The sequence below is a fragment of the Mauremys reevesii genome, linkage group 12, assembly GCF_016161935.1.
Source record: "Mauremys reevesii isolate NIE-2019 linkage group 12, ASM1616193v1, whole genome shotgun sequence".
Taxonomy (NCBI): domain Eukaryota; kingdom Metazoa; phylum Chordata; order Testudines; family Geoemydidae; genus Mauremys; species Mauremys reevesii.
Genome location: NC_052634.1, coordinates 3,841,794 through 4,058,250, shown reverse-complemented (window position 1 = coordinate 4,058,250; position 216,457 = coordinate 3,841,794). Strand labels below are relative to the sequence as shown.

At 44.2% G+C, this 216,457-nt stretch overlaps 1 protein-coding gene and 1 long non-coding RNA gene across 11 annotated transcripts; both read right to left on the bottom strand.

Moving 5' to 3' along the window:
* Positions 1-15,744: 15,744 nt before the first annotated feature.
* Positions 15,745-182,043, bottom strand: ZBTB16 (zinc finger and BTB domain containing 16). Of its 6 annotated transcripts, none has more exons than XM_039496733.1 (7): positions 181,885-182,043; positions 177,901-179,219; positions 101,505-101,602; positions 76,827-76,913; positions 29,001-29,171; positions 19,412-19,579; positions 15,745-16,487 (listed from the first exon to the last, which is right to left on the bottom strand). In XM_039496733.1, the coding sequence occupies exons 2-7, from the start codon at positions 179,145-179,147 to the stop codon at positions 16,258-16,260; spliced, it is 2,001 nt and encodes a 666-aa protein (XP_039352667.1). In that variant the 5' UTR covers positions 179,148-179,219; positions 181,885-182,043; the 3' UTR covers positions 15,745-16,257. The 6 variants fall into 6 exon arrangements, with proteins under 6 accessions (XP_039352667.1, XP_039352672.1, XP_039352671.1 ...); XM_039496738.1 differs by lacking the exon at positions 181,885-182,043 and adding an exon at positions 180,989-181,386; XM_039496737.1 differs by lacking the exon at positions 181,885-182,043 and adding an exon at positions 180,892-180,981.
* Positions 182,044-188,641: 6,598 nt separating this feature from the next.
* LOC120375805 lies at positions 188,642-213,928 on the bottom strand. 5 transcript variants are annotated; one of them, XR_005586787.1, is made up of 7 exons: positions 213,674-213,928; positions 211,822-211,920; positions 201,552-201,702; positions 198,268-198,409; positions 192,725-192,785; positions 191,924-191,988; positions 188,642-191,780 (listed from the first exon to the last, which is right to left on the bottom strand). It is a non-coding gene; the product is annotated as an uncharacterized LOC120375805 (long non-coding RNA). The 5 variants fall into 5 exon arrangements; XR_005586789.1 differs by lacking the exon at positions 213,674-213,928 and adding an exon at positions 212,835-213,008; XR_005586790.1 differs by lacking the exons at positions 211,822-211,920; positions 213,674-213,928 and adding an exon at positions 205,074-205,633.
* Positions 213,929-216,457: the final 2,529 nt, after the last annotated feature.

The following is a 216,457-nucleotide window of genomic DNA, read 5'->3' as shown; positions in this document are numbered from 1 at the left end:
CAAGGGAGCATGCTCCTCACCCCAGAATCCCCAGCAGCACTAGGGATGTCAAGTCAGACTGGCCCAAGTGTGACCCCAGCCCGTGGTCCCATGACCACTAGAGTCCCTTTCAGTGGGGATGGGAGTTGGTTCCTCCAGTGCAAGGAGCTACGTACACACTACAGCTATGATTCAAGGCCCTGGCCCTCTCCAAGCAAGATCTCAGGGACTTCCTCAAAGGAAAGGTCAAACAAGATCCGATGTGAGCTCCCTGTCCTCTTCCTCCCAATGCCAAGCTCAGTCTACTTGACTTCTAACCTGCCCCTTGGTGCTCATCCCTTCCAGCTACTCACCTTCCTCCCCCACAACCTCACCCCCTCCCGTTCCTCCACTTGGGGCTCTTTTTCTGTATGGGTCTGTCCCCTACATGCTATGAGCATGCCCTGATCTTCTCCATCCGCTTCTCCAACTACCATCCCTTCCCCCATAACTCATGCAACCCCCGCACAGCTACAACCATTGCCTCCAGTTCCTCTCCACTAGGAACTGCTCTCACTGGAACCATGCTTTTACTAAGGGCGTCAGCATGGGCCGGTGGATCATGTCTGCTATTGACTACCAGGTGACGTTAAAAAGTCACCTCTCCACTCTGTTTCTCCATCTGTATAGGGAGACCACTAATGACCTTTCTTCATTAGGTTACTCATTTGTACAACAACCACCACATTAGTGGCAGTGCGGAGATTAGCCCTAACTCTCCTGCATCCCACTTCAGTGCCCAAGCCACTAGACCATGGTGTCTCCCTCGATACAAGGGTTATTATTGAAAAACTGCCAAACAGTTCTGGTATTAACACATCTGCTCCAAGGGCAGCCCCGCATGGGAAGTCGTGCACCAAGGTTGCACAAGGGGGTCTGGTGTCTTTCTTCAAGGTTAAGCTTTTCCCTTCTAGACAATTTGGAAAAGTTCAGAGTGGAGGGAAAGTTGGAGACATCTCCTTGAGATCTCAAGCCTGGATTTTCCTCTTAAAAAAAAAATCAATAAATCTGAATCTAATCTACTAATAAAGGTTTAATGAGGACATAATGTTGATGGAACAGAACATTGTCACAGAATAATCGCTCCCAGCTGCTCCGTGAATGCGCAGACAAAGCCTTGATCCTACGACAATGTCCCTATTATAATAACTTCCTTTCTGTTAGGCCAAATGCTTGGAAGGATTTCATCTCCACTCTCCGAGTGGGGCTGGTGCAGCAGAGAGCCAGTCGCTCGTTGAGCCTAATTTAATTTAGCCACTGCCCCATTCCAGGGAACAATTTTCTCACTTTCTAACCAAAACGGCTATAGGAAAATGCTTCATGGTAAAGCAGCTCCCAGAGGCTGTTGATCAAGGGCTGATCTTAGACCATCCTCACATAACCTGCCATGGCAATATCTTAGCCCCAAGTTGGCTGACATTGTTTGTTCCAGTTGGCTTCAGCCAATCCGAGACAGCCATCAAAGAGCCTTCTGGAAAGTTAAACTGGTTTCTGAGTGGCTGGGATTTTAATGGTCCCCGGTTAAGGCTCATTCACCCAGAAGTCTGACTGGCTGTTCCAGATTCCACTGGGGCTAAAGCAATGCGCTATCTAGGTCACCTCTTCTGTCCAGGATTGCTCCACTCTCACCAGAATGCAAAGTCCGTGTCAGGTCTGGCCCTCGCGTGGGACATCATCAGCACCCAATGGCTCTAGTGTATTGATCCGGTGGGACAAGCCCCAGCCCAAACGTGGGCGTGGCAAGGCAGGCTTTCAATGTCTCTGCTGCAAAGCAGAGAAGCAGAAAATCCACTGGCCTTTTAAGAGCCAAACTTTCCCCCCAGCCAAACTCACCAGCAAAAGTCTAGGGTGGTTCACTGCATCCAAGCCCAGCGGAAAAGGGAGTGCGTCCTAATTCTCCTCTCCCGCACCACAGCAATCCCACCGCCCTGATGCTCACTGCCATACTCAACCCCCCACAGCACTCTTCCTTAGGGGCAGTGAGGGGCCATTAATTAATTGCCCACAGCTGGCCCAGCCCTGCTACCCAGCAAAGCTCTGCACTCAGGGCAAGCAGCTGTCCTCCTTCCTCTAGCTAGGAGAGCATTAACCCCTTGTCTACCAGCCTCTGCTTGGGTCTGTGCTCCTCAGCTGTGCTTGGGAATCTCATGGCTTCAATGTCAACAATGGGATTATCTGCAGCAACGCTAATGTTGTCCAATTATCATTTACCGTGGCGAGGCGCGGGGAAGATTCATCATGCCTTTCCCCCATCCTATTGGTGGATCCATTTTTATCCAGAGACCGACGGACCCAGAAATGTCCCAGGATGCTGAGCAGCTGGGCACCCATCCAGATACACAGGGGTTCCTGGATCCCTCTCCATCTGGTTTCTGGCCTGGCTGTGGCCCACAGTAAGGTGCAAAAGCTGGTTTCAACCATCAGCCTTTGCAGCTGTTGGACACTGGGAACCAGCTGACTTGTGTGTGGGACGGGGAGTGGTCTAATCAGCGAGCCCCTCAGACTTCCAGTACGTACGGATCCCTGTGTCACGCCAGCCTATCAGCTCCTCCTCTAGGCAATGAGGCCATGGCCCCCTGCGTGCCAAAGTTGCCATTGAAACAAGCACCTGAACCCGGAGCAGAGGCATCAGCCTCCCTAGCTCTCAGCCCCCCATAGCTTCCTTTCTGCTCCCACAGCCCAGCCAGCATAGACTTAGGCCTCTACCCCGACGGAGCCGGGAGCATTTCACAGCCCTGCAATCTGCACCCCGGGTCGCAGGGCTGCCCCCTTCCCCCCCCCCCACCCCCCACGACTCTGCAATCTGCAGGAGCCCAGGGGAGGTGGGAAAAATTCATTTCTCTGGATGCTGAAGTCAGAGCTGAACGGGGCAGCTGGCTCTAAACTGTACAGCAGAACAGCAGCCAACTGGGAATGTGAATGGAGCCCTGGGTCAGTTAATGCTAATAAACACCAACCCACGGGCCTGCTCGTCTCCCGCCGGGCCTTCGCCAGCAGGCCGGAGCGTTTCCACACCATTGCTCTCCTTCCCCACACGGTGGCAGTGGAGCCCAGCGTTTCTCTGGAGCAGGACGGGAGAGCAGCAAAGGAGCGGCCGGCCGTGCCAGTGGGACTGACCAGAGGAGAGAAAACACTCTGGGCTGTGGCGGTGCCTGTGGGCACTGGAGCCGGCCAGGGGCTCTGGCCAGAGCTGGGCGATATGGCCCGGTGGCACAACACGGAACTAGCCTCTGCAGCTCACCACAGGGCCACCCCACAATAAACAAACCAGCTCGCGTACCCCACAGGGCAACCCTACAATAACCAGCCCCAGAGAGGCCTCAGCAATACAATCTCCCCACAAACAGGCTCAGCATGGCAAGCGCCATGGAGCTGCTTGGAGGCTCGACCCCTCAGCCCCGCATGTGTTCACAAGGACCTGGGTGTTTAACCCAGCCCGAGCCCCCTCCCTCAGCGCCCCTGCCTGTGCGGAGAGCTGGGTGGTCTCCGGGAGGAATGTGGGTCACTCCAGCAGGAGTATAAATAGTCTGCATTCCTCCCAGCACAACGCAGCCGCGCTTCTGTCCCAAGGACCTTTGCTAATAGGCTAACTAGCCCAAAGGATTTTATAGCCATTGTGTGGGGGATCCTGGTGGATTACCGTGCTGCGGGTGTGTGTGTGGAATTAAGGGGACATGAGAGGGAAGGCTGCAGCCTGGATTTAACGCAGCATAAACTGGGGGCTAAAGCCCGGGGAGTGAGGCCTGCTGGAAACAAGCCTGCCCAGCCATTTGCTTGGGCTGGAATTGTGCCACCTCGCGTTGGCTTTTGCCTGACCCCGCAAGGAAGGTGGAAGCTTTCTCCGAGGAGCCATGGTGAAGCTTGAGGCCCGTGGAAAGAGTCCTTGGGGTGCTGGGCTGCAGGGGCCAGGCTGGGGCTCCCCCTCACCCTCCAGCAAGATTCAGGGGGCGGCGCACTAAGAATGGCACTAACGTGCTCAGGGCCGGCTCCAGACCCCAGCGTGCCAAGCGCGCGCTTGGGGCGGCATTTTGCTGGCAGGGCGGCAGGCGGCTCCGGCGGACCTTCCGCAGTCATGCCTGCGGAGGGTCCGCTGGTCCCGTGGCTCCGGTGGACCTCCTGCAGACGTGCCTGCGGAGGGTCCGCTGCTGCCGTGGCTCCAGTGGACCTCCCGCAGGCATGACTGCTCCACCAGAGCCGCGGGACCAGCGGACCCTCCGCAGGCACGTCTGCAAGAGGTCCCCCGGAGCCGCGGGACCAGCGTGCTTGGGGCAGCCAAATTCCTAGAGCCGCCCCTGAACGTGCTAGGTGATGGTTCTCCCTTGCAAGGCCCAAAGCCAGAGGGCTGGGAGAGAGCTCTTCTCACTGTCCATTCCCAGCAAGGTACAGGTCTCTTTTCCTGGCTATTGGCACCTACGGGGAAGCTATGGACTGGTAGGTAGAGCACACGCCTGAGAGTCAGGACTCATGGGTCCTTTGCCACTGACTCTTGTGTGACTTGATATTTAGCAACCTCCAAGTCCTTGGGCTGAGATTTTCCAAAAATGACTCATGATTCTGGGCACTCAACTTGGGGACCTGGCTTTCCAAGTGGGCTGAGCACCTGCCCTTTTCAGGTGTCCCATTGCTCAGCACCTGAAATCACTAGGCACTCGGGAAATTCTGGCCTTCCCTCCAAGGGCCTGATTGTGAAAGGTGCTGAGCACAGGCCTCCCACGCAGAGACAAAGCTGTCACACTTCACACAGCGCCTTGCATGGGCGGTATCCCCAAATGCTTCAGCATGAAGACTGGAACACGACAACCAGCAGAGGCAGGGAGATGTTAAGAGGGGATACCAAGTCCCCGGAGGGCGCTTTGGGTGGTCTGGGCGTAGAGTTTGGGGCAGGATGCTCCTCGCCTTGTTTACAACAACGCAGGACCCTGGAATGCACTGTGCTTTGCTGGAGCGCAGGATAAGGACTGTATTTCATCAATCATTTAAAATATAAATAGCACTTTACATTAAGTGACACTAATTGCCCTGGAGCTTCCCCATAATTAACATTTAACCGTATTTTAATTTCCCATAACTCCACGGATTGGCTCAGCAGCCCTGGCGAGGGTACCGCACATGGGCTCGTGCGGCGCACCAGGCCAGGCAAAGGCAGCAGCAGCCCGGCAGGTGCTCGGGCAGCTGCTCCCTCTGCTGGGAGAGCTTGGCGCTAATTACCCAAGAGGCAGCTTCCTCCCTAGCGACACTCTCCCAAGTGGTAAGCTGGGATTTCGCACTCCAGACCAGAGATGGGGCCGGGGGAGTTATTTGCACATGGGGACACCGAGTCCCATACGTGGCGCCTGTAGAGAGCAGTACAGAGGGGCTATAGGAGCATCACCTCCCCCCACAAACCTGCATGAGCAGGGGGCTTTTTAACCAAGTGCCCTAAGGGGCCTTCCCACACTGCTCTTGCTTCCCAGGGCCTTGTGCTGGAAGGGAGGGAGCGAGAGGGAGGAAAAAGCAGAGAGAAAATATATTAATTATAGCCCCTGCCTCACCCCATGATGGGATTGTATCGAGCAGCTAAATAAGAGCATGAGTGCAGCATGCCGTAGAGTTTGCAACTAGATAAAAGGAGCGCAGGCTTTGCTGTTAATGTAGTCAGTAAATAAATAAAGGAGGGTTTAAGCTTAGTGTACAGCAATCAGTTTAGAACTACAGGATAATTAACACAGCAGGGGGCCAGAGTACTTCTATAGTCAGGTTTAAATGAACGAGTTCACTTTCATTGAAGCAAACTTGCTCAGCTCCCTGGTGAGCCCAGAACGCATTTCGAAGAGCCAGCTAAGGCGGCTGAGATCCGAGGCGCGTGCTGGCCTGCAGGCACGCGCACACAGACTTCCATGCCCGAAGGACAGCCATACAGGGAACCAGCCCGCTGGCGTGCAGGCTGGGCGGGCACACTCAGAGGAGAGGCGTGTGTGTATGTTCCCCCCACCCTCAGGACGGACACTTAGAGGACAGGTGTGGGTGTACACCCCCCCGCCCCCAAAACCACAGACCCTTCCCTCCCTTCACCCGGGTGCCTTCCCCATGTTACCTTCCTCTAACAGTCTCCCCAAGAATTTATTCCCTTTACCTCCAACTCATTTCTCACCTCCATCTCCCTCAGGGCCTGCCTGGGGGAGAGCCTGTTCCTCCTTGCGCTGGCCATTTCCTCGCTGCTCTGTTCACTCATTTAGTGCCAGGAATCGGTTTATTCTGATACTGGATTAACCAGATCCCAATAATCCTGTTGGATGGGAACCAGGCGGGTGCTGTTTCCTCCCTCTTTGCACAGAGGGGGCCGAACTGGGGTATCGAGCCTGTCTAAGAAAAAAAAAATCGACCTGGCCCAATTGTGAGATTTCCCCACGGAATTCCCCTCTTTAGCCTCCTTTTGTGTTGGCTTAACTCGTGTCTGCCTGGTTGAGGCCAGACTGTTCCCTGCTCCCAGGGGGGTCATGCTGATGGGAAGAGCGTGGTAAAGTGGTCTGAGCCATTGAAGAGGCTAAGGGGTCTGTTCCCAGCTCTGCCAGGAAGCCTTGGGCAAGGCAACGAGATGTTCCCAAGTCTGATTGCAGGAGGTTTCCAGTTCTGAGGCTTTGCCTCAGCTCCCTGAAATCCAGAGCTTCTGAGCACCTGCCAGGCCAATCAAAGCTGATGGCAGCTCTGGGTGCTTGGCCAAGCTGAAAACTCAACCCTAAGGTGCACTGTGTTGGGCATCCCCAAAACGGAAACACCTGAAACATTGGCCGCTTCTTGCCTCAGTTTCCCCATTATGTGAAATGACAGATGGCAGCAAACAGTTTTATAAAGCACTTTAGCTCGCTGCTTGGACACTTCCCCCCCCTTTAAATTAGACACACTGGGGTTCTGCACCTCTAGGCAGCATCTCACCCAGATGCCCGTTCACACCAAAGCCCCTTTATGGCACACTGGCAGTGTAAAGGGGACCTCCTGGGGGCAGTACTGTCATTTCCCACAGTTTAAGGCCCCTTTACTCTGTTGGGGTGCTGAAAAGGGATTTCAGAGTAAAGCAGCATCAGGCCCCTCCTGGAGTCCTGTGATTATGTAAGAAACAGCTTTAATTGAAAAAACATACTTTTCTAGCCTTTATGGTGCAGAGAAAAGTGTGAAAACATGACCACAGGAGACTCCAAAGGGTCAACCCCCTGAAGGCAAATAGGGCACAACTTTTATTCCTTGGGATAAGGTGGTCATGATTTTTAACCATCTCATGATTTCTGGGGCCCCAACTCGTGATTTGTGAAGACATGGGGTTGTGAACACTGCGAGATAACTGGAGTACAGGAACCAATGGACATTGTACATGGGCCAAAATATCCATTCCACCCTCGGGTGTTTATTCTTGGGTCCACAGACTCATCCTTTCCAATATAAGAGAAAGTTTCTATTACAGCCCATGGGATGTGCAGCTTTCATTTGGCTCCTCGTCCACACCTCATGCTAGACAGCAGCACCTAACTCCTCCCCAGGGCTGTGGCTTGAGAAGCTGGGTTTGTTTTTATTTTAAATCTGCTGCCAACTGTCAGTAGAACAGGCCAGCTTTGCGCTGTACATGGGGGACTCTTTCACACTCCACAGCAAGCAAAAGTAAACTGAAAGCGAGCCTCGCGCACTCTTTTCCGCTGGGTCGTCCCGTCGAACGTGGCATGAGCAAAGCGGAGGTCACTCGACTTAGTGTCCCCTGGCAAAGCGGACAGGAATCTCTCCTTGCACACCCCGTGAAGCGTCACTCAGACATTTGGGGAACAGATTCCCGAGGCTGGTCAGGCGCTCTTTGCACGTTCCAACGCATTCCCTTCTCCAGCCCCCGAGCTGTGCTCAGCCGCTGAGGCTGTATAAATATGGTTTGAGGGATTTAATGAAGGGCACAAAGCTTTTTCATGCTCGCGCTGTCAGGGCCCCTTTTTATCCATTAGATCATATCTGGGTCAAAGAGCACCTAAGGATGGGAAGCCCTCACTGTCACACAAAGCCTATTCAGCAGGGTCGCTATTCACTCACCTCTTCTCACCCATATCCATGGGGCACATGACCCACCCAGAGCACCTAAGCCTCTGCTTTGATGTCATTTAGCAGAAAACTGCTATTAAATGTTGTTTTAAAGATGGAAATCTTGCTGCCCTCCCATCTGTCAAGAGAAAGCTTAGACGAGGCCTGCTCAGGCCGGGTGCGTGCATTGGAGATACGCACTCAGCATGTTGTGCAGGGCAGCAGAGAAAGCTGAGCAATGGCTGGGAGGGGGTGCGAAAGAAAAACACTCCCCGCTCCCTCCCCCCATATAAGCAGGCGCTTGCCCTTTCAGAGAGACGAACAAGTTTGCTTTGCCCAACTTCCAGCACTAGAGAGACCACCAAGGGGCCACAATATCAGAGGCGACGAGGTATCAGCAGTGACAGCTCCCAGGGGGACAGCCACTCAAACGAGCAGCAGCAATTCCAGTGCGTGGACCCAGGACGCAAGCTGTGTTAGGAGGGGAGGAGCCTTGTTTGTGATCAAACTCCCTGGCTTCCCCTGCACAACCCTGGCCTACAAAGCTGAGCTCCCAGGGGCCAGATGAAGAAGGTATATCTATTTTGTAATGGTTCTTCACCTTCATTTGCAAGGGAGGAGGGGCAGTATTTCTTGAGGTGTGAAAGTTTAGTAGGTTCTTTTTCTCCTCCTAACCAACATTTCCCGCAATGCAGCCAGGCTTCCGCCGAGGAGACAGGCTAGCACCCACCCCACTGCTCTTGAGCCCTGTGGAAGGCTGATATGGAGCAAAAGGGGAGGGAAGTCGAGTCAGACTGTGAGCTCATTGGGGCAAGCGCCATTAGTTATCTGTTCGGGCAGTGCCTGGCCCAATGGAAGCTGGAGCTGGTTGAGGCTTCTAGCTGCACATGATACATAAGTGATGATCAAGAACATTAGAGCAGAAGGCCTCTATTGTTTCAGTGCATTGCCAAGGGCCAGTGCACTGTGCAATAAGCACAGCAGTGCTCCAATTTTAATTGCCATTATAATGTAACCGTCTAGATAGAGGGAAGGCATTTGATCAGAGACTAACCCGCCAACTCTGTTTTACTTTAAGATAAAACCATAGTGATTTGAATCACAGTTTGATTCTCGTTATGTGACCTGGATGGATGGTCAAGGTATCCCAGTCCCCTATGGTTTGAACAGTAGCCCCCTCTGTGGTAAGCAATCTTATCTCCAACGGCGGGGCCTGCTTCCATAGCAATGGGGACAAGACTTTCAACAGTGACCAGCGCTTTATGGTACCCATCTTGAAACACAACGGCGAGTGCTCAGAACATTGGGAAAAATCAGGCCCTTTTTAAAAGGTGTCTCATATTGGGCAGAAAAAAAAATATGGAGGCTCTCAAAATCATTAGCAGCTCTGGAAAAATCTATGGCCTTATGCTGTGTGAGAGACTCAGTTTCTCCACCCATGAAATGGGAGGAAGAAATATGAAGTGGCCATGTGCATGGCAGTGCAGAGAGCATATTGGTGATGAGACCTAAGTATTATTTCTCTAATTGAGCTGTCTTGAAATGATTCATGGCGATTATTATGTCGGAAACACTTGTGTCAGGGAAGAGCGGTTGAGGTCAGTCACGTATTATCTCACAGCTATTTCAAGGCAGTCCCTCACCCCCAAACCACCAGAGACAAGAAGGGGAACTGCAAACCATCCTTGTTTATTTTAGAAGCCACAGAGCCTGTTAAAATGGGAGCCAGCAGTAGTCCAGCTGCCAACTTCAGCTCTGTTTGAGGCTGACATCTGCTGGTATAAAGAAAAAGCAAAAATCTCTCCAGTGCTCTCTGAAAGGTGAAGGCCATTTGTATGGAAATAGCATCAACCTTCCAATCCAGTCCCCTTATTTCAGTCCTGTTCAACGGGGATCAGGTAAGATTTTAGCTCATTCGACGGATTTCTCCTCTTCCTGGCCAGAGAAACATCTTAGCAAAGAATAGAAGGAGGAGGCGGCAGGCAGAGACGACTGAATTAACTTTATTATTTTTTTTCTAACTGCAGATTCAAGGTATACAACTGAACATTGCTATTTTTCTTATGAGACTTATAAATAAAAATACAAAAAATGTTCACTACAAAAAAATCTACTGTTAGTAGGATGTAAAAAATATTCTCTTTGCTATAGAAGGCACGAACTTCACTTAGTGACACATGGAGAGAAAAAAAAACCTGCAGCAGTAAATTCTTTTTTTTTCTTTTTTTCTTTTCCTCTGTCAGAAACACTGAAGTTTTACAAAGAAATGCATCTGAATCTACACAGAACGAAGGCAGATGCGGAGAGCTGCAACTAGGAGACATCACAATTTGGGAATTTTTTTTTCCTTTTTAAATTTTTAGCTAACTGCATCTGTGGCTAGAGAACGGACTCGCAAGCAGTGCTGCAAAAGAAATGAACAGAACGAGAAAACAAACAGAAGATTTGTACAAAAAATAGTAACCAATAATCTGAAAAAAAAAAACAAACGAAAATTGGGCACCTTCTAAAATTAGGCTAACAGGAGGTGCTGAGGTAGACAGAACTATAACATCAATTAATTAAAAACACTATTTTTAATACAGAGCGATCAGACTGGCACTTGTGCTGTCACGACATAAAAGACAAGCAATGAAAACAAGCCTTCGTTTGCTTGGTCCAGCAGGGCAGTTGGTCCTCAGTGCTATAATATACATATATATAATTATATATATGTGGATAGATGTCATGGAGCTTTACCATGGCTTCTTAGCCTTAAAAGATCATGCATACATAACACTATGTGAAACAAATACTATGATGCACACCAAAAGGTTGGTACTCAGTGCGGAAGGATGTCATGGGACCAGAGACTTCTCATCAGCCATATGCATTTGAATGATATTTCAAAGCTGTATGTTGGAGTTGAATTTGCCGCTTTTTTGTCAACCCTCTTTTCTGTCCTATGGGTTAAAGCAGTCTTGGAATGACACCCACAGAAGCAGCTGTCCCAATGAGGGGAATGGAGGGGGGTGGAGGGACAAGAGGAGACCAATGAGATGTAAGTGGAGTGAAAAGTAATCAAGTGTTCTCATCTTGTCTGATGAGTTTGCACTCAACAAAAGTTCTTGTCTTTAAATTTAAAACACCCCAGTGACCTGATTTTGAAATTTTTGGGTCTGGTAGGAAACAAACTTCAGTTTGCACAGTGCCAGATGGTGCAGCCAAAATGTGCCAACACCGGGGGAGGGGGGCAGGGGGAAGGATCTTCCAATGGAAAATAAATTGTGTTGGAAAATTAGTTGTTTGTTCCATTGTACCATGACATCCCTCCAGCCAGCAGTACCAATTTACTGCAAAAAGGTACCATATACTTGTGAGAAATCGCAGCAATTTTTTTTTCTTTTAAATGTGAAAAAACTGTTCTCAGGCACAAAGATTAAACAAGCCATTCTCCAGAGTTACATCCTGGATTGTACTAAATCAGCATCTGTTCTGCTTCCCATTCCCAACACAAAGCAGCAAAGATATTATCAATCCTGTGTGTGTGTGCGCGCACATACGTGTATGCTTTAATATATATGTATTGTATATATAATGCATAAAAAGGATCTTAATGGTGTGAATTGAGATACAACACTACTTTTATTCCCAAAACACCACCAGACACAGCCAGGTATAAGTTCAAAATGGATGATATGAACAGAGTAAGGTATGCACATATAGCTAGCTTTCTGCTTTGCATCTGGAGAAGTTTTGAAAGAACTGTTTAAGGCAGTTGCAATTCTAATTCACAAAGAGTACTATATACTGCGATAAGTCGTGCTCAAAATGGTAACTGACTATCTAAAACGGAAATTACTGACCTGGCCAACAGAGCAAAGAAGTGATGCTGCTCTGAAGATAAAACTGCACACAATATATTCCCCTGTTCCCCCTGCCCGCCTCGTAAGATTGTGCTCTCTAATGGAAGGGAGGAGAACGCAGCTAGATTTATCCTAAATTCCAGACCTGTTCGTGTTTGCCTGAGCTCCATGTGAAGTCTGTCACCCTGTCTACTTCTGTATAAGTTGGTGCTCTGCCCCTGACGCATCCGAACTGCCTCCACGTATCCTCTTAACATTCAACAACAAATAATATTTTTCAGATTGGCAGGTTGAGGAAGAATTTGCTTCTCTGCAGTTAACAGTAAATACAAATGATGGTTGTTGAGGAATAATGTAACTCCAAACAATAAAAAGAAATTATTGTTAAGTCACCAATACCTACAGTACTGCCTGTTCCCCTCTCTACCTCAAGCCTCTGTTAGCAGATGTAGGAAATCTGCATTTAACATGCACGTTTGCATACGTTTCCTGCATGTGATTTTGAAGTTGCAATATTTTGATTTAGTACCATCCAAGGCTGCAACGCTGGATTACAACAATACTGCATGATTTAATACACAACCACACGCACAAAAAGCATACACACACACACACGCATACGCACACACACACAATTCCTGTTCACATTACAAAAGGAAGGGCAAGGTCCTGTGGAAACTGACACAGGGACTAACAAATATTACAAAAATATTACACTTTGTAAATATCAGTTCAACCCTTTCAGCTTGGTGAATGGGGGATGGGGTGGATGTGAAGAATGGATTCATTTTGTGGAATACCTTAAACATTTTTGACATCAGGCTTAGTTTTGAGACGGAGATTATCTCATGGCCATCGCTGGCTAACGCAAAGTTGATGCGTTAGTGCATATTTATTTATCCAAGTTCTGCCCTAAGTGATTTTATACTCACATTTTTCACATTATAAACAAGACTCTACTGTTCTATTCACATATTCAAGTTTAACTCTTTCCTTTTCAAAGCACTAAATCTTCACTAAACGGTAAGTTACCCTGCTCCACTGTCACATGAAGTTATTCCCCCCATTTTTAAGGCCTTCAAATTTTTCCCGACAGTTGAGACAAGGTTGGGGGTAGGGTGGGCACAGCAGTATAACACCCCTCTTTTTTTCCCTTTACTTCCATCTACAAAACGCTTCCCTAACTTTTTTTTTGTTTAATATAAATGCAGCTAAGTTACAAAATAATATACAATTGCAAGTAAAGCATGAGATGAAAATTGAAATGACATCACAAAGCGAACACAAATATTGCAAAATGTGCTTTCATAACTGCAAAATAAAAACAAAAACCAAACATAAGAGGTAGCTTTCAGAATCAACGACCCCAGCTCTGTCAAGGCAGGCCGTTAAAAAAATACCAATTTTGGTAATGATAATGCACAAAAACCACCGTAAAATTACTTTTGCGGCTGTCGTGGCACTTTTGCACTCTCACCGAGCATGCGATTCTTACATCACATGTCACCGATCTGCGGCATGGCCTTTTAAACAACCTATCCATTTAACAAAACAAAAACCTCCAACTCAACAATAAAAGCTCATGAGGTCACAAAAAACCGAGGTAATTTCAAGTAAAATGTGCTAAACAGAAATATTCAAAATTAAAACAAAAACGAAAACCCCCAAAGCCAAACACAAAGAAAAGCCGTCTTTTACCATTCACTCCTTCATAGTTTCCTGGACAGAGGGCTGAGCAAAAAAAAATAATTGGTATGTTTCTGTTATGAAACATGGAAAACAAAACCAAAAACAAATGCATCTCCCCATTCAGAGCAAGGCTCTTGCAGCCAGACGGGATGGTTTCTGAAGGACTCTTACTTTAAAAAAGAAGAGCGCTGTTGAATTGCAAGGCATGGCATAAGCGGAGACACAAAAGTAAGCTACTGAGCAGCATGATACATACAAAATCCATCACCTGAACTTGTGAATTACTCCCCAATCCTCAAATCTCTGACAAATTTAGGTCAAACGGACAGGTTAGCATTTAGCCAGCCTGAGTCACTGTAACACATTGCAAGCCAGGGGGATATATTGCATGTGTTTGCAGGAGAAGGGAATACGAGCTCACCCATCATTCCTTCAGACCCCTGGCAATGCCCAGGCACCAGGGGGCAGTTTAAGAGCATCTTGAACTGTGACGCCCTCATCTGAAGACACACTTGTCCAACCGCTGGGATTTGACAAACAGGCTGGAAGTTTTTGCCCTTTCCATCTGGTTCTAATTCCCTCCCCTAAAAATAAAATAAAATAAAAAAATGCATAGAAAGGTCTTTGGTCAGGAGAGAGGGTTGCAGCCTAGAGGCAATTTTTGCAGCCAAGTTCTAAGCTCTTGAACAGACTGGCTTTGGCCCAAAATACCCAAGTAGCTTCTATTATAGTGGGACAACCACCAGCACCAACGGACTTGGCCATAAGAGGAGTAGTGACATTGATCAAAATATCCAGGGCAACTTTCTGTGCATGAATGAGAGGCTCAACAGCTGTCACTTTCTGATCGTTCCAAGTGGGAACGTAACAAGAACTTTGCAGCTGAGGAGTCTGACTGAGGGGGCACTCTGAAGGCATGCTCCATACTAGGTTGAGAAGTCACCCTACCTGTCCTATGCAGCAGGATAATTACCATCTTCCTTCAAATTGAATTTGTATTCAAATTCATTTTCTCCAAAACCGGGTTTTGTTTTCAGATTTTATTAATAAATTGAAAACGTTTTCAGGAAACTATCTGCCATCTGAAACACAGCAGCCCGGGGCGGGGGCGGGGGGAAACTGTAGCAAAGTTCAGGTTTATTTTGCTTATGCCCAAGCAGCACAACATGGGCCATGGGGACAGCTTTCCCTTGGCTGGATCTGAGCAGAGACCCGGCTATGGCCACCCATGCTCCAGATAGCAGTGCAGGGTGGCCCTGCAGCCAGGGACTTGCCACGCACCCCGGAGGTAATGGGTGGGGTGCCCAATGGGGGAACCCCGGCCAGAGTCCTGGTGCTGCTGGCTGGGAGGGGAGGCCCTGGCACTTCCCGAGTGGGGGTGTGTGTGCAGCCTTGATGCCAGGGCTTTTCACGGGGAATGGGGGCACTGGATGCCCACGGGGCTGCATGGTACCTTCCCACCCCGTGCTGCCTGGGATGCACCCTGCCCTGGCACATCCCACTACTTCCTCTCCTGGCTGCAGCCCCACAAACTTGCCAGTCACTGGCTCTGCTCTCTGAAAGCCACACACCAAGCTGTGCCTACGGGCACTATAGCCCACCATCTTCTCCACCTGGGACAGATGCCGGCTCCCAAGGGGTCGTCTCCCTGGGCCCCCTCCTGAGGAAAATTCCGGTTGTGCCTTTACTTACGCCAAGCTGTGCCAGACTGACTAGTGATTCCAGCTGCCCGGCTGGAGTCACCGATGAGGCTGATTATCATGTTCTGAAATTCAGGTGTCTCAAGTTGGGCAAGCAAAAAACCGAAGGCTCCCCAAATCACTAGTTACTTGGGGAAATCTTGACTGCAAAGTGACCTGCCACATTATTAGCACGACTAACTAACCTCCAGAGCATCCAGCCCGTCATGCTGTGCATCATCTGCCCTGGTATTTCTGGGTACCCCAAAAACAGGGATGTTCAATCTAATTTGGGGGGAATCTTCCGAGGGGGATTTTAACAATAGGCGCTACACTGCCACCTACTGGTGAGGTTGCACAAGAGGCAGCTGAATAAAGCTGGTGACCGAGGGCATGTCTGACATTACAGCTGCTACAGCCACAGAAGGGGTTTTTCTGTTGCCGTGGTTAATCCATCTCTCCGACAGGCAGGTCAATGGAGGAATTCGGTCAGCCTAGCCACATCCACACCAGGGGCTAGGTCACCCTAACGATAACATTCAGGGTGCAAAATTTTTCACAGCCCTAAGCAATGTAGCTAGGCTGCCCTCGTTTTTAAATGTACATGAGGCCTGAGTAAATTAAACAAATGTGGCAAAAACAGGACAAAAAATTCAAACCCCAAAATCTCAGACCCCAAAGCTTGTGCCGGGACTGCCCCTTCCTCTCCCTCACAGTGACATTTCACCTGCTCTTTCCAAAGCCCTTGACGTGCATCGTCACGAAACACGAGCAGATATTTGGCTATGGCTCGATTCTGATGCATTTTCTCATCGACTGCACAGAGAACCCCCAAATTAAAAAGGGAATTATTCCCCCTCCCCCACACAAACACCTCACGAGCCAGAAACAAAAACGGAGAACCCTTTTAGTAAACAACAACAGAATAAAAGGCCATGGATGATGCATTTTTTTGCCCAGTCCTTCATGACTTCAATCTTCCCCCTCCATGTCCCTTAAACATAGCAAAGGTAGAGATAGGTCTTCTCTATCCTCCAGTCAGTGGGGATCTCCTCTGGCTTGTGGCCCTTCATGTGTTTCTGCATGGCAGACAGGCTGGGGCAGTACTCCAGGCAGATAGTGCACTGGTAGGGGGAAGCGCCGTTGTGGGTCCTGAGATGTTTGATCATGGCAGAGTAATCTCGGGACCTCTGGTGACACAGCTTGCATTCAAAAGGCTTTTCACCTGCAGGGGCAAGAGGGGGAGAAAGACAAAAGAAGGGTGAGGTGGCGACCACGCTGACTTGTCTGTGGTACTTATGCAGCTGCCCAGCCCTGCAGTATCTGGGCGCCTCACGGTCTTCAAGGTGATTATCCTCACCATGCCCCTGTGAGGTGACGACCCTTTGTGCAGCCAGAGAACAGAAGCACAAAGAGGTTAAATAACTTGCCCCAGGTCACATAGGCAGTTTGCTGTAAAGCAGAGAATCAAACCTGGGTCTCCCACATTTCAGGCCAGTTCCCTAAATGCTGGGCCCTCCTTCCTCATTATGGCCTTGGGACATGGGGAGGGAAGGAAAGGTAAGGTGATTTTCAGGGCATTAGAGGCTGTTGCCTAGAGGACAGAACACTGGATTCGAGACTCAAGAGAGCAGGGTTTTAGTCCCAGCTCTTCCACTGGTTTGCTGCGTGTCTTTCCCTTCTCCATGCCTCAGCCCCCTTCTGTGTAGTGGGGATAATGATGCCCATCTCCTTTGCGAAGCACTTTGAGATCTATGGGTGGAAAATTCTATATAACCTCTAGTTGTTATTTATTTTGTAGCGGTCTCCACGGAAAATTTTTAAACCAACCTGAGTGTGGTGGGCATTATGACCCAGTGCACTATTAGCCTGGGGAATCCATTGCCACAAGATATCATATTTAGCAGGATCAAAAAAAGATTGGGCCTTTACATGAAAAAAAAATAATCGAGACTATGCAGAGTTACAACAGTGAAGACAGCAAAAGTTTTGGGAGAGCTAAACCCCCTGCCTGCTTCAGGGCATGAGTCCAACTCTGACTCATAGGAGTCAGGCGGAAACTTCCCCCAGGGGCAAGTTGTCCCATCACTGCAGTATTTCTTGCACCTTCCTCTCAAGTAGCTGGAGCCGGACACCGTTGGAGACAGGATGCTGGCTAGGTGGACCTGGGTCTGATTGAGTCTGGTAACTGCCATGTTCCCCAATGCTACCCAGAAGCTGGGTCCCTGATCTCTGCTCCAGCTCAGTTGCCCATATTTTTGGGTTATTGAATCTCAGCAGAAGCCTTTGAATCATTTTGATAACATATGAGGCTGGAGCTGAGATTTCAGAGACTCGTTTCAATGCAGTAATTAACTGCCTGGCCTTTCTGATATTGATACTTGCTCTGTGCACAGACACACCGAATAATGAAGTAATGAACAGCAGAAGTGATCTAAATATTGATCCACTATTTACAATAGTTACATGCTGACGCATGCAGTGATTCATTACCCCCAGCAACAAGCCTGGATTCCTAAGGAACTGCAGCAGCCTTACTACAGCAAGCGCCCATGATTCAGGCAGCTTTGGATGTGGGAAATAACGAAGTATTTAATGGACAAATAGGACCATAATGCTGGATGAAAACACATACAGGAGAAGAAAACTCTCTAGTGCCTCCCAGACTTGCAGCTGCCCCGAAACGACAGGGTAGCAATGAGTTACACAGGGAACCTGGACACTGGGGTCGGTGTGACATGCACCAAAGAATGGCTGGGTACTTCAGCTCCCACTTGGAGCTATCATTAGACCTAGTAATAGGGACCTCGTTTTAGCCACTCCTAGCACCTAGCCAGCATAGGGCAGAAGAGCCACATCCTCGTGTAGGAATGGAAGCAAGGATGGCTCTGCTGAAGATGGGGGTCTCTTCCACTTGCATCTCCCTGCATCTTCCAGTGGCTCGAGAGTCGGAGGCATTGTAAATCTATGGCTGGATTTCCAAGGTGGTGAACTCCTGCTTACGTGGGCAAGGACTGGGACCCTGGGACTTTTATCGCAATAAAGCGGCTTGTGCATGTGAGCAGCAGGAGTCGGGGGATAAATGATCCTTCAGGCAAGAGCTGGGGAAAGCAGAGCAAGAACTGGGAGTGGAGTAGTTGTCCAGCCAGTCACCACACGCTGCAATGACCGAGGAAAGCTCTGCGGTCCCTCTCCAACTCTTTCTGAGCCTGCCACGCAGAAGGCAGATGGTAGGTGGGCATGCACCGTTTGACGGCTTGGGTATTTCAGCCAGGTCAGCTCCCGCATATAGTAAAAGCAGGAAGAGGGAGCAGCACTGCTGAGCTCTCTATTATCTCTCCAAAGAGAGAGGAGGGCAATTGTTACTAATCGGCCCTAATCATTTCAGTCTGACGAGGAGTCTGGCCTATTCCTTCCCAGCCTGCCCATGACGCATGCAGGCGCCTTGCACAGCTTTCGTTTGGCTGGCAACGGGGAAGGGTTAATTTTGAAAAGGGGCTGGTGGCTCAGGGCGTGAGGGGATGGAGATGGGAGAGGCAGCCATGAAGTAAAAGTAAAGTGGAAAGTCTCAAGTGTATTTTCATTTGTCCCAGCTTTATACTGCTCTCACGCCCCTCCGCTGTCAAATGCCCAGGCAAGACGTCGTTCTTTCCGCAGCACCTTTTATCCCAAAGGATCCTGAATTGATACCTAAACTCGACCCAGGCATCCCATCATCCTGTCCTGGGCTGGGGCCCCGCAGCTGTTTAACAGAGCACATGGCAGGGCAGGAAGTGAAGATACTGTATTCGTCAAACTGCAGGAGGAGCTTAGGGAAATAGTGCAATTACCAGCCTAGAACTTGCTGAGGAATTAATGCCCCGAATCTTGGGCAGAAAACCGTGGTTAAATAACTGGTTTGAAAGCTGGGTGCTTTCAGCAGCGTGACATCCCATCCCACCACTTGTGGGCAGCAGTTCGGTACCGGCTCAAGGGAGGAATGCTCCCTCACAAACCCCGCACTGTGACCCTGGCTCTGTGACTCCCATCAAGGGCTGAATCAGCCCAGCCCTGTTTAGCTTGTGAAGTCCATGGTGGCGCGGCTGCAGCAGGAGCGGCTCACTCACGTGCTGCTAAGGCAGCTGCAGACGCATGGCAGCGGGATAGTACCTGTGTGCACCCTGTAGTGGGTCTCCAGCTGGTGCTTGAGGCTGAATTTCTTGCCGCAGCCGTTGCACTCGTACGGTTTCTCTCCAGTGTGGATACGCTTGTGGCCTTTCAACGTGCTCTCGTCCCGGAAGCAGCTGCCACAGAATTCACACTCGTAGGGGTGGTCACCTGGAACGACAGGAGCACACGGTTATGTACAATGGGGAACACAGCACAGCATTATGCAGACCCCGCAGCCTGCACCAGCACAACCCTCTCCTCACTGCCCCATCTCTCGAAAAGCCATCTGCAAGGTCTTAATTCCCGCCACCCACCACCACAGAAGGTCAAGGGGAAGGAATAGATAGTGGTCACTTCACACACCCATGACATGCAGCTGGCTCTGTGGTGGAACACTACAGATGCCTAGCAATGTACAGCAATGCTGCACAGCACCTTCGGACTAGAAGTGAAGAAGAATCCTCCACCCAGCTGGAAATTCAGGGGGAGTAAGCATCCAAGCTGCAATTTATCCAGAGCAGCGGGGTTACACACATTCTTTTCTAAGCTCAACACCCAGAAGCGATGGAGATACTCAGGATAAGAGGCCACCTAATGAAACTTCAACACCACCTCCTGCTGTATGTTGTTATTATTTGGCATTCATTTAGACTCTCTTTTTGTTCTGTTTGTCTAGTGCCTCGCTCCTGGGGTCCTGGTCCATGACGATGGCTCCTAAATCCTACAATAATACAAATAATAATACCACCACCATCCTAAGGTCCCAGGACCCCATGGTGCCGGGTGCTGCACAAACGCAGCAGGGAGAGACAGTTCTTGCCAAGGCGGGGGAGTAGGAGAGTAATGATAAGATCTGGCTGTTACTTAGGCTAACCATGGGAAGGATGATTTAATAGTTATTTACTGCCCCTGCTCTGGCTGACTGATTCTTTGCAGGTACTGTGGATTTAGGGGGCAGAGGAGGACCAGTTCAGGGAGCAGACCAACGGGCTGTCCAGTACAGCAGTCTTCCTCTAATCAAACCATGCCCTAACTCTTCCCCTCCCGTCCCCATGTCTGTTCCTCTCATTCCCCCGCCCACAGAAATGGCCTGTCCAACGGGAATGACAGAATGACAGCCATCCTTCCTGCAGTTCAGCAGGGTGGGAAGGACCCGCTGCCCCACTGCACACAGGAGACCCTCGACCTCACTGATTGGGTTGGAGAGGTGCTAACGAGGCAACCTGCTTCACCATCTCAGCGCAGCGGTGGGGGGGGGGGGAAGCTTCGCAGAGCGAGCTGCTTGTGACTGGCTGCGGGGAATAGTGCCATGGCAGAGAAGGTAAAGGCTCTCATTCACATACAAGCTTGCGAAGAGGTTCGGCTGCTTCATCAGGCATTGTGCCCATCAGCAGAGAAGGGAAGCAAATTGGGGAGACAGCCCGCCTCACCTCAACAAGACTCACTGAGGCATAAGAATTCCAGCAACGGAGAGGTGTAACTGAAGGCCCACCGCTCCCCTGCAATGGAGGGGTTTGTGAGCTCATTTGTCTGCCAAAGAGGATCTTACACACACTTATATTGGGGAGCAATCACAAGCCACTTCTGTCTCGCTCTCCAGACAAATGCGATGCCACCCCGGGCCAAAAACTTTGGGAGCCGGAGAGGTGTTTAAATATTCCAGATTGGGTGGCTGATAAATGTACTTCAGTTTAGCACCAAACTCAGAATTATTTGAATGAAAGGTGAGGGCTCCAGCTACTTATTTATTACAGAAGTGAAGGCAAGGACAATAAAGATAGATTGATTGCCCAAGACTTTGTTCATGAATATTTAAATATCACTGATTTGTCTTGTCACTGTAATTACAATTTCTCTGTGCTGCATATCCTACAACCACAGTTTATGGTAAAGAATGGCCAACTGTATTTCACTTGTCCTACTGCAGATGTGCAGAGCTGCCAAGCGTGTAATGTTCCTCGCATTTCATACATTTTCTTCAGCTGCTGAAGGCTTAAGTCATCCACAATGACCTACGTTTTTTCATTATCCCCATGTCAAACTGCACTCGTGCTTGGGCATAAATTGTCCTTCTAGTTATATACTCAGATGCCTGTGCTTTCACTTCCTCTTTAAAATGATATTTCACTCTCTTTTCTCTTTAGACCCTCCAACAAAATCCGCCCCTCCCAAATGAAGACCTTCCTCACATAAATTCTGATTTTACATTAGCGTTTCCAAATCTTTCAGGCAGCACTAAATGGTTTTTTAAAGCATTGTGTATAATAACTCTGATATTTCACATTATTTTCTGATTGCAGGAGACTAGCAGAGAGCTCACAAGGTTTAAATGCATTTGATTCTTAAAAACCACTACGTACACACAGCTCATGAGAGTGGTTTGAGGCGTGGATGGCAGTTTCCCCTGTGACAAGAAAGAAGGGAGAGGGTTTCCCTCTTTGGATGCTTTTTTAATATTCATTTGTACACAAAAGCTGAGCCCAATCTGGTATAAATCGGGGTAGCTCCACTGAAGTCAAGCTGCATTTATTCTTTGTTCTACGTTGGGTCAGAGCGCTCACTGATGTCAATGAACTTGGTTCTATCAAAGTCCGTCCATCAACTGAAAATCTGACAATTCCTGAATTTCTAACACAGAATCAATATGTTTAACTATGATCACCATCTCTAGATGCGCTGGCACTATGGCTATGGGTTCCGTATATGAATCTATCTAGTAATACAGATTCTTTTTGAAGGCGGGAAGAATGGTGAAACAATGGTGAATTTTGAGGTTAAAAAAATCCATTTATAAAGATGGGGCTCAGCTCTGAAAACATGCAGCCAGAACCTCCGTTAGTGGAAAACGGACATAATTTACAGATTTACACCAGCTGAGCATCTGACCCATGAGTTTTCTGTGACAGAAGTGGGAAGTATGGGGGGTATTTAAATTTCAGAATTACCGTTTCAGTATTCCATTCAGCGCCTTGTTCAAAAATAAAAGACCCTGGAGTGCTGGATGTGTGAATGGAAACCAGGTGAATAATTCACATTAAGACCCAGCCACTGGCCTGAGTAGAGTTGTTGCCCCGCCCCCCACTGTTTCTTTAGAGCGCCCTGGTACTTTAAATGAAGTGTTAAACTCAGGAGCTAGTTTGACAGGATCTTAGTGAATTTCATTATCAACCCGATCACATGTTAAAGGAGCTTAAATATGGAATCTTGAGAATCAGACCAAATAAAAGGAAAAGGGAAATGCGCAGCACCCGGCCTGTAATCCTGACACAGGGAGATGATCAGACCCACGGCCTTGCAGCATGCTCAGAACTGGCAGCAGAACTCAAAAAATCCAATTTGTGGCATGTTGATTAACTTTGTAGGGCCCCTTAATGAGCTTGACATTAAGTGCAGGACAAACGGGACTAATTAGAGCCCCCTCTGGCCAGCCTTCTGCACCTGTGACCCTGATTTTATATCGTTACCTGGTGTATTTGTTAGTCTACTGAACAACCAATCACAGGGCCATAAAATGCCTTTTCTACACAGCTGAGAGTTTATTATATGATCAGCCGTGTAAATCAGGGATCCATCAATGCCAAGGACTCTGCTGGCCTGCACTACCAAACACAGCTGCTGATACTAAACATGCAGCATTGGTGGCAAACGGGCTAGGAACAACGGAATATTAATGAGGCAAGCCTGTGTGTGTGTGTGTATACATACATACATGAGAGAGAGAGAGAGAGAGAGAGAGAGAGAGAACACACACACATACACATAAGAGTGCGCGCCAGGCTTATGGCAATTCAAGCATTAAATTATTTATTTTTTTGCTCATCTTTAGTAAATAAGAGGTCTGATTTAAAGATAAAAAACGTCTGGGCCAGACACTCAGCTGGTGAAATTGGCATAGCGCTGTTGAAGTTGATGGAATTATGCTGATCAGCACCAGCTAAGGATCTTGCCTTCACCTTTTCCATTTGTAGTGATGAAGGGAGATTATAGGGACTTTTTAAAAGGGAAAGAAGTTGGGTTTCCTAATGTTCACAAAAGAGGAGGAAAAGGAAGGAAAGTAGCAAAAAGACACCAATGGCAAAAGACACTGACATAATTCACACTGTATCTGGAAAATATTGTAAAAAGAGTTCCTAATAAGAGATGTAACAGAAGCTAGAGGCAAAAGACCTCCTGTATCATTATTACACAAGCATTAAACACCAAGATTGCAACCCACTGAGTAGGTGCTGTACATACGCATTGTAAGAGAGTCCCTGTGCCAAAGAATTGACATTCGAAGTACCTTAGACAAAGGGTAGGAGAGAGTGCGCGTTAATTATCTGCATTTTACAGGTAGGGAACTGAGGCACTGAGGGATTAGGTCACTTGCATATGATCACATGAGGAGCCTGCGGAGGAACTGGTAACAGAATGCAGGTCTCCTGAGTCCCAATCCAGAGCATTAACCAAAAAAACCCACCATTCCTCCTCCATCATCTAGCCCTATTTTCCCATCTCAATACAGGATATTCACTGAAAAAGTAGGTCTCCATGAATGGGACACCACAGAGACGCTGCTAGATATAGTAAGGGTTGTGTCTATTTGGTTTTGTTTAATTTAGAGTGGGAACCCCATGTTCCTATTATTCTCTGTGGCACAGCTGTCTATGTATCTCATGGAGGTTCCAAACCATTGCATGGATTTTCCCCAGCACTCAATGTTTTGGGTGCTAGGGATAAAGTAAGATTGGAATGCAGTTGCTTGATCTTTTTTAACCTTTAAAAAGATGGGTGAACACACTCGTATTTAGAAAAAAGTGGCCACATTTTACATTAGAAGTACAATTTAAGCATAGAAGAGGTTAATACATGATTAAGAGATGTTTTAATCAATGGATAATCAATTATAGATGGTGAGCGTATACCCACGTCTTATAACCATCTAAACACTTTCTACTAATATGCTTATAACCATCTATAGGCTATACTAACATCTAACATGCTTATATCATCTATTAACCATCCTTTATTAACCCTCTATAAATGTGACCAAAAACCTTATGCCAAGCTTTGCTACTGGTAAAAGAGATCATCTTCAGAGAGGTCTTTACCGCTAATGTCTCTTTCCCAAAGTGAATGTGCATCCCTGGGCACTATAAAATCAGGAAGAACCAAATGAAATTTCCTTGCATCCTTAATTTGTCCTAAACAAAAGCCAAAAGGTCACCAAGGAGACTCTGTGAGTGGCAGGGAGGGTCCCAGAGCCCAAGCTCCCGCCGGAGCCCAAATACCTATACTGCAATTTTATAGCCCCACAGCCCAAGTCAGCAGACACAGGCCAGCCATGGTGTTTTATTGCAGCGTAGGCATATCCAGAGTATTGATGGACTAGTCAGGGAGTTGCTGCTGCCTCTCTTCATTTCTCCTCCTCCTTGGGCCCATACCTGTGTTGACTTTGCTATGAGCAAGGCTTGGAATTTTGCAGGGGCCAACAGTTTTCAGGCTGACTGCGAGGCTGGGTTCTGCTAGACTTGCCACAGGGAGAGCTCTTTACTTCCACCTGGTGGAGAGTGGGTTGTGACAAGGATTTGGGGTACAGGTAGTTCTTTTTCTCATGTTCACATCATCAAGCCTGAGGGGCCACCCAGGGTTCGGCTGGGCTTATCTGTGGGTCTGGGAATCAGCTATGAGCAAAGCTAAGGTGGAGAATTTGTCCACGTGGATATTTGAGTCTCTCCAAGGCAATGGGTCTCATGAACTTTATACCCATCCAGGTAGGGTCTCTGTCTGCTGCTCTGGGAAGCTCTGGTGCCAGGAGGGTTACATATTAGCAGGATGCCCAAGTTAATGGACCCAGATTAAATGAACAGGCTCAAAGGAGTGTGATTTGAGTAAGCTTTTCCCGAATGAGAACCCAAAGGGAACAGACTAGGTCAACCTCTCTGGGCTGTGGGAAACGGTAGATTCTGAGGCGAGCCCACCTCACGCCATACACCAGCAGCACCAGTCTGCCAGGATTTGGTGTCACAGCCTAGGTCAGATGACGGACTCATTGCACTGACGGCAGGAGGCGGAAGTCCTGAGACGTGCCTGCAAGGTAGCTGCCTGCACTGGATTGGACAGAGCTGCCCAGAGACTCTTTCCTAGGCACTGACTGGCATTTACTCTGTTCGTTTCTTCCTGTCACGATCCTGTCAGGAGGGTGACAATTAAAATAGGTGGAAACGGAAACCTCCCTGTTTGTGGGCAGCCTTGTTGTGAGTGGCATATCACGCATCACTCCCACCAACCCGCTCTCTCTTGTGGCTCCAAACCCCACAGGCATCTCATTGCTGGGAGGGAAACATGAGACCTTCAGAGAAATATCCTGAGCAGGGGACCATCATGCAATTACCCTGGTTAAATTAATCCCAAGAGAGGCTGACCAGCCACATCTCCCACTTATCTCAAGGGAGTGGTCGGTGCTCAGCACTTCGCAGGATTTGTCCCTGCATTTGCACACCCAGATTTTTTATTTTCTGATTTCTGAACATACTTTGCTGACCTTCCCCAACTCTAAAACTTAGCTAAGCAGAAGGGTTTTGTCTGGAGCCTCTCCATCCTGAGATGCACAAAGTGCTCTCCACTCCCACTGGCATCAGGACTGGGACTCTGCTCTTTCCACTGTGAAAACACACCCGGCCCAGCCCATTAAGGAGACAATCCTCTCTCTCAGCAGTGCCTGAATGAAAACACTGAACCACAATTCGCACTGGCCTGAGGCTGGCCACCCTGGGGAGAGGTGTGTGAAATCCCACTAAAACTCACCCACTGCTGGCACCAGGAAATTTCATTTTCCAGCTGAGAGAGGAACATCCCCTGGATAAAGCAACAAATGCCTCTGACCCCAGATCAATAGCAAGGAGGGAAAGGGAAATCTAGAGGCCAAATTCACCTGCCACCACACCCAGAAATGAAACTGCAAACAGATCAAGTAAGGAAGAAAATTATTTTACCTGGAAAATGATGGGAAGAAAACATTTTCCCCACACATCTGCAAACAATTCCCCCATTCCCAGACAATGTCATTTCAATCCCCATGATTCAGAACAAGCCTGCAAACTACACATCAGCCACTATACCATATAGAGTAGTACAGTCCAGCTAATTAGTGAGCCCAAACATAAGTCACTGTTCCCCTGGGATTCGTGACATAGTATTTTTACACATTCATGGGGTGGGTGAGGGTTAGTGCTTTGATCCTCACTGGGGCACGAGTAACAGGAAAGATCATAGGTTAGAGAAAACCTTCTTCCCTTTTACACCATGTTGTTCATCTCTTGCAAGAGAACAAGCCAAGCCATGAGCAACAATCAACCACCACCTGTTCCATATTTGCACACGAATGGTTTATGGTACAGCGCACTGCTCCAATAAATTGAAGGCAGTGTTGTCCATGAGGGACTGGGAGTCAGGACGCTTTAGATTTATACCAAACTATGTTAATAGCTTGTTCTGTGGCCTGGGGTAAAGTTAATTCATTTCTCTGTGCCCCAGTTTCCCCAGATGTAAAAGGGGTGTAACAACACTTGACCCAGAGCTGGGAAGTGCTTCAAGGTGTTCCGATGAAAGGTCTTACACAAGCGCTAAGAACTTATTTGAAAAGGAGCTTTTGATTTACACCTCGGCGAATGCTGTGCTGTTTACAGAGATGTCTACGACATTGTGTTCAGTTTTTCCACCAGGGGACAACAGCCACAGTGGGCAGGTGTCATCTTTAATGTGTTCCTGTCAAAAGTCTGGTGCAAACTACCTGGTGTATATATGCTGCTTGCTGGGAAGGGGTGAGGAGCTTCTGCAGCAGACTGCGAACAGGCATCCGTTTCCCACGTTTGGGTCTCGAAGACTGTCTGAATCCACCACACAGCCCACCCATGTCAGTGGTTTGACTGCTCCACTGCTCTTCCAAGCAAAGAGAACTTGACTGGAACATTTCCCGATGCAGTTTAAATACCACGTACACATAGCAGAGGTCACTATAATCCCATTAAGGCAGGGTACCAGGCCGATTATGTGCATCTAGTGCTTTAAGCCGATGAGGTACATTCACCCCCCCACTAATAAGGTCACAAGCCACGTTACACAGGATAACAAACTTACTGCACACCACTTAAAAAGCCCAGATGAGTTCTACTGAGGAATGACATTGCCTTTAATTTATATTTAAAGGAAATCAAAAAGAAAACCCAATCCCTGAACCTCCCGCCCCACACTTCTCTTTATCACTAAATCTCCACTAGGAATTCTTCATTAGAATTAGATTAGAACCCATCAAGTCTTGGAAGGGTTGTATCCACTACTATGAAAGACTGTACTTAACGGGGTGAGAGCCATGCCCCACGCTTGGTGTATCCAGCTAGGATTGTTTGCTGGTGTCTTGCCCTATCCCTTCTTCCTCCTCCCCCAATTTGTTTCTTGCATCCTCTCTAGCAGTGCAGGTAGGCCCCCGGTACGCTCCGGTACGCCGTACCGGTAAGCTATAGCCGGCACAGCGTATTGCAATGACACCGCAGCCGCCCCGCTGGAGAAGAGGGCTGTGGGGCAGGGCTGGGAGCTTTGCTCCTTTCCCCACAGGGCGGGGCAGCAGGGGGGAAAAGGAGCAGAACGCTGGCGGCTCCTCGTCCCCCCAACCCTGCCTCCGGTGCAGCCCCCCTGCCCCAGGTAATATGGGATGGATGTGGGGAGGGGAAAGGGAGAGCATGGGGGCCCTGGGGCAGTGAGGTGTCACATGGAGGGTCATGTGCCCGTTTAGCTGGTGCCCGCCTGCCTCCGGTAAGACATGGATTTTACTTGCACCACTGGCTGTAACTTTCAGGATGTCCAGGCTACAGTGGTTCAGCGACAGTGCTGTGGCTGGGCCGCTGTAGCATAGACGCATCCTACATTGACAGGAGGGGGTTTCCCATCGGTGTAGCTAATCCATTGCTCAGAGGCGGTAGCTAGGTTGACAGAAGAATTCTTCCGTTGCTCTAGCTGTATCTCCATTGGGAGTTAGTTGAGCTAACTATGTCAAAGAGGATGCAACATTTTTCACAGCCCTGCGCAACCTAACTGGGTCAATCTAATTTTGAAGTCTAGACCCGGTCAACAGCTCTTTGGGACAGGGATTGTCATTTAATAAGAATTTGCACCGTGTCTAGCACGACAGGATCCTGATTCCTAACAGAGATCCTCAGGCACCATCCTATAGTAATGACTGCCCAGCCATTACACTCATTTACCTAAGGGAGGAAACTGGGAAAGTTGATGCTAATGAGCAGCAAAACCAACCCCCTAATGGAGAGTTATTAGGCCCACCAAGGGAAGTGGCAGAAGCCTCGCCGCTGGACACACGTAGGTCTGCACTAGACAACCAACTGGGGATGCACTGTAGCGAACAATCCCGTAAGTGAGCCACTAGATGGGTCCTACTCGGGCTGTTCCACAGATCCCCACGCAATGGCTCGTGAATGCAGGGCTCCCTGTCTTGAGGCCCAGGGCTCGCCTTAAGCCCCGCTCCCTATCCCCTCACAAGGACAGGCAGCCAGCTCATGGAGCATCCCAGTGGCAGCTAGTCATTGCCACAGTTTACCTGTATGTGAGCGCAGGTGCCGCTTGAGGGCGGTATGGCTGGGGAAGGTGCGGTTGCACTCGCTGCAGATGTAGCTACGCACTCCCGCATGCACTTCCATGTGTTGCTGCAGGGCAGTCTGCGTCTGGAACCGCTTCCCGCATAGCAGGCAGAAGACGGCCATGTCAGTACCTGGGGAGAAAGGGAGACACTCTCGTCAGCAACCTTTGCAGCAGATTCCTCTGACACGCTGCCGCTTCTGCAGACAGGATGCCGGGCTAGATGGCCCACTGCTCTGAAGAATTTTGGCCATTCTTTCTTACTTGTGATTGTCCTGTCAAGGCAACATGCACTCGAACGCAGCACCATTCAACCCAAGGAAACGGTCATAGGAAGGGACAGAGCTGAGCGAGCCACTGAAACAGACTAGTGAGAGAGCATCAACTCACAAGCACTTTGGCACAACCAAAGAGGAGTCACTGGCACTGATCGCGTCAGGTCAATGCTTCCTGAAGCGCCTGCCAGTCATATTGCACGTTAGCTCATAACCCCTCGACAGCCAAAGCCGTCTCTGTTTATTCCCTATAATGACTCTCCCATTGAGGAGGAGCAGATGAAACGGCTCGGGTGGATTGACAGAAAACTGGTGTGTTGGTTTAGTACTCTCAAATAGAAAGCCCATCACTACCCAATCCCCAATAAAAATGTAGAACAAGTTAAAGGTCGATTTGAAACTCACTCTATTTTTATTTCCCCGACACATACTCAGTGGAAACTAGACATCTACAGTTGTATCGGGCACTGGAAACTTGTAACACATGGTAAAGCAAATGGCAAGAATTTTCCGTTGCTGGGTTGCAGAACATTACATGGCAACATTTCCATTCTATTCCTAGAGCAGTATGGCCAAAAACAAAGGGAGACTCTAACCCCTTCATATCTAAGCAGATACCAAACTGCACAGTGTAGCAACTATAAGATAGTGCATTTAATAGCTATCAAGAATGTATTATCACAGTACCCCCTACCTGATTAAACTGGCTGAGAAGCAAATTAAAAAATAAAGGTTATGAATGTATATATGATGGCTTTCAAATTGAACCAGTTTAAATTGGAAGAAAATAACTTTGTAATGTGCATATAGAATATGGAGCACAAAAAGTAATTTTGGGGAAAAAAAATAAAAAGCACTTAACTATTCTGAAAGCGCCTCATTGGTGATCATGGACCAAGACGGAAAAGTGCTTTTGGTTCATCTTTATCTTTACACGAAGATAAAATCCTTCATCCTAAAGAATTCAACAAGAGCTTCATGTGCTACAGAGGAATAGTAGCAGATACCTATAAGGCAGCTGGGGCAGAACAGTTAAGTGGAGGGGAAATTTTGGCCAAATCAGGACACCACGGCAAGCTCGGATTCTTTCCTCCTAAGCTGATGTAACAAGTCTTGGAACGTTCACCAGAAACCTTTTATGGAAACATATCCTCAGGATGATAAATGCAAATCATGTTGTATATAGCACTTCTTACATTGCAAAGTGATTTTCACAGGATGGGCCAGTGTAATTGTCCTGATTTTATTGATGGAGGAGAGCAAGCGACATGCCCATGGTCACGTCAACAGCAGAGTCAGAAGTTGAACCCAGGACTCCTGTTCCATCCACTGGACCACACATCACGTAGAACAAATGCAGGCTTGGGGAACGGTGCAACTAGTTCAGGTGTTTTATGGTGCACCTGATACAGCTAGAAAGACTTCCATCTAAAGCCCAGCCTTGTAACTACAGGCTCAGCAATCTCTCATGTCAGACGCCTCCTTTCCCCCTAACTACAAAGCATTCCCTCTCAAACAACGATCATGCTTTAAACACTAGGCTTATACACCTCTGTGAGATCTAAGCAGGAAGCTCTCCCAAGACACTGGGTATCTCTGCCCCCTTAAACCCTGATGTAAGTGGGACCTAGAGATGGTGCTAATGGGGGTAGCTCAGAATTCTGCCCTAGACGCTAGAGGGTTGAATGTAATAGAATAACATCTCTGTTATTGCTTGGGATACTGAAGAGACATACAAACCGAAACTTAATCCTATGAACCACACACAATTATAAAGTTGGCTGCACCAACATAAGAAAAAAAACCCCAGATATTTACACACCGCCAGTAAAAATAAGACTTTTGTGTTAAACATTTTTTTTAGTTTATGCATAGCTGATTGTTCAGAACCTATGAGTCAGTGCAAATTGTATTATGCTGGGAGATTAAGCCAATAAATGCTACCTTTTTGGAGACACATTAAAATGTGGGGACTATGGAGATAAAATTATCTAGAAAATTGTATTAGCAATTCATTAGCAGCAGCAAGATGTGCAAGGTAACCACTGAATGTGCATTGCTCTTAAAAAAATAAAAAAGCCCATTTTGCTTATTGTATGTGCCAGAAATTAACTCTGCAGGAATATTGTTGCAAGGCAAGAAGCGCCAGGCAAGCCTTCTCGGGCAAAAAAGCCACCACGGCTGCCTGTTAAAAAGTTAACCTGCGGGGTGGGTCAATACACTAGAGCATGCCTAGGCCAAAGCAGCAAATCTGTTCCGATTGCTGGTACAGATGGTTGGGTAGAGGCAATCGAGATGGTAACAAAGCAGCAGGTTTCCGTGCCAGGCATCAGACAGGGCTGGCTCTGCATGCTTAGAGGGAAGCTGCTGGCAGGGGAGGCCCAAGAAAGCAGGATATCTGAAAAGACTAAGCAGGATGCACCATTGCAAGGACAGGAGCTGTTGTCCTTGACAGACTGTTCAGAAAGCAGCCCACCCGAGTGGTAAGGGTTGTCTGTGGGTGTCAGAGTCAGGTCCCCAATCTCTTAGGAAATCAGGGTAGGTAGTAACTATAACTGCTGGCCAAGGAATGAGGGCAGCAGTGATTAACGCATTATGAAACAGATACCAGACAGCTGTCCTGGTTTGTAACATTGGGATAATATTAATGATAAATCAGACTGCACCATGCATATTTCTAGCACCTTTCACCTGTGGATCGCAAAGTACTTTGCTAACATTAAATAGGCCACACCTCTGTGAGGGTGGCAGGAACACTTATTTTGCAAATGGGGAAACTTGAGGCCCAGATATTCCCGTATGACCACAGTCAAGATGTGAGTAATTGGCTATGCTGGAAACAAATAGTGAGTTCTGAATCCCCATCCTTTACTCCAATCACTAGGGAACACTCCCCCTCCCAGAGCCAGGAACAGAATCCAGGAGCCCCATCTCCTGTTCCTTGCTCTAACCAGACAATGGGTTCAGTTAGTTATTTAAAAAAAAATCTGAAGTAAATGAAAACTTACAAGTTATATCACTAACAACAATATACAATTTTATCAATGGCCCCTGGCAACAGGAGCAGCGCACTGTACAGGTCTCTAAGCTCCACTTGAATGGCAACAGAAATGCTAATTACTGGTGGAAAGTTGTGATTTCATTAAGAGAAGTCATCCTGTGCTCACTTAAGGAAACTGTGCTTAAATTGAATGGATTTTTAAAAATCAAACTACAGGATGACAGGCAGAAGGAACTGTAGGGGCATGAATTTAGCTGTTAACATTTTGGTGCTCGTTTATTCTCAGTTTCTCCCTTGAGCACCCAGCAAATACATGGAAATTACCTTGCACTGTACTATCAACTCCCTTGGTTGTATTCAGAAATTTCTGGGGTCTCCCACTAGTGGTTGATTTTCAGCACCTGGGAGAAATCCTGGCCCCACTGAAGTCAATGGCAAAGTTTCTACTGAAAACAACAGGGTTGGGATTTCACCCCTTATATTTAAATCCTAAGTATTTTTTGGTCTATAATTTTTGTTAGGTCATCTGGTGTCCCCCTTGGTTGCAAATGCGTTGTTCCCTAGAGTACGTGTGATTACTTTCTTAATTCTTTTCCTACTGTATCATACAAGGAAACCTTAACTCAGAAATCTTTTACTGCTGTGGATTAAATGTAGGCAATTACTCCCCAACATGAAACATAATTTTGCACAGGGGAAGGGGAATGTGTGCACACTGAATGGCCAGGCCTCAGGACACAGGGACCTCTCTTTCTGGAACATGCCTCCCGCCTCTGATCTCCGCAGGGAGGGGGGGGGGAATTATGAATGGTTTCCTACTTGTTATCCATTGAGCTTGTCACAATGCCACCCCCCCCATATCCCACTGCTCCAAGAGAGACCTGGGACTCTAACAGTGCCTGCCTGTGCTCTGTGTGATGCTAGCCTCAGATTCTCAACAGAGGAAGGCACTAAATTCGCCCTCAGAAAATACTTAAAATAAAAAAAGAAAGATGTTTAGTTTGAGGTGAAGCCAGGGGGCTGTCAAAAAGGCAAAGGAGATTTCAGTGCACCCAGGTGACTTTCTGGATCATGAATCACAACAAAATCGCTATGTTTATACCTGTGCTGGTTCCATACCAATTAGATCTTTAAGGGAAATAACAGAGAGTGCGAGAGAGCTGAACACAGCTGGAGAAGATTTCAGGTGCAGCACCTTTCCCAACACAAGGCTCTTATTATCTTGAGCTATAAGCGTTTCCCTAATCAAAGGAGCAGAGCCTCTAAATATACAGTGTCTTTTTTGGTAACAGTACAGAACTTAGCACAGGCATTAGAGAGCCACAGAAGGCGTCGGCAGACCACTGAATAATCGTAAGATCGTGGTTACATGACTCTGACCTTCCGATCATAGCTGGTGTCCTATCCAAACTCCCTACCGTAGGGCTGGTTCCCCTATTCATCAGTGAAATAGGTCCCCTCTGAGAGCCTGCATTCATGCTCATAGGATACAATCCTCATAAATAACGAGTCATCACCACATTCATCAATAACAGTCACCACTTTCATTCAAGGATGGGCTGGATATGATATACAGGTGCACGCTGACTCGCAGGGAGACAGGTTTCTGTCTGCATCTTAAGAGGATGTAAAAGCAGTCGAGGGAGGATAGTGGACATGCCGTTCCCCTTCCTACCATCTATATGTGGCAATATTGTCCTTAACTTCTGATTTAGAACCTTGATGAATTCTGTCCTCTCTCCCTTTCCAGCCATTCCGAATGAATTGCAGCAGGACACTGATGTATTTCAATAGTTTTCTGCCATGCATTAATACCAAATAGTCTCTCTTTAACACACACTATACACATTTGGTAAGCTCTCCACATTAACATAAAGTTCCTTTCTTAATGCAAGGTTGTTAGAGATGGCCTTTTCTTTCTAAGATTAAAAGTCTTCACAGAACCTTACAGTTGTATAATCTTTAATGTAAGCTTGGGCAAGGAGAAGGTATGATATGATCTCATATTCATTAGTCAGGAGACCAGTGAATCCTCAAGAAAAAGGCTCCCTGTATTATGGATTAAACGAAGTGCAAACAGAAGGATTACATTTTAAAACTCTAAATGCAAATGAATATGCCAAACTTCCGTGAGCACGTTCCAAGGAAGACAAGCTCACCACTGCTGCCTCCTGTATTTGTTCTGCAGTGAGCAGACACAAGTGCATTTCATTATATAGCACCTCCAGCTACAGTAAACAAATTTGTCAGCTCACTAGCTCATTAAGGTGTGTGCCCCAGTACATGTGGGATTTATTGGTACTCGTACAATAAAAGTAACATGAATAGATTTACTAATTTTGTCAATCACTTCAAGGGAGGAGGGGAGAAAAAAAAACATTCCAGAGAAAGGACTTTGGAAGCAGAGACTAAAACAAACAAAAGCATGAATGAAACGTTCTTGGAACATTTGGACATTGTAAGTATTTTCAGCACAAAGGACTGATATGACAGTGTGCCTTTTTGGATCTCTGCCACAAGCTCAAGTTACAAGGTGGCACGTGTGTTTGTGTGTATTAAAGTCTCAGTTATTCTGCCTTTGATGGAATGTATGCAAGGCAGGCAAAGGCTACGTTTTGAATCCGATGAGGGAAGAATTTACAAGCAAAGAATTAACATGCACAAAGTGACGCAACCATTCTACCACCCAACAGTAAGCAAAGCCCATTTCACCCTCTCCGTTGCTTTTTTCCCGGGGGGTCGGGGAATGCCAATTGAGCCGCTGACAAAACTCTCCGAAGTGTCCAAAAAAACCAAAATAAAATGGGTCGCACAAAGTAAATCCCGAGAGGTATGCAGCCTTCTGGTCTGTAACTTTCAAAATGACAGCAGGATTGGGTCAGAGGTCACTGGGTCTGAGGCCTTAAGTACCACAGCCAGCTGTGGAGTGGAGGCCCTGAGCCGGCAGGACGCCTGCCCATATAAATCTGCAATAAGCAGCACCCGCTGAGGGAGAGAACAATGGTCTCCAGCAGGGGTGGAAGGGAGGACAAAGCAGCCAGGCCAGTGCGCAGGCCCGTAACAAATCCTCGATGGCACCACAGGACCCTCATTTGTGAAACTAATTGGCCCCCCGATTGAAAAATTGGACTAACTTCAACAGCAAGAGAGTGTTAGAGATGAGCTGCCTTTTGGAAGCAGGGAGAAAAAAACCCACTCAGAACTGCGTACGCTCAAGGATGCACCCACAAAATCATGGAGGTTGTTTACACCTAAAGGGTACATCGGCTCACAACACATGGCTTGTTAAAGGGGAAACGCACCCACATTCCAAGTGTACCTGATGTCCGTAATTAAGCCCGCGAATTAAAATTAATTTATATCTGGGGGAAAGGAGACCGACGTGCATGCGCACACACACACACACACACACGCACAGCACTCCCAGTGAGTGGGACTGTGTCGACTTGATGATCAAAGGAGGTTCCTTACATGCTGGTGGAGGGGTGACTTTCTGGAAAGAGATAGCGCCGGCAAAATTTAGTTTTAAATTACACCCCCTTCCGCCTCTAAACTCCTCCACCTCTGTGTTGCGATGCTTAAAAGTTAACAGTAACATCCCAGCTGCCTTTTAAGAATACTGAAGTTGGGGGAGGCATTAATGACAACAGTGAAAGGAGACTATAAATTAGGAGCAGAGCAGCCTGAAAACAGAAGTAGGGAGAATTTAAGTTCAGCATTAGGAAAGAAGAAGTGTTTCTAACTAGGAGGTCACTTAGGCAATGGAATAGTTTGCAGAGAGGGGTCAAGGAGGCTCCTCATCACTAGAGGTCTTCAAAGAGGCAGCTAGATATGACAATCCAAAGGGTTTAAGTACAGAAGACAATCCAGCACTAAAGCAGAAAGACACAAGAGAAGACCCAGGAGGTCCTGTCCAGACCTACTGAATATAATTCTAACAGGCAGGATGCAGTCCATGTTTGGAGCAGGGCGAAAAACAACAACTTGTTTTCAGTCCTGAGGCAGAATTGAGACACATTTTCAAATGGTGAAGGACAGTGCAATACACAAGAGGGCTCGCGTGGCTCTGCGGGGCACTTTCCACTGTCACTTGGCAAAAGTTTATAAAATGAAGGGTTTTTAATAAGAAGGAAAGTTTGTTGAACGATCAGTATGTCAGGAGGATGCCTTCCCAGGATTAGTGAACGAGGAGCTGGCAAAAATACAGACTCCTGTAAATACATTGCTGCATCGTCTCAAACCCACCTGACTTTTGGATCAGAGTCTGAGCTTCAAGGCTTGGGCCATCTGATTTGATCATTTACTTATGATGCAAAAGCCTTCACTTTAGGGGTGATTAGCATTATACTTTTGTATTACAGCAGGGCTGGAAGCCTCAGCAGAGATCAGGGCCCCACTGCGCTTGGAGATGTACATACATATATTGAGAGAGAGTCCTTGCCCCCAGTAGTTTACAGCATACCAAACACATAAGACAAAGGGTGGGAGAAAGGAAGCATTATTATTCCCATTGTACAGGGGAGGCATGGAGACCACTGGACCACTGACTGGTCCACGGTGTATCTCAGTCTGTGGCAGAGCAGAAATTGCACCCAGATCTCCAGAGTTCCAGTCTTCCTCCCTGGCTCACCTTAACGAGCCTAGATACACCAAGCTCCATATTTCTTCCTCAGTATTATTTCCATAGCATCAGCAGTGCGCGAAGGGCTTTAGACAAGGCCGACGAGGCCTCTGATGCAAGGAATTTACAATCCACAGAGACAAAGGATGAGGGATGGGATAGAACAAAAACAAGTGACGATGCAGTAATGGTTTGCACATCTCCCAACCCAGGGTTCCTCCCCCACGTGGAATGATTTTTTAGACTCTTTCATTCCTCTGACCTCCCCACTCCCCTGCCCGCCATTCTCCCTGTGGCCTGTTGGGTTGAGAGTTATTTGAGGGGAGAGAACCACATTTTACAGGCCTCATGAAATCAGTGTGTTTTCAGGAGAAGTGGGTGGAGGCCTGGCAGATTGGAGAAAGGGCTTCAGGGGTAGGGGTTATGTGGTGGAAGGAGCAGAGATCATAGTGACACAAAAGATAGAAATAAATAGCTTCCTCTCCCTCCACCCCTGCCCAACAGTGGCAGATGCTCAGGAGAGAGAGAGAGAGAGAGGAGTAAAGGCTAGCTGGCATCCCTCCAAGGAATAACAAGCTTTCTGTAAGTAAAGCTGTGCAGAGGTGACACAGGGACGCGACCCAACTGATGGCAATTGCCAAGGGATCTGTCTAGACTCCCAAGCCACCAGAGACTGCCAGCTCCAGTCCCTTCACCAGGCACACAGCAAGTGTGTAATTTTATCCATGAGGCCGAGACCCATCTTAGCAATAAGCCGCCGTCCCCTTGTGAACAAAACGTGAAGATGGCACACAGAGCTGGAACCCAGCCAGCACTCTGACAGGTCACACCAAGACAGCTCAGACACCTAAATAAGGGCCAGATTTTCAGGAGTGCTGATCACTCAGTAGCTCCCACCTTGGCGCTTATGACCAGATTTTGGGAAGAGCTCAGGATGCAACGTGCTACGCTCTTTGGAAAAACCAGGCCGCTTGCTTTGCTGCTTAACTGGGAGCTGAGCTCATTTGAAAATTTGGCCCCGATGACTGGAACATCTGGCCACAGACAGACAGTGAACTTGCTGAGCAGCACAAGAAACGAAACACCAAAAGGCTGAGGAGGGAGGAAAACAAACCACGGACAAATAGAGCCAAGTTATTTAAAAAGCACCTATGCCCATAAACTACACTGAAGTCTCTGCGTGTCACTGTTAGACAGCTAGAGGACAACAGGAGTTAGGAACCAAAATGTAACTGATGCACGTAAGTTGCCAGTGCTAATACGCACAGGAGAAAGACTGGCTTAGCAGTACTCCCTCAACTGTAAAACAAGAACCATTGGGGACTGAGCCAGTGCACAAGGACAGAGAATGCTGTTTATACTTGCTTTTCAGACCCCAAACGTATTGCTGGCGGTGTTCTCCCCGACCTCCGTGTCCGGGACGACTTCAAACACACATAAAACCAAAATCTCAAACCAAATGCAGCGCTATTGTTTCCAAGCCACTTAGACATTTGAACGTTCCAGCGTTGAAAGAAAAATCACACCCAGATAAATAAACCACCACCACACAGACACATACAAAAAAAAAGAGGGAGACGAATTTATTCATTTCACTGACATTAATGGTGTTTCTCTCCTTTTTTCCAGGAAGATGATTACAAATTAAGCAGCATTTAAATGCTTTTTACTGTCAACAATTAAAAAGAGAGAATATGGAACAGAAAGTATAGCGGCCATTCATTTCCACGGTAACGGTGCTATCAGAGAACACCAAGGGGCCCTTCCTGTACTGTACGCTGCACAATGGCAAAAAGTATACCATTAATTTTGTAGAACATTCAAAAGCAAATTAAAATATAAAAAGCTCTAGGCACAAAGATAGATACCAAGAGAGAGGGCAGAATAGGTCAAGCTTGTGGAATTAAAGTCTTAGCAACAGTAGAGATTTAAGCATAGCCCTATTACACTACATTCAATAGCCATCTTCTCTTCTTTTTTTTTTTGAGAGAGAGAGAGAGAGAGAGACTATGTGCTGTTTTCTCAAAGCTTGCTGTAGTAAACAATTAATACAATGTGTGTAAGTGATGAAGACTTCAAAGACAAGCTATAGCCTGCCATTTAGATTAGATTTTGGATGCAACAAACTGTTTGGAAGAGAGAGGTATCCGATATGTGCAAGACGCATAAATAACAGATTATTTGAAAGCTGATTTTTACTGGCTAGATACATACTCAAGGGAGGAAAAAACTTTAAACTAGTGGCTGTAAGTGGAGAGATTTGTGGGGTGTAGGGTTAAAACTATTCTTTAAATCTCTGGTGATAGGTAAATGAAAAATACTGCTTTTGGGAGAGTAATGACAAACTAGGTATTTTTCAAATACACTTACGAATATTTCTCCCTTTTCAGACTCCTGGTGAAGAACGTTCAATTTTTTTACAAGGTTAGTAAAAACTAGTAATCCTCCCCCTCTCCCTCTGAGTCTGCAGAGAATGGAATAAAAATAAGATTTGTTTGGATACAAGCATATGGGAGGATGCAGGATTAAAAAAAACAAAAAAACAGGAGCCATGTACATTTCTGTACCGTAAAGTTTAATATGCAGGAGGTACGTCAAAGAAATAAAAGAGACACGTCCCCTTTAAAAGGAAATATAATTTACAGTGTGCAGCCAGGCGGTCCATAGTTTCAATCTCGTTTACTATAGAGAAAACTCTGCTAGCTGTTCTCTATCCCACAAATCCGATTTAATCAGACAAGCCAGCCAGCGTGGCATGAAGTAAAAACGGATAATTAGTAAACAGAGAGCTACTTCAGTGCTTCATTGGCATTCGAGCCGGGCTAGTGTGTCGCATTTAAAATGCAGTCTGATGAAGTTTACAAAATCAAACCATTTGTTACTCCTATTGAAGAGGCTTCAGGCCACTTGCAATTAAATTGGAATTAGTGCTCAGAATGAGATACAGCAAATTCATACTAAAAAGGGATCTGACTTTGAGACATTTGACTTCAAGTCCCCTCCACCCCATACGTGTGTTTTATAGAAGCACTTCTTCCTCACCCCTATCATAGCTCCCCTACCCCAATTCTCACCCTCCTTCTCCATTCGCCTGATGTGGGGCTTTAAATTGACACGGGGAACACAGCCGATACCAAAAGCACGGCCAGATGAAGCGTGCATCATTACCATGTCGGAATGGCTGGATTTACCACAGTACTTTGGACCCTCATTGGGTTTTCCGAACTGCATGGTTTAAAGTGATCAAAACGGCCAACGACAGCTATTCCAATGGCAGAAGGGTGGGAATAAGCAATGGTTCTGAGCGGTTTATGGTTTTGGGAAGCGATATCATCTCTTTAGGGTCTCTGCCAAGCTCCCATCGACACCACAGTTGTGTTGCCATTGTCTTCTGCAATCCGGCTGCCTCAGTACAACCCGTGACTTTGCCTAGTGCTTTACCCAGTAGACCATGCAAGAAATGGACACACAAGGGGAAGGGGTGTGAAATTTACACACCTGCCTAAGAGCAGAGAAGTGAAATGGTGGCATGAACCCTACAGGGAAAAATGAGCATTTTATGGGCAGGGAGGCATATTGGATTTTGAAGGCACATGGAGTCTCCTTGCTGATCAGGCACCATCTTTAGGGGAGAGATGTAGGAAGACAACATTACTATGAATACAGCAAAGCATGTTGTCTCCCAGGCTCAGCCGAAGTCAGGAATAAACAAGAAGATGCTCCCTACATTAGACCACTCTGAGATCAAGTATACCCTATAGCAAGAGAAAACCTGATGCATGCTGAGCCGGCCCTTGAAGAGCAGGGTAAACATCTCTAGCTATACAACGTGTGGGGCTTTAATCATTGGGAGGCTTTTATCTCCTTATGAAATATTCATTCTTACATTTTTAAGCGGGTTTCACTCCATAGCCCTGGCACTACTGTAGGGGCCAGAGGACGGCACATGTATTCTCCCCCTCTTCTCCTCCCCATCCTCCCTGATTGATCTAACCATCTGTTAGTCTATAAGGTGCCACAGGATTCTTTGCTGCCTCTTCTCCTCCGTTACCCAGAAAAACCAGGCTCAGCCTCTCTTTGAAGGGGCTTCCTTGCTTTCAGGTTCACAAATTGCCTTAACACCCTGGGTCTCCCAAGCAGCAGGAAGCTCCCAAGTGTGTGGCGTGAAGGGTGCAAACAGCATGGGGATATCGTGCTGTGCTTTGGATATCCTGACACAAGTTTCCTAGGGCAAATTACAGGCCATTTAACTCTGAATTGTCCTCTGCATGCAACTTCAAGTCTAAATTAATATTAACAGTTTTTGTCTGCACTAGTTGCCAATGTTTCCTTTCTAAAAACACTCTGTTCATCTTTTTAATAACCCTGCCTGTCCCAAACTCCAGCAAATCACTACATAGCATCAGAGATCCTTAATCAGCAATTTACTAAGATGAAAAACCAGAAACATTCTACGTATCAACATTTAAAAACCAAGGACACTAAGTCCAATAATACACAGTAAGCGTGAGTGGCACTAAAATCCATACAAAGTCATGGGTGGGGCTGCTACTCAGCTACTAGACCATATACCTTTAAACCCTTCTTTGGCTGTAAAACATGTTCGGAGGGTTCTACACAAAGAAAAGGAGATTCTGGCCTATGCTAGGGGCATGCTGTTTGAAGAGTGACATTTAAAAAAAGCTCACAGCAGTTTGAGACACTGTTACCAATATGCTATGTACGTGGCTCTCGCCAAAAAACCTCAAAGCATTTTACCCATCTTCTAACAGACGTATTGGAGCATAAGCTTTCGTGGATGAATACCCACTTCGTCAGATGCATGTGTCTGACGTATTCACCCATGAAAGCTTATGCTCCAGTACTTCTGTTACTCTATAAAGGTACCACAGGACTTTTTGTCTTTGTCGCTTTTTACAGCTCCAGACTAAAACAGCTACCCCTCTGATACCCATCTTCTGTAACTATCATTTGCCCCATTTTACAGATGGGGAAACTGAGGCACAAAGAGGCAAGGTGACTTGCCCAAGGTCACACAGCAACTTTGCTGGTAGAATTTGGAATAGAAACTACAGTTTCTGGGTCCTAGTCCTGTTTTCTACCACCACATTATGCCGCCTCTTATACATAGAGGTTAACTTTTTCCTGCCACACTAATAACCTAAACATAGTGAAACTGATTAAACCATAACACGCACTCTCTCTCGATTATATATATATATATATATATATGCACACACACACACACACACTCCCTCTGAGTCAGGAGCCTTGTACAACAAGTTTCAGTGTTCGTTCAGTTTGTATGTCTAAACAAACTTTATAAAACACGTGATTTCATAACAGAAATGCCAAACGTACTCACTAAAGTAGGCAAAGAAGATAAAGATTCCAATATAATCCTGCTAAAGAAAATAGACAAGATGCCTGGTTCTTGCAATGCTAGATTTCAGAGTGGTTTAATTAATTTATTTTCACGTGGACTACTACTTTATAGAAAGCCTCTCATGGACAACTCTGCTACTATTTGCAACTGCACGACATCCCAGTGGTTGCTTACACAGAAAAGAGAGATATTAGGAAAGTAAATGTATTTTTAGCAGTCTTAATGCAATGCAACAGCTGGAAACAAGTAGCAAGAGCCAGCACCATGTGTTCAGCCAGATGTCCATGGACTACCAGTGGTCCACGGACCACAGTCTGGGAACCACTCAGCTACAAAATAGCCCTTGTTTCACACTGAACCTGCAGCAGCTTATAGATGGTGAGAATGTTATTGAGGGACAGATGTTTTGCTTGACGAGTCTACATAACAGGTTCTCTTAGGTCTTAAATGACCTAAGTTTAGGTTTCTCCTGGTCTTATGCTACCTCCAAGCTTATCCTGCCCCCACCCCCATTTTTATGATCACTTTTCAATGTCGTAATAGTTGTGGTGCTTAGTAGGCTACTGGTAGTGGGCTTTTTATTTCTAGCTTGTCCATCTGATGCTGGCCTACAATGGCCTGATCCAAAGCCTGCTGAAGCCAGGAGAAGTTTTTCCTGCTAACTTCAACAGATACTGGACCAGGTCCAAGTCATTAGCATTTGACTGCAATCCAGTGTCCTAGATGAAATGATTTGCTGTGTCACAGCCCAGTGACTAAGGGGCAGAAGATTGTCGCCCATATTTAGCAAAGCACTTACACACGTCTTAAATCCCATCAAAATAAAGGGGAACCTCAGCACTTGCTGAAGTGCATTGCTGAATCAGGGCCTTGATCAGTAAAATCTATTTGCATTGGATGTCCCACTTGGTGCCAAGGACTATCTGAGCACTGGAGACAACTCCCACTCTCAGAGGTTACCCTCCAAGAGACGCCTGAAGCAGCAGGGAGAGAGGTGTACTTCCACCGCCTATGCGCCGATTGTTCCATGGAAAAAATGTGGGTACTCAGCCCCCCACTCTGCATCTTTCCCCAGCATGGAGATAAAGCAATACAAAAAGGGCCTTGGTGCATTTTCTACCATGTTGCCATTACAGGAGAAATAAGTGTCTATCCAACGAAGAGCAGCAATACAGCAAAAGGTGACCAAACCAGTCGTAGCCATGTAGTGTATGCTTTCTGAAACAGTACCTGGGCTGTCTAATGGGATGTTCATTCCCAGTCAGTGGCCCTTTAAAGCTGCCCCCCGGGCATCATAGGAAAGATTGTACTTTGCCCCAGAACTTCGGTAGATCTGCATTGCTAAGGCTAAGAAGATTAACCTGATTTCAGTGCCTGTTTCTGCGATTCTGTGAACTAGGATGATGAAGACAAGAACGACATCTATTAGTTGGCAACATCAAAGCGAGCCCGTATGGAATGTATGAAAGAGACCTACGCTAATTGCAGTTTTTCTGAAAACCCTTTTATTGAAAAAAAGAAGAGAAAAAAAGTGTGTCATCCCAGCACTCAGCAAACCCATCCTTTTACAATTCTCCCCTCTCATGTCACTCCTGTGCAACACTTCTGCATGAAACAATGACCCTATTGAGAGATGATTGCTGTTTTCCGTTAATACTGTAGCAGTGCTGGAATGCTAAAAACACATTCTTTAAAAAAGGATACTGTATTTGAAGAATCTTTCAAAGGCAACACAACAGCATGGTTTTGGAGCTGCTGAAAAAAAACACAGGATTGTGCTGCACACGGAGTAAGAGAACGACGCAGAGCACCCCGACTCAAGAGGACTGATAAATACTATTTCAGCTGAGCACAGGGTTGAGAGTCAGGAAGTCCTGAGTTCTAATCCTGCCTCAGCCACTGACTTGCTGGGGGATTATGGACACACCACTTAGCCGGTCTGTCTCAGCTTTCCCACCCGTAAAACGAGGATAAATAATACATATCTATGATGTTGTGAGGAGGATGTCGGTACAATGCTTTGAACATTACAAAGCATGACCTAAATGCTAAGTAGTAGTCTACGTTAACATTTGGACAAACCATCCAAGTGCATTTCTTGTCATGTCTTACTTTACTGCAGTCTAACAGACACAGAATTGAACTATGGACTTCTAAAAGTGATTGTAATGCACTGCTGCCGGTCTCAGTCACCTAGCCTCCAAGGATTGCAAACAGTGAGTCCAGCCTTCCAACGCAATTGACTCAGTTGGGCACTATCTCCATTCGCAGAATAGGAAACAGAAGCAGAGAGCTCAAAGCTACTGGATGAAGGCCAGAGTACGAGCCTCCAGCAGAGCCAGAGCTGGAATCCACATTTCAATGGAGTGTGCCTGGACTAGAAAAAACATCCTTCAGTTCTCTCTTTGCAGATATATTTTGGTCTTGGTCATCAGTGAAAATGGAGTTTTGCCCAGAGAAATGTATATAATATGTGACCATGCAGGGACACATCTAATTTCCCCAGAGGAAGAAACCCAACCAAACAAAAAAAACATGCTCTAAGAGATGGGAAAAGAACACACAATAAACCACCAAAGATACAATTCCTTATATGCTAGAATCACCATTCATCCAAAACCAGTTTCAAAGCCTGCCTCTGGATTCAAGGACTGAGCTTTCGTACTAATTAACATCTTTATAGAAGGGAAATTCTCTCAAGGGGGCATTTGCTCGATTATTATTATTATTTACTCAGATACCACAACTTTCTTCTTAAGTTTAACGGACTACAGAAAACTATTTCTTAAAAAGCAGCACAAGCCACCTCCTATTCGGCTGCTGATTTTCCTTCCTTTCGTGCCTGTTTAATGCTGTAGCTACTGGGGGAAAGAGCCCTGCTCTGTAATGGAAACTTCCAGAGTGGAAACCTCTCTCTCTTTAAACAGTAAGTGCTTCGTTGTCTTTTTCACCCAAATTATGTGCAACTTCCCTACACAAATATGAGCAGAGCTGGCTGGAAAACAGTCAAAATTTTGATAATGAAAAATTGAGAGGGGAGAATTGCTAGGATTTATTTTTTGTAGGGTGAAATTCTCCCCCCACCCCTCAATGTTTTGACTAGTTCTTGTTAGAAGTAACCTCCATTAGAAACCAGTGAAGATGCCATCTGGGAGACTTGTATTCAAGAACATTATCAGGGTTCTTGTGTCTTTGGCTGGCCAGCACTGTGAATGCCGCAGCCATGGTGCATGCACGTTAACAGAGTCTCCAATTTTATTTTTAATCTCAATTGTCTTTTTCTACAGCACTGACTGAAGGAGAGAGCAGGATAAGGAGACATCAAACTCTTCCTCCTTCCCCTGCCCATGGTTGCACATGTGTGAAGCTATAACCAGATGCCCTAGCTGCCGGCAGGGTACGGCCCCCACTTGAAGGCTGAAATGGGTGGGTCAGAGATACAGCCAAGATAAAACAGGACAGTTGGTAGACATGAGCACCTTAGAATCCACATGGGGGACAAAATCCATTCTCAAATCTCAAGACTCCCAGCACAGAAAGTAGAGGAGAGGGGGAAAATGATGTCTTTGTTAGAAGACTTTTCAGCATATATTTTGGAATCTGAATGGCTATTATTCAAGGGTGGGTACTTGGTTATGTCATTATGTTATACTAGGCAAGCAGTTGAACAAACATTCTTGTACTGGAAGTTTGCTTATGCCTGAGCTGATTAATTCCAAGGACCATCTGGACATTGGGAACAATGTGGTCCCATATCTGAATGACCGGGCACATTAGTCACACCCTCTTCACTCGACCTCTCAGTCCCTAATCTTCACACTTTCCCTCATTCTCTTTTAGTGAGGCAAAATGACCGGATCCGTTTCTCACCTCTCCTTTGGCTGGCGAAGTTCACAGGAGACAAAAGGCCCTGAGCCTCAGTGCATGTTGGTGCAGTAGTCAGAAACGACAGGCTGCATAAAAATGACATATGTGGCTTCCCTCCCACCTCCCATCCTCCACCTCAAAGTCTGGCTTCAAGATTCCCAGCAAAAATATTCCTTCTCATACAACCGGTGTATGGAGCCCAAGCAGCTGCTGTTCATCCTTCCGCCTTCTCATACTTCAGGGAAGAGAAACCCACCCCAGAGGAGACATTTTACCCCTACTCTCAGTCGCATCACACTGCTGAACTTGGGTGTTAAAAAATGCCTTGCTTCCTTTATTACTCTGTGTGTGTGTGTGTGTGTGTGTGTGTGTGTGTGTGTGTGTGTGTGTGTGTGTGTGTGTGTGTGTGTGTCTTGTGTCGGTAATCACTGCTCTACTTGCTTTTAAACAGGACAAATGGAGTCGCAAGTGCTTGCAAAAATAGCCAGATCCAAATAGGAGGCTGCATATAGTTTTATGGTTTCAGAAAACTTGATTGGCCCTTCCGGACAGAGCGTCTCCAATTTTAAATCCTTTGTTCGTCTGACACGCATTAGAAAGACACTATTCCAAGTAGCTCTGCGCCCCTCTGCTGCCCTTCATCATCATCATCATCATCAGTTTACTTCTACTTTATTACACTTTTTGGTAATTGCTCAGGGAAGAATTATTACAAGGGAGCGAGAGAAAAATCAAGTGACTATTAGCAGCGGTAGCTTTATTGCAACAGGCACAGAACTCATTCATTTCATGTTTTGCAGAATATAAAAGCACTGAAACATTTTAATTTTAAATTCTTATCATTGAATTTACTGCTTTTCTCTCACAATGATTTGTGTTGCTTTTTAATTTTTACAGTCTCTACAGAAGCCAGATGCTACCGCCTAGGGCCAAAATAATAAAAACCCACTGCAGTCATGAGTTACAGAACAAAAAAGAAACGCGCAGTTGACAGAAGTTAATATCTCAATTTAACAGTGCTGCTTTGCTAATGATCCTTTGATATGTGTTTATTTAGAAAGGTCTGATCTTGACCTTGAAGGCAAACTAAACCACAAAGTCTTTATGAGAAAGAAAAAGACTTTATTTATAGAATGGCTTTGTGTCAATCACTGAAGCAGCTGGATTCGAGGTGAAAAATCACTAAGGAGGGTGCGGGTTCATACTCAAAGTGTTAATTTACGGATATGATTTTGGGGGAAAAATTAAATTCCAAATAAGGATAGGGTGCGTGTGTTTAGCAGCCTTGTGAGCTAGGCTAGGACACAAGACCGTAGGTTAGAAATGAGCTGCAATTTCTATTTGCAAACGAAAATAGAGATTTGGTTCAAAAACATCATTCCAGACGAGCATTAAACCGCCTCTGTTGTTACTGCACATAGCGCTGCCTGCTTTTGAAGACAATGGCCTGTAAAAGCTGGCCCAAGGGATACACATGTTACAGAGACTGATTTTGATGCCCAAAGCTGAAGGCTGCAAAGGATGGTCACTCTTCAAGCCCAAAGGGGTTGTCTGTAAGAACGCCTTCCACTCAATACAATAGCCACTGCAGGCCAGACTTTGCCCTCAGAAATGCTCGTAGCGCTGAAGCCAACCACACACTTGGAGCTGTACACACATGTCCAACAGCACAAAAGCATGCAACTCTTCTGTGCACGCATGCACCTGCTGTATCGGCCATCTTGGCATTTTCTGAAAGCACGGTACATCTAAGCATAAGATAACCCACTGCTCTACCTTCTATGTAAGAACAAGAGTCTACCCTCCAGTCAACCTATTTGTTCTCCGTGGTAATTGTACAATCTCTCAGGTTTTTGAGCTGGTGCCCATCTCTGTATCTGAGCACCAGATTGCCAGAGGTCTTCATTAATGGGAAATCATGTATATAGTGCCCAAAACACCCACCCAAAATATGCTAGGCACTTGATGCCATGTTTATTGGTGATAATATCAAAGGATGCCTTTTGGAAGAAGATGCAGAGCTAAGTGAACTATGCGGGACTGAAAAACCATGGAGCTGCCTAGCACTGCAGTAAAGGCTGGGAAACTGTTTTACAGTGTGGGTTTCCCTTATCAGATACTCAGAGAAACACGTGTGCCCAGTATACGGGAGGGGCCTGGGGAAGGAATTCACCCACTTGTATCATACTGCACTCTTCCACCATCAAAGTGAGTACCCAACCCCCCCTTGTGAAATCCTCTCTTTACATTGTATTGGGCACACGTGGACAGGTCCAATCTTCAGTGTGAGTGGAACCCAAGCATCAGAGGACAGAACTGGACCCACTGGGATAAAATGGGGACAGGGAGATGTACTCTGTCCTCTCTGAGCCACCTAAGACCTTTGTGCCGGATGTGAGGTTCAGCCCTGCAGAAGGCTGGCAGCGTTTTCACTGCTGCCTTTGCTTCCATCACAGCTCCACCGGTAGGAGCTGCTCCAGGGTAGGTGCTGGATAAAAGCCCTCCTAGCACACCTCTATCTCTGCTAGTGACACCTGCTTTCCTTGCTAATCTACCCCTCACTGCTACACAGAACAAAATAAGAGGGACTGCTCTCCACTACCTCAACCCCAGCAGATCAGCTGATAGGGTTTAATCCTAGGTTAATCTAAGGCTGTAATTTGGAGGCAAGGAACGTATTTAATATGTATTTTCAATAGTATGCACATCTACACAAACCGTAAGAACAAGTTTCTCTTTCCAAGGAAACCAACAATCACACAAACCTTATGTTTTGAAATGAAAATAAGATTAATTTTTTTTATGGACCGGTTACATTTTACTACACCTTCAACATTCGGTCAGGAAATCAGAGTTACCCAAATTCCAAATGGCATGGAAAGTCTAAAAACCACACATTGCACCAAAGAGATTTACACATTTAAGGAGGTTTGAGTGTTCAAATTCCATTTATAGGTTAGGTTAATGCACTTATTTCAATAAATGACATTTAGAAAAATTAAACTGGAGCCAGTCCCTCTCCCCCTCCCTTTGATATTTTGGTTTAGGAAGCTAGCAAAGGCTCATACCTACTCACATTTTTACCAAGCAAAGGTCAAACAGTGAAAATGCTCAGAAGCCCAGCAATGCAGAAGCAGGGTTAAGGGGGAAAAACCTTCACATTTTAGCATTGGCCCTAATTAAAAAAATCTTGTCCCATTTAGTTTAGAACCACCAAAAGAATTGTAGCAACAAAAATACAATCTGCCTGCAGAGATTGGACTCTTCTTTTCTGGGCAATGATAAATGTCAGAAAGAGGTTTGCACCCTGGCACTGCTAACCAATGCAAACTCTGAACTGAGTCAGTTATAAAAGACCTCTTTAAAAGTTGACTAGAGAGTTTTCAACTGAAATAAATGTAGTTGAAGAATCCCATCTGGTCAAGCAACTGAATAGGAAAAGCTTAGTGATATTACCCAATACACTCAAACTCATCTAAATTTAGATACATGTAAGACAGCAATGATATTTCAACTTAAAACAGGTATGAAAGATTGATTGATCGATCTATCATAGGTTTAAGAAGAAAGTTTTTATCTCAGAGGAAGGACAATTCTATGTGCATAGTTCACTGAAACACAATGGTGGCGCAGAATTATTCCTGTTATTTGAGCACGACAATTCTTTGTCCAATATTAATGCAGAAGCAATAGTCACACTATGCCTATCTAGGTCTGTGTGTCCACAACTTAACAGGATAGTGATGAATCTCCCCTCTAAAATCCTGTTCCCAGTCTAGATAAAACAAAATGTGAGGTGGGAACTAATGTAAACCAAAGCCATTATCACTTCTTATCAGATTCCAGGTCTAGACTCTGGCTCAGTAAAGTGTGACTTGGTGCATACCCCACAGTTTAGTTACAGGCCCATTCATAAATTCAGCCTTCGCACTGTCAGGATGTGAAACTTTGCTAGTGATCCATACTGGTCTGGAATTACAAGTTGTTTATTCAATAACCAGCATTTTCCTCAACGGAATTTCTAGTTTTAAAACAAAATGTGCCCGTATTTAAAGCATTAATATAAACACAAACTCTGCATGAAACTACTTAGGAAATAATTTTTACTACTCACAAGTGGAAGAGAGAATAATTTGTTTGTCTTATTTCTCAAGATCACCTACCCATACTTTCAGTTAAGGCAAGGAAGCAGGTTGTGGGAAAGCAATGTTGGCCTCACTTGGAATTTGCAGGTTTCTAAACTCCTTTGGATCTGGTGTTTCTCCTAGGCAACAAGTGGACATTGCTCCAGTTTCGTTGTTTTTAATCTCCTGGCAGCAGAGATAGGACAGGCGTCCATGCTGATTCCATTCCATCTGTTAGCAGCCTTTGGTACTATTGCCCATGAGGTGCTGCTTTGCCTATGAACCCTAGCTGGGGACGGGGAGAATGGCGTAGCATTTTAACAGCTACGTAACTTCTGGTGAGGTTCCCAAAGATGCTGATGGGCAGTTGCTCATCAGTATATAGTGTCTCCCCTTCACATATGTTCTCACACAGTTCTATTCTCTCATTCCTCCTACTCAAAGCATTTGAGACATGAGTGTTGAGAGCAGTTGGCTTGGGCTGCAGTGCCATCAATATGATGGAGATCTAGGACTCCCCCCCCTTTCCCCTAAACAAGTCACTGGAGAATTTGGGTTCACAAGTTTTTGGATTCTCAGCTAAGGACATCTCGATGGGGTCTGGCTTACAGGAGGTGTGTGTGGGGGGATAGGGGATGCACAAAATCACTTTTGATAATCATGGCTCTAGTCTCTAATGGAAAAATATGAAGATGGACATGTGCTTTTATGGAAGTGGCTTGAGAGTGGGTAAAATGGAAGGAAAAGTCCATCCTGGGTCATCTAGGGCACCAGAACTGCTCTTTTTTAATTTAAAGCAAGAGTCCTTTGATTTAAAACAAAATATCACAGCTGAAGGCTTGGAATTTATTTGGGTCTTGTGCATGACAATGCTGGCGATCAGGTGAAGTCAAAGTATTATTCTTAAAACTACCACTTGTTTTTATAGCACTCAAACAGCATAACAGGTTATGCTTTCAAGAATGTCTGTGCTGAAATATAAAGAATCAGCATTCACATTGCATTTCTCCGTCTTGAGCCAGGTACTGACGGGGAAAGCCAATGATCCAACCAGTGGATCAAATTCCGTGATGAATCCTGGTCACATATCACTTGAGCCATGTTGCACGTATGTTAAGAAGTAGTAGTGATGCTAATTGGACTGCACTTCCAAATTCTCCAAAAAATCCCATAGATTTTATAACTTTAAGGCCTACAGAGCAACAAGAAATGGTTCACTAAATGTAATGCATGCCAACTGCATTATTAAAAAAACAACAAACCCCTCCCCCCTTCCTTTTCAACTAATTATTTTAGGCAAGAACAGGATTTGATTCCCTGAACTACTTTGAGTTGAATAAGAGGAGAACCAGAAAAAAGTACACACAGGAAAAGGACTATAAAGACATCTAATCCATCCCTCTGCCAATGCACAATTGTTCCAGATGGTATAGTTTTCAAAAAGATTACCTTAGTCTGCTTCTGAATGATTCAAACAATGGAGTTCCATACCTTCCCTCGGGAGATTATTCTTTGGTAGAATGGGCATTTCTGCTAGGAAGTTTTCCTGGTAGTGAGCTAAGGAAGCTTGGTTATGTATAGTCAAACTTGAAGGAGAGAGCAGTATATACACAAGTATATAGAGAAAATAACCATCAATGTCTCTACTAGCCTCTACCGCCTGGCAAAAGTTATTTGGTCAAGCTACATATATTTACATCTTTCAATATCTCACCATAAATTGGTCCTTCCAGCTTCAATTTCTGTTGCGCTTCTCAGACCTCTGCCCGGTAGGTCATCTTTCTGGTACAGAGATGCCCTGAACTGAACATCACTAGTATTTTAGGTTATATCAAAGTTTCATAAAGAGGGAACATCACTTCCCCTTCCACCAAACATGTATTCTTCCCTGCTCAACCAAAAGCAAACTGCTGTGTCATTTTGGGCCACCATGTCACACTGGATGCACCCATGTAGTTAATTGCACACATTATGGCTTCCCAGATATCTTCTTCCAGTTCAGTATTTCAAGTAGAACAGGTTGGGAAAAAAACATTTTCTGTGAAAAATTTCAAACAATTTTTAAAAAAATGTTTTATTGGACTGACATTTTCAGATTTTTGATGACAAAGATTTTTCAGTTTTCAAGTTATAATTTTTTTCAAAAAAAATTGGTTTTCAATGTTTCAATGAAAAAAAAAAAACTGTCCCAACAATTTCTGTTCAGTCAAAAGGATATTTTTTAGTCAAAAATATCAACCAGCTCTAATGTCTAGCTATACTTTCCTCAGAGAACTTTGAAAAAAATCAGTCTGTTCTTCCTTGCTCATTTCTAACTTGTCTAGATTTCTTTGTATTCACTCCCTTTTAATGGGGTTTGGAACACCTCCTTGATTTAATACTTTCAGCCAATTGCATGTGGTGTTAACCCTCCTATTTGAAGTTACATAAAACAAGGCTCAATTTCCAGGCCTTCGGCCCCTCACCGCACACTCAGCACAGTTTAATTCATTGCCATTTGTTTGCAGTTCAGCAGCAGTCGGCGTTCAGCACACATGACAACAGTCATATCAGCACTAGCTTGAATTTTTCCTTTCAAGAATGATTTTGTGAGACACGGTATTAAAGGCTTTACTCTAGTCAAGCTGCATTACATCGGCTGCATTCCTGACACATCAGGGGAAGAGAGGAAGAGCCCTCACAGGGATGGTTTTGATGCTGCGCCAAAACAATCCATTTCACTTATTAGCACCTACCTTTAGCTTGTACGTTTGAGTTTCCCATTGAAAGTCAATGCTAATGCAAAGCACTGAAGTTTAACTAAGGTTTGTAATGCACTTTAAGGTCTTCAAATGAAAGGCGTTTATAACTGCAAAGCCTCACCCAGTGCCTCTCTCACTGGGCCTCCACGTTAGTCCCATTCCAGTTGGAGATGCCCAGCAATAGCCTCGTTTTACCCCTTGTTTGCATGTCCCTATTGCAGCCACTTGAGCTGACCATGTGGGTAGACAGGTCATGTAGCCAGGTGAATTCAATGCAACAACTTCCCTGTTCACACCAGATAGAAGAGCTGCCAGCGCAACACTTCTACCATTACTGATTTGCAGAATCAGAATACTTTCCTCTTTTTCCAATTGGGCTGGGGGGTGGGTCTTAGTTCTCCTTCTAAGTAGTCCAGTATACTAGGTTTAAGACACCATGAGAGCAAATTACACATGGCCAGCCACATTAAATGAGATATTTTGACACATTTTCTTCCACATCTTGCACATAATGAAACTGACAGCAAGAAATGAAAATTTAAAAACCTAATATTGCCACTTTTTTGTGATTTCAAAAACCAAACAACCCCTGCCCCTCAACATCCATTCAACAGAAATTGATTAACGTAGACAACAGGTATAGTTGATTTTCCTTTTGTGCTCTTGGAAAATAACTCAAGACACCAGGACAGACAAGAGGAATATTGACAATGTGGCAAAGCTGATTTTTTAAGAACAGCTTATTCAAAACCTTTCACCCTCAATTGCTAAATCTTCTCCACTGTACCAAGCCACAAAGCTACTATCAAGCGAAATGAAGTTACTAGAGAGTTACCTGCAGTCCCGTCACCTTATGCAATGACCTTTTCAGCACTCAAGTTAAGAAGAAACTGGTACAGTATGTTCAGGGTTTGGCTGAGAGACCTGCAAAGGTGATTTGTTAGGTGGTACTCTTTTCTCTGTGTCTGTAGGGAGCGAATGCCACAACATGGGTTTAGGGAAGCTGCGTGGTTGACATTTGGCTAAGCTCCTGACCTCCACTGGGCATTAGTATTCCAAGCTCTGTCTCTTTGTATGCATGTACAGTGCCTAGCACACTGTGGGCACTAATGTAATACAAATGAAACAAACAAAAAACATGGATTTTATTTTTTTTGGAAGAGTAGTGTGTAAACCTGGTAATCTGAACAAACTCCAATCTGTGTAATCTCATTCAGCCCATTTCAAATTTCCTCTTGGTTTTCATTGGGTATAGAAGTTATTTCCTGCCCTAAACTGTGTCACTATGGGCTGTTAAACAACTGTGCAGAGATGACAGCATATCAACATTGCGTGAAGCAATCCTTGTATATAGTTCATCAACTTAATAAAGCACTTTGGGAGCCTTTGGGGAGAGAGTCATAATAACTTTTGTTTAAATCTATCATCATCTAGCTGCAATGAAGAAACACTGGGGGTGTCTGCTTTACACAACAGTAAATAAGATTATGCTTTGAAAATTTAAAGCACATTAAATTTGTTAGTGCGAAAATACTGAGCAGATTAATAGTATCAGAATTATCAATAACTTTTAGACAGATTATAAATTCTTTCTTCCACTCCAACCCCTGTATTTTTGAAGGGATTAAAAAAGACCTTTCAGAAAAATCATAAAGACATTAATTAGTAATGGAGGGGAAAATCTCTCTCTCTTTTTTTTAAATTTAAAGTAGAGAGGCAAGAATCCGAGGACACAAAAGTAACTGTTAAGGTAAGTTAAACCTTGTCAAGATGAACTTTCCTGCTACTTTTAATTAAAAGTTCTTTGGAATTAAAAAGGACACTATTCAGAAAAAGCTGAAAAAAAATTTCATTGACACCAACTCGTCCCCCTCCCCTTTTTCCCAAGGAAAAGAAAAAAGCTGGTTTTGTGTGTCTGCTCACCCAGCCCTCACTGTACAAAAGGAAGCGGATTTGCAGCAAGACACATGAGATGACCCTTTGACCCTAAACTGCTGAAAAGTCCTCAATGGCATAAATACCAGATAATCAATCACATACCAGGAGGGCTGGTCTCACTGCCCTTACCCCAGTGGCCGAGTTTATGAGAGATGCACTGTAAATGGACACCAGCTTCTTAAGGGAGGCCCCTTTCGGCATTCCAAGATCAAGCTGGAATATTTTACTGTGGACTGAGAGACCCTTGACCATCTAGTTTTACACATTTCATCGCTAATTTATAAAGGGCTTGCTTGGAACAGCTGTGTTTCAGGCACACTAGACAGTGTCTACCACCTAGTGACCACTGTGGCTTGCAGGGGAAATGTAAAGATGTAGTTAACAGCCAACGGAGATTGTTAAAAATGAGTTGTTAAAGTCACTGAGGGCTTGGTTATCTGAAGGTGGATGGCGTAACAATCATGCACTCAAAATAAAACGCATACTTAGATGCTCACTAACATTTCAGGCTGCTAGTGCTCTGACTCCATGCCTAGGAAAGCTGAAATCAATGAGCACTTTTTATCATCAGAGAAAAATGCAGTATAATTACCGCTGGCAAACAAAACCAAGACATGGGCAGTTGTTCTCTTTGCTAGAGCAAATGCTATGGAATGATGACAAACTATTTAAATCCTCCAAGCAGACTGGTGCATCATCCACACGAAGAAAAATATAATAAAAAGGAGGGTAAAAAACCAACTAGTTTCATCTTTCCAGACCACCAAAAGTTTTGTTTGTTTGGAGTGTTTTTGTTTGTTTTTTGAACCCTAGGCAAGTTCTAACACCAACTGTACAGAAGTTGGTTCTCTTATCTGTGCTCTGACAGCCATCTCAAATCTAAATAGAAGAGAGTACTGCTAAATCTCTGAATGTTTCTAAGGTAACAGATTTTAAAGCTTTGCTCTGCAAAAAAAAAAAAGTTTGCTGAGATACTAAACTAGTTCAGCTAAATGGGGAACCACTTGGCAACTAAATTTGATAATGCTTTTGTTTGAAGGTCAGAGGTTAAATATGTTCACACTAATCCCCTTCATCTAGAATTAAAGGACAAGAAAGATTTTTCTGTAGCTTAGCAAGAGGGGTTTTCTCATCAGAGTTTAAATAGTATTTGCACAGGAAAATTAAATGTAGACTGTTGGCCATTTAAGTACTGGTTCATGGATCTTGTATATTTTTATTTATTTGCTTATTTTTAGGCAAGCATGTCTGATCAGGTGAGCCTCATTCTTGTTACAGTTCCTGACAACTTGATCTTTACAAACAAACTTGCTTTGAAGTTTATTAGCTTTTTTTAATTAAAATGTTTTTTTAAAAATGGTTTAAAAGCCAGAGAGATTCCCAGTTTTAGGAATGTGTGTTCAGACTCAAATTTCAAGCAGTCACAGAACATTACTGTCAGACAAAGAGGCTCTGTGTTAGATACTGAAGAACCAAAAAACTCGCAAAACCCAAGAAATTCTGAGTTAAAGGAAGAATAAAACTGTAACCTTACCTCACTCTGATGTGAGTGCAGCACGTGATACTCAATAAAAGTGTGCTGTGCACTCAGACACCTGCAATACCTAAGATTAATGACAAATGGCTGAAATTCCCAGTTCTCCCCTGCTGATCAACAGGAGACCACAAAGATTTCCACCCCATAGCACCCTGCTAACATTGCTACATTCACCCCTGGGTGGAGAAGATTAAGCCAAACAGCTAGGTGAAGTGGAGGAGTAAATATTTCAAGTGTGGGGATATTATAGCCATGTGACTCCTGATGATCTTAATAGGATATGGCAGAGTGCAATTCTTTGAAACTTTAACCCTTCATTCCTGGTTTGGGCAGTCTCTATGTACTGTAAGTTTTAGTATAGTTACATATTTCAGGCAACTTCAGCAATTTATGCAACCATCTGAGTGGATGTAATCAGCCTGCTTAGTGTGGAAACACTGAAGGCCATTACAGAAGGCCATATTTAATATGTTAAGTTACATACGTTCCCCAAATTGGGTCCATTGCATTCAGCACAAGAATCAGGTTTCAGAAGTTAGGGGAATGACAAAGTGTGACTCTAATACAGGCAAGTTGTTAACATTATATCATCAGGTGTTGGTGTGTAGCTTAAACCCCACTAGAAACCCAAGTTCAGGTTAGATAAACATTGCCTGTAAAATCACATGTTGGGAAATAAAGATATATTTGGATTAGAGAAAATATGTTCCAAACCAATTAGGGGTGGGTTTTGGTGTTTTGGGTTTTTTTTGTTTTTTTTTAAAAAAAACAACAAAACACTTTTTTTGGTGTCTTTCCCACAGTTAAAAATGCCCAAAGCATCTTTCAGAAATGTGTATTTAATAGCAAAAATGCATCTGAATCAAATCAAGAACATGCACTCATTCTCAGCCTGTTGAAAGCTTTAAGGACTGAATTTCACAGAGAGGGAAAGGGAGAAAGAGAGGCTAACAACAGAAATGCTGATATCATTTGCTATGACACTGTTGGCCAGTGTCGGACATCACTAGAACATTTCTCTTTTACGTATTCATTTTGATCACTTAAAGGCATAGGGGTGTGATAGGGCAGAAATGCTGGCCCCTCACAATTACAAGCTTCAAATTCTCTCCTTGGGAGTGTCATATCAATGTCTAGATTTGGACTTTGTTTTGCTTTTTTGGGGATGTGTGGAGCTGATTAAAGGCTGACCGAGCTTTAATTTAGGATTCTTTGTGGCAGCTCAGTTTGTATGAATGATTAACGGGTGAATCTACCCAAAACATATACGGTAACTGAGCCTGGGAAATGGGCTTTTCCTGTCAGAATGCATCACATGACAGGCCTATATTTGGTAGGAACACATGTACCATACAGCAGTCACAGAAAGCATGGCTGAGCTGAGACAACATGATGTTACTCCAAAGTAAACCTGTTTAAATTGTAAGCTTTGCAGGGCAGGGACTCAGTATATGTCTGGACAGTGCCTACCACAACTGGGCCCCACTCTCAGATGGAGCTTTTAAGTACTACTGTAATTAATATAATTCAGGACAGAATTAAATTGAATGCATCCCTATGGAAACAAGTAACTAACATTAATAATTAGCGCTTCTCCTCCTGCAAGTCCTTCACAAGAATCCTTCGCTATAAACAGATATGAATCCTTCAGCTCTACAGCATTAAGACAACACATACTATATTTAAAACTAAGATTTTGCTTGGTGGGACAGCCTCAGGAGGTGTAGGTCTTGTTTTAGGCATTTCATTTTTAAAACAAAGCCAAAATACATACCAAAACATTTGGGTTGTACATCATAGGGCTCTGATTATGTACTGATCCTTTCAAGAGAGGCTAGCTTCAGTACTTTCTGTTCTTCTGTAAACACATGACTGGCATAGTTCCAAGTACGTTATGAAGATTCTGTTACACTAGGCAACACTTAGACCTGACTTGTTTAAACGTAACACTGAATACAGCAAGTCCATGATTTAAAGGTAGTTCCTGTGTCCGTACTTAGGCACTTAAGTAAGTGGCATGATTTTCATAAGTGGTGAGCACTCACTGTCCTCAATATGAGATGCTGGATGCTCAGCCTTCAACAACAACAAAGAGGCCACATATTTAGGTGCCTAAATATGGATTTAGGCTCCTGCTTTTTAAAACGTCAGGCCAGTTGCTTACGAAACAGGCTGTGTCTCTGAAACAAAATGTTCTAACAAAAAAGGGTCCCTTTAGTTCTGTTGCAGCCCCTCTCTCTGTAGATGTTCACATAAAGCGCACCAGGCTCACAAAGGTACATTTCAGTCAGGGAGTTCGAAAATGTCATGAAAAGAACTGCCACCCCGTGCTCATTTTTATCTTTAAAGGCTGCCCGTTTGTTAAACTGTCATTGTGAATTATGCTCCCAAATTAAGGCGGCTTCCGATGGGAAGTTTAGCTGTCGCAGGCATTGTTTTAATAGAAATAAACGTTTATCCCCAAAAAAGCGTCCCTTTGAAGAAGTCAGCTTACATATAAAGAGTGCTCGGGCGAAGGGAGGGGAAAAGGAGAAGACATTCTCTAGTAAAATAAGTATACTGTTATTTCTCTCATTTGTGCTGCTTTCGGTCCCTTCGACTGATCAACTTTGTTCAAAAATCTTTTGCTACCTCCTGCTGCAACTTTATGTTGCAAGCAACCAGATCAGTGCATAACTGTTGGAATCTGAGATTGCAGTGCGCAGCTCAGACCCGTGCAAAGCATTTTCACATGGAAAGTAATACTGGTGAACTTAGAGGGGGCTGTGTGTGCAAACAGACCATACATTTGCACAAGAACAACTCTGCAAAACTCAGAAGTGGAATGGAAAGAGCTGGGGGAGGAGGGAGGGACATTACCCTGTAGGGGACAAGTCTGCACAGCCAAGGGGTTTCCAAAGTCCGATCTGTGTGTCACCAATGGTTTGCAGAACACTGCTTGATCACATTGTTTGGTCTCCTCTTTGCTCTCAGCTGTAGAATCCACTTACTGAATGAAAGGTTTGTGGTTAATAAAATATCACCCAGCCATGATCAAGTTGAGGGCTCTTGCTTTCTGCATGTACATAGAGCTGGCTTTTGTCTGGAAGGTTTTTTTGGAAGAAAAATTTCCTGTTAAAAAATTAATGGAAATTATTTTTTCAAAATCTTTAATTTTAAAATGAAAAATATCAGTTTTAAACCTCTGTTTTCTCTTTCCTTCTCCTTTCCTCCTCTCTTTTCCACTGGATTCCCAATAAACATTGGGCTTTAGGATATTTTTTCCTCCCTTCAGAAAATGTCAGAAAAAAACCCCAACCTTTTGTAGTTTTTGTTTAACATGCTTACTATTATGAACCAACTCTGTCCGCAAGAGACTGGCTGTTGGGCGTAGTAGGACCAGTACAATTGGCTCCAGCGGACTGCTTGAGGCAGAGGGTAAACTTTGGGTCATATTGTTTGCCATTTGAACTGAAGTGCTGGTGGAGGTCTCCTGCACAAACTCAGTTTGAAAGTCTCTCTCTATTTGGTGAGCAAGAAGAAACTTGGATAGAGATCATGTCTGCTGTGCTATGAAATCCCTACATGAGCTGATAAAGCTCCTCTGCTGTGGTGATAGAGGCACTGAAGCAGAGAGACATGAAAGTTACTGAGCACTATATCCCCAGTGGTTCTTCTGAGATGGCTCAGGATTTGATGGCCACCATGAGATCCACTGTGGATCTGGTGTTTACATTTGATATTACAGTCATGTCACAGCTATCCCAGTTGGGCTGCCTTCGGATGGTCTGACTTCCGATGTTGGTGGAACCGGATTGCGGATCTGTCCAGTATTGTTCATAGGACAGACCATTCTATCATGACTAGGTTTGCAAACTAACTGCTCTATCCTGTGAGATAGTATTTGACTTTTGATGCTACGTAATATATTTTAATGCACTTCAGGGGGAACTTAGGATAGCATATTTTATTTTTAAAATTTTAAGTCAATAAAGTCACACTAAAGAAAGCAAAAATGAATTAATATTGCTTCCTTAAAAGGACTTTTCTGTGCGAGAAACTGTGGGTGTTGCCAGAGGGATATTATCTGATTGCTAAGAGTAGATGATCCAATACACATAAGCAAGCTGGGAAGTAGTTGAGAACTCCTAGACTAGCTGATTTAGAAAGGTCCTTCCCACATCTAATTTCTAGGATTCTGTATGTTTTTGTCATGAGCAAATGGCAGCTTTCACCAGTGAAAAATGCTACAAGCAATATTTCACCAAAGTAACTAAGTTTTTCACAATAGAGACTGGCCAGTTTAAGATACCTTAAGTGAAAGACTGATGACGTTGTGCACTGAAATACTTTACGAACATTCGGAAATCCAACCGTCAGTTTGGCAGCAAAAATTTCAGACACTGGATGTTCTGTTGATTCTGCTCAGCTCATGAGAAGTTATTTTCTACCGTTTTCTAGTGTATGTTTTGTAGGAAGGAGTGTGGAAGTAGAACTCAATATTACACACACACTTGTGTGCGCGTACAGAGGCACAAACACATACACAGACACAACCACCTATTTACTCCCTCCCCCCTCAAGAAACCGCAAAAGCAACATCACAATTGCCTGTTCTTATTTTTAGAGATCCCCGTTTTACTGAAATAGAACAAACCCCAGGAGGAATCCTCTGTGCCAAATTCAAAATGTTTCTCTTTTCTTTTCTCTAACCTGGTAAACAACTCCTGGGCAATATGTATGATTCAAGACACCAGGAAAGATGTCCTTTGAACCTTCACAAGAGGTGCTTAAAATTTCCTTATTGATGGTGGCATCCCACCTGATACCAGATGTGTGGTTCATCTGCTAGAGATTACCAATTCTTTCTAACCCCAGGCTCCCACAATGGGAAGTCAGTTTTTTCCTCACTCTGATTCATTGTGATCTACACATAACTTCTACTTAGAAACCAACACCAGGATCAAATCATTTAGGCCCTGGATGCGGCAAACTAGGCTGGGATGATTTAGTTGGGATTGGTCCGGATTTGAGCACGGGATTGGACTAGATGACCTCCTGAGGTCTCTTCCAACCCTAATTTTCTATGACTCTATGAAACTCTTTACTCTTGTGTGGAAGTGCTGGAAGGATCAGGATCTTGGTGTATTAAACTAGCACAGCAGCAATATTTTCAATATTGTCTACCCCCAAGTGTTTAAAGATGATGCATCAGGTCCCAAATCATCATCAGATCGGCTTACAAATCATTAGACTTCAAAACTAACAACGTTGAGGTTTTTATTTGACCGATGGCTTTTGCATGTTTAGTCTTCATGCTTTCCAGATTTTTTTTTGCAGCCCCATGGGCTGGAAATATACTTTGTTGCTTCCCCCCCTTCTTTTTAATAACTGGGATTCTGGTGTATCCACATGACTCCAGCTTTTCGGGCTTTTAGAAAAATTCCGAGATTTTCAAGATTTGCAGTAAAATTGCAAGAGTTGGCAACACTATTTTAAACTTTCTTCATTGGCACACAAAAAACGAGGAGAACATGGTTGCTACCTTTGTACAAAACCTGAGACTTTTTTTTTTATTATTATCCAATTGATCTACTCAGGCCACAATGTTATCTTTCCCATTATTATTATTACATTTGTTAAGTCCAACAATGATACTTACAAAATTAGTAATAATAATAATAAATTACAGCTAGTTAAAACAGTAAAGGATTTTCATGAAAAATTTCATGGGAAAAATTGTTATTTTGTCGACATTTCTACCAGCTCCAGTAGTTCTTATAGAACAGGTGCACATAAGACTGAGTATCAACTCTGCCATTCCTGCTTTGCAGGCTTCCCTACTGCCTACAGCTGTCTCAGAACGCAGCAGCACTTTCATAGAATCATGGAAGTGTAGGACTGGAAGGGACCTCGAGAGGTCTTCTAGTCCAGTCCCCTGCACCCATGGCAGGACTAAGTATTATCTAGACCATCCCTGACAGGTGTTTGTTTAACCTGCTCTTAAAAATCTCCAATAATGGATATTCCTCAACCTCCCTAGGCAATTTATTCCAATGCTTAACCACCCTAACAGTTAGGAAGTTTTCTTAATGTCCAACCTAAACTGCCTTTGCTGCAATTTAAGCCCATTGCTTCTTATCCTGTCCTCAGAGGTTAAGAACAACAATCTGGTGAAAACCAAAACACAAAAGTTACTTAACTCTTCTGCCATTTCCACTTTGCTCACCAGCACAAGCAACTTGGAAAACAAGCAAAAAATGCCCTGCCTGGAAAGGCCAAAAAGAAATGGAGTAAGGCTTTTCTCAACCAAAGCCAAAAGCAAAAAATCTAGAGTGTGGCTCATTGCAGCCTCGTAGAAGAGGGAGGCATGTCTCGATTCTCCTCTTAGCTCTTTGGAAATCCTGCTTTCATTGCAGAATCCAGGTTCTACCTTCCCCAAGCATCACCATCCCTCTTATGATGAGTGAGGTGAATTAAATAATTCTCCACAGCTGGCTCAATTCTGCTACCAGCATTCACTCATGATAGGCATCAGTGCTCCAGCCAAAAAAAGATGGCTAATCTCTTTTCCTGTTGACCTCTGGGCTGGTCCTATACATCATCACATCCCCATGCCTGATGGAAGAACGATTCAGGAACATTGCTGTTGAACTCAGGGGTTCATATGGAATAGAACAGACGTCTGATTGAGGGAAGAATTCTGTCCAGTGGTTTGAATTGCTCCTAAATTCATGAAAAGTTTTCTGTTCTTACTGAAAAGCAAAAAAGTGTTTATTGTTCCCTTGACCATATTTCCATCTGAAATTGGAGCGATTACAGGGCAGACATGCCAATTCCTCACGTAGCCAGGCAATGTGCACCAAAGCCTTCAAGTACAATCTCAAATTTAACTGTTTCTGTGGTAACTAGCACAGTTCTCATGATGATTGAAACAGTGAAATAGGAAAGTCCGATCCTAATTCGATCAGCCTGTGGTTAACAGGGGAGAAACTGATGTGCAACATATTTAAATATCAGAAAAGTTGCTACCAGAACAACCTGGTGACAAAAGAGTTTGGTGTATAGACTCGAAGGGCCAGATATTTGCCTCCCATACCAACATAAATCAAAAGGAACTCCACTGAAGTCTATGAAGTTTACACCACAGTCGAGGAGCCAGAATGAGACCCCAAAAGCCTACCTCTGTTACTGCTCATAGTCAACTAACACATGCCTGGTTACCATATCCACCCACATTCTATTCTGCACCTGCTAAGCCTTCCCTCCTTCCCTTTTTCGTTCATGTAACTAAAATAACTACAGGAAAGATAATTACCCTGAAACATACTTAATACTACAGTACATTATCTCTATCTGTGGAGAAGAATGTATCTGATAGTATTTTTCCTCATACGCTTAATCAAGCTGTTATCTTAAAACTCTCTAGAGTACTGTGAAACAGTAATAGAAGTCATAGGCAGTCTGGGAAGATTTTATATTTGTTTTGTTGAGGAAAACATGCTGCCTGTTTGCAGGCACTTTGAGAGGTATTGCTTTACATGTGTAATGGTGCCATTTTAGAGAGTTTTACTACCAGTGGCCCAACTGATGCTGAGAACATATGGATCAGCCCAGACCATAAAGTGATCTTTGAAGTTCCTGATATATTTTATACTATGAAGTCTCTCTCTTCATTTTTGCACACACTTGCATTTTCAGGGGACTGATCCAAAACCTATTGAAGTCAATGGGTAGATGGAATGACTCCCATTGGCTTCACTAGGCTTTGGATCAAGCCTTGAAAGAGGAAAAACCAAGATGAGTCAAGAAAGGTAATTCATGCTTCCAACTGGTGTGGACTAAAGCTGGGAAATGGAAGGTGGCTTTTGGTAATATCACAAGACCCACCCCAGAAACCTAGGAAAAGTAGACAAGAAAATTTATCATCCTGAGCTTTCCAGCCTCACTTTGCAGATCTCACAGAGCTTCAGAGAAGCATTCAAAGTGTTGGATGCTTAACTGAATATCTCAAGGTTTCTTACCTCCCTTCCACTCCATCCCCATGCCTCCTTCCATAGGTGCCAGAGACAGGGGGGGGGGGTTAAGGGCCTTTCATTGCCCCTCTATTTTTTAGATGAGGGACCGTGCATCCAACTTTTAAGAACCTGAACTCATAAGGGACACACAGATGATGGGCAGGGGACCCCCTATGGCCCCTGACCAGAGCTGGGTGGTGTAAGGGAGAGCCCTTTCCCTGCTGCCATGATTGGGCTAAATCTGAGTGAGTATTGTGATCTGGCACAGAGGGTCACAATGCCGGTTGCCTCCCCACACAATTTAGCTGTTCTTCCAGCATCCCGACTCCTTCCTTTAAAATAACCAGACCAATCTGCCACTGAACAGCCCTTGAGATGGGTCAGCTGTCAAACAGGTTTTAAACAGAAGCTACCATAGACTTGCTCCTGTGTAAGAATGGAATGAATAACTTCAGAGAAAAACTGCCCAACGGAACCGGTTCATCTCATTGACAGAAGAGCCAATAGATAACTGATAATGTGCCATGCAACAGCGAGCATAAATATCTCTGCACACAATACACTGATAGTACAGTTGATTTGGACAGGTGTTAAGATGAAGACCCGCAGGAAGGACCGTAACATCCCATTCACCCCCAATAGCTTGTCTGTTTGGGTTTGTTTTTTTTTTTAATTTTTTAAAAACTGAGATGCTCTGCTTTATGATTTGTAATCCTAACTCATTTAGACAGCTTCCATCTATCAAGATGTCGACTGAATAGACCGAGAATGGGTATACTTGAAGGAAGGCAAAAGGGGTTTCTCTTATATCACAGGAGAACACAGCTTTATATTACCTTGCAGTAATTACCCTCCTAACCCCTCAATAGCTAGATGCAGAGGTGGTTGGGAATTTTCTTGCAAAATGGGTTTTTTTTTTAGTCAGAAAGTGGAGATTTGATTAAACTGAACTTGTTTGCGGAAAAGCATCAGTTTTGATGAATCTCCTAATTTGACCTTTTCTTTTTAAAGTTGTTAAACTGTCAGAAGGTCCTGTTTTGATATTTCTAAAATAAAAAGGATTTGGTTTGAAACAACTCAATTTTTTTTACATAAAATTTAAAAATAACCTAAATCAAAATGCACCCCCTCCGATTTTTGGTTCTTGTAAATTTGAGATCTTAATTTTTTGTCCTGATTCAGGATAGGAAAAATTGTGTAATCTCAAAAGCTCTTATTGGACCAAACAAGCAAACCATTTCCGGCCCAGCTCTTGTTTGATGTCAGTTTATGGCATCAGCAAAAAGTTTTCATGCAAACACATACACGCTTCCTCCCTAGAATTCTGCCAGCGCTTTTCAGGGCTCATCTGCAGCTCCCTCTCATATTCCAGAGATTAGGCTTTGTCCTGGCACTAATAGGTATAAGAAATTTAAAGCAACAACGGAATTTTTTAAAAGGCTAATCTTCTCTTAAGATTTTTAGTGCAACGTAACATTAGGTCTAAAAAACATGTATGTTAGGTTTCAATTGTTCTCACCCAACAGATTTATTTTGATTGCTGCAAAATAGCTCAACAAATGTTAAAAAAAACAAACAAAAAAAACCCCCACAACAACCCACCAACAAGCCTGATTTTGAGATTAACCTTTTATGGAGGGTGACGGAGGGAAAAAAGAAAAACACCACAAATATCAAGATTAAGTTCAAATTTCCTGGGCTCATGGAGCAAAATTGTACGTGACACCGAGAAAACAAGGGCAAAGTTATAAATAAATGGGAGCCCATTTACCATTTGACTCCCAAATCCATATTTAGGAGTCTAAACAGCACCCTGATTTGTCAGGAACACCGAGCACCCAGCAGCTTCTATTGACTTCAGGGGGAACTGCCTGGTGCTCGGCACTTTTGAAAACAAACAAACAAAAAAACAAAAAAACCAGGCCACTTACATAGGCACCTAAAAACAGACTTAGAAGCCTAACTTTAGAACCCCAGCTCCAAAAAGGGTTGGACAAAATCCGCATGCATACCAAAAAGATGGGCGGCCATTCCCACAACTTGTGCTATTCCATCCTGTATAAAACAGACACTGTGAAACACCAGAGCAGGGGTCCCCAACGCGGTGCCCGCGGGCACCATGGCGCCTGTGGGGGCATCTAAATGCGCCCACGTCCTGGCCGGCAGTCGAGCATCCGCCGAAATTCAGTGGATGCTTGACCGCCACCACAGTCCTTCGTCTGGCACCCGCCAGACGAAAAGGTTGGGGACCACTGCACTAGAGCCTTCTGCAGCTTATCAGCAACTGGCTGCAACACATATACCTTTCCCGAATACATTGTAAGGATCTTCAGAGTGAAAGCCATATGCATTGTCAACTTCTCCTTTCCCCATTTGTGCACATGTAGGATCTACCCCCCCCTTCTACCTCTACTTACCACACTACTGTTTTGAATTTCTAAAATAATGTGACAAGTTAATGATGGCACAATTATCTAAATGTTTAACAGACATGTTATCTAAGTGAATCAGATTGAGATTCCATCCCGCTGACAATAAACATCAATGGCAGAGCAGAAAGTGATAGGCAAATTATCGCAAACCCTGCAATTTCAATGCTATTAAATTTGGAGGAATAACAGCCCTGAGGCCTGTAAACTCTGAATAAAATAGACCCTTGTGTTTGTCCAACTATTAAATCAAAATGCTACCAACATCCCGTGAACAACACCAAAGTGATTTATAGCTTCTCTAGTTTCACTTATACATTGCTTTTATTAAATCCATTCTATTGTGTGTGCACTGACGTTTGGATGTCATAAAGGAGTTTTTTTCTGGCTAAAGGATGCAATGGGACAGCAATCAACGATCAGTAGTCAGGTTTATATAAAGAGAGGGCAGGTTTAAAGCAAACAACAACTTCCTCTTAGAAGGGATGGAGTAAGTGCATTCACTGTTAGGACCAGTGACATTTAATGTATTTATCAGTGATCTGGGCTTGGGCCAGGTGAACAGCAAGGTTGCAAAATGTATAGGTCAAATCATTTTGGTAAAATTATAAAGGTACAATATCAAAAGAACCTAAGTGACTTTGACGCTTCAGAGTCATTTTTAAGTGTGATTTTAGCACCTACGAGGCTAACTCCCATTGATTTTCTATGAGACTTAGGCTCTTGAGTGTCTCATTTACTTTTCACAATGAGACTTGGGCTTTAAGGCTGGGTGCTTTTGAAAATTTTACCCTTCACCTAAAGACTATGGGTCCATCTACATCTGAACTGTGAGGTATGATTCCCAGCTTGCATGCACATACCTTTGCTAGCTCTGCTCAAGGTAGCACCTAAAAATAGTTCTGTTGAGTTAGCTGCCTGAGCACATACCCAGGGATCAGGTGGGATTGTACGTGGGGTGGCCGCCCATGCCACCATGGACACAGAGCTATCTTTAGCCACTAGCTCCAAGCACCCAGCTCAGAGGTAGATATATTCTGTGAGGAAGTTCACAGAGTCCTAACCAGTCTAGGGCCACGAGAAGCATAACAGCCAATGAAACTCAGTGTTGACAAATGCAAGGTAATGCATTCTGGAAAGAATCATTTGAATTACTCATACATATTACCAGGTTTTAAATTAAATGTAACTACTCTGGGAAAGAGATCTGGTTGTCACTGTGGACAGCTCCATGAAAATCACGCCTCCTTTCGAGCAGCAGTCGAGAAAGCATGCAAAATCTTAAGATGCATGAGGAATACATGGAAAGTATTATAACACCATTGTAGAAATCAAGTAGCTGTCCTCACCTGGAATGCTGTGTTCAGGTCTCTGCACCCTTTCTGAAAAAGGATATAGCGAAAATAGAAGGGGGACAGAGGATGAAAGTGATTAGAGTCATGGAAAGATTTCTGTAGGAGTAATTGAAAAGATTGGGATTTAGTTTAGAGGAAATGAATGACATGGGACATGGCAGATCAGATCAGGTGCAGTCATTCAACTGTTCTGTTCATCTCCGACCTGCAAGCAACCATTCCACTGAATGGAACTGAGCTGAAGCATGAAGTTGTGCCTGGGAACGGTGGGTGGACCCTTGCCACACAGGAACAGGACAGCTAGAACTCCCACACATTGTGCCTGTTTTCTTGGCAGTTCTTCACTGAACCAGACGTATGCTGCAGTGTTGTTGTAGCCATGTAGAAAGACCAGGTGGTTGAGGTAATACCTGAAGAGCTCTGTGTAGCTCAAAAGCTTGTATTTCACTCGCAAAGTTGGTCCAATAAAAGATATTACTTCATCCACCTTGTGTCTCAAACTGTTCATTTCATTTTTCTAAGTGAATTTTTCCCATCCCATCCTCCCCCTTTCACTGGGACAATATGATTGTTCATCATTGTGAAAGGGTTCTCATTAGAAGTCCAAATGCAGGTTTCCTCTTAGTTCAGTTCTTGCCACTATGGGCAGAATACACTCTGGGCGGCCAGTAACGAGGAGCAGCCCTGGCCCATATCAAATACGCCACAAGAATGAAGTGCCTTGCTGAGGTTTCTTACACCTGACAGGGAACAGTAGCGCTGACCCCACAAATCAAAAAGCGGGCTGCTTGCCATGATGGAGGTGAGGGCATATGCTACGAAAATAAATTCTATATTAGGCATAAAACATGCCTCTGTAATATCAGTGTGAAATTAGGTCAAAAGTAAATCTATGCCAGCATACTGACAGTCCAAACATATGCACATGACACTGGTTACGCAGCATTTCTCTATCTGTAGCTTTCTCATGTTAAACATCTTGGCACATTCATGGAAATACTATACAATTCACCTCTGATCTTTATAAAAGTCAACAGCTATTATATTTTAAAGTCAGCAGCTCACACGAGCCCACAGAATGTGTTCCCATACCCCTACGCATGGGAATATGTGTGCAGTTTTTAACGTTTTTATTTTTGTTTTAAATTTTAGAAAAATAATGCCTAATTTTCCACACTTTCCCAGAGGTATGGCACTACGGTTCCACTGCTCTGAAGATAAGCCAAAACAGTTGCTGCTTTTTCTGTTACTGTAGGATTCAGGCCAAGTAAAGTGAACACCCAGAAAGAACATTTCAGTCCTGAATCAACTGAGCTACGCGGAACATACAGAAGTCTCTATACTTATGGGGGAAAAAACATTAAAGAAAGAAAAAATTCACACTGTATCCAAAACAGAAGCTTCATTTTTCTATCATAAAATTGAGAGGGTCAGTTTCATAGTAGTCAACATAGTCTTAAATTTAAGACAAGTTAGGATGCAGCATGATAACCTTTCTTTAGGAAGCAGGGAGCAATGTGAATGTACGTTAGATAAGGTGGCTTTCCCACATTTTTAAATTGTTCCAACCCAGAGCTGTCTACACACTTAAGTGGGAATTTATGAGATTCCTTTATCTTATCCATACCCTTTGTAAATCATCTTCTTCTGATCTAGGAAAAAAGCTATGCATCATCATCAATATTTTGTACACTTCGTTAAAAGATGGAAAAAGTAACTGATGTATAGTTGACGCAGTCTGTGGCCCTTCTCAAAAAATTGCATTCGTGAACAAGTCTGGTCAGCCAAGCCTGGACACTTCCTCTTTTTCTCATTTCTCTCTAGAAAGAATCATAGCAGCATGCTTGCAATGATCTGCCAGAGCAACTTCAAGAAGTAATACAAACTTGCTGCAACTCTGCAAAAGGAAGGTCTTTCACCACGCTTGTCAAACAACCAGCTGACAAGGACAAAGGAGGGATATAAGGAATCTTTTCTGCAAGGGAGAGTTATTTGCAAATCAAGTTTCTTTAATGCGGCCTCTATAATTAATGTTTTTGTACCAGAGGCAGCACTATTTAAGAGCTGCTCAACAACAGGAAGCTATCAATTTCTTGGTGAGTGTGGGTTCCTTTTGCCATAAAACCCATTTCTGATGTGTAACTGAGAAGCACATGTTTACATCTTGAGGAGGTGATGATAAACCTGTTTAATTTGAGTCCCTGTGACCCAGGAGTCCTATTTTTGTTCCACCAAGCTAAGTTTTCATGTCACCATTTGAGCTTTGGCATGAGCGTAGCTCTCTTTGGCAGTCTTGAACATTCCAGTCCCAAGGCTTTAAATCAAATACACTTAATCGGCTCACATTTTTCAAGGTTATTAGTGAAACCTAGCAGCTGCCCTGTTTTAACTTTATTTTCATGGGACATGTTGAGCTTCAGTCATCATTAAATGCCTTCTTAAAAACACACATTCCTAATGCTGCACCTTCTTGTCAGATGTCATAAATGACCTGATTTTCAAAAGGTGCTGACCAGCCAGAGAGTCCCATTTATTTCACTAGGAGTGCAGAGTGCTCAACAGTTCTAAAAACAAAACAAAAAAATATTATGCCATGAACTGGTTGCTACAAGACATTTAATCAAGTACTAGTGTAAATTTATTTCTTCAACTCCATAATCTCCCTTCTATCTGAGAAAGTCTTTGGATCCATCCAAGCTATCCTAGGCAGAGCGAGAGGAGAGGCTCTCATATTTTAGCCCAAAAGAACTGTCATTGCAAGCCACAACTCTGTCCCCATCAGTTAGCTGAGCAGGTTAAGGATACAGACAAAAATGTGACATTTTTGGATTCCAGATTATACACGGCACAATTCTAGCACAGAAACACAGGAATCATCAGATCAGATCAAAGGCATGGTCTGTCTAGTCCAGCATCCTGTCCGACAGTCAGTGGTCAGTATCAGCTGCTTCAAAGGAAGGTGCAAGAAATCCCACAAACCACACTAAATTTCCTTCCATTCCCTGTCTGTTAGAGCCTAGCTTATGCCTGGATTCCCATTGAAATGGCAAACTACGTTTGTATGTGAAAACTGGTTAAATCAAATGCTACCTACAATTACAATATGATGTCTGGGGTTTGGGGAGGCAGAGAGAATATTTGAATAGATTATTGACATACGCCTTCTGTCCTACGCAGGAGGAATTTTCATTGTCTCCAAACTAGCAGCCACCACCAAACTCCTGGAGCAGGTACGAATTTTCAGGTGTTGCTAACTGAAAAGTCAACTCTGTAGAGCATGCAATGGGTCACATACGCCATACATTACTATTAAATATTTATGCTGTAGTCATTTCCAATAACCAAGCAGGTCAAGATATCATTGTGTCAGGTGCTGTACAAACATAATAATAGCATTGAATATAAAGTACTGTCAGTATTTAATCCCTCCTGTTTTTTAGCCTGTACATTCCAAATCCTCCTGCCCCCCCTTCTCTCTCTTCCTAATCCAGTATATACAGTTGTTTAAACAACATTATTTGTTAAAAACAATCCTAATTAGTTTGACTTTGAATAAGGAGGGTAATTATTTGAAAATTTATTAACTGCTTCTTGGCCAGTGAAGTTTCCAGATCAAATGACATGGTGAACTGACTCCTGTTCAGTGATGCAGCAATTTATATTACTGATTGGTCTTTAAAACCTCTGGCACAAAACCGGTTGTGTTTTCCAAGCCAACATAGTGTCCGGGTGTCAAATTTCAACCTCTGAGTATAAATTAAGACATTAATGGTATTAATCAGTTTATCAGTAATAAAAGACTGGCTTGTACTATATTAGGAACAGCTTAATTTAGTACAAAGAAGTGGGCTCCTTCCCCATACACTGCTTTTCGTTATACTTTAGAGAGCTGGGTAAAGACTCTGAAGCATAAATGAAATACATGCTCCCATTGAAGCTGCCTAGCTGTTAACTCTTCAATGCTCTTTAACAGAAGCATGCCAGAAACTATAGTGTTTGCACTATGTATTTGTCTCAATATACAATGCACAAGGAGTTCCCTGCATTTACTTATTATTGTACTCAAACAAAAACAACCAACCTGCAAAAGCACAACAACAAAAGGAAACATGATAAAAACCGTTTGCTCTTTGGTAGAGCTACCATCATTTTACCCACCACTAAATTATTTATATAGGAAATAAATGGTCAAGTTAGCTTATGTATGAATCGGAAATACCATTCTCTACATCCCCATCCTTTGTGCTGAGCAAAGGATGCAACAAAGCCTTAACCACACATGGCATGCATCATTGCATGCCACCACTATTTATTTTGATAGATCCTTTTGGTGTATTGTGCATTTACAAACCAAACTGAACTGGAAGGGAATTAAGACAACACTGCCATATAAACATTACTGTTTGTTCATCTAGTGTACCCTTCAATGGTTCAAAAAATGACTCAATATGCATAAGTTGTTCTTTCCTTGCCTTTGCTTGAACGTCGTGTGCTAGTTAGAATCACTACGTACTCAGCTTGTGCTTTGAGACAGCAGATGGGTTCTGGTTTTGAATATACAGATTTGCCAGCGCCATCAAAGCTTCATATTAAAACAGGCAATTTATTAACAATAAAACTAAAGCACTCTGACAAAAGAGTTCAGAGTTATTAATACAGTTTCACTGAGAGGCAGGCTCAGTATACCTTGCAATAAAAGTACCAAGTATCTATTGCTAGCAACAAGCGTTCAGGGCATATAGCCAAACAAGTCAATGGCTGAACTTCCAAATCACTAAGCAACCACCACCTACAACCACGCACAGCTCCCAGAAACCCCTGCATCTCGCCATCCTCCCCATCTCCACTAGGAGTCATCAATCAATGGCAGGCTGTAATTTTGTCTTGGGGCCACTCTGTTTCCAAGTGTTTCAGAGCAAAGAGCAAAAGAAACAACTCCAAGGGATTCATCCCCCACATCGGCCACCTATCAAGCCTGTGGTCAATCTGGTAGGAAAAGGAAGTATAGACTCAAGAGGGAGATACAGTGGCTGGCCACTGTGGGGAAAGGAAAGGGAAGATAAAAGCCAATAGCTTTTTGACTCACTCTGGGTTTATAAGCCTATATGTGGGGAAGAGCACCTCAGCAAAGAGTCCCACATGACTCACTCACACAGGGGAAAGAATTAGGAGCTCCCATCTAGGAGCCACTCACAGGAGCTTCCAATCTGAGGGACCACTGCACTCAAAGGCACAAAGAGCCCCAGCTTTGCTCTTCAGATCTTCAACCACAGACCAAGCCCTCTAAGAACCTGGTTCTCTTTCTTTTGGATATATTCTTAAGTCAGACATCAGAGTCTCTCTTCTGCAATGCGAGACTAGGCACTCAGTCTATGGTGATGATCCAGTCAACATCTTGACATCAACTACACGTGTCCTATGCCAATGAAACATGACCTCTATAGCATCAAGATAAAGGACAATTAATTATTCACACACATAGGATGAAAAAGGGCACTGATATGTCAATTAAGAGTGAAAATCTTCTGAACTGCCTAAATGATTTAGGAGTACAAGTCCCATTGACTTTGAGTCAGACTCCTAAAACACTTTTGAAAATAGCACATAAGTATTTTTGAAAAAAAATTTACTCATCTTAAAAGCTGATGATTTATTATGGAGATGGTCGGATTTCCTCCAAATCTTCTTGCTGAATATTTCATCTGAATTTTGGATTTATAATCATGATAAAAAACAGTGAACAACAACCACCACCACCAAAACAAACAAACAAACTGGTGAATGTCCAATTTCAACAAAAACAGAAATATTATTTGTTAAACAGAGAGAGCGACCAGTGACTAAGAAATGTAACTGAACAACAGCATTTATTTCAACCCCTGTATTTGAAGCCCTGAAACGATAAGGGCATTACTAGCCATCACCCAACAGGAAAAAATAATGGTGTCCTTTCTCATGAGTTACTGCAACACCCGCAACACCTCTTGGTTTGTTTTTTTGCCAGCAGGTGAGAAAGTTCCGCAAGACAAATGTTGACGCAGTTAATAAGTGCTTCCTGTCAGTTTCCACTTCTCTGGTGGTGGTAACACCTCTCAGCAGCACACGCTCAGACAAGCCCTAAATGAGAATGTCTCCATCCTTTGTTAGAGACAAGGTGGGTGAAATAATAACTTTTATTGGACCAACTTTGGTTGTTGAAAGAGACAAGCTTCACAGAGCTCTTCTTCAGCTACTGTGACACTTTGAGTACCTTTCCCAGACCTGGAGAAGAGCTCTGTGTAAGCACATAGCTGGTATACATGACTCTATAATGGATTTATCAACATGTTCTTCATGGAATAGGACAACAGCTCTGAGGCAGGATATGCTATCATGTAAAAGACTGAAAGCTCCCCAACTCAGCTTCTGTAATGCAAGAGGTTTTAACTCCCTGGCAACAGCATCCCGAGACTTCTTCTCTTAGATTCCAATCAAACCATCTTAGATTTTTGAAAACCGAGCACCGAGTAACATTTTGACAGATCATTTCACGTCCAGCGTGTGTAGCCGCCAACCCTTTTCTACAGTAAGGTTTCAGGTCACAGCTGATAATACGATCTGATCTTTCAGAACACATTTAGCTTAGCGGAGAGACAGGAAATATTAGTCCTTCACCAGATTTTTCTGTTTCATCCAGAAAGACCTCTGAGCTTTCTGCTTTCAACTGCTGTACGTGGAATTCAGTACAAGCAGGAAGACCTTTCAAAGTAAGGAATGGAGAGGGAAAAAACATTTAGCCTTGGAGAATTCATTTTTGTAGATTTTGTAATGAAATAGGAGGTCTCACTGCAAGTCTCAGCCAAATCCCACAAGTCAGACAGCTGGTTCTTCTCCTAAGTGTTTCCCGGAATGGCCATGATGGTGAAAATGCAGGTGCAATGTCTTACTACACAAATATTCAGAAATACCCAGCAGAACCATACTGTCCCCCCACCATCAGAGGGCACTGAGAAAAGAAACGTTGGGTAAGAACTCCTAAAGAACTGTCAGTGGCTTATATAAACTAGAGATGCTAGAAAGCCACATATAGTCAATCCATTTCCCTGCCTTAGCCAATGTTTGATTGTTCCCTGCAGCATGATATTAGCGTTTCATTCGGCTTAGTTTTAAATCTTCTCAGGTAACGAGACTTCAGCTAAATGCCTTGTTGTCAAACTGACTTTAGTTAAAGGAAGCCAAAATAGTTAAGAGCAATTGTTTCGTTAAAACCTTGTCCTTTCAACGCCTCACCTCCTTAGAGCCAAACTATGCCTAGAAAGCAAAGCTCTGCATGCAAGGGGAAAACAACACGCAGACAACAGGAGTTATCAGAAGGGAGTGAAACCTCTTGCTGGTAATAGATAGAGGCAATCCCACACACCCCCACTGCCCTGCTCTGACCTGGGTAACTAAACAAAAAGAAGCAGCCTGTATTGTCCTGGAAAAACATTTCTCAGTGTTCCAGAACAGTATTTGAATGATACACAAGACACATGGACAATATTTCCCAATTCGGACCAAGAGTAAACTTGTAATTCCCCTGCTGAGCCATTTCACAGAATGTAGTCAGGACACTTCAACTCCACCTCCTGACTAGTGGAACCAGGGCAGGCCTAGCTCCTGTTTATTCTTTGGCTTGGCAAAATTCAATTGTTTTTCATAATATTGATGGATAATATCAATGTTTATTTTAAATATTTTGTCTATTTCAATTTCAACAATTGTGGGAAATTATGGGGGATCAGACAATAATTATTTAATGACAGTAGACATTGAGATTCAGACAATTAAAGCTTTATAAGCCGGCTGTTTTAGCCAAAGTGTAAATACCTGCTTTAGGCAGCATTCGTTACAACATGTTTTGTACACATTCAAGTGGGACTCGAGTAAGTTCTCAGCAAGATTTCTTACTTTGCCTATTTCTAAATTTTGATTACTACCAAGGGATTTTTTTTTTGCTGGTTTGTGCATGTGCAGGTGCAGTGAAATCAACATTTACCGAAAAAAAGCCAATCCTTCCAATCCTATGTATTCTGTACAGTCTTCTACAGAAGAAGTTTGAGCATCCTTAAGAAACGGGGCTCCTGTCCCTCCCCTTTGCAAGGATCACCTATTAGAAACTGAATGGGAAAAGATAAAGGGCGGGGGGGGGGGATGTTCACCCTCTCCCTCCAAGAAAACACTCTTTTCCTCTTGGTAGAAATAACTGTGATTTTGGCTTTTGATAGAAGAGGGGTTTTGGGAACAATTCTGAGATTTAAGAAAAATTGTTTGACAAGGAAAAATTCACCTCTGGGTGAAACTGGGGAGGGTATGATCTGCTATCTCCAGTTGGCGCTAACGGACAGGTGAATATCACACAAATTGTATCATTTATTCCTCTGTCTGGGCCTCTCCAGGATTCCTGGAAAGTTTTGCTTGCTCAACCAGGTGGCGTTGTGCAGATCAACTACGTTTTTTGAGGATGTGTTTAAAAAAAAAAAAAACAAGTCAACATACCGGTGTGTGTCTGTCTATGCGCCTCCAGGGCATCTTCTTTAGAGAACTGTGCACCACACTGATCACAGACAAACGCTTTGGCACCCGCTAGAGAGAGGAAAAAAAATAAAGAAAGAGCATATTATGAAGATACCCAGGCACAATATATGGCTTCAGATGATCCAATGGAAATACAATCTGTAAACACCTTTGTCAGAGAAAATATTGCAACAGGGACCATTTAATGTACAGTAGGAAGGAAAGACAGACACAGACGACTTTAAGGTAAGAGTCTCTGTGCCAAGTAAAACAGTGTCAGACTCTTCAGAACACTGCAATTAATGTGGATTTTGTTTGTAATAAGCCAAACCAGAACAAGTTGAACAAGTCTATATCCAACATTGTTAACTAAAGCAGTATTCAAATCAGTATTTGATAATGCAATACCAATTATCCATGCTTGAGGACAGGATAGAGCAACTCTCTCTGTCACCATTTTGTGCTATCATTGTGAAAGTGATACAAACTAGGATAATTCCCAAAAAGGGAGGAAGTGTTCGCTTTGTAGAACAGGAAATCCATTCAGCAGAAGGATCAAATATTTTACACCTAGTAAGATAACCCACAGATCCCAATTTAACCGGGGGCAGTGGGTCTTCTGCAGCACCAAAAGAATAAACACAACAAAAGAAAACATATGGTTGTAGTAGCTCAGAAAAACAGCTTCATAATAAAATACACTATTAATATTACATTGTTCTTTAAAACCAAAAAGAGCTGCTTTCCAACAAATTAGATATTTGTTTAAAAAATCATTAGACATCAGTGACTTTCACCAGAGTTGTAACTGATCTAGTTTTAATTGGTTTTTCTGCACTCTCTGCCAATTGTAGCAGTTATTACCAGTATCTAAAGAAGAGAGGAAAGAAAGAACGCAGCACCATCTGATAAGAAAAATGGCAGAAACAACACAATTTAGTGAAAGGCACAGATATTTCTCTGACTATTAGAGAGATGTGGTATTTGTGGGAATTCTTAGAAAATTGCTATCAACATGCACTGCATATAGTGGGTCAGAGGCTCTAGTTATAATGAGAAAAAAAACAGGATGTCTAACAGCAGATAAGTAACTTACAGATAAAAATAGATTAACAATATACACAATCTTCTAAGCATATGCTGCCAGGACAAAGCTGTGAACGCATTTGTTAGATTTTGAAGTTTGATTCATCTGCTGTAAGAAAACTAAATAATGATTAGAGTATGACAAGGTAACCTTCAAGCTCGTATGATGCGGGGAAAAAAAGCCAGCTACCTCACTTGTTGTTTATACCTTAGCTACATAGCTTCCCCGGCTACATTTGAAAGCGTTCCCATCATGAGACACCAAAATGCTATGTGGCTTATTTCCAGGAATTCAGATGGCATTTCTCATGCTCATCCTGTCCCTCCAAATTGAATACAAAGAAAAGTACTTCACTGCCCCCCTCAAAAATACAGGGCTTTAGAGAAAGCTGCAGACAGAACAGGTACAGAAAGACAGAGGTGCCATGAGATCCATTAAAGAGAGAATTCCTTTGCCTTTAAATTGTCTTAGTAACGGCTGGCTCACGGGCAGAAATATTTGGCAGCAGTGAAATTAAAAGTGATAAATTTTCTCGCCAAGCTTTGATCGATAATAGAGGTCTCATCTGTTAATCAATAAGACAGTCTGCCTGTTTACTGTGCATATGTTGTTCTCTGCTGCCTTCGGTATGATGTCAAGTTTGCATTCAAAACAACTCAACTGTGCATAAACCACATGGCTGATCCCTTAAAAAAAAAAAAGAAAAGAAAAGGAAAAAAAAAAGGCACTCCAGTGACATCATATAGCCGGTCACACATTTAGAAAGCCATTAATGGGCACTTGCTTCTTTCAGGTACATGCAATTTTTTTTAAGAGTATATATTTTTATTCAGGCAGATTATTTCTTAAGATCTTCTTTATGGGATAGGACCTGAATACAATATGGATGTGGCCAACTTGACTTCCAGCCAAGCTTACGCTACCCTAGTTCAAAGAGGAAGGAGATAAAGAGAACAAGCAAGGATAGGATGCCAGCTGCCCCTTTCCTCCACTAACAAAGTACTGCTTTAATAACAAACACAGCTCTATTACCAACATAATTAGAAAGGTCAGTTCTATTACAGTCTGTCATGCCAGAGATTACTCAGAGAATGTTTTGTTCCTGGATCATTGACCCAAAAGGCCAGTACAGTTCCTGTTGGTACTGCACATGCACTGAATAGCCAAAGGCTGACATCTCTGAGACTTAGGGTAAACCAGTCAGATTGCAGACAAATGCCAGCTCGTTCTCAAAACATTTACTTTTTCCTAAAACAGGGGAAAAAAAGAAGAAAAAAAGCGTGTAGTCCACATTTAACCCCAAGCCTATGCTAATTTGTGGCAGGTTTTGTTTTGTTTTTTTAAAGAAGATGCACTTTTGGGTTTCTGCACATCAAATACAGCATGTCTGAAATGACTCACTTCTGTACTTGCTCTGCTCTTCTGGCTGGCCGCACTGCATTAGAAGCAGCAATATATGACAGGAGGAAGAATGCTAACAAGTTTGGGGCAGTCTGGGACAACTTCCTGCCATACCTAGAAAATGGATAAAATGATACATGCAGTAGGCAGAAAGCCAGTTTGAGCGGATGGCGTGCCAAAAATGAAAACATGCATGCAGATGTATAGTAGGGCTTTAACAGCCTGATTCTCGGAGGGGCTCAAAACCCCAGACAGCCACTCAACTCAACAACTCTGAAAAATCAGGCCATTAATTTGATCAGATATAATAGTTTGCCCTAGCTTACAGATATAGACATGCACTGTTAGCAATGCAGCCCTGCCTTCCAGCTTCAATCAAGTGCTGTATCAGTTTAGTACTGGCTACTTCCATTGGAGGCTTATATCCTGAACTCAAAGGAAGGACATACTCTTTGGTCTAATAGACCCTTTCAGTCTCTCACTTCCCTGGAGCCTATGATACACAGAATACCTTGTTAGGTTTCTGTGCTGTTCTTTATTAAAATAAAAGAAGCTTTGATAAGCAATTGCACTGCACTGTCCAGGTTTAAATTAACACAGCCCAGTTCTATAAACTCCTGGGAACGCAATGGGTGAACAATGGATAGGCCAAGGTATCCTGAGGTATGAAGCCGCTGAACAACGTGCAATGAAAGGAAAGTTTGGCCAAAGCCTGCAGTAAGGAGCATGTATTAACTTGCACCTAGAATATAGATTCGTTCGGTTAATAATGGCCAAAAAATTTCAAAACCACTTTACATGACTCATGTCAATGGGCGTGAAGCTCCCGAGTTACACAGGCACTTTGGGAAATTTTGTACATGATGTACAGTAAACAGTCACTGGGGCAACAAAACTACTCAGATGTGTCAAACTCCTTCAAGCCCCCAATGGGAGGCACTACCCCGGAAGTTACATCAACCCGATACAGCGGCAAGTTTCACCAACGTACCACATCAGCTAAGGCAGCACAGTAAATAGGTCATCACTTAAACACCTTCAGGTCATTTTCCGCTTGTCCTGGACACCATTAAAACCTTGCTGTTCACAGCTCATGGCTGTGAGCCTGCTGTATTTGCAGTATTCCCTGACACAAGCGTAGCAGTGTTGTGTCTTTTGCCCATGTGGAAGATGAAGTTTCCTGATTGGGTAGGTCCTTCTTTACTCTCAAGATGTTTATCAAGGGTCAGGAGCAGGTGGGTCAGGACACTGTATGTACCAAAGAAATCTGCCAAAGAAATCTGACCGGGGACTGATCGCTACAATGCTGTGGGACCAGGACACAAACAAACCCACAAGGCTGCGATGCTACCCAAGCCTGACTGCAGAGTCTTGTTGGGCTGGAGAAGCAAACAAGCCCACCACCCCGCCCCCATCTTCAAAGGAGATGATAACCATCAAGACAAGATGGGAGACAGACAACACTAGAAAAATCTTATTCATTTTTCCAGGCTCAATAGGCAGTTTTTGCAAAGCAACAGAAAAATGCTCCCCCTCTGGGAGAAGTTGGCTCATGTACTTGGACATGCCTGGGGTATGGCTACTGCTAACCCCCATGTGCCACCCAAAAACCCATGAACAAAAATTGTGAGATGCAACTGGAATGAGAAAGGGGCGGGGGGAAATCTCAAAGACTAATATTATAAATGCGAAACAAAAAAATACAGAGCTTGCCAGCATCTAATGGAGGGTTTGAAAAATTCCTTGAGATTTTAAAATAAACATCTTGAATGTTCTGATGAGATATGCATGCTTGGTTACATAAGGAAGTACAGAGTGTACCAAAACAGCATACCCAAAAAAAGCATAAGCTGTCAGAACAATAAGTACAGACATAGGGCATTTTACAACAGGCTATGCCGTACAGTTTTATTTACAGTACCTCTTATCAGTCAGGGAACAGTACACTGCCTGCCAATTTCAAAAGGCCAGTACTGTGTGTTCTTTCACTCAAGTAGATGTGTACTCCAGGCAGGGAATTTTTTTTTTAATCAACAAAACAAAAATTGATAGAGAGCCAGAATTCCTGTAACGTACACATGCTCGGGTGGGGGAAGGGGGCAGAGAGGAGAAGAGAATGCAGTGATTGAGCATGTAAATAGTTCAAGGTTAATTTTAATATGTGAGTCACCAGGAAAAATGTCATCCAACATCTGCGCTTATTATAACAGGGTTTAGAAAAAAATGGAGATGTTTATTAAAGAGCGCTCTGGAGATGCCATGCTTAAGAGCAATACATCAAAAAGGTTCTGGTGTTACTTAAGAAAACACCTATGGAAATTATTAGTCCATTAAAATGTAAATATTGTTTGGGGTATTTTTAGTAAGGGGTTTGCATTGCCTACAGTATTATCTCTCTCTCTTCAGATGATCTACCCAACGGGACGGGACTTAGCGTGCTGCGAAGGGTCAGCTGTGATGGAGAACATGCTTTGTAACTGACACAGAAGTCTCAGAGGCTTACATTTATATCTGTACAAGTAAATTTATAGCCCCTGCCTAATAAAGGTCCATGCTGCAAAGGACTGACATAAACATACAACGGAGTGGCTGCTTTTTCCATTCAGCAGGATTCTGCATAGTCACTGCTGTCCTCTAGACTGGCTGCAAACCTCCATACTCCTCATCCCTCTCATTCAGCATTATTCTGTCACCCTGAATGTAGGAAACAGCTATCGCCCCTTCTTCACAGCCCCAGAGACACTAATTGTACCTCTCCCAAAACAACCCACTGTGGTCACCAGCGCCCACAAAGAACAAGCAAGAGATATGAGACAGCTTCTGCTGGCTTTTGGAGAGGGAGTGGTGGCAGTGGAAATAAATAATCCGAGCATAAACGTGGATGAAAATTAAGAACTGCTTATTTTGAGTGATGTTTCCAAACTCAACAGTAAAGCGAAACCTGCGTCAGCACTTGAACTCCATTATCTCATAAAACCTGAACACAAAAAACCCTTGTGCCTTAGGACCGCTGGCGTGAGGGGTAGGGAGTCTGGTGGCCAAGAAAGAGGCTGAGCACCAAGTACCACCTAGCAAGGTATCAGCACACAAGCCTCCTTGTAACTGGCCAGCATCATGTTTTGGCCATGGAAGAATGAGACTTAGTAGCCAACAGAGGAAACATCTGTGTCCATATACCGCACCTACCTGTTATTCTCTTGGTCAAAATTAAGGAAGATTGTCATTTGGGACAGGGGGTTACTTTAAACGTTGAGAAAGTGAAGACTAAGCGTGAATCAATGACTGAACCAACTAGTGTCTGTATTGCATTAGCATCTAGACATCCACGTGAAGCATCTCGGCCCCACTGTGCAAGGTATGTACAGAGGGAAAAGATGGTAGAAGGGAAGATGCCTCACAGAACGTTGAATATTTTTGTTTATTAGTAGCACTTTATGACAGTCAATAGTTTCTTTCAAATGTGCCTTGGTCTCTCTCTCTCTCTCTCTCTCTCTCTCTCTCTCTCTCTCTCTCTCACACACACACACACACACACACACACACACACACACTTTTTTTCAGGCAAAACATCCGAACACTTTTCAGGACCTGTCGGTCTTACTTTGGGTTTGTACAACCAATGGACCCCTGCATCTCATTAGGTGCTACCAGAACAGACAGAGTTTTACAGGAGTAGGGTGACCAGATGTCCCGATTTTATAGGGACATCCCCGATTTTTGGGTCTTTTTCTTATATAGGCTTCTATAACCCCCCTGTCCCGATTTTTCACACTTGCTGTCTGGTCACCCTATACGGGAGCAGCTCCCCGAAACTAGGTCTCTGATAAAGCTGTGACTCTTCTGACAAGGCTGCAAAAGGCAGTTATAAAAAGGAACCACTACAATTATTGTGGATGAGAGAGAAATGAGTTCATTCTCACGTGGCTGAGAAGATCAAACTGGAATTGCTGAACATGTTTGAAATGGAGCATATTAAAAATACTTGGCCAAGGAGTGCCAAGTTTTAAACTGCACTCTAGCACATCTGGGCAAACTCCACCAGGATCCTGGCAGCCAGGGATTTTCTAGCACCAGTTGAATCTGCTCAAACCCAGACAGTTCCAGCAGCGTAGCAAGACTACATTAAAGCCATTCTAGTAGAAGTAGGCAAGGCAGCGAGGAATCGTAAGCCTGAGCCACAACAACCAAATGGAAGCTAGACTGGCAGCTTTTGATATTCTTAGGGTGACAGAGAAGGGGCACATAGGAAAAGCACAGGCTTAAGACAGAGCTGACATGGACTCACAGGTGACTTGCTTATTACAAACTGGCTTCTTCCAAGACATAGAATTCGAAGAGAAATTATGAGGGTGGATTATCAAAAAAACAACCAAAACGTGTCCCAAACACAGTCATTTCTTAATATTCATGTAGAAAATCTCACTTTTCTTTGGGAACCAGGTCTAAGGATTTGTCGTCTAGCTACCAAATTACTGGGGAAGTGTGGCAGACTCTCTCCATACAAGTGAGAGAGCATTAGTCTACACTTAATTTTACTGGTATAGCTATACAAAAAGAAAAAAACCCAAACACGGTCCCCAGGTCTTTTGCTCTCTGGATGTTCCCAAGGTGACACAAGAATAACGTATCCAAGCTCCTTAGCTCATCTGGGGTACTGATCTGTAGAACAGTGGTCAGTTTGTGGCAGCTCCTCTTTCCACCTCCTGGAACGGAGACCAAAAACTTCCAAAGGCCCCAAACCACTGTAACATGGCTTCAAGCCTTGAGGAAGTTTCCTTCTACTTGCAAGAAGGTTTTATGCTCTTCCAGGCTTTTCTGATTCTAGTTGGACAGGTTTACCTCCCAAGGGAGCTGGGCTCATGGGGACAGGCCCACTCCTATAATGACACTGCATGAGTGACTTTTTCAGTCTTATGGGGCCCCATAGGAAACCAGATTCCCCAAACTAGTACCTAAGGTTTTCTGTTTGCTAAACTCACTGCTGGTGCATGATGCTCCTGCAGATAGGAGAAAAGCTACAGAGGCACACAACTTGCCCCTCTCCAATTACTGATTACCAGGCAGTCTGACCCTTTGCATTCCTCCTACAATATAAGCATATTGATCTCCTCCTCCGTCTATTGCTCTCCCTGCCCACACAACCACCAGGATGCAGGCAAAAAGGCATATCAGTTTGGACTGGGATATTCACCGAATTCACAAAACTTTTGGGCAGAGCCAGGGGTAACACACCAATCTCATTGACTGTTCGGTGTATCTGTGCTAGAATTCTTCAAATAGGCTTTATCCAGTTTGATTTTGGACTCTCCATCTTGAACTGAGATCTGGAAATTGCATGCATCAATGTGAAGGAATGATTATGAAAGATAAAATGCAAAAACAACCAACAAAACTGGTCTCCCGTAGATCTTCTAGCAATACAACCGGATGCTACCCAGGCGTTCAACTCCTCCTTGCCTCTACAGCCAGTATCAATGGGATAGGTGCCTATGTAACCCACTTGCCTTCACAATGTTAATGGGCATTTGACAGTTTCCAGCCTGTCTGCCCAACCCCAGTCCTTGTTCCTTTCCTTCCACAGGAGAGGTGGTTACCTTAGGGTATGTCTATACTACCCGCAGGATCGGCGGGCACCAATCGATCCAGTGGGGGTCGATTTACCGTGTCTACTCTAGATGTGATGAATCGACCCCCAAGCGCTCTCCCGTTGACTCTGGTACTCCACCAGAGCGAGAGGCACAGGCGGAGTTGACGGGGGAGCATCAGAAGTCGACTCACCGCAGTGAGTAGATCTAAGTATGTCGACTTCAGCTCCTTTATTCACATAGCTGAAGACGAGTAACTTAGATTGATCCCCAGTGGAGACCAGGCCTTAGAGAGACTCACTACAAGAGTTGGTTACATATACAGGGCAGGCCCTTAGCTTGTGTGGCTCCACTGAATTCAACGGAGCTTTGCCAACAGAGCTGAGATCTGGCCATTGTACCTGCCAGGAGCCGCAGATAAAGATGAAAATGCCCTTGGTGATTTTTGCTTAATAAACCAAAGGCACCCAAGAATTTCACTCACTAAGCCCTCACTATTTTTAATTCATTTAAAAGAAAGAACAGAATCCTTCAGACTCCCCTGGGCATTTACACTGCAAAATGCAGAGACAATTGATCAACTGCCAGCTGTCTGGTTCAACTCTGACTTTAGAATAAAGCAAGCAGCAAGCCTTATCATTTGACTACATCTTCTGTAAAATATCCTGAGTCTCAAAGAGGCAGCTGAAAGGTCCTGGTTAAGTGATACCACTAGGATAGCGCTACGTCTTCAGAAAACCTCAGCTGATCTGAAAACAGAGCTTTTCTATTTTTAGTCACTATCAACCTAATAATACTTCCCAACACTCATTCAGTTTAATTACTTTATTGAGGACAAGAAATAGGCTCTCCAGTTTTAACACTTCTGATGTTAGGAAGTAGTAAAATGTTCTAACTGGTTAAAAATGACACTCGTTGGCTTGCCTTTGGTGTTTCTGAAACCTTAATTGTGGCTCGGGCAGTGGATCTAAAGATCCTTGGCTGTTTCATAGCTTTGATTTCTACCCCCCTTTCACCATAATTGAGGTGTTGCATTACAAATATGGCAGTGCATTTTCAGAGTAAAAATATATATTCTAAGAACCTTGACTTACAAGACAGAATTTTTCTCCCATCGTGCTTAATGGCTGTGCTTAGCTTTTTTAAAATTGTTTTGTTTTGTTTAGCCAGGAGAATGGTCCGGGTGTGTAACTGTTTACTATATTATGTCCTGAACATTAAAATGTACCTGACATCTAGAATGACATTCAAATTGGGGCTTGAAAACAGAAGTGTTTGAGATGTAATAGAGGACCTGAAAATTGTGGGTATGGAAATGCACTGTTGGTAACTGACTCTCACACCTCTTTGCTACTTGGCAGCACAATGCATCCAGAGGTGTGTTTCCCACATACAACGTGAAGATGAAACCGACTGTTCCTACCTCAAACACCGTGTTTTAAGCGATCTTCCACCCCCCTCCCTGCTTCTACTATATTTCATTTAGAGCCATAAATGTTATCAAGATGACAGACTGAGCACATCTGTTCAAATAGGGTTTTATAAAAGGACCCTTTTGCCTTTAAATGCCGCAAGCCCACTCCTCTGCTTAGGTGTTCAGCTACCTTCATAAACCTGCCTTTCCTACAAAGGCAGACAAGTAATGCCTCATTAACCTTCCCAACTAATTTTACAGTTTACTAAAACACTGTTTTCCTGCACCCATTTAACCATCCCTGACTGTGATAAACTTTTATGGGGATGGCAGAGAGGAGAAAGACAGAAGACAGGCTATGACTGGGGAAGAGATTAACAGACGACGACACGCTTCCGCATTAAAGGGTTGCAATTTTTATCCACAGGAACTGGATGACAGGCACAGCCTTCGAGAACAGTAGTGGCAGGAGCAGTGTCTTTGTGTCAAAGGGCTACCAGAGGTCTTCCTGTCTACAGGAATCTCTGTGCAAGAGGATTCCTTGATGCTCTGACAATTACAAGGCATATTCCACCCTGACTTGCAGGTGCACGAAGGGCGTAAGCCACAGATGAATCTGACCAGGACTTTCCCTGCTAGCCTTGTGTTGAAGGAATGGAATTCTCTCCAGATTTCTCACCTTCCTGGTGTTACTTTAATTCAGCCCAGCCCCACAGCTCATCTCAGAGCCCAGGAAAAGCCCCTCTAATTCGCCTGGTGGAGAGAGATTTTCCAACAGGATTGCATGAAGTCTTGCTTATGGTACTCATTTAAGACCTTTGACCTGAAAACTGCAACTGCATATAGATACCATCCTCGCCCTATTCCACCAGGATCAGGTGGGACAACACCCAACTCAGGGCTCGCATGCAACCACTAAGTGCTTTATTACTGCAATATAAAAACAGGAAAGAAATAAAGCTACCATACATGTTAAGGTCGCTCTAACACGATCACCAAAGCAGTCCAGATTTCTTGGACTTCTGTTTCCTCTCAACGCATTGCATCCAGTATGCTTGTGATCGATTCCAAAGTAGGCTTTACACCAGAGCTTTTCTTATTTGAACACAACCGAAACCACATTTGTGGGTTACAAGCCTGCCTCGAAAACTTGGCGAAAACATCAGGCCATCGTTCTTCACTGGTTCTCTTCACAGACCTGGGGTAAATTTTCAGTGAATTGCATAGGGTGTTTTCTAAGTCTTCTGACTCCCATTAAAAATCAATAGAAAAAAAACCTACACAGCTATAGAAATAGGCTCCTGTGGTTTCTTAAGTAACAGCCACCAGTGACCATCTGTAAGCAGAATGGAGAACCTCTTCTCTCTGACAGGGGAAAGCTGCAGTCTTGGCTGGGCGGCTTGGGAAATGACAGCTGTTAGACCCACTTCCTTTCATCATGCCCTGAAGGCCCAGAAAACCCTCGACCCACTGTTTTGAACACTAAAAACTTGACTGCCACGTAGGTGTTCCATTTTAATCCTAAAGCATGGCATATTATGTACCTGAGTTTGAGCAAGCATTTGAAGAGCGCATTCCTTCAAAACATTTAGCCCATTTACTTTAAAATAAAAGGAGGTGATAACACTTACTTCTCTGGCATTGTGTCTAGTGCAAGGAGGCTGAAAGGAATCTGAATGACTAAGTGAATACCGGATTCCCTTCCAGCTGTATTTCCACAACTCACCAGTGAGCGTTTCATGTATAATAAATACATTCCCACCCCCTTCTAAAACACAAGAGATTAATATATAACCTCCATTTTTTAAAAATGCTGTACATGACAAGAATGTGGAGGGGAAATATAGATTTTTTTTAAAAATCGCAAAGTAAATTTATGCATTGTCGTCGCTTTACTACCTAATTAATTCAGTAATTTCAAAAACAATTGTATTTATGTTCCATTTACCACATCAAAAGTACAAAGAAAAAAAACACTGATGCTAAAATAATACCTCAAGGCATCTATTTTTAATCAGTTAAAAAAACTGGTTTCTATACAATCTCTCTTGGGCAGAACACCAACTCTAGGAGAGAGAAAACAGCCAAGCCCTCTATGAGGGCCTTCCTGGCTGCCGAAAACAGAGCTTGTCAAAAAAAAAAAAAAAAAAAAAACCACACACACACACACAACACAAATCCATAATGGCCTGAGGCTCCTCTCCAATCTATTTTCTGCTCAGCTGGTTTTAAATGAAGTTATTATGAGTCATTAAAACACCCGCAAGCCTGTGGAAGTCAGCCAATTACAATTTTAAATTTAGCCTGTTCTCTACCCCAATCTCTTGTTTTCTTCTTTTGCCCACATAAAGCCGCTGTGGTTTTTTTTATTATTATTTTTTCCCTTTTCCCCTATTTCACCCAAAGTGGAAGAGACAGTTATAAAAATGTCTTGTATTTTATGTCAAAAATACATCCCAGGGCCAAAAGAAGGAAACCAAGAATAGTTTCTGTGATCGGGAAATGCAAAAGGTTTTTTTGGGGGGTGGGGTGAGGGGTGGGGGTTAGTATTAAAAAAAGGAATCAGTGAATATAAAAAAAATACAAAGCATAGGTTTTAAAAGGTAAAGACAGACTTCTAAATTGAGCATGAATGTCAGGGTAAGTCACCAAATATGATGAGCTCATTTCGTTTTTAAATCTGGAAGGTAATGGTCTGTGCTGTGCTATTAGAGTAAAGGAACAATTTTCAGCTTTCATGTAAACCTCATTGTACAATTGCCTGGGATATAAAAGCAGCCCCCACCCACCCCAAGTCGAGCTTGTTGAATACCGTTTCCTGCATAATCATAGTGGTTTATGCTGCTTAAAGCAGGTTTATAAACATCTACTGTTATCTTTGGGACAATCTGGCTGACTAGCGCATGCATTTCAAATCAGCCTGAATGTTCTTATTTGCTCTCAGAAGGAGGAAAAAGATCATTGGGGAAGAAAAATAGCATTCAGGTTCAATGGGAGAGCACCACATCCATAAGGACATCTTGGCCATGTAGATTAAAAAACCCTGTGGCTTCTGACTCACACCCAGCCCACCCTCTATTCAGAACCTACACAGCCCTCTTTCTGCAACAGATAGATTCCAAGCCTCCCCACAAATAGCCTTGTACAGTGGTGGTGCTTTTGGTTCCGCACAATTAGATCTGTAGCAAGTTGTTATAGATGTTTAGACAATTGTTAAAGCCTCCTGAATGGTTCGCATAAAGGGCATCTGGATAACCACCTTCACGTGCTGTGAGGTTGACAGGGTGACCAGAACACGTTTCCCGGACACTGCCAGCGCTCCCACATTACCCCAGCAATGGCACAGTGCACAACCTAAATTTCTGACAGCATCTCAAATTTAGGGGTGCACTTGACATTTTTATTCCACAGTCCATTTCATAGTGTCCTAGCATGGACCAACTCCCTTGGCCAAAGGCCCGGCAACCTCCCCTACATGAAGCAAAGGCCCCTTTGCAAGTGAAAACTCTTTGCACTTATCTATCTCTCCAATTCCCATCCGATTGATTTTTTAATCCACAGACAACCAGGAACGCCTGTGAAAACCCAGTGTGGTCTAGGACTATGGGTAGAGAGCCACCACCCAGGTTTTGTAGTTGTCTAAAGGACAAATGCTCAGAATCAGAAACTTTGGCATTCTCCAAGAGGGACCCTCTCAAGATGGCCTTTATGGTTTCTCCATTCTCAGCTTCCAGTATAGGGTTAAATATATAAACTCAGTGAAAATTTTGTCATTGGCTGCCATCCCCTTCCATGCTACTGAGATGCAACACATTGACTTGATTCTAATCTCTGCACTGATGAAGTAATAACTCCTGATTTACACCAGCATGAGAGAAGAATCACTTATGTTCACTCAATAAGGCTTTGGGTGTTGTGGACTAGAGTTGGGGCTCCCTGAAGAAACACTCCTTAGGGAATTCCTGATTTTTGAGGGGCTGCCAACTCCCCTTTCCTATTTCCCCTCACAAAGCTGAAAATTGATGGCTGGGTGGAGGAGAGATGGCTCTTTCGGGGGACACATGGCTAAAAATCTTTTTCCAAATGGTTCCTGACACCTAGTCAGTAAATGGCAGCAAAACATACACAGCTATAATCTCACATACTGAGAAGCTGAGAATGGAGAAACCATAAAGGCCATCTTGAGAGGGTCCCTCTTGGAGAATGCCAAAGTGCATCTGAATAGACCCTGAACAATTTCAGCAGCTTTTTACACTTGCTGATTTTAGAAGAATTCTGACAAGATGTTCATCCACAAACTTCATCTGATTGAAGCGAGTTCTTCCCAAAACAGGAAAATGGGTTTTGTTTTTAATGCAACACGTAAGTGGAGCTTTTAAGAGGTGACCCCTTTTGCCACAAACCATGCCAAACGAGAAGCATCACAAGCGCTAGGTCAAAGGAAGAACTATCAGCATTCCAAGTCACATTCTAATAGGTCAAATTGGGATGGAGGAAGAGGGAAGAAGAGCATCTAAATGTTTGGGCTTGTTCCTTAAAACGTTCAGGTCCATGAAGGATTCAGCATTCAGAGGTGGGCTGTGCAGGTGAGATGCAAGAATCTTGCCATCATCCAAGGTGCAATTGAAACTGAGAAAGGCACGGAGGTCAGGCTGCAAATTCTGTCCATCCAACTTTTCCCTTGTGCCTAGTTACTGAAGCATTTCTGTGCCACATTGCACCAGACTCTGAGTCACCTACCTGCAAGCAGGGCAAAGGTCAGCATAGAGTGATGGATTGGCTGCTCCCAAGTTCCTGAGATTTGGTTGGCTTGTGTTCTGCCCCGAATGCCATTTTAGAGATGTAGTCCTGGAGTTTAGCATGTCTGGGTGTCACCCACAACATGGCTTCTGCCTCCCAATGTCCCTACCCGTCATGGTCGGACAGCAAGAAAAAAAAAAGTTAAGAGCTTTTGTAAAGTCTGGAGCATTCCACCATTTTGGCCCTTCGGTGTCCCGCCAGCCATTTAAAAGAAGTAAACCCCACATGAAGGGGAAAGCTTAGAATTCAGAGAAAAGGAATACATGAGACGGAAAGGCATCTGACTAAGCACTAACCACGTCATATCATCAACTTCATTAGCCTGTTCCTCCCCCCATAGCAGCTTATGAATTTGTGGGACTATTTTGGGACTAAAAATAAATAAATTTCGGTTTAGCGAAAAATAGAGGTTATTACGCAATTTCCACTTTTCTCTCCACCCTTCAAGTAATGTTCTATCTGACAGCCTCCTCTCAGAGGGGAAAAATGACAAATCCAATCCAAAATTCAACAGCCTGTGTTCTGTTCAGAAAGCACACAGTGTACTGTACAGCCCATAAAACTCCAAACAGCCTCCAGACACTTCTGCAATCGTCCTCCATCAAAACACTTTGTCTTGCATACAAAAATAAGATACAGTGCTGAACAGAATACAAAATCAGCCCATTACAGTACAGGGAGGCTGCTACTTAGCAACAAGGGGGCTTTAAAGCTGCGATACTCTACAGGAAACAAAATCTGTCAAGCCTGTTGGGCAAATGATAAACATTAGCAGTATTAAAAAACACAAAAGCCATGTAAATGGATTGCACGCAACATGGGGAGGAATTTAAAGAACGCATCTTGGGGTGAGGGGGAGGATGGTTTGATCATCAGCGTCACCCCAAATCTGGATGTCGAGTCCTGAGCACGTTTATGTCCTTTTCAGGAGGGAGGGGAGGTTACGGAATGTTTTCTAATACCGCAGCCTACAGCGAACTTTCAGAACTTTCCCATCTCGCATGCATGATGAGAAACCGGAGAGAAAATGGGTTACAGTGTGATGATCACATATATTTAGCAGTATTAATGTAGACAGATGTGCATAAGATTTATTTGCTACAGAGCACACTATGGTGTAATGGGTCCCGCCATTACACTCTATGCATAATGCTTAGCAGAACACCTTGAATAACAAAAAGCATCCAAAAGAGGGGGAGGAGTAGTGACGGCTGCAAAATAAATGTATTTCATCAGGTAAAGGGGAAAAATACCCTGGCTCTGGATCAGCAGCAGGGGCTAGGACTCCAGCCAAAACAGGAGCTAAAAAGCAAACCATATTCTTCCAGTCTCAGCTTAGACTCTTGAGGCAGAAAAGGAAGGCAGGGAGGGGCTGGGGGAAATGAAATGTATTTTTCATCAGCCAGTGTATAATTTATAAACAGCATTAAACAGTTTGTTTTCTTTTTTTCCTCTCTCCTGTGTATGAGGGTTGGACAGCAGTCAAGCCTGCATTAATTTCTGCTTTGGGTACAGTGTGTTCTTGGATGCACATCTGCGAATGATCATAAACTCTCTGGAATGCTGGCAGAACATCCAGACCTGCCGGCAAGCCGATGACATCACTCTGGGAATAAATTTGGGATGCCAGCCAAAATTCAAAAAAGGAGGGGGGAAAAGGGTAGAGGGAGGGTGAACAATCTCCAAAGAATCTCAGTGCTTCCCTTTCTTCTTAACTTTGCATTGATGCGCACCCCGACTTCAGCAAACAACAACCTTTTTAAAAGGCAGCGGAGAGGGAGGCAGCTTAATTTCAAGATGAACTATCTGCTCCATCTCAGATACTTCATGAGAAAACATCTTCTGTAGCTCAACGCTTAATAAGGAGATAAGCGTGGAACATGAAGAGGAAGAAAAGTTTACATTTATTAGAGACAGGTAGCAAGTGAATTAACCACAGCTTTAGATCTTGGCTAGATAAAACCAGCCCACTAGGACACACAACGATCGTGGGACATGCCAGCAGAGAGGGGGAGGGCACGGAGGTTGGTGACTGCACAACACAGCAGATGAAAGGAGGTGGCTAGTGAACCTTGGGCATCTTTGCTCCACGCATTTTGCCATTGCTTGTGTTGCAGCCTTTCTGTTCCTTCATGCCAGGCCCCAGATTTCAGCTGTCAGGGTGCTCCTTTACTCTTGTCACATCAGCAGCTGAAGTCAGAAAACCTGCATCACCTCGCCTTCCTGTCATGCAGATTATACATCAGGCGGAAGGAAGGAAGAGGCAGCTTCTCTGCTTTGCAGAATCCTACGAGTGCTCAAGCAGTAGCAACCTGGGAGAAGAGGACCCCAAAATCTCATCCCAACTCCACACCACTCAGTTGCGCATGCCAGGGACTGACTTCCCCTCATCTACAAGAGCTCTCTAACCCCTTGTATGTCCCTAATGCCAATTCAACCCTTCCCCACACCATAGCCAGGTCAACTTTTCTTAGTGGCTAAAACGTTGGACTCAGATTTTGGCTGCCCTTAAAAACAGGGTGCAAGATAAAAATGACCCCCTCTCCTCTAGGGGGGCAGAATCCCTGTGCTCTTTAAAGATGAGAGGCCATGGAATTTTAGTTCTGGCTGTGACACTACGTGCCACAAATGGGATTTAGTTCAGTAGGGCCAGGCTGTGGGCAGACTTGTCTTCCCCTCAAGGAAATCAACAGATAGTCTGAGGCCTGCTCAGAGGTGAATGTCGGCTGCAGCTTAGCAGTCACTTCTAGCCACATACTGGCCATCTTTGTCTCCTTGCCACAACTGTGTCATTAGCAGCAATCTGGCCGGAAATGTGACTCTCCACTGCCCTGGGCCACGGCATAGATACCGACCTGCTAAGCAGCACAATGGAATTAAGTCAACAAACAACACGGCCATGCTTAGGGCATTATGTTAAGGTTGAGAATCTGCCAGTGAGGGGTTACAAAAACTTGAACAAACACCTGAGCGTTCAAAACAATAATTAAAAACAAGGAATCACACCTTTGCGAGCGTTCCTTGGCGTTGCCTGTTTGGGACTGCATAGTGAATTAGAAAGTGTGTAGTTTTTTTCTCTCTCACACAACACACACTTTATAATGAGTGCCTCCTGAAGCAATCACTCATTTTAATACACTGATAACTTTTTGAAACATTCCCCTTCTGAGCAGGGCCGCCCAGAGGATTCCGGGGGCCCGGGGTCTTCGGCGGCAGGGGGGCCCTTCCGTTCTGGGACCCGCCGCCGAAGTGCCCCGAAGACCCGCGGGGGGGCCCCCCGCCGCCGAATTACCGCCAAAGCGGGACCCGCCGCCGAAGTGCAGCCCGGTCTTCCACGGTAATTCGGCGGAGGGGGGGCCCCGCCGCGGGTCTTCGGGGCACTTCGGCAACGGGTCCCGGAACGAAAGGGCCCCCCGCTGCCGAATTACCGCCGAAGACCGAGCTGAACTTCGGGGGCGGTCCCGCTCCGTCTTCGGCGGGTAATTCACCAGTGGAGGGGTCCTTCTGCTCCGGAGAGGAAGGACCCCCCCGCTGGCGAAGACCGGGAGCGAAGAAGCTCCTGCGCCCGGCCCCGCAAGAGTTTTCTGGGGCCCCCCGGAGCGAGTGAAGGACCCCGCTCCAGGGGCCCCGAAAAACTCTGGTGGGGGCCCCTGTGGGGCTCGGGGCCTGGGGCAAATTGCCCCTCTTGCCCCCCCCTCTGGGCGGCTCTGCTTCTGAGCTCACTAAGTCCATAACTGGTCTTTACATGGAGAAGTGTTTTGTTTGCGGGGGGAGGGGAGGGGGAAGGAAATAGGGGTTCTGTTTGTACTCTCCTCATCTCCAATTTTGGACTGGGGGAGGGGAACCATTCTCATATATACAAAGTTACAAGCACCAATAGCTGAAGCTGGAAGCATGGAATTTGCCCTGGCCATCCTTCTCTATAACAACTAGGCCTTGGTGTGGTTTGAAGAAAAAACTAAAGTCTACATTGAAGCCCAATGCTGGCGACTTGCTAACTGCAACCTGAGCATGCAGAGGTGTTTTGGATCAAGGCTATACACATCCACTTAAAAAGAGATGCATATATGTGCAGCTAGCATTTGTTGGTTCAGAGAACTCAAACTCTGCTCATTAAGTCAATGGAGCATGTAAACTGTATGTTCCAAATAGCTTGAGATTTTTCCTTTCCCGCCTCCTGCCCTCCTTTTCTTTTCCTGAGAGATTTAAACTTTAACATTTCTTAAGACCCACCTCTAATTAAGAGAGCAACCTTAACTCAACGCCATGGAACACATAGTAAGGCTTTTCACTACTTTGTCCTTCATTAAATGTAAACCTAAATCAACTACATTTCTACCAGAACACCCTTAACACAGTATTAACAATAGGGTTTGCCTTGCAGTTTTGTAACAATCATAATTATGCCATACATACGTGCAATACTCATGCACGCACTATTCCATGAGACACACACCCCTAAAAGGAGGGTGGCACTTTCCCAGACCATGTCCCCACTCGCTCTCTCTCTCTCTGCTTTTCACAATGTCACAACAGCCGCCATACATGTAAGCATTGTAGTGCTATTTGCTTGTATTGCCACGTTCTGCAATACACCAGCAGCATGCTGTGGCCTATCCACTCATATAGGAATATATGAGCCGAAGTCCCAAAGAGCTCTCAGGTCAGAAGAAAACCATATGCAAAGGGAGGAGGGACAGGGACAAAACTAGCATTAAAAAACAGAACAGTATCAAGCCATCCCCTGCCATCCCCATTCTTGGCCATTAGTAGCAGGTGTCACAGCAGAGGTGGGTTTTGATATGGCGAGGACAATGGCTTTATAGACCAGTTCTGGGATCCTCTAGACTTAACTGCATAGCACAGGGGCAAGAATTCCCCCCGGTGTTTCATGGACAGAGCCTATACACCTCATAACTAAGCCCAAGCACTTTTTAAAAATTTATTTTTAGAAGGCATTCCATGAGCCTATTAATAAGAGTAGGAAAATGGAACATATGACCAGACCTCAGAGACAAGACTGTGGCAAAAGACTAAAGAAAATGGATAGCTGGATTGAAAAGAAAGAAGAGGTGATGACGTTAGACACAGCAGCCTTCATTTCTAATTCAAGTGTTTTCTTCTCCTTATATAAAAGTGACGACATGGGTCAAACACGTTCAAAACTGCCAACTCCAAGTGTTCAAAAATCATGTGATTTGCTTAAAAATCATGAGAAAAAAACCACCACCAACAACAACAGTTGGGTTCTGTTTGCCTTCTGGCGTTAGAATATTTAGGGATCACAGTTTCCAGCTTTTCTCCACAACTATGAGGGCTAGAAAACTTAAAAATAAACAAAGCCGAGCTTGTCAAGCAATCTAATTTCGGCAGCTGGAGCTTTAAGAAAGACCATCAAATATTGCGGGACTTGCGAAAACATCGGGAGAGGTGGCAACAATGCAGATTCACCCCCTTGCTCTTTTCCTCGCTAAATAAAACGGGTAGAAACTGAACTGAGCACCAGAGAGTGAAGGGCAGATACTGGAGCTATGTCTATTTATACCAGCTGAGGATCTGCCCCCCGCCCCCGTCTCTCAGCTTCCCAGAGAAATCTAGAAGTGGGAGAAAGAGAGGAAAAATTTTCTAACATCTCCCAAAGCTGCCTCAGAGCATTTCTCCTTTCCCATTGACTGGAAACCCCCCACAAAAAGATTTCCCCCAGCACATCAGCGAAACAAACAGCGGGTTATGTGAAAGACAACATGCATTGAACTGTATGTTATAAAATAAGCACTGATTTAGTGTTCATCCCTCCCCAAGCCCCACCCGCCATTACAGTGCAATATGACCTCGATAGGAGTCACAAAACCGGGACGGGCCAGAACAATCTCGTTAGTTAATTCATTAAGTTTACTGTTCATTAATTAAACTTCTCTTTATCATCAGGTATCCCTCAAACATTTGATTAGTTTAACACATTCAAACTGAAATGAAAAAACCTCAATTAAACTGAACATTTACTACCGCCATCATCTAAGGCCTTTTGAGGAGCGGGGGCACCCCAAGTCGTAAGGGTCTCCTACAGGGCAAACTTCTAATTAAACAAATTGTCAGTTTGGACATTGAAAACTGATTTAGGAGATTAATTTTAGAATGCTAGTCACTGAAAATATCAACTTATGATGTGGATCCAATGCAACCTCATTTCATGGGGGGCAGGGTGGGGGAAAAAGGAAAATAAGAGGCGCAAAGGTCTCATGTTTTAATAAATAACAGTGCTGGAATTTAATGCGGCTGTTTTCGAGCGTTCAAACTGCTCCTTCTGCCTCCCTCCCTACTCCAATTTCACCCAACCCCAGACAGATTAGAAAAAAAATTAATCTTGTATGATGACAAACTTGGCTCAACATTCACTGTACATACTGTACCCACAAGGCTGGCAGCCAGCCAGCGATTGGCACGAGGCCAAAACGACAACAACAAACACAGGCAGCGCAAGCCAAAAAAAGGGGGAGGAGGGAGGAGAAGGAGGGGGAAGGGAACACACAGCTGAGACGCTAAGTGCAGTACATGCGGCCTGCCACAATGCCAGGCATTAACCAGGCCTCAGAGGCGGCATGCGAGGCACCCTCCCCGGACAGTGTATATTCATCACCAGGCAGCTGGCAACATTGCCTGAAGCACTGCAAGTGCAACCGGGATTCGCTCCGTTGGCTTCAGGGAATCTACACCTGATCGTAACGCCAGTCAGAGTCCGGCCCAATTAAAATGGTATCAAGTCAGAGGATCCAATCCTGCAAATACTTACTGCTGGGAGTCGTGCTTGTTACTGTGAGGACAAAGTGGGGCAAGTTGCCTACTCCTGAGAATAAGGACCATGCTGAGGTAAGTGCGTGCAGGATCAGGCCTTAAAGGCAGAAATAAAACGGGGCCATTTTCTTTTCATTGATTTATATCTAGTATTTTTTAGAATAAAATCTATAACCGGACTCTCTTTATAAAGCCAGTCCCAGCTGACTCTCCGATATAAATGAAGGAACACTAGCCTGGGTACAGGAAACACAGAAGAAAGAAGCAGCACTAGAGTTATTGCTGTTGGAGTTTTTAAAGAGGTGGGGTGTCAAGGAAATACAGCTAAACAGCAGCTGGATTCATTTCCATTTGGAATGCCCAACCCATGCATGTGGGAGGATCCAGGCCTGGCAGATAGCCTAATACATTGACTACTATCACCATCACGCACCAGGAGTTCAGAGTCAGCCTTGGGTGACAAGAGAGGTTGGAGCGGAGGAACAGTGAACAGATCTTTGCACGGTCTCTACAGTGCCTAGCACATTACCGCAATACCATTCAGTATTTGTGCCAGGTTACTGTGCAGGGGGGTTCTGTGGTGCATTGGTATTCCAGAGACCATTCATGCACCTGACACTGAGTGTTGAGGAGAGGCCCATTAGTAAAAGGGGCAGAGGTGCTAGAGGAAGGGAGCAAGGTGAATTACCAGAGGTCTAGGAAAAAACCTGCATAGCAGCAGCAGGATTCCTGGCTCCAGTCTCTGTCATCCATCTCCCAACAGCACCATGCCCCCGATCCATGCCCTTCTCGGGGGAGGTACCCACCATCTCCCCACAGGACAGCTGGAAGTTCAGCTAACTTAGGGCCAGGCTCTCAAAGCTGGGACTCAGAGGCGTGAGCTCTTACTGGGTCAGGAGAATTTCTTTTAGAGACTAGAACAGTCCCAAACAACCCTCCAGACTTGGGTGGCTTGGATACAATGGAACCGGATCATCCCTTATTTTCACAACGGGAAAATCCAGCCCTCCTCAACCAACCATTCTCACCGTGTGCACGGTGAATCCTCTTGTGGAGTCTAGGTGCCCACCCTTCATCAACACAGAGCAATGGGGAAAGCCAGGCGCAACACGGCTCAGCTCTGCGCAAACCCCTACATGAACAGACCTGCTGGGGTACCTCACACAGGACCTGCTTCCCCTATTCCAGCCACACGCCTCCCCCTTAAGCAATGGATGCCAATTATGCCATGTTGCTGGGTAGTTCTGTGCTATGGAGAAGAGACGCTTGGAGACGATTCTGAGATCCTCTCAAACTCAGTTCACTGGTGACTTATGCCAGCTTTGAAATCATGCCCAAGCGCTTGCTGTCTTACTCCCCACGTGCCATGCAGCCCTCTTCCCCCTCCGAGTCTAATTTCTCATAAATCAAGATTAAAAGAAATATATCAGTCAATACCCAGGACCAAGCACACACTGAAGAAAAAACCCCGAAGGAATAAGAGAGAGACATTGCGTGCTCATGCTCCACAGAAAACAATTTGTGAAGCATTTGAAAAGACTGATCGTATTTACTGTGCACCATCTCTTTATTGGTGGCTTATCCCACATCTGTTTGCATGTCTATGGTCAGATGATTGTGTTTATTCTAGGCCTGTCAGGACCTCTAGAGTCCATGTGCTGCTGGTGTATATCAGAGGAGATTCAGTGATCCATGATCAACCATCCAGGGATCATCTGCTAGGAGATATTTGTGTGCCCACTCTGACCCAAGCAGAACGGCAGAAGCAGCTCTCAGTGCTTAACGAACAAGGACGGCGGCAGCACTTCCATGAGATGCAGGAACAGGAGTTAGAGAATTATCCTGTATCTGGTCTCTCATACTTGTTACCATTCACTATTAAAGCACTGGCGGGGATAACACCACTTAGCATTTTATGGAGGTAGGTGAGTAAGTGTTAATTATCGCCATTTCACTGGTGGGGAAACTGACCATTTCTTCTGTGTTTGTACAGTGCCTAGTACAATGAGGGCCTGGTCAATGACTAGGGCTCCTAGGCTCTAAGATAAAACAAACAAACAGAAGGTGCAGTGACTTGCCAAGGCCACATAGGGAGGAAATAGCAGAGGAAGGATTAGAACTTCCCCACCCTGTGCTTATTCCTACAGACCATATGGCAGAAAGTTCTACAATGATGCTAGCATCCTTCCAAAATTACTCCAAATGTGCAGCCTTTTAACCTCATGTGGACCCTAAGGGTGTGTCCACACTGCAGAAAACCCCCAGAGCAGCATCTCAGAGCCCAGGTCAGCTGACTCAGGCTTGCATCACATGACTAGAAATAGCAATATAGGTGTTCCCAATCTGGTGAAGACCCTCCCTCTCATTGGGTTTCAGAGCCCAGGCTCCAGCCTGAGCAGCAATGTCTACACTGCTATTTTTAGCTTCCTATCACAAGCCCTGTGAGCTTGAGTCAGTTGACACAGGCTCAGACTCACTGCTGCAGGGATGGGGTTTTTTGGTAGTGTTGCAGTTATGTCTACCCTGCACACTAAGCCTAGGTCTGCGGGACCTGGCTGGTGGACTCGGCGTTTCCAAGCCTGCACTTGCATGTCTGTAAACTTGGCTTTACGATTGCTGGAGCCAGGTCTCAGAGCTGTACTAATATATCCATACTGCACTACAGAGACCTTCTGACTCAGGACTGCAACTTGACCTGCGTCCAGACCTGCAAAATGGTAGAGCTTGGACCCGATTCACAGTGGGACGTGGGCTCTGACCCAACTCCCTAGCAGTATTGCAGGACCTCGGTCCTGAGTGTTTGCTGACCCGACTCAGACTGATTTGTGTGTGTGGATGAAAGTGTGGGGCGTGAGCTCAAATCTGAGTGCGTGCCCAGGCTTAATGAGCAGTGTGAACATACCCTAAGTGATTTACCCTTGAATGAATGAGACATGGATTCGTACATACACTTTACCTTTGAGCAAATGGATCCAGTGGCTGCTTGCGTTTTTTTTTTTAAATACAAAAACTAATTGCATATGGGGTTGTATGCCCAATAGGAATTTCAGACTAAATTAACTTGCAAAACACAATGTCTTCTCACTAGTTTAGCATTCCAACCTTTCTATATCTATTTAATTAAAGGGCCTGCATAATTTGAACCCAATAGTTAGATTCATTAGACGGAGTGCCTAATTCTGCAACAGTTTTGCTAATGAAACTGTAGTGGGTGCCTGTACGTGGCAAATACAGTACACACACACACACACACACACACACACACACACACACACGAAAACCACTCCAATATGATGGCCGAAGTGGATGGAAGCAATCAAATAGCACTCAGCCATGCAGTAGTCCAAGTTTGTTATTCCAGACTGCTGAGGACCTGCAAATATTTCCCCAGTTAAAGAGCTGAAAACAATAAAAAGGGAATATATTCATAATTTACCATTCTAAAATGGTTAAAATACCCCCCCCCACACACACACATACACATGCACACTCTTAAAGTTTGTCTGGGACTTTCAATGGGTTTGGGTCAGTATGACAGAGGCAGCATTCGCCTCACGGAGCATCAATGTCTCTAAACCTACCTGAGTGAGCCAGTAAGTGCATTCGGAGCCGCAAGCTATCCAAGAATCGTTTCCCACACAACTCACATCCATAAGTCTTCATACCACTGTGCAGCTTCCTAAGGAAAAACAGAGACGGATTAGTCCTCTTGCTTGTTGAGGGAGGAGGGGGAGTTTTTATTTAAAATGTTAACACTGAGACCTTTTGAATATTTCATGAAATCTACACATTATCCATGAATTTTCTCATTAGCTCGGCAGGAACACAAATCACAGACATACTTGTTTCATATAAAGCTAGACAGCCGTAGGGACACGAGTAAAAATGGGACTTCTGCTGGCCAGCAGCAATGAGGAGGCTCACCCAGAATATTCAAAGATCGAGGCCTACTCAGCTACAGAGGCTGCTAAAAGGGAAGTCATTTCTTGGGTGTCCTTTGAGCAAAGGGAAGAGGAGAGCTGCTTTAACTGGGGAGCACGTGGGAAGCCTGCTTGAATCTTCTCCCCAAAGCTTGATTTGTTGAAGTCCAGAAAGTTTCAGTTCTTGCATTTTAGGAAGAAGGATCCTGTAGAATCCTTGCCCTAACTCAGGGGTTGCCAACACGGTGACCGCAGGCACTATGGCGCCTGCAGGGGCATCTAAATGCACCCGTGTCCTGGCCGGCGGTCGAGCATCCGCCGAAATACCACCAAAATTCAGCAGCATTTCGGCAGCGACGCCTCTCGATGACGCCGCTTGATGATGTTGTTTGTCACTGGCAAGCAGCGTCATCGAGAGGTGTCGCCGCCGAAATGCCGCCAAAATTCAGCGGCATTTTGGCAGATGCTCGACGGCCGCCATGGTCCTTTGTCTGGCACCCACCAGACGAAAAGGTTGGGGACCACTGCCCTTACTGGTTTGTTTACAAAGCACCTATCCTACCTGCCTTTGTCCAGAAACAGAAACTCTACAAGCAAACCCCAGTGACACCCTGAAGTAATTAAAGCTTAATGAGAAAAAGATTACTCTTGTGAAATTTCTAGAGAGACTTCAAGTCCCTTTGGTAATAAAGGGATCAGAACTCTTACTAGGATTGCCAACTTTCTAATCGCACAAAGCCGAACACCCTTGCCTCATCCCCTACCCCGCCCCTTCCCCAAGGCCCTGTTCCTTCTCCGAGACTCCGCTCACTTCATCCCTCCTCCCCCTGTCACTCACTCTCCCCCACCCTCATTCACTTGCTCATTTTTACCAGGCTGGGGCAGGGGTTGGGGTGCAGGAGAGAGCGAGTGGGACCAGAAATGAGGGGTTCAGGGTGTATGGGGGGGCTTCCGGGCTGGGGCAGGAGATTTGGGTATGGGGGAAGGGGTCCGGCTTGGGGTGTGGGCTCTTGGGTGGGGCAGGGGATGACAGGCTTGGGGTGCAGAAGTGGGCTCAGAGTTGAGGCAGGGGGTTAGGGCATGGGGTACGTGTGCGAGGAGCAGGCTCCGTACTGCACGTACTGCCTGGAAGTAGCAACATGTCCCTCAGCTCCTAGGCATGGGGCGGCCAGGCAGCTTGGTGGCGTGCGCGCTGCCCTTACCCACAGGCACCTCCCCCACAATTCCCATTGGCCGTGGTTCCTGGCCAATGGGAGCTGCGGCGCCAGCGCTCAGGGAAGGGCTGGGGCAGTTCACGGAGGTCCTGTGGCCGCCCTTATGCCTAGGGCCTGCAGAGACATGTCGCCGCTTCCCAGGAGCGGCGTGGAGCCAAGTGGGGAGCCTGCCAACCCCACGCCAACTGGACTTTTAATGCCAGAGTCCCTTTTCGACTGAGTGTTCTAGCTGAAAACTGAACACCTGGCAACCCTGAAGAGATTAAGAGCTAGAGATGCGCCCATCCCTACAAATACTTCATGAAGACCATCAATGCTATCCTTTCCATTGAGGGGAAAACGTTACCATACGTACATCGATTGTGTGTGTTCATGCATCTCACACCAACTGGAACAAGGCAGCAACAGACTAGCACTAGCTGAAGCAGCAGAGCTCAGAAGCCGATTAGAACAGTGGCCACTCTGGAAAGCAAACAGCAGGAACTCCATTGCCCTAATACTGCTCGCTACCGTAGTAGCGGAGTCCATGTTGGAGGGCAAGAGATAGGCTGCAAGGTCCCTGCTGAGAAGTGCCACCCAGATGTTGCTGGATGTTTGGAGTGCTGATGAAACGTAACCACAGTTCACTCTTCTGGCTAAATACTGCACACTAAGGACACTCCACAAATCTCCAGGCTAAGTACCAAAGGGAAAGAGGCGGATAGAAAGAGAAAAAAAAAACACCCACACCTCTCTCACTAATGCTTCTTCCAAGAGCAGTACAGATGGGACAGAATCCTTGAGGATTGCAATGGGAGAGTTTTACTACGACTGGTCCTGAGATGAGCATCCTTAACTCCTATTATCTCAGTAGGAGTAAAGAGAGGGTGCTACGTCTCTTGCAAGCTCACCCCCACAAAGAGGACAAAGCTATGTCTGTTCCCAGAATGAAGCAGCAGATGAACGATGCAGAGTTTCTATTTAGTATTTTTACCATTCAAATTTGCTTAAATGTAGTCAACAGGTTTAATGACAAGTGGCACTAAACAAGGCTCTCCTTCACTCCTTGCTCAGAATCTGAATAGAAAGGTGGGCATTACAGGGGAAAAAGTAGGGAATATTTAGGGCACTAAAATCCTTACATATATTTCACTTAATTGGATTCCCCCTGTTGAGCCCAGATTGGAGAGTCTGGGGAGATGGGTAGTGCATTAAGGCAGTGAAGAAAGCACGATCCAGCTCAGAACCCAAACCATTCCTTGCTGGAAGGATCTTCATTCTTCTTCATAAAGCAACAACCCCATTCAAGAGCAATTCAACACGTCCCAGTGCACTCTACTAGATTAAGTAATATTTACAGGGCCGCCCAGAGGATTCAGGGGGCCTGGGGCAAAGCAATTTTGGGGGCCTCTTCCATGAAAAAAAGTTGCAATATTATAGAATACTATATTCTTGTGGGGGCCCCTGTGTGGCCCAGGGCAAATTACCCCACTTGTCCCCCCCCCAGGTGGCCCTGAATATTTAGCGGACACTGCTTGTGAAGATCTGGACAGCAGCGTTGCCCAAGCCAGAAAAAAATTAAGTAATTATTAAAATGCAAGTGATGTGTCAAAGGCACATGCTCCCTGGCAGCACACGAATGCGCTAAACTCAGAAGTCTATGGACAATCATGACCCTGACAAGAGACTATAGTATCCTAGCAAACAGGAGCCTTCTTTCCACTCCTCATCTCATGCTGCTATAGCCACAGAATTCTTTCAAGCAGTTTTCTGTTATTCACTCACCCCCACCCCGAATCCGTCTTTTCCTCCACCCTCTTGTAAGGCCAATTATTGCTCAAATCAGAAGTCTCACGCACATTGACATTGCAAGGCAAAGTTCCAAAGTTAACTCACGATCATCTACTGTTGAGCCAACTAAACTCAGAAACATTAAACAGAAAACATGGTAAGTGAACTCTCTTTTCTATGACTACTTCACAGTGTCAGAGGTTGATAAATGTATTGCTTAGAAGCAGCCGGTGCTTTGTAGTTGACACAAGCATTGAAAAGCTACCAAGCCAAGTTTGCTACATTTTCCTAAGAGAGATGCACACTCATTTATTGTGATCTTTTCATACAGACGGAAGTAGAAGAGTCTAACAACAAAAACACATGCAGGTTTCAAAATAAGACCCTATAAAAAGTTTTTTGCTGATGTTTTCATCAGATGATACAGTCAAATGACCTACTCCACCTTCTAATCACATCCACTATTCATCATCACTTTGTTACAAGACAAACATGTTTTATTGCATTGGTGCCAAATATAAACTACAAACTGTAGATAATATTTAGTCCTGCCATGAGTGCAAGGGACTGGACTAGATGATCTCTCGAGGTTCCTTCCAGTCCTTTGATTCTATGAAAGAGTTCTGTGCAGACAGGGGCGGCTCTAGACATTTCGCCGTCCCAAGCAGGGCGGCATGCCGCGGGAGGCGCTCTGCCGGTCGCCGGTCCCGCGGCTCCGGTGGACCTCTTGCAGGCGTGCCTGCGGAGGGTCCACTAGTCCCGCAGTTCCACCTGACCCTCTGCAGGCACACCTGCGGGGAGTCCACCGGAGCCGCCTGCCGCCCTCCCGGTGACCGGCAGAGCGCCCCCCGCGGCATGCTGCCCCAAGCACGCGCTTGGCGTGCTGGGGTCTGGAGCCGCCCCTGTGTGCAGAACTGAGCAGGGTATACGTATCCCTGAAAGCAGGGATCCATTGACACTTTTGTTGGCCATCCAGCATCAGAAGACCCTCAAACTCAATGGCTGGGCCCTAGTACCAAGCCACAAATTATGGACAATTAGGAGTCCAGTGGCACCTTAAAGATTAACAGATTTATTTGAGCATAAGCTTTCATGGGTAAAAAAACCACTTCTTCATCTTATGCCCAAATAAATCTGTTAGGTGCCACCAGACTCCTCACTGTTTAAGGTGGATACAGACTAACACGGCTACCCGCTGATACTTCATTATGGACAACTGTTATCTTCACTGAGGATGAAGTTCAACTTTCCTCCAGTCATCCTTTGGCTAAATCCTCCAGCACACTTTAAACTAAAAGTAACCTGCAGTTAATTTTGTGCTGGTGAAAGAGTAACTGACTGCCATTTCTAGAGACTAGAATCCCATGTCTACCAACAGAACGGACATGCCAGAGGCACCTGCCATGCAAGCTACCCTCTCCAATGTGCAGCTTAACCTGGGCAGACTGGAAGATGATATTGTAAGTTCAGTGACCCAATTCAGCCCTCAGCCTTTATGTTAAAAACTGCCAGGGACTGGAAAGAAAGCCATCAACTCATTAGGTTAAATGTTATAGGAATGGCTTTTTGGTTTTTGCCATATTCACCAATCTGAATTCAGAAGCCCTAATGGAGGAAGGTTCCATACCCTATTACCAGTTTCCTTGGCAACTGGCAACCATTAAAACAGCTTGTGCCATTAAAATTAAGTTGAACAGCAAGTAAAAATAAAGCTGTGACCAGTTAGCCTCTCTTGATTCTGACGAGAGGCTGATAATGGAGCAAACCCATTATAATTATCTTTGTGCTGGGGACAATGTAATGTGTAAAAATATGGCTTTGTTGAGACGTATTAATTCTGGATCAAATCATGTTTGGTTTTGCTGGTATTTGACCCTGGATACTAAAGGACTCTTTAGAGAAGTTCTCTTTAGAACAGGATCAACAGGAAAATAAACTAATTAACCAATTTACTTTTGAGTGAAAAATATTTAAAATAGTTCCCCTTTAAGGAATTTAGCACCCTGTATCAGTACATTTTTTTTGTCCCAAACTATCTTGAGAATAAACACAAACTCTTCAAACTTCTCAACATTAAAAACACACTAAAATCATGTGCATTGGCTGCATTTGAAGATCTTTATTTTAGAATGAAGAGTCATTTTTTTGAGAGGCTATTCTAGTTGACAGGTTTTTTGAACTAGGCTCACAAATGTTCTTCTCCATAGAAGTCTATGAAGAACGGCCCTTTTCTAGTGTGTCTCTTTAAAAATCATCTTGAGTCATCACTCAGTCAAGCAGCACTCCAATGTTATAACATCCATTTGAACCCCATGGTCCTTACTGCCGTTCACGTAAACCCACCACCTCCATTATTATTATTTTTAAGAGGCACAATGGTTAACTCATCTTGGAGTCAATGGCGAAACTCCCATTGATTTCAGTCCCAACAAGGCTTGCTGCTGCCTCTCCTAACAGAGCTCTGGACTAAGATATGGAGAGTTGGGTTCAATTCCCAGCTCTGCCATAGGATTGTTGGGTGACAGAGAAAATCACTTCCTCTGTACCTCAGTTTCCTTATCTGTAAAATGGGGATAATGGTACTGATCTCCTTTGTACATGCTTTGAGATCTACAGATGAAAAGCACTATGTAAGAGCTAGGTATTATACCATAGTGGATACACAAGTCACTAACACAGAAACTAGGGCATATTTCCTGCAGAAGGAAGGGGAATATTTGTCAAGTTGCCAACAATCCGCTTATCTTAAAAAAAAAAAAACCTTTGTTTTTTGGCCAACAAAAACTTTTCCTTTCTGATTTCTAGACTGGAATGTCAAGATAAATGGAGCCAAACACATGGTGCCTTGACAGAAAACAAAAAGTATTAACCTGACCAGAGATACCAAGATTTAAGCCAGGCCCACTGGGAGCAAGGCTGCTTGAGCCAACATGTGGGACAAGGTGGTGCGTGTGTATGGGGAATGAGGGTATATCGGGAGAGAGAACAGCAGTGGATACACGCCACGAGCATCTGGAGCCTGCAAGCCAGCCATACCCCCTTCCTACCCAGTAGAAGATGTGAAACGAACCATCAGGTTTTTCTTTTTGGTACAAATTCATATTACACAGAGCTATTTGACAAGATGTTAATGCTCCGCTGGTATTGCCACATATTATGCTTGCTAGCAATAGAGCTTATTGCTCCATGATTAGTCAATATTAATAAACATTTCCAAAGGCGTTTACAGCACAATTTACTTGTTTAATACAGCACTTGATGCTCTCCATAAAGTAAATATATCAATAAAAGGCAAGAAATTTCAATCAGATTTAAAATAATAAAGCACAAACAATAACTAGACAAGTTAAAGAGAGGAAATACAGGTGTTCATTGGATAACTTCTTTTAACCCTTTCACTGCCACAGAACCAGGTGCATGGCTTAGATCCATTTGTGTTGATGCATTGTAAGGATGTGGTGAATAAGGCATGCCAGGAGGGCATTTTTACTACACTGAACAGTACCCTACCCTCAAGTGATAAATGATGTGTTTGATCGCAATTTCTGTTCAGGGACCAGAACACAGTGTTCCTGAGGTTTTTAAGACAGTTTGGACAACACCAAACGAAAAATACTTGAATGCGAGGGATCCCGGGGTTGCCAGAAAAGCAGATGCTTGCAGCCACGTTGCCTTGTGCTGGAGCCCTGTCAAAGCTCCAGCTAACATGGACAGGCCAAGTGAAGATCTCTCAGTAAACATCCAGGTGATGCAGGGAGTGTGCTGGGGGAGAGGGCCCCCTCCTCTTAGAGTCAGCACTGAACCAATGCCACAGCACGGTACTGGGCGACACTTGCGCTGGAGGGGACGTCTTTTTCATGAGACACAGTAATTAACTCCTGACCACTTTTTATACGTATAAAGGCCCCTCTTAAGTCAGGATGTTACCCCAAGCTGGCTTCCAACCAGAATATTGGTGTTACCACCTTCTACTTACTTTAAGGCCCACCGAGTTTCCATTAGCGGCAGGCTTCTTCACTTCCTGCCTTAGCCAACCGCTGCTGCCTTCCCCCTTTGAGGGGGCTGCACTTCACCCACTATGGACATGTCCCTTTCACAAAGAGCCAGATCCTCCAAGATGCTGCATACCCTCGCTCCCAGTGCAATCAGTGGGAAATGAAAGAGCTCAGGGCTTTACCTGAGAGGACCCCACTGACTGGACTGGAGCTAAGTTTACACTATCTTGGGATCTACCCCAGAATCTATCACGTTCTTTGGGTGGAATGGTGCTATATCAAGTTACACTTTGAGAAACCGGGGGGGGGGCTAAAAGAAACAAACAAAAAACGTTGTTTCCTGCATTACACAATCGTATTAAAAAACACACGTTCCATTGTATGTACACAGTCTGCAAGTCGGGCTGGATGTTAGTCAGGCTCTAGAGCAGAGCAATTTGTTCTGGTTCTTGTAACGGTAAGGACAGACAATAGCATTTGAAGCTAACCACAATCCCAGTAAAGTGCTCGCAGATAAGATTTTTCCCTCCCCTCCTCCCCAATCCTCCCCCACCAGAAAAAGTGTTAGAACGGGATGTCAGAAACGACAAAAGAACACATTAATCTTACGAGTGCAACAGCTCACACAGAAATCTACATGGCAATCAAACTTCAGCTTTGATATTTCCGGCCGTTACGTAACCTGCTCATTGTTTTAAAATGCTCGAGTTCTCGCTAAGTAATTTATTTGAAATATCTTTATCGACAAATTTCACCTGAGCACAAAAGTTTTCTCATTTGGTGTCTACTTATAGGACGATCTTATCGTGCACAATCTCATACAGTCTCTTTCAACAAGGTCTTAAAAGCGCTTTATCTTCTAGGTTCCTGGTAGCAAAATATGATTGAAATGTTCTATTTATGCTCACTGGATTAAGGAGATGTTGCAAAACTGCACAAAAACCTGGCAGATGTAAGCAAGGTATTACAGCCGCTCAGGCTGTTAAGATCTGAGAGAGGAGATCAATACATGTTTCTGCACTTTTACTGAAGTTGTACCTTTAAAATGGAGGGGGGGTGTGTGTTAAGAACATTAAAATAGATCTCTCCTCACCGATATTGTCCAAATTCGGGTACAAAAAGATAGACTGAACTTTATGATGACAGCTTGATGCTGAAATTAAATTCCAACTATTCTGTTTGTCCTGAGATGTCCTTATAAGCAAATTAAGCTAAACAAAAGGATATTCAGGGATTAAAAGGAACAGCAATCTGGAAAGGTCTCTCTTTCCATACCATCATGCCAGGCTTTTCGATATAGTATCACTAGTCAATACTTGCACAGTAAAGTAACTTTGCATGCTGTAACATTAAATGAGCACGTCTCCAAGTATACAATTGTCTGCTGCAACTGCTGGAGAAACAAAGGCCTCATGATAAATTCCTGCTAAAATCCTAGAGTTAGGACACTATAATGGCTCAAAACCCAGCTCTTTTGATTTGGAAGAGATTGTGCTACAATGCAAGAGTATGCGTCAGCCTTGGAATGCGTCCAGAGGTATGGCAAGTGGTGGTGTACAATTAAATTTCCTCTTGGAAATGGGGTTTGCTGCAAAGGAGTGAAGAACAGGGGGACATGGATAAGGATCCCCCCCCGCAACACCTTTACATGATCTACTCCAGGATTAAAGCTTCCATTTCCCTCCCTCTTTACCAGCAGGAAGAGGGAGCTAAAGATCTGACCTCAATTCTGTCACATGGATGTAATACCTACAAAAGGGTTAAGTTGGTTGAAAGAGGCTTTAAGAAGTAGTTGGAAAAGATATCATGTGCTCAGGGTATGGCCAGCCAATGAGAGTTTGGCCTGGTGACATAATAGTTCTAACCTGGCTTTTCATTGGTGGGGCATGCTGCACCTTCCCTGGTCTCCTGCTAGAGAATTCTGGGGATGACGTTTCTATGAAAGCTTAAAGAAGCTTCTTTCTTCCAGTTCTTTGTAAATGTTTGTTTTCCTGCCTCACCACTGGATTCAATTATTAGTGCTTGAAATATTATAGCTCTCAGAGTTCATCCAAGTCCCAGAGGAACTACATTTCTGAGAACCTCTAAGACAAGAGAACGTCATGGCCTTTCCAGTCTTCCAACATTCCCCACCCTCTGTCCGTGGCCTGCTGGGGACAATCTCTTCTTCTGTGTCCAGGGGTAACCGTTTTATTAGTTCAATACCTTCCAAAGCCGTCTAATGCATTTCAAACTGTGTCAGTGCCACGGTCTGGGTTTTTAACTCCCAACAGCAGGACACCCTGCTGAAGATTAGTAGACCAAAAATATTGTGCTACTCCAGCCAATACAATCCATTTACAGGGGCTGCAATGTAGCTTTTCCTTTAGCACAGAGAGAAGGGGAAATTTACCAATTCTGTCCCAAATACAAGTGGGTCACTTGCTGATCACAACGACAACTGCATACACCCCACCAACAGAGCATCTATGTAACCTCAGTCACACTAAACACTATGTACCAGGCTGCTTGGGGGGGAGGATCAGGCCAAGTAAATAAAGTGAAGTTGTTGGGAAGATCTCACCATCACAAGGCACCTGCCCTCGTGGGAGAGCATTCCAAAAAGAGGTTTTTGTTTTGTTTTTTAAAATGTGGTTTTCCCTTTAATTATGGTTTATTAAAAATGCACATTTAAATATCAAACCAGCTTGGAGCTAAAGTTTTCAGGTCATCAGATATTACTGAAGAATGTTTAGGCTTTGGAAATAGACAGTTTATTTGCTATCCCAACCTTCCTCACAGTAAGGAAATGAAAAATCAACACATGACCTTGTTTGTGGAGAGGTAGCACAGAGCTGTGATTATGCAATTCTCTTTGTTGGAAGGCCTAAAAGCCAGGAAGCGTACACTACCTTGAGGAGTAGCTATAGATCATTCAACGCAAACTTGCTGAAGGAAGAGCCCTTCCCTAAGTAAGAACCACAAAGACAGGTTTGCCAACAAGTTCCCTATACTTAAAAAAAAAAAATGCAGCGATATTCCTTTCCAAACAGGCATTGGAAAGAACAAACAAACAAAAGCTGGAATGGAAGTAGGCCCCTTACAAGCTGTAAGTAATTAAAAAGGCCTGTAAATGCCCTGCAAAAAGCACTTCAAAGAGACAGTAATTCCAGCAATGGCTAGTCAAGAGCGTGTGGTGTAAAAATTATGAGTTTTCCCAACAGGGTGCTTTGTGTGAAAAGGACAGGATTGGTGGCAAGCGATTCTGCACCACTCAGGAGATTTTTATGTTCACTTGCGTACAATGGGCATGTGCAGGCATTTATCAATATGTACTTTATCCGCGTGTACACAGGAACAGTGTGTGGAAAGGGGAAATAAACTACCAAAGGCTCTCCTCATTACGGGCTTTGTTCCAACTCTGTGGCAGTGAATTCACCGTACTTAGGCTCCAGACTAATCCACAAGCTAGCCCATAGAGTCAGGACTAGTTACACACTGACTACTGCGGTAGCTAGGAGGGAGATTTCCAAAAGCTCCTGGGATTTAGGAAGCACAAATCTTACTGCAAACTTACATAAGTGACACAAAACACGTGATGAACTACCATGCACATTTTTGCATTAGTTATTTCATACAATCTGTTTGCATTACGGCCTTACTGATTTTTTATTTTCCTAAAGTTCCTACAGGGTCTTTTTTTATTACTCAGCCTTAACTCTGTTATTTCCCAGTCACACAATAGCTAATCCTTTATCCTTCCAATAATTTCTCTCTCTCTCCCTCTAAGAGGGGAGATGGGATGTGTGTACAGTCCTAATATGTAAAAATCATAAATAGCAAGCAGCTCAAGTCTGCCATAAACAAACTCCTATTCTGTTCAGTTTACAGACCCACTCTAACTCCGCCTGCTTAAAAACGTACATAAAAATGTCTTTTACTATTTTTAAATTTAATGAGTTTTCATTCCCTATCTCCACTTAACTCCCCTTCTTTAAACGGGGAAGACAACCGCCTGCCTCCTAACAGAAGTGATAAACTAAACCTGGGGTAAGCTTTCCAAACTGATTGCAACTTTGTGGGAAGCCCTCTCCACTCCCCACCCCGAACCTGCCTCCCCCCTACCATTCCAAACAAGATGTATGGATTTTGGACATTTGATTACTTTTAAGTATATATTTTTTCCTCAAATAGACTGAATACAATGGTTAGGAAATTTGACAGAAAGCTATTCTGAGCCATTTATTGCCTTAATACGCACCTTTGTCCAACAGGCAGTTTTGACAAGAGCGATAAATTCCAAATTTATGTCAACAGAGCATATGTTGAACACCTCATTTCTGAGCTAAAGCGGCGTGCTGCCCCATAAATCACAGTTCTGTTTGAAATGAAAGTAGATTACAGGCCTGTGTTATTGAGCAGTTAGAGCTATAGTCATATAAATCAGAACTTTTAACTCTAGGCGATCCGTTGTGCAATTAACTAAAGGGTACTTTGTCATTTCAAGTCTTGTGCACAGACTTGGCAGGGCGCACAGCTACTCGGGAAAGGCAAAAAAGTTATTGGCTACTAACAGCTTTAACACTGCCGAGTTTTGCTAAATACCAGTTGAACCAGTTAATTCTATGAATCACCATGCTAATAGAAAACCCAAACATTTGCTACACAAATTTGATGTTGCGGATACTCAACCATGCAAGCCCTTTGCTCTAAAAAAGCCTCAGTGTCTCTCTCTCTCACACACACGATAGAAGTATAAAAACTATCATTTTTCTTTGAGTATAGAACCCCTGGTGCATGTCTCATTTTATGTTCTATACAGTACCAAGAAACATTATTTGAGCTCAAATAATAAATAAGGATAACTTGACATTCACAACCAGGTTAACCACTCACTTCCACTATTGGAGAACAGGGGGAAAAAAAGGTGCATTGTAGGATCCCTCACTACAGCATCTCTCATCAAATGGAGGTATTTAGGGGCTAATGGAGAAGTATCTTCTCTGTTATTTAGATATCAGTTGATGTAGCAATGGCGTCCAGCATTCTGAAAAGAAGAGTTTTATTGTGTTCAGCACTAGCTTTTCTACCATGCCAACTGCCAATGCAGTCACATCACCAGCCAGGTAAGTAGTAGAAACGATTTTCCTACCTGCCTGCTTCATAGTGTTAGTGAAACACATGTTTCAACACTGCCAGCATCCAATGGGTACCAGCCAAACCTGACCTCTGAAGAATGATCCTGTTTAAGTTTTTGCCTTCCATTCCCCCCACCCCCACCCCCCGTCTCAAGATTCAATGTTGGTCTAGCATAGTAGTAGAGTTGCATTACTCTAGTTGGCTTTCACTGTGATAGAGGACAAACTTGCACAGAAACTGAGTGTAACTAAACAATCCCAACATGCACCACACAGGAATGCTACTTCCTACAGCCATAAAAGAGGATTTCCAGATGCACCAAAAAATTGGTACACTCCAAAAATTACGACAGAAGGGGAGATTTTCAAATTCCCAGCCCCCAATGAAAGTCAATGGAAGCTGGGCACCAATCTGCCTTTAAGAGTTACTCAACACCCAGCAGATTTAATTTGTGATGCAAGCCAAAGAAGCACCCAGTACCATATATTCATTTGTTTCTCTCCTAAGAAGCCACCAACCCTGGAATCCAGCATTTGACTTTGGTCAAAACCAAAGTAAGCTGAGTCAAGACAACTTTTTCCAGGGACAACTACATCCGGGGTAGTTCCATGAATGGGGAGAAGTAAAAAGCACTGGGGAAGGGTGGTGATAGACATGTTTGGCATAAACCAAAAGAAACCTGACATGATAATTCACGTGCCTTGTCACTTTCATGAACATCTCCTTGCTCATCCCCGAGATTTCCTTTCTGGGCAATTGCAATTGACAGCAGCAGGTCTTTATCGCTCTTTCCTCATTGCACGTGAACAATGAAGTGATTTCCATTAATTTATAGACCATGGTTTTCCTTTATAGGCTGGACCCATCAGTAGAGATCTTACTGTTTAGAATGCTGGAAAACTCATTTCTCACTGAATAAATTACTCGTCCAGAGCCAGACAAGTGACTTTTACTAAAACAAAAAATATATAGTTAAGGAACAGCAAAAAGCACCCCTAGAATGGCTGATATCCAGATCAATCATTCCTGACATTGCACACTCAACCAGGCCAAAGGGAAAGGATAGAATTGGCCAGAACGCCACACCCAAGTGCTGCATTTTCTGAGAAAAGGGCACAAACATTAATCCCGATCATTCAAGTGTCAAATTTCTTGTGCAGTGCCTTCCACATACACTACCTCAATAGACACCACTCTGGCTCTCTTCACTCAGAGAGGAGAGACTACCCTTTGACAGAAAAGAACTTCATTTGCCTTCCATAAGGCACAACTGAATTCATACACAAAATTGTCACTTTGCAAGCCTTTAGGCCCTTCACACATGAGCTGCAAATATTTGGAAGTGTCACTGGTTAAGAAATTTTCAGGTTTAGTCATAATTTAGTAGCCCCCTGAACATTCAAGTTATAATACTTTACAGAAAGCATATACTTCTTTGCTGGCATGGGCAGACAGAGATGGAATGCAGAAGACACCGGAAGAAACAATTTTTTTCCACCTTCTCCAAAAGTCACCTAATTGAAATTAAATACAGTAAACTGCAGCTTGTTAGTGGATGTATCCATGCTCAAAATTAATGACTAATATGAGGCCCATTCAGGTAAGCATGGGAATTTGTGGGTGTTTTATGACTCAAACCATGGAGGAGATGGCTTCTCACGGAAGTTCTACATTTCCTTAGCAGGCACTGATTACTTAATGATAAAAAAATTGACCAGTATTGAGTGAAACCTAAAATCGTTCCACTAAAGGAAATAAGGAGACATCAGTAAATTACAGACTTCCACAGAAACCAGGACGCCTTGTGGAAGCATAGATCTTTAGAAGGTTTTTCCACCTTATAGGTGGGTGTGCCTCACTGGACTACAGGTACTTTCCCTTAGCAGCCAAGGGATCACAGAGAGACTTTAGGTTCTAAATTTAAACTGGCCACAGGCTTGAAAGAGAACTGCAGAGCTCAATTTGTTTAGCTTATTAAAAAGAAGATTGAGAGGTGACTTGATTTTAATCTCTTCATGGGGAGAAAATACCAGGTACTAAAAGGCTCTTTAGCCTAGCACAGAAAGACAGAACAAGAAGCAATGGCTGGAAGCTAAAGCCAGAAAAATTCATATTAGAAATACATCACTTTTTGGGGTGGTTCTCCCCCCCGACAGCAAAGGTGATTAACCATTGGAACAAACAACCAAGGGGACTGGTGGATTCTCCATCTCTTGAATTCTTCAAAGCAAGACTGGATGCACCCTCCTGGAAGATATGTGGTAGAGAAATACAAGCTACCGGATGCAGTGCAGGTGTAACTGGGTAAAATCCTGTATCATACAGGCCAATTGATAATCTAATGGTCCCTTCTGCCTTTATAATCTATGAATCTAGGTAGCTTCACTGAAACAGTCAAGAAGAGATTGATGCACCCTAAAGTCTTGCATCAAAATATCCTCCACTTACTTTAAGGTTATTACCCAGCGCCTCAAATTTTCCTCAACCAATTTCAAATATAACTATCCAAATCCCCAGTCAGTTGTTGTCACTTCCTTTTTCTTTATTAACAGCCCTGCAAACTCAACCTAGAATCTGAGCCAAGCTAGGTTCTATCTGACTCCCGAATCAACAAGTTTCTGCAATAGGATCATCGTTAAGTTTATTTTGCCAACAGAAAAGAATTTCACAATCCTAGAGCTGTACTGGCTCTGGAGTTCCAGGAGGAGTAAAACATTTATTTCAGTTACTAATCCGGAGTCAGTAGGCTCATCTCTGAATTTACACAGGAAGCAGATCTATTGATTAACAAGGTGCTAATTTTACCAAGTCGCTTTTCAGAGTAAAACTGCATTTGAAGACATTATAAGCAATAATCTCACAATGCCGGCTTGCCAAACAGCCTTGTATTTCAACTTTACCTTTGCTCCATCCTCTCCTTTGATGAACAAGGTGGGTATAAACTCTGGGAGGTGGGACAGAGTTGGCTGGTGCCCAAAGTTCATAAAAGATATTTGGGAAATAGCTATAAACTTTTACAAAAATTATTTAATACTTAAAAAGAGCAGTATTAAACCCCTTGGGGTCTTCTGTGTGAGGAAATGGTGTCAAACGAGTGCTAACCAGGTGTGCCTCCTTATTACCAGGGTGCCAAGACTGGAATGTGAAACGAAAAGTGGTTTGAGAGAAAAAGATCTATAAAGTGAGTCAAGAGCTTTATAGCTCAAAAGAACTCTTCATTAATCACACAATATGTCCATTTAGTTATCGTTAAAGGAAAACAGAAGTCAACAATAAACAAAATATATACCTCCATGGTGGGCAACAGAATGCAAGGGAAGTAAGAGATGGCTTTTCTTTCCCATGCTATAGCAGTTCCATTTCTATGCTGTTTGGTATATTTCAATATCATGGGTTCCTCAAGTCTCAAAGCAAATATCAGTGTATTTTCTGCAGCAGGGCAACTCGAATTCACAGCCCACAACTACTGCTATTACAATCTCATGCCAACGACAAAAGCAATGATGTTAGTTCCAGATTTATGTAGCACATCCAACAAACAAGCCAAGTCCTTTCTCTAATGGTGCAAAAAAGAGCAGTTGGGAATACTACCCAAAAGCGAGGGACTAACTGGAATGGGCTATTTCCCCTCCACACACCCTCTGTTCGGGAACTGAATTCATTCAGTAAAAGCAAAAGATACTAATTTTTCTGACTACCCCTGTATTGAAACAAACAAGCAAGCAAGCAAGCAAGCAAGCAAGCATGCATTTATTTCTCAGGTATTTCTAAGGCACCTATACTTCCAGCCACATATGCAGCCATGTGCATTTAAATAAAAAATCTATGTTCCTTTCACATGGCATTTTCAGCCTCTGTTTCCATGAGCAGAGCCAGCAGATCACAACATTGGTGATCCTGGTTCACACAACCTGAATGGGAAAACAAGACGATATGGTAAAAAACACAGATAGATGGGTTCTCACAAAGTGCATTCTTGGAGGAGAAGGGAGGTTGGTTACTATTAAGTGATATTTTCTAAACCCTTAGGGAGGGAATTTCTATATCCAAGTCCCATTCATTTTAAAATTAGGTAGCTGTGAAAAATCTCACCCCAAATCCTATGATAAAGGCCTCCAAGGACTTAACACACAACTCAACCTTGAGTTTAAAAAAAAAATCCTAAAACCACCAGCAGATTCCCATGATTTATGGGAACAAAAAGGACATTAAATGAAACTGAAAGACAACATCAAAAATTCACAAAAAGGAATCCTCTTGTTTCATTTTCATAAAGATAGCAAGTAACATTTTCCAAAAGTCCTTACGAGACTTAGAAATCTGAACCCATTTTTTGAAAACTGCACTTAGGCCCAAATTTTAGCCACTTTTGAAAATGTGACTTCTGACTATTTTACCCAGTATATAAACAGCCTGTGGAACTCATTACCACAAGATATCACTGTCACTGAGGTGAAGAGCTCAGGAGGATTCAAACAAGGATTAGGTACTTCTATGGATAATGAGAACTCCACAGACACATTAGATAGAAAATTATATATTTTTACAAAGCAACATAGAATTTTAGGATTCAGGTCACCAGGGGTTAGAAGGAAACTGCCCTTTGAGTAGGTTATACAATAGCTGTCTACTAAAGGATTTTCTTTCATCTTCTTTTAACATAGCAAGTTCTAATTTCAGTCAGAGACAAGGTACTAGACAAGTGGACCACCAGTCTAAATTCAGCATGGCAATTACAGTTTTCCTACCAGCTAAGAAAAATACCCAAAGGAGTTCGGTACCAAGCCCCTGGTATGTCAGATACTGGATCAAGAGTATCTTCAGAACACTGCCTGTTCCCCCAGAACTGTATGGGGAAACACTGATAGGGTTTGATTCTGCTATTCTTTGTGTTTTGTTTCTTGTTTTTAAACACATGAACAAAAACATAAAAAACATTCCTGAGCTGCATCAATCATTCCTTGAGCCAGAAAGACAATTCTTATTCAATTTCTAACACACTAGCAATTTTTTCTCATTTTTCCTGCTGTTGAATTTGAAGACTTGAAGGGGGGGGGGCAAGGAAAACTGACCCAGAACATGCCTCCAGAGTGAAAAAAATATATGGCTCTGTTCTACTGTAATGCAATTGAAAGTTGGAAACCAAAAGCTTTCCAAGGTTTGCAAATCATTCTTTTCCCTGTTCCTATTTTGGCAGCCAACAAAAACACAAGGGGGAAATCATAAGACAGACAAAACTAAGATCTCAGAGTCCTCACAAGTTAAATTCAAAAGGGAAAAAACATGCATTAACATTAAGGATCTTGCATAGACCCAAAAAAGCCACAAAATGAAATCTGACGTCCCACAAATTCCACAATGTGCTTATCTGCGTGCCCTTGCTTGAGTGGCACAGCACTTATGGATCCAAGCCCCACACACCATGCTGTACTAAGTGTTACTGGTAAAATATTTACTTTATCTAAATATTGTAGGTTAAGTGAAATAAATATTTTGCCAGGGTTATAGGGCCCTCCAAGGACCATGTGTGATGCAAGAGCTGGTATAACTTGAGCAAAAGTGGTTATAATGGAATCTTAATAGATTTGCAAGTAAATCTTTCCTGGAAGGAAGGAATGTGAGTATCCAAACCCCACAGACGTTACTACCGTGGGTTCTAGGTTCTTCTCACTGACCAATTCTCTAGTTTCTCCAGTTGCTGAGCACAACTGCTTAGTGACTCTAATGCGAGATGATTTTGTAGTTCTGAACCCCTAGACTTACAGATCATTGTGGAAGCAAGTTAGGGTACTGAAAGGCTCATGATAAAACAACTACAGCTGCCCCAGTCAGACTGCAGGGTCTTGTGCAAACTCACAATGCCCTTAGAGCAGGCTTCTTACTGAAGGAAAGTGCCTGCCATTATCTAGAACCAGATAGTTCAGAGTCAGTGGACCAGGGCTGCCCAGAGGATTCAGGGGGCCTGGGGCAAAGTGGGGGAGCTGTGGTGCTTGTACTCACCCAACGGTGGTCCGGGTCTTCAGTGGCATTTCGCCAGTGGGGGACCCTTCAGTCTCTCCGCATCTTTGGCAGCACTGAAGGGCCCCCTGCTGCCGAAGACCCGGACCGCCGCTGGGCCAGGGTTCGCGGGGCCCCCATGGGGCCTGAGGCAAATTGCCCCACTTTTCCCCTCCTCTGGGCAGCCCTGCAGTGGACCCACAAGTCAAGACTCCCAAAGTAGTTTCTGAATCTCTCACACCCAGTACAATGGGCTATAGGTAAAATATCTTCCTAGCACCACCGCCCACAACACACCCTTCAATAAGAGGCACTCTGCTCAGCCTACTCACCTGGAGAGACCGGTGCAGCGCAGCTGTCACACCACTGGAAGATATTTGGGATGAGATTTTTCAAAGCCGCCTAAGGAATTTGGAAGCAATTCCCAGTAAAAATTAGCACCTTAATCCTGAAGGTGCTGGCTCCGACATCCAGTAGCAGCAGAACAGGAGTTCCTCTCTGGAAGCCAGCTACTATTCTAAGTGCAACTGTGCTGATGCCATAATGCTTGGACAGTGACCCCATCTTGCAAAGGAGACAGATGCAAACCAACATTCTCCTGTGTTTAAAGAGACGAGGCTCAGACTGAACCCTCAGGTCACCGAGTCCATTCCCCTGCATCCCAGTATTTGTACTTCAAATGAACTGCAGCAAGCATACCTGAAACAAGCCAAGTGCAGCCATAAGCAGCAACAAGCTTCCAAGTCCTGATGTATAATTGAGGGAGGTCAGTTAGTCTGAAGCGATGTCCACGTCTCTCCCAGAGCCACTACTCTAAGCACCAACTGAACTGTGATGCCCCCAGATCATGGGCAATAAGAAAGGTAGCAAGATATTGAGGTTGTATGCTAATGAGGACCATTTTCCAACACAACAGGCAGCTGATAAAGTTCCAGGGACATAAAAAGCACGAGCATTTGCAGTGGAAGTTTTTGTGCAGATGTAAAAATAAAATAAATAAATAAATGGGGGGGGCGTATTGTGATTTTTGAGAGAGATCTGGAAGGTTACCAGCCTTACGAGTAGCAGCACTATAAAAAGATTCAGACACTAAGTATTTCCTTTCCTATAAAATATTCATTGCAGTATGTGAGAGCCAAGTAGCAGAAACCTCAAGCATTTCTAACTTTGTACTGCAGTAATAACAGAGTTTTATAGGAACCTTCTGATTTTATTTATATCGGGCTATAAATATGTTGTTCCATCCGATACAGAAACGTGGGCATGTGCGTACCCTTCTCAGGCTATACAGCACACAGACAAAATATAAGCCAAGCAAGTGGAATTGGTTTGCTTTAGCATTTTGAACCGAAGCGGACAAAATAATCTGCAAAAGAAAATCATGGCTTTTGGAAAAGGCTCATTATCGCTTATAATGTTTTGTGTGAGCTCAACAGATAAACAATAGCTCCCTTAGGTTAAGCTCACTTATCCCAATAAAACAAATCAACGGTCAGTTTAGATCTTGGATCAAGAGAATATTTGAAAACACCTATTCTGCTTATAAGACCTGGGGAGCAGCAGCAGCTTAAGGAGAGATGCCAGAGTAAAGAGATATTTTTGTATCTTTTTGCTGAATAGTGCTATTTCACTTTCCAGTTTTTTATTCATTATTGCTTATAAAACAGAGGAGAGAGATTACACGCAGGACATATTACACACAAAGTATTGTGGCGCAGCTTTACACGGTTATAGCCGTTTCCTGCTTATGTCCCCTTTAAATTTCTAAAGACTCTACCTAGCTACCATTTTGTGAGGTAGATGTGATGCCGCATTTTAAAAAGAAGCCACACACACTGTGCTCCTCTCACCCATGAAAGTTTGACTCTTGATCCCACTGGTTCTCTTACTACTCTTAACCTAAATTAAAAATAGCTCAGACTGAACGGATATGGATGCGTCTCATGGATAGAATCATGTTGTTTCTATGGAAAGTTTACCTCTGGGCTTTTGTGGCCATAAGAACTGGTGATGCCTTAACAGTTCTCTCAGTAGAAAGGCAAATAACCAGGTGCTCAGGTGAGCAGCACATTTGTATACACAGGGACACACACAATATCTCTATCTTCATGGCTGGATTTGTCTGATTCACACTCATGCATTTCAATTTCAGATAAATCAGATTGGTGGATTTTTGAGGTATGTACAGTATGTGAACGTTTTGGTTTTGACACTGACCAAACTGCTTTGGCTAATTTGCCTGAATTTTACATGCTCTGAGCAATGGTTTATTCCACTTAGTTTGCCAAGAGCCACGATCTGAATGAATTATATGCAAAGGCAGGCAGACATGTCACAGCTTCTTACAGTACATGCTCTCTAACTTTCCAAGCCAGCTGCAGTTCCAAGCCATCTTTGGGCGAGGTCATTAAGAGATACTTGATTTTCACACACACCTTTCTTGCCTGAGTAAATCAATATGAAAATCAATTCATCCACTGATATACTTTATCAAGATACATGTGGCGATGCCACATCTCGTTTACAGTGTAGATCTTGTGGAAACCCAAGGTCACTAGATAGAAAACAGTCTACAAAAAGCATCATATATTGGCTGCAAATAGAAAAGTGAATGGAACAGGGAGGAGAGATAGAAAAGGAGCCTGGGGATGCAACAATTATTGCGCTGGGAAGGCTGAGTATCGGCTTGGCTTGCCAAGCTTGTTTAAATGTGAAACCGTTAGGTTTGGAATTAGAGAGTATTTTCCTCAGACCACTCCAAAAACAAGGCGGGGGGGGGGGGGGAAATGGTTTCATTGGTGTACAACCTGCAGAATGCAAAGCATTTCAGAGAGAGAAGAAAGAATCAAGAGCACAAAAAAGAGAAGGCAGGATAAAGAGGATGTTTCTAGTTGGTGGAAAGGAGAATATCAGTGCACACACCTCAGATAAATCTTTGTTTCTGAGAAGGGGCATTTATTTTCTTACGCGATTTACTTAAAACACATGGTGACCAACGCTGAGCCTTCTTGAACAGATCAGACTATGCATTAAATATACCTGGTAATTGCACAGTCACTTCTGCCCTCTCACCTCTAATCATAGCTAATTAAAATAGCACAAAGTGATAACTGGGTTGGGACTCAGCTGTTAAAAAAAAGCTAGCAAATGCGTATGGAAGTAAGGATTTTGCTGCTGATTTCTAAACTTGATATTTTAAAGGGTAAAAAAATAGCCATCAGACCACAGCACTAACATTTTGTGACTAATGGTTGTGTGATATTTATATTTGCAACTTAAAATAAATGCTATGATTTCTCTTCTCCACTTATGATACACTCACATTTGCCAAACAATACCCTTCCGTTTACAAATCTTCAAAAAGATCAGTTGTTCTGTCCCACCCACACCAACCACCCTAAAGCTCCTAGGTTCCACTCTCAGAAAATAGTACCGACCACTGTCACGCCCATAAAGCACAGGCAGATGCTCCAATTGATGGACATCTGCAGGCAGTACATACAGGCCACAATTTCCACCCCGATTCACTAAATCCACTTCCTGAGAAATTGCATGTGTTTAGACTATAATATCAACCAAAGAAAAAGGACAACATTCGTAAAAGCAGATAGGGCTGCATAGATTTTTTTTTTAAATTTATTCAAATGCCTCGGATTCAGATCAGCTTTCTTTGTTCAATATTCATTTTTGTTCACGCCTTGAAATGAAAAATTTTGAGCACTTTGAGGAATGTATTAAAGGGAACCAGACACTTTTTCTGTAGTTTCTTGCAAAGCTGAAATTAAGTTGTTTAGTAGTGTTGTGCAGCCAGCAACATCTCTGAATCAATCGCAAGACATTCACCCACACACACACAACTTTGCGGTAGTGGAATACAACAAAAGCTCTGCAAAAATCAGGACCCTGGCTCTATTCTACATCAGTCCCAACAGGCCCAGCACTTAAACAGCTCAGTATATGAACTTTGAGCTAAGGAGACAATTTTCAGAGTTTGGATGGCATAATCAAAAACTGAGCAAGAAAAATACCCCTTTTCCAGAAAGCGCGTTACACATTAAATATCTGGAAACTCACAAGTGGCTGCACAATGCAAGCTGTGAGTTAATATAAAAATACCAGATACCCATTTGGGAGGAGATGGTATAGTCAATTCAACTGGACAAGATATTTTGGGGTTTTGGCAAGTCTGGACTAGGGGCTGCTCATACTGTCACCTAAAGTTTAGGTGGCCACCTTTATGCCTGCTTCCTTTTTCCTGTACCCAAATTTCAAACCATTTCTTGAAAGCAGCACCAGCCGCTGGCATCGTGGCCAGAAACACCACCTCTACCCTGCTCAAAATCAGAAGGTTGAAACACCATCCTGCAGCGGCACCGTTCCTATCACACCAACATTTATTTTACTGAGATAATGATTCCTGCTTTGAGGATTCGTTTGCATAAAACCTTTGCTAATAATCTGACACTGGATCCCTAGCCTAGATTTCATTTCACTCAACTGTAGCAGAGAGCGTTAGGCACGGAAAGCCACGTTGCTGTTTACGACAGGATTGTTCTTCCTCTTCCTACCGAGAGAGCATATGTTTTGTGGTGATCAGCAACGTGGCTTTCTGTGCCTAATGCTCTCTGCTACAGTTGAGTGAAATGAAATCTAGACTAGGGATCCACCTTGCCCTTACCCACAGGTTCCAGAAGAATGTAGCCAGGCAAAACAGAGGGATTGTTTTATGGTCTGCAAATAAAAATATGCCAGTTATTTCCTTAGAGTATGGGCATGTTTAAATGGTAGCTTTCTTCTCATTGCAGTTAGGAGTTCCCTATAAACCACTAACCTCTTATTTCATTTCATAGAATATCAGGGCTGGAAGGGACCTCAGGAGGTCAACTAGTCCAACCCCTGCTCAAAGCAGGGCCAATCCCCAGGCAGATTTTTACCCCAGATCCCTAAATAGCCCCCTCAAGGACTGAACTCACAACCCTGGGTTTAACAGGCCAATGCTCAAACCACTGAGCTATCCCCAGTTGGTCTGTGGAAGTACATAGTGATATATGTCCTCAGACACCCACTGAAAAGTCTGATCTGCATGGATCGATAAACCCCACCCCTCCCCAAGGATTTTCCATTACAAAGTTTGTGTTTTAGTCAGTAGTTGTTTTCTTTTCATGTTTCAGCCCAAGAACCCTTCAATCTACTCCACATTCACACAGGATCAGAAGCCTGCGGGGGCTCTTTGGGGCACAGGGTCCTGCTAGTGTGGCTTAAAGACTTTCTCTGTATTACAAATACAAATCATGGAACAGCATTATTAGGTGCCACATACACGCACAGTAAGGGACAGTTCATGCCCTACAGACTTTATCATCTCCACAGGCCAAAAGAGCAGAAGGTCTGCAGAGAAAAGTAGACAGGGGAAGCCATTTGCTCAAGGTCACACAGCAAATCAGTGACAGACCTGGGGACAGAACCTGGGTCTGTCAGTCCAGCCCTCTACCCACTCAACAATACTGTGCCATATGTGCTGCGGAAAATCTCCTACCCTCTATATTTCAGGTAAGATAGTACCTTAGTGTTACCGTATCAGATTACAAAAGAAGCCTCCCCAACCTTCCTAGCTTGTGGGTTGTTCCTCAAGGCACGTTAGTCAAAAATACAACACAAATAAGCCACCCTGAAGTCTGAATGTTAGAGAACTCACAGGCCCCAAAACAGCACCAACTTGGCTTTAAAGGCTTTTCTACTCCAGTACTGGATTTTCCTGGCTATCTGCAATATTCATTTTGAAAACTTAGTTTGCCAATATCAATTATTTGTCTTGCTACCTATCTGCTGAATGGGCCCATGACCAGGGGCGGCTCCAGGCTCCAGCACGCCAAGCGCGTGCTTGGGGCAGCAAGCCGCAGGGGGCGCTCTGCCGGCGCCACGAGGGCGGCAGGCAGGGTGCCTTCGGCAGCTTGCCTGCAGAAGGTCCGCTGGTCCCGCGGCTTCGATGGACCTCCCGCAGGCACCTGCGGGAGGTCCTCCGAAGCCGCGGGACCAGCGGACCCTCCGCAGGCAAACCGCCGGAGGCAGCCTGCCTGCCGTGCTTGGGGCGGCAAAATCCCTAGAACCGCCCCTGCCCATGACATCCTGAAGTTCCAGCTGCTAGAAATCAGGCACTAAAAGAGTTAATGTAGAGGTATCTCAACTTGCCAAGATGTTTTCTTCACTGAAACCCCTGGGCTATGGAAGTGGGGATTTCAGCAATGCTTAAGTGCTAATGCATTTTATCAGCAGCTCGAGGTGCAAGCAGCAATGGGTTAATGTATTCTGATTCATACAGCTCTACTTAGAATAACCAGCACTAATTCAGGAGTCCAGAAACATCATCTATATTCTTTGGGCATCTAAGGACACTAATGTATTAAAAACTAAAAGAATATAGTGTTTGCTTTCATGGGTTACATTGACCCCGCAGGGCTGAGCTTATCATAACACTTGCTTTGACTAGTAAATTGAGCAAACATGACATGGATGTCATAGGTGTCAGAAGGAACCAGAGGAACTTATTTTTAAAAATAAAATAAATAAATAAATAAAAAACAAAAAACAAAGTGACCTGAAAAGCAGAATACATCTGCTGAGGCCATGAAGCGATTATTCATATGTTTTGATTCCTAATTCAGAAATAATAAGTGGTTCATGGATTCCAAGTTTAAAAATATATTCATCATCTGGTTTCCTTAGCAGCATGTATTCCATTGGTGCATTAACACATTCCACAAATTGCGAGCTGAGTGCTGGGTCTGTCTATTTATTAGTTCAGTCATAAGTGATGGGAGTGCAGGAACTGGTACAGTTCCTTAAAAGTGTTAAACAAAGCAAAGCAGAGAAGTACCTATTTACTAATTCTACCAGCCTGGAAATAGATTAGGTTTTCACAAGACTCAAGCCCTGAGTTTTGCACCAAGCACAGACCAACTAGCAAAGGTGTATTTCTACTAGACACCATGGCATCAGCATACAAACAAAATCATTCACAAGGATGTTGGAAAATCTGTTGGGAGTAATTGAGGATATTAAAAATATTCCAATGCAGCAGGAAATGCAACCTCAATACCTGAGCTTCGAGGTTAAATTTGCCCCCCCTTTTTTTTTTAAAGTTTGAAAAAATCCTCAAAATGAAGTCTTAAAGTTTGAAAATGTTTAATGTTTTCACTGATAAGATCTTGCAAATCAAAAAAGCTATCATGGAGAACTCTGAGGGCCAAGCAGGCAGTGGCAGCTTCTTTAAATTGAGCCCTTTAAACACAACAAAAAAACCTGAGGCCTTTGGGGACATGTGAGAAAAACTGATGAAAAATATGGCGCTAACTTTTGCAGAAGCCCCAGTTATTTTTCCTTAAACCAACTTCAACCAACTGTATTCAGACCCAGCACCTCTTACCTGCAAGAAGATTCCAGTTAAACAGGCAGACAGCAATACATCTAACACCACCTCAAAATCAAAGGAGTTTGCCAGTCTCCCTGGGTGAAGCACATTGGGCCAGATCCTCAAGTGAGTAAGCTGGCAAAATCCTGAAGCAATGACTTCAATAGAGCTATTGACACCAGCCAATTGGCACAGAGGGTATTTGGCCCATGAAAGCCGGATAAGGGTCTTATTTTCTGAGTCAGCTGTGAAACCACAAGGGGTCTTTTCTACTCTCTACGGACACGATACCAAGAGTCTTAAGACGCTACAGAAGAGTTGGTGTTTGCTCCAGTTACCTGGCCAAAACTTCCATTTGAGACTGTAGAATCCTGATCCCGCATCATTCTGTCTGGCATCCATTTTCAAAACCAGAAAATTGTTCATTACATAAGAACATAAGAAAGGCCGTACCAGGTCAGACCAAAGGTCCATCTAGCCCAGTATCTGTCTACCGACAGTGGCCAATGCCAGGTGCCCCTGAGGGAGTGAACCTAACAGGCAATGATCAAGTGATCTCTCTCCTGCCATCCATCTCCATCCTCTGACGAACAGAGGATGGGGACACCATTCTTACCCATCCTGGCTAATAGCCATTTATGGACTTAGCCACCATGAATTTATCCAGTCCCCTTTTAAACATTGTTATAGTCCTAGCCTTCACAACCTCCTCAGGTAAGGAGTTCCACAAGTTGACTGTGCGCTGCGTGAAGAAGAACTTCCTTTTATTTGTTTTAAACCTGCTGCCTATTAATTTCATTTGGTGACCCCTAGTTCTTGTATTATGGGAATAAGTAAATAACTTCTCCTTATCCACTTTCTCAACATCACTCATGATTTTATATACCTCTATCATGTCCCCCCTTAGTCTCCTCTTTTCCAAACTGAAGAGTCCTAGCCTCTTTAATCTTTCCTCATATGGGACCCTCTCTAAACCCCTAATCATTTTAGTTGCTCTTTTCTGAACCTTTTCTAGTGCTAGAATTAGGCCCCTTCCAGACGCACAAAGGAATAGAAATGTTATATATGGATACACACAGCACGTTGGTTGACAAGGGGTAAAAAGCTTGCACGGAGAGGGTCAACAATTCCCAGGGCCTGGTCACATGGCTTCCAATAAGCATCGCGAGACATCTTCTCATGCTCCAACCATGGAAGTGGGGAGGGCAGGCTGCAGACGAAAGGGCTAGGGGGTACTTGAGAAAGCCATGGGAGCAACACGCCACATATTAAATTAAGATAGAAGTGGCAAAACAAGTTAAGAAAATAAAGAATCCACAAAAATCGGATGCAGGAAGAAAAGCTAGGAAGCTGACAATAATATACTAGAATACGGTCTCGCGTTTAAGTCACTGGCTTTCTGGCTGGTTCAGACAAGCACAGTACCTGAAACGCAGCATAAAAGTCTTATATTCTCAGACAGTCTCTCTTCCCCCTCTGCTCTCCTCCAGTCATTATTATTTGTAGTTTAGTAGTGCCTAGTGTTTCAAACGGAGGCTGGGACCTCATGGCGCAGGGCGCACTGTACGAACACGTCAGGAGAGACAAACCCTGCTCCAAAAAGCTGACGATCTAAACAGAGGAAACAGACAGTAAAGGGGGTTGCTCAGGGACTCTGGGGCAGAGCCAGAAATCGAACCCGAGGTCTCTCGAGTCTGAGTGCAAAGCACAAACCCTTAGGTAGAGCTTGGCAGAAATAAGGACAGACGAGACCACCTGGGTCAGCCCATTACCCAGCTCTGCCCTGAGCTCCCCTGCTCTCCTCCTTTATCAGTGGCTCTTCAATAAGCGATAAACGTTCTCCACCGAACAGCAAGGCGGGGTTGTTAATGGACGCCAATACCCGGGCCCTACTGTCACTATGCACAGCTGCATTCTCGCAATGGGCTTTGTACCCTCCCTTCCTCCTTTCCTTAACCCAGGAGGAAAAAAAGTTAGGGCATAGCCATAGCTAAAGCCCATCCCACCACAGTCTCCTTACGCTGTACGACCCGAGCAGCTGTAAACCTATTGGATACTAACGCATACACAGACACCCACCCCCACCCCCCATCCAGGGCTCCCCGGATTCCAGGCTGTGCATTGCCAGGACCCTGATCTTGCATTTAGTTTGTTATAGACCTCAATTTACTGCTGAAATGATTCCTATTTCCACATTGTTAACCTGCTATGGCAATTTGTCCCCTTCCTCCAAGCTCATTTTTGGTCACTTGTACAGCATGAAATAAATCTATCAAAAGCTCAGCAGCTCTGTCATGTTGGAGGGACGTGTGCTTCCCCAGCCACTCTCATCTCATTATAAAGATTTTCGTTCCTCGTCCCCTACTCCTTACACATTGTTTATAATTATTTTCTATCCCCTGGTTCCCTCCCCCAGTTGCAGTCAGGTGCATAACTTTAAAACGGTATCCAAATGCATTCAGAAATTAGGAGCAAATGGGTTTCTTCAAATGCCTGGCCCAGATCCTGAGGATTTTATAAAGGTAATCAAATATGCAATAGATTCAACAAACTAATTTCTAGAACACACCTGGGGTCCTCTGATAATGTCAGTTGTGTCTATACAGCGCAAGGATTAGAATTTCATAGAGCCATGATTTCATCAGTCACTAAACTACAAAGGATTAATTAACGGCGAGGGAAGAGCTCATGGGCTGAAAATACAGTCTTAAGGAAAATATCTATCTCAGCTCTCCAGATGTCAGCACATATATGAATAAAGTACTTTGATGAAAACATTTCTTTATTATTAGGGACTCCAAAATATTGTTTCTGTAGCTAGAATTAAAATGCGTCTAGTTCCAAATTCTTCTAAATAATCTCTAATAAATCTAAAAATGCATTCGAATTTGCGTGTCGTCCCCCCTTCCAAATATACAGCGATAGGAAAACCTCCTTACCTGCCACCCCCAAATAGCTTTGAAAGCTCTTGTGAACACAACATTAAGCGCTTCCCCCAAAGGGCAGCGTCCGAACAAATATAGTGAGAGAATCATATACAGAACTTCAAGTCAGCTTGATAAAGAGCATTTGAAATAAGGACATAAGAAGCTGGTGCCGATACAGAGAACGGGGGGAAAAAGCCATCCAAAATAAGCAAGACCATTTGGAAACCAAAAAAAGCCACTACTGTGGTATTAGGTAGAGCAATTTCGATTCACTGCTTCAGGGGTCCATCATCTTCCACAGGCTTGGAACCCAAGTTGGTCTAGTGCACTTCGACTCCCCACAACAGCCCCCCAGCACGCACACACACACACACACACACACACACACACACAGCACCAGACTCACAAAATAGCCCCTAGGATAGCATTTGAAACATGGCCTGGACTGGTCTGGGATTCAACCTACAACCCAGATCTCAGAGTATCGTGGTGATTGGTGGCCATTGTATGGGGGGGGCGGGGGGAGGGAGAAAGGAGTCTCCAGATATTAGAGACATGGAATATGCCAAGCTGAAGAATGAGAGGGGGAGGAGGTGACAGACTAGAGGTGGGGAGAGGAAGGGAGAATTGTTTTGCTACAAACAGGTACAGAGAAGCATGGCCCAAGTCTCACAGCATATCCATCAAAGCTTCCACACAGCATATTGGTACATTGAAGATTTCCGTATTGTAAAAAGAACAGAAGCTGTAAAGCACTGTCAGCGATGTCACCCTGAGTCCTGCCTACAATTATTTAAGGTCAGACATGTCTGGTTATACCCCAGTGGGCAGAGTTTTATCTTTCTCTTGAGCACACACACCTGAAACATCACTGCTTTCAGCGAACCAGAACGATCAAACTTCTTAAAAAATGCATTACTCCCCCCCCCACTCCGCTGGACGCAGAGGCATTTACAGGCCTCAGGAAGGTTCCTGCTGCACAGCTCACATGGCCCAGTTTCACTTGATAGGTCAATTTAGTTCACAGGTACTAAATTACTAACCAGTGCCCAAGGACTATTAATAGTACATCACGGATTATACTGAAGAGGATGACAAGCCACATGATTAAAAGTATCAACAAGTTCTTCCATGCCAGTGCTACTTCTAATTTCTTAATCTAGGACTTGGGCTGGGGGGAGCGAAGAAGGTCAAGAGGCTCCGATTTAGTTGCTTTCTTCTGAATAAAAGAGAAGGTGTCTCTTCCCACTGCTGCCGCCAACATCCTTACCATACCAAAACGAGTTAAGAAAGATGATTTCCTAGGTTTATGACACACCAAACTCAGGGTTTAGATTTAAAAAGCAGAGTCATCAAAATTCCAGAAGCCACGTATTTACAATGATTAAAAGCAATGTATTTATAATTATTGTCTCAAATTTGTTAAGTGTCAAAAGCACTGACACATGGCACCTTTAACTACCAGCTCCATATTACAAGTTAGTCAAGTGCTCTCCTTGAGAAGGATTATTTTAGGCCATGCTCTCTTCTGCACATTGCAAGAATCTGGTCATCTGGTGCACTGTGCACAGGCTGACGTGCACACAAATTCAGGCCAGGTTTTCTTTACTTATTTTTAAAATTGAGGAAAGTGAATACTCTTCTCAACCCAGAGTTTGGGAGAAAAAGGCTTTACTTTGTCATAGCCATTATGAACTCTTCCCAGCCTGCACGGAGAGGCCGAGAAGCCCAGCTTCCACAATGCCAAGCCTCAGGCTAACACAGCAAGTGTCTTTTGGCCGAGTCTTCCAGCTCTAAAATAAGATGCATCTAACCAGTGAAAAAAGCAATAGGACTCTAAAATACTGCCATCTGAAGGACATTCTAGTCAACCCCATGGCTCCTCTCTGTGCCACCCCGGGAAACAAGAACAAACTCAGGTACTTCATTAAGCAGTAAAGAAATTAGTAGAAACTAGTAAGGAAGGAGTTGAGTTGGGCAAAGACAACTACAATCAGAGTACTCTGGTGTCAGGCCCCAGTTCAGCAAAGCACTTAAACACGTGCTTAAGGCCCGCTGACTAACGCTAAGCGCCCTCAAACGTTTTGCTGCATCAGTACCACAAAGGAGCATCTTAGATGCTAGGCCAAAATCTATCCTTGGCATACGGTGCTATGGATGCTAGAGGGGATGGAATTGCCTCACCTGTTCACCTGGCCTGAAGGGTTTTTGAAAAGTATATGCGAGGTTTGCATCTTTGGAAAGCAGTTCATTGCAGGAGGCTGAAGAGAACATGAAAGGAAATACTATCCCCTTTCCTTGAATCGCTGGTGAGTGATTTACTCTGAAGCCTTATTGAGCCAAGCTTCCCATGAAAATATGTATTTCTCCTTCCCAAACTCGGGACCGAGAGCAGGAAGAGAGAAAATTGCCTCTTTGAATAAAAATAGATAACTATGTACTTTTGGTTATTGAACCATTTGGTCGTCATGCTGGGCAGAGAGGCAACGCACAATACTTCACTTTGTGCAAAATATGCTAAGCATAGGGTTTAAACCTCTACAGTAAACATGTACACACCAGCACTGGAAACAAGCAATCGCTTACATTTTTGTACAGCAAGTGGGCATCAGCACCCCCTCCCCCCCGTTTCTTCCCTGGGAAGATAAATTAGCAAGCTGTCAGCAGAGGACAGCCAAAGCAGTTGTGTTTCTGTAAAGGGGCAGTGGAAGTGTCTTTGATTAATGAAACCTTAATACTTGGCTGTTAGACAGCCTTTCTTCAGACAGCCCCAGGAAGATAGATCCCTTCAGACGGACTTAAAATATCACGATTTCCAAGGATCCCAGAGAAAGATTTCTCACAAGTGCAGTTTGTTTTCACTCTTGGAGGAATTAATTTTTCTCTCTCTCCTACTTTTCACATTACACTTCAGGCTTCTTTACAGAAAAGAGAAGGAATGCAACACAGTTCCTTCCTAAGGGCAAGAATGCTGTTGTCATCTCACTAAAAGCCATGCCTGCTGATGTGCTGAGAGTTTGCTTCAAGTCTTGACAATGCATCAAAGAAATAGTTTTGGAGGTTAAGAAAACAGGCAGAAAAAAACCCTAAAGAAAAACTCACCTTTAGGAGTCTGGCTCAGAGACTGACCAACACACTTAATGCATTTCATGAGGCTTTCCTTGTGCTATCATACACAATGACTCATTCATTCAGAAACTGGATGAAGAAAGACACTGAAAATTGTACTCGTCAGGTAACCGTCTGGTGTTTGGGAAGAAACAAAATTTGATGTGTTTGTTGGGTCATCTCTGGTGCTCAAAAAAAGTACAGAAGGGCGTTAACAGGACTTTCATTTATACCATGGAACATGCTTATAAAGAACTCTCACCTAGTGCAACTCCATCCCCAAGGTTGAGCAGAAGCAGAGTCCCAAATTGTTTCAGTGCACCGCAAAGCGCAATTCCTGTGCTAGTGAACCCTCCAATCAGAGGAACATTGTTCCAAGTAATTTCATTTTGGAAGAGATCCCAGAGTTTACACTTCATATAAAATGAAAATAAAAGCATTCTGACCTTGTTTAGACAGAACACTTCAAAAAGATAGAGAACCTCATTGAATTTATAAGCAACAAAACCCCATTTTTCCCCTTAACGATACCATCAACAATTTGAAAATAAAGCATCAGCAGGCTTCATCTTTGCTAAGAAATATGGGCACTTTATCTTGGGCTAATTTTGACTGGAAAAAAGTTGACCCTACAAATGAAAAAACAGAAGGGAAGGTGTCAGACTATCATCTTACAGGATGTTCTGGTCCCAGTAATCAAGAAAGCCTGTACCCCTCTTCCCCAGCCCTTGTGACTACACCTGGACCAACACCATTCCCTCAGAAATTCCAAGGACCAACTAAACTAATTATTTCCAATGAGAAGCTGGGAGAGGAATGTTGTATACTTTGTCAACCTAGCAAATTAATGGTTCTGAACTACACTGGATCGGTGCCAGCCCATGATGCCCAAAGCAAGGAGGGGGCAGCAAGTGGTGCGTAAATGCCCAAAGCCAGAGTCTGCAGCCATCAGGCAACAGAGCCAAATTCAAGTGTTGGGTTGCAGATGGCAACTGGGTTCTTGACAGCATGCTTCAAACTGACATCGAGAGCTTGACTGAAGGTCAAACACTGGGCAGCTGAAGTAACGGCGATAATGTTATCCTGGCATTGTGTGGCACGTACATTAGCTGGGAACAGCGATGTTAGTATATGTAGGAGGTTGTGGATCTCCGCATTAATACTAAAGACACTATTTTAGCACAGGGCTCATCACTACAGAACCTGCTTGTTTTTATAAGCGTAGGTCATTTTAAAGTAAAGTAAAGTAATAATTTGAGGACCAACACAGCATGAAACAACCCCGTAGGTGCCACTGTAATACTTGTTATTTAAAAACAAAAAAGAATTATTCCATTTGACAAACTCATGTGTTTCCATGGTCATCCCCTGGCTGACCTTAATACATTAGGGGCCTGATCCAAAGTCCACTGAAGTCAGTGGGAACGTTCCTATTAAGACCAATGAGCTTTGAATCAAGCACAGGGAAAGGAAAACCCAAACATGGATTTTCACCAACTATATGACCAGGAGCCACTTTTATTTACAAGGGAGGGGGCAGAGGGCAGCCATCCAACCAACTCCAATTTCCTCAGCTATCGCCTCCAAATAATCTGAAAATGAGGAATACAGGCCAAGATTTTCAGCAATAGGAACTTCAAGTTATGTAGGAACCTAACTGGCCTGACTTTAAATAGTGATGAGTGCCCACAGAGGTCATCAGGAGCTGCTGGGCACTGAGCACTCTTCAAATACCAGCAACTATTTAGGAGCCTAATTTTAGGTTCTTATCAGGGGCGGCTCCAGGCACCAGCATGCCAAGCGCGTGCCTGGGGGGGCAAGCCACGGGGAGTGCTCTGCCGGTCGCCGCGAGGCAGCAGGCAGGTTGCCTTCGGCGGTATGCCTGCGGAGGGTCCGCTGGTCCCGCAGCTTCGGCGGACCTCCTGCAGGCGTGCTGCCGAATCCGCGGGACCGAGGACCTCCCGCAGGCATGCCGCAGAAGGCAGCCTGCCTGCTGTGCTTGGGGTGGCAAAATACCTAGAGCCGCCCCTGGTTCTTATTTCTGAAAATCTGGGCCATGCATGTTGAAGGCACTGGGCGCTAGCAGATTCCATTCCACAAAGTGCCCCTTTCTCCAAACAAGTCTTTGGAATACAAAGAAACAAAAAAATGCTTGTTACCAATGGTGGCAAAAGTTGTTCTGAAAAAAAAAAAAAAAGGCCACATACATAAGGTGGGGAGGAGAAAAAGTAGATGTGATTTATGTGACTGGCATTGGTAATGCGGGGGAAAGATAGGACTTCAGGCTAAGTCCATTAGAAAGTCATCTGATAAAGTGAAGCTTTTCTAAGTAACACATAGTTTTTAGGGAAAGACTGTCAAGGCAGGAGGTGTCAAAATTGCTTGTGTAAACTAACTCCCAGAGGAGTTTTCAATATTACATGGTACACGGTGGTCTCTGTATCTCATTCATAATGTTTGATTTGGCTTCAGTTCTAAAACCACAAAAACATCTGTACAGAAGGAAGCAACAGATTCAGTGAAGTCATTCTGCAAACTTAACATATTTAGAGGAATCGCATGAAAGAACAATACAGTTAATGTTACTGCTGGAAGAACACTGTGGTTAGTGGCTGGAGCCAGTTCCTTTCACTTGCACACCAACGGGTAGAGGGGGTGGGCAGCAGAGACGACCATTTAAGGAATATGCCCTATTATAAGGCCTGGCTTTAATTTTAAACCTGGTGCTTAAATACCAGCAGCCTTGCCTTCAACTCACTGAAAACTGCAGTGCAATTAGTTTCACTCAACTTAAACCATATCCAGTTTAAAAAAAAAAAAAAAAGTATAGACACACACACGCGCGGACGAAAGAAAAAAAGCTATTTCCGCAACTTCTCCCCCCATGAAAGGCTTCAACCAAAAGTACATCCATACCTAATAGAAAAAACAATGATTCCTAACAAGTCCTTCCAATTTGTGACCTTCTTTAAAGCAGTTTCCTCACGATTAATTAATTTATGAATAGTTTCACCCACCCCCACCTCCCCCCTCAACAGGCACAACAGGTTCCATGCAAATTCTGGAGCTTTTAAATTATACTGTTAATGAAAGCAAATAAAGGCAGTTAAAAGGCAATTTGCTCAATTGGTGTTAATATTTAAGCACAGCATGTGTAAAAACAAGATCACAGAATTCAGTTTTTCCTAAAGAAAACTTTTAGCTCTAACTTTTTTGCAGAAAAGATAAAACGCATTAAGCATTTTTTTGGCGTGTTTTTCCTCCCCTTTTAAATCCCTCTCAGCACTAGGTAATGAGGCTTTTTATTAAGTAAATTTTTCACATTAGCCTCATCAGTTTCTATCGCATAGAAATTCCAGTCTATAAAATGAAATCAGCTTAATCATGGTTAGATTAGATCTTGCATCCTGGAGGCAAATAAAATTGTTTACCTCTTCATACCCCGGACTCAGTCAGTTACACTCAGGGTTAGAAGACTTTGGTTATTAAAAAGGTTCTGTTTCACCACTTTCGCATTGTTTTGCATTTTACTACCTGATTTTCCCTATTTCAGACTTTAGCAGGGAAGCCTGTAAATTAGCATTTCAGTGCTAGAAATTAATTTACCTTTCTGCCCCTCCCACCCACCTGGCACATCCCACCGTAATCTAGGAAGGCTCCAGAATTTCCCTTTCTGATCAGCACTGCACATCTCCATTGCATATTCTGCTTTTATTCAGAGTACAGCACTTCCATTTCTTCCACTTCCCCAGGTACCTAAGGGTGGGCAGCCCCACTGTGCCTTCATTGTTTTTTACTCCATGCATTTCCCTTCCTAAAGGAGTTTCCCACCCCCTACAGAAACTAAAAAACCCTTCTTCCAGCCCCACCCCTGAAAAAATGCACCACTGATGCTGCATTTTTCAATGTACTGATTTTAACCTTCCACTTACTTACTTAAATTCAAGGGATCCAAAACCTATATAAAAAGGAAGTCAACAAGTTCCTCAGAGCTATGATGCACTCCCCATATATCTATCTAGGTACTTATATGGCCCTCCAACACATCAGTTTCAGAGCTTCTCATGAACAATGAACCTGATACTGTCAGCATCCCTCTGAGGTAGGGCAGCACTGTGATATCCATTTGTAAAACAGGGAAACTAAGGCACAAAAAAGTGGTATGACCTGCACAAGCTTACAAGGCAAGTCTGCAGTAGAGTCATGAACAGAACCCAAGAGCCTTGACTTCCTGCTGTAACTTACTAGACAACAACATTTCTTCTCCAGTTTTGCTTGCTGCTTTATTTAGTAATGAAGAATAATATTTATAAAATGAACCAGTCTGGTTTCTTTTGCTGCCATCAACAGTCAATAACCTTAACCCCACCCATAGCTCTGGAAGGCACTTCGTTAAGCAAAGGAAGCAAGAGCAGTTGGCCAAATTGTTTTACATTAGCATAATGCTGCTCCTGAAGACTCAAGCTGTAATGTGGGAGTCAGCCAACACAAAAACAGGCTAAGAAGCACGCAGCCAAGAAAGTAACGAACACCCTCTTCAGACATGCTGCTCTTCATGTATGAGAATTTATCATCATCAGGATCCAAGAGAAATTAAATTAATAATGCTAACTCGTTAATAGCATGAAGATCAAAATGTAATTTCCCACCCAAAGCCATTTGGGGGACTAGTCCCAGTTTTGTTGTTCTAACTGAAGACGCATAGCTGCCCCTCTTCCCCTGCCATTCATCTTCTTCCCCGACCCCCTACATACACAGTGGACAATGCTGCTCATGTTTGTCCTGTATGTCGAGAACACCAAAGAAAATCCATTTGGGGAGGTCGTTTTCCCTCCTTGAACCGTTTCCACTCGATTAACGGGAACTACGGAAGAAAGGATGTTTATGTTAGCCTCATTTCCAGGCCTTCACCCATCCTGAGGGAATACATTCCTGACCAAAGCAATGGCACAAGGTATGCAAACCATCTGGGCACGAGGAGCACACAAGACTAGCGTGTGCTGAGGAACAGAGCCCCTTTGGACAAGGAGTCGCCTGTAGGGCACGTTAAGTTGTACAAAAGCGGGGTTTCCAAAAATGCCAACATAATAAACCTCCTTGGAGAAGTACGGAGAGGAAGAGAGAGGGAGAGGGGAAGTGGCATGAAGGGAGGAAAACATTTACAAAGAAATGGATCAAAGAAATGTATCTTCAGAAGGAAAAAGACGAGGAAGTCGTGTAGACAAAGGGATACGAATCGCCTCATGAGGCACATCAATTTGCATACATACACACTCCAGAACAGAGAGCACCCGGAAGTGTGGGATCAGTTATTTTACCCCTGTAAAGGAGTTGTCTATATCTATTTATACCCCCTTTATTTATATAGCAAGAGACCCAAATAGTTACATTTACACAACGTTGCTATAGTTACTCAAATGACTTAGCATTCCACCTACAAAACATCCCAGTCACAGCACGTCATTACAGCCACATGTAAAATGAATACATAAACATGCAAGGAATGCTGCAGATGCCTGGGTAAGCAAGCTTTTATACAAATGGAAAGACAAGCAAAAATACATGTCACTCGAAGCTATGGAAAGAACATACAACTTAAATAACCTATAGCGTATTCCATGTTATTACTATTTTCTACACATGCATACCCACTCCTGCGATATTACTTCTGTTCTGGTATATTGTCTGTCCTTTCTAGTCAGAATAATTTGCCCACTAACTACACAAATCCCCTCCCCCTCTCCTCCTCAAGTCTAACCCCATGAGGTCATTTACTCAGACACTGGGATTCAGGATTTTACAAGACATCTCTGAACCAATGCTCTGCAAGGCATCTCTCATAGGCATTAGGTAGGAGCAGGTTTTGTTCTCAACTGTCTACTTTATGAAAGACTCAGGTCAGGGACTGAGACTCCTGTGACTAGATACTGCAACTTCATTTCCAAACACAGACTCTCAGAAGTTGAACAAGAATTCCCTTTCTCCCACCATGCACACTTAAAAAGAAAGAAGCCACTGCACAACAGTCCCCTGAAGCTCCAAAACATACACACACACAAAACCCCATGACACAAACAAAAAACTCCAGCGGATTTGTAGTAAAATTTTCTGTTTTAGTTTGGGGAGGGGGGGGAAGACAGCAAAATGTTTTGATCAGTTTTTGTGAAAAAATTCTAGGATAGTCACAAAAGAGTCATCTGGTGCAAAGGTTATATATTTAAAGTGAACAAATTATTAGGAATCTCAAACTTCTTGATTTCCTTGTGCAAAATTTAAACTCGTGTTTGCCAGTGAAGAAAATATAAGCGATCAGATCTTAATATTTAAAAAGGCAACTGTATAAGTTATGAAGTACTAGTTCTCAGGTTCCTAAAGTGCAATTACAAGGCCATAAAGCATGTCAATATTTGCCTATTATGTTTTTTTTTTTAAATTTCAAGTTTTAAAAGTTAAAAAAATAATAAAGAGGTGGTTCTCAAGACAGAAGCTGCCACTGAATAAGAGCTTGATTTCTAATGGTTGGAAATATTTTGTACACTCTGCTGCTCCCTCTGTACCCCTTTGTCAGGTCCAAGGTCTTCAAGCTAAAGCGTGCACCAAAAGACCATCTGTAGCTACCGTCTTTACAGAGAAGTTTAAATAGAAGGATGAATGAACACAGGAATTAATGAATGATAAAGCCGTATGGCCTCAAGCAGCCTCCCACACTTGCATGTGGTATTCAAACCCTCCCAGCCTTCTGCTACAATGAGAGGTTTCTAAGCTACAAAAAAAAGGCAGATTTTTAAAACAAAACCAGCAACTTGTCACAAAGTTCCCACAAGATTACCCTGCTCAAGTTATTTGGAAAAAGGCACATTTTGATCTAGAATGAGAAGAATTAAATATGAAGCAGCATCAATAGACAGAAATCCAAAAGGCTCCATTTTGAGTTTTAGTCATCAATAATAAAATATTCGTTTTATTTCAGATCAAGTATTTCCAAAGAAAAATGTAGGGCAGAACTCGCACACCCCCAAAAAAACTGACTTTACTAATAGGTATGTGTCTGCAAGAAATGTGTCCACAAGGAAGGCAGGCCCTGAAAGGAGAAATTTGAATAACTTCAGAATGCAAAAATCATAACTGCAACACACTACTTATTAGCTGTATACACATACCTACCAGAAGTCTTTCCTAGAAAGTGTTTTAAAAAATATCCCCCTTTCCCATCCCCTTCACTTCAAGGCTAGAGAATGAGGACTTCAGGGAAAAGTGCTAAGGTACGAACCAAAAAAAGAACAGGAGTACTTGTGGCACCTTAGAGACTAACAAAATGATTTACCAAAGGCACCGCTTTAATCATCATGGAAGATGAATGTGGAATGAATTAAGCAGTGGATTCAGTTCTTTGGAGCACAGGATGCTGTAAAGTGTCAGCTGGCAAGTCACTTGGGTTTCACTCCAGGGTCCGGCCCTGAATGACTCTCTCTAAGTCACAAAGGTTTTAATTTCTGCTCAAATATTCTATTTACCAAGAGCAAGAAGAGCCTCCTTGAGGGAACATCAATAAAGTGAATTAACGGAGGGATTTATTTAAAATATGGGTTGTGTTTGGATACTTATAAATGCTGAGCTACAGTAAGTGGCTAAGATACCTCCTGTCTCACAGTATCTGCATTAGCGGGGCTGGGTGGGTTATGGTTAAGCAGACATCACCCTCCCCCCCCACTTTTTCAATGTCCATTTGATGCAGATTAAACATGTCCATTAAAAGCTAACAAACCTTAAAAGGCCCTAATGGGTATTTTAAGCAAGAGGTCGTGTGGAGGGTGTGCACCATGCTCAGAACTGCATCCATTATAAAAGCAGCGCCATAAAGAGAGTGTGGAGCTTGGAGACTTTATCCAGGAACACAGCAGTGACTGGTGATTCACAGTTGGAGGTTGCGTTTGCTCTGCTCTGTGAATGTTAACAGCACAAAGATGCTGCTTCCCTTCCTTGCCACAAGCACTTTGAAGAATAGTTAAAAGAAAGAGTTACAACTGTTTCTCAGTGTTACAAAATAATAATAATAATCGAGAGCCCAATTATATTCTCACGTGAAGTAGTGTAACCCCAATGGGTTCACTGAGGTTACTCCGGATTTTGGTGTGAAAGGAGAAGCGGGGTCCAAGTGTCTGATTTTCCACTCACATACATCAGTGTAACGACTGACCTCACATAGTGCTACCCTGGTGTAAAACGTGATATAAAGGACTAGAGAGTCAGGCAAAATAAATAAATAAATAAATAAATAAAATCTTGTGCTTTTCAGACCCTTACATCCAGACGGTCTCCACCATGAATGATGCAGAACTACATACTCTGGCACGAGTCTTGTAAGAAATGATAATGCCCTAGGCGCTGACTCTGTGGGTGCTTTCGGGCTCAAGCACTCACTGGGAAAAAAAAATAGGGGGTGCTCAGCAACCACCTGGCCGCTCCACCCTATATCTGCACAGGGGAGGAGAGGTGAAAACTTAAGTCAGCATCTGTGGATGCTACAACACTGTGGGCTGGGTGGGAAATATTAGAAAGTGGAAGACACAAAAGGAATCCTGCACCATTTGCCAAGAGCAAAAAATACAAGCCCAAAAGTGTCACACTAAATTGAGGATCAAAATATTAAAATCTTTTAGATTATTCATTCACTTTACTCTTCAAGGAGCTAGTGACAGATTCATTCTCTCTCTAAAATGATCTTTTGCAGCTAAAGGTTAATATGTACATGAAAAAGCATTATGCAATATTAGAATGCTACTTTTATTTTAAAAGTCATCATGTGTAAAGCATTAGTGTTTTTGAAATTGCATTCTTGAGTTAATTAAATAGACAATCTTTTACACATAAAAAGTGAAAGGAAGCAATTAAAAGCTAAACGAAGAAAAGCTGCTTTTTCAAAGCTGTGCACTACCCCATCACTTAATATTAAACTTCTCATGAACACAAGCATCTCAATAGTGCCACTGTCCAAATGTGGCATTTTCAGCACCCTTGGTGTCCGTTTGAGCAGTATTTGTTTCCCTTCTGTTTGCCTACGGGACTTAGTAGAACAACAAGAATATTCTCACTTGGGCAGCGTTTCACTAACAAGGAAGACACAGAGGTTTGTAGCTTTAGAATTACTAACCAGCAACAAAACCCCATGAAGGGAGTCCCACAGAAGTCAAGCATGGCAAGGCAAGTGGAACATCGGCCTCCACCCCCAGCTCGGCCCCTGGTATGGCAGTACGCCCTCAGGATCAGTACAGGAGGTCATCCACAGATCTCAAACCACAGCCAGGCTGGGCAGAGCTTGAGCGTTCCAGGCAGGAGCAGCAGTCTGCATTAGACTCTGAATCCCTTTTCTGTAGGTGTTTGGGCCTGCGTTGACTCCAAAATGGCTCTGACCCAGACAAGTACAAAAGGTATCCCACAAAGGCAAAGAGGGGGAAGGGTGCATGCATATGTTTGTTTTGGGACAAGAGGGAAAAGTAAGCTTCCATGTGACATGGGAATTGGGTCTTTCTGGCCCCGCTCTGTTATCTAGGTTCCCCAGCCCAGAAGGCTGCCATCCATGCTCTTTCGTGTCCATTCCCTTGAAGGCATTGTCCCTGTTTAGGCACCAGCTTAGCAAGAGCTGCTGTTAGGATCCAATCCTCTTCCCACTGCCCATACAGACAGCAGGAGGGGCTGCTGGAGGATCCAGGAATGGAGCCATGCCTGAGATCTGAGGTCCCATCATGACACGGATGTACTCAGCAGCAACAGGTGTAACAAAACGAGGCAGATCTATCGGCCTACAAAAAATATACAGCCAGTAGTTCCAGTTTCTGACTCCACTCGAGCCAGGTGAAAGCTGACAGCCCACCTGCTTGACGTCTGTCCCCAGCCAGGTGGGACCTGCTGGGTACTGTAGCCCAACACCTGGTCTAACAGTAGAAGAGCAACCTGCTCGCAAATCAGAAACCCGAACCGAAGGGCCTAGGAAAGCCATAGTGCAACCAGTTCAGACTCCTCCTTCGCTGCCCTGGGAAACTGGAGGATGCACTTTCCCATTTCAAGACAGGATGGGTCTCGACTACCTCAGACGCCTGTGTCCTTTTGGTAGTTTGGAAAGACTCTTCCATAGATGGTTTCTCCCTGCCCCTGCAGCATGCGCACATGTGTCCGTCCCCTACCACGGCACCACCACCCCTGTCATGGGTGCAGGGCTATCTGCCCCTCCATCTCCTTTGCTGTCTGAGTGTCAGGCCTCCCGCCTATACCTCTCCCAGGGTTGAATTCCTGGAACTGGTACCTCATAGGGGAGTAGGCCGTATTTCACTGGTAAAGGGCTATGGCTTCACAACAGCCCTATTTGCTACACAACCCCAGTTCATTCCCACATCTGATCCATTCCTGGCACTGAAAAAGGAAGGGTGGGAAGTGATAAAAAGAGCATGTGATCATGTGATTAATGCACACATAGTAAAGGGATGAATTCAGGTTTCAAGGGGAACTTTCATTCCAGCATTTCCTAACAAGAGTGCTTGACTTTACAATCTTAACATTCTTATACATTGCATCCAAAAATGATGCATTTTTCTATTCATGAGTCTAATGAGAAGAGAATGGGTCTTAAAAAAAATACCAGCTAGAATGATGACCATTTTAAAAGGACTTTTTCATTCCTTAGCCATGTTTTAAAAAATAGATAAAGCGTCATTTCCCCATGACAAATGACAGTTGAGAGTTTTTCATACATGGAAGTTGTTTGCCTTTAAGTCTCACAGTTTGGCTAAATGCTTCTAGGCTTAAACACTGGCGCTGCTCCAGTTTTAAATTTTTAGAGGGAGCGGCAGAGAAAGGAGAGAAAAATAGTAATATTCCAGACTCATGCATTTCATAAAGGAGGGTCTGAGAAATCAGATGACTGGAAGGTAACAGAGGGCGACTGTTGTGTACCTCAATAGTAAGGCTAGAAACAAAACCTTGAAGGAAATAAAGTGATGTTTCCAAATGTGATATCCAGTGAGGAATGGCCAGCAGCCAGGAATTCTGCTTTTCAGGATTTCGGATTGCAATTATAGTGATGAATTTATTGAGGAATCTAACTCCAACTACAGAAGCACAAGCAGTTGTTCACTTAAAGAGGAAGACAACAACTTTATGTAAGAGAAACAAAGACAGCAATTTTTTCTTTTATTGTTTAAATAATTGCTCATTGCTACACTACCAAAGACTAAATTTTTCCCAGTGAAAATACACTGTCATCCAATTGCATAGTTCTCACTTCATCCTTTGTGCTACAAAAGTTCTGTAGTATCACAAACTTAAGTTTGTGTGTGTGTGTATATATACAATCATTTCAGCACTACCTATTGTCTTATCAATACAAAAAAGTACTTTTAATCAGAACACATTGTTTTAATAGGGTGACCAGACAGCAAATGTGAAAAATCGGGATGGGTTGGGGGTGGGATAATGGAAGCCTATATAAGAAAAAGACCCAAAAATCAGGACATCTGGTCACCCTATGTGTTAATAAGCTCAGTATATGAGACAACACAAGCAGCTGATGACACCTCTGCTTTCTGACCGTAAGCAAGTTTAGTTCCACGCTCAAGGAGGAACACCTCTCTCGCGGTCTGACCAAAGCCTACTGAAATCAGTGTAAAGACTCCCAGTGACCTTACTTGGCTTTGGATCAGGCCCTCAATAAGCTTTCCATCTTGTCTCACTATTTTTTTTAAAAGGTTACTTGCCGAGTGCTGCTTCAGAATATGAAGACAGACATTTCACGATCCCATCACAGCCGCGTCTGTAACCTCCTGTTTTCTGCTGAGGCCTCAGGAACACAAAGGATTTAGGATGGGTTAAACGTTACCTTTATTTCTCATCAGCTCTCCAAAGAATCTGATAAGCACTGAAAAAACATCCTGTGGGTAGTAGACACAGACTGAGGCTAACATCAACAGGTACTGTAGAGACAAATCACAAATGAGTTCTACTTTCCTCACAAAATGGGTTCAGCTCTAATTTGCATTACATGAAATTACCAAACAAACAAGCAGAAACTTCTATACTCAAAGATGCCTTAAAAAAAAAAAAGCCATCACAACAAGTTTTGCTCTTTTGGAACGTAAGTTCTGTCATCTACAATACCACCAGCTGACAGTGCTTCCAGAACAGATTATACCAGCTGATTCTTTAAAGACTCTTGCCCCATCACCACTTCTCCGATGCGGATACAAAGAGTACAAATTCCATGTTCCCACCATTGTATCAATGTCTCATATCCCATATCTCAACTTCCTCTCATCAGTTTTGCTATGAAGACCACGCCCTCAAATCACAACATACCATTGCATTCACATTAGGTCTTATGTATGATGCTCATTCAGTGACAGTTACATTAGTTGACTGGGTGGGATTCTGCTGTCATACACAGTTTCTGGAGCAGTAACTATTCCATCTTACAAAAGGTGCTTTTTTAGTGCCTTAATCGGGAGACAGGATTTTGAGGCTTACATCATCTTTTTAAGAAGAGGCCACCAAAACCGTCTTCACTAAATGGATTTGTAAACCAGTGTTAGGGGAAATTATGTACTGGGAATCGGGTTGAACTACTCATTTCTAATGATTCCAACACCACAACACACAACCTGGATTTTAAAATCCCAGAATATTCAACTCCCATGGCAAGAAATCTAAACTTCACTAGTACGTGATGGGAATCTATCTAGCAGCTCCTTCTTCCCTGGATATTAATGCAATTAAAAAGTCACACACACACACAAATCAATATTATACATACACACACAAATGTGCTTTATACAAAGGCATTCACTTGCTAACAAGGGTGTGAAAACTAGCATCAGTTATCTTAATGCAATAAAAACCTGACCTTCAGTTTAGGAAAGAGGTAAAGTTCACTATTGATTGGACCCACCATAATCTGTTTATAATTACTATTATCTCTGACTTAATCTTGTAAGAGGTCAACGGTTTTAGAAAAATCTTGCAAGTCATGTTATTTGCCTCCCAACTTCATATCTGGGTCAAACAGTCAATTACTTTCAATTGCTAATTTTAGATTTCAAAAATAAAATGAGTAATTCAATTTGATTTCACCTTCTGATCCTGAGATTAAATTGCAGACAAGAAAGTAGCTGCCAAATTTCATTGACTTAATTTCGGTACATCATTAGAGAACGCTACACAGTGCCCACTCAAATATTTCATCATGTGACATAAGCCAATTACTTTCTAGCCCCCAATATACCAGTGGACAGTCATCTCTCTATGTCCAACCCTATCATTCTGAGGCACTCTTATCATGCCACAAGTATCATCCCACACTGTACAGGCATCAGAAGAACTAAATAGGTACCAGCCTTTATGAACAGAACAGCACAACCAAGATTTTTAAACATGACTGCATCAAGTTAAAACTCCTCTGGGCATAGTTAGGCAACTGAGTAAGTGCTGAGCCTCGCTAAAGTCATTGAGTGTTGGTGGGCGCTCAGCACTTCTGGAAATCTATTCAATTGCCTAAATATGCTCTTAACAGCCTAATTTTATGTATCCCTGGTTGAAATCTTGACCTAAGAGGGTGGAATGTGCCATCCACAAAATTCATTTTTAAGCAGCATTTGCCAGTCAAAAATTAAATAGAAAAATGCTTTTGGGGGCTCATGGAAACAGGAAAGATGGTCACACTGGAGATCACCCAGTGCTGCTACTGCATCTGCACTACTAGTGGGCACTTCTCAGGCCATGACACATGGACTGCTTCCCCAGGAAGGGCACCTCTCTCTGGCCGCACAGGATTCACTTGGGTTTCCACTATTCAGCAAGAGCTCTCGAGACCTTCCGGCATCTGCTCCTGCTGGGAGAGAGCAGCCCAAGCACAGAAAGAGACCTCTTACCAGCCTGGGGCCACTCAGAGGGAGAGTCTGACAGCTTGTGCCTCCTCATAGCTGCCAGAGCCTCAGGTCTGGTTTGACTAGGATGGTGGACTGAGGGGGGAGGGGGCCTGGTCTCACTTTCCAATACCACTTCCAGAAGCGAGAGACATAAAAGAACTACCTGTCCCTGGCCACTTATTGTCCCAACCTAACCTGCCAGAGGACAGAGCCCACTCTGTGCAGAGCTTCACCATTCTCAGTCTTCTCCACGTTATCTGGTGCCCCTCACGCATGTCGTCTTGAGACTCGGATTTCAAAAACTGACCTGTACAAGCATTGCAGACCCTCAGAATTCCACTAAATGCCAAAAGTTAAGGAGTTCAGAACCACATAAAATGAGTTAAGGGGAAAAAAATTAAAAAAAAAAGAGTTAGAGAGCGTGTAGCCATACACAATCTTACTCAGTCTTCAAATAATCATGAAATTCCCACATGCTTGTGTCTATTAGAACTGATTGGGAAAAGATTCCACTCTCCACAAAAAGTTTTCATTAAAAAAAAAAAAAAAAAAGTAAACCTCCTGAATATTGCAAGTTCCCTCCCTTCCTCCTCTCCTGCAGTTTTTGGTTACCAAAACCACCTCTAATTTCCATTGTAGTACAAAAACCTGAGAAACCCCTAACAAAATGGATGTTTCCCATGGAAGTGTCCATTGAGACAAAAGAAAAATGGCTTTTTTTAAAAATCGAAAGCCATTTAGAATTAAAATGTTTGATCTATTGTATATAATACATACCCACTCACCTACAACACCCCCTTCTCCTCCCGCGTGTATTTTTCTCCTATACATGACCTCATGTTCATATAGCCTTCACCCTCATCTGCCCTTCTATTCCCCTCGACTGTTGATGCTCTCTGGCATTATCTTAAATAATACCCAATCTTACAAGTACTTCAGTATCTACATAACTATGCTCACATGAGAAACATTACACAAGTTGCTTAAATGTTTTCAGGATTGGGGCACCTTTGTTAGGCCCGACCCAAGGCCATCTGAAGGCAATGGGAGTCTTTCCACTGATTTTGATGACCATTGGATAAGGTCCTAAGATCAGTTCCTGGAAAAGCAACTATGTTCAGTTGTATGCACAGAGTAGTTCTGTTACTTTGACAGAACAAGTCACAGTATATCAAGTAAAGCACAGGCCTAACCGTATGCAGGATCAGGGCCTTTAGCTGTAAACTATTTGAGGCAGGAAATCTGCCTTTGTTTTGTAAGGAGGAAGACAGGTCTTTGGCACTGTGCCAGGAATAACAGATCTCCTCCTACACCTAGACGTGAGTTAATGATTAAGTTATTTTAGTAATTGGCAGGTTACAAGATATCCATTTTATCAAATAAAATGTAATGCAATTCTCAGGTATTTATGCAACCTCCCCCCCACACACACACTAAATGAATATTTAAAAATAAGATCGAGGCTCCCAGACTTATTTTTAAAAGATGACAAGGGAGAAACCATGAAGATGCAGCTCGGTCTCTCATTTGACTAGCCCAGGGGTCGCCAACCTTTCAGAAGTGCTGTGCTGAGTCTTCATTTATTCACTCTAATGTAAGGTTTCGCGTGCCAGTAATACATTGTAACGTTTTTAGAAGGTCTCTTTCTATAAGTCTATAATATAGAACTAAACTATTGTTGTATGTAAAATAAATACGGTTTTTAAAATGTTTAAGAAGCTTCATTTAACATTAAATTAAAATGCAGAGCCCCCGGACCGGTGCCCAGGACCCGGGCAGTGTGAGTGCCACTGAAAATCAGCTTGCGTACCACCCGTGCCATAGGTTGCCTACCCCTGGGCTAGCCTATCCTTCATCCAGCTTGACTGTACAGTAGAATCAAATAGAATCCCTCACACTATTTTACCGTTTATATTTTTTGGACAAAGGAAGACTCGAACACTGCTGTTAAGACTGCAAAGTTCAAAAAGCACAATACCAGACTTAGAAAAACAAAAAATCAATAGCTGTTGTTGCACCCTTTCCTGTAAGCTCATGACTTGGGTTTAGGAGAATACAAGCCTCTGAAATGTAGCCTTAACAAACAGAACATTGCTCAACTGTTCTAGAGGCAGGTGTCATAAACAAGCAGGCACATGGCAAACATATTGATTTCCTGAACCTTATCGCACAGCAACCAGTGCTCAGTTACCAGGCTACTTTAATATGTAATTTACTGCAAGAAGAGGGAACTAGACTAAGGATGTCTGAAATATTTACTGTAGAATCAACGGGAAGAGTGACTGCATACAGGCTTGTTGTTGTATATTGTAAGCAAATATGAAGGCAGATACTGCAGTTGTTGCTTCTAGCAGTCATTAGTATTTTCAAACTGTTAAAAAAAATCTTCTCTGCAATGAACTGTTTACACAGACGCTATTAATCTTCTGCAACTGTTTACACTATGAAAATATAGTCTCAGCTGCCTGAGTTCTCCATCTCCTTCATTTAAATTCAGATGCTTAATTTCTGTCAAAACAGAGCCCATGGAAATTACCTCCATCTATTTCTTGTGCTAAACTGGCCCCCAGTCATTCAAAACCCCACCTGGATTTGAAATTAAATAAAAACAACAACTGGAAGAGTGGGGAACGATGCTGCATTTGAAACCCTTCTCTGGCCTATCCCAGGCCCTGTGTCTACTGAACAGTTGTGAAAAAGAAAATTTAAAAGTTTTTGGATGTATGTACCCTCATAGCAGCAAGTCAAAACCACTGCTATCCTAGATTAGTGTGTGTTACGTATATGGCAAGTTAAGTAACATCAGCGGAACACATCAATATTAGAGGTGGTGGATTCCAAAATTTTGTGCTCAACCTATAGATTCTACAGCCCTGAAAGCTTCCCCCACCCCCACAAAAGAGAATCCGGATTATTAAGGACTCGGGTACTTGTTAAAATTGTTTACCAGACTAACACATCACAAGCAGTTCAAGTTTTAAGAAGTCTGAGTCATTTCACCATGGTGTAAAAGTCATCACCATCCACACCATATTCGCCCAGAATTAAAAAGGAAATATGGAGCAATTTGTCAAGTTATCAAAATAAAGCCTATGAGTGCTGCCGCAGCAAAAAGCCAGCCAGAGATAACATTACAGAAGTACTTGTGTAATGCTGCTGTTGTTGAAACCTTCACTTTAGGAGATCACTAGAGTTCAGTATCAGAAGTGTGCAGGCAAGGATCTGTAGGGTATGATAAATCTAAGTTTAATGGAAGAATTAACATGTTTCAACAGAGCAAGGCCCTTTATGGGACAACAGTGCTAAAACGCTAAACTATATTTGGCAGTAAGTAACAGTCAACATGGATTTGTCAAGACGAAATCACGTCAAACCAATCTGATAGCTTTCTTTGACAGGGTAACAAGCCTTGTGGACGGGGAGGCCGGGGGTGAAAGTGGTAGATGTGGTATATCTTGACTTCAGTAAAGCTTTTGATACTGTCTCACATGATCTGCTCATAAACAAACTAGGGAAATGCAACCTAGATGGAGTTACTATAAGGCGGATGCATAACTGATTGGAAAACCATTCCCTGAGAGTGGTTATCAGTGGTTCACAGTCAAGCTGGAAGGGTATACAAGAGGGGTCCCACAGGGATTGGTTCTGGGTCCTGTTCTGTTCAATATTTTCATCAATGATTTAGGTAATGGCATGGAAAGTACACTGATAAAGTTTGTGGACAATACCAAGCCGGGAGGGGCTGTAAATTTGGAGGATAGGATTATAATTCGAAATGGTTTGAAGTAAATAGGATGAAATTCAATAAGAACAAATACAAAAATTCTCCACTTAGGAAGGAACAATCAGTAGTACATACGCTAAATGGGAACTGACTGCCTAGGAAGGAGTACTGCGGAAAGGGATCTGGGGGTCATAGGGGACCACAAGCTAAATGACTCAGTGTAACACTGTTGCAAAAAAAGCGAACGTCATTCTGGGATATATTAGCAGGCATGTTGTAAGCAAGACACAAGAAGTAATTCTTCCGCTCTACTCTGCATTGATTAGGCCTCAACTGGAACACTGTGTCCCATTCTGGGCAACACATTTCAGGAAAGATGTGGACAAATTGGAGAAAGTCCAGAAAAGAGCAACAAAAATGCTTAAAAAGGTTTAGAAAACATGGCCTATGAGGGAAGACTGAAAAAACTGGGTTTGTTTAGACTGGAGAAGAGAAGACTGGTGGGGAGGGAGGCAGGTACATGGACAACAGTTTTCAAGTACATAAAAGATTGTTACAAGGAGGATGGAGAAAAATTATTCTTAACTTCTGATGATAGAACAAGAAGCAATGGGCTTGAATTGCAGCAAGGGATGTTTAGGTTGGACATTAGAAAAAAAACTTCCTGTCAGGGTGGTTAAGCGCTGGAATAAATTGCCTAGGGAGGTTGTGGAATCTCCATCATTGGAAATTTTGAAGACCAGGTTAGACAAACACCTTGTCAGGAATTGTCTAGAAGATAATACTTAGTCCTGCCATGAGTGCAGGGGACTGGAATAGAAGACCTCTCGAGGTCCCTTCCAGTCCTATGATTTTACACCTACTGGGAAATTAAGCATAGAAATGTAGGGCTAGAAGGGACCTCAAGAAATCATTAAGTCCAGCCCCCTGCATCGAGGCAGGACCAACTAAACTTAGACCATCCCTGACAGGAATTTGTCCAACCTGTTCTTAAAAATCTCCAGTGATGGGGATTGTACAACCCCCCTTGGAAACCTGTTCCAGAGCTTAGCTACCGGTAGAGTTAGACATTTCTCCTAATATCTAACCTAAATCCCCATTGCTTCAGATTAAGCCCATTGCTTCTATTTAGTTCTACCAGAAGCTCTAGTGCATTAGAACTAACATTTTGCAATGCAAGAAACAGCCTATGGACTCTACTGGCTTTTCCATCAATCCCCATAAAGTCAATATTTTAAAACTGAGATTGCACTTTAATTCAAAAAATAGATGTTATCTTTTACTTACTTATTAAAAATAAAATGGTCTGCAATGTTTATGCATAAAGCCCAGTAAATTTTATCAGCAATCTGCCACTGAAATCTGGAAATAGATTAAAAGTGTTCAGAGAGATGCACATAAGACATAAGTAAAATGGAGGCAATTTTACATTCCTTTGAGAATATTTTAGAGTATAACATTACAGCATTCTTTAGTTGTTCAAGCCATTAAGAGTTTACATTTTCATCATATAAAGTTTTTAAAAAATCCTTTTTATACAGTGTCTAAGTAGATCTTTTGGAATTTACAAGATAAATACTTGTAATTTGATTCTTATCTTCTCCAAATCCAATTCTAAGCCAATTCTGTGTAAAGGACACTAATTATAGCCTACAGGGAAAGAAAAGGTAACCTATCAGTGAGAATACACTGGAAGCATTTAAAAGGGTATGGGACAGTGAAAAGTTAAATAGATTTCAGATCTGCTCTTGTAAGAACAATAATTTGTTAAGTGAAAATTATTCTCTGTGCCCACTAACGTGCATTTTGTAATCTTATCAATGCTGCAATGAACATACTCCAGTCAATTGTACGTACCATTTGCTATCGTTTTGTGTAAGCCTGCTGATCTTTTTAAGACTGCCCAATCTTTCTGAGACCAAGGCTAAGAAAAGAAGAAAATCTGGGTAATCAGATCTTTACGCTAAAGAAAGATTGTTTTCTTCCTATGCACACCCTACACCCACACCCTTCTTAAATGAAAAAAAAATGGGTTAGTTGTTATTTCAAGTGAGTAACATTTCAATTTCAAAAGAAAATAGCATTCAGACAAATTATTCTAGCAATATTTATAACATGGAGCAAATATAGCATATAGGTCAGGAGAGACTCTACCATCCAATTGCTCAGGTGATGTCAGCTTTGCTGCGTGCTTCTCTGATGGCAAGTAATACTGTACCATGCAAATGGTGCAAACACTTATCTTTAGGCTTGGCAAGATTAGTTTTCTATTGGTAAAAGTGCTAAACTTTGATTTCCTCAGACACAAACCAATGACCTATTGTTTCCACTGATGATCAAAATTTACAGTAGGCAAAATAAGACAAATATTGCTTGAGAACTTACTAGAGTTTAAGGATATTTATTTTGTCTACTTTACAATGTGATGTTGGCAATATTTTTTAACGATTATAAAGGTACAGGTTACAGGAACATGAAGTAGATGGGTTGCAATCAACAAATAGGTGTTTTAATAGCGTGCGTACTGAATTTTTCCTTTTGCCGTAATTCATTCAGGGACACGAAATGGGCCCTGTGCACTAGCCTTTCCTAGTCATCATCATCTAGCGCCAACATCTTTTTGCCTTCCAAAGCAACAGCGTCAGAGGAGTCTCCAAATGCCATCCAGTCCCCATCCAAGCACAGGTTTATATTAAAATCAATACAAAATAGCTTGCGTCATTAGCAGCTTCCGCCTTCCTCTACCTAGAACAGAGCCTGCGTTCAAGAGAACAAGTTTTTAGGCCTTTCAAGAGCAAACCTATCAAGAGAACCCCAAAATTCAATAAAAGAAAGACAGACCTCATTTAACTAGCACTTGTTAAGAAAAAGAAAAAACTGGGCCAACATGGCAGGGCAGGGCAATGGGTTCTGCTCACTCGCTGACAGCTTTAAACTTAAAGCACTGAGTTTTTTTAAAATGGGGTTACACAAACAGTTGTGAGTCTAAGCTAACAACTTCTGTCATAAGAAAATTTTCTATGGCCAAGATACTATGGTCTGGAAAGGGAGTGGAGACTATATGGCCAGTTCAGTGAAATGCTGACGTGAGAGTCCTCAAGATAATAAATAAGTAACATAATGATTGGTTGGGTGGATGGCAGTATAGCTTCTCTGTCTAGGTTAATCATCTCCTCACATGTGTTAAGTTCTGTTATGGCAGAACTTAGGAACCCCAGTCAAGGATCAGAACCATTGTACAGACATATGAAGGGGATGGAGTCTGCCCCTGAGAATATACAATAAAAACCTCACAGATACTTCAGTATATGTACGGCTTTAAGCACATGAAGAAACTGATTGTTGAACTCAGCCAGACACATTCCTTGCTTCACTTTAAACCTGTGTGTTTACAGGATGAGAGTCTACTTGAAAAATATGTGCAGAACACCTGAAATCCAGTTTGTACTCCATCCTTTCTCCCCAGACACTCCAAACACAATTAACAACACTGGAGGGAATTTCCAAAAGCACAAGTGATTTAGGAACACAAGCCCCACCTGCACTCTTAAGTCATGCTGGCACATTGAAAGTGTCCACACTGGAGTCTGTGGGTAAGTACACTTGCTATTAACCAACCAGACTGGTAAGTGACCACAGCTAAAGCCAGCACAGGAATGGGAATACAATGTAAATGTGGGTAATTTGACACAGTAGTGATACGATTTGAAATAGACCAACATTTTTTGAAGGAAGAAAATATTTTGCTGAGCTGGACTCAGCATGTCTCCAAAGAATTAAGCAACTGTCATTTGATATCAGACTGAAATATGTCTATTTCCCATGCGATATGGGTCATTTTCTATTGGAGGAAAGATTCTCTCTCATACACGCTTCAAATCAATAGGCAGAGATCTCATGAGAAAAAAAAGAGAGACAAGAGCACCAGGAAAATACCACTACCAGCACATTTACCAGAGGCCATAGGAAGACACTAATTAAAATGCAATACTGGATTAAGACATCTGCAAACAAAAAACTTTTCCCCTTTCAAATGGAATGATAGATAAATAAGAGATCTCTCTTGGTTTCAGTTCATTGTAGCATTTGTAGGTCAGTCACAAGCTTATCGTTAATTTGTTAAAAGGCAAACTAAATTGGATATCTTGCACTTAGCCCATTAGATAATTTAACAAAATGAAAAGTTCATAAATAAGAATATTTAAATTAGATCAACTCTACAACCATAATACAAAAAAAACCCTTCAAAACTATTGTTCCTCAAAAAAAAATTGATGTTGTTCTGCAGCTTAAAAATACGTTTCCCACCCTTTCTCAAAGAAAATACCACAATTTTGCTCACTACATTTAACAAATGGACCAATAAAGCAAGTCAGTTTGAGAAGAGTCTGAGCAGTGACCATCGCACAGCATTATTTGAACATTATGGCACCTATAAAATAATAAAAATCCTGCCCCACCACGCTGCTGAGCCAGGATGCGGGAAAAGATCCAGGAAGAATCAAAGGGATTTGACAATCTAAACAGTGTTTTGTTTAACAAGTGCTGAGGGTTGTAACTTTACGCACCTCAGTATTGCCCAGCCCCATGCAATTCTTTACAGAAGGGCCGTCAGGACTAAAAGCAAACAGAAGGCTTTTAAAGCAAGTATGAACAACAACAACATTGTGAGGCTGCACTAACTGGAATCAATAAAAGCTGAAAAATTCACTCCTCCCACAGAGAGCCCAAGCAATCACATGGCATGTATAGAACTCCATGGAGTACCTATGGGTTCTGGGCCCAAAAGATGATTGTATCAATTGGGTTTCTGGGAACCGGGTGGGCGGAAGCCCGCTCAATGCTAAAGGATCCCCCCACCCCAGGAGTAGGATGGAAGTTATCCTTAAGAACATAAGAATGGCCATACTGGATCATACTAATGGTTCCTCTAGCCAAGTATCCTGTCTCTGACAGTGGCCAGTATCAGAGCTTCAGGGGAGTTTACAAAACAGGGCAGCTGGAGTGATTCACCCAGTCTTCTCCTCCCAGCTTCCGGCAGTCAGAGGTTTAGGGACACCCAGACCACGGAGTTCATCCCTGACCATCTCGGCTAATAGCTGTTGATGGACCTATCCTCCATGAACTTATCTAATTGTTTTTTCAGCCCAGTTATACTTTTGGCCATCACAACATCCCACGGTAACGAGTTGCACGGGTTCCTTTTGTTTGTATTAAAACCTGCTGCCTAGTAATTTCGTCGGGTAACTTGTTTTTCGTTTTGGGGGGGGGGGGGAAGGGCAAACAACACTTCTCTACTCACTTTTTCCATATCATTCATGATTTTATAGACCTATCATATCCTGCCTTATTCTTCTGGCCAGCGAGCAGCACAGTCTCACTGTGGTTGCTAGTCCCTTAACCCTACTACCCCCTGCGAAAGGAAAATGCAAGAGAGTCTGGGGCAGTGGGACCTAGCAGAAAGGACACTGGACAGGGACTCAGGCAATCTGGATTCTACTCCTGGTTATGCCAACCTAACCCCTGGTGTAGACATGGCTAGGTCACTGGAAGAACTCTTCTGTGGACCTAGCTGCTACCACTCAAGGGGTGGATTACCTATAGCAACGGAAAAACCCCTTCCATCACTGTAGGAAGCACCTACGCTCCAGCAACACAGCTATGGCACCATAGCTGTGTCATCTTAGTGCCGGTCGAGTAGACGTGGCCTAAGTGAAGTTAAGGCAGAGAGGGGATCGGGGTAGGGTGACCAGACAGCAAGTGTGAAAAACAAAAAATCGGGACAGCGGGTGGGGGGGGTAATACGAGCCTATGTAAGAAAAAGACAGTGCCTATAAAATCAGGATCTCTGGTCTCCCTAGATGGGGGAGAAGGAAGAAATGCACAAGAAAACAACAAATTATTATTTTAACATTTACAGTGGGAGGGAGCTGTTTTGTTTTAAAACAGACAGTCTAGCCTTAATCCTCCAGGTCAGATACTCAGCTGGTGAAATTCAGCATAGCATTGCTGAACTCAGTGGAGATATGCCAATTCATACCAGGCAAGGATCTGGCCCTCTCTTGGTCTCAATCTCTGAGACCCAAACGTGGGGAACAAAAACAAACAACAACAACAAAAAGTTTTATATTGCACCCTTAATACCAAATCTCAGAGAATATCGTCCAGCAGTAGTAGCAGGGTTTAAAAAAAAAAAAAGGGGGGGGGGAATACATGCAAAACATTCTTGATTACTCCAGTTCCATGATTCAGCAATTCCAGCCAGAGTAATTCCTCACCAATAAAAGTGTGATAAACCTCACATATTTATGAATGAAAATTGTAAATTCAGGCCTTGATTGACTTTTGAGAACTATGGTGTTAAGACTTTTTTTTTTTAAATAGCTATATATATATATATATATATATATATATATATATATATATATATATATATATATTTTTCCCTGTATGAAAAAGAGAAAAAAAAATCAACTTAAACAATGAAAATCTCTCACAGCAAAATATAGAAAGCAGCTTGAGAATGAGGGAAGAATTAACCCAATGTACTTAAAGAGAAAAACCATATATGCAATATACACCCAGCCATGAACCATAAATTAGCTTAAAGAGACGGCAGAAGATGTCTAAACAAACATAAAACCTTCCGAAGGCCTCACACTATTGCCCTTCCCCCCCACTCCCGTCAAGCCTGGCTGCAATTTACAATAAGTCCCTTTAGTCCACTGTAATGCCCCCAACCTTTGTCCGCTGTGCTCTCAAGCCCCATGAAGGCCTGACTGAGCAAACACAGTACCCTTTCAATATGGCCTCTTGGGGCTCCGGCTTCACTTGGCCAATGAAAGGGACTACTGTAAATAAAAGAGGCCTGCTTGACCTGCCCATTGTCATCTTCCCAGACCCCTGCATCCACCCTACTGTAACATAGCCGGCTCTTCACAAAGACCCCACTGATGTCTTCTCTGCCTCAGAGGGGTACACCCACTGGGACTGAGTTTCAGATGCAGGGGGAGAGAAAAAGAGAGAAGAGTCAAGGTTTTAAAACTTGCTGAGCAGGAGGTGGTATCTTTAAAATATAGAGCCGCCGTTTATAGGCCAGCCACACGAGCTTTAAAAGCACTCCAGTTCACGGCCAAGCACCCACGGCTCTCGTTTGCATGGTTGAGCTCTGCTACACATCATCCATATATAGTTCTGATTGGTCTCCAATTTCGGTATATTTTGCCACTCAGTTATTTGTATGTAACATGCTTTCAGCACAACCCATCAGACATGGAAATTGTCTCTCTTAAAGAGACTAGTCTGCCACGTATCCTGTCCAAACAGAGAAAACAAACAAAACCAACAGAGGCGCACAGTGCATCCACAAGCGCGGCTAAAGCAGCTAAGGAAGTTCAGGCAATTTAAAATAAAGTGGTTGCAGAGGCAAATGCAGCAAAGCAATCTCAGAAACAACAAGACGGCGGATTTTTTTTTTGCATAAAAACATGTGCACGCATGTGCGCGCACACACACACACACACACACACACACACAGAGTATTTTCAGTCATTATACATCCAGTCCTGGAAAGATTCAGTTCCCTGTTGCCTGCGAGATGCTGCTCACAGGGAAGTCAGCCAAGACACTGAACCAAAACTCTGAGCTACTAAGATCCTTAACATTTACTAGACTGACAGGATAAGGTTTTATTATTCCACATGAAGACCAGGAGAGTGAACCTTTCAAACTGAAGGTAATTAGCAGGGAGACACACACTTGGTTCAAAATAAACACTCCTCTACTGCCACCTTTAAAGGAAAAAAAGACTGATTCTAAGAAACAGAATGCTGTCCTGGTATAAACTGCCACAGCCAAATGCACCTTTTGAAAGAAGGTTCTGCAGAAGAAGCTGTGGGTAACAGTTTCCACAGCTTGAAACCCTGGACAAAAAACTAAATACATAACCCACACAGAAGCCACCACTACTTACATTACAGCTGCTCAGTTTGTGCCAATCGAGCACAGGGCTGATGAGATCTTTCCATCATCAGTCCCTGCCCTGCTTAGAGGGGCTTCATACCTTTGGGTCTTCATTTAACACCATTTGTTTCCCTTCTATTCTTAGAGAAAGATCTTTATTTTAAAAAGAAGATATTTCTTGGGTTTTGGTTGAATTGTGTTCCAAAGGCAAATTTATTTACAAGGTGAAGGGTTGCTAGTCACAATCTTGATTTATCTCAGAGCAGGAAGGCAGGGACAGGGAGCAGCCTAAAAAACGATGAGCCAATTATCCATAGAAAAATAAAAGTACTAGACACTTGTTCCCAGCCCACCCACACTTGTGAAACACACCAATCCCTAAGTGTGCAATGAAGAGCTCAGGAGGGTGTGAGAACAAGTTGAAATTTGGGAAGAGAGAGTTGCAGGGAAAGTAATATCTGGGATTTAAAGCTACTTTTTTTTTAAAAATGCAACTTTTTCAAACTCTTTGTACAGATGAATACTTGTGGGTTTACAACATTTTGTGCCGGTTACAGTGTTTACGTCACATGCAATCAGTTGCCCATGAAGAGGTTCTCAGCATTTTAAGTAGGTGGACTCTACGCACCAAAAAGCTGAATACACTGAGAATTGGAAAGAATTTGTATCTTATTTGGTAGCTGATGTGGCAGATTAAATGTGGCCCTTCCCAATACAGTCTAGCCGGTAAATTTGGATTTACAATGACAACTAGTATTTCCTGCACTGTTCCCGCCCCCCTGCATCCCCAGGGTATGTCTACTCTGGAATTGAAGATGTAAAGAAGATATTTTCACACAGCAGACTAAAAATAGAGCTATAGCCACGGCCAGAATATGCATCTATGGTCTTGGAAGGGATTGTTCTCAGGACAACTAGCTCCTCCTTCCGCCATGGCCACCCCTCTCTTTTCAGCATGAGAGCTGTGATCACAGCTCTCACAGGTAGGACTCCTCAATCTGGAAATTACACTGTCCAGCTCCAGTGTAGACCTACCCTCAGTTTTAAACCAATGTTAGGAAGAGCCAAAACAAAGGTAAATCAAACTGGATGGGACGCTCTCCCCTACTGTTTGGGCCAAGGGCCGAACTCTCACTGGCACTGACGTCTGCATGAGGCCCTCTGAGCCAGTTCCTGGGGGTTCCAGTCCACGGGGTAAGGGGACCAGGCTGCTGCACTGAGGGGTGTGTTCTCAACCTTTACTAGGAGGAGGAAGGATCTCCACTGCTGCACATGGCAGGGCACTGTTCCAGACAGACTAAGAGATACTGGAGCCACATTTACATCGATCTAGTGCCTCAAAATCCCCCTCACTGGACACTCAGAGAAGAGCAAGCACCATGCCAGCCGGCTGGCATGGAAGCCACTGAACGGCTGCAGTGCCAAGGAGAGAATTGCAGCCTGCACTCAGAACTTCAGAGACTATGTGCTTTGGGACAGGGCGTGTCTTGGTCGGTGTTTGTGCAGTACCTAGCACCGCAGGAGTTAGACCATGACAACATAAACTAAACAACATTTACAGCTAGGCAGGTGAGACTCATATTCTGGCTCTTGTGTTACATCTTAGCATCTCAATCTTCTCCTCGGTGGCCTCACCTTGTTACTGACAAAACGGCACCAGCCCAGAGTCCACAATTACCTCTTCACGCTCGCTCACTCTACCTTGGTTTGACCTTATGGGACATCAGCGTTTCATGCTACAGTTTCTCACTGTGGCAGCTCTGCTGGGTGTCCCCAAAAGGCTCGACATCAAGGCCCACGGCCTCACCGTTAGGCCCGCCATCTGCGGTGTGAATCATCTCTGCGGTGAGCAGCAGCATACTTCTTTCAAGGCTCTCTGGCCACAGGAAGTGAGGTACAGGTTTGCTACAATTGCTACTGGAGGGAAGCGGATACCCAGCAGAATTCTGGCTCTTAATGTTAGGACGTTGCTGTAATGCCTCCCACCTGGAAAGATCTTTATGCACTTTGCAGTGCATATCAACACATGCTCGGGAATTGCTTCACCTGCTTTGGAAGTGCAGCCACCTCTGCGATGGAATGTGGCAGCTGTTTAAACAGCCCCCAGCTTAAGACAGAGAATGAATAACACTGGATCCAGTTGAAACTGCAGGTGGATTCTAGGGAAGCAAAATAAACCTGACACCTGAATCAACTCCTTTATTATCGGGAGCATTGCTCTAGTATAGGGGTCTTTAACTGGCCAGGAGCAGACAGGACCTCATATACTAGGCCAGACCCTCAGCTCGTGTAAAACAGCATCACTCCATTGGCTACGGTGGCTTACAGCCGCTGAGGATCTGGCCCACTTTCCTTAAGCATCTGTAACCCAAAGGTCTGTTTTACAAAAGAGTCGGTTTTTATCTTTTTCTGATTTCCACCACTAACTGGACAGATGGCTTTGCAATAAGGGGGCGGTGGGAGAACCATCACCACACAAGATTTGCATGTACACAATCTGGCATGGAGGTCACAAATAGCTGTTACAACACACACACACACACACACCCACACCCAAAAAGCCAGTGCCAAGCTCAGGACACTCAGCCCCCACCACGCAGGTAGTCTGCTTATAAATGTTTGTTGGAGGTGTGTGGGGGGGAGGGCAAATTCTTCTACTTGCTCTGGCTCAAGGCTGCTTATTGGAGTTCATCAGTTCCATTTCTAGGGTAGCCAATCAAATGGAATGAGAGTGGGAGGGTGGAGGGAGACAATTTGCTTTTTGTCCTTGGCCTGCTTTACCTGATGGTTGTGACAAAGCAAGTAAACAAGGGGTCTGATACATTAATACCTGTGACTGCACAATAAGCAATTGTGTGTGCTGTTTTATGAGCCCTCTGCACACATGTATCACTATCAGGAAGCACATCACTCACTTGAGGCTCCTTCGCTCGGCAACAAAGGTGCTAATTAGAAGGCTGCTTTCCACCCAAAGTTGGAAGAAGATTCTGCTCTGCTACTCTGGGATGCAGGTCCCTGCACCTAGATGGCTTTTGTTCACCAATGCCTACAGACCAGGAGTTAATTTTTTTAGTGCATCCTAAAGAAAGCGCCATGGCAGCATAAAAGAAAGGAGGAGGGTCCGATTCTGGGCATTTGTATTCGAGCGTACCGCAGCCATCGGCAAGCTCCTTTTGCGCCCATGAGCTTGCTAGGACAGCAATTAAAATGAGGTGCAAAAGATGAGCTTGTCAACTGCATCTGGTATTCCTGGCCAGAGTCCAAACTCTCACTGACGCCAACAGAAGTTTTGGGAGTCAGTCCCTGAGATAAGATGCCTACATACAAAGACACAAACCTACGTTAGCACACAACACCCCTTCTCTCACCCCCCAGCTCCCATGCACCTCCGAACCCTCTCATCTAACGGTCCCCTTTGCCATCTTCCCCCATTCCTGGCAGGGCCGCCCAGAGGATTCAGGGGGCCTGAGGTCTTCGGTGGTGAGGGGCCCCTGCCGAATTGCCGCCGAAGACCCGGCACTTCGGCGGCAGGTCCCGGGGTGGAAGGACCTCCTGCCGTGGGTCTTCGGGGCACTTCGGCAGCGGGTCCCGGAGCGGAAGGACCCCCTGCCGCCAAATTGCTGCTGAAGACCTGGAGCAGAAGAAGCTCCAGGGGCCCGGGCCCCACCAGAGTTTTCGGGGCCCACGGAGCAAGTGAAGGACCCCGCTGTAGGGGCCCCAAAAAACTTTTGTGGGGGCCCCGCAGGGGCCCGGGGCAAATTGCCTCACTTGCCGCCACTCTCACCCCCCCGGGGCGGCCCTGATTCCTGGTGTCATACTTTTACTTGACTGGGACAGCCCCTCAGTGGACATCCCCCAAATTCTACCCCTCTCCCTTCACCTTTACAAGTGTCACTTCTCTGAGGAAGCTTTCAACACCACAGGTCTCAGCAACGTCCCACATCTCAACCACTGGCTTCTGAGTCAGACCTGTCTGCGTGAGACGGTAAGCGCTTCAGAGCCAAAGACTTTCCATAGCATTCTCCACAGCAATTTATGGGACCACGTCAATGATAAAAGCACCTGTCCCTCCCCACCGACGTTTAGTGGCTTTTCAGGCCATATGAGTATCACTTTACTTGGCTAGTTCTCAGTGCCTCATACTCCATCCCCCTCACCACCACACACATACACCCCATGCCTGCCCCACAATACCTGTGAACTGTGATGCACACACCAACCCATCCCTACATTAGTTTTCGAGGAGGCTGCAGCGGCTTTTACCACTCTAAATAATGCATTTACCAGCCCTAATTAAATGCAAGAAAAGGATGATACACATTTCTTGGTTGCTTTAAGTTACATCTGGTTAGACACAGAAAGGAGCAGCCGCTAGCTAAAGGGTCAGATAAGCTAAAAATCAATATAAGCAACTGCCTCTGAATGCTTTAAATCAGAAACCCCCATTCCAAACTCTCCCGAGAGCTAGAGTAAATAGAGGAGCCCATGCAGGAAGACCTGAGTATGTCTCAACACCATTACTATGGGAATCCCAGTCTGACCACACAGACCCATGACTCCTCTCAGCTAACATGCACCTCAGCAAAAACAGAAAGGGGTGGGAGACAGAGGGGGTGCAGTGAGATCACTCTGTGCTTCACACTCTGCTTTGTATAGCAAGCACTTCAAGCAACGGCACCCAAATTTTGTCTAGCTAATAGCTGTGCTGGCAATCAAGAGTGCAAGCCACACACAAATTGTGGCTAGACTGCAGCCTCCTGCATCTTTAAATAGAGAGTTGTTGTGAGTTCAACTCAGGCTTATGGGTCATGGCATGCCAAGATGTGAACGGCCCAATTCTCCCCTTCATTACACCAGTTTAAGACTAGAGTTATTGAAAGACACAAATAGTTTTCTGCAAAACACTTAAACAAGACAACAAAAACCCCACCACTTTAGAAGAGTTTTTTGACAATACAAAAAACAAATTTCCTTTTACTTTCATTTTCCCATCCTCTCCCCTGCTCTGCCTTGTTTTTTGTTGTTGTTGTTGGGTTTTTTTGGGTGGGGGGCAGGAAAGGGAAAAAAAGAGAAAGGTGGGAAACCCCAAAAGTAAAAATTGTTTTTATTTTAAACTGTGAAAATACTTTACTTTTTCCATTGAAAAAAACTTGGAGACTGTCACCAAAATGAAAATTTTCATTTTGGTGAAAAAGTCATTTTCCATGTGGGGGGGATTCAAGTTTTGATGAAAACTACTCAATCCATTTTATTGCATGCCGATGATTTCAGTCGAGTTACACCACTGTAATGGAGAAGACAATCAAATTCCACATGGGCCGGCATTCCCAATGAAGTAGTGCCTGACTGCATTTAGACCTGTTGCCCATTCTTTGGTCAACCCTGATTTCAAAGCAAAGTTTTGTTGTTGTTTTTTTAAAAAACACTGAGTAGAGCTGACTGAATTTTTCCTGAGATGTGAGTTCCACCCAGCACCCCAAAACTGGCCTTTTTTCAAAGCATTTTTCCACAGAATTGTCAGCACCGTTGAAATTTTTTATTTTTTCCCCTCATTTAAAAAAATCAAAACTGTTTCAATAGAAGTGTGAAAAAAAATGGGCAAAGATTTTTTAAAACGGTTCAAGTTCTAAAGCCTTCAAAACAAATGACTTCAAACTTTTGTGACATTCCCCTCCCCCCTGCCTTTGCCTAGAATCCACAGAGCCAGTAACCTCCCTCCTCATCTCTGGACTCAGCAACGCGGCTTCAGTCTGACTGAAGCCAAAAGAGTTTTATGCAACTGTCAAGCATCATTGGTCAGCACTGACAAAATATATCTATACACATACATATACACACACACACACATACACACACACAGAGCCAGGGTGTAAAATGATTTCTTTTTTAAAAAAGGATCCACGCTAATGCCCATGATGTGTGGTGTTATCATTGTTTCCTACAGCCAGCCGCAAGCGTGTAGACACAGAGCGACGGAGGGCCATGGAAATGCATTTCAAAATAGTGTTCTAGGCAAATGCAGAGGGGCTGGTTCCTTTGTTGAGGTTAGCAGTTACAAGAGAGCTGGGGAAGGAGGACTGGCAAATAGACAATGAACCGATATTACACAATGCCTCTGCCTTATCTCTCCTACGCAAAGTCAGTTTGTATGTGTTGCGTAGCACACTACAACCACAGCCCCTACCCAGCAATAGATAAGATATCCGTCACTGGTGTTAGCTACCTAACCCAGCTTAGCAGCAGACTCCTGCAGCTCAAGCAAGTCCCCGGCAGCTAACCTGAATTTAAACAATTCAGGAACTCTTAAAAAAAAGAAAAAAAAGATAAAAATCACACTAGCCAGTTTGAGTCTCTTCCTTTGCAACTGATAGCAGATATTTCTACTGATCTAGTACAGAGAGCTGAAACGGAGTTGGATCTGGTCCAAGGGAGGGGAATATGGACAGTGGTTTGCAGCATGAGATCTTTAACCACACCAGAGGCTCATCAGGTCTCACTCCTCTGTTCCTTTCACACATTGCCATTCACGAGTGAGCCCAAGCAGCTGCTGCTTCAGCAGTTATTCAAAATAAATGTGATGGAAGCACAAGGGGTCCTGCAGAGATCAGGATGCCATTGTGCTAGGTGCTGTATGAATAAATAGCAAGAGTCCCCTGCCTAGCAACCTTCCAGGCTAAATAGACAAGGTCGAGAAAGGAAGTATATTATTCCCATTCAACAGATGGGAAATGGAGGCACAGAGCAATCAAGTGACATGCCCAAGGTCACACAAAGAACTGATCGCACAGCTGGGAACTGAACACAGCTCTCAGGAACCCTAATTCAGTATTTTAATCTCAAGACCATCTTTCTACTCCAGGATGACAGCGAAGGCACTGACAGTAACCCTCTCTGCCAAGCAGCGTTATTGCTCAGGAGTTTTGTGGCAACAGGCACCAGTTCGCCAGCAACCCAAGTGAGCACTCTGGTCTGCATTTTGCAACCCAGGTGGCTCTCTGAGGTAGCTGGAGTGTCTAATTTAGGGTGGCACTCAACATGCACAAACATTTTCATGCCTGACCAGAGGAAATTCTAGCACTCATAACACTCGTGCATTGGTCTGGTTGAATAGAAACTAGATCTCTTCTAGATACGAGTGTTAGAGCCCAGCAGCAATAAAAACCTGAGGCTCAGCACCTTTGCTTTCACTCTGCAGTTTTCAGGACGAGGATGGTTATGGGTAACAATTCTGGATTCCCAGGGGCCACACTTCCCAGCACTCGGGACTTAATCTAGAATGGGGTACGCAAAGAAACCAAGCGGAAGCCTTAGCCCTGTAAAATGAGGAAAACAACACATGTAGTAAGAGATCCACAAACTGAGTTGCCAGCCTGAAAACCTGGCGCATGCATTCCCAAGAAGAGTGACTTATGAAAAAAGCATAAATTTGTGCTGTGGTTAAATCTAATTTCTCTGATACTTATAGTTCACAGGCTTGGCTCAGCTGCTCCCAAATTAGCACAACCTGGCCTTAAATATCATATAAAAAACACATAGTAAGCACTTTGCTTTTATTTATATCAGTGATTTCAATGAGAATGACTCATGCTTCCTCCTTAACACTCCTCACCATGCATTATTTATAGTAAACCGTATTAGAAAAGAGAGAGGGAAAGAGGGAACAGTGTGCAGAATATGGGCCATTGCAAATACAGGTGCCCAAAAGCTCTGGTGATACTTGTCGGCATAAGCATAAGAAATAAACTCCTTGCAACAATAGGAGTGGTTTTGGGAACAAAGTACACAACTTGGAATTAAAATTCAAAGGATACTAATCCAATTACACAATGTACATTTGAGAGCGTGAAGTTTGTGTGTATGAGAACTCATACACCTTTAAGAGTGTAACCCAGGTATTTTTGTGCAGTTATTTTAAAACCTAGAGGGTAAAATCCTGGCCCTACTGAAGTCAATGGCAAAATTCCCATTGATTTCAGTTGGGCCAGAACTGCATATTTTCATTCTGTACCTAGCAAATTTTTAAGGTAACTATGCCTGACAGAACCCTAGAACCTGGATGCAAGAGACACATATCATTCGTATAGACCTCTCTGCAACGGAGTTTAGCATAAAAGAAAAAAGTTGTGCAAGTTGCCCTACAGGACTAGGACTCGGAGCACAGAAGCCTTTTAACCCACATTACACAGGTTGCCAGGCCTAATGCAGTGTGTATAATGTTACACACACACACCTGTGCTGCTATTTGCTGTCTCCAGCTTGTCTCAAGGAGTGGACTTTGTGGCATTTCACATTTACTTCATAGTAAAATAAACGCTCAGGGAGATACCACTGTTCTTTAAATAGCACTCTCAAAGGTCTGCAAACATAAGGGCACAGCTATCAAGGGCCCATTCCTATAGGAACTCTGGTACCTAACTTTAGCAGTTTATTTGTTCTCTTTCAGACCTTACTGGGCAAGTAATGGAAACAGATTGGTGCTTTTCCCCCTGCCCCACACTCATTCAATTTCTGACTCCCTTATAGGTCAAACAAGCAGGAGCTCTGCTGATCACACCTTTGTGTTTTATGAAGTCCTACAGAGAGAGAGATTTATAGCTGCAAATTTAATTTTTTCTTTAACTGAAGACAATTACATGCAAGCCACCCCCAAAAATACACAAGAAACAAACAAACCTTTCTACCTCACCACTCCTTTCTTATCAATACCGACAAAAAGGCCAACATAAAACTTTGGCAACTGTGGAAGTTAATTCAAGGCTTGGCAGGAAAAAAATATCTTAACTGTTTTTTTTATTACAACTGTTGTTTAACAAGGTACCTGCTTTCTGCCATCAGGTACTTTGTACATCTTTGTATCACCCTTAAATAGCTTCTCCTCCCCGCCTGCCCCCGCCTCTTCCCCAGCAGTTTATCTTTGTATATTGGAGAAACTGGTGTTTAGCTATACACGAGGAACAGATTACTTGATAAACAGACCACAGGGTTATCAGTTGAACTGATATATACAGATAAAACAGCAAATCTCCTATGCTAACATAGGTATGAATGCAATGCATCTTATATTTACCCTCAATAGATACATTTAGGCCAAACTTGCATTTTATCACTTGTTTTAAACAAACAGATATATTTTTCAGAAGTATAAATTTCACACACATTTGGTTAATCAAATGTGCCAAAACCCAACTACATTAAAAGGGGCAATAAAAATTCAACTAAAATAGTGGGACAAATTATGGTTGAATAGCTTAAAAAAAAAAAAGTCAGTTAACACTACAGTGAAAATGACATAGATTACACTACACTCCATCCACAATACAAAGGCTGGACCCAACAGACAAGACAGCGAGCTTCAGTCTACAACCCTGCTCACATAAATAGTTCTATTGAAGCCCATACTACTTGATTCCTAGCCAGTCCTCAGATACCATGATAATGGGTACCTTAAAAATGCCCTAAGAGAGAGAACTACTATCCAGTCTGGATAAAGATGTTGAATGTTCCATAATTATTCTTAGCACAAAAGAACAGACTCCACTATTGAACTGAAACTGCTTCATATACGAAGGTAAATGTAGAAGTTTAAAAGTATTGAACATTTGTATAGAAGTATCCTAGCCCTGTGGTGATCATTTCTATTTTTACCCATATAACATACTTTGTCTCCTCCTGTGTATGTTTATATACGTAGACACACATCCCTCTTTATGTTTGTTGTTTCAGTTAGTTGTAAAACTATTTTACTTGTTGTCTGAGTTTATTTTACAACTGTTAACCTTTTCATAAATAAAAACAAATACATTTCTGACAAGAAAATAAGTCTTTGTTTTGTATTTAATCATCTAACTAAACTCAGACAGTTAAAAAGGAATCACTGGATCCTAAATGATTGCCTTAGTTAAAAGGCCTAGGTTGGATTGTTTTCTCTCTAAAACAGAAAAACTTTTTAGTCAACTATAAATAAAAAAAAAATACCATGCAGTGTCAATAATTTTGTCTGTATTTATTGAAAGTCAGTAACCAAAATAGTAGTTCTCTGCTAAAATAAAACTGCAATGTTTTGTCAGCACTCTTGTGTGCAAGTTCCCTATTACTCGGCTGTGTGGTTTATTCGAACTATGCGATACCTACCTGGAAAGCGTTTAAAAAAAAAAAAAAAAAAAGTGCCCACAAGGCCCTGGAGAACAGGTTAGTGAGGGAAAGCTTCAGATAATATAATCTTGCTTTCCCTAGTATTCTAATTTTTAGCTTTGTGGCTGCTGTGCAGGAGAAATATTTGCATTGTTTTAAAAATGTAAGTTTGTCTGATTATAAGGATTTTTTTTAAAAACCCTACACAGCTTCAAACTATTGCAGTGACGACTGAAAAACAAGTTGTTCAGTCTTATAATCAATGTGCATACACACTAGTAGGGCCTTTTGTGCTTTATTAGAAGAGAAAGAAATGTTGGAGGAGTTGGGACAGGCATTCAAAGCCAACCTTAGATCTTTTGACGGTGACTTGCATGCTAAGGTGAGGGAGTGACCAATGCCAAACGAAGAATTAAACCTACCATAAAGCACTTAGCTGCCTCACACCAGACCAGGGGAAAAAATTGTAAGAAGAATGACACAATCCAGGACTACCCAGAATGAAAGAATGAATGGAATAGGCTAATTTACACAGGAAGTGAGCACTTACCAGACCCTTCATCCTAACACACAAAACCCTCTGCCATATCTGGAAGCAATTACATCCAGTTAACATGATCTGCCTGCCACTAAAATTAACTGCAAAACAGAAATATTTTTCACTTTTGCAATGGGAGATGCCATGGCCCCGTGTTTGGCTGCCGGGAAATATTTAGTAATTACTCATTTAAAGTCTCTCTTGAAGCTGTCAAGGGGGTGGGGTGGGGTGGAGGGGAGAGAAGAGTAGGAGTAAAATTGTTGCTAATTATGAACTAAAAGGAAAATGCAGATCACTTTACTATATACAAGGAACACATTATACACACACAGTGAACAGTGTAACTAATGGGGTGTGTATCAAACACACGCAGATAAGGTTGCTCATATACTTGGTCAAAAGTTTAAGGTTTCCAAAGTTATTTTAGGGCATTCTGCCACATTTCCAAGCAAGGAGGAACAATCCATTTATGACATCACCCACGAAATACCAAATATCTGCAGCCCATTTTCCCATACAATCAATGAGTTGTCTTTCACCAAATATTAGTTTACTGTTCAACTTAAGAGCTATAAATATGCAGTAAATCTTACTGACCTTTTCCTAAAGGCAATGAAACAAGAACACTTTGGAAAACAAAATGCCTTCCTAACTGGATGATATTTGGTTTAAAACTCAGGGCTCCGACTCTGAAGTCAGCAGAGCTCTGCACAGACATAGGGATTGCCCAGATGGTGAGTGAGCAAGCAAGCAAACAATGTTGGAAAGGTGAAAGTGCTGTCTAGGCACTTATAACATCCTCATCCATTAATGTGGAGTCATCTTTGTTGTACCTTCAGATTTTGTCTTAAACAAGGTAAAAAAAAATTGTAAGAGCATAGCAAAAAAAAAACAAAAAACCAAACACCAAAAATTATTTTTCCAATCAAAATATTTGTATTTACTCTACTGAGACACTTTATTGTAACAGTACCATTTAGAGACTAATTAGTCTCTAAGAACTTTTTTGTTGAGAAAAAATTGACTACTTTGCTGGCAGCATTACTTAGGTTACATTCTCACACACACAAGCATATCTGTATCCTAAACTACAAGGGGATTTAATTTTGCAAGGAAAGAACAATGGTATTTCTCTGGGAAAATTACAAAAACCTCCTACCAGGAATTGGGGAAATATTGCTGTTCCCGGCAAGATGAATTTTAGATTTCTGCTTTCAAGAGGCATCCATCCCCGACACCACTAAAGAAAGCAGAGAGCGATGCCTGATTGATTGAACAAAATAGTACACTTAAAAAGAACTCTTCCCTCTTCACGCTATGTTCTCTGTATGGAAATGGTTAAGTCCCCCCCCCCACACACACACACACTGAATAAATCAAAAGTTCAAGGCTGCAACATACCACAATGTATTCCCTCTTTACATATGACAAGAGCCAGAGAAAGCCTGAAATCCCAAGCATCCTGAGCGGGGTCTCCGCTGGCGCTCACAGGTTACATGATCAGGGTCAGAGCTGTGGACCTTAACTGCAACATTCATTTCCTGAACGGGGCAAGTTCTCTTACCCATAAAGCTAATAAGAACTTCCTCGCATGGCAAGCTCAAACTGACAGAGCCACTTGTCAGTGACCACGCAGTAGGAGAATGCTGGTTTCTATTAACATGTTATGATGCCAGGTGCCACTAATAAGGTCCATCAGCAAGGAACAAGAGCCTGCTAAGTTGTCTTTCAAACTCTGGAAATAATCAGTGTCCGAGTTTGGGCGGGGGGGGAGAGGAAGGGGAATTGTTTTGATTCAGATTGCTGCAAAGTTTACCGACACGTATTGCTGACTGCTTAAAATAAAAAAAATTACACAAACAAAAGAAAACCACCACGACTACTGTATTAGGCTACCAAATTAACACTAATAACATCTCACAAAGCACTTGGGATCTGATTTATCACATTTATTACTTTAATGGTATACTGCATCTGTTTCTCGCTGTGACACGTTGCACGGTGCCAGTGGGTCTAATGGCATTAATATTACAATAGTCAGCTAATCCACTCAAAAGATAAATGGAGGTGAGCCTGGCAAAGAGCAAGCCAAAAAATCAGCTATACTTCCCTATCCAGCTGCTTAAGATATGCTACACACTTACTGTCGCAGCTCCATAGTCAGAAAAAAAAAATCAACAAGTTTAGTGGCATTAAAATTGCCAGGCATTAGAAATTGTATGTACATTCGTAGCCAGCATTGTGGTTTTTCCCCCTTACAAAAGCATTTTAGAGTATTATTAATGATTGTACTGTGGTGGCACCCAGGAACCCCTGTCATAGACCAGCGTCCCATGGTGGTGGGTGCAGTACAAACACAGAACAGACAGTCCCTGCCCCAAAGAGCTTCCACTCTAACTATTTCATCATTAAACACATTGGGGTGAGTCTATCCCCGCCACGACTGCAAAAATCAATGAGTTCTACAAAAGGTAAGTTGGGCTACTGTGTATTGTTAGAAATACAGATTCACTGACTATTTATATATGTGATATCCCAAAGCTTCTATAAAAATTTACACTAAGGTCGCTCCGCTGCAAACGACTTCCCCCAAATTTGCAGCATCTGTAGAAACTGCACCCCAAAATGAGCTTTGGCAAAGGGAGCATGCATATAAAAAGAAATAGGTTGTGCACTGTAGCTACATCTCCTGCACCATATTCTGGGACGCCAGAACGGATTCCACGCTACAACTGGACACACATCACAAAGGAGGTGACCAGTCAATTGCCCTGGCACATTCCCAACTCTCATTCATGGTACCACTGGTTTTAAACAGCAGTTGCTATTCAGCAAATGATTTGAAGGGGCATCAGGCCTTAAGTGCCTCAAGTCAGGTATCCAAAACCAGTAAATAATTTTGAAAATTTGGATTTAAGCATTTTACGTGGGGAATAGAACTCATGAATCCAGACTCTGCAGCCGTCTGTCCCAACCACTAAGCAACTCTGCCCCAGTTATGGAACCATTAATTTATATAGTTGGTGTAAAATATGGCACGGATTGCCATTCAATCCTTGCTTGTTAAAGAGAACTGCCTTGCATCCAAGGATCTCCACGTTACACAACACTGTGCATAAAATACAGCCAAATTGTATATTAAAGTAGCTCTCAAGATCCCAATCAGGATCAAGGAGCTGTTTCTTTGGGCATCAAATAAATAAGCCCTGACCCTCTAAATATTTATACCAGAGTAGTCCCATTGAACCCAATGCAACTACTGATGGGTGTAAGGGTTAAGCACATTCTTAAGTGTTTGCAAAACTGTGGACACAGAGAGGGAAACAGTCCCTGAACTGAAAAGCATACAATCCAACAACATAGGATGGGTGGAAGAGAATACCTTACAAGTAATTAAGTTTATGGATCTTATCTTGCACCTGTAGTTTGTTCCACTGTTTAAAGAAATCCAATTTTAAATAAAATTAAAAACCACCATAAGTATCAGCAAGTTTAAATATTTTGACTTCATGATAGAAACAAACTGAAGTTCAATTTAGTATAATAGCAATTTTCAAAGTTCAGGAGTGATTTTTCCAATACAAAAAGGTTGTTGAAACATAGCTTTTTTTCCTGCAATTAGAAGCTGCAATCAATACCAACATTAGATTAAGTTTGAACTTCACTGGACCTAGAAGGAAATCTTTTATTTAAAAAAAAAGAATAAAGTTGCAAACTCAATACACAATTAGTCAGAATCATAAGCTCAGTAAAGAAAATATGGATTTTAAAACAGCCTAGATGTTCTAAACAAAAATTCAGCTGGGAGTCCAAACCCTGAACAGATCATTGTGATGATTCTGCTTCCAGAAGGACAGAATTAACTCTTCTTTATTAATAAATTGTATTATAAAATGGCATCATCAGATGACAACTCTGTCAAGAAAGGAAAGATGGTTGTGTCACTACGCCACTAGATAGGAATTAAATCCAGATGTCCTGGGTCCCAAAGTATGTCGGGCTCTCCGTATGACCTCAGACAAGTCACAATGTCAGTGCCTCAGTTTCCCTTGGGTAAAAGTGGAACTAAGAACGTTTCCTTTCTCCCACCCTCTCTCTGACGTGTTTAGACTGTAAGCTCCTCAGCATGGGGACTATCCCTTATTAGATGCTTGGCTCTAGGCTGGGACCTCAAGACACTATCACAGTACAGATACATAGTGACTAGCCAAAAGGAATTCTATTGATTGCCCGCTTTAGCCACTTGCACATCCTTATACTAACGAAAAGTTGTAGGAAACACACAATGGAGAGGAAAATAATAAATCTATTTCAGCTGAACACTACAGAATATGGGGACCTATTGGTTCCCTGATATGTTCTTGATAATACTAGGGTAAACCAGTAGCACTTCTACTGTGGTTTTGACACAACTATGGTCTACTGTAGGCATCTGCATCCTTCAAAAAAAATAGTTCTACCCACACAGAAGTTACTGTTTCCAAATGTAATTGTCCCAGCCTTGCATATTCAATTGCTTCCTTGACCGCCTTAAAGACCATCAGTCTTGGTTCACAAACACAGCATGGGCAAATGGAAATATTCACTAACCAAGTCAGTGCAGACGACCTCTTTATGTTTGAGCTGAGGTTCTGTATACCCAATCTGCAGAAAGGGTGGGAAGAAACAAAAGAAGCCATTGACATTTAGTTGTAGCTTACATCTGGGCTAAAAATGAACCTGCTGGTACCTCACAAAGTTCACTTCAGGTTTAAAACATAAAAAATGTACAGCTGCTGCAAAGCAGCTTGGCAACTAAACAACCACACTGCAGCAACTTCAGCATGGCCAAGACATTCTAAACATTCTTATCAAGGCTCAGACTGGTCATCCTAGAAAAGAGACGACTGAAGAGGGATACGATGGAGGTCTATAAAATCATTAATGGTGTGGAGAAAGTGAAGAGGGAAGTGATACAGCCCCTTCACATAACACAAGAAGTAGGCATCACCCAATGAAATGAATAGGCTGCAGGTTTAAAAACAAACAAAGCCAAGTCCTTCTTCATACAACTGCAGTCAATCTGTGGAACTTGTTGCCGGGGATGATGTGAAGGTCAAAAGTGTAACTGGGTTCAAAAAACAATTAGATAAATTCATGGAGCACAGGCCCATCAATGGCTATTAGCCAAGATGGTCAGGGATGCAACCCCAAGCTCTGGGTGTCCCTAAGACTCCAATTGCCAGAAGCTAAAAGACTGGAAGACAGGAGATTGATCCCTCAATTGCCTGGTTCTGTTCATTCCCTCTGAACCATCTGACACACTGGCCACTGCTGGAAGACAAGATACTGGGCTAGATGGACCACAGGTCTGACCCAGTGTGGCCGTTCTTATCAGTTTAAAAATTGGCTTACATGGATTTAGCTTGCATTGGTAAATTTACTGACAAGCTAAAGACACACAAACCAAGTTTGAATCAAGTTAAAAGTGTCCACGCAGGGTTTGGCATTGGTTAAACTCAATCTGTTTAAAAAATACACTTAGTTAAACTAGTGCAAAATTTGTGAAAAGGTCAGAACTATGACCTTATTACAGTACAAAAGATATTGAAGTGCATTATAAGTATCAGATCATTTAAACTAAAATTACAATTGCAGCTACAGAAACAAGTACATCTCACGATGCAGAAACCTGGCTTAAAATGTTTGTCCTCTCATTCAAAACATTTAGTCATTCACAATGAGTCTCCTAATCATGGGTGTGAATTAGGGAGGTTCTAACCTCCCAATGAGACTCAGCAACGATGGAAGATTATTGATCAACAATGGGAACTCTAGAGCAGATTCGGCATTGAAGTTCTCAATTTAATCTCTGCCAAGCTGACCTCTCAGAGAGAGTTTCTAAAATAGTTTCTGTGGTACGTGCAGGAGCATCAATTGTTATTCTTTGTACTTCAGAAAGGAGAAAGGAAGACATTTAAGAACATGGCAGATAGCCATGTTCAAATTCTCTCCAGCCATGCACTGCAGCTGCTTTTCAATGACATTTAGCCTGCATCACTTTATAGTAAGCACATCAGCCCAGATCCTCAAGTGGTGTAAGTCAGTATAGCTCTAGCTCCAATTTACACCAGCTCAGGCCCTGGCCCAATGTGTATTTAAAAAAAAAATTACACAAACTCTAATGGATTTTATCCATGTTCTAGAATGACAATGCAGGAAGTTGCTGTTTACATACCATCAGAGTAAACAAAAAAGAAATCTGTTTTGCCAATGGGGGTTGCTGGCATGCTACTATCACCTATTTGTTTAAATAGAGCTGGCATAACAATGTGCACACACAGTCACAAACTACACTAAGATGCCATCTGAAGAGTTGGACAAACCCATGTGAGGGTGAAAATCCGAGTTAAGGCTGCCAGGCTGTACTTAAAATGTAACAAGTTGAACAGGCAATTGATGTTCTGAGGCCCTTCATGAGCTAAAGATAATCCTCAATCATTTATGGATGGCACAACAAGAGTTCAGAGCAGAGTGGTTTTTCTACAACACACACAGGCGAGGAAACAAACAGCCAGAGCCTCGTGTGTATATTATGTACATTAAAACTAATTAAACGTGTTGGTTCATTCAAATACTGGAAGATGCTCAGTCTGAATACTTCAGAAAGGCTCCTAGGAATTCTAGCGTCATCCATGATTTGAATTCTACTAACAGGAGATCAGATTGTCATGTACTTTTGTCACCCCCACAGAACAGAGGGGCCGCAACATGGCGCTCTCTCTCTCTCTCACACACACACACACGCACAAAAATGCTGACATGTCAGTAGAAATATACAAATGTCTGCACGAGGATCGAGCAGTCCTTCGCAAGGCTGTTCATTCAGTTCCTACTCCTGTGATATTAGCACATCCAAATGCAGGAACAAGTTAGGGTTCCTGCTCTTACAGCTTAGGACAGGAAAATCAGAGCCCTGACCCCACAAGCTGATGCTCACCTGCAGACCTTACACCCACAATGAGCCCTACCAGCCAACAGAGCACTGTGCAAGCACAGGGGTCCTTCTGTCTGTGCAGATCAGCCTGCATGATCGGCTCCAACAGACCCATTAAAGGCTATATTCTGATCTCCTTTACAGTAGTGTAAACCTAGAGAAATGCTACTGACAAACAAACAAACAACAAAAAACCAACCAACCAACGGAGTCCGGTGGCACCTTAAAGACCAACAGATTTATTTAGGCATAAGCTTTCATGGGTAAAAGCCATTTCTTCAGATACCCACGAAAGCTTATGCCTAAATAAATCTGTTAGTCTTTAAGGTGCCACCAGACTCCTTGTTGTTTTTGTGGATACAGACTAACACGGCTACCCGCTGATACTTGGCACTGACAGTATAGTTACTCTGGACGTTCTCTTGGTTCAAACTCTGATCACTATGACACCAAAGTCATCATCTGACACTTGTTTAAGAAGCAAGAAGGTAAGTATTTCATACGCAGTTACTCAATGGGGAGCGGCATCATGAGATTGAGAGTTTTCTCTCTGCCTTCTGGATTGATATAGAGTGTAAAATTAACAGAGTCGCTGGAGCACGATGTGAGAATCCAACATGCCTCATCCCAATGTTAAAAAAAAAAAAAAACCAATTACAGCACATACCTAGCCCTGGCATCTGAATGCATGTTAGGACATGGAGCAAGAAAAGGACAGACTATTGCCTGAGCTGAGTGCCATCCTCTTTTCAACCCAAAGAAGGACGTGCACATCTTATGGAACAGGTAATAAGATATAGATTATTTCATATTTGGGTTGCGGGCTCAAATCTGGCCTGGTAGTGACCATAGCTCATTGTCTTGGCTAAGTAAGTTGGTGTGGCTCAGAGTAGTTCTCCACAGACAAGGGTCTCCATCATAATCCTCTCCCCGGACACCCCCCTCTCATTTAGTTTGCAACTTGTTAATGCTTTACCCAGTTGAGAATGCAGTAAATTCACACATGTGCAAAGGGCCAGCAAGAGGCCTATGCACCACTAAGGTCCCACTTCTTGATGTCTTGAGCAGGAACTGAAGAGTGATGCACAGGCTTCGTGAGAGCCCTATGCACAGGAGTGAATTACCCCAGATGGAATTCATTTTCCTCTACTGGGGTCAAAGCAGCCAGCACTAAATTCAACTGAACAAAAATACAAAACAAGCTGATTGTGACACGAACCATCAAATGTTAGGAAAGATGTGCTGCCACATCAAGACTAAACGAGCGCAGAGGACTTACCTGTGTTGTTCCACCGTCTCGTTGTCCGGCAGTTCTGCCCCACAAACACTGCACTGTTCACCGATGGCTCGGTTTTCAGTTTTCATGCCAGCTGCCAATTCACCCAGCTTACTGAACAGCTCCCTTTGAATAAAGCCTTGAGGCAGAAGCCCCCCATAAGCACTGAAGTCCATGGACACGGCAAGAGCTGGTTGCATGTGAAGAGCCGATGTCATGGAGGATGGCATGCTGAGCATCGAGTCCGTTTTGTGATTTGGTAGCACTGAATATATACTCAGGTGTTTCTCACTTTGAGAAATCGAGTGCTCTGGTCCGACTGACACTCCTTGGCCCAACTCGAGGGGCTGCTCTGCATTCTCATCCCGGGCATAATGAAGTTCACGGGCACTTGTGATAACACTGCTACGCGTGGGAGTACCAGGGCCTTCCTTGCTTTTGTCATCTGACTTGTCCCCTCCAGACGTGCTGGACTCTGCCGTCCTTGGGCTTTCATGGCTAGACGCCTCCTCCACTTGCATCACTTCTGTTTTTACTTCAGAGAGACTGGGGTGGCGGCTGCTCGCGGAGTGCAAGTCCTCGGAGGCGTTCTGCTGTAGAGCCCCTTGCAATAACGACTGCCCAATGGTCATCAAACTATCCACGGCGGCCTTCGTGGGGCTCATCGCGGAGAGTCCAAATGAAGTCGAGACAGATGGGCTCTGTTCCACCATTGCCCCCGTTAAACTCTGACTGGCCATGTTGGCATAACTACTCTCTTCACTGGAATGCTTGGAGATGAATAGGTTTTTGATGTACCTCGATTTCCTATCCTCCTCCTCTTCAGTGCCACCATCCGTCATGTTGACTTCTGTATCATTCTCATCAGAAGCCTGAATGGTCTCCAGGATCTTCAGACACTGTTCTTCCAGATATTCTATTTCTAGGATCTCGGCTGCGTAAAGAAGGTCATCCAAGTCTTCAACTTTAGCCTGGAGGGTGGCCGTGTAAGCGTATTCCAGTATCTGCTGAAAAGTCTTTGGTGAAAGAAAGTCCAGGGTATAATGCTGACTGTTGCGGTGGAACAGGATTTCAAACATTTTACTAGTGCAAGCCAACACTGTCCTGTGAGCATGGAACTCCTGATTGTCCACCATGATGACTACATCGCACAGAGTCCCTGCGAGGCGCATTTGGTTGGCTTTCTGCAGGAGCCCCGTGGGGTGGCTGGGGTTCTGGAGCTGTATCAGACCCATTTTAGTCAAATCCATAGTGCGCCTGAGATTTAGTCATTAGGGTGTCTTTCTCTGCTCAATCCGGGACTAGCTTTAGGTGCCCGTTGTCTGTGAAAACAAAATAGAGAAGGGGGGAAATAAAGGGGGAAAAGGCGTTTTAGTTTAGGATTCTGGCAGTAAGTTGCATACAAAGTTTCTACAACTAACTTCTGGAGCCTGGAAACTGTGGCAGTAAAAGCTCCAAAAACATCATAAACCAACTTCCTTTTACAAGGGCTGAAAGGCACCGAGGGGACATGGGGAGGGTCGCTGGGTTCCAAGCTGCAGCACTCCTTGGCCTTGCACAGTCAAGCTCGCCTGGGTGATAAACCGGGTCACCCTCCAGGCACCTTTGTGACATGGAGACAATGAAACCTGAGGGAATGGGGGGGACCTCTGGTTGTTGGAAGCTGAAGGAGGTGTGTGTCCAGACTTCTCCTCAGCCCCCAAAGAAATCACAGCCACCCTCCTTAAACCAGCAAACCAGCAAATCCACCCCCACTGCCTGTCAGCCCCAAGCCCCTCCAACACAGAGAGTCCTGCCCACACCTGGTACCCCGCAGGCCTCTCCCCTAAAGACACTCACAGGCCCTCCACACAAGGGGCCACCTCGTGCCCCCAGGAAAGGGGGGGATCTGTGCTCCCCTGGGCCCCACCCCGCTGCCCCCTCGTGCCCCCCGGGAAAGGGGGGGGATCTGTGCCCTGGGGACTCGCCCCCTCCCCCGCACGCTTGCTGCCCGGCCCCCACCGGGCGTAAAGCAGGAGGGGTCCCGCCGGGCGGACACCCCGCTCCGCCCCTGGACCCCGGGCCGCCCTAGCCCGACGCGGGCAACGAGCGGGGACGGGGGAGCTGCTCGAGGGGGACCCCGAGGCACCCCTCAGATCGGTCCCCTCCTGGAGCCACCCCCCCAATCGGCTCCCCTCCTCCGGGTCTGACCCCCCCCCAACCCAGCTCCAGAGACACCCCCAGGCTCAGCCTTCGGGCGAGACCCCCAAACCCTCCGAAGGGGGGCTCCCGCCCCCAAACCCAGCCTCGGGGGCCCCAGCCGCCCCCTGCACCTCGCCGCGGGCAGCAACATGCTGGATCGGGGAAGGGACGGGAAAGCAGCCAAGCTTCGCCCCCAACCCGGCGCTAGGGCTGGGGCTTCAGCATCCGAGCCGCCGCTGTCCGCCCTTCCGTAGCCCTGGGGAGAGGCACCTCGCCGAGAACAAAGCTGCCAGGGGCGAGCTGGAAGGGTTAATGAGTGAACTATTAAAATCCTTTATCAGCTCCGCGTTGGGGCTGCTTAGACCAAGTTTCAGCAGCGTGTGTTGGTCCTCTCCCCTCCCCCGCCGCAAGCACCCCCCCCCAGCACCCCAACAGGACACCTACCCCCTCCGGGACCCACACATCCACCAACCCAAATCACGGGGAAACCAGCCGCATCTGTTTTAGTTATTGGGCAGAGGAGGGAGCCCAGCTCCGCACTTTGGAGCCAATGAAAATCACCGCTTCTATCGCACAAGATAATCACCAGTCCCCCCCGCCGCCCCTCCTCGGGTCGCTTTCAACAAACTTCAGCCACCGCAATCGAATAAATAAATAAAATAACCCGACAGCGTCTGAAATCCACCCGAACCCACCGCCTGCGCGGAATGGTCGAACCGCGGAACTAGCGCCAACTTCCTCGCGCAGAGGAAGAAAGGGGAACATTGGGATGCAAAATATTGTAATTCTCGCAAAAGCTGCTTCCACACTCACTCGACTCTCGGGGAACCTGGGGGGGGGGGTATTTGTCTCAGCTAAACAGCACTTGGCCAGATCTAATCCAGATCCAATGCAAAGCAGCCTGAATTACATGCAGCAACACCACCATGGACGGAGCCTGTCCGTGGAACTGTCACGTAGGGCCGGGGAGCAAAGCAAGCTCGATTGTGGGGTGTAACACGCCGGCTCGGCTCTTTATCCTGCTCGCTCCCAACTTGGCCAGCGACCGCCAGGGATAGAGATTCGCACCCGGCGAAGGAAGTTTTGAGCTGGACAATTAAAAGGCAGACCCCGCTGTATTTACAAGGCATCAAATATTCATCAGGTGCAAAGGCTGGAAGGAACCCAGCCGGGGGGGGGGGGGGTTATTTGTAGATTGCACAAAGGCGTTTTCCTTACAACACCGGGCACCAAACATTTTCTGTCTGAAATTGCATCTTTCCAAGCAAACGAGGCTGAAGGGACAGAAAAGCGAAGGTGCCGGCTCGACCCCAACCTTCCCGACACGCTATTTGCAAAACTAAAATAATAATAATAAAAAAGAGGAAAATCGCTTCCCCAACCCTCCCGTTAACCCTCCCCAGCCCAGAAACGAGCTTTTTCGCTCTGAAACCATCACAGGGCTCCACCTCCCCACGCACCAAATAAACAAGGAGGGGAAGTCACATTTTTCTCCCGCGAGCCCTTCAGAATGCATATTAGCCAGAACATCACAACAATTGCTTCTCATCTTCCTGCCAGCTCCCTCCCGCACCCCGAAGCGTCCCCAGCCCTCCCTCTTCCCTTGCAAGCACCCCGCTCCCTCAGTGTCCAGTTCACCATCACCCCCAATTTCCCAGAGGGAGAGCCGGCTAGGTGCAGAACTGACAGGCGAGACAATTTATCTCCTTGCAGCTCTCTCCCCGTGCATCCATGCACGAGCAAACACAACCCGCCCCCCCTCCAGAGCCCCCAGCAAGTTCCTGCAAGCCGCCCGCGGGCACTCACTGTCTAGTGCATGGCAGGAGGCTGCCGGCAGCCGGGCGGGCTTGGCGCTGGAACTGTTGCTTGTTATTAAAGCAGCAGCAGCATAATCCGGCAGTTCGCAGTACCCGCTCTCATCCTCTCCAACTCCTCTCTGCTTTAAGGTTAGCAAATCAACACCGCGCTGACTGACGTGCCGGCTTGCGCCTCGCGTCAGGACCGCTCCCACCCCAGCGAAGCCCGGCCCGGGCACCATCTTTACTGCTGGCACGGGGCTCGTGCCCACACCGCCGTCCCAACCCCGGCTCCCGCCCCCCGCCCCTAGCTTCCAGCCAGAGCCTGCTCCCCGCACGCACCGCGGAGCCAAGCTGGTCTTTGCCGGCCCCCCTCGCTGCTGAGGGAGCCTCCACCCTGCCAGGGGGGCTGGGGGAGAGCCTGGAGGGGGGAACCCCCACCCGGGGGGAGCTCCGCGTGTCTCGGGGTTATTCAGGGGCCCCGCCAGAGAAGCTGCTCCAAGGAGTGAAACTTTCACCCCTCGGGGAGCTGGAGTTGGAGCAGAAGCGGGTGCCATCCTCCCGTTTCTGCAGCACTGCGGGGTTGGGGTTTTTTTGCTAACCTGTTCCTACTCCTGCTTGGGAAAGGAGGAGATGAAACAGTGCCTACCCCTTGCTCCCCACATCCCACACGCCCCCCACTCAGACTTGATCTCCTCGGTCAGCAGTGCTGATGGGGTGTGTGTGTGTGTGATTTTCGGGTCTCTCTGGAACCCTGTGTTAGGACTGAGTCCGCGACTCGTGCAATGCAGCTGTTGCTTTCCAAGGCTGGAGCGGACTGTTCTCACGCGCATTGCGGAGACAGGACGCTCCGGGTTTAACCGCATTCTGTGCGTTAACTACACCTTGCAGAGTTAATGAGACGCGTTTTGTTAGGCTGGGCACCCGTTCCCCATACTGGTGCGAAAGGCGACGGAAACCGGGCTCAGAGTGGGAAGCCACAGAAAGCGCCGGGTCCTTGTCCTCGGGAATCGCACCAGGGCGATCCGTGTGGCAGGACCAAGCCAGAGCTCTGTGCCGGCCGGATTAGGCGCCAGATTAGGAGAACGCAGATGGGAACCGCTTCCCCGGAGCATCCCTCCTTCGCCAGTCCCTTGAACCGCCCCTCCCAAGCCAGCCGCGTTAGGGACAAGGGGTTCAAGCGTCTCCTGGCAGCTGGTCCTGCCCAGAGCTGGGGAGATGCAAGCGGGGCGGGGGGTGTCTATCGTAGCGCTGCTGGGGAGGTCGCGTCTCGGTGTGCTCCGCCGGGCAGATCGGTCCCCAGGTCCCGGGCAGAGGCGTGCCAGCCAGCGGGAGATGGGGGGGGGGAGGCTCGGCTCCTGCCCCATCCCGAAGGAAGTCACCGAAAAGTTGCATGGGGGGGAGGAAGGGAGCGGGGCTTGCTCCTGCCGCTTGGCTGTGGAGATCGGCAGGAGGGGATGGGGAGGGAAGGGGGAAGCGGATCCCGAGGGCTGCTGGACAGCGCTTGGCTCCGCTGGCCTCTGCCAACAACAAACATGGAGGAGCAGGAGGCTGCCTTTGGGAATCAATGAACCGGAGCCAATGCCTCCACTCCGGCTTTAGAGCAGCTCCGAGGGCGCACCTGCTGCACCCTCCCGCCAGCGCCTGTGCTGGAGGAGCGGGGGGTCCCGGAGCAGCGTGTGGACAGGTGCCCTGCGGAGCGCAGCGCTCCCAGAACAAGTATCTCCCGGGCGGTGGATGGGGGTGGGCAGGATGGCTTTAGGACACGAGTGCCCAGAGAGAGAGAGCCGTTCACACACCCCAGCGCATTGCACGAAGCGTGGCTCGGAGGCCGGGCGCTGGAGCGGTTGTTTGGACACACCAGAGCTCCCACCCGCTCACTTTTAATCCTGCCACTGGGTATATCACCTAGCGGCTGCTGAATGTTAATCCCCGGCCGCAAACGCAGCTCCTAGGTTGGACACCTGCCACACTGTCTCCTCTCCCCCCCGCACGCCTGACAGCCAACTCCTCCCTGCTCCTCTCATCCAGCCCCACCTCGCCCCTGCCCAGCAGCGGAAATCAAACTGCGGGTCTTTGCAAACCAACTCCCGCTGCCTCGTTAAGTGCGTGAGCCAAGAAGCCATAACACAATCATAAGGAGCCGGGTTTAAATTAATTAATGCGCGCGCAGCGCTCACCCACTGCAAGACACCGAGTAGCACCAACTTTAACGCACAGGATTCGAGGTTGCGTTTTGTCTTTCACACTCACACCCCTACCTCCGCACCCAGTAACACACCCGAAAGCTGGGGATGCGGTGGGAGCAGCAGCGACAGGATTAAACCCCCAGCGTGTTAATAATGAAATCATTAATGTGAAAAGGTGCCTAACAAGCAGGCGGATATAATTGACAGCGCTACAGCCAAGTTTTAAAAGATACATATTAAACTTGCTGAACTTCTAATGTGACAACTGCATTGAGGCGAACGATAAGGCTGACTTGTCATTCAGTCCTCGGCGGCTTGCCTTGCCTCGCAATGACTTTAACTCGCTGCAGACTCACCCTAGGAAGGAGCCTATCTTCCCAAACGGAGAAATACACAATTAACCCCCGATCCTAATCTTCAATTAATCCTCAAACCAGAGAAGGCCACTTGAAACAATAGAAAGCCAGAATAGTCCCCAAGATTCCTTATGCAAGAAATCTCCCTTGCTTAATAAACTCTGCGCTTTGAAAGCTCAGCCCCTTGCTAGCAAGTGGTAAAGGGAGATTGAAGCCTGAATTTGAGAGAAGGAGAAGGTAACAAAGAGAAACCCATGGGCTTGGTGCCAAATTTTGTCTGGAAACTGTTTCGGTTAGAGTTTAATGTCGGCTTGATATGGGTGATTTTGCCCGGATAAAGACACTAACCCCAAACAAGCACCCTTTATAGGAACGGCAGGTTCTTGTGACACAAGAATAGCAGTAAAGGGTCCTGTGGCACCTTGCAGACTAACACACGTATTGGAGCATGAGCTTTCGTGGGTGAAGTCTGGGGCAAAGATTTACTACCGCAGCCTCTAAAAAAGAAAGGATTTAAAAAATCCAGAGAGATGGACAGACTCTGGGTTACTCCAAACTTCCTGTTTACAAAGCTACTGTTGGAGTGGAGATACTGGAATGGTGCAATTCATAAACTCCAACCTACTTATGTGCCAAAGTTCAACACATTTTAAAAGCCAGGTCTCCTATAACAGGGGAGAGTGAATGAAATAAATGAGATGTTAGGTTTCCGGGGGACATCAAAATATTAATCTGTAATGGGAATGCTAGAAAGACTTTCCCTTCTCCCTTTGTATGGTGCACATAATGTAGGACCCAATATTGTCAGCTAAAATAGCAAATAAGAATGGTATTAGTACAAAGATACCCTGAGGGGTAAAGCAGTGTTAATGTAATCTAAAGAGAATGTTATAGAGAAGTGTGTTTATAATTATAATGGGATTTAATGTACTTTGGGACCAGATGATAGCAGTCGTTTAACAAGAACAGCCTAATAACAGAGGCCCCATAATGAAGGAGACAGCACAGAGGGTTATTAGGTAAGTATTACAGTGTGGCATTCACAGTAGCATAGTTAAAGATAAGGCATCAACTAAACCCCATTTTTTTCAGGGGTTATAACTCTGCCATTTTAATTGGCAGCAAGCTGAAATTTGGCATGCAGGCTGCCAGCCCGATACATATTCCCCGCTTTTAAATTGCTTAAATGCACAGAGCTGTTGTGTGTTTTTGTTGTGCTTTGTTTTTTTAATAAAAAGTGAACTAGAAGAAAATACTGTGGAGGGAGGGGGAACGTTTCAGGTGTTTGTTTATCCTACTCTAACTTTTAAGAGGCTTGATTTCAGAACTGAAATTTTGCAGACAGCTAGGGGTACATTTTTAGTGTAGCTTGCATGAAATTAAGCTGCATGAGTCCCATTAGCAATAATGGAACTCCCAAGGCTAAATTCTCAGGCAGCACGCTGAAGATTTACCTCTCCCCTCTCCCCAGTCCTTTCTGGGAACTGGTGCATTTCACTTTTCTTTAAAAAAATAAAGTAAAAGCTATTGAGCTGTTTAACTTTAAGAGACTTAATTCCTATTGCTATTTTTCAAAAGATATTGGATTGATGACCCTAAAACTGAAGTCCTCATTCATCCACAGAATTGGTACAGCTCAGGCAACAGTGCACTTAAATACTCCCGCAGTTTCAAACTGTGCCTTAATAGTTATATTATAGTTGCTCTCAGAGTCCCCAGTCAGAATCAAGCCCCTATTGCGCTATGTGCTGTACAAATACAAATTAAAACATGGTCCTTGCTCCAGAGCTCTGATCCTCCAAACACATATGTACATGCATAAACTTCACTCACCTGACTAGTTCCCCTTACCTGCAATAGCAGGAGTTATGTAAGAAAAACAACGAGGAGTCCGGTGGCACCTCAGGCCTGGTCTACACTGGGGGCGGGGGGAGTGAAATCAATCTAAGAAATGCAAATTCAGCTACAAGAATAGCGTAGCTGAAGTCAACAGATCTTAGATTGACTTACCTCCCCATCCTCACAGTGCGGGATCGACTCTGCTTCCGCCTCTCGCCCTGGTGGAGTTCCAGAGTCGACGGCAGAGCGTTCAGGGATTGATTTATCGCATCGAGATGAGACGCGATAAATCGATCCCCGATAGATCGAGCGCTACCCGCCGATCTGGCGGATAGTGTGGACATACCCTTAAAGACTAACAGATTTATTTGGGCATAAGCTTTTGTGGGTAAAAAACCCACTTCTTCAGACTAACACGGCTACCTCCTGATACTTGAGTTATGTATCGACGGGGGAGCTGCGGCCGTCGATCCCACGCCGTGAGGAGGGGAGGTAAGTCGATCTAAGATAGGCATTATTATTTTCATCATTTGAATTGCACAGCAGAGCCTAGGAACCCCAGTCAGACTAGGACCCCATGGTGCTAGGCACTGTGTAAACACATAACAAGATGATACCTGACCAAGAACATACAATCGAATAAGTAATTGTTAGATCTTTCCCTAAGAAGTTAGCCTGCATATTCCCTGGGAGTCGCATTGTCACCTAAGGGTGAGAAGGGAGTTCTGACTACATGGTCCATTCAGTCCCAAGCTTCTCTGCTGAGGCTGTTAATAAAGGTACCAAATATGTGGATGATTTCTATGGTGGGGGACACCTTTCCTGTAGGAACCTGACTGAGACCCTCTTTCCACATGGACTCCCAAACAAGCTCAAAGTCTAAAATCACCTCCCATGGCACATACTTCTTCCCATTGTTATATCATGGACACCGTACATGGATGCACTTCAAGACACTTTCTTTTCTCAAAGAAGTTACCAGTTATGTCTGTCTTTTGCAGATAAAAGGCATCAACAGATAGAGCAGGATAGAAAATTCTAGTGAAACTTTTATTTTCCCATCAGAGTGTGTCCAAATGGAAGCATTTCATGGAAACAATTTGATTATGACAAAGTTCCATTGGAACCCTTCCTGGTTTCATACCAGGCTGCTGAGAAGCCATGTGGATGAACTATCTGATGGACTGCCTTGGAGCTGGGACTCTCAGGGCTTTCAGGGTCCATGGTGCTATCCCCTCACAGAGAATCTCACATTTTTGCTTTCATTCCACACTGGAACAAAACCAATTTTCAAAAGGTCTCCCTCCCTCCCCCAAAACTAGAACAATCTCTCTCTTCACAGCTCTGGTTAGGAGACCTTGGTTGAGCCACTGGCATTAGGAAAGTCGCTTCACCTTCCTTTCCCCTCCCTTTGTCTTGTCTACCTAAACTGCAGACTCTTTGGGGCACTGACTGTCTCTTACCATATCTGTGTCAGCAGCTAGCACAATGGGGCCCTGATCTTTAGTGGGGCCTCGAGTCTGTATTCCAGTGGGGCCAATAGGTCAGGTCTGTGCATTACATTCTTTTGCAGGCTCCATTCAGCTGAAATTCGATTTCCACAGTTGCCACATCTGAAGAGGTCTTTGGAATGGGCGAGCTCAGCAGCAGAGTCCGATCCTGACCCAAACCTTGCTCTCTCTCACATCCACATCTGTCATCTCTGCCTGTTTCTCCACACTCCCTCTTCTAATGTCCATCCACCCACAACCCTCTCCCCCCCACCACTGCCATGAACGATCGCAGGAAGGGTTACTGTATTTCACTGCACATATTTTGGTCTCTGGGTGTACACACATGATGTAAAGAAGTCACTTATTGCTTGAAGCCATGGACCATAGTAAAAATTTGAACCAATATTTACTGTTACATTAGCTTTGTTGTAACAGCCTGGTCAAGACCATCTGTTGCTTGACAATAGCAGGAACAAGGGAGTCCTCCTCAGAAAACACTCACACCACTAGGAAGTCTGCCTCTCTACTTCCTTCAGAATGTACATCCTCCTCCACACACATACACTGAGTTCAGACACTATCAGTGACCATAAAGGAAGTGAAAGGCAGAGCAATTATGAGAGGCATGAAATAGGAAGATGAAAAAAACCCCAAAACACCTTGCTTGTGACCTTCTAAATGTCAGTCCCTTGTCTTTCAGTGAGACCATATATACAGTATGCACAGGAAATGTTAAGAGCAAATTCAGCTATGAGCAACCCTCCCCCTGCCTCCCACCTCCTGTCTTCTTGATTTAGATAAAATAAAACTTTGTTTTCTCCTCCAAATCAAGTCAAATACAAGACTTGGAAGTTCTGACACCATAAGCAAAAGAGACCATTTACCTGGTAGCTGGGTGCCTCGAGACCAACAGAAAAATGGAGTGTAAGTGACATTCCAATAGGTTCATCTTTTTACTTGTGTAGTGTCACAGAGAAACACACCAGTATGCTGAGTGATTTTGTAACAGCAGAGCTCCCACAACCTGCTCCGTGCATAGTTTTCCTTCACTAAACTAAACTCCAGCAGTCCTGGGGTTCTCTTCTTACAATACAGAAGTCTTTAAGGGACAGTTCAGTACAGCTTGCTACAGTAAGACCTAGCCAGGTAGGGCTGGAGAAACTGAAGATCTACTTATCGAAGCTCTAGTCCATCACTCACATCAGCTCAGTCAGAGGTATGAGGGAAAAAGGAGACGACCCCAAACATCTCAGCTGGATTGAATCCAGCAACAGCAACCTGTGCCTGCACCTGACAATAATGTGTTTCCACCTGTTGTGGATAAGCCATATACAAGACCATCGGGCCCTGCAAATATCATCTCAATCCCCAAGTCTTTAATTATCAGTCACAGAGATGCTAGATATTATAGCAATGGGTACCAATTTAAGAGCTTAGTCATCAGGCTTTGGGGCTGCCTACCCACAAAGCAAGGGCTATCCTTGGGTTTTGGGACTCTCTCTGCAAAGGAGTTATCCGCTACATTCCATGAGTTGCCTTCTTTCCTTCTACTGTGCCCCACCCCTGAAAAATCCATTGCACGCTGACCCCTCTCCCCCATCTCCAATTTACTTATTTTTTAAAACATAATCCTCACCTTATCGAGTAACGTGTTTATTAGAAAAGAACCAGCACATGAAATGAAGCCGGGCTGGGTTTGTCATGTTAAATAGCAGTCATGCCCAAGTGGCTCTCTGTGTGCCATTACTCCAGGTGATTGAAGCAATTTCTTCCTCTGCCATGAGCTTAAGTTGTAAATCTCTCAACCAGATACAAAGGCAATGATGTGCTGCCTGTTGTGATTATTATTAACCTTTACTATTAAACTTGCAAGACTTCCAGGATTTCACTAGAAGATCTTCACAGCAATGTAGCATGAAGAAAAAATTTCCTCCTAGAGACCCACTTGTGGAAACCCAGGGAACATTTCAATACTACCTCTTGTGTTACCAGTTCAATGGAAAGAGTTATTCTCTGAGCTACATGATGACTGAAGTTGGAGTGGACATTATCAATTTGTTTAGGGGCAGCAGTGCAGTGAGTATTTTATAGACACATAAAGAGAAGGTCTCCTAAACTAACTGCCAACCATAGCACTCCATATATACCCGAAGGATAGAAATATCATTAGCAAGGCAAAGGGATTGTTTAGGTTGCTCCAAAAGGGGTCTAACCAGGTGTAGCAGGATGGAATGAGGAAAAGGTAAAAGAATCCCCCGAAGAGGAGATTAAATTGTGAAATAGTCTCCCAATTAAGGAGTGGAAAAGCCACCATGCAAGATACTTGAGACTAAACTGTAAAAGGCAGGAGAGAATGTATTCCCAGAAGCAGGCAGCATAGTCCTGCACTTGCTAGTGAATTAACTAGATGACCCAGAAGATCTTCTCCATCCCCAACTTCCCTCATTTAGCTGATAACCTTTAGACATTGCAAAGGCCTAGAACTGGGTGTCTGACCAGTGATGTTCAACACTCATGACCCGACAGTGAGGGGTTATGGAAATGCTGGTCTTTAAGGGTGGTAAACTTGATAGTACAACAAACCAGAAACTACAAAGGAGTGAGTCACCTGCTTCTTAAGGGGCAAACGACAGGACTCTGCTCTGCTAAAGGGCAAAGCAAAAATCTAGAACATAGCTCACTTTAGCCAAGGTCCCCAAAGGAGCAAGTCAACCTCCAGCTTGACATTTCTACCTCCTCCTAGGTATCTTGACCTCGTTTGTTGGACTCAGCCCACAGCACCATCCTTCTCATATGAGTAGGTGGAAACAATTAATTCCCTCCCACTGGCCCAGCCCTGTTACCCTGCAATTCCCTGCACTCAGGGCAGGCAGCTATGTTCTTTTCACTAGCCAGAATTAACCACTTCTTTGCTAGCCTCCAAAAAGATTCTATGCACTGTCACATACAGTTATCTTCTCTTCCAGCCCTTTGTCAGTATTATACAGACTTGCTCTACTCTGTTAAACTGCTAGTGCTTTCCACCCTAGAGGTGGCTGCATCTTAGTGGTGAGTGAAAAGATGCCTGTATATCAGTTTGTTAGACTTAAAAGTGGGATGAAAGATGCTATATTAATGGAAGTTAGTAAAGCTGATTTTTTTTTTAATATAGGGATAAGTGACCCTGATAGGAAAAAGCTGAATCAGTTTCACTGTAAAACCTAGGCTGGATAGGGGGCTGGGCGAGGGCAGGAATTCTGTAAATGAGGGCCAACAGTTTGTCCTTACAATCATGGAGGCTTTCATCTAGCATGGAGAGCTGTTCGTTTGTTGCTGCTGAGGGACTATTGGGATAGTGGTTTAAAATGTTATCAGCTTTAGGGAAGGAATAGAGGCTATTTTGAGTTAAATACTAAAATCTAAGGCTTTTGGCATAATTTTTAAATGATTGTCTAAAAAAAAATCACAAAACTATAACCTGACCTTTTTTATAATTTGCCTTTATAGTTCTAGGCCCTGATTCTGCAAACTTGTCACCAAGGGCTTAGAACTCTTACCATCACAGATGTCATATTGTTGGTATTTGTGCCAAGTTCTTGCTGCACATGTGCAAGGTTTGCTCTGAGATTTGAGCATAATTCACGACTCCAAGTTCACATATAAAACAAGCTGACAGCTTATGAAAAGATGATTAAATGTGTTAGACTTTGTTTTAAAAACAACCAGCCCCCAAAGCTGTTTTTGGAAGAAAATAAAAATTTTACAGGGACCTCAGAAGGCTGCTAAATGTGCATCTACAGAACGTTAAACTTCATGTGAAATCCATGGATTAGTCTGAGTTTCCATCTGAGCTGTTCAGATACTGGACCCACGCAGATCATAGCGGCATGCTGGAGTTGGGGAATGATGAAGAGTCCCTTTAGTGTGACATTGGCTCATAATACCAGAGTAACAGGGAGAGAAGAGCTGCTTTTGGAGAATTGCAGGCTAGGATAAGAAGTGGTTGGTTCCCACACATTTCTGTTGGTTTCCTGCATTTCTGCAGATTATCTGTAATTACAATCCATATTAAAATAAGCAGCACCCATTGTTACAGCAATACAATTTTAATTGAGCTAATATAATCATGGAGGAGTTCTCCACCATTGCTCCAGGGAAAGGTGCATATTTAAGTTGAATGGATGTGTACATACCCTTGTCCTTCCTCCCTGCATCCCCCTTTGGCTTTTTACATCACTTTTAATGTTAGGATCCCGTTCTGGAAAAATAAAAAAATAAAAAATGAATCACACAAAAGGAACAGGGCAACACTTGTGAAGAAAGTTATATGCATGCTTAAGTGTTTGCAGAATCAGGCTCTTACACTCCAATTCTAATGGGTGGGGGGGACCACACTCATGTACATGAGGAGTAACTTCACACACCTCGAGTCCAGCGGGACTCTATGCCATTATCCAGATGCAAGAGCATTTGTAAGATCGAGGCCTGGGACTCTTTGGAGTTAGGAACACAATGACCAAGATGTTCAAAAGTGACTCATGATTTTGGGGGCTCAGTCGGGCACAGCTGGAAGCAGCCTGATTCTCAGAAGTGAGGAGGCTCAATGCTTTCTGAAGAGTCAAGCCCCCTAAGGTGTCTCAAATCAGACCCCCAAACAATAGACACCCAAACGCACTAAGCCCCAGATCTTCAAAAGATATTTAGGTGCCTAACTCCCATTGATTTCAATAGGAATTGGGTGTCTAAATACCTCTGAGGATCTGGGCCTAGGTCACTTTTGTAAATCTCAGCTCTTTGCATCTGTGTTGCAGAAGGAGGGGAGGGACTGCATGCGTATTAATAAGGCAATAAAAACACATGGAAATATAAGACATTCAAATAAGAGGTTAGAACTATCCTGGCCCTTGGAATGTCAGCTTTCCGTGATCAAATGGATCAAAAAAGCTACAAGCATGTGAAAAACTAGTATTTGTATGATAATTTCTTGGGCTTACAGATTTTGATGTCTTCTCTCCATTCCTTCCTCCTTTGTCCAGATTATATACACTGGGAGGACTGTAAGACAATAAGGCTAATTAGTGGCTCCTGGCCCTAAGCCTGCAAACACTATGAGGATCATTGTGAGTTGTGACTCAGGACCGTGACAGCAGAGGCCAGCCTGCCCACATTCCATGACTAAATCCCCCAGCACAAAAGGGAACGTATCTACAGTGACTCAGCTAAGGAGAGCAAACTTTATAATGCTGCAAAACGGGCAGCCGGGCTTTGAACTGTCGCATTTATATTTTTCCACCAACAATCCAGGGTCTAGTTTGTAATTAAATAAAAAAAAAGTCTCTGCCAAGCAGTGTATGACCTAATCATTTGTACAGTACCTATTTTTAGAATTACCCTTTGTACGCGTTCAAGATAGCTGGAGCCAGAAGCAGAAATGTGTAACTCTTGAAGTCTTAATAAGCAGGGGGGTTGCCCTGGTTTAATTTACTGTGTAATTATTTTTCCTTTTTTTCCCTTTTCTTAACCGAAAATATTTGACATCTTGCATGGGATGGGGAGGAAAACGCGATTAGCTTTTAAATGCCAGACCTAACTGCATGGTACAGAGGGGCTGTGCATATACTCAGTACAGCTCATCCTAAAATAACTTTTAAGTAGAATAGAATCAATTAAGGACTCAACAAAAGAAGTTCATAGACAGCCCAGGTTTTCCTCAAGTGTAACTGCCCCCCAGTCATTGCACTCATCATGTCATAGATTGGTTTTAGGGTTTCCCCCCTTTGGTTTTAAATGTCTCTTTACAATGAATTTAGGGCTGGGGGAAAGTGGTGGTCTGACAGCTCCAGGAGACCAATGGTGCCTCTTTACCCCAGGATTCTGACCTACCCATCCAAGTACCAATCCCTCATTCCCCTCCAGAATAGTGAAGCCTGTCCTGAAGAGACCAACTCTGGAGGCAAAGGGGGTGTGTTCTCCCTTCTTTCAGTCTGTGGCCACAAAAGGAGACCAGTAAACAGAGAACACCTGTCCACGAGGAACCAAACTAAGCCTAACTCCTTTCAAACTGGTGACCAACCAGCTAACGATCACTGCAGGCCAAGATTTAAACTGGTCACCTAACTATCACAGGCACTTCTCTGGCGACCTGTAACACGGTATCTGTGACCGCCCAGCCTTCAAGGGTTAACAGTTTCAAAAGCACCTGAGCTCCAGATCCTCCTAGGTATGAAGGCTCCTAACTTCCACTGAGTTCAATGGGAGTTTAGAAGTTTCAATACTTTTGAAGATTTGAGCCTTAGGCACATTTGAAAATTTTACACCAAGTGTCTTGCCCAAGGTCCCAAAGGAAATCGGTGGAAAAGAATTGAATTCAGGACTCTAGGCTAGCACTCTAACCACTAGACCATCCTCCCTCCCCAAGGAAGTCAAAGTTTCTTATCTTATTTCCAACTCCCTGAGTCATCCAACCCCCTTTCCAAATATCAGCCATTATTTTCCTTGTCACGGCCAAGAATAGTCCACTTTTGTGGAACACTTGTGTTTGTTTACTGCAGCTTCACATGCGATGCACACACAGCTGGGGAAATTTGTGCTATCAGAATGGGCTCCTATTTGCTTGATTTCTTCCAGAAGAGAACATCTAGGTGACTGAGTCACACATAACAAAAACCTGGGCAGCATATAAAGTGTTTCCATCAGCACATGCAGCTGTGTTTTAATCAAAGGATTTTCTCCCCACAAGATTATTCTGAAAACCTACACACAGGACACAGAACTCCAAAGCTCCAAACAGAGTCTGAATAAGAGTTTACATCCTAACATTACAGTTTGGATTCACAGTTAGATATTAACTGATTTTATTTTCTTAATAATTGCCAGAAGATACAACAAACCTTTGGTATCTTATCTATTTAGAAATTCCTAAGTGACTGAAACCTTAGATAACATTTGTAAATCAAGACAATTTGCAAACTACCCTATTTTTTAAAGAGCTATTTCTGAATCCCTTTTGAAGGCTGGAAGAAATTGGGGCATTCCAAATCAGTCACAACATATTTGTCTGTGCACTTAGCAGCAGAATTTTGCAAGTGGGTCAGCATTTGCGGTGGAGGGAACATGTTGAAGGAACTTACTCCTAAAAATGCCCTTGGAAATTTGACTTTCATGCAGGAGGGAAAGTTAGTGAGTTGCAGGGTTGGCATCCAAGTCAATTCAATGGTGGAATGGCTGGACTTGAGTGGGGAACAGATGGAGGGAAAACATTCTTGCAGAGCTTTCCTGGAGAAGAACTAGTTTCTGAGGGCCACATTTTCAAAGATATTTAGACAACTAGTGGTGCAGATATTTCAATAGGCCTTAGGCACCTCCGTGCTTTTTTGGGGGGAGGGAATCACACGAGACATCTCGCTAAATTTTTAGGCCCTAAATACCTTTGAAAATCTGGGCCTCATAAATTAGTTCTTATTCAAGAAAACTCTATGCAAGAATGTTTCCTTCCATTCATTCCCCATTCCAGTCATCCCAATATAAATCTTACCTTTGATAATCTGACCCTGAGTAGCTTGCCTGGCTCTCTGTAGCCCACCATCTTTAGTGCTATAGATGCCCTATATGCTAATTTTGTCAGAAGTTGACCAAAACTCCACTCTCCTTCACTGTTTGACAGGGCTTCTGCAGCCACAGGGTCCTTGTTACAAGGGCTTTGTGACATCAAAGCCTAACCATGTAAAAGAATCGGATATAACCAGTTTAACATCAGCTCTACCTGCTGGCATGAAGGAAATGGCCCAGATGGGAAGGGAGCAACCTCTTCTTTAAAATAAAAATGGCCTCACTTGTCCCATGTGATTAGTGATTGAGTGGGGACTCAATTTTAGGAAGCCAAACTTGAGAAACTACTAGAGACATAATGTTCAGAGGATGAGTGCAAAAAATTTGCTAGTCACTTTTGAAAATTTAGACCAATATTTCTGATAATCATGAAACAGAGGAAGGGCAAATTATGAAGAGACTAAAAGCAGACTGGGATTTAGTGAAAGGGGTACATAGTCTCTGGAAGATTTCCCCAGCTTTAAAGCCTCGCTTTAAATTAACCACCTCTCATCGGTGTGGAAAGGATACTGCATAATACTGTGCTCAACACCATGTCATCCCGGCACACATCTGAACGTATCGAAAGAATGGTAGAATTCAAGCGCTGGTTTGGTAAGCTCTGTCCATCCACCTCGGAGGCCGAGTACAATCCCAAAGCCAAAGCTCTTTGTTAGCAGCTCCTTTAGGAACCCTGCTCATTATGAGAGCTTAGAGCAGGAGGGACAGAGCAATGTGCGGAGAATAATTGGTTGCAGACAGGCTGCCTGTGTTGATGTGGGCAACGGAACACACAATCAGAATGAGCCTGGAGATGCGGAGAATGAGAGAGGCAGATCCAGCAAAGATCAGATGGAATCTAGCTGGGATGAATTGAGATGAGGTGGGGAGGGAAGAGCAGCTCTTACATTCACAGGCCGCGAAGGAGGAAGCCAGGCAGAAGGCCTTTTATGAAGGAAGAATTGCGACCGGTATCATGAGGGACAGACTGAGCTGAGCATAAAAAGAGTTTAAAAATGACCAGCTGGGGCTGGGTTTAGAAAGCGTAACCCTGACTCCAAATGAGGTGGCAATGGGGAGCCACATGGCTCAAGGGCTTGCCAACGAGTTATGTGGTAAGAGGCCAGGATCCCCGTGAATAAAAGTTTTCCACATCTGACTGGTTTCCAATGGCCGGTGTGGAACAAGTTGGTGATTAGATTGTAAACTCTTTGGAGCAGAGGCTGTCTTTTCATGACATGTTCCAGGGCCAAGCACAATGGAGGCCCCATCCCTGACTGGGGCTTCTAAGTGCTGTCTAATTTCAGCCCAGTTCTTAATGGAGAGGTATCTGCATCACAGCTGGTACCCTCAGGATAACTCGGTAGAGATGCCAAGGGAGGAATAAGGCAATAACCCACTGGCAGGGTACTGGGGGAAGTTCTCCTTACTGCTCACTGTGCTGTATTTGTTTGGTAGATAAACAGAGGACTTCAGTCTCAAGGGCTGTCCAGCCAGCATCTTTCACCCCATTAAGAACATGAAAGAGTTTTAACTTTGGGGAGGAGGGAAAAAGGTGGCCTGACAACAGCCTTAGGGGCCTGCAAAGTCGCATTCTGAAGAATCAGCTTATAGCAAAGCTCAAGTTCAGCTACAGGTAAGAAACACTGGGGCTGGTGTACATTCAGCACAGCTCAATTGGCACAAATAGGGCCAGATCATCAACTAGCATCAATTGACATGGCTGTATCGACGTCAGCAGTACCTACGCCATCAGCACTACCTCAGGCTCTGGTCTTCTGCTTCCATCATCTTTAAAGTGACTAAATACAAAGTCCAAGAATAAACACCGGCTTCTCCTTAGAGGGGAAGTTCACTTTATTTACTTCTTACTTACAAAGTCACATTAAAAGGGTTCTCTGGATTCCCAAGCCCTGCTCTCCTCCTCCTCAAAGCCAATAGCCTGGCTTGTGCTAGGAGCCAAATCAAGCTCAGAACAAAGACTCATGAGAAATATTTGATGCTCCCCTTGCATTCTGCAGTGAAAACTCACTCAAGACATCTAGGGTCCCTATCTCAGCAACTCCTGCTGACCTCTAGTGGTTGCTGATGACAACCACAACAACTGAGCCAGCTTGTGCACTGGTAGCAAGAGCCCAGTGTGTATTTTTTTGCTCTTCAGTGCATTTGTGTTCATTCCTTGGGCACCTGCAGCTTCCATGGGGATGGAGTGCAGGGGTGTGCTCGCACCTAGAGGTCAGGAAATGAAAATGCACTAAGCCAGCTTTAAGCCACAGCCCAGAATAATGATAATTAATAGTGCAAGAATACAGCAGTGGTTTAGTTGTTAAACATTGAAATGGGAAGGGGAAGCCACAGAAAAGTTTCCAAGTTAACCAGAGTAAATACTAGGTCATAATATATTCAGCAAATGATAACACAAGCCCCAGAAAGAATATACACCTAAGCAGAGGAAATCCATCTAGGATAATATTTTGAAGAGCACCTAACGGGAGGTAACGCTAAATCCCACAAAAACAATGGGGAGTCTGGTGGCACCTTAAAGACTAACAGATTTGCTTATGCCCAAATAAATCTGTTAGTCTTTAAGGTGCCACCAGACGCGTTGTTTTTGTGGATACAGACTAATTAACAGGGCTCACACTCTGATGCTAAATCCCACTGACTCTCAAGGAGTTGTGGCTCTGAAGAGCCTGAATCACTTTGGAAAACAGGGCTTAGACTCCTAAGGCTCAGCTCTTCCAATGGATTTAGGTGCCCAACCCCCTTAGGTGAGTTGATTTCAATGTGAGTCAGGTACCTAAATACCTTGGAGGATCTGAGCCTTGGTGCTTTTGAAAGTTGTACCCCTACTGTTACTTTGCATGGTTACAAGAGGCCTGCCAGAAATGCTTTGTGGGGGCTGACTAATCCCCACCAACAAATACAAGACAGTTGTAGTAGGTTATACCTGTCTCGTGTCCCCTTGGAGAGAGGGTGAGTGTCACTCTTGTCTCAAAGTCCCGAGCACAGGCCTCCAGCATGGGCCGTTCAGGTCATCGCACCCCCTCACAGGGCAGGTAAAGTGGCCCACAGAGGGCAGACTCCAGGGCCTTCAGGGAAGACAAGCAAAAGAGAAGAGAACTGGCCCCTTCCAAGGGTGCCAAGCCGGTCCAGGCTCCCAGGGGGCTCACCTTGGCTGGAGAGCATCAGCCTTACTTCCCTCAAAGTGCCACCTGCTCCCACTTCAACTGGGAGGCTCCCTTATAAGGACCCACCCCTCTCCAGGCTTGATGGGATTCACCAGGTGTGCCAGGTTGGAGCTGTTTGTGCCCAGAGGAGCTCTTTAACCCCTTCCTGTCTGGGGTGCTGAATCTGCCCTGCCCAATAATAAATTAATTGAATAAACTCCCCTGCAGTACGGAGTTAATCGATTGCCTGGGGTCAGCTAGCCCATGAGTGGAAGATCCCCAGGATTAAGACTCAGTTGCCCTGACTCCCAGTAAATTCATTGGTCTGATTTGTAGACCACAGCCTTTCCCAGCACCCAGCAGTCCTGTTGCTTAAGCACATTTAAAATACAGTTTTCCAGCAGGGGGCAGGAGATGATCATTTCAGGCTTCCCTTCCTCAAGGGACCTGTATTGGTCGGACCAGCCCTTCCCTCCAAACTGCGAGGGGCTGGGTTTGCAATCTGACCATCCATTCTTCTAGCCCTGGGCCTGCGCACTTCAACACAGGGCCATATGCTACCATCAGCCATATGTGGAATGCCTTTGTGAAGTTCCCTGCACAGAGCCGGGCTGGGAAAGGACCCCACAATTTCTAGCTTATGCATCGCTTTCAAACACCTGGCTCTTAGTCTGAGAAGTTCTAAAAGCTCCACACACTACTGACTAACAGCACTGTTTCCGTCCAGACTGAAGTAATCCTCAATGCTGCTATCTAGGAGATTTTTGGTTACAGAGCTAAATGTGGATAAAGTGCCAGGCCCAGTGTAGTGACATTAATTTCTAGCCTCTATGCCTAGTTACAAAAATCCTCTTCAGCTCATCTTGAGCCTATGGGTAATGTTCCTGAAAAGTAGCTCCTGTGTGTGTGTGTATATGTACTTTGTTCTTGCTTAATGAGCAGCAGGTTTAAAACAAATAAAAGGAAGTTCTTCCTCACACAGCACACAGTCAACCTGTGGAACTCCTTGCCTGAGGAGGTTGTGAAGGCTAGGACTATAAGAGGGGTTAAAAGAGAACTAGATACATTCATGGAGGTTAAGTCCATTAATGGCTATTAGCCAGGATGGGTAAGGAATGGTGTCCCTAGCCTCTGTTCGGCAGAGGGTGATGGACGGCAGGAGAGGGATCACTTGATCATTGCCTGTTAGGTTCATTCCCTCTGGGACACCTGGATAGTGGGTAGACAGGATACTGGGCTGGATGGACCTTTGGTCTGGCCCAGTATGGCCGTTCTTATGTTCTTATCACCGTCACCTTTTCAGTTGGTTGCTGCACCACCACGTCCTCAAGTTGCACATGAGGCCACAAAACTGTTAATTGCTTTAGGATGAGGAAGCGGTTTCATTGCATAAAAACAGAGAGGGAGAGAATTCCCAATTTCTGAGGTCAATGCTATAGAAAACAGAAGTTCAGCAAGGAAATAAGGTTCAGATTTTCAACAGGGAGGGTAGTTAGCCATTGGAACAGAGTACCAAGGGATGCGGTGCATTCATCATTGCCTGGCACCTTTAAATCAAGATGGGATGTTTTTCCAAAAGATACATTCTAGTCCACCCACAAGCTGTGGGGCTGGATGCAGGAATTACTGCGTGAGGTTCCATGTCTGTGTTATGCAGGAGGTCACACTAAATGAGCACACTGGTCCCCTCTGACCTTAAAAAATCAATGAATCTAAGAACAAACACTTGCCCATCACACCCCTTGCTCTTTTCTTTTAGTGTTTTGTGGGCTGCTTATTCTCACTCCCCAAGATACCTGATCACCCCGAATGTCCCACTGTGTGGGTGGTGGGTAACCTTTAGTAAAGAACCAAAAGGGAAATAAAAAGTTTCAGAAATAAGAAGTAAAGAGATCAGCAAGAAAAAGCAAAATATCCATAGGAGGGCACTGGCCTCTCCATGTGTATGGCCTGAAATATCATTTTAACAACAGAAGCCCCTGCTTATATACAAATGAAATGGAAACATGATTGTTCCTGTTCACTGGAATAAGAGGTGAGCATGCTCTGTATATCTAAGGTATGCCTAGAATGCTCATCGCCATATTATCTAACTGCAGCATACCTTATCTCCTTGGGCAGTGATCTAATCAGATGCAACAGCTAAACATGACTGGGGCTGGTTGCAACTTGTACAAGAGGCCTCCAAATAAAACCCAGGTGTCACAGAAGTTGGGCTGGTGAATTCACTAGAAGATCATTCTTTCTTTGAGTCACTGCTGAAACCAATGCCCTAGGCTGGTAAGGGTAGTGGGGGCCTGGGCTGCTAGATATGCCATTTTTCAGATGAAATAGGAAACTGATGCTCCGAGTGGCTGTGGTCACGTAAAGATGCCATGGTACCTTCTGCAGGAATAGAGCCGTTAGCCGTAATATTCCAACTCAGGTCATGTATCTCAAGTTTATTAGCCCCATAGTGTTCAGTCCTCTTGGATGAACAGTACTATATCCACATAAGGAGTTATTGTTAAACATTGCTGTTGGGTGCCACAATTGCTCTGTCCGTGCCAGATGGCATCAGCCCTGTTCCACTTACTCACAGTAGTGCCTCCCGTCCTGGGGATCTGTGATGGGAACATATTTAATTACTGACATCTGTGTGATCCATGTCCTTCCACTGACATCAGTGGGAACTGGGTCAGGTTCTATCATAGACGGGGAGTTACAGCAACTGCAGGTTAAACATTTGTCCAAGCAGGAGGAGAGAATTCCCCATCCCCCAAATGAGTTGAACTCTTAGCAAGAGAAGACACCTTCAGCAGTTATTATTGTGTGGAAGTTCTATGGCCCGTGTTATACAGGAGGTCAGACTATATGATCACAGTGGTCCCTTCTGGCCTGGGACTATGAATCAATGACAAGTCTCCGCATGGCATTTCTCTAGTGTCTCTGGGATCTTGGATGGTGCCCCCACTCCTAACAAAGTGGGGCATTTACATTAGGAACATCCTGAGAAGTATGGAAACGAACTCAGTTCAAAACCAAAGTGTGTACCTCCCAACGCAAGGCTGTTTGCTGGGGTTACCTGGGACTGCAAACCATCCTATTTTTCTCGCCAGTCCTGGAAGGCCCCATCACTGAAACTGGCATGTCTGGGAGTGACACGGTGCCATGGGCAGGAGGGACACTGATTCGACCAGTCTGTGATGATGTCCTTTCCTGTATCTTCTGAATATCTAGGAGAGAGGAGACTACAGCATAAGGGATCAATGAGATAATCATAGATGCTGATAGGTAATGGTTACTGAGGTGGTCACCATTTCCAGTAAATCTGGGAATACTGAAGACAGAGAAACATCCAATTTAATCTTGAATGATTATCATAATTTAAATTTCACTTTATCAACATCCTCCTTCGCACGTTGTTTTTCCTTCTAAGAGTGCATCAAATCCTCAGACTGACAGACCTGGAGAATAGCCACAGAATAGGTGCATCGGGGCACTCACATCACCCCCCTGTGGGTGTGTCACACCCCAGACCAGGAAGGAGCATCTATAATGTCAAGAGAGAATGTTAATCTCCAAGAGCCTTTTAATCCCTAGCCTTTCTGATGAGACTGCCAACAAGAGGATCAACCGTGATGGCAGTTTTTGTGACATTGACACTAGGAACTGAACTGAGATGCCAAGCTTTTTCCCCAAAGGCCACTGAATAGCTGTCAGATTGTAAGTCTTTTATTCTCTACTGCCTGGGTCACAGCTGAGCCAGTGACCTAGAGGTGAAAAGCTCTCTGTTCCATTAACAAGGCTCTGAGCCAGCTGTTGCCTCTTGGATGTTTGAGTGAAGAAGGCTCAGAACTTTACAGATCCTATCATTACGGAGTGTGAATATCATCATCCAAAGTGCTTCAACACCAGGGCCACAATTCCTTTGGCTGGCACAAAGGTTGGATTGTTACAAGTCAGAACTGCATGTTATGAACATTCTCATCCATAGCAAAGTCCCATTCAAAGGTAGTTTTGCACGTGCACTCGCCCATCGAAGTGTGTTTGTGGGCCACAAAACCGGGTCATCCAAAATTGAGATTTAAAGCAATAGATGTATATATTTAAACCAGACTGTGAGAAATAAATTCTGCCTCCAGAGCCCTGAACATGTATGAAGCAAGAGATGCAAAACCTCCAAGGAGGTAAAAAAATACTTGATGGGAAGGGGATGAAGGAAAGGGGAACAAAAGACATTGATTACAAAATCAAACACTTTTCTTTCATGATCATATCTCTCTCCCTCCCTCTCCTCCCACCCCCCCGCACTTGATTTCTGCCAATGAGCTGACCAAATCCATTTCCTCGTCAAAATAGGAAGAGCTTTCACTGATCTCCGAGAAAACACAAGAAGAAGAATGGGGGTGGTGGGGAGAAGTCATTCCCAAGCCAGTTGCAAAGAAGCATTTGAACTTTAGTAAATCTCCAGCTCTGCCTTCCAATCTTCTGCATCTTGGGACCTGGAGCCTCCTGGTTTGTTTCTTTTAAACAGCTTCCTAGCAAGAGGGAGGAGAAATAAATGGGGGAAGGAAGGAGATGAGTGAGAGCATTGCCTACTGCAAATATTGACATAGCTATTATAGGCATGTATAAAACTCCCATTTGTGTTATGCAAGTGTTATATTCTTTGAATACTTCTGTCTGGAGGAGTTCTTTATTTCGCTATAGAAGAAAAATGTTTTCATGTTCTCTCCTGCCATTCAGACCTGCAACCCAGCGAGCCCTTTTGCCCTTGAGAGCCATAACATTATTTGTTAACATTTTTATGATGCCAAATGGTCTGTGCTAGAACGGGTGCCATTCTTTAGCTGGGAAACCATATGGCATGCCGAGTAATAAATAAGGTATTGTGATAGTTAATGAACCTAATTGCTAGCAAAGACTTTAATACAAAGAATGTGCTGCTGAGAATTTAGCACCACATTAGAGATGCAGCAGAGCTCCTCTGACTTCTGAGGCTTAATTTAAGTTCTATATTGCAAACTCCAGAAAATAATTCCAAACCCTCCTGCTGGAAAAGCAACCTGCTGGTAGACTGTGATTATACTGAATTACTAAAATCGCAATCAATTTTATACCCACAGTTAACCCTTGCTAGGGAGTTTGCTCAATGATTTCATATTAAGCCACTTAAAGATACATTGGGTCCAAATGGGTGCAAGCATCATTGTCATCAGCATAAACGTTTCTTTTCCTTAGACATCTCCCTATGCTGGGAGCATCCTCTTTAAAGATCTCTCCAGGCCTGAGCCAGCCTGACTAGAGGCTGAACGATGAGAGGTCTTCAAGTAAAAGCACCAATTCTGAACTGTTGCTGCTATTTTTTTCCCATAACTCAATGTTATTAACTAGCAGCAATCAAATTGCAGCACCCAAATAACCCCCCCGGCCTAAAAATCAAACAGCTGACCAAGTTTTTATGAAATATTTTCTTACTTTAAAAGAGTAGTGCAAGCAATATTACAAGTGGAGAATGTTTCGGCCTGTTGCAGCCCCGAAGAGTGGAAGAGCTCCTCCTCTCACAAGTGCTGCTGAAATTCATAGCGTCACGACGAGCTATGTTTTTTAAACACAGCAGCTAAGTTGCAGCCACAGTCACTTACATGTGACTCTGTCATGCCTGCAAATGGGCATCTGTGCACAGCGCATGCAATTACCTGCTCTGCCTTTCAGAAGTGGGATTTTATAGGGCTATGTGCAGATGCTGTGCATGACAACACTGATCCACAGCCTGCTGAAGTTAATTAAAGACAAGAATATCCAAGGTTAGAATAGTTAAGATTTAAAAAGATAAACAAACAAGACTTTTGGAATGGGTATAAAACCCTCCAGCTTTAGGGCATTACCCAGTTGCTACCTGATAGGAAGAGACTTTTCCCTGGAGACCGGTTCTCCCAGAACTGCAGGGTTTCTTGCACCTTCTTCAGAAGCAGCTGCTGGTCAGAGGATGGATGAATCCTGATCTCATCCAGTTAGAAAACTGCAACATTCTCACTGATGTCAACAGATCCAGACTCATACGGCCAATCAAATCACTTATTTTACACACAACAAGCTGCTCTTGAATTTTTTTTTAAGACTCTCCTCCCATCTGCTTATGCCCTGCCCTGCCCTGCCCGGGCCATCCACAGAACACCCAAGCAGTAAACCCTCATGAGACAAGACAACGGAGATTTTTTCCCCTTTCATTTTGCCTCCTAACAGTGACGTGATCTGTCTGGGCTGCGTGATGCCAGTGTTTAAATGGGTCATGCCCTCGCCTTAAGCCATAGGTGAGGGTTAAGGTGGCTGGCCCTGAGCTTTGGTGTGGCTGCCATCTCTCTGACTCTGGGTATAGCCTCACTGTTCCTGGCTGCTGTAATTTCAGAGGAACCTGTACCACATACATGGGTGCTGGGACCCAGATGGCCAGACCAAGTCATTAGAAACTCATTCACATGGTACCGGGACCCCCACTTTAAATCCCCGTATCTTGGGAAAAGATGGACAGTCCCTGAGTCTACGTTCTCTGGGGAATTGGATCTCATCTTGGAATAAGGACATCAGACAGCATTTGCCTTACCAGCTCTTTCTTGCTTCACGCGCTCCGCTCCCCCTTCTACTGCTGCAAACCGCTGGATTGCCATCTCCTAATGGGCAAACTTCACTGTCTCTGCTTCTCCAGACAAGGCGATGAAGGCTGGCTTCCCCTTCTATCTCCTTTCACATGCAGGTGATGGAGTCTGGAGGCCAGTAGCTGGCATTCCTCTTTGTTTCCCTCCACGGAGCCAGAACACAAGAGGAGAGTCACCCTGAGCACTCCCATGGTTCTGGCTCCCCGAGTGCTCCTGTTGTGGACTCTGAGCCATGTCTCTGCTTCTGTCCCCTGTGTGCACTCCCCTCAGTTAGAGGATGCACCCAGCTGGCCTAAAGCAAGGAAGTCAGCACTCGTCTCCCCCAGCCCTGCTCTGTTTAAACAGTCAGGTAGTTGACCGTGGCAGACCCCTCCCTTGACCATTTGCAGTCATGACTGTAGCCTACAAAGCCCATCTGTGTTACCTAACCTGTGCACCAGCTCCCCAGGCTCTGTGTTCAGGAGTGCTCACATCAGACAGTGGCATCCAGGACAAACTAGACCGGGGATGTTCTGCCATCATTGCCATGCAATATGATGCACACTTGCCTGGGGGAGGAAGTTGGCACCTGGGTGGGTGGGTGGGTGAGGGTGGGACAGCAAAGGACAGAAGGGTGCTCGCTCTTATATGTGGCCAGAGCAGACTGGAGGTTTTGTATGTATTTGTTCTCTCAAAGGAAACTCCCAGGGATGGACATGGCCTGATAGGTATCATTGTCTGCTGCTTGCTAGGGATACCCGTCAGGACCTGGCCCTGTTAAGCACAGCACTAGCAGCTTCATGGTGAAGAGCTGTGAGTTTCCCTTTATGGGCAACTGACTGGCAAGGCTTCATTCCACTTCCAGGAGCATCCCATGTCTGTTGGCCTCACCATAAGCAGCCCAGGTTGAGTCTATGGGATGTTATCATTAAGGGCCATCTTCCACCGACATGTCTGCAGCTGAGGCATGACATTATTTGATTCCTTTGGGATGCATTGCCAAAACCCATCATTGGCATCACCTGGGAATCTTTGGCAAAATCTTCTTGAGTTTGGGATCCATCTTTAGCCTGCAATTGATGGACAGAGTTCTTTGTGAACACATCTATTTCTGCAAGACCTGAGCTGCGATTAAATTGTCCAGCATGCTCCACTGTAATCCCAATAGCTGTCTCATCTCTGGGGCACACTGCATACTAGGAGAGAAGGGGAAACCATAATTTATTATTCCTTTCAATCACTCCCAGAAGCAACAACATCTGTAAAAGCTGGAACTTCTGTGAGCAAATGAAAGAATTTAAGAAGGGAGAGCAATGAAAATATTTCCTTGGTGTATGTGGCACCCATGAAAATGAGTAAGAGCAGCTGCTATTGCCTCAAGGTATAATCAGACAATAAGAGCTTGGGCTGATGACTTTTTATGTAGGGGTTTGTTATGGCTAACATCACCATAGTATTTAGTGTGCCACATACATTAAGGGATTTATCTAAGAGGGAGGAAAGTATTATTACTAGACATTGTTGAAATGTTTCTGATTAAAAACAACTTTTTTGCAGAAAAATGGGATTTCATCAAAATGTTTTGTAAAAAAATATCATTTTCAACAACAAAATCTGAAAATATTTTGATTTTTGGCAGCTGAAAAATTCTGTTTGAAATTTTTGAAACTGTCAATGAAAATAGTATTTTTCCCTGTGAAAAATTTGATTTCCTGACCTGCTGTAATTATCCCCTAGTACACAGAGAGATTAAGGGCTAGACTGGAGCCTTTATTCATGTTAGGGGACACACTCATCTGAGCAATCTCGCTGATATCATTGGGACTATTTGTGTGTGTAACTGCTCACCAGCATGAATAATGGTTGCAAAATCTCGCTCTAAGTTACTTGCCCAACTTCACATAGGAAGACTGTGGCAGAACGTGGCATTGACTGCAGAGAACAGGCCCATACCCTAAGCACATCTTAACCCCGCCCACTACAACCTAGCTCGCTCTGGATTTCCAAGGTTGGGGTGTTTTATGGTATTGAGTGGGATATCCAGCTGCAGAATTTGGGCTACTGTGGAAGCTCAGAGAAGCTCCTCTGGCCTCCGGGCAGTTCAGCATTTTTCAGCCTCGTTGTTCCTATTCAATGCTGGATTCTGAATAGCTATAAAGAACTAAGAATTCAGAGGTGAATTGGAGTTTCTGGGTTCAATTCTCAAGTGTACCACAGACTCCCTTTATGACCCTGGGCAAGTCATTGCTCCCTGCGGTGCCTCAGTTTCCCCTTCTGTAAATGTAACAACAACAGAGACCTACCTTCCAAGGCAGGCTGCGAAGCGCAATTCACCAATGCTTGTGGGGTGTGCAGACAGGTAAGGCAGCGACAAGTGCTACTGAAATCCAAAGCAACAGACATGAGCTTAAACCAAGGATTCAAGACCTCCCAGAAGTTGCAACGTTTGCTACTCAGTCCCAAATCAGCTAAGTCCGGACAAGCTGCACCCCTGTGTTGGGAAGTTTCTCAGCTGCGCTGACCTGCCTCTGATCTCCATCCTGTGCTTCTTTCCTATTGCTGAGCAAACAGTATCCTAGGAATAATATCCAGGTTTTGCTGTTCTAGTCAATTAGTAAACAGCTAGCTGGAATGTATAGCTCATGCTGGGTCTTCACATGTTTAAACATTTCTGGGAAGAATTCACTCTGATGACTGCCTCTGCGGCGTTCGTCACTGTGGAGCACTTCTTACATCACTCTCTGCAGACCAAGCTATGTCGAGAGCAAAGGATGCTGCTTTGGGAAAGCAGACACGCTGTAACTCCTTGGCCACCAGGTACATACAAGAGGGATCCAAGTCTCCAAGACCTGCCTCTTGTGCTTCCTTTTAGCTCCCATTCAAAGCAGCTGTGAAACATGGCCGTTCTGACTTGGGAGCATTATGCACCACTTTGAAGTGCTGGAAAGGATTATACAAGAGCCAGTGGAAAGGAGAATCAAGCTCTTTCATTTTTTCATGGACCATATAATCACAACCCACAACAGGTACCATGTAGCTGTGTTGGGGACCCCTGCTCTGAGTCTTGCATAAAAATCAGCATGGCTTATTCAAGTTTGGTTTTCCCCATGTCAAGGGGCAGGTTAGGAAAGGGATTTTTTTTTAAGTTTTTCATTACACCCACCAGTGCTTATTCATGTGGTCAATAGCTCCCTGCACTTCTACCTAACCTTGATTACTCCTCAGTGGCATCACAGCTGGGACCTCTGCATTTTAAAGGATCTCAGAGAAGAGCACAAAACCTCAGGGGTGGATGGCACAGGAGAGCTGATATCCAACACTGGGAATTTAGCAGCTTGGGATGGGTTAGTCCTTAGCATGGAGCACAGGGACTCAGGAGGACCCGGCCTCTATTCCTTACTCTACCATTGCCATACTTTGTAGTTTTGGGCAAATCACTTCCCTTCTCTGTAAAATAAACAATCGTGTTAACTTACTCTTCCTTCCAGGGAGCTTCTTTAATGCATGTTTGCAAAGGACTTTGGGATCTGGGGGAAAAGTGCAAACTCGTATATAATTTTTATTTATGCCACCACCTTAGTGTAACTGAAACAGATTCGGTGCATGTGCTAATTATACAAAGTATTATCGCCGAGATGGAAGGTGGCTGGGGCCAGCCCTGGCAGTGGCATCAAATGAGGAAAGTGCCAAGATAAAGAGTCACATAGTGTGGATTTAATACTGTACATAAATACACTTTACAAGCGCAGGAAGGCTCTGTACTAAGAGGAAACCATTGGAATATTTTATAGTGATGCAGATCGAGTGAAAAGACTGTGAATAAATAAAAGGGAAGATAATTATTTGATGGAGTTCTCTTAGGATATGCCACAGCAGGGAATACTTACGGAGAATACATATTACTAGAGAGACACAGCTATTCAAGCATCAAACTAACCTATAAATTGTCACAGGAGAAAATTGGAGGAGAGGAATAGATGGGGTTTTGGGCACTGGTCTCATTATTAACATTGGGTTCCTCTTTCTACCTTGCTTGTTGCAGTTCCCTGCACCCAAGGAGTTTCAGTCCCAGAGAAAAGGGAAGAGACTGAGTCTAATAAATGTCTTTTAGAAATTATGACTGAAGCACTACAGTAAAAAGATGGCGTCATTTATCTCTCAGCCATCTGGGTGGGATCGTTTGGCCTGGGAGCAGTAGCCTGCTCCCAGGAAGTTTTATATCTTGAGCACTTCATTCCCCCAATTTCAAATGTGTGGTCTAGTTAACATCTCCCCCATACTCCACAATGCAGGCACTGAGCCCACAATTTGCTAGAATGGCCTCTGATTTCGGGTGCCTCCATTTTTTGGATGCTATCTCTGAGACATCGCTTGGGCCTCATTTCTGGAGGTGACGAGAACCCACAACTGCGACTGAAGTCACTGGGAGCTGTGATTGTTCAGCATCTCTGCAATTCAGGTGACAAAATGAAGGCATCTGAGATCAGAAGCTGCTTTTGAAAAATGAGACTTAATTCATTAAAAAGGAACAGTTTTAGAGGTGTGGCTCTCAGCACAGAGTCCAATTCTGTCAAAGAGAAGAGAGACAAGGAAATACAATAGTTGTTGGGAAGGTTTTTGCTTGCACATCTTCAGGACTGAGGTGGTGGAAACCAGAGCTCCTCTCTCAGCAGAAGAGGCCTCATCCATCTTTCTCCTAGCTATTGGGTAGCCACCAGGAAGAAGGACGGGTCAGCGGTCTCCAGCTGGAGAAAGAGGGAAGATGAAAAACTGTGGAAGTCCTATTGATCTGCTGGAGTTGATTTTATTTCACAAGAACTGCAATCTAGCAAAACATCACAATCTGAAGCAGATTTACTGAGCTTTTACAAATATATGACAGATCCTATGGACCAATACACAGGCACTGCCAGACCAGATCAGACCAATGGCCCTTATCGGTTGGTATCATGTATCTGGCAGTGGCTAGTACCTCATGTTTCAGGGAAAGTCTATAACCCCATAATGAACAATTCTGCAGGAACAGAATCCTAGGGAAAATCCTTTCCTAACACAGAATCACAGCTGGAAAAGGCTTGCAGGTGCCATCCTGTCTGTTCCTTGCTGGGGACAATGTAGGATTGTTCCCTGCTATGCATTTTCTATTGCTGTATCCATAGACTCAGACTTAACTAAGGAGTCACAAATGGGTCCTCCATAATGAGAATCTATGGTATAAACTGATGCATCTATTAACAGTAATTCACCCTCCCATAAAGCCTGTTAGCCAAGTATCTCAAAGCACTTCACAGGTCCTAATTATTTAAGCTTCATACTGAGCTACATCACCCGGGGTGGGTATCAGTCTCCCCATTTTACAAACAGGGAAACGAAGGTACACAGAGGCCAAGTGACTTGCCCAAAGTCACAGAGCTTCTCAGAGGCAGGTCTAAAAATAGAACCCAGGAGTCCTGCCTTCCAGTTCCACTACTCTGTCCAGCCAACACCATCCTGGGCCCGTAGATTTGAAATGGTAAAAGAAATGTTTTTAATGATCAATTAAATAATTCAAGTGACATGACTTTATTTTATTAGTCAACCTGTTTAATAGCCAGTTGCAGCTTTAAACAAGACACAATACCTTGCTCATAAAATCTAAAAGTTAGATGGAACTAGTTGCAATATTCATTACCAATCAGTTGTTATAAACATATTGATCCAGAAAGGCTCGAGCACCACACAATAGATCTCTCTATAAATGTTTGTCATAATTGGTAGGCATGTAATTAACAAAATACAACCATTCTCCTTTTTTACATTCTGAATTGAATCTTTATTTCAGCATAACCCCCCCAAACTCTCATTTGGCTCATTATATATTTTGCTGGGAGATCATATGATTTAAAACCCCTATTCTTATCAGGGGGAGACCTAATATACCCCGAAGAACTAATGTGGCCAAAAAGTTTCTAAACATGTTTAATGAATGTAACAGTAACACAGCAGGTGTTCATTAACCTTTCTCCTCCTGGTCTAGTCAAAAATTGAGAAAATAATACCTACAGTATAACTAGGGTGGGAAAATCTTAGCCAAAGCTGGAAAACACAATATTACCATTCTGAAGGATCCTATAAAAACAGCACACACAAAATCGAAACCATGCAGATATGGAGTCACTAAGTAACAATGATTTGTTTCATAGCTTTTTTAAAATAAGTGCTGTTTCTATATAGTTTCTTTTGTTCCATTATTTTTGGCAATTCTGCTGCTCCCCATCCCACCTCTTTCATGCACAACTTCACTTTTCACTCCCTATGATGCTGGAGGGCTCAGTAAGGGCTCCAGGATTGGGAGAGAGGAACATATACTGGTTCTGGAAAGCGATTCAATAATTCTCTTTCAGGAGAGACAGGGGAGATTTTAGTGCACAGGTCTCTCTCCCGTTGTGGGACAACTCCCACTGGAAGTTCTGAGGTCTTGGTCAGAATTAAGACCACAATCCCACCAACACTTGGGCACGTGTTTAACTTGTGAGCACATGCAGAAGTGTTTGCAGGACTGGTGCCTAGTTAAGATTCCCCAGATACTATCTTCAATTCTGGGCACCGTGGGACCCAGACAATAGAGGATAACCAGAGAACACCCTGCTTGGAGAGGAAGGCTAGTCCAGTGCTTAGGCTGCTGTGAGAGGTTTGTTTCTGTGGTACATCCTTGTGGCCCCTCACAACACAACTCACCCAGACACGGGTCTCTGCTGGTAGGTCACTGTCCTGCGCGAGATCCAATGTAGCAGTGCATTAGCCTGCTGGCCAAGGCACGATTTAGTCCTTCCTCTTCTGGGATGTTGAGGTCCAAAAGAAATCATGGGGAAAAAAAACAAGCACAGCTCAAAACAGGGTCATCCAATGAACCTTCAGCAGGGCCCTGCTATTCAGGACTTGTCTTTGAATAATTAGTTCTTTAGCTGGTCTCCCTGGGTCTGGTCATGACAGTGCATGTAAGTGGCAAGCTACCTCAGTCTCTGGGCTGCAACTCACCTCAGAAGCAGCAGAACACTGCTTTCCTTTCTGGTCAGCCCTGACCTAGGTGAGGTCCAGTTAACTCCCCCCTCTGCACCTGCCACCTGCCGCAGTCTCGCTGTCCAGTCCATGGGCTCTCATTAACCCTCTCCTTGCCAGTCTAGGGCCTGTCTGGCCCACTCACGCCACTAGACTTGGGTTTGAGAGAGCTGAATTCAATTCCCCGCTCGGTCACAGACTTCCTTGGTCAAGCCAGTTAGTCTGCCTGTACCTCAGTTTCCCACTTGTAAAATGAGGTGAATAGCACTGCCCTGCCTCACGGGGGAGTTAGGAGCTTAAATCCACTAAAAACTGTGAGGTGCTCGGGTATTGTGGCAACGGGGTCCAGATAAAGCCCAAAGGGACTGATTTGGGAGCAAAGATGAAAAGCTCTACATTCGGAATGCATCTTGCTTGTCCACATGAAGACAAAGCTATTTGCTACAGCACAAAGGGTGTAAACCATCAAAGAAGTAGAGGACCTGCCAAGAGTGCAACAAAGGGGTAAACACCAGGGTGATAGGATGGAACTCAGCAGAGGTTTAATATCAAGGAAGTGTTTCCTAAGAGTTAGACTGTGGAATAGACCCCCAAGGGTGGGGTAGGGCAGGGGGTGGGAGCCACATTACTTGAATTGTTTGAAAACTAGACTGGGCGAAGCCAGAAGAGAGAACAGCCTGTAGGGAACACACCTGCCCAAGTTGGGAGTTCGAGTCAACAGGGTTTAATTGGCCTTCCCCATCTCTTGATGCATTGATGCCAAGGAGGTGAGTTAAGGATGAAGTCTCAGTCTTGGCTCTGATGGGTTTAAGGCAGGCCTTGAAGCGATAATTTAACTGCGTGTAAGTCTTCACGGGAGCACGTAGATCTCTGCTGTTGCAGAGCTGGAAAGGGAGTTATGCCAAGAGAAACAGAAGCATGAGCCCTGAAACCCCTGAAGAAAGGTCAGGTGGAGAGGTGTCTTCAACCCAGTCAGGCTTTAAATGGCTATTGACTTGTTCATAAACCAAATTCGCTTGTGAACCTCTTTAACCTGTGAGCATGTGAAGTTTATCTGGTCAGTAGGGAGAAGGGCTGGGTGCTTTGCTGGTGTAAGTTGGCATTGCCCCACTGAAGCTAATGGAGCCAGTCTGATTTACACCACCTGAGGATCTTGCTCTGAGTCTTGCCACAGAGTAGATGCCATTAGCTCTAAATGTATAGGGGGTTAAGAAAGTGTTGGTTCTTTTACCGAGGAAAGGCAGAGTGACTGTTTATATGGCAGATATGGAGCCTAATGTCATTAGAGAAGACACTCATTTTATTTTAAACACCTGCCACTGCTTCAAAAGTCCCGAGCGAAGGCAACACTGAAGGCAGGCGGTCTTTAAGGTTAGCTCCAACTGCAAAATCAAGGGCACAACAGGGCCCCTCCCTCCCCCTCTCTCAGTCACAGGCACCCATCGCAGGAGCTTGTATCCATTACTGTCGTTAACTGATTCCCCTCTAATTCCTATGAATTAGTGGGACCCAGGAGGCTAGCATAACCCACCTGTTCTCATCACCTGCATCCCCGCTCCTGACTGACTTTGACATTTGAAGACTTGGTAGCAGAAAGATGCGCTGGCAAATGATATCATAAACCATTTGATACCGTGATATCTGCTGGTTTGCAGCTCAGCCTTGATTCCCCTCCTCGAGTAAGTAAATCCAGGGCACCAAACTGCACGCAACGGCAGGCCTTTCCTTCCATCTGTTTCTGCTCCCCTTAGCTCCCTTGGGGGGCGGGAGCGAGGGAAGGGGAGCGTCAGACCTGAGTGAAAACACAGAGATGGCCAAAACCAGCTAGCGTATTTTTAAACACAAGCTATTTCCTTCATCTAGACCTGCCCAGAGAAGCAGCTTTTAAAAGCGCAATAGGGTGGAGATTTTCAAAGGCACAAAAACCACCAAACTCCCCTTGACGTTCAATAGGCCCTGGGGAGCTAACTGCCCTTTGTGCCTTTGAAGTCCAACCCATTGATATTCACAAGCCACGGCTCATTCCCTGCCCGTTTTAACGTAGGGAAACTTTGAGCCTTAACAAGAACTTCTGCGCAGCATTCACAATACACGGCGCTGTGTTTTAATCCCGTTGCTGAGATTTTGGGCCACGTGGCTGGTCTAAGCAAATGGGTCTTAAGTGCGTTTCGTGAAATAAAAATACATTTGGCTGGATGAGGATGAGGAGAGTGATTTTTAAAATCCACTGTGTCCTCCTAATGTGATGAATTACCATGTAGTGAGTGAGTGACTGAAAACAGCAATTAATCTGCTGCACCTTTCTTGCAATCCTTTGATTAAACAGGCTAGCATCTCCGCAGTTTTAAACACTGCTGCGCCATTTTATTTCTCTGTTAGCCTCTGCCTCCTTTCTTCCTCTCTGAAGCTCATAACCACGAACATGTGCATCCCCCTACATGCAAACAACGCCCCTTCTATATGTGCACACACAAGTTGTATAAAAGTGAAGTATCTCCACCACTCAACCAAACACAGTGGACCTGATTTTCATCCCAGATCAATATTTTTTACATGAGTACAGCTCTATTGATTTCAGTGTGCTCACTCCTGATTTATACCAGAGTAACCAAGAGCAAAGTCAGACCCATTTCCACACACCTTCTTCCCAGTGACTCAGAATTTAAAAAAAGCAAAGAAACAAAAGCTGTAAATATTTTCTGTTATTAATGATAAAAACCACCGCCACTGCCTTCTGGGAGTCCATCAGATTAGGTTAGCTAAACAGAGGCAACTGAACAATAGAAGCCAAATTCTCAGCTGACGTAAATTGACATTGCTCCCTTGGCTTCAATGAATCGATGCCAATTTCCACCAGCTGGGGCATTGGCCCTTAAAACAGCTGTTTTACCAATGTTTCTAAATCCATGGATTGCTGTCACGCTCCCCTGGCTTTTTATTCAAGTGCTTCCCCGGACATCTGACCAAAGGCTAATGTCGCTGCTGGTAATAGAAGCATTTCTCTGCTCTGCAGTTAGCAGAAAAGCAGCAATATATGAATACACTTGAAAGCACTTGACAAGTCATGTTTCTGACCACTGCACCAATCTAACAGCTCTGTCTGGAGATCAGGCTGCTGTGCAGATTTGTACTGACTAATTGTGTTCCGAGAGAAGCAAGGACGAACCCTGGTAAACAAAGCAGCGGGCATGTTGAAACTTCTTAGCGAGGTTGTGTCATGTAACATTATATAAAAGGCAATGGTACAACTAGTTCTGGCTCATCAAGAGGCTGGATAAATATTTGTTTATACCTTCACATGCTGGAGCAGGGAGTGAATAATGCTCTCCCATTGCGCCAGATGAGCCACAGCCCTAAGACACTCCAATGACAGGAGAAGGTCTACGATGCAACTTGTCTTTACAAAATATGCCCTTGGGAGAATATCTACACAGAAATGTTTAGCCCCACATCCTGAACCTGAGTTAGCTGTCCTGGGCCAACTTCAGCCACATGCCACAGGGCTTTTATCCCTGTGTAGACGTACCCTTTTGTGGCCCTGCCACCAGAGGGGCGCAGAGAGTCCCACTGTGCAAGTGTGGGTTACAGTAGGAGCAAAGATTTTGCCAGAGCAGAGTATTGCCTCATCACAGCTGACTTCAGCAGCAACCCATACCTGATGCTTCATGGGAAGGGTAAATCCTTGGCCTGTTGAGTACTGCTGCAAACTCCTTCATGAGCCCTGCAGTGATGAGATTGAGAGAAAGATCTGATTATCCCCAATTCCTCAGGCACAGCTACAGCTGCCATTATCCGTCATAACCCCCCCCGCCCCCGTATCGCTGACGCTAACTTTACATGGGTGCCTCCGTGCTGGCCTATGACACCATTCCACCATCTCACCTTTTGGGTCAGATCATCAGCAGGCCTTGATATCCGAGACATCAGTTATGGAGCAGATTTATTATTATTAGCTCTTTGTATCAGAGTGATGCCTAGTGGCTGCAGATGACATCAGAGCCTCACCGTCCTGAGCGCTGCACACCCAAATAACGAGAGAACTTACAGCCTAAGTATGGTTAGCCAAAGAGTAGCAGGGGAAACAGAAGCACAGAGAAATTAAGTACTCTGCCCAAGGTTACACAGAAGGTCAGTGGCAGAGCTGGGAACAGACAGCAGCTCTCTTAGGGCTTGTCTACATGGGAGGGGTTAAATCAGTGGTCAGTGTTGTAGCCACAAGACCACACTGCTTCTCCTTGGTCTATCTAGCTATGTTTTTATGTTGCCCATCCCCATGTTATTTACACCAGCTGGGACGGTGGAACAGTGATTGTAT

Excerpts from the sequence above, each read along its gene's own strand:
- ZBTB16 (XM_039496733.1), bottom strand. The coding sequence starts at position 179,147 with ATGGATTTGACTAAAATGGGTCTGATACAGCTCCAGAACCCCAGCCAC. Across the intron at positions 101,603-177,900 it reads GAGACGGTGGAACAACACAG|GAAGCTGCACAGTGGTATGA; the intron begins GTAAGTCCTCTG and ends GTTTTTCCTTAG. Across the intron at positions 16,488-19,411 it reads CCACTACAGGGTGCACACAG|GTGAAAAGCCTTTTGAATGC; the intron begins GTACTATCCCGC and ends TTGCCCCTGCAG.